We start from the raw sequence: 288,358 nt of genomic DNA on the forward strand, positions 1-288,358 counted from the left end.
GGGACATGATTTTCAAGTGGTGTTGCCACGAGTGAGCGAAGACTTTGTGGTATGCAATATATGTGAGCTATTATATATGTAGCAACACTATTGCCAGTTTAACAACGCGGGTTCATTCTTGAAGAACATAGCCTGACAAATAAATCATTCTGTGGGACTACATGTCCCTGGGCACTGAGTAGCAACCCTAGGTGCGCTCTGCATAAAGAATAAGGTTGGTGTGGAGCTCTGCTGAGGGTAAGGGGAGTTATCAGGGTGGGGTGGAGGGTAGGACACACACCTTGCAGCTGTCATTGGGCGAAACATGTGCTGAGGTTTTGTTTTCAATAGTAGGTAAACTACTGCATGTGAGGAGATCCTCACACAGTGCACACACTCTGCTCTACTGCTGATTCTGCTGCAAGCACAGATCTCAGACCCGGCGGCATTCCTGCACCTACATGATCTAGTTCCTTACTTTATTAAGCAATGGCCCTGTAATGGAAAATCCAAAGCAAATCCTTCTCATGGCAATAGAAAGTAAATCCCTTTCTATAATCTGAAGTTCCAAAGCAGGAGGCTCAAGTAGACATGATTTTATCATCGCAAAGTCTTACCATTTTGCGGGTAAACTATTTAAGCGGTTGACTATTTCAGCATAACCTACAATCCACTACCGCCAGTAACCAACTATCCCTAAAAATGCTCACATTTTGTTTTTCTTTATTATGATGGTACTAGGTCCAGAAAAGAACATGGTGAGGGAAGCAGAAAAACAAGTGTGCAGTGAGGTAACACTAGAGGAGGGGAAGGAGGGCAATTCTTCAGCAAATTATCTACAAGCAACCATGGGAGGATACAGTGGGGCGTCAATCACCCAGTCTCGGGTAGAATGCGTAGTGGAGGGTGTGTGGTCCTAGGTGTCGGGGAGGAGGCATTTCTTTCAGAGGAGGGTATTTAGCTCCTTTGTGTGATAGTCTGAGGTTTAGGGATTTTATAAATGGCCTATTTTCGGGAGGGGGATATCAAGCGATAACCTTTCATTATATAATTCCCTGGATAATGAACTCTTTCTGGACACAATTGTAACTTCTGTTTGGATGCTTTATGCCCTCCCTCAGCCAGGGAAGTCATTGGTACCTTTGTGTCTTGCTTACAGGCTACATATGATGGTGACACCATGAACAAGTCATCGACGTACTGGATTAACAGTGACATGCCAGGTAATATTCTCATCTAAATGCTTCTTTAGCTGTTGTGAGAAGAGTGTGGGGGACTCTATATATCCTTTGGGTAATCCTGCCCAGGTGTGTTGGGCTCCTGTAAGCCAAAATGCAAAGCAATATTGACTATCTTTATGTATGGGGACAGAGAAGAATGCGGTACAAAGATCTAGTGGGTGGCATCGTTTGCATGGAAGAATAGTGGCGGGGTTTGGCACCACTGGGTATGAAGGGATAATATTATGGCATTAACGGCCCTCAAACCTTGAACAAAAGTGTAGGTGAACCTCCTGGGCTTTTTCATATGGAGTATTGGGATATTACACGGGTCACTAGTAGGGACAATATGGGGGAAATCTCTTAAATGGGTCGACTTTAATCCTAAGAGGTTCAGCTGTCTGAATGTCCCTCACCTCATTATCATGTGTGAACCTAAAGAAAACAGATTTAGTGGCAATAAGTGCTTCAAGTCATCCAGCCTCCCACTTCCCTTCTTTCTAAGTTACCCCCATGCCTACCTGGAGGGTAGCGAGAACTGCTATGGTATTTACAGAAGGCACTCTCAGGAACACGCCATCAGGCGTACAATATATAGCACATCTATGTTTACATAACCAATCCCGACCTAACGGATTTACTGGTGCCGTCCTGCTTAAGAGAAATGCCTGTCTGCCAGTTATGTGTCCAAAAGTGATTCTGGGAGGTTCTGTGGCTGGGTGTATGATACGAGTGTTGGATATACCGGCAACCTTCACCTTCTCTTTGGACACAGATGTCTGGAAGGGCGTATATTCCCAGGGTGCATCTCTTAGCCAATGTGTGGCTGGGTGTATGATACGAGTGTTGGATATACCGACAGCCTTCACCTTCTCTTTGGACACAGATGCCTGGAAGGGTGTATATTCCCAGGGTGCATCTCTTAGCCTCCATGTACTAAACGTGATACAGGCATTCCCTCTACATGACACTGGGCCTATGGAACATCTTGAACTACTGGGATTAAAGGGCTTTCCAGGACATCCTTCTCGTCTGGTAGTCAGAAAGGGTCCTGAGCAATTGGGTTAGTATTTAGTAGTACAGCAGTGCAAGTATTGGCATGTGGGTTGAGGAAAGGAGTTTGGGCTTCTATTGAAGTGTCTGGTTTTTGGGGTCATGCTCCCTGGTGGGGGAGCCTGGATGTCACCCTGCCCTGTGTTTCCCTGAAGATACAGTCTTTGTTGTTTATAGGGACACTTGTTCTAAAGTCCTCTTTGCTACAATAGTTTCAATCTAAGGGGCCTAGTGGGGGACCCCATGCTCCCTGGAGATGTGACCAGTCCCTGATCTACTGGACCCCCCTGTCTCAGCTAAGATAGTGGACCTCCATGCCTCTGCTGATCTGGTGGGCCCCACTGTTTCTGCTGAATTGCTTGTCTGGGGGGTAACCACCCATCAGCCTCCCTTGTAGAGCCTCTCCCATGGTTGGCCCTTCTCTGCTCCTGTTCAGAGGCTTGCCTCCCTTCTATGCCAGTGCCTGCACATTCTGCCTGTGTCCATGCACCCATTTCTTTAAGCTCTGCATCTGTAAATCACTTGATTCTCAAACCCTTCTTTCCTCTATTCCTGACACACACTGCAATGATTTGTAACTGCCGCTAACTCTGCTGAAGGTTTAGCCTTCCATCCAATGCACACATTGTTTTTTTTAAACTTTCTTTATTATATCACACAATTACATCAAGCCATATGAGTATGTCAATCATACCACTTATACATTGTTTAACTCGAAAGAAAAATAAAAGGGAAAAGGAAGAGGGAGATCCTCACGAATAACAACATTTCCTCTCTTTTGGCTTTATCAGCCAGGTATTGTTTGTATCTGGTCCATATGTTTTTAGGTCTCGTAGCTACTTGAAGTGAATCAATATTTATTTCTTCGTTGTCGTTCGACCATATCATGTCGCTGTCCCAGTCATTCTTAGTAAGGGGACTTTTGCTTTTCCATTTCAGTAATATCCCTCTCTTGGCAAGTAGTAAACTCATGTTCAATAATTTCCGCCAGGCTGGATTCATCTTCCCTATGGCCCCCAGTAGACATATCATTGGTGACCATTCAACAGGCTCCTCAGCCATGTACTCCAATGTTTTGCAGATCTCCTCCCAGTAGCCCCTCAATTGTGTGCATGACCAGAACATATGGTAAATGTCAGCCATCGCGCAGCCATATCTTGGACACAGATCTTCAGTAGTGGGATATATACGTTTCAGTTTAGCTGGGGTGTAATGCAGTCTATGTACAACCTTATAATGAATCAGTTTGTATCTAGCATTGCACGATCGAGATCTGGTTAAGGCGCATATTCGTGACCATTGGTTGTCAGTGATAACTTGTCCCAGGTCATGCTCCCACTTTTCTTTGGCACTATGTGTCAATGGTGGGTGGGTTTGAATGATGGTCTTATATAGTGTCAATGTCGATATCCTCCCCTTCCCAGCTGTAAACATAAATCCCAGGCCCAGGTTTATCATTGGTTCTGCTGGAAATTCTGACCATGTTTTTGCTATGGCAGACTTCATTCACATGTAGTGCAATTTATGTTTCGGTGTATCTCCCACTACATCTTTTAGGACTTCCCATGTCACAAAGCGCTTATCTCGGAACAATTGTCCCCATTGCATGATTCCTCTTGCGCCCCAATGTGCCGCTACTTCTTTGTCCATAGTTGGTGGTTTGTAGTGGTTGCCCCAGATTGGCATGCTTGGATGGAGTAATATTTCTGTGCCGTGTATGTCGACTATCCTTGCCCATACTGTGGACGTAACTTGTATGGGGTTAATAGTGTTATAGTGTTAAGAACGTCACGATGTGAGGTCATGGAGTAATGTAACTGACTTCGTTATTGGGCCTTTGTTCGTAGTTTCTTTAGGGTCATGAAAGTCTGTCGCCCATTGTGCCGCATAGTGTGCCTGCGCTGCCAAATAGTAGATCTCGAAATCTGGAGCTGGTAGGCCTCCTTGCAGGAATTGGTCTGTGAAGACCCTCCATCTCAGTCTAGAGCATCCGCCCCACACCAACGCGGTGCATGCGCCCCCCTTTTCTTTGCAAATAGTGCTCTCCCCGGCCACACCGGTCAGGTGGTAAATAAATAGAAGAGTTAAGGGAAGAATTATCATTTTTATTAGGGCGATTCTCCCCATCAGTGATATTGGCAGGGCGTTCCAGCGTGACATCTTGACACATAGGGCATCAGCGAGGGCGTTATAGTTCAGCGCACGCGATAGTTGTGCTGTCCTGGCCACTTACACCCCCATATATTTAATGTGTACCGGGCTCCAGACAAGGCATTGTAGATCTGGTGGTTCTACAGTTGCCTCTGTAAGGGGGAAGTCTTCTGATTTGGCCGAGTTTAGTTTCAGGCCCGAGTACTTGCCAAATGTTTTGACCACTGTTAGGACCCTGCCAAGGGTGTGTCCTGGGTTCTTTAAGTACAATAAAATATCGTCAGCGTACAGCGTAATGATCTCTAGTTTACCCTCACGCAGTATTCCGTATTTACTATATCGGGCGCTAAGTAAATCTGGAAGGGTTCAATCACTAGAGCAAATAAGAGGGGGGGACAGTGGACAGCCTTGACGGGTGCTCCTTAATAATTCCAGTAGCTCTGATAATGTGCTGTTTATACTTATTTTAGTATAGGGGCTTGTATAGAGTACCCTGACCCATTTAATAAAATGAGGGCCAAACCCATAATTATGTAGGACCCTGAACAGGAAGAGCCAGTATACCGTGTCGAAGGCCTTTTACATATCTAATGAGACGGCCACTGCTTGTAATTCTTCGGGTATCGCTGCTAGAATTTTGTGGCAGTGTCTAATATTCATTGCCATGGATCTGTCCGTTATGAACCCCGCTTAGTCCTCATGGACCATGTATGGCATTAGTGGCGATAGTCGTGTGGCCAGGATCTTCGCAAAAATCTTAGCGTCAGTATTTATTAATGATAGTGGCCTGTAAGAGCCGCAATCTTCGAGGGGCTTCCCTGGTTTAAGCAGTAGAGTAATGACTGCTTCTCTGGTAGTTTCCGGTAGCTCCCCTTTTTCTAGGGCTTTTGACCAGACGGCAAGTAGTTTGGGGACAAGGAGTTGTGCAAACTCTTTATAGAATTCTGCACCGAGGCCGTCAGTGCCTGGGGCTTTCCCGTTGGGCAGTGCTTTTATGGCTTCAACTATCTCTTTTTCAGTGATCTATCTCTTGTTCCGTGCCGATGCTCTGTGGTGAGTAGATATGTTTGTAGAAGTCAAAGAAGGCCCCCTTAATCTCTAATTGGTTTGTGGTCACCATCCCATCACTCCTTATTATGCATGGTATACCCATTGGGCCTCGTTCCCCCGTACCAGCCTAGCCAAAAGTCTACTGGGCGTTCTTGTTCACCATATCGCTGCGCTGCTGCAGGCCTATCAAAGTAGCGAATTTCGCGGTCAGCAGCTTCTCTAAATCTGTCTATCGTGGTTTTGATGTCAAACCCCAGTTGCGTGGATGGCGCTTGTGCGTACTGGTTTTGTATGTGGGCGATGTCTTTTTCCCATCAGGCTAGATCCCTGCGGATATCCCTCAGTTCACCGAACTCAGTTGACATTGCAGTGCCTCTGATGCATACCTTGAACACTTGCCACAGCACCGCTTGGCTGGACACTGAACCTTAGTTAATCTCAAAGTATTCTTGGATGTGCTGAGTTAGAGATGACTTGTAGACCAGGTCTTGTAGTGCTGCCGTTTTGAACCTCCACGGGGTATGTTTATTTTATTCTCCGGGATTTCCAATGTTATCTGAATGGGTGAGTAGTCTGAGTATGTCCTCTGGTAAATATGTGTGTTGGTGATCCAGCCTAATGCTTCGTGGGATAATAGCCATACATCGATCCTTGAGTGCATATCATGCACTGAGGAGTAGAATGTGTATGCTCGTTTGGTGCCATTTAACGAGCACCACACATCCCTGAGTCCCAGGTCGGCCATGTGGGTGAATGCACACATTGTTAAGTTGCATCTGAACTTTAGGTAACAGCTCACTAACAAAACAATAAGCTACATCTTCCTGTGCTGTCTCATATGGTTTGGTGATACTGGAATGCTGGGCGAATACCACTTCCAACCTATCCAAATAGATGGCCATGGATACTCCTTATTTTGTTTACAATTTTCTATTTAAGCCTAAACTATTTTCTGTGAACATATCTCTGGGATCGCAGTAATTCTCTAGCTTGAACCAATTGGCCCCCTGTCCCCAGATCCTGAGTAGGCCACGTGGTGCATTCTTCAAGCCTCTGCCTATCTTCAGGTGGCATAATTATCCTCATAATCTGGTGTATACTTGCTAAGAGTGGTTCTGTTAGAGGAGATTGCTTTCTAGTGTAAATTCTACACTCTGTGAGTAGCCCAGCACTTTTTCATGGAAACTTGGATTTCTTATGCTAATTCTCCGGGGTGGGTGGAACCCTTTTTCAATACAATAGTTCTCTCAACAATGCTGCATGTTGAACAGGAGTGCCATCATTTTCCCACCTTGCTAGTCCTAAGTGTACTGTAGAGGTGACATAAGATGAGTATGAGAAGATGTTCACTGCTTGGCCTTCGGACATGTTGAGTGCTTCAATTAGAGCCTCTAATTCAGCTGCTTGCGCATACTAATGATTTGGTAATCGTGTTGGTGAGTACACCGTTAACTCCTCCCCCTTTAGTACTCCCCTTCCATACCCCACTACTACACACACTGAGTGCTTTTGTCCAATGGTTGGATCAGTGCTGGAACTGTTGTCAATGAATATCATTGCGATGGAGGAAAAAAGCGTTATTGAAGTCACCCACTGTGAAAAAAAGTGCCTCTGCAGGAACGCTGCAAAAAATTGTTGCAGGGTTTGGAACCAATGTATATTCTTCCTTGATGTCATTCGGAGGGTGTAACTCCTGTACAAAACGCCACACCCCTCCCTTTTGATTTCTTAATCGGATAGATAGCAGTGTTGCAAGGTGCTGAAGTTACCTGTATTCTGCCTTGCTGCCATAGTGCATGCAATGTCTCACATATGTCCTCATCTGCTTCTCGTGATAAAGGGTATAGTTTTACTCATAGCAATAGTGCTCCTTTTATCTTAATGTGTTCTGCCCCTGCCCCTTGAAATATTCCTACATTATGGGGTCCTGTTGTCCACAAGCTTTTAGGCACTTTTTTCCAAATCACCCTCTTAATAGTGGGCTTTCTGTTTTGCTATCTGGCACTTGTTCCTGTCAGTGTAGGATTGTTGCATAATATGGATCACCATTCCATGTTGTTCTCATCAGTAGCAACCAGTATAATCATATCTTTCTGTTCTACTACTTCCTCCAAGTACAGTAGAGTGTGTGTGCCTGAGCTAACTGAGGAGGGACACTGAGGCCTGAACAAAAAGTCGTTAGACAGCCGGAACACCTTCCTCTCATTCCCATGCAACCATCCCAGCAAATGTGCATTCCATTTACAGAGATCGGTGTGTGTGGGTATCCCTCTCAGGCACTGTGTGCCTGAATCAGTACGGCCACCCGGGCTGGGTACATTCCTGGAGTGGAGTACACCATCCCAGCAACACGTGTGCTCCATATACAGCGATCTGTGTGTTTGAGTATTCCTCTCATTGCACTGTGAGCATGGTATGCCTGAATCAGTACGGCCACCCGGGCTGGGTACATTCCTGGTGTGAAGCACACCATCCCTTTTTCTGAAAAAGAAATCGGGGCGTTCAGTTTGCTCAGTAAATCCCTCCCCAGAATATTGATGGGAGTGTCTCTTGAATACAGCAAAGGTGCTACAATATGCTGGGTCCCTATCGTTAAGGGCAAATCTTTTGTCATTGCAACTTTCAAAATCGTCCTCAAAGCCTTGTGTCCATTTTGTTAGATCATGGAAATCCTTCTTCCTTGATGCACAATCTGGTTTCCCCAGTATCTATAAGAAAGGAAAATCCCCTCAGTTCTATCTGAACAGCTACCTCCGGTTCTTCCTAAGATTCTTTAATTACTGCTAGAACAGGACACACTCGCACTCCCCGTGGCCCTCCCTATTGGGGAAAAAGTGTTCGCAGATGATGCAAATTGGTTAGTATAAGGCTTGAAATGCATTGGAGGGACAGGGCCTCCATCCGCCACAGATCCAATATTTCTCGCCTACTGTGTAGCGATTTCCCCTTACGTTTAGCAGTCAGGTGTGTGGACATATGATCCAGGGCACACTTATTGAACAACCCCTCCTCTGGCCAGGAGTGGGGCAGTCCCTCCCCCTTTGTTTCTGTCACCCAGTGGGCATGGTATTTCTTTATTTTGCCGCTGTATAGAGGTATGTTCTTACATATGTGGGTTAGCGGCGTTTCCTTTCCCATTATTATTGTTTGTCTAAAGTGTGTCTCACCAAAGTGGCTGTGCAGTATTCTCCCATTCTTTCTATATCGTTGGGGCATACAGTGGCAGTCAGTTAACTTCCGTCACATATAAAACACAATAGTCGTGATACTGCCAAACCATTCAAACAATTGCTGTTATCCCTACAAAAAAACCATACACCTTTAAACTACCCCCCTTTTATAGAACCTTTATAGAGCTTTCCCACTCGCTCTCCCCACACCTTCCCTATACATTCTTCACTCACACAATACCGCCTCTCCTGGGCTTCCTCCGCATACAAATAGAGTACACTGAAAACAATAAACTAAAACAACAAGCTAAAACAATAACCACTACTTTTCCCCGAGTGCTCTAACTATATGGGGCTCCTAATTTTATTCTTATATTTCTTTTTCTACACTGGTCGAGACAGTGCACAGTGGCACCACCTTCCCCTCTCTTTCGAGAAGGGGCTCCCTTTCCTTCCTCTTCTTATAACTTAAAAAAGAACTAAATAAAAATCTCAACTACTAACCACTCTACGTTTTCACTTTCACTCATTGCCTGTTCCCTTCCATCATACTGCTCTATACCCAAGCCCAAGCATTGTTATTCCTTGCAAGCTATACTCATGTGTCCATGTTCTTCTGAGAGCCTCCATTCGTGGGCAATCCACAACAGGTCTGGGCCTCTCCCTGGGGCCGTACCCCGATCCAACGAGCAGGCGAGATTTCGGCACCACTTCTGCTGCGTACGTGTTGGGGGACTGGTCACTGTAGGTGGGCACAGCCCTTCCGGAGAGGCCCCTTGGATATCGCTGCAGGTACGGGGCTAAGGAATCGCATCACAGGGATCACCAAATGAAGGCATGCACCTCTGTACGATCACTCCAGAGTAAATACAACCCACTAGGGAATGAAGCCAAGAGATAGGTTGCAAGGATAACAGTATTTTACTTTTACAAAATACAAGTGCCAGAAAAGAACTCTGCTACTCGAGAGCGCTCTGGTCTTCTAATTTCAAACATGGGTTTCTTAACATAAAAAAACATCATTCGTATAAGTAACCTTTTGTTGCTCCTGACTGGTGGCACCCTTTACATAGGCCTGCTCCATAGGGGATGCCAGGCAGCAATTGGCTGGTTCTTCCCTGTCGATCTTGGGACACGTAGGTCAGCTGGGCTCATCCTTGTGGCGATGGTCAGGGCACACATAAATACAATGGGGTTCATTACAACCCCAGCAGTAGCTGTGCCTTTTTTCCGGTGCCTGGCAATGGGGAATCACCAGGGCATTAGAGCCCTGGCAGTCCGTGTAGCCAGGCGACAGAAAATATCCTTCTCCATTCCCATTCCAGTCCCATTGGACTCGATGGGAATGGGGAGGACAGATGCACCGGCACTGTGTGCAGCAGTGCCGATGTCAGTCAAAGTTTGCGGGCGGGTGCCATTCCGCCTGCCAGGTCAGACCTGGTGGGTGGGAGGGTACCCGTCCGCAGAACTCCGTGTGCCGGTCTGGTAACAACGGTGCCGGTAGCTTCCCAGCACCGTTGTTACTGGAACTGGCGCACTCCCAATGAGGCCCAATGTATCTAATCTAAGCAAAACAACTAAACCCGACTATTCATCCATTATGGCAGGCACCTGGACAACACAGGAAAGGAGTGCCAAGGAATAAGGATGATGAAATGCGCATACATTCAGGGCATTTGGGGCATCATTGATACCGCAGTTCCCGCGCCCAAGTCTCCCCTCCCCCTGGTGGATTGATCTAAGATTTACCGTTCCTGATACCTCATGTTACAGAAGACGGGTGTTGCTGTCTATGAGAGAGATACAGCCGTGTATCTTTAGATCTAAGGTGAGCACCTCATGGATGTGAGGACCTGGGTCGGATAGTTATCATTACATCAGAATATATTAGGGTTGGGTTGGTAGAGTGTGGCCGGCTCTGCCAGGCTGGGTGGGGGTCAGAGGCATGCTGGCAGGTTAGTGGAGATGGATGGGTACAGCGCAGAACCTGGTGCTGTCTCACGCTCGCCGCAGAGTGCATTCCTTGAGATGATAATAACTATTCGCAACACTGAAAGGGCGAGAGGGAAATGGACTTCCGTGGGAACAAGGCTCGTGCAGAGCCAGCATGGTGTGCAGCAATTGAGCTTTGGGATCCCTTGTGAACTCGATGTGAGCAGCGTGAGCCTGCAGCCTCTTGTTCTTTGGGCCAAATATAAAATGGAGTCACGGTTTATGGGCATTTCTAGTGCTGTGCATCTGCTTCTATGCGCTGCAGGGCCGTTTATGTGAAACCTGGTGTTGTGGGCCACACTCCCCTTGTATGTTATATTGCCTCGTATGGGGTTTGCTTTATTTGGAAGTGCCTAGGGGGGTTGGATGAACTCATTTCCATCCCAACAATATCACGCCAAATTGTTTGCAACATGTAATATTGATGGGTGGGATTATATGTGTGTTCAGTGTCATCATGTGTGTATAGCGGAGCATTACCACAGCATGTGTTCCGGTGTGTGCCCACTGGAACTCTGGAAACCTGGAAAGCATGCAGGTTGTGTGAAAAGCAATGAAGCTGTTTGAATAGTTATTGGCCAAATGCTATGTGTTAGTAGAGCCAGGCATATTCCGTACCCATAATCCCTTGCAGTCCAAGGATATGATACTGCCATGTTGCTCTCCACTTCTAAGGTAACATTAGCAATGCTAAAGTAGAAGAGGTTGAGCAGGATATTTACCCGCTCAAAATCCTCACATGGAAAAATAATATATGAGTTTAATAATGCGTTAGTTTGCAAGGGTACCACTTCAAAGCACCTGTGTGACATAAGTGCAAAGAAATGGAATCATGCTATGAGGTTACGCATCCAAGTAGCCGGCTACTAATTGACAATATTCGCTATTTGAGTTGGATTACATAGTGTGGGCAACGCTGTTGCTGAGCCAGTATTGGCCATAGACATTCTTGTACTTGAATTGCATTCATATTACAACCAACATAGAAATGCTGTGACTTGTGCTTTTTTTAGTTCTTGAGAAGGTGGGAATTGTCTTTCTGAGTGGCACCCAGAGGGAAGCTGGGCAAGCGCACATGCGCACACGCGCACACAGCTTAGAGGGAACATTGCTTGTAGGGCACATCCCGCTTGGGTAAAAAACACATCTTTGCAACTGTTAGGGAGAATTCTCAGAAATGTGCCAATTCCCTTCCACCTTGGAGACCCCCAGCACTTTTGCTGGACTTTAGGACTTTTAAGTTTGATCCTTGAGAGAGTGAGACCTTTTTGCCACTCTCATGTATTTTTCTTTGATCTGAACACTGTTTCTTTTGGTTTTGGAGTCTGACAAACTCCATAGGCATAATCTTTTTACATTGTGTCACGCACGCAGCACCTTCAGTGTAGTGGCACAGGGAAGTCCTTTACATTTCCCAAAGGTTTAAATACCTTCTCTTGGATAAACTATTGTTTCCCAGAGCAGTAAAGTGAAGTTGACTTTACTTAGAATTGTAACTTTCTAGACTCAGTACACACTATCTTACAATAGGTTGCTGGAGGGGTTACTTAGTATCCCCTTTGTCTAGTTTCTCATGTAACATTTTTATGTTACCCCTTTTACAATTAATGGCTGGTGGCAGTGGTTTACTTTTTCCTACAATGGTGTGTATTTTACTGCGTGCTACAATTGCCACCCCAGTAAAGCACCCCTGGGTGCCCATTTTGCCAAAATGGCCCGGTCTTCTTCTTTTTTAGCCATTTCTTGATGGAAAGGTCCTTCTTGAGATTTACTCTGCGCACCAAACCAAGTTTGGTCTCTTTGTTCGTTTGGCGGGTCCCGCGAGCTGACCTCATAATGAGGTGGTAGGGGGTTAACGGCGCCAGCAGCTCTACCGGTGCCGTTAACCCTGTAACCCGTTCCTCGTAATGAGACCCGAGGTCTTTTGCTTGGAAGGCGGAATCGACCACTGGACGAAGGAATCCAAAGAAGAACTTGGAAGAGACGCCTACTGCAACTCCTAGACCATTGGTTTGCCCGGTGAAGCCCTGCTGCTCTGCTGAAACTCTGAATTCGCCTCGACTAGAGAAGGCCTGCAAGGATGACCTCCCCTTGGGTTGGTGGGACCAATCAACCCCAAAGCGAATTTATGTGACATCCTCTCGGAGCTGGCTGTACTTCCATTGCTGCTGCTGGAACTGATTGCCAGGGAGAGGAACACCAGAATCGAGTGTCTCGTTTTTAAGTCGGACCCGAGCTCCAGGAAGATCCTCCGGACTCCCATGAAGCAGAATTGACCAAGCCTAAGCCACCTCAACAGAGTGTTGGACCCCAGATGCGAGGAAAGTCCATAAGGTATCCGAGAACTGCAGTGGTGCTAGTGGCAAGAAGCTGAAACCGCAAAGTGCTGCTGATCTGAAGTTTGCCCATTACTGCCACTGACCTTGAAATCGTAGTGCGGGAGATCCCAGACGTCCTTCCTCTTGTCTCCAGGACTGAGGCCCAGGAACAACAGGATCTGCCATACTACAACTGGAACAGAAGCCAGATGGAACCAATTTCTTCAAACCTAAGGTACTGTAAACTAACCTCTTGCTGTGTAGCCTTCTAGCTCTCAGTTGAGACTTGTCTTGGTTGCCTCTTGCCGAGTTGCTTGCAGCTTTGACCCTCACAAGCCTCCCAGGTTGTGGCCCTTCAGTGATTTCATTTCTACAAACAGTTCTAAAACATTGTGCAAGACTTTTACTTACCTGCAAGAAGAACTTCAGCTCCCCTAGACTTTGTTCAAGTGACATTGGCTGTCCTGGCTCCCTGTTAGACTCTTCTAACCTCTGTCCCTCCAAGAAGTCACACATACTATAACTTGTGTAGCAGGGAAAGGGTTAATTTACTTTGCATTGTGGGGTTCAAAAGTACTTACCTGCTTAAGAATATTTGTTAACCATTGTTCTCTCCCTTTAACTTTTTACCTTTTTACACCAATCTCAGTAAATCTCAGTATTGCTCTAAATGTGCCAGTGATAAATCAATGTCAACAGTGTTTTAGCTATTTAGGTCACCTGAGGGTGTAGGAAGTGTGTGTGTGCCATCCCCAATGGGTATCTACTGATTTAGTGAAACTGATAGCGTCTATTTATTGAAGTATATTTGTGGTGTTACATATTTGTTCCCTTCTAAAGAAGGCTTATTCAACCGACTGTTAAATAAATTAATACTTGTTTACTCAAGAAACCTTGAGTGTGTTTATTTGAATAACTGTCACTGTGAAACTCTGTGTTAGAACTCTACAGCTCACATTGACCCCTCTTGAGATAAGCCTGGCTGCTCAGTCACTCTACCATCTTGTGTAGTACAGATTTATACCAAAGGTTGGGTTAACTATTGCCAAGAGGACAAGGCTGCTGCAGTCTCCCACAGGCTATTGCATACAATCTTGCCTAACAGCTGGAACACTGTTTGAACAATGAATAGATCTTGTGGCGGTTGGGGTTGTGAGCTGTCCTCATGGGAGCTCGGGCATGGCTGGGGATTTCTGCGGTCTCGTGAATTTGGGCCTAGTGCATGCAATGTGCATTTACCGCACGTGCGTTCCCTTCTACCTATGATTACTCATTTCTATGGGCTATATTATATAGTTAGACTATAGTTGGTTATATTAAAATGGGGTCTTGTTAGGTGGGATGGCGTCCCTCTCGCTGTCCCACCTCCCCCTGCCCCATCACAGTGCCTCAAATGCATCCTGCCTCACTTGAAAGCGCCTAGGTGGGTGGAACCGGGCTTTCCCCTTCCCAACACCATAACCAAATATGCAAAGGCCCCAGAGAGGGGTGTAGTTCAAATATGAAACATGCCATTATAAGTTAAAGAGGATGGTGCTTAGATGAATGTATCCAATATGAAGTGTGGGAACGAAAGGGAATATGGTTACATTGCATAGGTTCAAACAATCATGTGTGGGGGTTGACTCTAACAAAAGCTTTGGGAGTGTGTTAATTGTTGCAAATTGTATAAAATGTGTGTTCTTTTTGTGGTTGGAGAGACAGGTTAGTTTGACTCTTTGATGTCATCTAACCCCTGCCAGCCGTTTGTACAATAAAGTTGCTTTTGCATTTTCGAACTCTTCAAGGATGGGCCTACTTTTGGTTACAGTGATCAAAAGGCCCAGTGTTGGGCAACGTTTGAATGCAGTACCCTCTGGGAACACTACTAGCAACTACAATCCGAGGTGTACACTCAAGGTTTCTTGGTTTAATACTTATTAATTTATTAACCAGTCAGTTATAAAACATTTCATTAGAAGGAGGCAATTATATAATCATACACAGATATACTTCAATACTATATCCTCACAATACTTTTCAAGAGGAGTAAAAGGCAAAGGTTATTAGAACAAGAAAGACTACAATAATTCTTTAGACAGTGCAAGTATTTTGAGTTCACCAGAAGAGTCAATTCAATTCCAGTGGGTGGACCAAACCTTTCTAAACTTCAGACCAAAATCATTAAATGGCTTAGGGAAAATGACCACTAACTAAGACTAGTGTCTCTGTCTTTCCCCTCCTCTGCACTACCCACTATCGTGCGTTGCAATAGTTATTACAAAGCCTCAACCTTTTGTAAATTATGTAATTTTTGTATTCATAATTCCTATTGTATGTATTCGCCTGTCACACAGTCCATTGACTGCATTGATTGATCTGAAAATGTGTTTCTACTACTATGGAACTGTGTAACCTTAGGCTGAAAGTAATCTTCCTGTTCCTCTGCGCCCTGATACCTCCGGGTCTGGTGCGCATTACAAATAAACAAACAAACAATAGGCTAGGCCAAAGTCAATTGGCTAAAGTCTTGGATAGGATAAAGCGGTTTGGGTAAGTAAACGGAAAAGTCTCTGCAAAAGTTCTCACAAGTAGTTTGTTGGAAGAAGAATCATGTGTTGGGTCACAAGCTGATTAGGCCTGTGAGTTGCAAAAGTTTCAAGCACTTTCACCGCGAGAGGTAAGTACTCTCAGTCTTAGTTTAAAGTACCTTACAAATTAAGAAAAAGAGACAGCTGATGACTTCTGTTCCTAGCAGTTCCTTAGATCTCGCTGTTGGTCCCACCAACTCAAGGGAGAAGTCATCCTTGCAGGTGCTTCTCTGTCGATTAGAACTTTGCAAGTAGGCACTGCAGCACAGCTTCATCGGGCAAACCAACGGTCCAGGAGTTGCAGCAGGTGTCCTCTTCAAGCACTTCTTCGGTTCCTTCGTCCAGAGGTCGACTCTGCCGTCCAAGCCAAGAGACTCACCTATTATTCAGTTCTCTCCCATTCATTCCAGCCTAGCTGTCACTCACCTAGCAGGTTGTCTGTCCTTGCCGGAGAGTCAGCGAGCCAATCACCAAAGAGAGCATTTGGGTCCCCTAGGAGACTAAGCACAGGGAGTTTCAGGCACCTCCCTCACTTACTGCCCACCCCAGACACTCGGGCGCCAGAGGCAGTCTTCACTCCTGAAGCCCGCCAAAGGCGAATAAACAAAGATACCAAACCTGATTTGGCGCGCAGAAAACACTTGAGAAGAACCTTTCCAATAAGAAATGGCGAAAAAAGAAGACCAGGACCTGTTTTAACACAGGAGGCTAAGGCACAATCTTGAAAAACATGGCTCCCGCGATTTAACGTTACCGAAGCTACAAATAGTTTGCGGTCGGGGAAAAACCATGGTAGTTCGTTATAAAACCACAGCCACCAGCCATTCTGAGAGGAAAGCATAGCATTTGACTGCTACATGAGTATCTAGACACAGGGGATACTAAGTAACCTCTCCAGCACTCTATGGTAAAATGGGGTGTGCTGGGTCTAGGAATTTAAAAGACTAGTAAAGTCAATTTCACTTTACTTACTCTGGGAAACAGTAGTTCATCCCAGAGAAGGTATTTAAACCTTGAGAAAGCTTGAAAGGCTCCCTGTGTCACTGCACTGAAGATGCTTTGTAACACAATTGTAAAAGATGATGGTTGTTTCGACCAGGAGAAGAGAGGATCTCGTCGAGGAGGAAACTTGGAGTCGTTGCACTGCACAGGGATGAAACCAACCGTGGAGTTCGTCGGTAAAAGGTGCGTTCCCTTTATTCGCGGTCAAAGTGGTGAAGCTTGGCTATCCAGTCGCCGGGGTACTTGGCACGGGCGATTCGACCAAGAGACGTCACTGAACTTTATGACTTTCATATCGTCCCTAGCCCCTACACCGGGTAAGATTGATATGTGTAAGCATTATCTCTTGGTGGTAGGTGCTGACCTAAGGAGCTCACATACTATTCTTTATTGAATGTGGTTATTTGGCATTAATTTAACGTTCTTCTGCATATGCATTTACCCATTACTGATCCTTCGCCTCTGGGATTGAATTGGTTTTAGCTGCACCCGTGCACACATCTTTTGAATCTATGGCTACTTGTGAAATGGATTTGTTAACCTGGTAAATCACCTTCCTGGTGACAATCGCAGAGTGGGAGAGCTCCAAGCGCTGTCATAGAATTAACCCCATCTAATCTGCCATGGGGATTGTTAGGTAGAATTTCATTTTTGCGTGATATTCTCCTCACCTGCTGAGACCCGCAGCACTTTCTGCTGGAATATTGGATTTTTCTGACTGTGAATTTTTAGTGGGAACTTTATTCCTCACTCATCCCTTCTTGTTTTGTACTCTAGGCACTCCTTTTTTGGTATTTGTAATGAAGCATACGTTCCTTCATCTTTTTCATGGCATCTGTAATTTACTATTGCATTGCACGGCACTTTCAGTGCAGTACTGCTGGAAGCTCTGTGAGCTTCCCTCTTAGGTTTTATAATGTTTTCCTTGTGAGAACAGCTGTTCCCAAGGATAGGGGGATGCTTTTTATTCTACCTACACTTATATTTTGTGTGAGATCAGCGCACCCCATCTTATGTGGAGTGCTAAAGGGATACTTTGTAATCCTTTCTCACTTTTCCTGTAACTTTGAAGTTACTGTAACAAACCTATCCGAGTGGCTGGTAGGAGTGAATGTTTTCTACCGTGTTTTATGAAAATGACATCGCAGGCTGCTGTCGCAGCTGCGGTATGGGTCACATGGATCACCATTTCCTGTCTTCTTCTTTTTTTACCAACAAAAAAAGTCCTTTGTATACCATTCTGGGTAGGGGAGGGAGGTGCTGGTTCTTCTATTGTCTTTGCTTGGGGGAGCCTTTGTGAAATCCGCCCGAAAGCTCCAGTGTGCCTGGAAACCGGAGGCAACCGAAACTCCTCAGGTCTTTGCCCTCCAGTGTGCCTGTTTGGATCCAGTTCTAACTGGGTGCCTGTCTGTCATGCAAGGAATGCCACCACCCAAAGTTTGAATGTAGCATGCTTGCTGATTGGCTGAAATCCTTCATCAAATGTGAGGGTCTTGAAGCTGAAGCCAGAGTCGACCACTCGAACATCCATTCCAAAGAGTAGAAGGATGTCTGCAGCAACCTCCAAAGCCATCACAGTGATCGCCGCTGCTCCAGCCCTCTTTTCCAAGCATCAGGGAAGCTCTGAAGAGGATGACTTCCTCCCTTAGGCTGTTGGGACCACCCAGTCTGAAGACAAACTGCAATTTGAGCTCATCCCTGAAGACAAACTGCAATTTGAGCTCATCCCTGCACAAGCTGTAACCATTCTCCCGCTGCAAACCAACAATACGCAGGACCTCTGGACATCATGCAGTGCATCGTCTTCCCGTGAACTAATCTGGCTGAAACTTTGGTGAGCTCCTGATGGACCTCCAGAGACAAGATTCCGCTCTCTGAAGTCTTCTCCACCGAGGGCTGACTGACTGAGCAAGAAGAATCGAACAGCAGTAACCGTTCCTCCTTGGTACCTTGAAAAGGGCACCAAAACTGCAGAACTGAGAAGGATCCATTGTCCTGAGCCTCTTCACTCGACTGCTGCTGGCAGATCCCTCAAAGTGTCCTTTTTGACTGACCAAGAATCCGGTGACCGGGTCTGCTATTGCTGCATCGTGGCAAGGAGATTTTGTGCTGCAACCTCTTTAGCTGAAAGGTACTGTTGGACTCTGGGGATATTCACCTAGAACTGTTCCACTCCTACATTGCTGGAGTGCTAATTCGGGTGTTTGGCAGTTTGCCTATACCCGTTCACCCAGTCTTAATGCTTGTGAACCTACAGGGAGAGCCTGCCGGCTTCCCAGACCCATGTTTCACTTGGAGACAAATTTCGACGCCAAATGGCGGAAAACTGTTTTTCCACCTTTAGGCCCATCTGGTTCCTCTAAGTAGACAAGGGAGAAATTCGAAGGATGCATGGATCGTCTTGAAAGGATTATATCGCTTTCTGAGCACCCTTCCCCTAAGAGATCTTGTGCAGACACTCTTTTAAGATCGGCTTCACGTTTCCAAGAAAATTTTGACTCTCAGCCTTATGCTTCTGTCCACCATGAAGATGTGGTCAATATAGACACTTACCATGACATCTCCAGCAAAGAACGAGACCCTTCCTTCCTGCAGGAATACCCTGCAGACCAGGCGGATGCCATGGACAACTGGGAAGAAACCCAGCAAGTGGAAACAGAGCCATGGAAGCTCCCCACGCAAGATCAGGACACTGATGTGCTATGCCTGGATTCTCCTCCATCCACCCTGGCACGCCAAGCCTCGCCTGTAGATGACCAAATGGCCTTCAATGCCATTTTAAGGAAGGCAGCAGATCACTTTCTGATCACTACTCAGGAGGCGGTATCCGAACAAGACTTTGTGGAGGACATTCTCAAGGAGAAACCCCCCTCAAGCCAAGCCATTGGCCTCCTAAATTCTGTTAAAAGAAGATTGGCCCCCTCCCTGGTCACGCCAGCTCAGACCCAGGCAGTGAACCCAAGAGTGGAAAAACTATTTCGGCCAGCTCCCTCAGACCCTCAATATATTAAAGGCCATGCCACCCTGACTCCTTGGTAGTCACAACCACCCAGAAACGGGCAGGGGTACCCCTTGCTACGGGGGAGGCACCTCCAGATAAGGAATCAAAAAGGTTGTACACCCTGGGTAAGCATGTTACCTCGGCAGCTGCATACACCACACGTATAGCAAATAACACCACGCTGCTGGCCAGGTATGCAGACCCACAATGGAACCTTGTACAAGAAGGTCTCCAGGAGGTTCCTGAACCCACTAGGTCCAGGCTTCTCACCATTGTGGCCGAGGGCAGGCAGGTAAATCAGAATATAATCAAGAACACTCTAGACACTGCTGAGACAGCAGGCAGGTCTCTGGCCCAGGGCACTCTACTCAAGCGGCACGCTTGGCTTCACAACTCGGGGTTCAAGCCTGAAACACAGGCCGCTCTTATCAACAAACCCATAGAAGAGACCAATCTCTTTGGGAAAGCGGTCGACGATGCCCTGGAAACGCGCAAGAAAGAGCATGAGACACTTAAGTCCTTGCAACAAATAACTCAGAAACCTTCCCCCCAAAGGGGAGGTGGTTCTCGTTGGTCCTTTCGAGGACAGTCCTGTGCAAGTCAGAACAACTACAGCATGGGAAACTATGATTCTGGACAAACATCAGAAAGCCCCGCCTACTACCCACCAAGGGGTCAGCGATGCTGCAAAGGCAGAGGTAGAGGCCTCAATCCCAGAGGAGCCGCAGCCTCTGGTCAGAAATGACCAACAGATCCAGGTCCCCTCCCATGTCGCCCCGGTCTGTGGGGCGGTTAACATCTTTCCTCACGGCATGGGAGGGGATAACTTCAGACCAGTGGGTTATAAAGACGGTCGCCCACGGATACTGCGTGGAATTCGCCCGACCACCACAGATCAGACCGCCACTCTCACGGCGCCTCTCACCGGACCATCTTCAGATCCTGAATCAAGAGGTGGAAGTGCTGCTGGGAAAGGACGCCATAGAAGCTGTCCCTATTCTTCAGGTAAACAAGGATAGTTATTCAGTGTACTTCCTTGTACCCAAAAAGGACCTCACCATGCGCCTTGTTCTAGACCTGCACCCAACGAACAAATTTATAAAACCTCAAAAGTTTTGTATGGTAACGCTACAGGAGGTGATCCCACTGTTGAAACAGGGAGATCACATGGCAACATTGGACATGAAAGATGCATACTTTCATATTTCAATGTTGCCAGCGCACAGGAAATATCTAAGGTTCATGATAGAGGACATGCATTACCAATTCAAAGTGCTCCCCTTGGGCATCGCCTATGTCGCCAAGGGTGTTTACAAAGGTCCTGGCAGTAGCGGCAGCACACCTGCGCGGTTTACCCTTACCTTGACGACTGGTTCATAACAGGGGACTTGTACGACACATGCTTTTTGAACACCCAGAAGACCATAGACCTTCTGTTCAGTCTGGGATTCTCCATCAACGAGAAAAAATCCAGTATAGTCCCCACTCAGGTAAAACAATTTCTGGAGGCTCTAATCCGGACGAAGGACAGCCTCGTCTTCTCCTCCAACGAGAGGATTCAGAACAAGCTTTTTCAGATCCCTCAATATGTAGTCAGTCGGGAGGTGACGGTACGCAAAGCCATGCGCTTTCTAAGTATGATGGCACCATGCATATACTTGGCTCGCCACGCGCGACTGCGCAAGCGTCCCATGCAAGAGTGGCTCAACAGCCAGTGGTGTCACGCCAGCGGTCAATGAGAAGATTGGTAGTTGTCTCACCAGCCCTCGTTCTCTCTCTGCAGTGGTGGTCGAGGGAAAACCTCTTGAAGGGGAAAACCTTCACCACCCCTGCAGTGGAAGCCACTCTCACGACAGACTCATCTCTCACGGGGTGGGGGGCTCACCTGCTTCAGCAGACAGCTGTTGGAGTGTGGTCCCCACAAGTAGCATCCAACCATAAAAACCTACTGGAGCTATTAGCGGTGGTCAAGGCATTGAAAGCCTTTCAAACGCAACTACAAGGGAAGACCGTGATGGTTCTGACAGACAGCACCACAGCCATGTATTACCTGAACAAATAAGGGGGCACACACTCTCCAGGGCTTCTGACAGACGTGCTCAGCAGAGATTTCCCACTACCCATAGAATACGAATGGTGTCTGCACAAAGACATCGTGTCCAACGTCTTTGCAGAATGGGGCTTCCCAGAGATCGACCTGTTCGCAACTCAGAAGAACGCCCAATGCCAAGACTACGCCTCCAGGTACCCCCAGAACTGCTGCAAGGGGAACGGTCTCTGGATAACATGGTCAGGGAAATTTGTTTAAGCTTTTCCCCCCAAACCCCCTCTCAACAAGATAGTGCACAAGATGCACCAGGAACCAGTCACCATGATATTGGTAGCCCCCATGTGGGCCCGCCAACCCTGGTTCGCTCATCTAATGGAAATGTCCCTCTCCCCACCAGTAAAACTACCCTGCCTGTACAACAGTTTTCTCAGGACAGGGGGAGACCCTACACCCATGCCCACAAACTCTGAATTTAGCAGCCTGGCTCCTGAGGTCATAGAGTTTGGACACGTTCAGCTCCCTCAGAGATGCATGGACATTATCAGGGAAGCTAGGAAACCTAACACCCGCTATTGCTATTCCAGCAAATGGAAACGGTTTGTCATCTGGTTTAATACCAAGGGTGTCAATCCCATCGATTTCTCACTCACACACATTGTGCTGTACCTAACCCATTTGTTAGACACATGGTTGGTCTTCAATTCCCTAAAAGTTCATCTTGCTACTCTCTCAGCCTACATATGGGTCACAACAAACTTCATTACATTTTCATCAGATGCTGACATAGGAGTTATCTACCTTTCAGATTCTGTACCTTAGGGATTATGCTGAGCAAACTCACCTAGAGTTGGGTGCAGGGGGTCTCTCCACATTAGATCTGCAGGAATAATCGCTGTAAATGGTGATAAGAGCCAGAGTCCTTGGATATTAACAGTGATGGGGCTGAAACCCCTCTAGAGATGTAACTAAAGTGCTTCACGGGGTAAGAATTAGCGGATTCTTGGCCTCAGCACAGAGGGTGCAGGGGCTTCTTAAGGTTGAATCTAGTGTCCCATTATCAGAATCCAAAAAAAGAAGGGGGTCTGTATTTGGTGACCGGGAACTGCCAAGTGATGACCATTTACATTCACCCCTTAAAAGTACACCTGACCCCCCCATTACTGAAAACTACCTTGTGATATTTTGAACAGGGCAATAAAAGTGGCCCCCTTTTGCAAATTATCTATAGTGCATAGCAATAGGGCATTTGTATAAACAATTAGGAAGGTAAATGGGACGAAAGTTGGGATTAAGGGGGAGACGTCTCCGAAACACTCTGCCTCATTGCCAAAAATGTAATTCTATCAGTCTGATACAAGCTTGATCTTTCTGTCAATTCTGGGGGAGAATGATTTGTTTGGAGTTTGTTTGGGTTTAAAGTCAATGTTTGTAGTGATATCCTCACTGTGGGAAGTGACTGGTGTTTTTTCTATAAATCTCAATTCAGCCCTCTTATTGGTCAATAGTGCTTTCTGTTGGTTATAGATTTGTGTTTGGGGCAATATACATTTGCTCAAAGATAATGAGGTCATCGCTAATGGCATAATAGACTGGTGAAACGTGGTGTCTGTTTGGTGATAAAACTGCTCACCTAGTGTCAAACACCTGCCTTTATCGTTTGTATTGGGAAATTGGGAGCTTTCATGTATTGTTTAGTTCTTTCAGAAGCAATAAAATGGTAGAACAATATATGCATTGTCCTGATGATTAAAATATCCACATGAAATATTTTCTTCTCCCAAGCTGTATGAATTATTTTTTACAAGCTTTTGGCTACTGAAAGGTTCTATATAAACATGAATCGCATATCACCTCTATTACATTTTATCATTCAAGAACCACTACTCTGACAGCTATTAGGGTGCCTTTCCCAATAGATGGCACTTCAAAGTCTTAATAGTTACTATGTGAGTAATTAAGTAATGGACATCACTACTACTGAGAGCCAGGCATTGATAAGTGTGGGTGTACTCCCCATGTTACATAGCTGAGATAAAAAATGTCCTTTGCATTCGTGACGTACATGGCCTTCTTAGAAGCCAAAATAGTGGCGAAACACATGTCAAGGATTATTGAGGATAAGAACTTTTGAAAAACAAACTAAAAGAAGAGGATTATTAAAGACTAGACCAAAAAGAAAGGCGCATTTTTCTTAGGAAAAGAAGATGTACGAAGGACCAATTGTGGATTTAGAAATAAGCAAAATTGATGCATTTGAAAGCAAGAGGATGGGCCTCATTACGAGTCTGGCGGTAACCGAGGCAGTAAAACCACCTGGTTACCGCCGGACTCGTATTACCATGCCGCCTCTGTGATTCCCTGAATTACCAGGGCATCACAACCCCGGTGACCCGGGAATTCCGGAGGCGGAATGGTGTAAATCCCCATTCCCATTCCGTCCTTTGGGACTCAATGGGAATGGGGATCATGGAAACACCGGCACCATCTTGTGATGGTGCCGGTGTTTCCTCTTCCGCCTGCAGGCGGGCGGTGTTAAACCCGCCAGGCCTGCAGGAGTTATGATCACCCGGCATGGAAAAAATGGTGGCGGTGGGTTTACCGCCACTGTTGTTTCCATACTGGGTCAGTTGTAATGAGGCCCGATGACTGCGGACATTGAATTTGATGTAAGCACTGCAATATTTAGATATTGAAACTATTTAATAAACAGTGGAAGTGATAATCTACTGTTATTAAACAGAAGGCAATATTTACACTAGTATACCCACACTTATCAATTCCTAAATCACTTGAGGAATCGGGCAAGCCATCGGCTCTTGCGGCACAGCTGGTCAGAGAGTTGCTTCTATTAAAAGGAAGCTGGATCACAAGTTAAAGGGTGCCAATTTAAACCTGGCAAAAGAGTTGCTTTAAAAAATCAACTTTCAAGGAGAGGGTTTTACCACGCATAAAGATCTTGCAAACTCTCTGTGCTTGACATTGCCATTGAAATCTGATTTCAGACTACTTCGGAAGAAAATAACCTAGATACAATGTTTGACTTCCTTTTTCACTGACCCGCCTTTACCTTCTGCCAAAACACAATCTTTGACATGTTCATCTTCGACATCTTCATCAGAGGGTGATTAATTTTCTTTCAAAATGCTTCCAGGTCCTGCCTATCTACCAGGTTTCACGATTTCTAATATTCAAGCAAGTGTCACGTCAATCACAATTACAGCCTTAATACCATTTACAAAACTCTGAGGTGATCAATGAGTCTATTCAGGACCAAGTGACCTTGCTTGCAATGATTCAGATGAAAATGATCTACATCGAATCATTCATCACATCGCTACAGTCAAGAGTAGACAATGAGACAGCGACTTCGTCCTACCTACAAAAGAAACGTCAAGAGCACTGGAATTTGAGCATGCAGATGAAAGAAACATACTGGGCCTCGTTATAAGTTTGCCGGTCTGGGAACCTCGGTACCGGTAATCTTACCGGTACCGTAGTTCCCGAACCGGCAAACTACAAGTTGTGCTTGCGGGTGCCGTTGTGCCAGACCTGGCGGGCAGAGCAGCACCTGCGAGCACAGCATGTCGGAGGCACCAGCACCGTTCTAAACGGTGCTGGTGCACCCCACCTCCCCATTCCCATTCAGCCCTATGGGGCCGAATGGGAAGCATCTTTTTCCAGCGCCCGCAAATGGGCAATTACCGGGTCCGGCAGGGTCGTAATGACTCGGTAATTGCCCATTCACAGGCGCTGGAAAAAAATGACAACGGCAGTAGCCGTGCCTGTATTACATTCATGGCTACTGCTGATGTCATAATGAGTCCCACTTTGTCTCCTTATTGAGATCTTACATGGGAAAAGCCTTCAACACAAAAATGGGTCTCTCTCAACTGATCAAATCTATCCTTAAATATCCTCAAACTTCAAAACGCCTAACGAGGTGTGGCCCATCAGCTTAAATCCACTACATACAAACCGGCCTGTTTTATAGATTTGACAGGTCATTTGAGGTCTTCACAATTGGATAATGATCAATTATGCATGCCCCAAACCATTGTAAATAAAAACAAGTCAATACTTGAGGCTTCATCACTGATCCAGTTGGCTTTCCTTTGAACAATCAACAGTTGAATCAACCATCAAAGACAAAAATTGCTCTAATAAACTCTTCCCGTTTTTCAGATGAGAAATAAGGCCTTCAGGGAGCTTTTACAACAAAAAATGACTAAGTGCTTTCCCCAACCAAAACGCAAGAGGTCTAATGATGTCAACTTTTTTTTCGCAATCTATCTTTTCCTTCTCTTCCTATTAATTCGGCCCATCCGAGACATCTACTTGATCATGAGTTAAATTCAGGTCCAGTATCGTCAAGCTTTCCAAAAAGAGAGAATCCCTTTTTGGAGTCTAGGAATCCTACTACACCTCCTACTGAAATAGACAATCTTTTGGATCTCTCCACTTATTCAACTTATTTGTCTGATCGGGATGAGGAGGAAGACCTTCATGCTCTTAAAGTACAGGCGCTTCAGCTGCCCACACCGGCTAATCAGGGGTATACAGCTCTCCAATTAGTTCAGAGAGCAAATTCACTTCCCTCACAATATGATTGAGGATTGATTAGCCATAGGAAAAAAATCTAAAATGATGAGTCTGGTTGACAACAAGTCTGTATCGCATAGTGATTTGGAGGCAACGACAGCAATTAGCAAAAAGCAGCCTCCTTTTGCGGACGAGTATCCAATTCACAAATTAGCAGAAAAGCACCTTTTGGCGGATTTAAAATTTACTCTGCGACAAAGGGGGGTTTGAAGGACTTTGGCTCTTCTGTTTTAAACCCAACCCCTAACAAATCTACCCAAGAGACTGGATTGGCTGGAGAACTGAATCTCTTCACTTACAGGGATCGGTTTGCCCCAGTCTCGAGAGACAAGAAATTGGCGCATGGGCCTTTCTTGTTAGGAGAGCGTTTATTGACAGTAGAGGGTGGCTGATTTTGAACCGAGCCAATGTATTAAGACTTTCATCATATCCCGCTATTAAGATTCATCAACACAGATGATATAAAAATCATTGAATTCCTGAAGGAAAATCAATTGGACAGGGTGCTCCTATGTCTGACCTATTAGATCGTCCTTACTGGAAGCTGCCCATTTATTTCTTCTGCTGGGCTTCGAATTGATGGACCCCACTTCTAGTAACAAGTCCAAGAGGCTTTTTTGTTAACATTTTAAATATGTCAAATATGAGAAACGACTCGGACAAGCCACATGTTGAAGTCCTCGTGAGAGGCCTGAATAAGTTCAAGACATGGAGAGAACAACTATTGGGAAGACAGAGGGGCGTGGCTACGAGAGCCATGTAGGAGGACGCGTTCTGGAGGAGCTCCCGAGATCCTACAACGATCCGGGCAAATATGTGCGGTACGACGGACCACTGACCACCGACGATACACATGCTGGTGTGTGAAGGTGTTGGCCACGCACTGTGAACCTCTGGAGAGCACAGGATTAACGGCGACGGAGATCAGTGACTACGAGTTAAAAGTCGCCGCGAACAAAGGGCGACTCAAAATGGCCGACCAGGGCCCGGGACAGGAATAGAAGCGAGCTGCACGGTGGCCCAGCTGTGAAGGTGCACTGTACACACACTTGCTACTTGAACAGCCGGTTGATCCCCTGAGCCATGTCGAGCAGGCCAGTGCGACCGAAGGTGAAATAGCCCACCTTAGATGACTTCACTAGGACGTCCCCGAGCCAGGACACTACCAAAAGTAAGGATGCGCTGGCTGCGAGTAGCGCGACGTCTTCGTGCACCAACCAAGAAATCCTGGCGGCGATTGCGGATCTGAGGGCGGCCTGGGAATCAAAGCTGGAACTGGCCGTCACTGAGCTAAAAACGGCGCTGGACCGCTAGGTTGGAGAGGTCCAAGAGGACGTTAATTTGCTACGACAGGATGTCAGGGCCCTGGCGGAGCGCACGGAGTCCCTCGAAAAAGAAGTTGGCCCGAATACAGCAGATTGCGCCACCCATAAGGCCGATTTGCACGCCCTGACACAAAGGGTGGGCAACCTGGAGAGCAGAGCGGAGGAGGCAGAGGGACGAGCCCATCGCAACAACATCCGCATCGTGGGCCTACCGGAGGGGATGGAGGGCCGTGACCCTACGGATTTCATTGAATCCATGTTCTTACAAGAGATACCTGGAGGGGCCCTATCTCAAGGATTTGAAGTAGAAAGAGCACACAGAGCCCTAAGGAGGAGGCCGCCTCCGGGGAACCCGCCTAGGCCTATGATCGCCAAAATCCTCAACTACCGCGACCGGGAGAGGATACTGGAATACTTCCGTAAAGGAGGGACGATCACGAGAGGAGCGGCAAACATCACGGCTTATCCAGATTATACTTTGACTGTACAGCGTAGTCGCATGAATTTTGGGCCTGTAAAGCGGAGGCTGAGAGAAGCGGGCCACAAATACATGTTACTTTATCCTGCAAAATTGAAGGTCATTCATGCACATAAAACTTTGTTTTTTGAGACCCCGGAGGATGCCATGGGATGGCTCGATGCGCAAGGATGCCCCCAGGAATCAGAAGTTCGGCCCAGAAAGGGCTCGGAAGAGATACGGGAAGCGTAAAATGGCGTTGCAAGATGGCGTGGTTCGTGGGACTTGAATATAGTCGGTGTGACACCTTCGGTAAAGAAGGTCAGATGATTGCACTATTTGTCAAGACACTGTGATTAATGTTTATTTGACCGGGAGCCTTACAGGGCGATACTCTTTACCCCACAATAGTTTTAGTTGGGTGGCCATTAGGGTGACCTCACCCTACTGGGCTCCGTGCACCGACCGGTGCTTGCGGAGCTAGATGTGGGGGTGCCTGAGCTCTGAGGCTGGAGCTGGGCAGCAGTTGGGGTGTGTGATGTTGGGGAAGGTACGGGTGGGGGGAGGGGAGGGAAGTAGGGGTTTTGTTGTGTGTATAGTTAAAGGGAGTTTGAGCTTCTATGAGGAGTTACTGGACCGAGACGCTATCTGTGTCACGTGGGCAGTTGGGAATCGCTACATGGGAGGCAGGGAGAAACGCACTTGCCATGGGAGACCTTAAGATTGTCACCTGGAATGTCAGGGGACTTAATAGTTATTTAAAAAGGAACAAAGTCATGTTGTACCTCAAAAGACAGAGGATTGACATTGCACTACTGCAAGAAACACACCTGACCCGGCACAAGCTGGAACTGGTTGGGAAAAAGTGGAGTGGCACGGTGGTGGGCTCCCCGTACTCTGCCTATGCCAGGGGAGTGCTAATCTGGGTAGCACCGCACGTTCCGCTCAGAGTCACGCGGGAGGAGGTGGACACGGAGGGCAGGCTGGTCATGCTCCGAGCCCTGGTAGAGGACAGAGAGGTTTGCATTATTAACACATACGCTCCCAACCAGAATGCTGCTGCATACTTCAGGACCCTATGCACCCGTCTGGGCACATGTGTGGGGGGAGCGATCATTTGGGGAGGGGACTTTAACTGTGTTCTCGACCCAAGGGCGGATAGGTCCGACGATAGGATTGATCGGCCCACCCCGGCGGCCAGAGTATTACAGACATTGCTGGGCGACTTTGGGCTGGCGGATGTTTGGAGACTGAAATACCCTGATACCTCGCAGTATTCTCACTACTCTGCCCCACAGCACCTACACACGAGATTGGATTACTTCTTTGCCACGTCAGAGGTAGTGATGGCGACCACTCAAATTGAATATAGAGCGAGGGTCCTGTCGGACCACTCGCCCTTGGTGTTGACTTGGCAGTATGGCCGCCCTCGTGCGCGGATACCTACATGGCGCCTCCGTGCGGAGGCGCTTAGGGACTCGGTCTTCAGGGAGGACATCAGGGAAGCGATCCAGCGGTACTTTGAGGTTAACACGGGCAGTGTAGATTCGGCTGGTACACTTTGGGAGGCATTCAAGGTTGTGTTGCGAGGGGACGCCATTTCCAAGTTAAGGGGCCTGCAGGGTGGGGTTCTGATAGAGCTAGAGAAGGCGGAGAGACAACTGGAGTGCGAATGCAGCAAGGCAGGAGGGGACGCAGATTTAGTACTTGAGCTGCAGCAGCGGTGTTCGGAGCTTTGGGAGAGGCTCTGTAACCTTAACTATAGAAAATATGTTGAGAGGCAGCATGCGGGTGGAGACAAAACTGGCCGCCTACTGGCATGGCTATATAAGAGAGAAACCCCTAGGCCCCCGATCAGGATGATAGTTAGAGAGGACGGGGAGGAGGTAGACACCCAAGAAGGAGTTAATGCAGCCTTCCTTGATTATTATAGAGCACTGTATGAGGACAAAGTGGGAGGAAATCAGGCGGAGATCAGAAACACATTGGAAGACATAGAGCTGCCCAGGATTAGTGATGAAGAAAGGGAGGAGCTGGACACACCTATTACACTGGAGGAACTGGAGGAGGTAGTGAAGAGATTGCCCACCTGTAAGACCCCGGGCACAGACGGACTCCCGAGTGAGTTTTATAAAGTGTATAGGGCAGAGATACTCCCCCCGATGCTAGAGATGTTCAACAAATCTTTCGAGAAGGGTCGGTTACCGGAAACGCTCAGAGAAGCGCTGATAGTGCCGCTCCCCAAGCCTAATAAACCGAGACAAAGCTGTGGATCATATAGGCCGCTGTCGATGCTGAACCAGGACAGCAACATCCTGACGGCGGTCCTGGCCAATAGGCTACGTAGGGTCATCAGTAAACTGATGCACCCGGATAAGACAGGCTATGTCCCCAATAGAAACATAACTCATAATCACAGGCGACTCCACCGGGTGATTGAAGAGGGGAACAGAAGTGATGAAGAGATGGTGGTAGTGTCCCTGGATGCAGTTAAGGCATTTGATTCAGTGAGGTGGCCGTGGTTGTTGGCGGCCTTGGAGGGGTACGGGTTTGGGCCTGGCTACGTGGGGTGGGCGAAACTGCTGTACAGCGAGCCACTGGCCAGGGTGCGCACGGGATCAGTGATATCCAAAAGGTGGCGACTTAGTAGAGGCACCAGACAGGGATGCCCCTGGTCTCCGATGTTGTACATATTGGCCCTAGAGCCCCTAGCGGTGTACCTCAGACAACAGTATGACTTGGTTGGCATCGAGGTGGGAGGAGAGAACCATTTGATATCCCTATATGCTGATGATCTGTTGTTGTACCTGAAGTATCCGGAGGAAAACCTCCAGTACATTTTAGAGGTCATGGAAAAGTATGCGGAGCTGTCCGGCATAGCGGTTAATCCCGGTAAATCGAGCATGTTCCCGCTGGGGAGCTTCGCTGGAGTCCCTCTGGAACGATTGCCGGTGTTGCCCGTGCCCTGGGCAACTGAGTCTTTCCGCTACCTCAGAATTGATGTATATCATACTGTGAAGGAAAAACACTTGCACAATACCGAGGCGGCTGTGAAGAAAATCCGCGAGACTATGCAGTTTTGGGAGAAGCTGCCGTTGGCAATGGTGGGCCGGGGGGCGATGCTTAAAATGGTGGTCCTGCCCAGGCTTTTGCACTTTTTCAGTAACATACCATACCTGATACCCAGGAAGTTCTTTGTCAAACTTGATAGTGTATGCAGGGACTTCCTGTGGCACGGCATCCGCAACAGGGTGGCCCTGTGGAAACTGCAAAATTTCCACGATAGGGGAGGCATCAAGCTGCCGAACTTTGTGGCCTATTATGTGGCCAGCCAGTTGCAATACGTGACTAAATGGCTCTCTGATGAGGAAACTCCTGAGTCTAGGCTGGTTGGGCGGGACTGCGCCCCGTTTTACCTAAAAGAGATCGTTTGGGTCCCTAGATCGGACTTGCATGGACGCCCAAGTATGTTCCTGCTTGGGTGGAGAATTTGGCGCAGAGCGTGCCAGTTGATTGAGAACCCGTGCCCGTGTTCCCCACAGGTGCCACTGGTCGCCTTAACTATGGGGGACAGCCAGTTTAGGAAAATTATCAGGACATACTGGGAATCGGTTGGGCTGGCCACATTGGGAGACATATGGCAGGATGGGGCCATTAGGGAATTCGTAGACCTGGGAGAAGAAACAGGGCTGCATGGGGGCCAATATGTTACGTACCTAAGGTTGGTACAGATCATCCGTAAGACTTGGCCGGAGACGGTGCTGGCGGAAGATCCGGACGCACTGATCGGAACGATATATGATATTTCAGAGGGCGGGCATGAGATCTCTAGATTATATGAGGTGGTGATGACCCGGGTGGGGAAGGATTTGATGGATTTGAGGCTGGACTGGGAAGCGGAAGTGGGGGCACAGATGACTGATGGGATGTGGGAACGGGCCATGGGATACCATAAAGTGTCCAGGAATGCTAGATTGCAGCAAATACAGCTATACATCACGCACAGAGCATATATGAGCCCGAAGAAAATAGCCAAGTTTGCGAATGCAGGTAGACAAGCATGCCCGAAATGCGATGAAGAAGACGCAGACATGACACATATGTTCTGGTCCTGCCCAGTGATTGAAGGCTTTTGGGGGGAAGTGGCACAGAAATTAGCAGATAAGGGGGTCCTGCTACGCATTGACACGGCCTGGGCCTGCCTCCTGGGAGGGTTCCCCAGACCACGGAACACCAAACATCTCGGGAAACTGAGAGACCTGGCGTATGTACTGGCTAAGAGAAGGATAGCCATGAGTTGGAAGCAACGCCATGGGCCAAGAATAGAGATATGGTGGCGGGACCTGCAGAAGTGGGCGGAGGCTGAAACAGTGGTATGGCAGGAAGCGTGTGGCAATTGTGGGGAAGAAGATGTGGGCAACCTAGCGGCTTGGAGGATGTTAATCACGGGACTGTTTGGCACGGAAATGGACCCTGCTGCTTCTGAGGGAGGCGACGCCCGGCCCCACCAAGTGTACACAGAACTGTAAGGTTGATAAGCTCTTGGGGGGGGGGGGGGTTTGAAGTGCAGTAACATGGGAATAATTGATGTTTACGGTTGTATTGTATAATGCTGCAAGTTTGGTTTGTATTGTTTTATTTTGAAAATAAAAAATATTTTTAAAAAAAAAAACTATTGGGAAGACAGGACGACGCAGATAACAAGCTCAATCTTTGCTTAAAAGTGACATTCAATTGTGAGCAGGGTGTACCTTGTAGGCTCATTGAAGATCTGGGTTCCCTTCTTGAAGACAGAAAGCTGACACAGAGGTTCCCTTTGACTATATCTGACATGATCAAAAATCAAAATAATTAACATCCAGAGTCCTCGGAAGATGAGGTATGGATTATTGGCTCCTGGAACACCAGAGGCTTCAGACATCTGTTTGTCAATGACCAACTATGCAGCGGTGCTTTGAAATGCTTTGCCTCCAGGAAAACTGGCTATAGAAACTGCTGGTGGCGGATGGCTAGCCTTATTTTTATTTATTTTTATTTATTTATAACGCGTCAGTCGCACGCAGGTGTCAGGAAGCTACATGAAGACACAACAGACACTGAGAGACTAACGTGGAGACGGGACAGTGTAGAAAAGAACAAAATGGCCAGAAATCGTTTCTGGGAGTTAAGAGGAAAGTTTTCAGCTTTTTTCTGACACTCATGCCTTGAGGCAGCAAAGGGACAGTTGTTGCTTTACACCCGAGATTGTTCAAGGGAGATATCGCTTGCACATTAGTACAGCTGCCACAATGCATTTTGCATGTGGTGTCCACAGAACAATGATGTTTAACCACCTAAACACTAATTGTACGCCCTTATGGCAAGAATTTGGAGTTAAAAAAAAGTAGAAAAGAACAAACTAACTTTTTTCCCAAACGCACATATTATCAGAAGATAATGATGGAGAAATAACATTCCGAGGAGGGTTCTTCGAGCTATTAACCAACTTGGAAATGAACAAAGATTTGCCTTCGCTAAAATAAGGAAACAGAACTATTTGTATTTGTATTTTATGTAATTTATATAGCCCTTTAATCCAAAGTGCATTACATGAGAACAAGAAAAAATACAACAAGCATAAAATGGCAATTCAATCGCAACTCGAAAACAGTATAAGGAACAATTTACATTATTGCTGAGGTGAGGAGGGAGTGGAGAGGGACAGAGATGTGAGAGGGAATGGGAGTGGAGGTAGAAGCAGAAGAGGGGAGGCGAGAGGGTGTGAGGAAGAAGAGAGGAAAGAATAAGACTAGATAAGAGCCGGATGTAGGGTGGAAGGGATTAGTGAGGGTGGAGAGTGTAAGGAAGTACAGGAGTAAGAGGTGAGGCATGAGGCAGTGGGAGAAGTAGGAAAGGAAGCGTAAGGTGTTAGGGAGGGGAATGGAAAAGATAAGATTTTAGAGCAGAACGAAAGGAAGAGTAGGAGTGGAAGAGCGGATGTGGAGGGGGAGGCGTTTCCAGTGGAAGGGAGCGAGGAGTTGGAAAGAGCGGAAGTAGGAGGGGGCACATGGTGGTGGAGGAGGAGAGAGTAGGAAAAGATTAGCAAAGCGGAAAGAACGAGAAGGGGTATAGAAAGTAAGAAGGGAGGAAAGGTGGGGGGGGCAAGACCATAGGGGGATTTGAAGACAAAACAGAGGAACATGAATGTGAGCTGGGAGTGAAAAGAGAACTAGCCTAGAGAGGTGAGAGAAGAGGAGATGGACTGAAGAGGAGAGAGAAGGCAGAGGGAGCGGATGGCGGAGTGGTAGACAGATTTGAGAGGGGAGAGGTGAGAGCAGGGGTGTCCAAAGAAAAGGGAGGAACAGTAGAAAAGTCTGGAGAAGAGTTTAGTAGCGTGAAAGGTTAAGAGGGGTTGAATCTTACGAATGTTGTAAAGGTGAAAGCGACAAGACTTGGCAGTAGAGAAATGTGGTGAGATAGAGGGAGGAGAGGGTCAATATGAAGACCAAGGTTACGCGCATGGGGAGAGAAGGAGAGTTGGGAGGGGGGAAAGAGAATGAAAGGGGGAGGGGAGGGAGGAGCAGATTGTTAGCAGGGAAGAAAAGGAGTTCAGTTTTTTCAGCATTAAGAGTAAGGAAGTGAGAGGACATCCAGGATTTAATAGCAGAAAGGCAAGAAGAGTGTTTATCGTGAATGTCGCGAGAGAAGGAGAGGAAAAGCTGGGTATCATCAGCGTAGAAATGGTGCGAGATACCAAATGAGGAGATAATAGGAGCTAAGAAGGAAGTATAGAGTGAGAAAAGAAAGGGGCCAAGGACAGGACCTTGGGGGTCTCCATGGTGGAGAGGATATGTGGGAGTGGTGGAGCCACCCCAGGAGACAGAAAAGGTGCAGTTAGAGAGATAAGAGGAGAGCCAGTTGAGGACAGAGTATTTGAGGCCAAATAAGGAGAGGGAGTTGAGGAGAAGAGGATGGTCAACAGTATCAAAAGCAGCAGAAAGATCAAGGAGAATAAGAATGGGGGAGTGCTTAGTGTAACGTGCAGAAAGGAGAGTTAAGAATAGAGATGAGGGCAGGTTCAGTGGAGTGTAGAGGGCGGAAGTTGGATTGGGTAGAGGGAAGGAGGGAATGGTTAGAGATGAAGGAAGGGAGTTGAGAATAGACAATGCGTTCGAGAAGTTTGCAGAGGAAGGGTAGGAGAGAGCTGGGGTGATAATTGGAAGCAATATGGGGATTAGCAGAAGGCTTTTTGAGAATAGGGATGATAGTCGCATGTTTAAAAGGAGTAGGAAAAGTGGAAGTCGAGAGGCAGATGTTAAAAAAGGAGGTGAGATAGGGGGCCTCATCACGATTCTGGCGGTAACCGTTAAATGCCGCGGTAGCGCTATTACCGCTGCATTTAAGGGTCTGCCAGATCATGGCTTTGGCGGATTTCCCCCAGCACTAAGCTGGGGGGAAATCTGTGGCAAAATTGCCGATTTTCAGCGCGATTACTGCCGGCGGGAAATCCGCTGGTGGTAATAGTGCAAATTTTCCCCATTGGGCCAAGTGGGGAATGAGGAATTCCCAAATGGGCCCAATGTGGAATGGGCAATAACCCTTCCGCCAAACCTGTGATCCGGCGCTAATAGCGCTGGGGGGTTTGGTGGAAGGGCTATTAGCCCTGGCGCTAATAGCGCCGGCATTACCGCCCAACTCGTGATGAGGCCCAGGGTATAAGGAGGGGATAGATTTTAGGAATGAGGGGGGTAGGAATGGGGCCAGCGGGAGAAGCAGTAGGATGAGTTTTGGTTAGAAGGAGGGTAACATCAGAATGAGTGACAGGAGAGAAAGAGGACATGGAAGAGGGGAGGGAGTAGAGGATAGTTTGGTGGAGATTGAGGACTTTGTTAGAAAAGAAGGCAAGATCAGTAGCAGAGATGGGAGAGATGATGAAAGACTCAGGGGTAGCTGGAGAGAGAAGTCGGCATAAAGTTTGAAAGATGCAACGAGGGTGGGAGGATTGAGACTGGAGAAGGTCAGTGAAGTAGGTGCGTTTGGCGGAGTGGAGGCAGGAGTCCTAGTGGGTGTGATAGGAGAAGTATGCAGATTGGTTAGAGAGGGTGGGGTGTTTGAGCCATAGATGTTCAAGGCGCCTAATGAGGTGGCGCATGGAGGAGAGATGAGATGAAAGCCAAGGTTGAGCAGGTCGGTGAGAAGGGTGAAATGAGGAGAGGGGGTAAAGAAGATTGAGAGTAGAAGAGAGAGAGGAAGTTAAGATGGAGGAGGAATCAAAGGCAGAGAGAGAGGAGAAGTGGGAGAGGGCGGAGGAGGAGAGGGATGCAAGGAATAGAGAGGGGTTAAAGCTGCGTAGATCACAGCGGAAGAAGCAGGTGGAGGATGGAGGGGGAGGAGGAGAAGGGGAGGGAGGAGAGGGAAAAAGAAAGTAAGGAGTGATCAGATAGGTAGTTGGGTAGGGTAGAAATAGGAGAGGCGGTGAAAGAGGAGGTAAAGATGAGGTCAATATTAGAGCCAGATTGATGAGTAGGAGGGGATGGGAGGGGAGAGAGGAGGTAGGTGGCAAGGATGGAGAACAGAGGAGAGGAGGGAGGGTTAGAAGAGAGATGGAGATTAAAGTCGCCAAGTACAAGTAGTGGTGTGGGCCTGGGGGAAATGAGGCTTCCCCCAGGTATAAAAGAGCTTTGATTTTATAAGGCCCAATTATTGCAAAATGATTAAAAAAACATGCTGAAGGCAATTCAGAATAAAGATTTAATTAATTTTACTGTGCATTTGTAAGGCGCGTATACAACAAGTAAATTGTTTTTGAAAGTGCCGACAGGGCAACAGGGGGGGAATATGGGAGTAAAATTAGATATAAAACTGTAAGATAGAGGTGGACCTACTAGGCCTTGTGAGCATTCAGAACGTGCAAGTGCAGGGAGGAAAGGGGTGGGGGAGTAGGGGTTAAGGGCTTTGTATATCAATTGGGAAGTGCTAGGGAGTGAGCAGCTGCAGGTGCTTAGGTCGAGTGGACAATCGCCATTCAATAGGTAAGTACAAGCCTGTGGTGGCACAGGCCAGTGGGTGTCTTGAGCTTCTGGAATTTGAGAAGATCTGGCTCAAGACAGAGGAAGGGGGAGGCTGTTCGATAGGAGGGAGCCAGCAGAGAAAAGATTGGCCACCAGCTCGCTGTTCAGTCAAGCCTTTAACACACAGGGGGCCTCATTACAACTGAGGCGGAACGGGTTAACGGGCTCCGATAAAGGAGACGGACCCATTAAACCTGTTCCACCTCATTACAACCTCCCCTCGCTGGACCCGGTGAGTAACGCCTGGTCAACCCAGGCGTCCTTACCAGGTCCCGCAAGGGGAAGAGGGAGCAAACAACGGGCCGGTCGTAATCGGCCCGTTGTTTGCACCCTCTCCCATTCCCATTGAGCCCTATGGGGGCTCAGATGGGAATGGGGAAGGTCCGGGCCCGGGTTCCTGGAGGGAGGAATTACCGGGCCCTCCGAACTCGGAATGGCCCGGTAATTCCCCATTCTGGGAACCTGGACCCGATTCCGGCGGCAGCGGGCTCGTTGGTGCCTAGTTACTTCCTGGTGAGAGTCCGACTGGTAAGTATAATGAGTCTTTGAACAGTTCTCTAACTTCGTTCCTTTCCTTCTTAGATGATGGCCGGCATCCGGGGATGGCGGCGTGCTGCTGAGGTGAGTGAGAGCGCGATGCACCCTTTTCGTATTTGTATTGAATTGAGTTCTTTTTCTGTGTCTTTTAGGTGCCGCTACGTTGTCAGTGTGGATGCTGGTTAGGAAGAACAAATGCGGTGAGTAAGCTCGGTATGCGGCGCCTCTAGATGTTTCCACGCTAACCTGGAGTGTCTTCTCCTCCTCGCAGATGGATGAGAAGTTCAGGAGACACAGTTCCCCCAGAGCGGCTGGGATTCAGGTAAGCGTTTGAAACTCGTACTGTATTTAAAAATAAAATAAGCGAAGAGCTGTAAAATGCTTACTAATGCCTTTTCTCTATTCTTTTCCTCTTCATTAGGAAGCAGCGTGCCAGGATGGAAATGACACTGCCGAAGATGCCCGCAGAACAGAAGGAGCGTTGAATGATGGGCAGAAGGGCTGCAAGGTAAGGCTGTTCCTAATGGTGTTCTTGTTCTTGCAGGAGCTGAGCGCAGAAGAAAGATGCAGGCCCACTGGAGACTGATCTGAACACGGTGAGTGTCACGCTGCAGGTGCAGAAAACGCAAAGCATGCATCTCAGCCTGGGTGTGGCTTAAATAGCCTCTGGGTATCCCAGGTGCCTCTGGGCTGAACCACACCCAAAAGACTAGACCGCACATGCAGTTCTGGGAACCGAAATATGTGGTGGCATCCATCTTGTCCCCATCAATGCATTACAAGTCCAATCCCCAATGTTATCCTATGGGAGTGAGTGAGTCTGGTGCCACAAGCGCCAAGTCTGACTCCAAGTGAGTCTTTTGAGGGATGGAGAGGCCCTTGAGGGCCATGTAGGTGATCGTGGCCTGGCTCCAGCCTGACATCTTGGAGGGCTGAGGACAAGGGGGGCAGGAATCATGACAATATTACATATCTGGGCTCTTGTGTTAGTGCTTGTAACTGTGATTTGCCCCGTAAATCTGATGTAAGAACAGGAATCAAGTGCCTCATTGCGCAATGCAGAGTGATTCATAGGAAATTTGGGAATTTTTCCATTCTGTCCTGACCTTTTACAAGTCGAAAGTAGTCCCAACATTAACATACGGGCCGAGGCTGCCTTCTGCACCCCGATAAAATTGTGGTTACTTTTGGAAGGGACATTGTTGTGACTCGCTTGAAGAATCCCAATTATGATAATAAGACATGAGTTGGGCTTCTTATCACTCCATGCGAGAGTGATTTGGAAAACGTATTTTTATTGGAAATGCATTAGGCTTGCCTCCCCTCGTCCTTATTATATGTTGAGAGAGGGAATGGCCAAGGGTAGGAACAGTCTAATTGTCCATTGGAAATCTAACTGTGTGTAAATCCTAGATCATTTACAAACTGATCAGGACACGCTGGTGGTAAATCCTGAAAGAGTTTAAAAGAGATTATGGCAGCAGGGTTGGATTTTGACTTTGAAATCCAAAAATGATTACCCATTATATGACGATCTGAAGATGGAACCAAAGGATTTCAGCTGTCTTCCTAAATATCGGACTAGATTTCTGAGCCCTAGATTCAGATACGCTTTGTTGAGATTTCTATTAAACTCTTATCCAACAAAACAAATTGCATAACTTTATAAACAATCAGACAAGGATAATAGTTGTAGATTTTGTGGTTCAAAGTGTGAGACTGAATCTTTGAAACATGTTATTCTTTTTTTGTACCAGTCTCACGCAACTCAGAACTTGACATTTTGGCAAATTCATAGAAATTAAGGTATCTTACAATGCGTAAGAATGTTGGGTGACCTTGCTAGTGGGAAAACATTTCTTAATGACTTTTGCTTTGGCAATGTTTCTTAGGGAAGTGTATTCATGCTTTTAAGTCGATTAAGGATCTTAAGGACTCAATGCTCAGATCTTGTGGCAGCTAGAATTAGGAGTTTATGTATAATTGTTCTTAACTTTCCCTCATGTGTTTTCTTTCTTTTTTCTTTTCTGGATTGCAATATAAATGGATTTCTTTTAAGATTCATGTGATTTTTAAGGATGATTTAAGAATTATACAAAGGATTGTAATTATGTAAAAAAAAATGTTAATAAAAATAAATCACTATTAGGAATTTAGAGCAGTTTATTTCTAGTGGATTACTAAGCAGAAAAAGGGTAAAACAGGAAGCTAATGTTAAATTGGCGCATTTGAAGAATTATATAACTGCTCCTTAATATATTGTAACTACATAAGAACCAGTCTGCCTGTTAGTGATGCCTGCGACTGTGAACATGCTGAAACTAATAATTTGTTTATCCTTTTTCTTCAATAGGTGATTGATGTCCCAAAAAACACATTGTTCAATTCTCTGGACTAATGCAGTGCAAACCTTCATTGATACAATGTGCAATTTCCTAACTTCTTGGAAGCATACAGGTTTGAGGTCTAATTTTCTTTTCAGATTATTCAGGAATTGAGATTGAGATGCCTATAGAATACAGGATGGGTTTCATCCATGCAGCACACGTGTAGTATCCAGCAACACAGACCTACAATAACTATTTAGCATTACAGGCTAACGATAGCAACAGTGCTTGATGTGCAGTAAGACACAACTTTTTCCCTTGCCTATTCCTGAGTGCTATTTTATATACGTTTTGAATGTAAGGCTACTTTTTGAGATTTTGCCAAACACCTGTAAATGGTGGAACAGAATCCATGCACTGAATATTTTAAAATCTTCATTCAGAAGAATGATCTTTCTGTCACTAGAAAAAACCTACCAATGGGAAAGCTCATCTGCACTGAGAATCTGGGAAAGGGTTCAGTGGAACGAGTCAACCTGACAGAATGAACTGGCAAAAACCCTTACCAATGCACAGACTGTGTGATAAAAGACCATCTAATGAATATACACAGTGCCCACATGAGAACATCGGTGAAAATCATTATCAGTGCACTGAATTTGGGAAAAACTTCCATTTGCAAGATATGCTTATTTCCCACCAGGGAACACATACAGGTTTGAAGCCTCATGAGTGCACTGAATGTGCGAAAGGGTTTGCTCAGAAGGGACATCTTAATAGCCATCAGAGAACACATACAGGTACAAAACCTTATGAGTGCACTGAATGTGGGACAGGATTTGCTAGGAAGGGGCAGCTTACCTGCCACCAGAGAACGCATACAGGTGAGAAACCTCATGAGTGCACTGAATGTGGGAAAGGTTTCAGTCACAAGGGAGGTCTTATTTACCATCAGTTCTCACATACAGGCGAGAAACATCATGAGTGTACTGAATGTGGGAAGAGCTTCTTTTTGAAGGGAAATCTTACGGTCCACCAAAGAACACATACAGGTGAGAAACCTCATCAGTGCAATGAATGCGGGAAAGGGTTTGTTCAAAAGGGACAGCTTATTTACCACCAGAGTACACATACAGGTGAAAAACCTTATGCGTGTACAGAATGTGAGAAGAGCTTCTTTTTGAAGGGGAATCTTACTCTCCACCATAAAATGCATACATGTGAGAAACCGTATCAGTGCACTGAATGCGGGAAAGGATTTCCTCAGAAGGGACGTCTTACTCGTCACCAGAGAATGCATGCTGATAAGAAACCTCATAAGTGCACTGAATGCGAAAAGAGATTCATTATGAAGACAAATCCTATTCGTCACCAGAGAACACATACAGGTGAGAAACCTTATGTGTGCACTGAATGTGGGAAAAGGTTCGATTGGCAGATTCGCATACAGGTGAGAAACCTCATCAGTGTACGGAATGCGGGAAGAGCTTTATTCAGAAGGGAACTCTTATTTGCCACCTGAAAATGCATACAGGGAAGAAACTTCATGAGTGTACTGAATGTGGGAAAGGATTTGCTAGGAAGGGGCATCTTACCTGCCACCAGAGAACACATACAGGCGAGAAACCTTATGTGTGCACTGAATGCGGAGAAAGGTTCAGTCGGAAGGAAGGTCTTATTTACCATCAGTTCTCACATACAGGCAAGAAACCTCATAAATGCACTGAATGTGGTAAAAGTTTCATTATGAAGGGGGATCTTATTCGTCACCAAAGAACGCATACAGGTGGGAAACCTCATGAGTGCACTAAATGTGGGGAAAGGTTCAGTCGGCAGGAAGGTCTTTTTTACCATCAGTTCTCACATACAGTTGAGAAACCATATGTGTGCACTGAATGTGGGAAAAGATTTACTTGGAAGGGTTATCTCACTCTCCACCAGCGAGGGCACGCAGCTGAGAAACCTGATCAGTGACAACAATAACCTTAAATGGCACCAAACAAAACATGCATGCGAGGATCCATTTCAGGGTAGTGAATGTGGGAACTACTTCAGTACGCAGCATGTCCTTATCTGCCATGAGAGTGGACATGCATGTGAGGGTCCAATTCAGGGTAGTAAATGTGGGAAATACTTACTACGCAGGATGTTCTTATCTGCCATGAGAGTGGACATGCATGTGAGGGTTTATTTCAGGGTAGTGAATGTGGGACATACTTACTACGCAGGATCTTCTTATCTGCCATGAGAGAAGACATGCATGTGAGGGTTTATTTCAGGGTAGTGAATGTGGGACATACTTACTATGCAGGATGTTCTTATCTGCCATGAGAGTGGACATGCATGTGGAGAAATCTCTGTTACAATTGAAGCTTCAGAGTAGAGGGAACACTGATGCTGATTTAGTCATGGCTATTGATTAAAACTGTGTAGAACTTGTCTCCACAGGTGTTTCCCGTTTCTTTTGGCTCATTATGATTGGTTGAATAATTTGTTGCTAATGCATCCCTTCTGAAAAATTCTGACGGGAGACTGTACCATCTGTGTTAGAGATGCCCATTCAATGGAACACTCTGCCTGAGAACCTGAGGCAAATTAATGGGCACCAACATTTTAAAAAACACACAGTGGTTGAATTGATCAAGACCTATACACCCTCATTGGATATACTGTGGTACTGTCCTTCAAATGAATTACCAAGAGGCTTCCTAGCACTAAATAAGTAATCATTGGGCCTCATTATAAGCATGTCGGTCCGGTAACAATGGTAGCGGTAAGCTTGCCAATACTTTTGTTAACGGACCCACATACTATGAGGTTTGCTTGCGGGTGCCTTTTCGCCCACCGGGTCTGAGCTGGCGGGCGGATTGGCACCCACGAGCAGACCATGTCGGATGCACCGGCACCATTCCCATTGAGTCCTATGGGGCTCGAATGGGAATGGGGAGCATTTTTTTCCCGCTGCAGCTGTGCCTACCGCCGGAGTCATAATAAGGCCCATTGTGTACTTGATGGCACAGAACATATACATATGAGAAACAGTGAATGTGACAATCATTTAGTATTCTCTTGGAACTATTGGGTGCCTTTGACACCATTGCCAATTAGATCCTACTTAGTCTAAGGGACTCCACCTACTCCTTTACAATCATTTCAGGCTAATGGACCATAAACATCTATGACACCTCATTTGATATCACAGTCTCTGCTTAAAAGATGTGGCATTACCAGGGTTCTGCCGGTTATGACTGTGGGTTTTTAACCCCTAGTCTTAACATTTTATGTGTTGCCCCATGGCCAGACTAATCTACTCCGCCAGCTTCAGATTATACTGTCATGACACTGTTATCCTCTGAGGATTAGTTTGGAGATCAGCACAAGCTTAACTAAAGTTCAGAGCTGCCTGTCAACCATGAGCAGGTGAATATGATCTCACTGTCTAAAGCTCAACCCAGACAACACTGGGATATTAGTTTTTTGTGTTGCACTTGGAATTCTTTCCTGAACCCCTTCTGAGTTAGGTGCTCTAGCCAGCTACCTGGGTGTCAATACTGACTGCGAGCGCTCACTTGACCTCAAACACAGTGAATGCAGTCTATTTACACATTAGGTTTTTGATGAATATTCTTGTTTTTCTTATCCTTCATGATCTGATATCTGTTATCAAGACTTGAATATGGTGATGTCTTTATTTGGCTGTGTGGCTCATGTGAATAAACTTCTCGTGGCAGAGGTAGGGCCAGCATGTCTTTGTTCGGACATTTAGAAATATAACTATTTCACTCTGTTTCATTAGAATCTGCATTAGCTTCCTGGGATCTTTCAGATTGGGGTTAACATGCTTTGTCTAGCTCATTGTGCCTTTTATGGCACAGCCCTCCCTGCCTCCCCTTTCTACAGTCCATCCTTCCACACTTGTCCACCCTTTATTTCTAGCCCTCCAGATGAGAATCTCTTGTTTCAGAAGGTAGGCAGATGGAATAGCCTTTTTGATTTTCACTCCATATATCTCAAATGCCCTTGGTGTAATATTGCACGCTGCCACTGATCATGTGAACGACAGATTAATACGAAGGCCCATCTATTTTTGATAGCCTTTCCTTAATTTATTTCTGTATTCTCTTATGTTTTAATGGCCTGCTGTTCAAACCCATGAACCTCTGGGTGAACACGTGCAATAGGAAATGATTTCTTTTTAATATAATAGAAGGCAGCTGATAATACCTGCTTTCCAGAGAAGTGTTGACTGGCCACATTTATTCCCCAAGAATGTGCAAATACTCCCAACAAAAAAGTAGCAACACCCCCAATTATAAACGTGGAAACAATGGACACACAGGTGCCAGTCTTCCTGCTTTCACCCACTCATTTACATGGATGTGTTCACCCCAGTGATGCTACCCATGCAGTACCTCTGGAAGGTGGTATACAGGTACAACTGCCTGAACTGTAGAGAAACTGTAAAGTAAAAATGCATATTTAACTTTACACTAATTTCAATGTGCAAAGAAGAGTGAAGTACAAATAGAACTATTTGAAGTGAAAAAAGAAATGCCTACCCTGGGAATAAGTTGTTTCAATTCTCAACTTCAAAGCCTATGGAGTAACATTTTCCAAATTCAAATTAGCTCGTTTCTCTCCTTAATACAATTGGAGCAGGATGTATTCTCACGTGGCAAATTGGTCTAAGCTTGGCACAATATACGTGTAAAGGCAATGTTCATCAAGGGGGAAACCTGGAATTTCCAACTTTACTCCGGAAGTCAGAATGTGCAGGACATGCATGACCCACCTGGATGCCCTTCTAGCGGAACACTGCCTGGAATCTCCAACATTACTCTGGAAGTCAGAATGTGCAAGACATGATTGCCCCACCTGGATGCTCTTCTAGCGGAACTCTGCCTGGAATCTCCAACTTTACTCCGGAAGTCAGAATGTGCAAGGCATGCATGCCCCGCCTGGATGCCCTTCTAGCGGAACACTGCCTGGAATCTCCAGCATTACTCCGGAAGTCAGAATGTGCAAGACATGCTATCAAGGATTGGTGACTGGCCTGCAGAATTGCCCACTAGGTCTGTAATGTCCTTCTCCTCACTTGATAGGAATGGTTCCCCCAAAATGCCGTCCTCCTCCTCACCTGATGTTGAAGAGTAGTGGGTTCTCCTTCGACGTGGTTTCTCCCTTTGAGACTTCTTCTTGGAGAGCAGATATGGTCTGCCTCGAAAAGAAGCCACCGTGAATCTCAACAGAGAAAACTCACGATGACCCCCTCCCGTGACAGCCAGTTGTTATTGGGGGAAAAAGCCTCCGAGGCCCAAAAAACCCCACAAGTTGACAGAAGACTCCTGAAGCAGGTCCGTTGAAGCGTGGAGTACTAGAAGCAGTATCCAGAGAAATCGGCTCCAGGCAGAAGCGGTGGAATCACAAGAAGGAAACGAAGCAGCGTGAATGGGCGCCACAGAGGAGAGAGCTCCTGAGAAACTGACAGGAGAAACGGCCAGCAGGGAGAAACTCCGATAGAGCAGGAAGCGAGGAAAAGGGGAGAGCGCAAGCGGGAGAGAGTGTAGCAGGAATAGGGGGGTGGAAGATCGCTAAGAGGAGATAACGCTACTGAGCGCACGCAACGAACGGGAAAGCAAGTTGCAACGCGCCAACCCGCTGAGATTCGAATAGAGAAATACTCGGCGGGCGGCCATGTTGGAAAAACACTAGACTGCGCTGTACGTTGAAACAAAAAACGTAACGGAACCGTCTAATGGCGACGGAACTTCCACCTTCGCCAAACCCTCCAAGCGCCAATGGTCGTGACAGTATGCCCCCTTCGAAGGCCCCTTCCTCCAGGCTTACCCGGGTGGAGACGGTGGAATCGTAGAAGCAATCGGGGGGCAAAAACCTGTGCAGCTGGTTCCCATGTATCCTCGGAAGAAGGGTAGCCTTTCCAATGTATGAGGTACTCCAGGCATCCTTGATGGTACCGAGAGTCTCGAATTTGGGAGACCTCATATTCCTCCGAGGTAGAAGTAGGTTGAATCACTAACTTGGGAGCAGCTTGTTTCCTGGCATCAGGGACAAAGGGTCGAAGGAGGGAGGAATGGAACACCGGATGTATCCGTCGGAGAGTCTTTGGCAACTTTAAACGGTAGGCAACAGGGTTGATCATTGTCTCTATCTTGAAAGGTCCAATGAAACGAGGGGACAACTTAGAAGGGCGGACCCAACGGGGTAGGAACTTGGTGGACAACATGACCTCTGTACCCTTGTCCCAAGAAGGCACTTGTCGTCGATGTCTATCGGATAGTTCCTTATACCGTCGGCTAGTCTCACTTAGACTTCGTTCCGCTGTGTCATGAGCTTCATTCAGACGATTGAGAGTGGTCTCTAAAGACGGGATGTTGGTCTCATTCCAGGCTGTTGGTATGATGGATTTAGGATGGAACCCATAAGTGCAAAAAAAGGGGCTGATGCCCGTTGCGGAATGCACAGCATTATTATATGCAAACTCAGCTGTGGGAAGTAGAGTGACCCAGTTGTCTTGTTGTTGATTTGTGAAACACCTTAAATACTGTTCCAGTGAACCATTGAGTCTTTCAGTCTGGCCATTAGTTTGAGGGTGATAACCAGAAGAGAGAGCCCTCTCCATGCCCAAGAGCTTACATAAGGCCGTCCAGAACTTGGAGGTGTATTGGGTACCACGATCAGATACGATCTTCTGGGGTAAGCCGTGTAATCTAAAGATATCCCTGAGGAATACTTCAGCCATGAATGAGGCTGCAGGCAGCTTGGATAAGGGAGAGAAATGAGCGAGTTTGGAGTAGGTGTCGACAGTAACCATGATGCAAGTACAACCCTGGGAACTAGGTAGTTCTACGATGAAGTCGGTAGAGATGGATTTCCAAGGACCCGAAGGAACAGGTTCTTGTTGTAACAATCCCAGTGGTTTTTGGGTAGAATACTTGTTCTGTTGACACACTAAACAAGACCGTACATAGGTCTTGGTATCTGTCCTCATGTTGGGCCAATGAAAAGAACGTTTTAACAGTTCCAAAGTTCCTCTAATTCCTCGATGTCCGGCGGTCTTGGCGTCGTGACACCACTGAAGAGCCTGTTGGCGATGTTTCTGCGCGGGCAAGAACAGTTTTCCCTGGATGAAGTATAGACCATCTTTCCTACAGACAGGCAGCTTATTGACGTCTAGAGCAGGGACATCTGAAGAGGTTTCCCTTACCTCCTGCATAAAAGAGGACACCGTTGAGATAATTTGGGTATGTGGGAACATTAACTCCTTTCTGTAGGTAGGGTTCAAGTCGTCTCTGCGGGACAAAGCATCAGCAATCTGATTTTGAGTACCCGGGATGTAGGAAATGGAAAAATGAAATTGAGCAAAGAAATGAGCCCACCTGGCCTGTCTAGTGTTGTAACATTCTTGTTGTCTGAGGACCTGTAAGTTTTTATGATCGGTGCGTATTTGGAAAGGATGAAAGCTTCCTTGGAGTAGATGTCTCCACTCGAGGCAAGCCAGCTTCATGGCCAAAAGCTCCCGCTCGATGACTGAATAGTTCCGTTGGCTCGCAGTCAGTGTCTTTGAGAAGTAGGCCACAGGGTGTTCCTGGCCCTGGTCCGATTGCAGAAGAACAGCTCCTACGGCTGCCGCTGAAGCGTCGGTCTCCAGAATGAAAGGACTCAGCTGATCGGGCTGTCTAAGTATAGGTGCTGAACAGAAACTTCGTTTCAGGCGGAGAAAACTATCCTCAGCGGCTGTTGACCAGATAAAAGGTTCAGAAGACTTCTTTAACAGCGAGGTTATGGGTAGAGTGAGCTGTGAGAAGTTGGGTATAAACTTTCTGTAAAAGTTGGCTAGTCCCAAAAACCGTTGTATCTCTTTGACGGAGGAGGGGGACGGCCAACCAAGAATGGATTCGACCTTTTTGGGGTCCATCGTAATCCCTTGCTCGGATAGAATGAATCCTAAGTAGGATACAGAAGACTGGGCAAAGGTACATTTCTCCGGCTTTACTAGAAGGTGATGGTGTTTAAGCCTACTTAGGACCTCTCCAACTTGAAGAATGTGGTCTTTTAGATTGTGAGAGTACACCAGAATGTCATCCAAGTAGACCACGGTGTTTTGACCCAGAAGATCGGAAAATAGGCGGTCCATGAACCTCTGAAATATAGAGGGTGCATTTACTAGGCCAAACGGCATTACTTGATATTCGTAAAGGCCGTAGGGAGTGCGAAAAGCTGTCTTCCATTCATCACCCGCTCTTATCCGAAGTAGATGGTAGGCGTTTCGTAGGTCGAGCTTGGTGAATACTACAGAGCCCTGAACGGCTTCCAGGATCTCATGGATGATAGGCATCGGGTAACGGTCTTTGATGGTCACTTTGTTGAGACCCCTGTAGTCTATACACGGTCTCAACTCTTTGCTCTCGCGTTTAGGAATGAAAAACAAAGAGGCGCCTGCGGGGGATTTAGAAGAACGAATCAGTCCATTGGCGAGATTGTCGTCAAGGTAGCGCCTAAGGACTGCCTTTTCTGACAATGAGAGGGGATACATCCTGCCGAAAGGAACCAACGCCTGAGGAACCAGATCAATACCACAGTCTTCGGGTCTATGCGGTGGCAGTTCAATGGGTACCTGCTCTTCAAACACTTCAGTAAATTCGGAATAGCAACAGGGTATACAATTTACGGTGTTCTGTTCCGTAACACATACCGTCCTGACCAATTCATGTTGGGGTTCAGGTAAACACTCCTTCAGACAATACTTGGAATGAAAGCTTAACAGGTTGTTTGTCCAATCCACAGTTGGGTTGTGCTTCCGGAGCCAACCGATACCCAAGATGACAGGGAAGTGAGCAGCTCGGATTATGTCAAATGATATCTGCTCCTTGTGTTGCTGTATAGATACTTGTATAGCTTCAGTGGTATGAGTTAGGAGTCCGGAACATAGGGGTGTTCCATCCACTCCTTCCACCTTTTGATCCTCCTTTTTTGCAATTCTACATAGACCCACCTTATCCGCCCACAAGGTGTCCAAAAAGTTTCCTGCGGCTCCGCAATCCAACAACGCTTGCGTGTCAATTTCCTTGTCTCTGAAGCGGAGCGTGATGCCTATCACCATCAGGCGGAGGTCCTCTGGCGTTCTGGCAGAGGTAACGGAAAGTGTGGTGTAAGAACAGGGAAGCACCCCTCGGTAGTCCGTCCTACCAACTACCGAGGGCGCTCGTTTCCCGACCTTCGGGGGGGCACATCTGGGCAGTCCCTCAACAGGTGGGCAGCAGAACCGCAATACAGACAAAGATTCTCGTCACGTCTCTTCCTCTTCTCTTCGGCGGTCAAGGGAGGTCTAGTGGTTCCGACTTGCATGGGTTCGTCTCGGATCTTTCGAGTAGCAGGTGAGGAGGCGGGGTGTGAGAGTCCGAAAACAGGTTAGGGCCACGGCTCTTCTTTCTTTCGTTTTTCCGTTCGGTTAAGCGGAAGTCTATTCTTAGTACTGCTGCTAATAGATCCGAGAAGGAGTCAGGACGAGAAATCCTGGCAAGTTCGTCCTTTAGTTCTTCCCGTAAACCTCTGCGGAAAATCGTGTACTGAGCCTGTTCTTGCCACCCAGCTTCCGCAGCCAATGTCTTGAATGTTGCTATGTAGGACAGTAAATCTGAGTTCCCTTGCCGCACATCCAGTAAATCCTCACTAGCTATGTGGGCACATTCCGTCCGCAAAAAGGTCTGTTTAAGGAGATCCTTAAAGGCAGTATAATCCTGTAACACAGGATCTGACTGGGATACCAATGGGGTTGCCCATGCCAAGGCGTTCCCAGTTAAGTGTGTGATCATGAAACCCACCTTTGCATGATCCGTGGAAAATGCATAGGGTCTAAAGGTGAAATGAATATTGCAGGCGTCAAGGAATTCCTTCACCCTTCTCTCAGTGCCATCAAACTTTCCTGACACTAAAGGCAAAGGGGGTAGATCAGTAGCCTGTTGTTCTCTAGCTGCTACTCTCTGTTGGAGTGCTGCGTTGTCGGTCTTGAGTGTTTGGACCTCAACATTAAGGTTCTGAACTGCGGCCACCAGCTCCTGTAACTGCTGTGGCGTGGCCATGTCTTCTTCTCTTTGGCGTTGCAAGCTATCAAGGATTGGTGACTGGCCTGCAGAATTGCCCACTAGGTCTGTAATGTCCTCCTCCTCACTTGATAGGAATGGTTCCCCCAAAATGCCGTCCTCCTCCTCACCTGATGTTGAAGAGTAGTGGGTTTTCCTTCGACGTGGTTTCTCCCTTTGAGACTTCTTCTTGGAGAGCAGATATGGTCTGCCTCGAAAAGAAGCCACCGTGAATCTCAACAGAGAAAACTCACGATGACCCCCTCCCGTGACAGCCAGTTGTTATTGGGGGAAAAAGCCTCTGAGGCCCAAAAAACCCCCACAAGTTGACAGAAGACTCCTGAAGCAGGTCCGTTGAAGCGTGGAGTACTAGAAGCAGTATCCAGAGAAATCGGCTCCAGGCAGAAGCGGTGGAATCACAAGAAGGAAACGAAGCAGCGTGAATGGGCGCCACAGAGGAGAGAGCTCCTGAGAAACTGACAGGAGAAACGGCCAGCAGGGAGAAACTCCGATAGAGCAGGAAGCGAGGAAAAGGGGAGAGCGCAAGCGGGAGAGAGTGTAGCAGGAATAGGGGGGTGGAAGATCGCTAAGAGGAGATAACGCTACTGAGCGCACGCAACGAACGGGAAAGCAAGTTGCAACGCGCCAACCCGCTGAGATTCGAATAGAGAAATACTCGGCGGGCGGCCATGTTGGAAAAACACTAGACTGCGCCGTACGTTGAAACAAAAAACGTAACGGAACCGTCTAATGGCGACGGAACTTCCACCTTCGCCAAACCCTCCAAGCGCCAATGGTCGTGACACATGCATGCCCCACCTGGATGCCCTTCTAGTGGAACACTGCTTGCAATCTCCAACATTACTCCAGAAGTCAGAATGTGCAAGGCATGCATGCCCCACCTGGAATGCCCTTCTAGCTGGACACTGCCTGGAATCTCCAACATAACTCCAGAAGTCAGAATGTGCAAGACATGATTGCCCCACCTGGATGCCCTTCTAGCGGAACTCTGCCTGGAATCTCCAAATTTACTCCGGAAGTCAGAATGTGCAAGGTATGCATGTCCCGCCTGGATGCCCTTCTAGCGGAACACTGCCTGGAATCTCCAGCATTACTCCGGAAGTCAGAATGTGCAAGACATGCATGCCCCACCTGGATGCCCTTCTAGTGGAACACTGCCTGCAATCTCCAACATTACTCCGGAAGTCAGAATGTGCAAGGCATGCATGTCCCACAGGATGCCCTTCTAGCCGAACAATGCCTGAAATCTGCAACATTACTCCGGAAGTCAGAATGTGCAAGGCATGCATGCCCCACCTGGATGCCCTTCTAGTGGAACACTGCCTGGAATCTCCAACATTACTCCGGAAGTCAGAATGTGCAAGGCATGCATGCCCCACCTGGAAGCCCTTCTAGCTGAACACTGCCTGGAATCTCCAACATTACTCCAGAAGTCAGAATGTGCAAGACATGCATGCCCCTCCTGGAGCGTCCTTCTAGTGGAACGCTGCCTGGAATCTACAACTTTACTCCCGAAGTCAGAATGTGCAAGACATGCATGCCCCACCTGGATGCCCTTCTAGTGGAACACTGCCTGGAATCCCCACCATTACTCCGGAAGTCAGAATGTGCAAGACATGCATGCCCCACCTGGATGCCCTTCTAGTGGAACACTGCCTGGAATCCCCACCATTACTCTGGAAGTCAGAATGTGCACGACATGCATGCCTGTAACGCTCACCTGATTCCCGTAGAGGAGCCGGTCTTGACTGGGCGTATACCGTATCTTCAAAGGTGATGTGTAACACACGGCTGGCTCTTTGGGCTGGACCTCTGTGCACTGTATGTCTGACGCGAAGGGTAAGATGTCTGCAGATAGAAAATATGGGATTAAGGAACTGGGTTATTGAATGTCTCTCTCTTCTTCCCTTTCTCTTCTCCTGTAGAACCCCAAGGGTTAACGCTCTCACCTTAGGTAAGTGAACGCCGTGCCCTCCATCTGCCTCAGGGCAGGGTGCTGTAACCAGTTTCTTCACTGGATAAGGGGAGCAGGCCTCTTGACTTCAGAGGACTGCTGTCCGTCGTTTACTGCACGAACAGTAAGTTTCGAGTAATTCTAATGTCTTTAAAGTCTTTAGTAATGATGTTTCTTGTTTTGCAGGGTTCCGGCGATGGCGGCTGACGGGCTGAAGTGAGTTGAAGATGGAGCCCGTGTGATGAATAGAAGCGCATGGAAGCACGTAAGTAAGCGCTTGTTGCCTGCTTCACGATGCGCTCTAACTGTCTTTTTATTTTGCAGGTACAAGTTCGGAGCGGCTGCAGGGTGCCGGAATACCCACTGGGTTAGATGTGGAAAGGAGTAATGGCACGTGAGTATTAAAGATCCCCAATGTCTTTAAACGCACCTTGTTTTGTCTTTCCGATGCAGGATGCAGCGCCGAAGGCCTCCGGAGCGTGCGAAGAGTTGGTAAGCTTTTGTCTTTCAGATGCCGGAATGCAGTGTGAAGACCTCCGGAGCGCACGAAGAGTAGGTAAGCCTTTGTCTTTCAGATGCCGGAATGCAGCGCGAGGCGTTGGTGACAGCCGATGGACCAGGTAAGTGAAGAGCTGTCACTGAAGACCGTAATGCTAACCTGTTCTTCTTGTCTTTATAGGTGTTGCTGAAGACTGGATTCAGGATGGTAAGCCTTTTTCCTTAAGCCCAGGATCAGATGCAGAAGACACGATGAGCGTTCTGCTGCAGAGGATGCAGAATAACGCAAAGCAAGATTCATCCATCGGGTGTGGTTTAAATAGCCTCCTGTAGTGCTTAGGTGTCTCCTTCCACAGCCACGCCTAGGTAAGAAAAGAGTTCCTGCTTTCCAGAAGAGTTCCAGTGTTCTGAATCTAGGGAGTGGCTCCTGCCCCACCCAACAGGAAAAGTAGTTCCAAACAGAAGAGGATCAGAGGCTCAACTGGCAGGCAAGTAAGCAGCATGGTCTGCTGCAGGTAAGTCCACCCAAGCATTATGAGCCCGGCGCTTCCAGTGCTGTGACTGGGCATATTTATGCGTCTGGTGCCACTGGCGCCAGGACTGGGTCCAAAAGGTCCCAATTTGGACTGGTTGGCACTCGGAACCTGGGTGATGGATCTGCTTCCAAGGGAGTTGGGAAAACCCTGACCTTTTGGAAGCAGAGATCATGACAATGCCCCACCTGGAATGCCCTTCTAGCCGAACACTGCAGTGTTTCTCCTTTTGTAGCAAATTGCAGGGTCCCCACTAATGTCCAATACGATTGCCTGTCTTTATTGCAGCGCTTATGATTAGTATATTGTACCTCCATGTTACGATTAGTATATTGTACCTTCATGTGACAACCCTAGGCAAGGAAACTATTTCATAAGGTAGGATGTATGTCCACTTTCAAAGCACTGGTTTTTATGAAATTGGTTTGGTGTAAAGGGCGTGGAGAATATGTCAAGTGTTGCATTAAATGATATGAACATTTATTTTAATTTTCACTGAGCTGTGAGGCACTATAAAATATGTGGTGTAAATATTGGGGTTTCTGGCGATTCCCTGATCTGTCGAGGTGGGCCAAGTGATACTGTGCAAAAATTATCAGGGTGTCCCGAATAGACGACAAACTCTGGTGACTCAAAAACACTTACAAAAAGATTCACTTGTATCAAGTTTAAAGGGAATTTTAGTTATCACAAAACAAATTGTCTAATACAAAGAGACATCTTAGTTACACAGGAAAAAACAGAACATAGCATTTATATGATCTGGCAAAGAGACAAATGCATGTGTAGGAGAAAACCAACAAGAACTTTATTCACAAGACATTTTATACAAAACAGGTTGGTCCCATACAGTCTAGTGGGAACCAGAAAACTGTTTACATCAGCTGATTAAAACAGCTTTGAAATGACAGTGTGGACATTTGACACTGTGGATAGAGATGTCGACAGAGGTGTGTTTTGGCTACTTGTAGCAGATCTGGTGTGCTTAAATTGAGTGGCCTTCAGCCGGATGGAGGAAAGAGTGGAGAAGCAATGGATACAGGATTGTTGAGAGCAGAAAGTAGTGAAGAAGAAGAAGAAGAAGAAGAAGAAGAAGAAGAGGAATATAAAATATCTAATGCGAAAGTATATATTATGGATGAGACATCGGAAGGTACAGGAATATATACAAAATAAATCAAGATCTAATGTCTAACATAATTAAAAAGGATTTGAGGGCCATCTGGTGGACTATAAATAGGAGTAGAGGACAGATACCTGCACAAAGGTATCTGGGGTCTCGGATATGGACTGGATTAACTTTCTTCAGACTAGATTTAGGGGAGGTGAAGGAATGTCGAAGACGAGAGGGCAACCGGTAGGAAAACTGGCATTGTGGGACTACCGCTTTGTCATTGAGGACGTAGAGTCATTGAATATTAATATTAACAATTCTCAAGCTAGTGGAGCAGAGAGAGTAACAAATTGTTTAATGAATAATAATCCCAGCCTATGGGCTGAGATACTGTGTAAACTTTTCTATCAAATTGCTAAAACCAGTATTTGTCCTGAGTCATTGCATAATGCAATCATAATCCCAACATATAAAATGGGAGATGACTACACAAGAACTACCGCCCAATCTCATTAGTGGACACTACATCAAAGGTGTTTTCCACTTGATAATGCGAGAATTAAGAAATTGGGCAGAAGTGTCAAACCGGTTGCACCCACTTCAAACTGGTTTTAGGAGGGGAATAGGTACAATTCAGAGTGGCCTGATACTTCATGCCTGCCTCTCCGAAATTGATGGCAAAGAACTGAAAAATGTGTATGTTGCAACCATCGATCTATCTGCAGCGTTCGACAACGTTGACCTACCTTGCCTTTGGGAAAAGCTAGAGAGATGGCGTATTGTGCAATGCTTGCTGGGAATGGTTTGAATGCTTTACTCAAATAGTAACACGAAAGGGGTGTTAAGCACCAGGGGAGAGATGTCTTTGAACATCCCCGTAACTAGGGGTGTTCGACAGGGCTGCATAATAAAAGCCACTCTCTTGAATTTGTACTCATCTGATTTGTGGGAGGAGGCAAGTCAGTGGGAAGGGTATGCACCACGATGGATGGGCTTGAGAGTAGGGTGCACAGCTTATGCTGAGGATTTAGTTATGGTAGACTACACACCTGCAGGTTTGCAGCGTTGCCTAACTGGCATGATTAAGTATTTGGCCCTGAACCCTTTGACAGTAAATCCAGCAAAATCTTATATAATGACCTGTAGTAAGAGGAAAACCAAGACACGCTATACATGGAAGATAAAAGACGCTTCTATTGAGAAGGTAAAATGCATACGTTATCTTGGATGCTTTGTTTCCTATAAGCAGAAGGAAAGAATTGTAGAACTGATGATCGAAGAGAAGGTGGGAGCTTGCATATCACTGCTAGCAGTTAAACGAGTTTTGTGCGTTCTTGCTACTCCCAATGATCGAGTTTTATAGGGCAGAAACATATGCAATCGTGTTATACGGTTGTGAACTATTCAATATTAAGAAGAGAAAATTCTTGGATAGAATGGAAGGCAGGATTTTGAAAAGTGTTTTGGGTCTCCCACGATCAGTACCGGTGAGTGCCATTCGGCTTGAATTGGGCCTGGTTTCGTAGTGCGCACAAATGATGAAGAAAGATGCTTTCCCTTTTCTTCAAATTGTCTGGAGCAGTGAAATCACATATTGACTTCTATTTATATAATATGACGTGTAAAGGACAGAACTCATTATTATGTCATTTTAAGAACAAATGGTTTTTCTTTTATGGAACAGTTTGGTCTCAGTGAACGTGTATCCGAAGAGACATTAAAGGGAAAGATAAAACGATGAGACATCATTGCTGATACGCAAGATCTGAACAATCTAAAATTATACAGAGGGAAAGAACTAGAATATATACCAAGTAGTGAAGTCATAATTTATGTAAAAAAATTCCATCAGCCAAATCTAGAGATTGGTAGTTGAAATTGAGAGTTAACTGTCTACCAACGCTCGATGTGCTAGGTCCTGAAATAGGGATTACAGATGAACTACAAAATTGTAGATTGTGCGGAGAAGAGTTTGAATCGCTAAAACATTTTGTACTGTGCTGTCCTGAGATGATGACCGCAAGGATTGCACATTTTAGCCCCTTTATAAATGCACCTTCTGCAATAATATCCTCAGTGTTCTGGCAAAGGCTAATGACAACCTCCCATTTGTCACTTATGCTGGCATTAGTAAAAATGTTGATGACTACCTTTGATAACATTGAAGATATAATGGGTCAGGCACATCTAGAGGTCCTAAATGGTATTTAACAAAAGTATTCTATTTTCCTTTATTTTGGAAGGTTGTTGTGTTGGCATATTATATAGAAATACTCTTGTGAGGTATTGAATGTAACATGGACTGTAAGAGTTGCAATGTGATTTGTATATGTGAAGATGTTATTATGAGATAATGTAAATGTACTTTGTGTACTAAACACATTTTTTTATTAAAGAAAAGTTTAAAATAAAACACATTTCTTATATAGTAACACTCTGTTATTAGATGTTTCCAAGATGACTTGGCTATTACAGAAGCAACACCCTCTATCTTCTCTTAACAAACCTTTTCTTGGGCCCCAAACTTACATTGTAATCCCATAAATACAAACTGATACTTGTGAATTGTGAAACGTTTTAAATATTCCAGCTAAGTATCATATTTCCGTACTGTACCTACGTATTTAGCTTAACTCCGGGAGTATCCTTCAAAAGATCCCCATCAAACTCCCTCTCTTAGGTATTCCTTACATTCATTTCTAAATCTATTACTACCCCAGAGGCTTCTCGTTGGATATTTTCTTTCAGGTATACTTAAAGGGAACCCTTTTGTGTGTCTAGTATTTTATTCTACAACATCACTTGCATATTAAACACGAGTGATAATGACTGCATCTCCAATTCCAAGCGAATGACCCCCATTGGGCTACACTTGGTGAGGCCCTGTAAACTCCCCCAAAAGAGACCTTCCAACTATTGAGATCCTTATTTGGTGCATCTACTCTCTTTGTCCCATAGAGTAAGGAGGGTAACATTTTTTGTTTGCCTATACAACGGTACCAATGGAATCAGGGTAAATTTGCACAAGTTATAATTGACTTTATACACTTCAGACAATAATGGGATAAGGTTTGTACGAAGACATTTTTCAACCTCACTTCTATTGAAGGTGTTGACCATAGTGAGCCCTAAGTATGTCACATTGGGCCTCATTACGACCCTGGCGGAAATCGAAAAACGATGGCGGAAATGCAATACCGCCATCGAATAGCGCTCGGTGCGATCATGACCCGTCACCGCAAAGTACGATGCCATTAGCGACACCGTAGTGAACGCCAACGCAAACTGCACCAAGTACGCGCGCGCGCGCCATGCCAAACCGTAATTACCACCATGGCGCAACGGTACGCGAATTCCGACCCTAGCGGACATGCACCTAACGCCATCAAGCACGGCGGAAAGTACCATTCCGCCATGGTGAGAAGTACGGCATCGCGAACCAACCGTAAACGGCCCTACTGAGTGCTTGTACACCGCTCCCTGGCCACATTGTACAACCCCCCGTAGGTGCAATGAAGTCACACAATGCAACCAGTGAAATGTACTAGTCATCCATGCCTGCCAACGAACAAATGAATCTCAAGAGGGGCCAATGGGAGCAGCAGGGCACAGATGGCACGAATACAGAAGCTATACAAATGGACATGACCTCAGTCTCCCACCAAGAAACGCACGCAAACACAGGCACCTGTGACCAGCAATATTCCGATAATCACATCATTACACCAATCCAACTGGCTGACTGGCATCTGTTACACAAAAGCTAATCCCCCGCCCCTGAGCATGACATCATCAAAACAGTCATAATGGCAGCCCCTATCCCTGACCTCACTGGGCTTCGTAGGCAAACGCGCCCAGCACAGTACCACGCTACTATACCCCGAAGCTGGAACCCAATGCAGATCTCCTCACAATACATCGCTCCCCAAATAGTAATATGCCACATCACTTGCAAAGAAGAACGCTACACGGTTCATATCAGAATAGAAATTTAATGCACAACAAATTCTCCAAGCCCATACAGCCATTAGGCCATGAACTCCAAAATACATTTCACCATTGTGGGCTGCATCCGCAATAAATGACCAGCTACTTCTTGTGTGACGCCCTGTTCCTTCATGGTACACAGGGGCTACATTCCCGTACGAAAAGGCAACATGGAAGCGCCTAGAACCGCAGGGCCGTCCCAATAGGGAGGCACTAGTCCAGCTGAAAGGCCGAAATGTTGCTCCTAGCCACTAGTACTGCGTAAGGGCATGTGGCCCATTGGCGATCGTCCCATAAGATCGTAATGCTGCTCCACTGATTAACACGAAGCAGCAGGTGTCGGGAGTAGAATCCATCTGCAGGAGTGGCATACAGATGGCAGTGGCAAAAGGGGAGGAGATACCTGTCAACCAAATGAAATGAAAAAGAATAGCATGGCCATCAGAACTACATTTGAATTACTCACTTCAATGATCACACCAAATCCACAGCCATATGCATGCTAGCCCACTCCAAAGGATCATCACCACCCAAAAACCACTTGCGAATCATAACTATCTATATCGAGGTGAAAACACTATCACAAACGAGTGTACCTGTGCATGCGTCTGTTAAAACAGAATCCATCAGATGGGATTGGTAACGTGCATAGACACAAGTGTCTGAAGGCGCGTCGAGACAGGGAGGGCTCAACAAGGCCAGATAGACGATGGTCCCACTATGGCAGCCCTGCATCACATAGCGCAGGGGAGGCGGATAGATTCCAAGAAGCCCTGTACATGGCAAACTCTGTATCAAATCATCTGTCCATGCATCCATACATCATTCCCTCATCCCGTAATGAAAACGCCTGTTTCCATACTCACATAACATGTGAAATTTCCATTGAGCCTGTGCGTTATGCAGCCTGCAAAATCCACTGTGCCCCAGCCCGTTATTCCAGTGTTGTGAAGTAACATGTATTTGGGAACGTCCGGCCTCATCGCCCACGTCGCTATTGCGCATCCCAAACTATTCATATCAATCATTGCATCCTCGCCATGGCCCCTGTCCCAAGGACATTGAACAATAGAACGTTATATTTGCAGTCAGACCTGTGGGCATCTCCTCGCCGCTAGCTGAAAACCGAAAGCGCCGCCCTTCGAATTCCTCATTTGCAACATCACGTCGAAAAGGCATCTGTGGCCGCTTGAAATCACAAATTAATCCATCTAGTGCGGCTGTGTGTGAAAATGGCAACTGCCTTCACTCACAAATGGGACGCCCCGCCCGTCGGTGAAGCTCGGTACAGTGTTGCATTAGGGTCCACCGTTACTCGAGTACTACGTTCCACTGACCCTTCACAAGTCTGTTCGCGACTGCAAAGATAGTATGTGAAACAATGGGACCATAGCCGAATGAACATATCAACCAATGTTACACTGCCATCGGGTACAAATACATGATTGCAATAGCAAGATGCCATTCGTCGAATTGCAGCGTTGTGTGCGGGACGTGCCCGCCCAAAGGGGAGTGCAGCTTGCACAGGTGGAATGAATCACCACAGGTGGAGGCCATACAGCCTGAAAACACATAAATTGCACACCCAGTCTCCTCCCACAACCACACCCACTCCGAAATGCTACCGGCAGGACTAGCCATGTTGGCCCTGGGGGACCTGATAGCACTGCAAGTACTCCAACTTCAAGAAGAAGACGAACACCAACTACAACCGGCCGCACGGCGGAGACGCAGGAGGAGGAGGAGGCCAAGGCAGGGCCAGCAAGGGCCGCCAGCACAGCCACTACCACCACGCAGGCAGCCCGCAATCCCACGCCTCCGAGCACATCCGTTCAACCTCACTGATGAGCAGATCCACACCCTCTACCGTTTGGACCGGGACACCATAACCGCCATTGTGGACATGACACAGGCTGACCTTGTCAGCATGATAGATAGCCCAACCGCCATCCCACCCCTACTGAAGGTGGTGTCTGTACTACACTTCCTGGCCACAGGCACCTACCAGCACACAGTCGGACAGTTGCATGGCATATCACAGCCACTGTTCTCACGGACACTATTGCAAGTGCTCGATGCCCTCCTGAAGCACGCAGACGACCACATCTCTCTACCACGCTCGGAGCAGGAAATTACCAACACAAAAGTGGGATTCCATGCACTTGCCGGCATACCGGGTTGCATTGGTGCCATCGACTGCACCCATGTGGAATTGGTCGTCCCACATGCCATGGAGGCCCAGTACCGCAACCGAAAACAATTTCATTCCCTGAATGTACAAATGGTGTGTGACTCCAACAGGATCATTACACATTGTTGTGCCAGATTCCCTGGATCAACCCATGATTCTATGGTCTTGAGGAACTCTACTATACCACGCTACATGGAGCGACACGCAGGGAACAGATCCTGGCTACTCGGTGAGTCTCATTTCATGCATGATGATGTGGGGTATGTGATGCGGCAATGACCTGGCAGGAAGGGGGGGGGGTGCGTACGTAGCAATGGCATTCCTCAATATTCCTTTCTTGTCCACATACAGGTGATGCCGGGTATCCACTGAAGAGATGGCTCCTCACACCAGTCCGGAACCCACGGGACCAGCATGAGGAGGACTACAACCATGCCCACTCACGTACCCGTGTAGTCATAGAACAGGCATTCGGCCTACTGAAGACTCGTTTCCGCTGCCTCAGCAGGTCTGGCGGGGCACTCCTGTACCACCATGTGAAGGTTGCAAAGATGGTCATAGCATGTGTCATGCTCCACAACATGTGCGTACGTAGAAATGTGCCCATGCCCCCTGACGCAGAACTGCAAGCACCTGATGATGGTCATGATGAGGGTGGGGATGTGGCAGCACCTCAAGGCACAGGAGGGCCGTGACATTCGTCAGCATCTCATAGATGCATGCTTCTAGCACTCACGCCTGGTGGCTGATACATGGACACGGGACTCGTGGCACTGTGTGTGTCTGGAACATGCACAATATGGACTGTACGCCTATAATGGCCTCGTACACAAAGATCAATGTCCACACATCTCATTGCATGATCGTGCATTGTTTATGGCATATGTGATATCATGTTAAACACCCTATCGACCCGCCACCCAAGTGAGCCCAACACACCCCCTCCACCCTCCTACCTCCCCCCCGAACACCAGTGTCCAAAGATGCTCATTGTCAGTGGGCTGTCGCTATTGCAAGCCCCCTCTGCGGGTATCAGGGGCACCCCTGCCTGTGGAGCGCAGGTTCCTCCCAGATCTACGTTGGGGGCGGCCCTGGACGGAACTTGCAACAGATGATGTCTCTGCCTGCTCACGTCCATGCATGTCCCTAAGGGTTTGTGAGAGCTCAGTGAGCACACGGCGCACTGCGGCAAGTTCGGCACATACGTCTTTGGACGTCGCATGCAGTTCCCCCCTCAGGCTCTCGGTGCTTCTCTCCATTTGTACTCTCAGGCTCTCGGTGCTACTCTCCATTTGTGCCCTTAGTGTCTCTGTACTTCTCTCCATTTCTGCCCTAAGTGTCTCAGTTGATGTTTCTATGGCTGCCTTAGTGCCCCCACATTCATCGGCATGGTCCTTGAGGAGCGTGGCCAGTTGCTGCTGTTGCACGATTACCTGGTCGAGGGACTGTTGCCTCTGCTGGGCCATGGCCATTTGCGGTGGTGTCACAGAGGGGCTGATCACCTCATGTTGCCTTGCCACAGGGCTTGTGGGGGATGGCCAGTCGTCGTCTTGTGGGTGCCCCTGCGTGGTATCCTCATGGTGTACGGGATGGAACAGACAGGGGATTGAGACAGGTCATGGATGGATCTAACTTCGACATCCCCGTTTTCTGTGTCGGAGCATGCTGCCATTAATGCAGTATCACCTATGGTGCTGCTGCCACCAGAAGCAGTGCCTACTGTGGCATCCATTGGGGGGACCTGTGGTGGTGGTGTTGTGGGCATGCTGGCTGCTGGGGTGCCTGTTGGAGTTCCCTCCTGTGTGCTGCCACTTGATTTGTGCTGCTGCCGTGTCTTGATGCGTGCAGCTGAGGTGGAGGGTCTTTGGCCGTTGGTCTTGGCCCTCTTTGCAGGTGTGCTGGTAGGGGTGTCCTGGAGCTCGTCGTTTGGATCGGACCCTGTGGTGGAGTAAAGGAGGGCGAGCGTTATTGATGGGTCTGTGGGAATTGGAATGGCAATGTATCACATGCATTGGGGTGGTACCTGAGGGTGATTTGGGTCGGGGCCTTGGAGGTGGTTTCATTTGTGTGTGGAGTGAGGGTGCAGTTGTTTGGCAGCCTGCAGTTAGGGTGTGCCTGCTGCACGTGTAGAGGGTGTTTTTAGGATTTTTAATTATTTATGTATTTGATGTGAGTTTTAAAGTGTGCTATCAGGCCTATGTATGTGGACGTTCTCCTGGACATGTGTTCCTGTTGCACTATGTGGGCACGTGGTACTTCACATGATTGGACATTGTGGTTTTGGCATTGTTTTATTTGGGACACCTACCTGAATCTTCGGATGTCTGCACTCCTTTCTCCATCCCTCCGACTCCCTCTATGCTCTCCATTCCAATGGTGGAGGCACAGATTTCTTCCCAGGGGGTCAACTTGATGGGTGATTCCGATCCTCCCCCGGTAGCTGTGGCAATGTTGCGGTTGGCAGAAAGTATGCTACGGACGCGTATCCGCAGGTCGTCCCATCGCTTTCTGCATTGCTGTGGGTTGCGGGCTGCGGTCCCCACCGCACTCACCCGCTGTGCCACCAGGGCCCATATGGCCTTCTTGTTCGCAAGTGCCGTCCGGGTCATTTGCGTGGAGAAGACGACGGCAGCATTCTCCTGGAGGGTCTCCGTGAGCACCGTGAGTTCCTCACGGGAGAAGTGGACCTGCCGCTTGCGGTCGCACGCTTTCTTCGCTACTTTTCCCATTTTTCTTGGTTTCACTAGGGTGGATGACGGGTTGGGATGTGTCTCAGGGTAGTATTTTTAATGGTTGTGTGGAATTTGTGGTTTTATAGGTGTACGGCGGGATGTTTCCCGTTCCGGGACCATGCTTTTACTTCTGTTTCCGTATATTTACGGTCACCGTACTTTCCGGTTGGCGCTCACTGCGGTGTCCGCTGAGATGGGTGGCGGTATTGCACCTAGGGCGCCGTACGGCGGCGGTGTGGGCCGTTTTGGGGTCTTTTCCGCCATCACGGACTTTGCACTTCCGCCATGGCGTGGTGCTCGTGCCCGATGGGTCGGAATGAGCCGCACTTTGCTCCATCGTGCAATGGCGGAAACGCTATTTACGCTATGGCGGTCCGGTCGGTTGATTTCCGCAAGGGTCGTAATGAGGGCCATTGTGTCAAGTCGCAAATGTATTATTTTCAATATGCCAATTATACCCCACACTTCTCTTCCCCTTTTTAAGAGACAAGATGGCAGTTTTGGCCATATTTATAGTGCGATTGTTATTCCCCAAATATCTACGGGTCATATTTGAGATGCTGCAGACCAATATCTGTAGTATTCATAAGGATTGTCATCTGTGAAAACGGGGAAACTGAAATGTTTGTGCCCGATTTTAAGGGGAATACTCTAATTTCCTCAACCCCTTCAACTAAATCGCTAAAATATAAATTAAATAGTCTGTGGGCTAAAACGCAACCCTGCCTTAACCCAACTTTAGTGTTGATTTTTTTTTATTATTAATAAATTCCCTTCCATGTTCAATCTCATCTGCATTTGAGTGTCAGAATGATGATCGTTTTCAAGGGACCCTCTGGGATTCCCCACTTAAATAATGTATTGCACAGCAAACATCTATTGGTGTTATCAAAAAGAAGCATGAGTATCTAAAAAAGATGCTTTGAGAGGAACCCCCTGCTGCTAGATTGTTCTCGTGATAATTTCTATAAAAATCCATTCAAATCTGTGCCCTTTCCTTTTTTAAACCCTGTTGGGTACAACCCCTTCGAGGAAATACCTCACATACTAAGAATTAAGCTGCTGACTTAGTATCTGGTTGTGCGCATGGCACCGCCTCATCCCAACGGTGAATGGACACACAACAACAATGAGATAACGATAATTACTGCACCTGTTAACCAAATCCACATAGTCTGGGTGAAGCTCCTGCAATGATCCGGTCGGACCGGGCAATGTGCCACGCAACATCCTGAGTGTGTGTCCTGTGCTATAAAGATGACACATTGTACAAACTTGTTGACACCTTCCTGTAAATTGGGGACAAACCAGACATCCTGAATATCAGCGGCACATACTGTTTAGATGTCTGTCTCAGAGCGGGAACATCCCTGTTTTACCCACAAGTCTTTGTCCTCCTGAAGTGCTTGGCCTTGTAAATCAATTATTCGCGTGGGAGTTACTGCTGTGTAAGGGACTGCTAACTGAAAATGGCGGGCTGCTACTTTGGAGTAAGCACTTAACTCTCGAAATATGATGCCGGCGTGGTCCACTACTACATTAAATGACTAATTCATAGAATTTCGCACAAAAGTGGCGCACGCAGCTGGCGCACAGTGTCCCCGTGCGATACACTGCGCCAGCCGCGTGCGAACAAATCCATTTCATCGCACAGCGTATTCATGGATTTTCACCTCCAAAACCAGCCGTGGTGCAGAGTGGCGCAGCGACCCTGCAGCAGCGCCAGTTACGCCCCCAAGAACGCCCTCGCGCAAGGAAAAGCCATCAAAATTCCCAATTCATCGCAAATGTCTGCGCTAACCCTGGACCAGTCCACAGGGCAGCCAAACAGCAAATGCCAAGCGGGGAACGTGCTTTTCAGTGGTTCGCGGGAAGTTTAACACGCGAATGTCCTGGGTACGTGTACATCAGGGGTGCGCGTGAAGTAATACACGCGAATCCATCAGGGCACGTGTATTTCAGGGGTGTGCGGGGAGTAATACACGTGAATTGTCCATGTGGGTCCTCCCAGGTGTTCCCTCTACACCCTCCACGGCCCTTGCAGGCAGCCCACACCACAGGGGACTACCCTGCACCCCTGCTCATGTCCCGCAGGCAGCCCATCCACCATGGGCATGCACCCCAGCCAACCCACAAGTCACCTTGCACCACTGATCAACAACGCATGTCTCCCAGCACCCTCACCCCCCACCACTGTGGGGCACCCTCCACCAGGCCCCCACTCCTGTCTCCCTGCACCCCCACCCCTCTGCATCCAGGGGCACCCTCCACCAGGCCCCCACTCCTGTCTCCCTGCACCCCCACACCCCACCAGTCAGGGGCACCTGCCAGCAGGCCCCCACACATGTCCCCCAGTCAACACGTCATCACAATCTAGATCCCTGGCCCTTATGGGCAGCCTCCACATGCCAAACACCCACCCAAGTATTGCATCCACCCACTTAGAAATGCCAATTACATGATACAACCCCAGTGGCAAGTATGTAAATGAACACATCTCCCTCACATACACACAATGGGTGTCAGGGAATGTAAAAACCCATATCGTGACATGCATGAAACCAATGAGACGATACTACACATTGAAGTATGATGAAAAAATATGTATTAAAAGCAACATAAATGGAATCAAAAAGAAACAAACGAAAATGTGAATTAAAAACAAAAAGCAGCATGTCCGTAAAATAATGTAAAACCACAAATCATAATCCAAAGGAAAGGTGTCCAAAGTCACAGTTCACAAAAGTAAATCCAATGGAAAATTAAAACCAAAAACCATTGCTCCATGGGTAAAATCAAAATAAAAAAAAAAAATCCCAACAGTCAACTATATACAGATAAACAATCCAGGGTCCATGATCCCAACAGAAGAAATGAAACCTATCTAATAAGACTACCTAATAAAAAATAACTATATACAAAAATGTGGCCCATTGTCCAAAAGGTCCAAAAAATATAAAAAAGCAAAGGAAACCTAACACTAACTACAGAACTATTTACAAGGGCAGCGGGCTAGTCCGACGGCTCACTTCGGGATGTTGCGGGCCAGGGCATCATTCAACTCCTGCTCAATGTCCCGGAGGCGGTCCTCCTCCATGGCCCCGAGGGTCTGCAGGGCCGACGACATATTCACCGCCAACTCCCTGCGGATTGCCTCGAGGCACTCGGCCCGCCTCAGGGCCCTCCGCATGTAGTTCTCCGCCCTGACCATCGTGAGCCGTGCCTCTTCTGCCCGCTGCCGCTCCGCATCTATGGCGTGGCCCAACCGCTGCCACACGGAAGACACTTCCCGTCCTGGGTCCTCCTGCCCTCCGGCCAATGCCTGCCCCTCCGATGTCGAAGGCCCCGAGCCATCATGGCTCCCACCTCGTTGCTGCTGCTGCTGTGCCTCTGCCCGTGCCCTGGCTCCTGCAGCCTGCACATCCTCCACCGGCTGGGGTGCAGTCGTTGATGTGGCCACCCCTGCTGGACGTCCGACTCCCGACTGTGGCAGGGATGCCTCCTCCACCAGCCTGGCCGCACCGTCAGAGGCAGCTCCACAGGGCACCCAGGTGACAAATGGTTGGGAAGATGGCACGGAGGACGACTGGCGCTTAGGGTGTTCAGTTGAGGAGGGGGTCGGAGCAAGCTGCAGCAAACGGAGGAATCTGGCCTGGGTGACCTGTCCCAGTAGGCCGACGCGGTCAACGAGCCATTCGAGATGACGTGCAGTCTCCTCATGAAAAGGTCACCTCGCATGGCCCGTTGACGCAACGCCACACCAGTCAGGACAGGCTCAACCCGTACCTGGATAGCCACATCTGCAGGCAGAGGAAGGCCAGTTGTTGTGAGCTCATCCCCTGCCTGAAAACGGGTCTGGACGTAGGCATCCCTACTGGTGCAAGATGATGCAGTGACAGGATCAGGGACAGGATTGCACACAGGCACCTCCGCGGCGGCCTGTGCTGCCTCCTGTCCCTGGTCCTGCACTGCACCACTAGCACCAGTGGAATCCCCACCTCCAGACCCCATCTCTGTCGCTTGCACGGCCTCCTACTCCACCAAACCCCCCACCAACCTGGATGACTCCGTGCCATCTTCGCCCGTTGGGCCCTGTGGGGTTCCAGCTGCCCCTTCTGCTGCCGAGGAGTCCAATTCTGACCTCCACCTCTTGGACCTCCCCCCGGCAGCTGCGGCCTGGGATGCGGCACCGGACTCCTCACTCCCCGACGAGATCACAACCTGGGAGGGGAGCCGGGCCTTGCGTCTCCGGCTGGCGGTGCGATCCCCGCCGCTGTGCTCCACAGCACCTTCTCTGCCCTCTTCATCAGTTGACGCTGCAGACAGGGAGAAATAAAACACAGGCATCAGGGCACTGTACAATGGACACATACACACATGACAGTTGTACATGATTGGCATTGGCAAACCTCAGACATGGCATCACAATCGCCAACACACATGTCATTTCAACTTGCACACATGAGCCATACCACAGCCATATCGCAACAGCCAGCACCATCCATACACATACAACAGCATGAGCAGGCAAAGGTGAGCCAGACATCACATGCAACACAGGGAGTGCACTACACATGCACACATACCACCACACTTGCATGCATGTGTACACCTCTGCCAACTGTGGCAGTGTGCAGATTGGCATCCATGTCACATCTGCCAATGAGGCTTCCACATCCCGCTGTCACATGCATCCATGTTGCATCACTGTTGCACCCTTGTCAAATACACACACATGCACATGTACACAGTGCTGATACATGCAGCTGAAAACAACATCCATGTGTGACATCACGAACATGCCTACTTACATACACATTCACCCAAACATGTGTGCCCACACAACTGCATTTGGCATGCAAGCCTACACACACAAGCACCATCCATGTCTCACACATGACTGCCCTCGCATGTGTTACCTTCACGGCCCTATACACCCCCAATACTTGGCCCCATAAAAACACATGTGCAACCTGCACACTACTGGCACATCACCACACGCACAGCACACAATCATGATGCATGTACACTTACCGCTCGACTCCAGGCGGGTCTGCCTCTCAAGGACCTGGACGTGGAGCGCTGGGGATATGCGTTCCAGGACCCTCATCTGATCATCCGACAAGTGGCCCCGGCGCCCCTTAGCATCCACTGCCTTCAAGAGGCGCCGGGCCTTGTTGAGGGTCCTGGACCTGAAGTCCTCCCAGCGCTTCTTGACATGATGGAATAGTCGGACTGCCACCCCCTCCGCGTTGATGGCAGTCACAATGTTCGTCCATATCCGAGTCCGTCCTTCCTTGGCGCGCAAACTTCCGAAGAGGGCATCATACTGCCCCAGGACTTGCTCCACCAGGACACCAACTTCGGTGGCAGTGAAGCTGGTGCCCCTCTGCCTCTCTGGCTGGGGGTTGTCAGTGGTGCCAGATGTTGCAGTGCCCGACATGACAACCCCAGAGGCAGGAGTGGGTGGGAAGCTGGGTCCTGGAGCTGGTCTGTGGAGCGATGGAATCCCAGTCGGGAGTCTTCGGTTCCAGCAGGGGTAGTCACAGCAACAGCACCACTGGCTGATGTGCAGGCAGCAAATGGCAGGGCACGTGGGCACCAGGCAATCAGGCAGCAGCAGATGGCAGGTGGGAGCGTGCTCGGGGCACTGGGGGGCAGTATTTCGGCCTTCTGGGCAGGAGCGTGGTCTTCCGTGTGCTTACGTGTGGCCGGCTTGATACGGAGTGATTTGGCACGTGAAAATCCAGCACGTCTGCGTGTAATTCGAGGAAAGGGCCTTAGCGCGTAAGCGCGTCAGCACACGTACGCAAATTCATTGGCCCAAAGGCCACCAGCGTGAATGCGCGTCTGTGACGTGCGTGCGCGGGCGTTTCCCTGTACACGGGTGCATGTTACACGTCCAATGACTGCACGTCAGAGTGTCAGCTTGTGTAATTGGAGGATGGGGCCTTAGCGCGTACACACGGAAGTGACGCTGGACGTCTGGGCATCTTTAAAAGGTACGTGTAGAACGCCATTTCCTTGTACGTGCTTTTCGTGGGGAGCGAGTGGGTGAAATCTGTACTTCTTGTCAGTTCACACGCGATTGTTAAGAAAGGAAGAAGACAATGAATATGGCAAGGGAAATGGGCACGGAATCGCACAGTGAACAACTTTGAATCTAACAACGTGCATACAATACCCAAGACTCGTGGATACTAAAACCCAGGAGTGCAAATAGAGTGAAACAATAATACCAATATATGAAAAGGGATGTGGGGTAAGCACTTAGAATCTCCTTATGACTGAAAGGAAAGTCGGCAAGCTCCTTACCCACTATGCTATTACAGATCCTGACAGCGCTAAGGCCACGTAGAGGGCAAGCAAGGACAGGATCTGTGAGCTGACACTCTGGATGATACTGAATAAGGAACTTAGAAACAGTACTCACGAGGACCGCAAAGACCACTTGAATGTCAGTAAACCCACGAACCCAGTTGATCAAACAGGGACCCAGAAGGCTATAATAGCAATGGGTGGAGGATAACTAAATACATAAGACCCTAGTCAAGGGGCAAGTAGGAATAGTGATTATAGAATAGTGAGGAAAACAAATGGCATTCACACAGGAGCTAGTTACAACAGCACCCCACACCTAATAATCAATGGGAAATAAATGCAGAAGTGCAATGGAAAACATGGAATGGATGCCAATAGAAAGTAAGGATCAGGAGCAGGGAAAATTATATCACGAAAGGAAACCTTTCCCACCCATTCAAGGAGAAAAGGCAGGAAGCTAAATCTATAAAGGGAAAGACTAATGCATCAAGTTTTTCAGTAGCAAAGGACAACATCAAAGAAACAGAACACAGGCAAATTGGGCTGCATCAAAGGGTAAAGCACTGAGAAAGGCTGCCTGCAGACAGAGGAAGACAGAAAGGGAAATCCAGAAAGCAGAAATCCATTAAGCACATAAATTCGAAATCCAGGGCAGAGGAACAAGAAACAGGAACTAGGAACTAGGCACAAAATCTAGGAACCAGGAACAAGGGACCAGTCACAACAGGAACACTGCAACAATGACCAGCGCTGGACTGAAGCAAACTGAGGCTTTTAAAGCTGCTTAACAAGCACACCCCTCAGGTGTGCCGCCTGCTGCACCTGCAGCCACAGGTGTTGCCTATCCTCCACCCAACCTTGTCCTGCAAGGGAAGAGGTGAAGCAGTGAGCCAGGCATTCTGGGAAGCATAGTCATTAGATTAAAGTAGCATGCTGGCTGCCGAAAACCTGGAATGGATCCGGAAGGGAAGTAACTTGGAAAATAAGGTTTTAGCGCTCCCAATTCATCACAGCACTGTAGCATAAGGTTCGGAGGAAATGTCCAGTAGGGAATAAACCCCAAAACATGCCCCCAAGTGGCGGGAACGGGAGCGAAGGGAGCGAGCCGTGACAGCAATTTACTTCACGGCGTTCCAAGTTCGTACTCCCTGTTACCTCTGACAGCTTTTTCTCTTCTTGTCTTTTTCCTGGGCCTGTTTCCTCAAACAGCGTTCACTTCTCCTGTTGTCCTGTCTCCTCAGACAGCGTACAATTCTTCTTTTGGCGGGGGTGTTGCCAACGCGCACACGCGCATATTTCTCACACGATATTTCCTGGCAGGCGGTGAGTCGCGCACGTATTTGACATCTGTGCTTGCCCCGTGTGTTGCCTACCCCTTCAGAGGTCAGTCTAGGCTGCGTGTGACACGCATACGTTCATTTTTGTGTTTCTGGGTGCCACAGCGTAGTGCAGGTTTTTTTTTCCACGCACGTGGTCTAGGAGGGGTTGCGTGCACATTATCTCCCTTTTTCGGGGTGCCTGTGCGTTGTGTGACCCGTCATCTTCCCCCAGGGGTCACATACAGCCTTGCTAGAGCACTAGGGTACGAATTCCATCTAGTACCCTACCCCTTTGACCCCCAATTGCCCAGGACAATAGTTTACTGCAACTCCCTATACGCACAACAACATCAGTGCCATGGTTGGGAGGCGAGCACGTGGTAAGGGTGGCAAAGGTGGGCGAGCCACAAGAGGTGGCCGTGGTGGATACAGTAGGGGACGTGGCCAGGACTTGCAGGGTGCCCCTAGCCCCCCATGGGTGGGTGACCAGTCAGGGACACCCATGCCCCCCCTGGTTGAGGGTAACGTGGCTGACACCATCCCTGCTCAGCCCTTGTTGGACCAGCCCATTGTGGCACCAGACCTGGCACAGGGTGACTCCATGGATGACTTCCAGGTCAGCAGGTCTAGGCCACGTGTGGTGGTGCACGTTGGTGTCACCAGCCCACGTGGATCAGGGGCAGCTATGTCATCTGCTGCCACGAGTAGGCAGGTGGGGAGGCTGCAGGGGCAGCTGCGGTTCCATCCACCCCAGCTCTGAGTCTCCCACCCAGGACAGTGTCGGTCCTAGTCCATCCTGCTGACGTTCCCCCTGACTACATCACACTTCAGCTAATGCCTGCTCCAAGTCCCATGGTGAGTGTTCATTCCCACACTCCTAGTCCACAGTCCACCGGGGCTCCTGCCCCTAGTGTCCAGAGCGGCCTAGGACACTCAGTATCACCACCAGCTTCCAAGCGGAAGAGGAAGAGTGCTCGTCCAGTACAGGCTGATGCCCCAGACACGGCTACACAGCCCGGCCCACCAAGGAAGCCCAGCTTCAATCAGGTCGAACTTGATGCACTTGTGGAGTATGTGTCCGCACATGACAGCGAAATGGTGGTTACTGCAGGATGCAAGACCACACCTGCACAACGTCAGGCACACTGGCAGACCATCGCGGAACTCATAACTGCCCTTGGATTCGTGAGGCGCAACAGCTAATGATTGCTACAAGCGCTGGAATGACCTGAAGCGCAGGGCAAAGAAAAAGCTGGCCTCAAGTCATGCCGCAACTCTAGTGACTGGAGGTGGGTCTCCGGCAGAGGACCTAGAACTCACTCCACATGAGTATGTTGCTGGGACCTACGTCACAGAGGAACAGATCCAAGGTGTGGGAGACCTGCCAGATTACGAGGCATTGTCCGGTGAGTGCACATGCATGTGTGTGTCATCCATGTGCATGGTGTGTGTGTGAGTGCTTCTGATTGAGTGCCAGATGAGGGGGTGTGTGCCTGAGTGGTTTGGGTCACCCATGTGCTTCATCCAATACATTCTGTGCACCAGGATTTGGGTGTTGCAGTATCCCTTCTGGCAACAGTAGACATTCAGCCCAAACTCACGCCAGTTGCCCTTGAAGTGTCATCTTGCCACAACATAGTTGCATGTTATTCTGTGTTCATTCAGGCTGATTGTCTGCATTCCACCACTTTCACTAGGCATTTCTCAGTCCTATTGTCACATGTGTGACATGGCTAGGGTACATGCCATCTGTGTGATGGCATGTGTCATGTATGTGTATTGGACATGCCAATCACAGGCCAATGTGTGATGGCACTGCTAGGCAGCATGCAGCAAATGTGTTGGTCTTCCATCTTGGTGTCATCAATGTGTGCCATTTGCCTCCCCTTCATACACAGTGACAGTGCATGCATGGGAGGGTTATAGTCATGTGGTACATGTGTCAATGAAGTACTGTTTCTGTTGCTTCTCAGCCCTAATTGTGTTCCATGTTGCTAATGCCTGTTCCCATTTCTTTTCTTTCATGTATTTGCAGGGGATGACACACTTGATACTGCTGGGGTTGTGGAGATGGTGCAGACCCAGTAGGGGTTTCAGGCCCGACCGGGCACCAGTGAGGGATGTGGGGTGGTGGTGGGTGAGAACCCACACTTGCTGCAGGCCGTCATCTCAAGGGGTGTCTCTGGGTGCACCTCCCCTGAGCTCTATTCAGGTGTCGATTCGGATGATGAGACCTATGTGCCGTCGCAGGTAAGTGTTTCTGGGAGGGATTCTGTACTGTCCAACCCACCTGCACCAGGGGTAGAACCCTCAATGGGGATGTCAGTGTTGGCAGGTCCGCCTTTGGAGGTTACGGATGCAGGGTCACACTCTGCTACATCTGATCCTGTTCCTGGGCCAGCAGATCAGAGGGGGAATGCAGTCCTGCAGCCTCAGGCAGTGCCGGCACAGCAAGGCGCAATTCGCCTTGCCCCAGACAGGTGTGGTGCCCGCCGACGCGGTGGCCGAACGCCACCTGGCAATACCGCATGGGAGCAATCCATATACTGTATGGCAACCCAACAGGCAGCATCAACTGAGATGATGGCTCAGGCCATGGATAGGGTGGCCAATTCCATTGTCCCCCAAGAAAGGCTAATTGAACAACTACAGCAGGCAACAGACTCAATTAGCCAGTCACACAGGGAGGACATGTTGGCGTCCAACAGGGACAGGCGGGCGGCACTGGAGACTCTGGGGGAAGCCATTTCCATTGAGTCCTAGGGCCACAGGGAAGCCCTGAGGGTGGAACACCGTCAGCTCAGGGCAACTCTGGTTGAGCTTGAGGCTTCAGCTAACATGAGGACAGAACAGCAGCTGGAGCGGCTCACACGTACGCTCTCAGCTGAGATGCAGGCAACTAGGGAGGAGGTCCGGGCATCCCGTGAGTTGTTGCATGGGGACCTCCGCACAATTATCCTCCAGAACCAGACCTTCCACACCCGCATGCTTGCTGCCATGGAGGACCAGACTAGGGCTTTGCGTGGGCTGCCTCCCATAGTGCCACCACCTCCTGATGCAGCTGCAGAGGGTGAGGAGAGCGACAGCAGCGATTCTCCCACAATAGGGTAGCCTTGCAGGCCATGAGCCCATGGAGGTGTTTTTTTTTCACAAGATCCACACAGGTGGGTTTTGGTGTGCACCCTGTCCTCGGACCTCCTGGGTGGCCTCCCCCAATCCCTCTCCCCCCGGGCCCATTCATAGCCATTTTTGATTTTTTTTTTTTTTGATTCTTGATTTTTTGGACAGTGGGCCTCATTACGACCCAGGCGGTAAGTTACCGCCTGGGCCGTGACTTTACCACCATGGCGTAAACTACGTTTACGCCATGGTGGTTGGCGGACTTACCGCCCCATTCCGACCTAGGCGGGGCGGTAAGTCCCCAATCCCCATTTACCCTTCCCCATTCCCATTTTTGCCCCATAGGGCATAATGGGAGTGGGGAAGGCGTTAATTACGCCACCGTAAATTACGGTGGCGTAATTAACTCCATGGTCCCTTAGCGCCATGGATTTTAACACCTGCTAAAAGCAGGTGTTAAAAGCACCATGGCGCTAGGGGACCTCGTAATTGGCGGTAAGGGGTCGGCGCAGCTAACGCTGGCGTTAACCCCTTACCGCCAGGGTCGTAATGAGGCCCAGTGTGTTGCCTTGTGTGGCTCCCGTGGACATACGCTGTACTGTGGCTGGGCACATGCAGGCTTGTCATGAATTTGGGTCAGATGCTTGGGTTTGTGTGACACACACCCCTCCTGCTTCCCATTTCCATGGGCTTGCAAAGGGTGTGCCCAAGTGACATTGACTTACACGGTGACGAAGGTGACGTTGGACTCCCATTTGATGTGTGGGCAGTCTGTAGTCAATACTGTGTATACATTCCTAGTGCATATTGTTGTTGTATTGTACACTGCATGGTGTATTGATATGTGCCTCTGCATCCATCTCATTTCTTCACAAGGCGGTCTACTTTGGAACTAGAGTCCATGTTGTAAGCAGTGCACCTACACTTTTGCGTGACGCTAACACTGTATAGTTGGAAGTGTTTGAAGTGCTGGCATTATCAGGTAGTGAGGCTACCAAGTCCGTACTGTCATGTTTATGGTAGGTTGGAGGTTGTGTAGGTGATTGGTATTATTGGTAAGTATTTGGTAATGTCTGTTGTTGGTCCTGCATTACTGTGAGAATTTCATGTGTGGCCAGTTTCCATTAGGGACACTGTAGTTGGTGACACTTGGGTCATGTTGTGGGGATACATTTGTTTGCTCTCACATTGCATGACATGCCATGGTGTGTTGTGTGGCCGTGCCGAGGAGGGGTTGGGTGACATGGCACTGTTCTCATGTTGTATTTTGCAAGTGGGTATTCATTTTTGCTGCATTGAAGTATGTCTTTTGATGACACTGCATTGGTGGTGTTTGTGTAGGTAGGGATGCACACATTGTGACACTTCCAGATGAACAATCTCAGGCTGCTATGGTTCTGACAGTTGACTGTCCCTTAATTCATCAGAATTGTCAGATTGAGTCATCATTGATTGTCAGATGGTATGTGCCAGGGCTGTGTGCACTCCACAGGTGTGTGCTTTCTATGTGAAGTAATTAGCCACCAGCTGCGTACGGGCTGCCTCACCCTGTGCCCTTCCCCTCCCATGCGCAGCGGGCGCGCATGTGGTTGGGGATGTGGGGGCACCACCATGTCCACAGCAAGGCCCCGGCGTGTTGCAACATTGTGCAGGACACATGCTGCCACTATGATCCTGCACACTACTGGGGTAGCGTATAACAGCTGCCCACCAGAACGGTCAAGGGAGCGAAAGCATGACTTGAGCACTCCGAATGTGCGCTCCACTATGCCCCGTGTTGCAATATGGGCTGTGTTGTATCTTACCTCGGGAGGCGTGATGGGGTTCCGAATTGGCGTCATCATGTGTGTGCTCAGAGGGTAGGCACTGTCCCCTGGGGAGGTGGTGATGGGGATCATTAGTGGGGTATTGGCATTACTCTGTATCTGTCATGCATGCGTGTGCTGTGGCATTTCTACTCACCAAGCAGCCATGCATCGCCATGCCGCCCAGCTTCCATGTCCCGGTTTAGGGTTGACATCCTGTAAATGAAGCTGTCATGGGTGGACCCTGGATAGTTGGCATATACTGAGGCGATGATTCCCTTGGCATCACATACTACGTGGACGTTGATGGAATGCCAGTGCTTGCGGTTTCTATAGATGTGCTTAGATGCCCTGGGGGAGACGTAGAGCCACATGGGTGCAATCAATGGAAACTAGCACTTTGGGGAATTGTGCCACCCTGTAGAAATCCTGGCTGACAGCCTGCCTTTCTGCAGGTGTTCTGGGCAGGTATATATGCCTGTGGACTGATGGGCGTGCAGTGATGATGGCCAACACCTGGTGTAGGCACCGTGACTGCGTGGCCTGTGACACCCCCCCCCCACTATGGCACTTGTCCGCTGAAATGATCCGGTAGCCAAGAAGTGCAGTACATTGAGGACGTTCTCCAGGGGGCTGAGTGCTTGGGAGCACAGGGTGGGTGATGTGAGGTCATCCTCCCACTCACTGACCAGGTCGAGTATTATGTGTGGTGGAAACCTGTACCTCCCATACACCTGGTCATCAGGCATACCAAATAGGCTGGTTCTGGGTGTGAAGATTCTGGCCCTGACTATCCTTCTCCTCCTCCTGCGGTATCCCACGGCCACTGCTGCTAGGAACGGTATATTCATCCTGGCATCTGAGCTTGTTTGTTGTTTGCGCACTCTTTTATGCTGCGCGGGACGTGCGCCTGCTTCATGCTGGCGTACGTGTTTCAGGATTGGACCTTTTATTTTTTGGCGCATTGTAGGCGACCGTGTAAATCTTCCCGCCCACCCCAGGAATACATGTAACACGCTCTCCCAGGCCCAGACGCGAGTAAATATACCCGCCCACCCCTGGAATACACGTACCACACTCTCACAGGCCCAGTTGCATGTGAAACTTCACGCGCACACCGAAATACACGTACCCTGAAAATTTGCGTGTGAAACTTCCCGCGCACCCTGAAATACACGTACCCAGGGCAATCGCGTGTGGAACTTGCCGTGAACCCCGTAATACACGTACCCTGCTGGTATTGCGTGTGGAAGTTCACGCGGACCCTTAATACACGTACCCTGATGGAATCGCGTGTGAGACTACCGGCGCACCCCTGAAATACACGTACCCAGGCAAATCGCACGGCTGGGGGGTGGGGGTGCTGGGAGACAGGAGTAGGGGCCTGGTGGAGGGTGCCCCTGGATGCAGGGGGGTGGGGGTGCAGGGGGACATGAGTGGGGGCCTGGTGGAGGGTGCCCCTGGATGCAGGGGGGTGGGGGTGCAGGGGGACATGAGTGGAGGCCTGGTGGAGGGTGCACCTGGATGCAGGGGGTTGGGGGTGCAGGGGGACATGAGTGGGGGCCTGGTGGAGGGTGCCCTGCACTGCTGGGGGTGGGGGTGCAGGGGGACAGGAGTGGGGGCCTGGTGGAGGGTGCCCCTGGATGTAGGGGGTGGAGGTGCAGGGGGACATGAGTGGGGGCCTGGTGGAGGGTGCCCTGCACTGCTGGGGGGTGGAGGTGCAGGGGGACAGGAGTGGGGGCCTGTTGGAGGGTGCCCCTGGATGCAGGGGGGTGGGGGTGCAGGGGGACATGAGTGGGGGCCTGGTGGAGGGTGCCCCTGGATGCAGGGGGGTGGGGGGTGCAGGGGGACATGAGTGGGGGCCTGGTGGAGGGTACCCTGCACTGCTGGGGGGTGGGGGTGCAGGGGGATAGGAGTGGGGGCCTGGTACAGGGTGCCCCTGGATGCAGGGGGGTGGGGGTGCAGGGGGACATGAGTGGGGGCCTGGTGGAGGGTGCCCTGCACTGCTGGGGGGTGGGGGTGAAGGGGGACAGGAGTGGGGGCCTGGTGGAGGGTGCCCCTGGATGCAGGGGGGTGGGGGAGCAGGGGGACATGAGTGGGGGCCTGGTGGAGGGTGCCCCTGGATGCAGGGGGGTGGGGGTGCAGGGGGACATGAGTGGGGGCCTGGTGGAGGGTGCCCTGCACTGCTGGGGGGTAGGGGTGCAGGGGGACAGGAGTGGGGGCCTGGTGGAGGGTGCCCTACAGTGCTGGGGGGTGGGGGTGCTGGGAGACAGGAGTGGGGGCCTGGTGGAGGGTGCCCTACAGTGCTGGGGGGTGGGGTGCAGGGAGACATGAGTGGGGGCCTGGTGGAGGGTGCCCCTGAATGCTGGGGGCTGGGGGTGATGGGAGACATGCGTTGGTGGGCAGTAGTGCAAGGTGACATGTGGGTTGGCTGGGGGGCATGGCCATGGTGGATGGGCTGCCTGCGGGACATGTGCAGGGGTGCAGGGTAGTCCCCTGTGGTGTGGGCTGCCTGCAGGGGCCGTGGAGGGTGTAGAGGGAACAGCTGGGAGGACCCACTCGGCCAATTCACGTGTGGGACTCCCCGGCACCCCCGAAATACACGTAGGCTGCTGGATTCGCGTATGGAATTTGCCGCGCACCCGGAGTACACGTACCCTGCTGAAATTGCACGTGGAACTTCGCGCACACACCGAAATACACGTACCCTGCTAAATCGCGTGGGAAACTTCACGCGCACCCCGGAATACATGTGCCCAGGCCAATCGAGTGTGGAACTTCCCGCGAACCCCGTAATACACGCGCACGCTATTTTTCACACAGAGGGTGTCTGTGTTTGTCGGTACCCCTTTGCACCTCATTTGTCCTAGAGGGCCACTGTATGGAGCATTCATCATAGCTGTATATGGGTGCTTTTTGTTAGCGCACGTTTTGGCGCGCATTTATTTCTGGCGCAGGGACGCTACCGCCTGCTTTCTTGTGGCGTACTTGTTTGACCCTGTGCGCGTCTTTGACCGTGCGCTAGTTTGCCCTATTCAATTCCATGAATACGAGTTGTAGGCGAGCGTGTCGGCGTTCCGCGCACTTGCCTTGTGTACTTCCCCCGTGACGCCCATATTTTCACGCGTTGTTCCCCATTTCACGCGTTACGCCCCATGTTCCGCCTACTTTTGTAATGTGCACCGCGCTATGTGCGATTTCGCAGCGGCCGTGGCGCTCCCCGTTGGATGACCTGTGCGCCGGCGTGCGCCGCGCACTTTTTCAGTGCACATCCAATATTTTTCTCGTGCACGGACTTCCATGAATCGATGTGCGCTGGTTTCCCTGCGATTTTCGCAGTTGCACTGCGATTTTTGCACTTTTACTGCGAATCGCACGTTTTGGCACCTCTGCGCCGGAATTTTCGGCGCACATTAATTCCATGAATCGGCCTGTAAATCTGTGCCACATGTGTGGGACGCTGCCACATTTAAACACTGCCACCACTGATGAGCGGGACAAGCCATGTATCAATCTTTCCAACAAGGCTGCATGCTGTACTGTGATTCTATCAGATCTCCTGAACCCTCTCCTACTCTATCTGGACAACCCTGAGTGTACCGTCAATGTGATGTATGAGGAGTCTGAATAGATGGTTGCTAAAGCCCCCTTTGATGCTTTCAGTGCCTCAATCAATGCCACTAGTTCTGCAACAGCCTCTTTTTTGAATGAGTACCTCATTCTCCATCAATGAAGCATACCACTGCTGCTCCTGTGTATCTGTCCTGTCTCCTGATCTATGATCGATGACCCATGAACAAGTTGCACTTCTCCCTCACTGAATGCATCCTCTATTACATGAATCTGGGCCTCCATAGGTCCTTCATAGGTCACACAATTATGCACCTAATCCCCCTTCTGCACTGGCTGTTACACTCACCTGGTCTCTGCGGGGGCATTGCGGCACGGTTGGCGCCCTCCCTGTAGTTGACTCTCTCAGACCGCTTCTCTGCCCAACATCTGCCACTTCGTGGGCATGGAAGGCGGAACCTGTTCCGGCGAGAAGGTGAGAGACAATGAGGCTTGAGTGGTGGATTTGTGGTTCTCTTCCACTCTTTCGTGCCAGAATATGGTACGCAGAGGTTTACCCATGCAGGCTCACCTTATAGTATGTAAGGGCAAGCTCTCCGTCCTGCTTTCCTTCAGCCGGGGCGCTGCAGATGGACCTAGTTACGTCACTGGCCCTGAGTGCGGAGGTCCAGACCGGCTGCGACCATTCCGTCTTGAAGGTGAGTGTTCTTTGTGACTTTCGTATTGTCCGTGTCCTTGTAATGACACTTCTAGTTCGTAAGGGTATGTTGTCCTTTCTTCCCCCTGTAGCAACGATGATGACCCAGGAGCGCGTGATGGCAAAAGGAAGCCGCTCTGGGAATTTCCACCACTGATAGGTAAGCAGTGATTTCGGAGATTGCACCAAGTTCGTAAGTTATGCCGCTTTAACGGTTAAAGTCTGTGCTTTCACTCACCTTATGTCTTTTACTCTCTTTACAGTTGCGGCAGGTTGCCGATGGCTGGGGGCCGGTATCTGGCTCCCGATGGTGGTCGGAGACACAGGTTCGCGTGGGGACAGCACCCGAAGAAGGTCCTAGTCGATGGAATGCGGTACAGGTAAGGTTGTTGGAAGTACCTGTCGAGGACTCCGGGAAGGTGAGTACGAATGCGGCCGAGTCGGAAGCTGATGGCGAGACTTCCAGCGAGTGAAGCAATCACAGGTAAGGCTTACGCTGTGACCACTGAGTGAAGGCAGATGGCTGTGCTTCCGACGGTGGTGCGAATCTCAGGTAAGGCGAGCGCAGCAACTGTAGAGACGAAGGGGATGACAAGGCCTCCGATGATGATGCTTTCCAGGTAAGATGGTCGAGGTGGCTGGATGTGCGCGCGTTGGTTCAGATAGGTGGCGAAGGGCTCCGGAGGCTGGAAGCGCACATGCTGGATCTGGTAAGTGTCAAAGGTTTCCCCCCGGCTCACCTGAGTTCTCTTCTTGTGGCGTTCCGCGGAGGACTCCTTCTGCCGGCTGGACCAGAACTTGTATAAGTGCGCGCGGGTCGAGTCTGACTCCAGCGCGAGCGTTCAAAGTTCCAGGAAGTCGAGTGTTCCAGGACGTCCAGGAAGATGATCGAAGAAAGGTAAGAGATACTGGAAACAGGGGAAAAGGGAAGAAAGAATAAGGGAGTTGGCCAGGAACTTGGAAGGGTAACGCCGAGCAGCACGCACACGTCCAGACACTACCTAGAGATAGCGTTGAGACGCGCGGAGGCATGGGGGCGTGGCCCATTTATAGAACGTGCCGTGTCCGACGTACAGGCTAGTATGGAACACGGCACTGGGCATGGCCATGTTGGAAATATCAAGTAGCACACTCTCTGTCTGGACCAGGAAGACCAGAAGGGGCTATGTCCAAGGTTCATGACAGCATGCCTCCTTCGAAACCCCGTCCCACCAGGTTTACCAGGGTGTATGAGATGGAATCTTCTCAGCAATCGAGGGGTGTTTAGGTTGGATAGTGGTTCCCATGTTCTCTCGCTAGGAGGATAGCCTTTCCACTCGACCAGGTATTGAAGCCGACCCCGTTTGTACCTGGAGTCACATATTCTGGATACTTCATATTCCAGCTGATTGTCCACAATCACAGGACTGGGTCTGCCGGTTTTCCGGGTGGAGTGGATGTAGGGTTTGAGTAGAGAAGTGTGAAAAACTGGATGTATTCTCTTCCAGGAGTCTGGTAGCTTGAGCCGATAAGAAACAGGATTGATGATTTCTTTTATGGAAAATGGACCATAATATCGGGGGGCTAACTTGTTAGGGCGTAGATGTCGTGGTAATAGTTTCGAGGACAACCAGACCTGGTCACCAATAGAATTAGAGGGTGCTGGTCTTCTTTTCGAATCAGCATATCACTTAGTGCGAATCTGGGCCTTTCCCAATTGTTCCTTGGCTTCCTTGTGGATGTTGAGGAGAGTTTCAATCCAGGAATCAAGTGAAGGTACTGGAGTTGGATGTGGTAGAACTGAAGGTAACACGGAGGGATGAAAACCTTGACTGCAATAGAAGGGGCTAACGTTGATCGCTGAGTGATCTGAATTGTTATAGGCAAATTCGGCCATGGGTATAAGGAGGGACCAATCATCCTGTACCTTGGTTGCGAAGCAATGAAGATATTGCTCCAGGGTTTGATTAACACGTTCTGTGGCCCAGTTGGTCTGTGGGTGATATCCAGATGAAAGAGCGCGTTGAATCCCTAGAACACGACAGAGATGTTTCCAGAATTGTGAAATATATTGCGGTCCTCGGTCCGATATGATCTTGGAAGGGAGTCCATGAAGACGGAAAATGTGTTCTAGGAAAATTCCTGCGAGCTCTGAAGAGGAAGGAAGTTTATAGAGAGGCGTGAAATGTGCCATATGAGTAAACAAGTCTATGGTTACCATGATGGTCGTGTAACCCCGGGAAGGTGGTAATTCCACGATGAAGTCTGTAGCTATACATTCCCATGGTCTTGTTGGCAGTGTAGGTTGCACTAGAAGGCCCGCCGGTCTCTTATTGTCGTGCTTATTCTGACTGCAGACAGTACAGGTCTTGATGTACTCTTGTACCTTGCATTTCATTACCGGCCACCAAAACTGTCTTTGTATAAGACGGAGCGTGTTGGTTACACCACGACGTCCAGAATGAAAAGTATCATGGCAGATAGTTATTATTTTATGTTGAAGTTTCGGTGTGGGAATGACCAAGGCATTGCCCTTGAATAAGTATCCTTCCTTGATTCTTAGGTTCCAGGGATTCTTCCTAGAGACGTCCTTCCAGAGGTCAGAGGACTGGGTTTTGGCTCGAATCTCTTCCAAGAGGTTGATCGCTTGAGCTATAAAGATTGTGTTGGGAACCATTGTAGGATAGGTCCTATCTTCAGTGGTTAAATAGTCAGGACGTCGGGACAAGGCGTCCGCAATCACGTTTTGTGATCCAGGAACATGAGTGATTTGGAATTGGTACTGGGCGAAGAAGTAGGCCCAACGCGCCTGACGACTGTTCCTGCACTCCATAGATTGGAGAATTTGTAGATTTCGATGGTCCGTACGGACCTGGACTGGATATCTAGCACCCAGGAGTAAATGTCGCCATTCTGTGAAGGATTGGCGGATTGCCAACAGCTCCTTTTCCAGGACGGAGTAATGGGTTTCGCTGGTTGTTAGGGTTCTAGAGAGGTAAGCCACTGGGTGGTCCATTTTGTCCTCAAGCACCTGTTTCAAGACTGCTCCTATGGCATGGTTGGAGGCATCCGTTTCCACTATGAAAGGGCGATCTAATTCAGGCTGAGCCAGGACGGGGGCTTGCGTGAATCTTGTCTTCAAGCGTTGAAAAGCCTTCTCTTGCGAGGAAGACCAGATGAAGGGAACATCCTTCTTCAGCAGAGCAACGATCGGTTGGACGAGCTCAGAAAAGGTAGGAATGAACTTTCGATAAAAGTTAGCAAGTCCCAAGAAAGACTGAACCTGTTTCACCGATGTAGGAGCAGGCCAGGCCAGTATGGCCTTTACCTTTGAAGGGTCCATTCCAACTCCTTCTGGGCTGAGGATGAATCCAAGGTAATGAACTGAAGTCACGTGAAAAAGACATTTCTCAGGTTTGACCAAGAGCTTGTTTTCACGGAGCCGTTGTAGTACCGCCATGACATGTTCTTCATGTTTCAAGGGATCCTTGGAATAAATCAAAATGTTGTCTAGATAGACAATGATAAAGAGAAAAAGCATGTCAGAAAACACCCTATCCATGAAACGTTGAAAAACTGCAGGGGCATTAGCTAATCCAAAGGGCATGACTAGATATTCAAAGTGACCAAAGGGCGTTCTAAAGGCGGTCTTCCATTCGTCCCCTTCCCAGATACGGATTAAGTGATAGGCACCCCGGAGGTCCAACTTTGTGAATATTACGGCGCCTCTGACAGCTTCCAGGATATCTGAAATCAGAGGCAGAGGGTACCGATCTTTGAGGGTGCATTGATTTAGACCACGGTAGTCGAGACAGGGTCTGAGTTCCTTGGAATCCTTCTTAGGAACAAAGAACAATGAGGCACCCGCTGGAGATTTTGAGGGTCTTATGGTGCCATTTTCCAAATTGATGTCCAGGTATTCTCGGAGGGCCTTTTTCTCAGGTTCTGAAAGGATAAACATTCTGCCAAAGGGAATTACTGCCGAGGGATCTGTCTCAATGGCACAATCTTCGGGTCTGTGAGGGGGTAAAGCCTGGACTATGGCAGTCGAAAAGACATCAGTATATCCTTGGTAGACCTCTGGGACTTGTACAATGTTGGAAACCATGAGTGAGGTTTTTTGCTCTCCTGAATGTTCAATAGCTGGTGTTAAGGAGAGATCCAGGGATAAACAGTGGGACATACAAAACTCAGAGCCCAGAAACAATGACCCTGCTGTCCAATTAATGTACGGATTATGTCTTTGAAGCCAGGGAATACCCAGAACCATAGGGTAATGGGCTGATTTGATGATGTCGAATGTAATCTGCTCTTGGTGGTGGTTTATGGAGAGATGGACCTCTTTTGTCTGTAGGGTTATGGGTCCTGAAGAGAGAGGTCTCCCATCAATTGCTTCTACCGGCTGTTTAATGTTCCGTGACTCATATGGTATTTTATGTCTGATAACCCAGTCTTGATCAATGAAAATTCCCATAGCTCCACAGTCCACCGGGGCCAGTATGGGATAGGTCTTGTGCTTGGAGGGCGATAGAAAGGCCTGTAGAACCACCAGGTTATTCTGTCCAGGAGAGTTCAAGGATGTGATTGATGTGGAGCAGACATCTTTCTCCCGAAACCTCGCTCCATCTAGGGCCGGGAGCTGGCGTTTCCCGAACGCTGTGGAGGGGCTAATGGACATTCTCTAACGAGATGCTTGTCTGAGGCACAATACATACACAGGCCGGTGTGAATTCTTCTCATCCTTTCTTGTGGAGTAATTGGCCCACGAAAGGCGCCTATTTGCATTGGTTCAGAGTCGTTATCAGGGGTTGAGACAGGATCGGATTTCACAGTCGACTCCGGAGGGGTTCGTTGAAAGGCAGTCTTAGCCTTTTTCCTTTCAGCCCTTCTTTCCTGGATACGAAAGTCTATTTGTAAGGCTAGATCTACCAAAGCCTGAAACGAACTGGGGCGAGCCACTCTGGCTAATTCATCCTTGATATCGTCATTTAGACCCCTGCAAAATAAGGTGAAACTCGCTTCAGGGCCCCAATCAGCCTCCTTTACCAGCTGTTTGAATCTGGTAACGAACGTTAGCATATCCTGGGATCCTTGCCGAAAATCAAGTAGGCGTTCCTGGGCGCTGAACACTTGTTCGGGGCGGTCAAACATAGACTTGAGCGCCTGGATAAATGCATCATAATCGTCCAGGAGGACGTCTCCAGAGTTCACTAGGGGAGTGGCCCAAGATAACGCATTCCCTGTAAGGTGGGAGATTATGAAGCCCACCTTGGCCCTGGAAGTTGAAAAATAATAGGGCTTGAATGTAAAATGCACCAAGCAGGAATCCAGAAATCCACGTAAGGATTTTGGCGAGCCATCGTATTTGTCTACCACTCCACCCAGTATCACGCTTTCCGTATTGGCAGAGTCACGTGACAGCACTAATTGTTTCAAGGCTGCGTTCTCTGCCTTTAAGTTCTGTACCTCAGTTGTTAGCTCCTGCATGCTGCGCATGAGGTCCTGGACCGCTTTCTCCATAGCGGTATCAGTGTTGATCGTTTGGCGTCTCAATCTGTCAAAGGTTTCCCCCGGCTCACCTGAGTTCTCTTCTTGTGGCATTCCGCGGAGGACTCCTTCTCCCGGCCGGACCGGGACTTGTATAAGTGCGCGCGAGTCGAGTCTGACTCCAGCGCGAGCGTTCAAAGTTCCAGGAAGTCGAGTGTTCCAGGACGTCCAGGAAGAGGATCGAAGAAAGGTAAGAGATTCTGGAAACAGGGGAAAAGGGAAGAAAGAATAAGGGAGTTGGCCAGGAACTTGGAAGGGTAACGCCGAGCAGCACACACACGTTGAGACGCGCGGGGTCGTGGCCCATTTATAGAACGTGCCGTGTCCGACGTACAGGCTAGTACGGACCACGGCAATGGGCACGGCCATGTTGGAAGTATCAAGGAGCACACTCTCCGTCTGGACCAGGACCAGGAAGACCAGAAGGGGCTATGTCCAAGGTTCATGACAGTAAGATGCTTCTGGTCTGTGGTAAGCGTTATGTTTCTGATAGCAATCTAACGCGAAGTGCCAGTGTTCGGGTGGGGCTGGCTTATATAACCTGGCCCAGCCACTCCCTGTAGGCTCTGCCTTGTGGCCCCACCTAGCTCCTCCTTCAGTCTTCTGCACGTGCCTTCTTGGTGGAAATCTGGCCCTGCCCAGCCTTGCTGCATGTGCCCCTGATGTTCTGTGTGCTGAGCATACTGTGGAATGAGCTTGGTGCCATAGGCGCCAAGACTGGGTCCATTGGGACCTTGTTTGTGGTGGAGAGCTATGCTCTTGCCTAGTGTCCATGACACTGGCATTGCAAAACAAGTAGGTGGATTGACTGTGCAGCATCACACTATGTGGATCGAGGGGGTGAATAAGATGACCTTGTATCCTGATGCCCTCTGTGTCTTCAGTGTAGATTTAGTCCTTTCCAGGCTTGCAAAAACAGCATGCTCTACATACAAAGTTAATGAACAGCCCATGGTAATTGTGGACGGCTTCTCAATTTCAAAGGCTGCTGCAGCCAATGCCTGCTCACATGGGAACTGGTCTTGCATCCCAGAATCAAGAATCCCACTGTAATATGCCAAAGGCTTAGGGCCAACCATGTCTTTTAAGTTAGCACTGCTGTCATTACCTCACCATTAAAGTGGGAAAACAAGAAAATGTGTTTGGTGTAATCAGGCGTAACTGGACATTACTGATGGCATTCTTAAGTTTTTGAAAACAGGTGAATCATTTCTCCAGTCTATGTAAGAGACCCTTTTGCCCTCTGTGCTTCTCTGAGGCCTTGTAACAAGGGCTTAGTGTAAGTAGAGTAGTCTAACATCCATGTTCTACAGTAGTTACATAAGCTCAAAAACTGCTCCATCTCCTCCACTGTAGTCGGCTCAGGGGTCATTTGTACTGCCGCTGCCCTTTCTTGGGTGACCTTTTTGCCTGCAAATGATAAAACATGTCCAGAATACACCACTTCTATTTGCCAATACTGCATTTTTACCTTGTCTACCTTGTAGCCCGTCCCTGCTAATACGGTAATTACAGTAATGGAATCTTCTCTACACTGTTGTTCCATGATGCTGTCATCCACATATTGAATGATGGGGCTCTGAGTGTGTATGTTACCTAGATCCATGTGTAATACTCTGTTAAAAAAAAAGTAGGGGACCCACAGTACCCTTGAGGAAGTCTAGTGTGTTGAAATAGCTGCCGCAATGAGTAAACACAGTGAGATACTGCAAAACAGGATGTATCTTAATTGAAAAGAAGTGTTTTTTAGGTTGATGACAGTGAAGTGGGTAGCTTGTGTGGGTATATTACACAGAATTGTAGCTGGGTTTGTACATCCAGAAACTCTGAATAGCCTAGTGCAGGCAAAGGTCGGAGATCCCGGATCATCCTCCAACTTGAACCATTGGCCTTTTTTATAGGGTATATAGCATGTTGCAAGGGAATTGAGAGGGTTAAATTATACCTTGTTGCCACAGTGCTACTATGGTATCATAAATCCCCTCATCTGCTTCTTTACATAGCGGGTACTGCCTCACTGTGGGTAACACTGCTCCTGGCTTTAGTGTTATCTGGATTACCCCTATACTCTTCGGGTGGCCTACATCATGGGAGTGGCTTGTCCATAGAGAATTGGGTACTTTGACCATGGCCCTCATTACAACTCAGGCGGTAAGGGGTTTACGGCGCCGTAAACAGCGCCGACCCTTACCGCCTGAGTACGAGGTTCCTTAGCGCCATGGCGGAATTAACACCTGCTTTTAGCAGGTGTTAAAACCATGGAGCTAAGGGACCATGTTGTTAATTACGCCACCGTAATTTACGGTGGCGTAATTAATGCCTTCCCCACTCCCATTATGCCCTATGGGGCAAAAATGGGAATGGGGAAGGGTAAATGGGGATTGGGGACTTACCGCCCCGCCGACCTCGGAATGGGGCGGTAAGTCCGCCTACCACCATGGCGTAAACGTAGTTTACGCCATGGTGGTAAAGTCACGACCCAGGCGGTAACTTACCGCCTGGGTCGTAATGAGGCCCCATGTCTTCTTGCATGTACAATTAATCTAGCCTGATGACTAGTGAGATGCACAGCACTTCTCTGTGCTGAATCATTACCTGGCAGGGGATACAGATCTTAAAGATCACCTCGCTGTCCATGTCCTCAAACAATTGCTTATCTGTCACCTCCCTCAGGGGCAGGGTGGGTCTTGGGAGGATAGCTCAGGGGCAACTTGCCTGCATTGGAAGCAAGACCACATGGAGCAACACAGGTTCGATCCCCAGGGCCACACTTGGGAATCTCTGGGTATTAAGCACGTTATAGATAACCAATCATTATCATATCATACATAACACTGTCCACCATTCTCCCTCTACCTCATCAGTTCCCAACAACATCACTTTATCCTTTTGAACAATCACTGCTTCCAAATCCAAGATGAGAATAATACCTGGGCCATGTTCCTGTGAACTGGCAGACCTGAACACAAATTCTGCTGGTGCCCTCCATGCCATTGCTGCTATCCCCGATACCCATCCAATCAACATCATTGTGCAATAAAAAACCAAATCAGGATGCACTGGTATTCTCCGGACTGCACTGTCACTGTACAATGCTTGCCCTATAGATATAGCTCTAGCATGATAGATTCCTGGTGTTGGACACACTACAGCATCTTCTGTAAAGGCAATAGCCGTATTCACTTTACTGAGAAGATCTCTTCCTAACATATTTACTGGCACATTTTTTGATAATAATAACGTGGCCACTATTTGTTTTTTACCTCAGAACAAAACATCAAAGTCAGTCTGCAAAACTTCTTGCATTTGTAAGTGAATGAAAGTTAGCACCAAGTTAGACATATTTACTTCATCTACAGTCGGTATACAGTGTACACGGGAGATTCATTCCAAAACATTTTCAGTTAAACCCAAATAATAAATAAAAGTAGACATTTTTAATAAAGGTATGTGTGGGGGTTTAAAAAAAAATAATTAGATGAAATGTTTGTCGTTGTTTATTGTGTCGTTTTAAACACATGGATCCCTACAATCAAGGTATTTCATTTTCTTAGAACTTTTCCTACTTCTTGTGCTGCACTTGATACAAGTATTCAATACTCTAGTGTATTGTCATGCTCCACTGGTAGCATCAACAATCGATGTAAAGTAACACCTCCTATATTGAATGCTTCTAAACCTGTTGGAGCAGTTACAATACATGACAGAGAGCAATCGATTACATTTTGTATCATTGCTCTGAATGCATGAATTAAAAAAGATTTCCCTGTTCCCACTTGTCCACTAACGTACATCAATAGAGGTTTGTATTGGGCACAAGAACATGCTTGTCATGTTCTAAATGGTGCAAGAGTCTATCTTTGATTGTAGAATGTCTTCCCCTTGCTCTACATTAAGTTTACCTATGAACGTATCCTAAATTGCAACTTTAGTTTGTTGCATTGCACTTTCTACTTCTTCCAGGCCGAGCTCAACATCAGTTTGAATAATTGGCTCACCTAAGACATTTGACTTCCAACTACAGAATCTTGACTACTCTCCGGAGTCTCCTTTGCCAATTCAGCTGCCAAAGGTTGTTCTGGATGTAGTTCTTTTTCCACTAAATACTGGTCCAATTTTGAATAAAAAGTTTGGTCAAAAGTTTTAAAAACTTAGAAGCAAAGCACTCTTTGCACGCCATGGGGAGAATAACTGCAAAGGGCAAAAATAAAATAATTCCTTTTTCTCTGCAGTTTGGCAAGAAAGTTTCATGTGGTTGTGAGACATGGCTTTTCATGTCTCAGTAGACAACCAAGTGCATCCATGTACTTTAAACCATCCTCTGTCATTGCTTGCGTCAATATTTCAATTTGCATAGTGTTCTGCTACTTCATATAAACAAAGTTCCTCCAACTCTGCAGATCTATTAGGATAATAGGTATCAATCAAGTTGGTTTTGAGAATCTCTCTACTAATGGGTACTCTTTCAGCTAACTGCTGAATTAGACTCAAAGGCTTCAGTACCCGATTTCTAGTAGTAGCTGGATCAAAACTTAACCATAGTGCATTAATGCTACGTCCATACAGGGGTAAACTATTTAGCTGATCTCCAGCTTCATAGCTTCCACGCTCTCTATGAGAGAGCATCGTGAGACCAAAGCTTAGAAGTTTCTGACTAAGTGGGCCATCACGAGTTTGGCGGTAACCCTTAAATGTGGCAGTAATGCTATTACCACTGCATTTAAGAGTCTGCCAAATCATGGGTTTGGCAGCATTTACCCCCAGCGCTGAGCTGGGGGTAAATGCACCAGGAATTTGCCAATTTACGGCACAATTATTGTGTGGTAATACCGCCAACGGTAGTTGGGGCGAAAACCTCCCCATTGGGTCCAATGGGGAATGGGAAATTCCTGAATGGGCCAATGCGGAATGGGGAGTTACTGTTCCGCCAAACACGTGATCTGGCGCTAATAGCACCAAGGGGTTTGGTGGTAACACTAATAGCCCTGGCGGTAAGAGCACCGGGATACCGCTCAACTCGTGATGAGGCCCTAAGACTTTGTCTGCTGATAAGTCTGCCAATACTTCAGCTGCATTGTTCTTTTCAGCTTTTGTCATGGAAGCTGTAAGATAATAAGTATCAGCTGTTGTATTATCAGCAATGTACTGTACATCAGTATTTGCATTCCAAAGCTGAGCAATGACAGGATTGTAATCATTAATGAATTGGCATTCCTTATCACTTTTTAAATGTTAAGTATTCCTCAGTGACTTACCAGTAACATGGTGTCGAACAGATGTCACACTATTTGCTTGATCATCTGGTGTCACAGGCTTTAGAAAGCCAAATCTGCACTGAGTGTAGTACTTGTCTTTACTTTTATATTTTGTCTGACCGCACTTCCCACACACATGTCTTTGAAATCGTTCCACCTTGTTCTGTAGATCGGCATTCACATACTGAGCTGGGATGGAGCAAGCAACATATTTTTCTATAGGCTCAATTTTTATGTATTTATTGGGTATTTATAATGCGCCTATTCACAATGTGTTTCGAGGCGCAACAAGACAAGAAGGTGGAGGCACAAGGAGGAGAAAACAAAAACGATCCTACTAGGTCTTGTGACATTTTGGCTCATGTAAGTGCAGTAAGAGAAGTGCAGGGGACGGGGGTGGGTGGGAGTGATGGTCAGGGCGGAAGGAGCATTCAGAAAAAACGAGTGCCAGGGAAGTCAGGTGGGCAGAGCCATGCGAAGCAGAGAGTTCAGGGGTAGCAAGGTTCACAAGTGTGTGGTAATTGGCTGGAGGGGCTACAAGGGTGCAGGCCCAACCAGGCTAGTGTGGGAGAGGGGTCAAGTAGGGCAAGTGCAGGTTGTGGGGGGGTCAGGCGAGACCAAGTACAGGGATAGACTGGACTAGGGGGGCTTGATGCCCTGTAGGAACCAGGCAGCCAGTCAAGATGCAGACGGGGACATTAGCAGGGGAGGAGGAGAGGGAAGGAAGAAGAGAAAATGAAGGCCTTGAGAAGCTTCTGGAACATAAGGAGATCCGGCTCAAGTCTGAGAGCAGCAGGTAGGCCATTCCAGATGGAGGCACCTGTGGAGGAGAGAGATCGAACCACTACTCTCTTCTTTGAAAAGCATCTGATCTGCAGAGAGTTATATCGAGACGATTGAAGGGCTCTAGCTGGGAGGTATTTCGGGGAGAGAGAGTTGGATATAGCAGGGTTCCAGGCCTTTTTGATTATGCAGTGGGTCTTGAACTTGATCCTCGCAGCAACCAGGAGCCAGTGTAGAGATGTTAAGGCTGGAGAAATGCTGTCCCTGGGCTTGAGGCCAAGGATACGTCTTGCAGTCCTGTTCTGGATTAGTTGAACGGGGCGAAGGGAGTAGTTAGGCAGATTGAGGAAGAGGCTGTTGCATATACAATGGGCCTCATTACGAGTCTGCTGGTCCGGGAACTACGGTACCGGTAAGCTTGCCGGTACTGTAGTTCCCAGACCGGCAGACTACAAGTTGTGCTTGCGGGTGCCTGCCAGGTCTGACTGGCAGGCACACAGGTGCCCAGTCACCCGTGAGCACAACACGTCGGATGCACTGGCACCATTCACGGATGGTGCCGGTGCATCCGGGTTCCCCATTCCCATTGAGTCCTGTGGGACTCAATAGGAATGGGGTAGATACCCCGGTAACTGCCCATTCCAGGACGCCGGAAAAAAAAACAACTCCAGGGGCAGCCATGCCTGTAATACAGGCACGGCTACCGCCAGGGTCGTTATGAGGCCCAATGTGTTTCAAGGCGCAACAAGACAAGAAGGTGGCGGTACAAGGAGGAGAAAACAAAGAAAACAAAGAAAACAAAAACTATCCTACTAGGTCTTGTGACATTACAGATGCAGTAAGAGAAGTGCAGGAGATCGGGGGGGGTGTCAGTGATGGCCAGGCCTAGTATTTTGGTGCAGGACTGCCCCAGGGCAGGAGAAAGACTGATATATTTTGGATATTTCTCCTCTGTGAAAGATAGTGAGCTAATGAATCTGGGTAAGGCTCTTGTAACCGGGATTAAAGTCCGGCAGAGGGACTCCCAGGACCCTTTGTTTTTGCATAATTTAAGTCACTTTGGGTCTCACCCTAAGTTACTAGGGGAATCCAGATGTGGACCCCTTGCTCACTATTCTTAGAGAGTCAAAGCTCCACCCTACTGATGAGGTCCAACCAGACCAAAACACATGTCTGTGGTTGCTGTTGGTATTCTTGTTCCAAGGAGAATTGCCTATGTTCTGTTCCAGCCATGGAAGGTCTGGCATAGATGGTCCCTTTCCTGACTTAGGTGATCGATCCATGGCTAGAACCGTTACGTACGGTCTAGTCTTCTTCCAAGATGGCCGTTTCAGGCAGCGTTTCTATAACAACGCACTGAAACCTACGTTCAGTGCGTTGTATCGCTCCCACTTCCTGTTTTGGCTTCGGAACTCTCGTTCGCGTTGCTAGCTGTTCGCTCTTGGTCCTGGTCCTGCTTGCGGGGGTTTCTTTGGCTTCCGCCCTTCCTCGCTCTGTACCTCTCCGCCCGGCTTCTTTTCTTGCCTTCTCTCCTCGTTCCCGCTCTCTCTCATCCGGCTTCGTTTGAGTGCTCTCCTTCTGCTCGCCTCCGGCTTCCAGTGTCATCTCTGTTCGGGCCGCAGGATTTCTTTCCTTTCCTGTGCCTCTGCACCCACTAAAGCCCCTCTAGGCGTTCATTCCTATACCTCGCTCTGTTCTGTCTTCCTCTTCTTTCTGCCTTTCCCTATCTACAATTACCTTCCAAGGAGCTTCCCCTTTAAATTGGATAAATTCTACTGCCTGCAGAATCTCTACCGCCAGTCCGATCAAGCTCCACGTACAGCCTGGGTGCTTCAGGGTTTTTTGGTGCCGCAGAAGCTTTTTCCCTGGATTTTAGGACGGGCTTACTGGGGATCCCTCTTGGCGGGGAGTTCCTCAGTTGCCAAGGTGGCCTCCAGTGGAGCCCGTCCCTACCTCCACGATAAGAAGGTAAAGGGCCAAAGAAAGAAGACCCAGAAGGCTACTACTAGAGGAAGTAGAGGGACCTCATGGACACTGAGCACATCTTCAGGAACCTCAGGTGAGGAGGGGTCACGGGAGAGAGACCTAGCCGTTAGCAATCACGACAGTATACAACGCCCAGAAACACCCATGGCTACCCTGGAACAATATCAAGAGTTGGTGGCTGCCATCCAGGGACTCACAGTGCAAATGCAAAACATGCAGGCAGAGAACAACTCTTTGAGACAACAAGTGGCCGCCCGCAATGAGGAAAGAGGTGACCTCCCCCCGATGCCTCTGTCATTTGGCAAGTATGATGGAAATCCGAGGTCATGGAAGGAATTTATGGATGCCTGTAAGGTGTACTTCATGTTCAGACCAAAGATCTTCGAGACAGATAAGGCGAAGATGGGTTTCTTAATCTCAAGCTTGGTGGGGAATGCGTTGGCATGGGCCACTCCATTAGTGACTAATAACGATCCGGTCTTACAGAATTTTGATCAGTTTTCGCAACAGTTTCAAGCAAGATTCAATCGCCCTGAGGTGGTTTTTGCTTCATATGAGGCTATGTTGGACGTCAGGCAGGGTGGTGCTGACGTCCAAACTTATGTTTCCAGATTTCAGAAGTTGGCTACCGAGTCTGGATGGCCAGATTCGACACAACAAACCATCTTTAGGAGGGGTTTACACGAAGAACTCAAAGATGAACTAGCACGGGTTTCACGACCTGGTTCGTTCCAAGAACTGGTTACATTAACCCTACAGATCGAATATCGGCTGAATGAGAGACTCCTTGAGAAGAGACGGCAACGGGGTTACTCTTCCTTGAATGACCCTCCTCCAGCAACCAAGGTAGTACCTAAGCCGGAGTCTGTATTTGAAGAACCTATGCAGATTGGTTCAGCCAGGGGCCCGCTGACACCTGAAGAAAGGCGAAGAAGACGTGAATTGGGTCTATGTATGTACTGTGGGTCATCTAAACATTTACTCCGTAATCGTCCCGATGTGCCTCCCCGGAAGAAGGGAAACGCTACCCCCCGAGTCTGTGCAGGGGCGACGTCGGGGGAAACCTTCGAAGCCCTGCGATCACACCCAAGCCTCAGGTGTAGCCGAGGATTCTCGCTTGATGGTTTTCCAGGTCCGATTACAGTTGTCTACCGAGAAGTCTGTGGAGGTTTTGGCGATGTTGGATAGCGGCGCGGCAGGGAACTTTGTGGATAGGTTCTGGGCGAAGGACCAAGGAGTTCTCTGTCAGACTAAACACTGAGCCATTCCAGTCGAAGGAGTTGATGGCACGCCTCTCGTTTCTGGACCCATAGTTTCAGAGACCGAACCTTTATGGATACAGATGGGAAATCACCTGTAGGGATAGATATCCAATGCCACTGATAAGAGATATCCTGGAGGCGGTGCAGGGGTCACGTCTATTCACCAAGTTGGACCTAAGGGGGGCCTATCATCTCCTTAGGATTAAGGAAGGGGACGAATGGAAGACTGCTTTTAGGACTCCCCTAGGCCATTTTGAATACAGGGTGATGCCTTTTGGTCTGGTCAATGCCCCCGCAATATTCCAAAGATTTATGGATCGTATATTCTCAGATTTACTATACCGATCCGTAGTTGTTTATCTTGACGACATCCTTATATTTTCTGTACATCTGAACGAACACATCCAGATGGTAAAGGAAGTTCTGAGACGTGTCCAAGAGAATCAGCTCTTGGTGAAGCTCGAAAAGTGTCAATTTCATGCTGACTCTATCCCCTATTTAGGTTTCATCCTATCCAATAAAGGTGTCAGGATGGACCCAGGGAATACTGAAGCCATATTACGATGGCCAGAACCCAGGTGTGTCAAGGAGGTACAAAGGTTTTTAGGGCTGGCGAATTTTTATCATCGATTCATCCCTCACTTCTCTAAGATTGTTCTACCACTCACTGCACTATTGAAACAAAGGGTTAGGTTTCTGATGGACTCCGACGCAATACAATCTCTCCAGCATCTCAAGAGTTTGTTTACTTCTGCTCCCATCCTGGTCCAACCTGACCAGACACGTCCCTTTGTTTTAGAGACCGATGCGTCTGAGAATGCCATTGGAGCGGCCCTGCTCCAGAACTCTGAGGACGGAGTGGAACATCCGGTAGCTTATTTTTCCAAGACCTTGAGCCCTAGTGAAAGAAATTACTCGGTATTGGAGAAGGAACTCCTGGCAATGAAGAAAGCCTGTGAGGAATGGAGCCACCTCTTACAAGGATCCCTTGAGCCCTTTGTCATAAGAACTGACCATCGTAATTTGCGGGTGCTGCAACAGATGGAGTGCACCTACGCTAGACATGCTAGGTGGGCATATTATTTTTCTCAATTTGACTTCCACCTTACGTATCTACCAGGCTCTCAAAACATCTTGGCAGACGCCTTGTCTAGAAGCTGGGAAGTTTCTTCTGAGACACAGTCCAGAAACGAGCTGCTACTTGCCAACAAGAAATTTATTTCAGTGGTCTCTAGTTTTCTGCAAGCAGTGCAAGAGGAAATTCAGCGCTGCAACCGTATAGACCCCAATCTCCTTCTCAAAGATGGACTATTATATCACGACTCAGCTTTATTCATCCCAACACATAATCTGAGGACGCAGGTGCTGAGGTGGTGCCATGGATCTCCCCTGGCAGGACATAAGGGCCTGAGGAATACGGCGGAATTGGTTAAGAGGCTTTTCTGGTGACCAACCATGTCTCAAGATGTCAAACGATACGTGTTCTCTTGTCCTGTATGTGCTGTTAACAAACCCCAAACTGGTAGACCTTTGAGTCTGTTGCAACAACCGGAGGTACCCTCTCAGCCCTGGGAACACGTGTCTACTGACTTTATTGTGGATTTACCACCCTCGGAAGGCCACAGAACCATTATGGTCACTGTGGATTCCTTTAGAAGGATGGCCCACTTTATCGCACTTGCAGGACTCCCAACAGCTCCAGAAATGGCAACAGTATTTCTTCGTGAAATAGTTTGACTGCATGGGTTACCCAAAACTGTACTTTCAGACCGAGGGCCGCAGTTTACATCACGATTCTGGGCTTCCTTGTGTAAACAATTAGGAATAGAGAGACCACTATCATCGGGATTCCATCCACAAAGCAATGGCCAGACTGAGAGGCTGAATGCCACCCTCGAGCAATACCTCAGAAGTTTCTGTAACAGGGAGCAGGACAACTGGACATCCTTGTTACCCTTGGCAGAATTTTCGTATAATAACACATATCATTCTGCCATAAAGATGAGTCCGTTTTTGTGCACCTATGGATTCCACCCTTCCCATGTACCAGGCCTTCGGAAGAACTGTTCAGACTCTCCCACCGTGGACAGTTTATTGGAAGCAATTCGATCCACCCAAAGGATGGCCCTGAAGGCATTGGAGGACAGCCGCAAGAATACCAAGGAGAGGGAAGATCGACATAGACGAAGCAACCCGGAATGGACACCTGGCACTTTGGTTTGGCTTTCGACCAAATACCTACCTCGATGGTTACACCTTGGCAAATTCGCTCCCAAGTACCTGGGCCCCTACTCGATAGTCGAACAAGTTAACCCAGTGGCGTACCGTCTTCGACTCCCCCAGAAGATGAAGGGAATTCATCCTGTGTTTCATACTTCCCTATTAAAGCCTTACGTGCCGGATCGCTACCAGAGACCCAGAATCCAACCAAGGATACCTCCTGTCTCGGAGCCGGAGGAGTATGAAGAGTCTCATGTTGTGGACTCCAGATATTACCTGGGGTCCCTACAATATCTGATTCATTGGAAGGGACACTCAGTGGCGGAACGTATCTGGGAACCCCGTCATCACATCCATGCACCTCGTCTGCTGCGATTTTTCCACAGAAAACTGTAACGCTCACCTGGTTCCCACGAGGGCGCTGGTCTAGTCTGGATTGCTGTGGCCTCTTCTAGCGTGATGCGCAGGACCCGGAACACCGATTGGACAGGACCTCCAAATCGTGCTTGCCTGGCCCGTAGGAATATCCTTCTGCAGATGAGAAAGGGGATTAACAGTCTGCAGAATAGTGTGCTAGCTCCCCCCTTTGCCCCTTCGTTCCTCTCTAACTTCCTCCAAACCCCGGTTTAAGCTCACCTTATGGTTTGGAAGGATGAACTCTCCATCCTGCTTCTGGTGCAGGGGCGCGCGTTCGTCCAGTTACTTCACTGGTTTTCAGAATGGCGCTGGCAAAATCCACTTGACTTTCCTGAGCGATGCGCCGTAAGTATGAAAGTTCAAAGTTCAAGTGAGGCCCCCTTTATGTTGTCTTTCTAACCTGTGATCTGTCCTTTATTTCAGGTGCAGAATGAAGGCGATGCGTCGAGGGGTTAAACTGCCGAGGTGAGTAGTGATGAGGGCGATCCCTCTAAATGTCCTTATCATTCCCCAGAAATGTCTCTTGTCCTTTCCCCATAGGGGCCGGGGTACGGTACCTGCCAACGGGGCGGCGCCGACCCGAAATGTGGAAGAAAAGCCGGTAAGTATTATGGCTGTTAATCAGGCTTTCCTTCTGTGTTCCTTCTGCTCACCTTTTTCCGATGCTGACAGCCGCGATGGAGCCAGGAGATGTCTCGAGGACAGGTGAGTGAAGCGTGGCGCTGCAGCGAGCAACGCGATGCTTTTAAATGGAAGTCTTTCTTCAGGGATGCTGGCGAGAAGATTCCGGATGCAGGTAAGAAGTTTGAAATAGTCCTTGGTTTTCACCTTTCTCTTCTCTTCCTTCCTTGCAGGTCTTCCAGGTTCGAGGCGGGCGTGGCTGGAGTCCAGGAGCAGGAGCAGACACGGTGAGCGTTAAGCTGCAGGAAGCAGAACAACACGAAGCATGAGCTGCTGTCTGGGCGTGGCTTAAATAGCCTCCAAAGAAGTCCCAGGTATGTATCCTTCCCCAACTAGTTATGTATCCTTCCCTGGCCACGCCCGAGTGAAAAAATAGTCCCTATGAAAAAATAGTCCCTTTCAGGTCTCAGGGAGGCCTGAAGCGTGCAGCATGGTCTGCATCAGGTAAGTGCACAAAACACCTCCCTTTATGAGCCTGGCGCCTATGGCGCCAGGACTGATGTCCAACATGAGCCTGGTGCCAAAGGCGCCAGGACTGAGTCCAAAGAGCCCCTGTAAGGGGCCGCTGGGCTTTTACCCGAGGGCATGATGCCTGCTTCCGGGGGTGCTGGGCCTGGCCTGGTGCTCCGGGGGTAGGCATCATGACAGCACTCCCCCCCAAGGCCCCTCCCAAGGTCGTTCCTTCTGGAGGTTTCGGTTTGTTTGGGAAATTCCGATGGAACCTTTTTACCAGCCGAGGTGCATGTACGTGATCACTGGGTTCCCAAGACCTTTCCTGAGGCCTGTACCCTTTCCAATCAATTAGATAGAAAAGTTTTGATTTTGAGATCTTAGAATCCAAAATGTTCTTCACCTTGAATTCAGGCTCCCCATCTATCTGAATCGGTTCTGGTGGCTTTGTTAATCTGGTTCCTGGGTGCACTGGTTTCAAAAGTGACACATGAAAAACGGGGTGAATCCGCATGTGAGCTGGTAGATCGAGATTGACTGCCACTGGGTTGATTATAGCTTTGATCGAGTAAGGGCCTAAATACCTTGGATTAAAAGTTCGAGGCCCCTTGAGTGATAGGTGTTTGGTAGCCAACCATACTTGATCCCCTATTTGGTATGGAGGCGCCTCTCTTCGATGCAGATCTGCATTCTTTTTGTATTTCCCTTTCGCATGTTGCAAATGTGCAGTTGCATCCTTGAAGGCTTGAGTAATCGTAGAATGCAAATGGTCCACTGCGGGCATTTCAAGGCTCAGAGGTGAGTCCAAGTCTGAAGTACGAGGGTGATGTCCATATAGGGTATAAAAGGGGCTCTGACCAGTTCCAGAGTGTATCGAGTTATTGTATGCATATTCAGCCACCCATAAAAATGTCCTTCCAATTACCCTCCGATTGGTGCAACATACATCGTAGATATTGTTCAAGGGTCTGGTTCGTTCTCTCCGTCTGACCATCGGTCTGTGGGTGGTGGCTGGTCGAGAGTCTTACGTCGATTTGTGCCAGTTGACAACACTTTTTCCAAAAATGAGAAATAAACTGGCTTCCCCGATCGGAGACTAGTATGGATGGGAATCCATGCAAACGGATGATATTTTCGAGGAATTCCTTGGCAAGAACAAAGGCTGAAGGTAATCCTTTCAACGGAATAAAGTGGGCCATTTTGGAAAATAAATCCACCACGACCAGAATAGCATTGTAACCATTACAAGAGGGCAGGTCGTGATAAAATATAGTGACAGGGTGTGCCAAGGTGCTGGTGGAATGTCTAAGGGCTGAAGAAGACCGGCGGGTCTTGTCTTTTGACCTTTGTTTTGGGCACAAACTCCACAGGACATCACGAAAGATTTAATATCCATTTGCCAGGAAGGCCACCAGAATTGTCGTTTAACCTTTTCCTCTGTTTCGGCAATGCCAGGATGTCCTTCCATCAGGGTATCATGATGACGGGAAATAACCAGTTCTTGCAATTCCTTTTGTGACAAAAATAAGCGTCCTTGGAAGTAAGGTAAGTCATCCTTGACTGAAAAGTTAGACCCCCTTTTGATCCAATCCTGCAAGGCTGAAGAGTCCAGGAATTGTTTCACTCGTGCTTGAATGTCTTCAAGGGTTTGTAAAGTGGTTATCCCCAAAATTCTTTGTTCGGGAATTATCGGCACAGGTTCTGAGTTTGTGTCTATTTCTTCCATTCCAATTCGGGATAGAGCGTCCGCCTTACCATTCTTATAGCCGGGGCGGTAGGTGATTACAAAATCGAACTCAGCAAAGAACAAAGCCCATCGGAGCTGTCGTGACGATTGAGCCTTGGCAGTTTTTAAATATTGTAAATTTCGGTGATCAGTGATCACGGTGATGGTATGCCGGGCGCTGAGGAGATAATGCCGCCAAGCCTTAAAGGCGGACTTAATGGCTAATAGTTCCTTATCGGTGATCGCATAATTTATCTCCGGCGGCGAGAACTTTCTGGACCAAAATGCTACGGGGTGCAGTTGGTTGGTTTCAGGGTCTCTCTGAGACAGGACAGCTCCCATGGCTAAGCTGGACGCGTCGGTTTCGACTATATATGGGAGATCGGGGCACGGGTGCTTCAAAATAGGTGCGGACATGAACTTAGCTTTCAACTCCTGAAAGGCCTGTTCGGCTTCCTCGGTCCATTCAAAACGTTTATTTTTTCGCAAGAGTGCAGTGATGGGTTGCACCACACGTGAAAACTCCGGGATAAACCTGCGATAAAAGTTGGCAAAACCAAGCATGCTTTGGACACCTTTCACCGAACTAGGTGATGGCCATTTGAGGATGGCATCCACTTTCCGTGAATCCATTCGGACCCCTTTAGGTGTCAGGATGAATCCGAGAAACTCAACCTCGGTGGTATGGAAAACACATTTTTCCAGCTTGGCAAACAGTTTGTGCTGGCGCAGTTTCTCTAGGACGGCCCTGACATGCTTTCTGTGATCAGATTCCGAAGAGGAGTACACAAGAATGTCATCGATATACACGACAACACAGACATCGATGAGTTCCCGAAGGACATCGTTCATGAACAATTGGAAGGCTGCAGGCGCGTTGCACAACCCGAAAGGCATCACCTGGTATTCGAATAGTCCATATTTTGTACGGAAGGTTGTTTTCCATTCGTCGCCTTCTTTTACTCGTACCAGATGATAAGCCCCCCGGAGATCTAACTTTGTGTATACGCAAGCGTCCTTCACCTGGTCAAGGAGTTCACGGATCAGAGGCAGAGGGTAACGATTTTTAACAGTTATCTGGTTCAATGCGCGGTAATCGATACAAGTTCTAAGGTCGCCTTCTTTTTTAGGCACGAAGAACAAAACTGAGGATGCCGGGGACTTTGACGGGCGAATGAAACCATTGGCGAGGTATTGATCTAAATATTGTCTCAAATGCAGATTCTCTGGTTCAGTAAGGGCGTAAATCCTGCTACAAGGGGGTTGTGCACCGGGCACCAGATCGATTTGGCAATCGTATAATCTGTGGGGAGGTAACGTGTTGGCCTGTTCCTTTTGGAAGACGTCCTGAAAGTCTTGGTACTCTGGAGGTAGTTGCACGGGGACAGAGGTTACTGATGCTAGATTAATCTTTGGATTTTCTGGGTAGCAGGTTTGTGCACAATCCGGGAAGGTTATTCTCTTCGATCGCCAATCAATTCGAGGATTATGTGTCTCTAACCAAGGGATTCCGAGAATAAGCTGAAACTGTGGAGCCTTGATTACGTCAAACACAACTGCCTCCCGATGGCCATCCGGACCTACAAGTGTCACCTCAGCTGTGGAATGTGTTACCGGTCCAGAGGCAATTTCGGTTCCATCTACTGTGGTGATGACATCTTTGTTGGTTTTAGGATGCAGAGGGAGGTTTATCCTAGAGACCAATTCTCGATCCACATAGTTTCCTATAGCCCCGCTATCGATGTATGCCTTTATAGCATGCAACCATTTAGGCTGTTCCGGATCTACGAGGACCATTGGCACAATGAAATGCGAGGTCTGAGAGTTAGTTTTCAAGCTCGGCAAGCGGACCCCTACGCTTGCCGGGCGTGGTCGTTTCCCGATACAGAGTTTCCATGGATTTTATCAGCGGCTCCTACCACCTTCTTGGGCGGCTTAACCGGGCAATCTCGTAAAAAGTGTCCAGAGGACCCACAATAAAAGCATAATTGCATCTGTCGTCTTCTTTCCCGTTCTTTTTGAGTTAGGGGTCCTTTAACCCCTCCGATTTGCATAGGCTCCGAGCCATCAGCCCCCTTGGGATTAGCGTGGGTCTTGGCCAACACCCGGGTTTCAAACTTGGACCGATCTGCTTTTCTGTTTTGCAGCCTGTGATCCAATTGGACCACTAAGTCTATATATTCAGTGCATTCTTGGGGCGGATTTACAACTTGTGCCAGGACATCTTTAAGTTCTCCGCGTAGACCTCGATAGAATAACTTGATTCTTTTATCCTCTGGCCAACCAGTTTCCACAATTAGTCTATTGAAGGTTGCAATGTAGGATAGAAGGTCTTGATTGCCCTGTCGCAGAGATAGAAGTTCGTCATCCAGAGCCTGTCCCTGGGAGTGTCGAGCAAATAACCTTTCCATGCTTGTTTGAAATCCTTGAAAATCACGAAGAATCGGGTCATCTTGAGTTACCAGTCGGACTGACCAATCGGCAGCACAGCCGCTGAGATATGACAACACAAAGGCTACCTTGGTCTGATCATTAGGGAAGGCCCCAGGTCTGCATAGGAAGTGCAAACGACACTGATTCATGAATACGGCGAATCGTTTGGGGTCCCCAACAAAGCATTCAGGTGGGGCCAGCGACATGTTTCCATGTAGATTAATCTGCACCGGGTTACTGGAAACCACAGGAGCGGGGTTCCCCCCGGAACCGGGTAAAGGAGTTTGTCCAGCTTGACCTTGCAAAAGCTGTCTAGCCAGGTCATCAGCTCTATCCTTTATTACAATCACTTCCCTCCTGAGGGCACTGGTCTCTTGACGAGCGGCGTGTACTTCGGCCCGTAATTCCCCCAGTAATTGGGCCAACTGGTCAGTTTCGGATGTTTCCATAGGGCCTGGGTGGGAATTTGTAGGAAGGCTTCGCGTTCTGTAACGCTCACCTGGTTCCCACGGGGGCGCTGGTCTAGTCTGGATTGCTGTGGCCTCTTCTAGCGTGATGCGCAGGACCCGGAACACCGATTGGACAGGACCTCCAAATCGTGCTTGCCTGGCCCGTAGGAATATCCTTCTGCAGATGAGAAAGGGGATTAACAGTCTGCAGAATAGTGTGCTAGCTCCCCCCTTTCCCCCTTCGTTCCTCTCTAACTTCCTCCAAACCCCGGTTTAAGCTCACCTTATGGTTTGGAAGGATGAGCTCTCCATCCTGCTTCTGGTGCAGGGGCGTGCGTTCGTCCAGTTACTTCACTGGTTTTCAGAATGGCGCTGGCAAAATCCACTTGACTTTCCTGAGCGATGCGCCGTAAGTATGAAAGTTCAAAGTTCAAGTGAGGCCCCCTTTATGTTGTCTTTCTAACCTGTGATCTGTCCTTTATTTCAGGTGCAGAATGAAGGCGATGCGTCGAGGGGTTAAACTGCCGAGGTGAGTAGTGATGAGGGCGATCCCTCTAAACGTCCTTATCATTCCCCAGAAATGTCTCTTGTCCTTTCCCCATAGGGGCCGGGGTACGGTACCTGCCAACGGGGCGGCGCCGACCCGAAATGTGGAAGAAAAGCCGGTAAGTATTATGGCTGTTAATCAGGCTTTCCTTCTGTGTTCCTTCTGCTCACCTTTTGTTTCTTCCTCTCTCCCCTAGGTGCAGAGATGTGGCGTCCGATGCTGACAGCCGCGATGGAGCCGGGAGATGTCTCGAGGACAGGTGAGTGAAGCGTGGCGCTGCAGCGAGCAACGTGATGCTTTTAAATGGAAGTCTTTCTTCAGGGATGCTGGCGAGAAGATTCCAGATGCAGGTAAGAAGTTTGAAATATTCCTTGGTTTTCACCTTTCTCTTCTCTTCCTTCCTTGCAGGTCTTCCAGGTTCGAGGCGGGCGTGGCTGGAGTCCAGGAGCAGGAGCAGACACGGTGAGCGTTAAGCTGCAGGAAGCAGAACAACGCGAAGCATGAGCTGCTGTCTGGGCGTGGCTTAAATAGCCTCCAAAGAATTCCCAGGTATGTATCCTTCCCCAACTAGTTATGTATCCTTCCCTGGCCACGCCCGAGTGAAAAAATAGTCCCTATGAAAAAATAGTCCCTTTCAGGTCTCAGGGAGGCATGAAGCGTGCAGCATGGTCTGCATCAGGTAAGTGCACAAAACACCTCCCTTTATGAACCTGGCGCCTATGGCGCCAGGACTGATGTCCAACAGGAGCCTGGTGCCAAAGGCGCCAGGACTGAGTCCAAAGAGCCCCTGTAAGGGGCCGCTGGGCTTTTACCCGAGGGCATGATGCCTGCTTCCGGGGGTGCTGGGCCTGGCCTGGTGCTCCGGGGGTAGGCATCATGACAGCCATGACAAAAACATCCTGGCAAGCCGGGGGGGACCCCGAGGAGAAGAGGTCATACTGTTATGTTCCGGCCATGGAAGGTCTGGCATAGATGGTCCCTTTCCCGACTTAGGTGATCGATCCATGGCTAGAACCGTTACGTACGGTCTAGTCTTCTTCCAAGATGGCCGCTTCAGGCAGCGTTTCTATAACAAAGCACTGAAACCTACGTTCAGTGCGTTGTATCGCTCCCACTTCCTGTTTTGGCTTCGGAACTCTCGTTCGCGTTGCCAGCTGTTCGCTCTTGGTCCTGGTCCTGCTTGCGGGAGTTTCTTCGGCTTCCGCCACTCCTCCCTCTGTACCTCTCCGCCCGGCTTCTTCCCTTGTCTTCTCTCCTCGCTCCCGCTCTCTCTCATCCGGCTTCGGTTGAGTGCTCTCCTTCTGCTCGCCTCCGGCTTCCAGTGTCATCTCTGTTCGGGCCGCAGGATTTCTTTCCTTTCCTGTGCCTCTGCACCCACTAAAGCCCCTATAGGCGTTCTTTCCTATACCTCGCTCTGTTCTGTCTTCCTCTTCTTTCTGCCTTTCCCTATCTACAATTACCTTCCAAGGAGATTCCCCTTTAAATTGGATAAATTCTACTGCCTGCAGAATCTCTACCGCCAGTCCGATCAAGCTCCACGTACAGCCTGGGTGCTTTAGGGTTTTTTGGTGCCGCAGAAGCTTTTTCCCTGGATTTTAGGACAGGCTTACTGGGGGTCCCTCTTGGCGGGCAGTTCCTCAGTTGCCAAGGTGGCCTTCAGTGGAGCCCGTCCCTACCTCCAGGATAAGAAGGTAAAGGGCCAAAGAAAGAAGACCCAGAAGGCTACTACTAGAGGAAGTAGAGGGACCTCACGGAAACTGAGCACATCTTCAGGAACCTCAGGTGAGGAGGGGTCACGGGAGAAAGACCTAGCCGTTAGCAATCACGACAGCCTAGCATTTCAATGCTGAACTTCCCCAGGGCAGTAAATATAAGAAGGTTGAGCCCAGGCTTCCCCGCCCATCCACACTCCACTAGGGTTGGTGGAAACAACAGTGCAGTTGCGTAATTTTACATCATTGATATTTTATGACAGACTATCAATAGCATCCTGTTGATTAATAGCATATATTATCACAGAATCTTTGGCACAGCTCGTCATAGTGACCAGAGGTTTTACTTGTGGACAGTCAGTCACCTATTTCATTTTCTGTGGCTCGTAGGCTGGGATTAGATGTGTGATGGTTAAGTCCTTATCCTTATCTTTATATGCAGTATTTATGTGGTAGTTAATGGCTTATCAGCCAACAACATTCCTACCATGTCCGTTACTCCAATCAATATAGATTGAAAGCCTTGTTGTTCCTCAGCCAAATTAGTACATATTGGAATATTGCTTACATTTTTGTAAGTGTAGTCATCATTACTGAGTACAGGCTATCCAAATTAGGCTTGGGTAAGTATTCGTTCACTATAGAGACGTGCATCTCCTCCTCTGATTCATAGATAGAACTCTCACTATCCTAACCACCAAGTTGGGGTTAGCAGATACATTTGTTTGTGTTATATGTCCCGATTCAGCATTGCCAATACCCAATGATTTCCACTTCAGGTTATTGCACAAATTAAGAAGGGATCCATCATTGTCAATCTTAAATGAGTGGAGCATGTTGCTCATAGTGACCTTACTGGGGGTAATTCCCACCAGACTAAGGGCCTCATCACAAGTTGGGCGGTAACGCCGGCGCTAATAGCCCTACCGCCAAACCCCCTGGCGCTATTAGCGCCGGATCACGGGTTTGGCGGAAGGGTTATTGCCCATTCCCCATTGGGCCCATTTGGGAATTCCTCATTCCCCATTGGGCCCAATGGGGAAAATTCGCGCTATTACTGCCGGCGGTAATCGCTCCGAAAATCAGCAAATTTGCCGATGATTTGCTGAGAGCTGGGGGGAAATCCGCCAAAGCTATGATCTGGCAGACCCTTAAATGCAGCGCTAATAGTGCTACCGCCACATTTAAGGGTTACCCCCAGACTCGTGATGAGGCCCTAAGTCTCTTTGGAGCTGACGTCTAGTCTTCCAGGTTAGCCTTCAGAAAGCTTCACAGTGCACAGGACTCCCCCTCCTAATACAGTGAAGGAGATGCAACAGTTTTGGGGTTTGTGCAATTATTGTCGATCTTGGATCTTCGATTATTCCACATACACAAAGCCACTCTTGCAAGACCTCAAGCAGGTACAGAAGGTGAAAGGTCCCATAAAATGGACACCAGAAATGGCAGTTTTCAGGAGCTCAAAAAATGCAATTAAAAGTGCACCACTACTAGCGACACCAGCTTATAAGAAATAATGATTTCTTTTTTCACACTCATATAGTCTTGATGATGGCTGTCCTCACTCAATGTACTTCTTCGGGACACAAGCCCTAAGCTTACTAGAGTGGCCCCCTGGACCCAGTAATGCAAGGATACTTCCCATATGACCAAGCCCTACCCCAACCGCAGTTGGCATAGTAAAGTCAGACACCATTACTATGGGATGCACCATGACACTTTATGTGGAGCACGCAGTATTCACTATATTAGAAAATTCATAACCCACCTTAACAACACAGAGAGCAAGTGTGTATGATGTGATACTATCAAGCACTTCCATTTGCATAGCACAATGTTGCATTGTAAACCCAGCACATTTCATTGCAGAACCAGTAAAGGAAGGAGATGAAGTACATGATTGTGCCACATATGGAGGGACAGATGGGGATGTAGAAGATGCCAAAGAAGATACTTTGAAAGGAAGGGGGGTATATTTTGTCGTTGGTTCGTCAGTAGTTGATCAAAACACTGGATAGAGGCACACAGGTGCAGCAGTAGTACAAGCAGAAGAAGGAGAATATGAGATCATTTCACAAGTGAAATCATTATAATGTTATTCAGCACAAGCAGCAGAATTGGTGGCAATGATAACAGCATTAGAGTTAGCGAAAGAAACAGCAGTTACAATTTTTTCAGACTCCACTTATGTTACCTGGACAATACATTCAAGTCTGTCGAGATGGAAAAGAAGAGATTTCAGAAAGTCAGATGGTGCTTCTGTGTAGCACGCTGATTTATTGGCAAGATTGTTAGAAGTGTTAAAAAATTCTTTCTGCAGTAGCAGTTGTTAAAAGCACTGTCCACACTAGTGGGCAGGACTTCATATCAAAAGGGAATGAGTTTGCGGATTTAAAAGCAAAAGAAGCAGCAGCATATCTACCATGAGTGACAGAGAGAACACACATGTACACAATAATGCAAAGACAACAGGTACAGTTACCTGACTTGTGGGAAAAAAGGGGATATTCATTGTCCCCAACAGATTTAGTGTGGCTACAAGATATAACAGGGAAACAAGTAATACCGCAAGAATGATTGACTATTGCCTTTGAGCAGTTACATTAACCAGCACACAAGTCAAAAGAATGCATTGAAGCGGAAGTACAGAATGAATGGTTTGTGCCAAATTTACATAGAAAAGTGTCTGAATTTATAGTCAATTGCATAGTTTGGCAGCAATATACTGCGGGCAATTTATTTCATTTTCCTTTTTATTTATTTATTGCATTTTTTGATAGTGGGCAAGACCCAGAAGTATCACGGGTCATACCCTTAAAACTTTGATAGCGGTCTTGCCATGCCCCTCATGACCCTCTGGGTCTTTCTGCCATTTACACATTGAGTATATCGACAAGATTAATCAATGCAGGAAGTTCCGCTATTTACTGATAGTTTTGTGTCCATTCTCTTGTTCGATTGAGGCTGGTCCATGCATACATGCCGATGCAAAATCTGCAGAACAATTCCTCCTACATGATGGGGTATCTGTGAAGTTACTACTGTCGAATAACGACCCACACTTTTTTAATAAATTGTTCTGGGAAGTGACATCCCTATTAGGTATAAGATAGAAGCTTTGTACTGGTTACTCTCCTCAAACCATTGCAATTGTTGAACACCTAAATGGCTTGCCTAAATAATGCATTGCAAAGTTGTCAGACACTTTGCAAGAGCTGGCCTTACTGTCTGCATCTTGCACTTTTTGAGCTAAAAAATAAACCAGCTAGTGTTCACCATTTAACACTGAATAAGGTGATCACAACTAGAAGAATGCAAACCCCGCTTTTGACTACTTGTATTGCTTCTGATGCTCAAAGCTCTGTGCAGATATTGATGGTGGAATTTGAGGAATATCTTAGGGCAGTGACAAATGCAGTTAAGTTTATATCCTCACCGGTGGTCCCCCAATGTTGCTGGCTGGCCAACGCTGCAATTGATGGGTTAACCCTGCAGGAAGAAGAGAGCTTACATCTGCAGCAACCATAATTGTACCCAGGGGCCTTGGTCTGCATAAGAAACTTTTCCCGATGGTGGAACCAGTCAAGATGTACAGGTCCGCATGTGGTAACATTTTCGACGTCAGCCACTGTGAAGATCTAAGGTAAACATCAATGAATCCATGTGGTGGATGTCAGGAGATCCCACACCACCACGGCCCACATGGAGAACAAAGAGGGCAGTGGAGAGGCAAGGGGAGCAGGGGAGTACTAGTTGGCTAAATGTGAACGTTTTAACATGGATTTGTCCCAGCAGCAGAAGTCTGTCAGACTCCAAAGTCAAAAGAAACACAGAGTATAAATCACAGAAAAAATACATGAGCGGGTGGGAAAAAGGTCTCACTCTCTCCAGGTTAGAAATTAAAAGTCCTAAAGTCCAGCCAAAGAGCTGGTGATCTCTAAGGTAGAGAGGCATTAGCACATTTCTGAGAATTCTCCCCAATACTCCCTGTCCTTCCAGACACACTGGGGTCAGGGGCGGGCTTCAGGGCTGAAGCCCACCAACATCACTACAAACAAAGGGCTCAAACATGCCTCAACGCACAGAGTAAAAGCCAAGAAAGATCTCACAGACAGAAAATGGTGAAAAAAGAAGATGGTGGCCATTTTGACAAAATGTTCCCTCATGGGTGCTGTACTGCAGCTGAGAAAAGCAAAATAGTAGGAATGATTAAACCACTGCCACCAGCCATTTATAGTAGGGAGGGTAACATTCAAATGTTACATGAGAAGGTAGGATAAGCGCTACTAAGTAACCCCCTAGCACACCACATAAGATGGTGTGTGCTGGATCTACAAAGAGAAAAGGTAAGTAAAGTCACTCCAGGGAGGTTTGGGGTGATGTCTCCTGCCGGGGGCATCCGTTTTCCAGGTGGGTGTACTGTCCCCAAGCACAGCGACAGCGCCAAGGAGACCCTGGCAGGGTCACCTTCCCTCCCCACGGGGAAATTCGGGGGTAATGTCCCTGGCCTTGGTGGGCTGTCTCCCATATGGGGTGACCATCCCCAAGTGCAGCGGCAGTCCCAAATTCTGAAACACAGCCGAGCCAGAGCTCCAGGATTTGTCGGGGGGGGTTATGTCCCTAACCTTGGGTGGCTGTCTCCCATGCTAAAATGTATACATGTTTAATAGAAGGGTGATCAAGGTAGCCCTCTTTCTTATAGACCAATATCTCTGTTGGATACTTATTTTAAAATCTTTGGTCGGGCTGTTCTAGAACGGCTTGAACAGTGGATCTCTGACTCAGGGGTACTCGCAAAGATACTATATGGTTTTTGCCCCGGTCTGGGGGACTAGAGACCAGGTTCTAAACTTGTATTTAGTGGGTGCAACATAAATATTTGTCAGGGAGGAACCACTATACCTGCCATTTATGGACCTGAGCACAGCGTTTGACAAGGTGGATAGGGCTATGCTCTGGCCCGTGCTCAGGTCCATGGGTTGCCTGGAGGACCTGGTGAAGGTTCTCCAGTTGATTCATGAAAACACCTCGGCATGTGCCAGATTTGGAGACCAGGGACAATGCACAGCCTTCTTTGAAACTTTTCTGGGTGTCCGTTAGGGCTGTCTAGTGGCCCTGGTATTATTTGCCCTTTATAGAAATGCATTATATCAGGCTTTGGTTGAGACCCACGCCGATTTGCTCAGGGTAGGTGGAGTTCCGCTCCCAGTATTGGGTTATGTGGACGATATGGTTATAATTGCCTGCACTACCATTGCTTTACAATGTTTGGTGCATGCCTACACACAGTTTATGTCCAAACACAAACTGGCACTGAGTGAACTCCAAGAAATTGGCAGTTATGGCCTGTAGGAGTATAGGGGGAAAACAACTGAAGATGCGCACGATTTGGGGTGGTGGAGAGCCTATACCGAGGGTCAATAAATTTAAATATTTGGGAGTTTGCTTTAGTGAAAACTGGCAGGGGTATGGCAATTTAGATAAACAATGTTTGAGGATCAGACAAGCTCTTGGGGGCTTGTCCCGATTCCAAAAGAATTGTTTAGGGTAACCCATTAATTTAATCCTCGAAGTATATAGAGCTCGAACTAAAACTACTACTAATTATGGGGCCGCATTATGGGGCATGGAAATAATTACTAATATTGAAAATGTGGAGAATACCTTTCTGAAAAAACTACTCGGGCTACCACAGTCTGCCCCTAATTACGGTACACATTTGGAATTGGGATGCCCGCACATTGGGGATGAGTGGTTGTTGGCCCCTTTGTTGCATTGGCTGGTGATATGGTCAAACCCGAAAGCTACGGTCACGCATACGATTGTAAGAGCACTGATGACTAGCTCAGTTAAACAAAAAAAGATATGGCTCTTCTATATTCAGCAATGTATTATCATCCAGTTAAATTGTGAGAACCTGCTATGTCCATCAATACTTCTGTCTTCTTGTTCTGTGAGAAAATATAAGTAACTCTATAATGCAATCCTTGTGTCAAACAGGGAAACTGTTGCTCTGGGGATCCCTGCAAACAGTAGGCATATTGTTTTAACCACCACAGAGGGCATTCTGTCGTACCTGCTTCATAGTCACAAGCCTTCAGACCGATGGGCCTTGATGCAAGCTCATTTCAACTCCTTATGGCTTGGAGCTCGAACCAAAAACTGGACACACAATGAACAGCCCATAGCTTGTCCATGCTGTCAGTGATCCGAGGAGGACCTATTGCATTTTGTGTTGTTCTGTCGGGCTTATATGGATTTGAGAAGAAATACTTTATTACCATTGCTTAAAAACACAGGCATTACCCAGGCTAGACACGCTTTATGCTATTTGCTATCAGCTGTCACGATGCCAGTGGCTTAGGATTCTGTGGACTGTTTGAGAAAAGCTTGGTACCGGCGGAACAAATGTAACCCTTGCAATCTGATAGAATATTGCTAATCCCAAGACTATTTAAGAATTTTACTGGGAATGGTGGATATGATCCTTACTGTAACCTGACCATACACATGCCCTTTTAATTGGTATTTCCTACCTATTTTATTGACTTGTATGTGATGATGTTTTTTTAACAAAAATAATTGTATTGATTCTGTATTTTGTTCTGCAATTGTTCATGGATATTTTTTATTCGAATAAACATATTTGATGATGATGATGATGATGATGATGACATGTTTAATAAAAATTGTAATTTTTTATGTATGAAAATTGGATATTAGACACATCATTCCTTGGGTGTCTGCTTACCCTTTGGTTAAGACAATCTTTAGTACATCTTTTTTTGTAGAATAAATGTCTTATCAGTGCGGTAAGAAGTGTACAAATTCCCACAGCATGGTACATGCCGTTTGAGAATAATGTGGGTTGTGTTACAGCTTGTCCCTCTGGGAAGGTATTGGCACACTGCTGGGCCTACCTGGTGGGGAAATGCGGTAACGCAGCCCGGCCAGAACTCCAGGATGGTTAGGGGTGATGTCCCCAGCCTTGGGCATTAGTTTCCCATGTGGGTCTACCGTCCCCAACCCCAGCGGCAGTCCTAAGAAGCCCCGGCAGGGTGTGTGACCGCTCGCGGAGGGAGAAGCTATAACGCAGGCCAGCCACAGCTCCAGAATGGTTTGCGGGGTGGGAATAAAGTCCCTGGCCTTGGGCAGCTGTCTCCCATGTGGTTTGACTGTCTCCAAGACCAGCAGTGTTTCCAGGAAGCCATGGCAGGATACCCATCTTTTCCTGTGAGGGAGAAGCTGTAATGCTGCCCAGCCAGAGGTGCAGCACAAGGCAGGAGACATCACCTCCGACCATCCTGGAATTCTGGCTGGCCTGTTACAACTTTTCCCTTCAGGAAAAGATGGGGACCCTGGCAGGACTCCCTGGGACTACCGCTGTGCTTCGGGATGGTTGACCCACATGGGAGACAGCCGCCCAAGGCCAGGAACATCACCCCTGACCATCCTGGAGCGCTGGCTGGCCTGCGTTACAGAATTTCCCTTGGGAAAGGTCGAGACCCTGCCAGAGCTCCTAGGACTGCTGCTGTGTTTTGGGATGGTCGACCCTCACGGGAGACTGCCGCCCAAGGCCAGGGACATTACCCCCGACCATCCTAGAGCTCTGGCTGGCCTTTATTACAGCTTCTGCCCACCAGGTAGCCCTGGCAGTGTGCCAATACCTCCCCGGAGGGAAAAGTTCAGCAGAGTTCAGTCTGCAGAAACCTGTGGTGGAGAGAGGAGCTGCAGCTACTGTGTTCGTTTCCAGTTATCAGAACGGTGCTTGTGCGGCTTTAAGAAAAACAAGCCCAAGCACCCTTAAAAACTCCGGAAGAGCACGGAGGGCACGCAGAGTTCGGCAGAGTTCAGTCTGCAGACGAGGACGCGGAGAGGTGAGTTGATATGCAAGACTCTGGTCCACAGACTCGTCTCAAAGCAAAAACAAATCGGGGTAAAACCCTGGTGACATCCCTCTCTGATATGACAGTGGTGTCCCTAACCCCCCAAACCAACTATAGTGGTTCTCAAACCTTGCAAATGAAAATCTAAACACTTGGCTCTTTTGAAACAGCAAACAGAAATTGTTCCCCTGACCCGTGCTCCACTAACACTCTAAATCAAGCCCCTATCCAAGCTCTCGTTGTGCAATCTACAAGCAGTGAGGCAGTACAGCTACCAGCAGCTCAGCTAGCAGAGTCACTAGCTGAGTCATTAGGGGCGCAAGTGGGGAGGGGCGTCCGAACCAGCCCACAAAACGACGACAAGATCCAGCGCCTTTCGACATTAGTGATCGTATGTATAAACAATTGGGCGCTTGCCAAACTGGCGTCCGAGCAAAATGACCCAAATGATCAAAGGTCTTTCACATACATACACACAACTTGTGATGGAAACCGCCCGCCCTCGCAGCTGCTGCCGCCTTCATCCATGCAAATAGCACCGACGGAAAACAAAGATACTGCAGTGCTCCGCATGCCGTCACGTCAACAAACCAAGAAAAGTCTGACCTCAACCGAAGTGCATCATCATCGCGGCCTCCGCTAGATGAATCTGACAGTGATTTGCTTGAAGCATCAGCTGCTTTGTTTCATTCGAGACATGTAAACGGAAGCTACTCGACAGCGGAGAAAATAGTTGATCTCGTTGCTTTGGAGAGCGACCTTAATTCAAGACAAAACTGCCCTGACCATAACACAGCTCACATGGAGCAACTTGACTCCCCGAACCTAGTAAACAGTGAAATGACTGCTCCATTGAACATCACAAAGCAATTGACAAAATTGGCATCAAACACAAGCACGATTGATCGGCTAGCCAAGATGTCCTTAGCAAAATCCAAATGGAAACACGTTTATGAAAGCACGCTTGCCTCTCCGGCAAACGCAACACTCGGTAACGCTTCTGTTCCAACCGATAACATACCCTGAGTCCATAGTTCTGCTTTCAATAGACCCGAGCCCCTTGCAAGCGGAGGTCTCGGTCTCTCGCGCATCAAAACTAGGTCAAACCCCTAGACAAGAAAGCGCGTATGAACCTCCTCATGAAGCAGCCGCGCTATAAATGCGCCTAATGAAAAGACTGAAAGAAGACTTTGAACTTATGAAAAATAAACAGAAGCTCATCTGAAATAAAAAAAAAAAGGAAAACGTGTTAGCCTCGATGACTGGGAGCTACACACTCCTGTAAACTCGTATAACAGTGCTTTCATACACTCAGCTCGACGAAGTTCATCGTCTTTCTCCTCAAAAAACAAGGGAGAGCCACCATACGGCACAAACTCCATTTGAAAAATAAATCTAAACACAAGCACATTTCTATCTGAAAAAAAGCAGAATGACCAATGTGGCACAGCCTCCCATGATGGAAAAACAAAAGATGCCCACAAACCAAATATATCAACGGCAGCAGCGATACAAATACACAACAACGTTCTAGCTGCCACTTCCCTGGCTCTTATCCCCTTTACCAAGCTATATGAAACGCTTAGTGATGGCATCATGACACAGGGTTCCATCTTAACTAACTCAAATGAAAAACTAAACAAAATGGAAACCCTAAACACTCAACTACTAACACGCTTGGAAAAGGAAGCGGAACAAACAACTGCTTGCCAATCAAGGCTGTGATCTCCCAACAAGAGACAATCATGAGAAGGTAATTTTGATGGAGGCCGTGATGGAATGCATGAAATGGCTGCGTCACAGGGAGAAGAGTGGAAACCATGCCACCAAAGAAACAAAGCTAGCTGATCCGTCGACCAGCACTGTGCCTCCTTTCCAAATCCGAGGAACTTACAAAAAAAGCTCAGCAAACGCATACATCCAAACATTACCAGAAACCGGAATGCCATCCGACTCGAGTTGTGATGTGACCGGCGCTAGCGATAAAAATGCCACAATAGCTGCAGAGGAGGTAAACTGGAAATTCCGCAGCGAGTGCATGAGATCAATGTCCCATCTTCAATACCTCACTGTTAGGAAGAATTCTCTGTTTAGGCTGAATTTCCTAACCTAGTGAGTCCCCCAGCAGCTTTGCTGGATTTTGAGGGGTTTATTTTTTTTCTCCTGCCAAGAGTGAGACTCTTTTATCCTCACTCTTGGACATGACTTGAGAGTGTTCTCTGTGACTTGCTATGTGCTTATGGGCTGGGGGGGGTAATTTTCCCCCTAGGCCATCATTGGTTTTTGAATGTGTGTTACACAGCACCCTCAGTGCAGTAGCACAGGGGTGTCTTAGAGACCCCCAAACATAGACTCCACACTCTGGGACTGACTACTGTCTCCCTGGGTCTGTAAAGTTACCATTGACTTTACTAGTCTTAACTTAGGAACTTAACCAGTACAAACCATCTTACTGTGGAAGTACTGGTAGGGGCAATTAGATTGCCCCTGGGTCTGTTGTCGAGGGGGTACTGTCCCGTCCCCCCTCGCCGAGTTCTGGCTGGTGGCAGTGGTACCACGGAAATATTCCACCGGAATATTTCCCAATGGGATTTCCCATTGGTTTTTGATGCACCACTTTTTGGGGCAACGTTAAAGATACCGCCGGTTTATTTATTTAATATAAATTCACCGGTTGGGATTTTTTTGCCGGAACTCGCCGCCAAAATGGCGTCTAGGTTCACTTCAGTAACCCTGAACCCGAGTCGAGCCTTTGTTCCACTTTTGGCGGGCTTCTGCACAGAAGCCCTCCAAAGTGGTGCCATTCTGTCTGGGTACCACAGGGGGTGTCGGAGGGGGTTTAGGCACCCTGGACCGAGTTGCCTTGCCAACTCGGGTTGCACTCTAGTGTGATTGGCCCAAGTGGTGAGCCACCCCGCTCACCACTTAGCATGTTTGAGTGACAGCTAGGCTGTATGAATGGGGGTTTGCTGCATAAAAGCAGGGTTTTTGGGACTGGTTCTTCAGAAGTCGCCACAGGACCTAAGAAGCCGAAGAGGGAGAAGCCGAGCCGACCTGCCAAGACGACACCACCGGTGAAGCCCTGCAGAATCGTCTCACCACTTTTCCCGACGACAGAGGAGATCTCCCGCCGGAGAGTCTTCTTCCCTTAACTGGTGGGGACAACCAGTTGCTGCCTTCTTTTCGCCGTCCCGAAGCATCTCGTGGCCGCCTTGCCTGTGCCAAGCACCCCGGCAACCGGGATACCACTTTTTACCTCAACCGCGAAAGAGGGGTAAAAATCCTTTGTGACCGGAGAACTCCACGGCTGGCCTCATCCCTGGTAGTGCAACGACCTGCAGCCTTCCTCCCCGTCGAGATCACCTCTTCCTCGGGACGATGCCACGACTTGCACCCACTACCAGGAACGACTACCACCGCTGGAGGAATCTTTCCACTTCTAAAGGTACTGTGATCCGCCCGGCCTCCCTTGCCACCGATTGTACGGGGTAGATTTAGCCCTCGGCTCTCGAACCTGGGTAGGTCTGGGACACCCTAACTAAACTTTTCAGAACCATAGTAAAACCGTTTTCTACTCACCGGCAAAGACTTGTGACATTGTGTGATCTTGGGCACATTTTTCGCCTGGCTCCCTCTAACGCGGGCCCCGAACTAATTCCCCTTGTTCCACTATTGACTGTCTTTGCCAACCTTATGTGAAAAGTGTTTTACCTAACTGCTCTCTTTATTCCTGCTTTTCCCTCCCTTTTGGTAATACTTGTTGGAGTACCATCCAACGTTAAGCGCTCACCTCTGGTTGGAAATAAGTGGTGTTAACTTAGAATTGTCCAACAAACGATTAGGGATGTACATATGAGTAATAGTAACTGTGTTTGACTTTCTTATCTTTTCTAATGTGCTAGTGTAGTTTATGAGTGTACCTTTAATAAATAAGTCTATACTTTGACACCTAATTCTGGTCAGTGTTTGCTTGTGCTATTGTACCTCTGTACCTATTATTTCTCCAGCATGGGGTCTGGCATGGATTCACATGCTCATGAATATTCCCCGTCGTCAGGCTGGGAATCCTCGGTAAAGAAAAAACCAGTATCAGTTTCGTTTCTGATCTGTCTTTCGTAGTAATAACCAATCACTGGTCTCTGCGTCATACTGACCACAGCCAATGACTGCCCTCTACCTAAGCACCGCCTCTGGCAGCCATCTTCAGATTTTTACTGCACGTTCATGTGTTGGGATCCTCGTGCTATTGCTCTTGAGCGTTAGTGCTATTTTTTTCACGTTTTTTCTCAAAAACTTCGTTTTTTCTTTCAAAAGAGCCTCAAGCTCCACCGACTCTCCATCCGATCAACGGGGACCCGTTTCGGATTCGTCTGCGCCCCTCAAGGGTGAAGATTTCGTCGAGCTACGCTTTTGGAGGACTCCAGAAGTTTCTCAGGCCCGGCCATGGCCCAGGAGAAGGGAAGCTCGACGCCCGGAAAGCTGTTCAGGGTCTGCCCTGGATGCCAGCTGCAGAACGTCTTCAAGGATGACGAACACTCTTTTTGTCTTTACTGCCTAAATGAGGACAAGAGGAACGTGGAGAAGAACTGTGCGTTTTGCGGCAACATGTCGGAGCGGACCATGAAGGACCGCTATCAACGTCTCGCCAACTGGCTAGAAGGGAAGAGCCCGTCCGGCGAGAAGAAGAGGAAGAAATCCGAGCGGTCTTCTAAGACCTTTGAGGACGCCCCGGCGACGGGGGTCCAACATAAGGCCAAGCACCGCGAGTCCGCTGGCACCGGGAGCGCCGAACGGTCGGGCTCTACGGGCGCCAGGCAGGGCGCACCCTCCCCGGCACCATCAACCACGAGTCAACGCTCTGGGTCGGGTAAGAGGAAGGCCGAGCACCCGGCGAAGCTCCTGGAGATGCCCCGGTCGAGCTCGAAGGCGGAGGGGGAGCGAGGCAGTGTCCCCCCCCTCAAGGATAAGGCGGTGAGCGCACCTAAGGTGGTGAAGGCCTTAATCCATCCGGCCAAGCCCTCTATCGAAACTGTCGCGGCGGCCCTGGCTCAGCCTGTGGAGGCTACACCAGTGGTGGCGACCTCGGGGCTCAGAGTCTCCCTGCCACCTCGGAGGGAGTCCTCTTTTGTGCCCATCGATAGGACCCCCGTGAAATCCCCCGTGGGGAAGAAAAAGGGGGGGCAGGGCGTCGTCGTAGATTCGGCCTCAACCTCGTAGGTGGAGCTGGTCGAGGTCTTAAGCCACGGCCTCGGCGTGGAAGAAGACCGGCCCGTCGGGATGGATCCCGACGCAGGGGACGACTACATCGTCGAGGGTACCGACGGGGCCCCTGATCGCCCGCCGGATTCCCCTCTGCCAGCGCCGCGAGACAACTCGGCGGCCATTTTGTTGGCTATACAGTCCTTATGCTCAGAGATAAGGACGAGACTACCGTTGCCGACGGAACCTCTCCCGTCGGGGGACCCAGAACCGGGACCTTCTGGTGTTCCCCCTACCAAGAAAAGAAGGATCCACCCTCCACCTCCTTTTCAGCCGTCGCGCCCCTTCCAGCCCTCCTCCCCGTCCACCCGAGGGGATGATACGGGGACTGACACGGCAGCGACGGGTACGGACGACGAGGTATACGACGAGGATGTACCGTCGTCGCCTCCCACCAGGGCTGCTCCGCCCGACGAGATTGGATCGTTCCACTCAATGATCGCCAGGGCATCCAAGCTTTTCCAACTCTGCCCTGAGGAGAAGAAGAAGGAAGGTTTCCTTTATCAGCGGCGCGAGGCCAAGAGGAAGACGGTCCTTGCGGTGCCTCTATTGGACGACATTTGGGATGAGGGCCTCACCCTCCTCAAGAACCCGTCCACGACGCCAGCTAGAAGAGACCGGTACGAGAAAAAGTACCGGGTCCCGGACACGGCCCCCCTGTGCCTCCGGGCGCAGCCTACTCCGGACTCCGTCGTCTCCGCGGCGGCCAGGAAAAAAGCGGGGGGGGTGCGGCCTCCACATCGACTTCCCCACCGGACGGCGAGGGAAAGAAATTGGACGCTATGGGACGCAGAGTCATCTCGTCTGCAGCGACGACGATTAAAGCTGCCAACGCCTTGGCTATCGTGGCCCGATACGACAGGGAGCTCTGGTACAAACTGGCTCCCCTGCTGGACTTCTTGCCGGACGACAAGAGGGCAGAGGCCCTGGAGATCCTGCAGGAAGGTGAGGTGGCTTCGGACCACGCCATTACCGTTGCGACGGACATCGCCAACACTGGGTTCCGCCAGTTGGGCAACGGCGTTTGCCTTAGGCGGCCTGGATGGCTCAAGGCTACGGACTTCCGTCAAGACGTTCAGACCAGAGTCCTGGACATGCCCTTCGATGGGAACAACCTGTTTGGGAAAACAGTGGACGATTCCCTTCAGGCCATTAAAGCGGACACCGAGACGGCCCGGGCCCTTGGAGTTCTGCAACAACGACGGACGCCCTTTCGGAGCAGCGGAGGCAAGGGCGCCTCCAAAGGTTCCGGCGGCGGTTTCTCCTCCTACCGTCAAGCGGCCCGCTCGTCATCTCAGGAGGCCTACAGAGGACGAGGCAAGCCTGGCGGACCCCGCCGTCGTCGCCAAGGACAAGGCGCTAAAGCCTCGTCGAAGCAGGATTGAACCGGCCGGGGGGTCGGGCCCCCACCGAAGCACCCCGGTGGGAGGCCGGCTGGCGAGCTTCATCAGCGTGTGGGAGTCCATCTCCACCGACCGTTGGGTGCTGGACGCCTTGGCCCGGGGCCATGCGCTCGAGTTTCAAAGAAAGTGTCCGCGCGTCCCCCCCGTGGCCAGGAAAGAACTTCACGTCCCTCAACTTCTCCTGGAGGTGAAGGCGATGCTCAAGAAGGGCGCCATCGAACTCGTCCCAAAGAGGCTTCGGGGCTCCGGAGTCTACTCGAGATACTTCCTCGTGAAGAAGAAGACGGGGGGATGGCGCCCCATCCTGGACCTGCGACGTCTGAACAAGTTCATCAAGGCGCAAAAGTTCCGGATGGTCACCCTCCAGCACGTCCTGGGTCAGCTGGAGGAAGGAGACTTCCTGTCGTCGTTGGAATTGGAGGATGCCTACTTCCATATTCCCATCTTGAAGGGGCACCGAAAATTCCTCAGGTTTGTGGTCCAAGGGCGGCATTACCAGTTCAAAGCCCTCCCCTTCGGTCTACGGTCGGCACCCAGGGTGTTCACCAAGTGCCTCGCACCGGTGGCGGCTCAGCTGCGCCGCAAAGGGATCCACGTCTACCCCTACCTGGACGACTGGCTCATCCGAGCCAAGACAAGGGAGCTCGCCGTGGTTCACACGGCAAGGACCGTCCAACTTCTCACGGACCTGGGATTCTCCGTGAACTACGCCAAATCCCACCTGGTACCCGCACAAGACACTCTGTTTCTGGGAGCGAGGCTCAACACAGTGTCCCTTCTGGCCTCCCCGTCGGAGGAGAGGACCAGGACCATCCTGGGCAAGGTGCAGCGGATGTTGGTGGCCGACGCGGCCAAGGTGAGGTCCATCAAGTCCCTCCTCGGAATGATGTCTTCCTGCATCTACCTCATTCCCATGTGCAGGCTCTGGATGCGCCCGTTGCAGGAGTTCCTGGACGCGCACTGGATCCAAACGACGGGCAGCTTCGAGGAAAGGATCACACTCGACGAGAGTTTCCGACGAGCGATCCGGTGGTGGGGCACCCGCGCGCATCTGACGGCGGGCATGGACTTCCAGACCCCAGCCCACCAGGAGACAGTGACCACGGATGCCTCCCTGGAAGGGTGGGGAGCGCACACCGAAAATCTGCACGCAAGAGGCCTTTGGCTCCCAACTGAGAAATCCTTACATATCAACGTCCTGGAGCTCCGTGCAGTGTTTTGGGCCCTCAGGTCCTTCCTTCCGTCCCTCAAGGGCAAGGTGGTGAGGATCTTCACCGACAACACCACCACCATGTTTTACATCAGAAAACAGGGCGGAACCAGGTCCCCAGCACTGTCCAAGGAGGCGCAGGACCTGTGGCATTGGGCAGTCGCCCAGGGGATGTTTCTGGTGCCGTTTCATCTGGCAGGGATAAAAAACACCATTGCCGACTCACTCAGCAGGGAGCTGCGCTCGTGCCACGAGTGGGAACTACGGCAGGATCTAGTGGATCGCCTCTTCCGACGGTGGGGCACACCCCAGATCGACCTGTTCGCGACGGCGACGAACTCCAAGTGCCGGAGGTTCGCCAGCAGGTTTCCCCAGGCGAGGAGCATGGGCGATGCTTTCTCGTTCCCCTGGGAGGGCCTGTTCCTCTACGCGTTCCCTCCTTTGCCACTGCTAATCCGGCTCGTCAACCAGCTCAAGAGGTCACGGTGCAGGATGATCCTCGTCGCACCTGCGTGGCCGAGGCAGATATGGTTCCCGGACCTTCTGGACTTGTCAGCGTCCCCGCCAATCAAGCTGCCGGTGGACGCGGATCTGCTCTCCAGGGAAGGAGGTGCCATCCTCCACCACGACCCGAAATCGCTGAACTTGCAGGCCTGGCTCCTGCAGCGCTAGAGTTTGGAGGATACGACATACCGGCCGACTGCAGAGAGGTTCTTGCAAAGGCCAGGGCGTCCTCGACTCTTAAATGCTACGGACACAAATGGAAGAGGTTCTCTGTCTGGTGCCACGCACAGAAGATTAACCCTCTACGGATTACGGCTCCCCAAGTACTGCCGTACCTGCTGACGCTGGCCAAAGCTGGACTGGCACACGCGTCCATCAAGATTCATCTTGCTGCGATCTCCCGATACACCAGAACCACGGGGCGGATGTCCTTGTGGTCTCATCGTCTGGTGAAAGAGTTCATGAAGGGACTGTTCAGATCGTTCCCGCCGGTGAAGGCTCCGGCCCCGGCGTGGGAGCTCAACGTGGTGCTGACCAAGCTCATGGGACCTCCGTTCGAGCCTCTGCACTCGGCCCCGTTGAAGTTTCTGTCGTGGAAAACAGCGTTTCTTGTGGCCATCACCTCCGCACGACGGGTGGGAGAGATCCAGGCCCTTTCCTGCAAGGCCCCGTACTTGACTTTTCACGACACGAGGGTAGTGCTCAGGACGCACCCCTCCTTCATGCCCAAGGTACCGTCGGACTTCCACCTCAACGAACCCTTGGTGTTGCCTGTATTCTTCCCGTCGCCTTCGTCGCCGGCTGAGAGGACTTTGCACTCGCTGGATGTAGCTAGAGCGCTGAAGTTCTACGTGGACCGCACGAAGTGTTTCCGGAAGACGTCACAACTCTTTGTGAACTTTGGACCTGTCAATCAGGGGAAGGCTCTCTCGAAGCCTTCCATTTCCAGATGGCTCTCCGGCTGTATCATGTACTGTCATCGGTTGGCAAACCGACCGCTGCCTGGCCGTCCGAGAGCCCATTCCACCAGAGCGATCGCAGCTACCACGGCGTTCCTTTCTGGTGTGCCCCTGCTGGACATATGCAGGGCTGCTACGTGGAGGTCGACGCACACCTTCACGAAGTTCTACTGCGTCGATCGGGATTCCAGGGAGGAGTCCAGGGTCGGCCAAGCAGTGCTGCGCAACCTGTTCGCCTGAGGTGAGCCTGGTGAGGAGGTAAGATGCTTAATGTTGAGTTTGATGCAATGCTTAATGTTGAGCCTTTGCCACCTCCCGTGGTTGTGCATGTGTGTACTGCTATGTATTCTTTATTCATGAGCATGTGAATCCATGCCAGACCCCATGCTGGAGAAGGAACAAGTTACTTACCTGTAACTGTTGTTCTCCAGCATGGGTCTGGCATGGATTCACATGCGAACCCTCCCGCCTACCCCTCTGCGGCTCTTCACTTGGTCATACTTCCACTTCACGTGCTTCCAAATCTGAAGATGGCTGCCAGAGGCGGTGCTTAGGTAGAGGGCAGTCATTGGCTGTGGTCAGTATGACGCAGAGACCAGTGATTGGTTATTACTACGAAAGACAGATCAGAAACGAAACTGATACTGGTTTTTTCTTTACCGAGGATTCCCAGCCTGACGACGGGGAATATTCATGAGCATGTGAATCCATGCAAGACCCATGCTGGAGAACAACAGTTACAGGTAAGTAACTTGTTCCGTATCCTCTGTATACTGCCTAACTCTTCTTGAGGGAAGTCTGACTGCTCAGCCACAGCTACCACAGTGAATCTGTGCGGTGCAGACTGCTACCAAGTGGGTTTACTGCCAACACCTGTAGTCTTAAATCTTTTGCAGTGGTCCCAGAGGGAACTGCACAGGTTTCTGCCTATCACTGGTGGCAGCGGTGGGATCTGTATTGAGCATACACTTTAGAGTACTTTTGAGATACCTTAGTGCAACTAACCACAAAACTTAAGCACAAGAAAGAAAAAGTCATTTTTAACCTGTCTACTATGGAAGGTTATAGTCAAGAGTCCCTTGCTGCAAAAACTGCTGATTGTCTAAGACATCTCTGTAAGCATAAGAATCCCATGACTAAAGGAAAGAAAATAGAGCTAATAGAAAGGTTGTTAGAAAACCAAAGTCTGGAGGATGGTCCAGAGGAACCTATCACTCCAGCAAATGTAGAAAGCAGCAATGATCTTGATATGGAACAAGGTATTGATGATCTTGGGTCAGAACCAGAAGAGGAGGATGAAACTGTTGTAGATAGTCCCTCTAGGCCTCTGTCTGCTCTACCAGCTGTACCTACTGGACCTTTGCCAGGTCCCACATTTAGCCCTCAATACTTTGAACTGGAGAAAATGAAACTGAATTAGAGTACAAGAAACGTAATGCTCAAACTGACAAAGAACTAAGGCTAAGGGAAATGGAGCTCAAGTATGAGCTAGAAATGAAGAAATTGTCTGTTGAGAATGCTTCTCTCTCTGGCTCCTCTAGAAGTTCCAGTCCTAAAAGACCCCGGATGCCTAAGGAATTGATTGGTATGTATGAGCCTAAGTTGGGTGTGTTGGATTGGTTGTCTATGTTTGAGTATAATCATGGGCTCCAGAACATCACAGGTAATGAGTTACTCACTTGGTTGTTCTTTAGGCTTCCCCCTGTTGCAACTGATGTGGTAATGGAGTTGGGGGAGGAGGATAGGAAAGAGTATGCATGTGTGAAACTAGCTTTGATAGCTAGGTTTGGGAAGACCCCTTCCCAGTATCTTAAGAGGTTTAGGAGCCTCAAAAAGCATGATGGTACCCCTTGGGCTACCTGGGTGTGTGAAGGGTTGAAAAACTTAGAGGGATGGATTAAGGGTTACAAGGTGAACACTTATGAAGGAATGAGAAATCTCGTAATGATGGAGTCAATTTATGATGCCTGCTCTCCTGAGCTCAGACAGCACTTGGCTGATTCACAGGAATTAGATCCTAGGAAACTAGCTAAGGCTGCTGACTTGTGGGTTGCCAACAGGGCTACCCACAAGGATTCTGGGGTAACTCAGAAGAAGGATGAGGGAAGACAGCCTAAGAAAGACTCCAAAGAGAATTCTAATAATCCTAATTCCAAAGAGGGCCCCAAACAAAACCATAAGGGTAAGCCACCTGGGAAACCACAGCAGAGTAGTATACCTTCTGGTGCTAAACCAGAAGGAGGTCAGAACAAGCCTCCATTCCAAAGGACCTTTGGGGCCTGTTATTTTTGTAAGGCTACTGACCATGTGAAAGGAGATCCCAGATGTAAGGGTAAACCTTCCGGGATCCAACTTGTCTCCTTAGCCTTCGCTCCAGAGGAGGAAGTCACTATGGCAAGTGGAAACTTTCTACTACTGGCTGATGAACCCACTGGAGTCTCAGCCAGTGTTTCTTTAGTCTCTCTGGGGTTGTGGGAACAGCAAAATTTAGATGTGTATAATTCTATCCCAGATAATACTAAAGAGTATTATAAGGACAGTGTCCACGTGAATGGTCAGGAGACCCCTGCCATCAGGGACACTGGGGCCAGCATAACTGTGGTGGATGAATCATTGTTCAAGGCAGAGGATGTTGCTAAGGCACCCAAATGCCTCACCAAGTTAGCTGGAGGGCCTGTGCAGATGTGTCCCCAGTTACCAGTCCTCATCCAGTGTAATGATATGGCTGTGAAGATACCTGTCAGTATACAATGTGAAGTGCCAGGAAGAGTTCTGCTGGGAAATGACCTGAAAGCTCTTGGAGTTGTGTCACATACCCCCAGACCTCCTAGTAAAAGGTTACGGGAGCTCACCAAGTCTGCAAGAGAGAAAACCCTGCGAGGTTTATCTCAGGAGATGATGACAGAAATCACTCCTCTCCCACTGGAGCAACTTACTGCAGTAACTACCAGATCAGGAGCAAAGGGGCAACCCAAGACTCCTAGAAAAAAACCTACAGCAAGCACTCCAGTGCTTCCAACAAGGACTTCCCCGAGGTTGTCCAAAGTTACACCTGTAACTCCACCTCCAGCTGAGGCTGAGAGGGAGGTACAACCCTGCTTGGTTGAACTAGACTCTGAAGAAGAGCTAGAAGGAGGTCCAGAACATATTGGAGACCTGGACCCGGCTGACCATCCTGAGCTGCAGTCTTTACTGGCAGAAGGTGGACCCAGCAGGACAGTTTTCCGTAAGGGACAAAGAGAATGTCCAACTCTGGAGGGTCTCCGCCAGCAGGCAGCTTCTCAGGCTGATGGGCAGAGCCTGGGAAGTATAGGTTACACTGGGAAGATGGCCTCCTCTACAGTGAACCAACCGAATCTGAACCTGGAGCATACCAACGCCTGGTAGTGCCCCAAGAGAACAGACAACAATTCTTGCAACTAGCCCACGAGATTCCTTTGGCTGGTCACTTGAGTTTCAAGAAGACCAAGGAAAGGCTCTCTCTCTACTTCTATTGGCCAAAAATGGGGGCTGAAGTAGATAGGTATTGCAGGAGCTGCCATACCTGCCAGACTTCTGGTAAGGTTGGTTCCAAGAATGTGGCACCTTTAGTGCCTCTCCCAGTTGTGGGAGTCCCATTTGAGAGGGTAGGGATTGACATTGTTGGTCCCCTTGATCCCCCAACCTTTTCAGGCAACAGGTTTATCCTTGTTGTAGTAGACCATGCTACTAGGTACCCTGAGGCAATTCCTATGAGGACTGTTACGGCTCAGGCTGTGGCTAAGGCCCTCCTTGGTATCTTTACCAGGGTTGGGTTTCCTAAGGAGGTGATCTCTGACAGGGGGACAAATTTTATGTCCAACTACATGAAGGCCATGTGGAAAACCTGCGGAGTTACCTACAAGTTCTCAACCGCCTACCACCCTCAGACCAACGGGTTGGTAGAAAGATTTAACAGAACCATGAAGAGCATGATAGGTGCCTTAGAAGAACCCCTTAAGAAGAAGTGGGACCTTCTACTGCCATGCCTTCTATTTGCTTATAGGGAAGTCCCTCAGGAGGGAGTAGGTTATTCTCCCTTTGAACTTCTCTATGGCCATCCCGTCAGAGGCCCCTTGGCCCTGATTAAGGAGTGGTTGGAGAGTGCTCCTTCCCCCAAGCCAGTCAGAGTGACTGACTATGTGATAGGTCTCCGAAGGAGAATGTCACACATGATGGCAGAAGCAAGTGATAACTTGAAAGCTGGCCAAGCTCTGATCAAACATTGGCATGATCAGAAGGCTAACATGGTTGAGTTTACTCAAGACCAGCTAGTTCTAGTTATGCTCCCAACAAGGCAGAGGGCCTTGCAAGACAAATGGATGGGACCCTTCAAGGTTGTGGGAAAACTTGGAGAGGTCAACTATCTGGTGGATCTGGGCAAACCCAGGGAAGCTCCCAGGGTCTTCCACACCAACCGCCTCAAAGCCTATGTCTCTAGACCAGAAGTAGGAGCATTGCTTCTAGCTTCATCGGAAGAGGAGGAGGAGGAGAGTGACGCTCTACCTGAGAGGCTTACCTTTGGACGAAAAGGTTGAAGGAGTTAATCTCTCTTCAGATCTGACCCCTGATCAACAGGAGGAGTGCAAAGCGATGTTAAATCAGTTTGCCCCCCTGTTCTCATTTTCACCAGGCTTGACCCCTTGGGGACAGCATGAGATACTCACTGGTGACTGTCTGCCAGTCAAAAGCAGAGGATATAGAATGTCAGAACATGTCAGAACCCACATCAAAGGTGAGGTCAAGAAGATGCTTGATCTCGGGGTAATAGAGCCCTCTACTAGTCCATGGTCTAGCCCAGTGGTGTTAGTACCAAAGGCAGGATCCAAAGAGTTGAGATTCTGTGTGGACTATAGAGCTCTTAATGCAGTCACCAAGATTGATGCCCACAGATGAGTTGGTGGATAAACCAAGGACAGATGAGTTGGTGGATAAACTTGGTGCAGCCAAGTACCTCAGCACACTGGACCTTACGTCAGGCTATTGGCAAATAGCCCTGACAGACCATGCCAAGGAGAAAACTGCATTTTCTACCCCAGTTGGCCTATACCAATTCAAGGTTATGCCTTTTGGACTGAAAAATGCACCTGCAACATTCCAAAGGATGGTGAACCAAGTTCTGGCTGGGATGGAGGACTTCTGCATGGCATACTTGGATGACATTGCAGTCTTCAGCCACTCCTGGGCAGAACATGTGACCCACTTAGGACATGTTTTGCAGGCTCTTGAGCAGGCCAATCTGACCATAAAGGCAAGCAAGTGCCAAATTGGTCAGAGTAAAGTGGTCTACCTTGGACATGAGGTAGGAGGTGGAGAAATAAGGCCTTTGCTCAGCAAGATTGAAGCTGTGCAAAACTGGACAACACCTACTACTCAGACCAAGGTGAGAGCCTTCTTAGGCCTCACTGGGTACTACAGGAATTTCATTGAGAACTATGGGACCATAGCTTCTCCTCTGAATGTGATCTCCTCTCCAAAATTCCCTAAGAAGGTCAAATGGACTGAGGAATGCAATCAGGCCTTTGAAAACCTGAAGAAAGCTCTCTGCCAAGCTCCAGTACTCGGAGCTCCTGACTACCACCAAACTTTCATTGTACAAACTGATGCTTCCAATGTAGGTATAGGTGCAGTTCTTAGCCAACTGGATGAGAAGGGTAGGGAACACCCCATTTGCTTCATCAGTAGAAAACTGAAGGATCCTGAAACAAGGTGGGCAACAATCGAAAGAGAATGCTTTGCTATTGTGTGGGCACTGAAGAAGTTTAGGCAATACTTGTATGGTTCTACTTTTGTCATTCAGACTGACCACCAACCCTTGAGATGGTTAATGCAAATGAAAGGGGAAAATCCAAAACTATTGAGATGGTCAATCTGCCTCCAAGGGTTTGATTTCACCATTGAGCACAGGTCAGGGTGTCACCATCAAAATGCTGATGGACTCTCTAGGATGTATGTCATCGACTAGAGGTATGAGGTTCATCCAGGAGTGGATTAAATCCTCCTGTCCCTTAGTCTGGGGGGGGGGGCGAGTGTTAGGAAGAATTCTCTGTTTAGGCTGAATTTCCTAACCTAGTGAGTCCCCCAGCAGCTTTGCTGGATTTTGAGGGGTTTATTTTTTTCTCCTGCCAAGAGTGAGACTCTTTTATCCTCACTCTTGGACATGACTTGAGAGTGTTCTCTGTGACTTGCTATGTGCTTATGGGCTGGGGGGGGGGGGTAATTTTCCCCCTAGGCCATCATTGGTTTTTGAATGTGTGTTACACAGCACCCTCAGTGCAGTAGCACAGGGGTGTCTTAGAGACCCCCAAACATAGACTCCACACTCTGGGACTGACTACTGTCTCCCTGGGTCTGTAAAGTTACCATTGACTTTACTAGTCTTAACTTAGGAACTTAACCAGTACAAACCATCTTACTGTGGAAGTACTGGTAGGGGCAATCAGATTGCCCCTGGGTCTGTTGTCGAGGGGGTACTGTCCCGTCCCCCCTCGCCAAGTTCTGGCTGGTGGCAGTGGATACCACGGAAATATTCCACCGGAATATTTCCCAATGGGATTTCCCATTGGTTTTTGATGCACCACTTTTTGGGGCAACGTTAAAGATACCGCCGGTTTATTTATTTAATATAAATTCACCGGTTGGGATTTTTTTGCCGGAACTCGCCGCCAAAATGGCGTCTAGGTTCACTTCATTAACCCTGAACCCGAGTCGAGCCTTTGTTCCACTTTTGGCGGGCTTCTGCACAGAAGCCCTCCAAAGTGGTGCCATTCTGTCTGGGTACCACAGGGGGTGTGGGAGGGGGTTTAGGCACCCTGGACCGAGTTGCCTTGCCAACTCAGATCACACTCTAGTGTGATTGGCCCAAGTGGTGAGCCACCCCGCTCACCACTTAGCATGTTTGAGTGACAGCTAGGCTATATGAATGGGGGTTTGCTGCATAAAAGCAGGGTTTTTGGGACTGGTTCTTCAGAAGTCGCCACAGGACCTAAGAAGCCGAAGAGGGAGAAGCAGAGCCGACCTGCCAAGACAACACCACCGGTGAAGCCCTGCAGAATCGTCTCACCACTTTTCCCGACGACAGAGGAGATCTCCCGCAGGAGAGTCTTCTTCCCTTAACTGGTGGGGACAACCAGTTGCTGCCTTCTTTTCGCCGTCCCGAAGCATCTCGTGGCCACCTTGCCTGTGCCAAGCACCCCGGCAACCGGGATACCACTTTTTACCTCAACCGCGAAAGAGGGGTAAAAATCCTTTGTGACCGGAGAACTCCACGGCTGGCCTCATCCCTGGTAGTGCAACGACCTGCAGCCTTCCTCCCCGTCGAGATCACCTCTTCCTCGGGACGACGCCGCGACTTGCACCCACTACCAGGAACGACTACCACCGCTGGAGGAATCTTTCCACTTCTAAAGGTACTGTGATCCGCCCGGCCTCCCTTGCCACCGATTGTACGGGGTAGATTTAGCCCTCGGCTCTCGAACCTGGGTAGGTCTGGGACACCCTAACTAAACTTTTCAGAACCATAGTAAAACCGTTTTCTACTCACCGGCAAAGACTTGTGACATTGTGTGATCTTGGGCACATTTTTCGCCTGGCTCCCTCTAACGCGGGCCCCGAACTAATTCCCCTTGTTCCACTATTGACTGTCTTTGCCAACCTTATGTGAAAAGTGTTTTACCTAACTGCTCTCTTTATTCCTGCTTTTCCCTCCCTTTTGGTAATACTTGTTGGAGTACCATCTAACGTTAAGCGCTCACCTCTGGTTGGAAATAAGTGGTGTTAACTTAGAATTGTCCAACAAACGATTAGGGATGTACATATGAGTAATAGTAACTGTGTTTGACTTTCTTATCTTTTCTAATGTGCTAGTGTAGTTTATGAGTGTACCTTTAATAAATAAGTCTATACTTTGACACCTAGTTCTGGTCAGTGTTTGCTTGTGCTATTGTACCTCTGTACCTATTATGTATCCTCTGTATACTGCCTAACTCTTCTTGAGGGAAGTCTGACTGCTCAGCCACAGCTACCACAGTGAATCTGTGCGGTGCAGACTGCTACCAAGTGGGTTTACTGCCAACACCTGTAGTCTTAAATCTTTTGCAGTGGTCCCAGAGGGAACTGCACAGGTTTCTGCCTAACACTCACCAATCATCGACATTGACTCAACAAACCCCATCAAATGCGGCCTCAGCAGACCCAAACACTGACTCGAACGACCTGGCCGGCAAAAACGAAAACGCCCTCCTGACATTTGATATGTTTAAAGGCCCGGCAAAGATGATTCAACTCTTGCCGAGCAAAGAAACAAAAGAAACGGAGGCAAAGATAGGAAATAAGAAAACAAATAACAAAAAGACTGATGCAAAAAAGCAAACCACCAGTTCTAGAAAATGTATAAGAAATCTAAGTACGCCCACCAGATCCGGTTTGTTTGATCGTGAGCACTGTAACTCCATGGTGCAGGCAAAGAAAAAACAAAAAACATCAAATGACATAAATGACTTTTCCGTACCTGACAAAGGAAATCCTAAAAAACGTGCTCATCGAGAATCTGGAAGCAGTTCAACCCACGCTGTAGCCTCATCAATCGACCTTGCAGACCTGTCAACATGCTCAGTCAGTTCGGCTGATGATCTTAACCAAACGTTGTCGTCTTGCAATGATCAAAATAAGAGTGAAAACTCGGCTGACATGCCTGACCGAACTGAACAACACTCAAAACTGAACCGGAAAAGAAAACAAGATGAGCACTCAAATTCGAACCTGGCTCCCAGCTCAACAGTACATGACCGTCAGAAGCACAACAACCCGGCAAATCCTCCAAGATGTAACAGCAACAACGTCACATGCCAGCGAAAGAATCAAAAACCAACGGCTGGAGAGGCCGTTACGTTAGCACATAATGGCGCAAATCAAAATGCCAAATACACAGCAGCTCAAAAATCCAAAACAAACAAACTCAGGATCATAAAACCAATCAATGAGGTACACGATTCCTTGGGCAAACTGAGAGTAGAGAATGTGCTCGCAGACAATGACTCAATGAACCTAAACCGCAGGAATATCTTGAAGTTACTCCAGAGTGTACCGGCTCTCCGGACAATAACCACAGATGACATCAAGATAGTCGAATATGCATCTGAGACCAGCCCTGGCATAGTACTGCTGCATATCAAATCCCATGCGATACGCCAGGCTATACTTGCGGCTTCCGAGGAATTGTTATTCTTCGTCTTTGAGGTAAAACCTGAGGTGCCCGCATCAATATGTCCTACAAACGACATTCATACATCCTTATCGAATGAAAAGGCCAAAGACCTTGCAAGATCGAAGCTCAGGGAAACAATGAAACTCTCTATGAATTCCAGCGACCCTAGAGGCAAAGCGATTCTACAAGAAAAGCGAGCATTTTTGTTCGTAGATCGGCAAGAAACCCTGCTTAGCAATGAATTGAAATGAAGAAGGACCTCTCAACAGTGATATCCTGGAATACAAGGAGTTTTGTACACCTTTTCAATGAGTTCTCCATTGACCTGGCCACGAACTTGATTATATGTCTACAAGAAACATGGCTGCGCGAGACCCCCACGAGAGATAGTTACCCCATCCTTGCGAACCATGCAGTTAAAAACAGCTTAGGGAGACCCTATTCAGGGCTAATTACGATGGTCAAACAAGGAAAAGGCTGGGAGTTGATCCAATCAACGAATCCAAACCCCTTTGTACAAGGTACACTGTTACAACTAAAGTCCCACGTAGCAGGAAAACCAAAATACATGTTGGTCATCAACGCATACTGGAATCCAGCAAAGATCTCCACAAAAAATGTGATTAAATCAATAACAATTCTAATTGATCAAGGACAGTTGGAATATACTGACCTAAAGCTCATAATATGTGGTGATTTAAATCTCGCTGATCTGATTGATACACCATCTCAATCAAATGAAAGCTCTGCTACGAGGCAAACTGCCTCGACTAGATGCAAAAGCTGGATTCAAGCAATGGAAATGCGCAATTGTGTCATGACGAATGGTAACGTAGTTGGTGATTTTCCACCTCATCCCACATGGCACAACACGGGTTCACACAAAACACTGGACTACATTTGGGTTTCCTTGAATCTCTGGGACCAAGTCCTGGACTTAACCATAAACACAATGACAAGATGTGACCATGACGCTTTAGTGCTTCACTGGCAAATTGAACAAAATAATGCTGAAGGGATGTCTGCAGGGAACCTGGAAACAAACCAAGCTGGAAACTGCCTGAGAATAAACAGAAAACAGATCATAAGCATGACCAACTCAATACGAGCCAATGAAGCCGACATGGATCCACATGTAAATTACAATCCCTTGTTGATGCAATTCCGATTTTCCCCAAGGTAGGCAAATAAGTAACAATGCTCAACATAAACACATGTGGTGTTCTATGATCAGCACAGAAAAAAAGCTATTATGGAAAGACATAAGGAAATTGAACAAAAATCCTGACGCATCAACAACCTTAATGATAAAAAAAAAGGAAACAAAAATACTGACACTGGAAAAAAACCTTTGCCTCAATGAGAGACCAAGAACGAGGAGCTATGATGTTAAAACCAATCTTGACCCAAAATTCAAGAGAAACTTGGGCAATATTGAACAACGAAACTCCATCTCAGAACGCAATGCTATCTAACGGGGTAGCCAAGGCCACTTGGTTAAAACAGTTATTCTTCATCAAAGACGAAAGTATCCAAATTTGAAATCACGTTGTACAAGCAGAGTGGGATACAACTGAATCAATCGATGACATAAAAACAAAAATTTCAAAACTAAAAAATTCAAGAGCAGCAGGCCCGGACGGCATTAGTAACATAATGCTAAAAAAGAACAGACAAGAATGGGCGTGCTTCATTGAGGTCCTATTCAAGCAGATCACAAAGGAAAAAAACTTGCCACAATCATGGACTACGGCAGTCATAGTGCCTATTTATAAAAAAGGCCTTTGTGAAGACCCAGACAACTATTGGCCAATCGCGTTGCTAGACACGATCGGCAAGATAATGGCATCCTTCCTACAACAGAAACTAGCAAGTTGGGCCGCAAAATCAAACTGTCTGGATCAGCGACAAACTGGATTCACCAAAGGTGTGGGGACAGAAGTAAATCTTGTAATCCTGAACTTACTAAAGCTTGAAGCATTAAAACAAAAAAGAAATTTACATCTAGCATTTGTAGATATGCGTCAAGCTTTCGATTCCATCAACCGAGAACTATTATGGAAGAAATTAAGGAGTTGGGCTTGTCCGGAAGAAATCTACAGCCCATAATTGCCCTCCACGTAAACACCTCAGAGTATGGTTGAACCAGCAAGGAGATCTAACAACTCCTATCGAGACAAACACAGGCGTGAAACAAGGATGCCCTCTAGCCGCGCTCTTATTCAAGCTGTTTATTGCTGACATTCCAATTACACTAAATCAAGTCAACTGCTTTCCTCCGAAAGTCAACGGCTATCAAATAAGAGGAGTCACCTATGCCGACGACATAGCCCTTGTCGACCAAACCCGGATCGTCCTTCAAAGGCTTCTAACAGCTCTAAATAAGTACATGACCAAAAACAAACTGTTTATCAACGTCGCAAAGACCAAAGTCATGTCAATTGGGTCGGCACCAGGAAAAAGGAAGAAAAACTTTATGTGGTCAATTGGAGCGGAAAACTTAGAAACAACAAAAGAAATACGATACCTGGGAATCCTTTTCAATACTTCCATAAGAGAATGGGAGTGGTCTAAGGACTTAATTCATCGGTCAATGACATTTGCCCTACAAGCCGAAAAACTGCATAGTCTTTATGGCAAATTTACGATGCAACCTGTACGCGAATTCTACCAACTGAAGGTTACACCAGCATTAACCTACAGTGTAGAAGCCGCCTGGAACTTACACCATAGAATATGGCTGTATCTAGAATGTCAATTTTGGAGAAAGGTTCTAAGGCTATCCAAACACATATCAGTTATCAAGATCCGAAATGAACTCGCATTAGACTCTCTCCAAGGAACTGTCCTATGGAAATCAATGTCCCTCTTTAGGAAAATGAATTTAAGTTCCCCGGAACCGGCGTACGCAATTTTTGGAAATTGTGACAAAGAACACTCGAACTCTCTGATAAACGACTGGAAAGCAAAACTCATTGCGATATTGTCTCATGCAGACATTACAATAGACATGCTAACAAATTGTCCACAAAATGCAAAAAAGAAAATAAAACAATGGCAATGGATCCTAAATTTAGAACGATACAACAACTTGGATTCTGCGTTGTACTTGGGCCCAGTTGCAAATTGCCTTGACTTGCTCCCCACGTACCTAAAACAATTTCTGTCGAGACACCACCGTGACTCATTCATGAAACTGCGTCTAAATGCCTTGAGGACAAAAGATCTGCTATTCAGGATACACGCCAATGATACGATCGACAACTTATGCATATTCTGCAAGGGTGAAGTAGAATCTAGCAAGCATCTTATAATTGAATGTGTGGAACTAAAGAACCAAAGAACATTTCACCTAGGGAAATACGCCCCAGGAAACTCGAATATAGAAGACTGGTGGTTTCGAATTCTCGGAGGGAAAAATGTGATGTTGACTTGTCGAATCATTGATTATTTAGATGAAATTCTGAAGGACCACATTGTAACTGTTCCCTGAGAAATCAAAATCTAGAATTCGTAATGAAAGAAATATTGTTATAAAAAGTTTGTAAATCAAACTATAAAATTACAAGAAAAATAAAAATACCTCCCCGCAGGGAAAAGCTGTAACGCAGCCCTGCCAGAACTCCAGGACGGTTGGAGGTGATGTCCCCGGCCTTGGGCATCCATCTCCCATGTGGCTCTGCCATCTCCAATCACAGCGGTAGTTCCAGGCAGCCTGGGCAGGGTCCTCATCGTTTCCCGGAGGGAGAAGCTGTACCGCAGGCCTGCCATATGTCCAGGATAGTGGGGTGGGGGGGGTTATGTCCCCGGACTTGGGCGGCTGTCTCCCATGTGAGTTGACCATCTCCAAGTGCAGCGGCAGTAGCAGGGAGCCCCAGCAGGGTTCCTGTCCTTTCCCAGAGGGAAAAGATGTAACCCGGGCCAGCCAGAACTCCAGGATGGTCGGAGGTGATGGCTCCGGCCTTGGGTGCCTTGTCTCCCATGTGGGTCGACCATCCGCAAGTCCAGCGGCAGTTCTGGGGAGCCCTGACAGGAACCCCATTCCTGCCCAAAGGAGACATCTGTAATGCAGCCAGAGGTGCAACCTGGGCTTGCAGACGTCCAACCCACATGGGAGACAGCCGCTCCCAGGGAAACACCAATGTTATGCTGGCATGGGGGCAATTCGTGGCCTGACCCTGCAATTGTGTCCCAGCCCACCGAAATACCTCCCCAGACGGCCCACTCCCACCCACACCACCAACAATCCAGCCCCAGTCCCACCCACCTCACTGACAATGGGCCCTAACCGTAGAATAATACAAAACAGTACTTGCATAATGTTGCAGAGGCTCGTGTAGAAAAACTGTAAATGAAAACATTTGTTACTTATGGTCAGCCCAGCAAAAACAAATCATAACTACTACTCTCCGATCACGGCCCCCCTTTCAAGCCATCCCTGTTGATCTACTGACCCTCAACCCTCAGTAAAAAATACCTTCCTAGGGGCAGTTTTCACTAGCAATCTGCCCCCAGGGAGGGCTACATGAGAGGCCCCCCTCCATTTTGGGTGTGGTGAGAGGGCCACCCTCTCTCCATTACAAACATTCACGGTGGTTTAGTGTCCCCACCAACCCCCAACTCGTTTAATTTTATATTTTTTTTTCCATTTTGTCCCTTCTCTAGGGGCAGATGAGCACATTACTGTGCCCATCTTCCCCCAGGGTGGGCAAAACGTACTGCCCCATGCTTTGGGGGGGCCACTCTAAAGTGAAAGGTGGCCCTCTCCACCCCACCCCAGACAAATGGTCAGAGTGCACTAGCAATCCGCCCCCAGGGAGGGCTACATGAGATTTGGGGTGGGGGCACCCCCTTTCCACTAAAAACACCCAAGGTTGTTTAGTGTCACCACCACCCAAAAAAAATTTTTTGTTTGCTTTGTTTTGCCCCTTCCCTAGGGGCAGATGGGCACATTAGTGTGCCCATTGTGGCCCCAGGGTGGGCAAAATGTGCTGCCCTGTGTATTGGGGGACCGGGGGGGAGAAAGCTGCTTACATATAAGTGGCCTCCTTACCCCCCCACTTTAAAAACAGATCCCTGGTGGTCTAGACGCATTGCTGGGCGTGGATTGAGCGATATGTGCCTGATCTGGCATTGCTTCAAAGAAAGTGTTGTTGGAAAGGGGAGAGTCTCCCCTTTCCAACGACACCTCCCTCTATCTCAATGGCACAATAATGCCGGAGATCAAGGGAGAAGGGAACTCACCTTCTCTTTCACGAAAATGGCTGCCGCTGTGAAATTTACTTTGTTTCATGTCGGCGTGCATGACGTGAAACTGAAGGAAAACCAACCCCCGGGGCGTGAGGAGAAACCTCCTCCTCACATAACTCAGGAGTTGGATTACACTTTTGTGTGATCGCTGCTTTGCAGTGATCGCACAAAGTGAAGTGCCATCGTCCTTGGCACTGCAAACATAATGTCAAGGACGAGATACCTTGTCATTGCCACTTAAGGGGTTAAACCTTACTCTGTTTCTTATTTCTTTGTCTATAAGTTTGTGTTGTCTCTTCTTGTTGTTTTGGATTGTAATTTTCTTGAGTGTATCTGAATGCCTTTTCATGGGTAAAGTTTTGGACATCTTTCTTCATCCTTCTTATTCTTTCTTTATTTAGATAGTGTTTCATTTCATTTCTTCATTCATATGTTCGATACTCCTTGCATTCGTTCCATTTTACCAAACATGTTTCATTCCTACTCTCAATTCTCTAAAACATATTTATCAGGAAATTCTTCAGGGGAGCACTACCCGCTTGTCCACAATCCCTATTTTTCAATTGTTTTGCTTTGTAGAATTTGCCATTTATTTTCAGTTTTTTCTTAAAATCTTGTTTCTTTTACTATAAGAATTTGCATTCATCACATTTTCTAGGCTTCGATTCATCCGTGATTCTTCAATACACTTTAGTCAATCTGTATTTACCTGTAACAACATATATTGACGGTTTTTAATTTAACCGTTCTTCAAGGTACATTTTATGTATACCAATTACAAATTTAATAATAATGGGAGATTAATTCCCCTTTCTTCTTTAGGCTTTTTGTGAAGAGCAGAGTACTCTCAGTCTCTTAGCCACACACCCAACATTCCATTCAGAGCAGGACAGAAATATACTACAAAAAGCTTAAGACTTGAGAGGACTGACTGCGCCTCAGACTTTGAGCCAACATTATTAGAGGCAAGGCAGCATCCGTGGCCTTTGTAAGACATTGGGCCTCACTATAAGGTTCCTGGTCTGGGAACTACAGTATTGGTAAGCTTTTCGGTACCGTAGTTCCCGGACTGGCAAACTACAAGTTCTGCTCGTGGGTGCCTTTGCGAGCAGGGCAGGGCAGGGCATGGCATGGCATGTCGGATGCACCTGCACTGTTTATGACGGTGCCGGTGCATTCGGCTTCCCTATTCCCATTGAGACCTATGGGGCTCAAATGGGAATGGGGAATAATATATTCCGGTGCCCAGGAATGGGCAATTACTGGGTTCGGCAGGGCCGTAATGACCCGGTAATTGCTGATTCATTGGCGCTGGAAAATAAACATACCGGTAACAGCCATGCCTGTTTTACAGGCACGGCTACCACCAGCCTCCTAATGAGGCCCATTACCTTATTTTATAGATCTGTACAGTGGCAACTTGGGATACTCCTCTCAGGCCTTGCAAATTCTTAAAGATCCTGCTGGACCTGCAGGGCGAGCTACTTAGTTTACATACTCAACGTAAGAGAAATGCACTTGCCTCAAGGTGACTTGTGACAACATATTTACCTGTGCTTTTTGTATAATGGTGCATGTCGCCATAATCACACTTCATATTTGCTGCATTGCTGTCAAGCATACCCAGTGAAACCCATATTTGCCATTTACTGCAAACAAAGTGTGTTTGCAGTAATTGAAAAATAAGTTGCTAACATCCCCCTACTTGCCAGCAAAGTCGAGTATCATGCAAATGGTACTTTCCCATCATAATAACTACTCGCCATTGCTAGTGGGCTAGTAGATTTTGAGAGCCCTGCCTCTTACATATTGCAAGCACTACTCGTTTTATGCATCCTCTAGAAAATATGCTTATTTTAGCCAGTAGGTGTTTTGCAACCTTTTTGCTTGAATTTAAGTAAATGCTGTCTCCTCACCCTTCCAGTTTCAAAGGATTTCTAATCTGGTCCCAACCAGTTGGGAAGGAGGGAGAGCAGGACGTCGAAGAAATAAAAACATATCTTCCTGGTGATTCAGGTTCTCTTAGTCCTTGCTCTCACTCCTTCACATGGCCCACCCAAGCATCCCCAAGACAGCATATACTTTGCACAACTGCACTATGCATAGGGGGGAAATCATTGTGAAACTACACGTGACGGTTGGTTACGCAGATGAGGGAGGGGCGGCAGTGGAGAGCTGCAAAAGGATGGACAAATGCACGTGAAAGGATTCCAGGACTTTGCAAGCAAGTGCTATATTTTGCAGCCAGTTTTTTCCTTCCAGCCTGCAGATACAGGCTGTCTCAACCAGTTGTGAAGGATGGAGTACGAGAACATAGACTACCATGATGGTAATTTGTCATATTGTTCTCAGTAGCATTGGACAGAGAGGCCAGTATCGCAATAATACAATTCCAGGCCATCTTCAGTTGCCAATCACTGAGGAACGTTGCAACACCATTTTGTTCTCAAATAATTTAATCTTCCCCATAATAAATGTTTTTTTTCCAAATCTGTTGAAGGACTCCAATCATTGCATGTTAAAACAAGAATACATTATTTGCTCAGGATCACATACTGCAGTATAATAAAGCAGCAATTATAACAAACATTGCAATTTAGACACTTGACCACTTACCTTCCAAGCTCTAGGTATTGTCTTGTAGAGATTACACAAATGGCATAGAAACAAACCTGACACTATATCATTCTTATGGAAACATGTTAAGCCAAAATAATATTGTAGCTGTATTTTCTGCATTCTAAACGGAAAACTGAATGTCCCTGAATGAATAATAATGGCAGCACTTAAAATCTCCTGTTTTACACACTGCACCTTCAGCACTAAGAAGCACACTGAGAGAGGCTGTGATAGGAGGCCTCTTGGGTATACATAGCATGTCACCAAATCCCAGCCTGCTCTCATGTATAATGTTGAGAACATTTGACTAGAAATATGAAGGCACACCCTTTCTTTTCAGATCAAATGTAAGCCGGTAATATAGCTCAGTGGGTTGAGCACTCGCTGCTGCGATCTGCAGGTCTCAGGTTTGAACCCCGGCATGGCCAACTCAGCCTTTCATCCTTCCGAGGTCGATAAATGAGTACCAATTTCGGTTGGGTGATATTGTATGTAAATATGTGCTCTGTAGAGCGCTTCGGATTAAGGCACTATATAAATGACTTATCATTATTATTATTATCCATGGTGTCAAAGAGCTTACCTGAAAAGGAAGCTTTATGGATAACTCACTTTAAAGCTCTTAGAAAAGGGCACACATTGTGTATATAATTAAAGCTGCCTGGTGGGGGCTTTCAGTTAGTAATGTCCCATCAGTGCAACTTGGATAATCCAACCCCAAAAGATACATTTTACAATTAATATTGGGCAGTCACGATATTTGGACATCTATCTTGCTGACAACACACATCATATTCAGCAAACTTACTTTTGACTCACCACAGGTTGACCAAGACTGCAGTTTCTCCAGTCCAGTACTTTCTCATGTAACATTTTTTGTTACCCTCACTACTTTAAATGGATGGTGGCAGTGGTTTTATTTTTACTACCAGTGTCCTTTTTTACCGCAAGCTGAACCCTCGGCTGCAGTACAGTACCCATGGATGTCCATTTTGTCAAAATGGCCTGTCTTCTTGTTTCACCATTTTCTGTTTGGGAGGTCTTTTCTTGGCTTTTACTCTGTGCATGGAGACAGAGATAGATTTTTGTGTTTTGCCTTTGGCGGGCTTCAGCCCTGTAGCCCGCCCCTGGCTCCAGTGTGTCTGGAAGGGCTGGAAGTGAGGGAGGTTCCCGAAAGTCCCCTGTTCTTTGTCTCTAGGAATTCCTGAAAGAAACCAGTCCTGATTGGCTGGCTGGAAACCCTGCTGTGTGATTGACAGCCTAGGCTGTACATGAATGGGAACATTTGCTTACAAAGCGAGAGTTTTGGGACTAGAGGCAGTCGACCACTGGAAGAAACATCCGACGAAGAAACCGTCAAGAGAAGCCCGCTGCAACCTCCTGGACCTCGAAGTACCGGTGAAGCCCTACTGCTGTGCTGACCTCCTTTCTCGAATCGACAGAGAAGCTCCGGAAGGGATGACTTCTTCCAACCCCGAGACGAACTCGACTTTGGTGCAATCCTCGACTTGCTGTGACTCTCCATTGTTGCGGAAGCCCAATGCCCGGGGCTGAGTTTCCATAGTGAAGTGCAACGTCTGCTGTAGAACTAATCTGGCCAAAAGCTCCTGGAGCCTCCTAAGGACACCCCAGAAGCAGGAAATCCCGATCCAGGGCACCTCTCCAGAGTCCAGGACCTAGGGAGCAAGGAACGTCCAACCAGAGAATTGTTCTGCATCAGTGCTGCTTGCGAAGCGCTGAAACCGCAAAGTGCTGCTGAATCGAAGAGAGCCCGTAGTTGCTGACGACCTCCCTGAGTACTGCCACAGGAGCCCTCCAGACGCCCTCCACCGTTAACAATACAGCTGAGTTCCAACCCCCATACTAAAAGCTACGCTGTGATATATTGAACAGGCAATACAAGTGGCACCCTTTTGCAAATTAACTATAGTGCATGGCAATAGGGCATTTGTATAAATTATTAGGAATGGAAATGGGACGATATTTGGAATTTGGTGGGGAGGGATCTCTGAAACACTTTGCCTCATTGCCAAACATGTCAGTGTATCAGTCTGATACAAGCTTGATCATTCTGTCAATTCTGGGGGAGAATGATCTGTTTGGAGTTTATTTGGGTTTAAAGTCAATACTGCTATTCTCACTGTCGGAAGAAACTGATGTTTTCTCTATAAATCTCAATACAGCCCTCTTATTCTTCAATAGTGCTGTTGGTTATACATTTGTGTTTGGGGCAATATACATTTGCCCAAAGGTAACGAGGAGGTAATCACTAATGACATAATAGACTGGTCAAACAAGGTGTCTGATTGGTGATGAAACTGATCACCTAGTGTCTGCTCACCTACTGTCAAACACCTGCCCTCATCGTTTGTGTTGGGAAATTGGGAGCTTTCATGTACATTACTGAAGAAATAAAATGGTAGAACAATATATGCATTGCCCTGATGATTAAAATATCCACATGAAATGTTTTCTTCACCCAGGCTATATGATTTGTTTTTTTACATTCTTTTGGCTACTGAACGGTTCTATATAAAAATGAATCGCATATCACCTCTATTACATTTTATCATTCGAGAAACACTACTCTGACAGCTATTGGGGTGCCTTTCCCCAAAAGAAGACACTTCAAAGTCTTAATAATTACTTAGTGAGTAATTAAGTAATGCACATCACTACTACTGAGAGCTAGGCATTGATAAGTGTGGGGGTGTACTCCCCATTTTACATAGCTGACATAAAAATGTCCTTTCCATTCGTAACATACATGGCCTTCATAGAAGCCAAAATAGTGGTGAAACGCATGTCAAGGTTTATTGAGGATAAGAACTTTTAAAAAACAAACTAAAAGAGGATGAGGATTATTAAAGACTAGATTAAAAAGAAAGCAACCATTTTATTAGGAAAAGATGATGTAAGAAGGACCAATTGTGGATTTAGAAATAAACAAAATTGATGCATTTGAACACCAGAGGATGACTGCGAACAATGGATTTGTTGTAAGCACTGCAATATTTGGAAACTGAAACCCTTTAATAAACAGTGGGCGTGATAACTGAACAGCTAAAATCTACTGTTATTAAACAAAAGGCAATATTTATACTAGAATACCCACACTTATCAATGCCTAAATAACTATTTGGAAATAAGAGCAGTTTATTCCTAGTGATTAGTAAGCAGAAAAATGCCACAACAGGAAGCTACTAATGTTATATTTGTGTACTTGAAGAATTATATAACTGCTTCTTAATATATTGTAACTACTGAGACCCAGTCGGCCCGTTAGTGATGCCTCCGACTGTGAACATGCTGAAACTAATAATGTGTTTCTCCTTTTTCTTCAATAGGTGATTGAGGTCCCAAAAAACACAACAAGATTGTTAAATTCTCTGAACTAATGCAGTGCGACACTTCATTGATACAATGTGCAAGTTCCTAACATCTTAGAAGCAGTCACGTTTGTGGTCCAAATTTCTTTGAGATTGAGAAGATTGAGAAGCCTATAGAATACATGATGGGTTTCATCCATTTAGCACACGTGTGGTAGCATCCAGCAACACAGAGCTACACTACATATCCAGCATTACAGAGCAATGATTGCAACATTGCTTGATGTGCAGTAAGACCAGACTTTTTATCTTGCCTATTTCTGAGAGAACACAAGCAAGTGCTATTTTATATACGTTCTGAATGTAATATTGATATTTTGCAAAGCACTTGTAAATGGTCGGACAGTATCCATGCACTGAATATTTAAAAATCTTCAGCTAGAAGAAACATCTTTCTGTCACTAGAAAAGATCCACACATGGGAAAGCTCATCTGCACTGTGAATCTGGGAAAAGGTTCAGTGGAACGAGTCAACCTGACAAAATAAACTGGTGATGAACCTTATCAATGAACAGGATGTCTGACAAGGGGTCACCTAATGAATATACTCATTACCCATGTGAGAACATCAGTGATAAACCTTATCAATGCACTGAATTTGGGAATAAAGATATGCTCATTTCCCCCCAGAGGACACATTCAGATGAGAAACCTCATGAGTGCACTGAATGTGGGAAATGGTTTGCTATGAAGGGGTCTCTTATTCGGCACCAAAGAACACATACAGGTGAGAATCCTCATGCGTGCACTGAATGTGGGAAATGGTTTGCTCAGAAGAGAGAGCTTACTATCCACCAGCGAACACATACAGGTGAGAAACCTCATGAGTGCACTGAATGTGGGAAATGGTTTGCTCAGAAGGGGAATCTTACTCAGCACCAAAGAACGCATACAGGTGAGAAACCTCATGAGTGCACTGAATGTGGGAAAGCTTTCAGTCACAAGGGAGGTCTTATTTACCATCAGTTCTCACATACAGGTGAGAAACCTCATGAGTGCACTGAATGTGGGAAGAGCTTCTTATTGAAGGGACATCTTACTCTCCACCAGAAGAAACATACAGGTGAGAAACCTTATCAATGCACTGCATGTGGGAAAGCTTTCAGTCAAAAGGGAGGTCTTATTTACCATCAGTTCTCACATACAGGCGAGAAACCTCATCAGTGTACAGAATGCGGGAAGAGCTTTATTCTGAAGGGATCTCTTATTTGTCACCTGCGAATACACACAGGTGAGAAACCTCATGTGTGCACTGAATGTGGAGAAAGGTTCTGTCGGCAGGATGGTCTCATTTACCATCAGTTCTCACACACAGGTGAGAAACCTCATAAGTGCACTGAATGTGGTAAGAGTTTCTTTAATAAGGGAAGTCTTATTCGTCACCAGAGAACACATGCAGGTGAGAAACCTAATCAATGCACTGAATGTGGGAAAGCTTTCAGTCAAAAGGGAGGTCTCATTTACCATCAGTTCTCACACACAGGTGAGAAACCTCATAAGTGCACTGAATGTGGTAAGAGTTTCTTTAATAAGGGAAGTCTTATTCGTCACCAGAGAACACATACAGGCGAGAAACCTTATCAATGCACTGAATGTGGGAAAGCTTTCAGTCAAAAGAGAGGTCTTATTTACCATCAGTTCTCACATACAGGCGAGAAACCTCATCAGTGTACTGAATGTGGTAAGAGCTTTTTTCTGAAGGGGTCTCTTATTCGTCACCTGCGAATACACACAGGCGAGAAGCCTCATGAGTGCACTGAATGTGGTAAGAGCTTTTTTCTGAAGGGGTCTCTTATTCGTCACCTGCGAATACACACAGGCGAGAAGCCTCATGAGTGCACTGAATGTGGAGAAAGGTTCTGTCGGCAGGATGGTCTCATTTACCATCAGTTCTCACACACAGGTGAGAAACCTCATAAGTGCACTGAATGTGGTAAGAGCTTTTTTCTGAAGGGGTCTCTTATTCGTCACCTGCGAATACACACAGGCGAGAAGCCTCATGACTGCACTGAATGTGGTAAGAGTTTCATTCTGAACAGGGATCTTATTTGTCACCAAAGAACACACACAGGTGATAAAGCTGATCAGTGAGATCAACAACCTAAATGGGCACCAGATAAACCATGCATGCAAGGGTTTATTTCAGGATAGTGAATGTGGAAAATACTACACTGCACAGGATGTTCTTATCTGCCATGAGAGAGGACATGCATGTGGAGAAATCTCTGTTGCAATTGAAGCCTTAGAGTGGAGGGAACACTTCAATGATGCTGAGGTTAGCATGTCTATTGATTAAAACTGTGGAGATCTTGTCACCAAAGCTCTTAACAGTTTCCTTTGGCACATAAATAGTGGCTGGTTATGATTAGTTGAATCATTTATTTCAAATGCATCCCTTCTGGAATATTCTGAAGGGAGACTGTACCCTCTGTGTTATGATACCCATTCAATGAAACGCTTTGCCCGAGACCCTGAGGCAGCTATAGACCCTCATTGGATATACGGGGGGGTACTGTTCTGCAAATTCATTACCAAGGGGCTGCCTAGCACTAGATAATCATTCTATACTCGGTGTTACAGAACATATACACATGAGAAACCGCATCAGTGAATGTGGCAATCTATTAGTATTCTCTTGGAACTATCAGGTGCCCTTGACACCATTGCCCACTAGATCTTGCTTAGTCTAAGGGATGCCTGCATCAGAGACTCCACCTACTACTTTTACAATAATTCCAGGCTAATATACCATAAGCATCTATGATACCTCATTTGATATAAAAGTCTCTGCTTAGAAGATGTGGCATTACCGGGTTCTGCAGGTTATGGGTAGTGGTTCTTAACCCCTAGTCCTAAAATTGTATGTTTTATTCCATGGCGCCAGACTAATCTACTCCAGCTTGAGATTCTACTGTCAGAACACTCTTATCCTCTGAGGATTAGTTTGGAGATCAGCAAAAGCTTCATTAAATGTTCAGAGCTGTCTGTCAACCATGAGCAGGTGAATATGATCTCGCTGGCTAATCTCAACCCTGGCAACACTGGTATATTAGTTAGGTGTCCATACTGACTAAGCACTCACGTGTCCCCAAAAACAGTGAATGGCAGTGTATTTTAAGTTCTAAATCTCTTGTTTCAGAAATAGCCAGGTAGAATAGCCGTTTTGATTTTCACTCCATATATCTGGAATGCCCTTGGTCTAAGATTGCACACCAACCAGATCATGTGACCATCAGATACGTTGCTTCATTTTTGCTCTATTCTCTTAATAATGGTTGCTTGCTGTCCAAACCCATAAACCTCTGGGTGAACAAATGCCATATCAAATTATTATTATTTTTTTATATAAAAGAACGCAGCTGATAACTACTTTCCAGTCAAATGGTGAACTGGCCACATATAACTTTACCTTCATTGCAGTGTGCAAACAAGTGTGAATTGCAGAGGACTGTTTTAGTTGCAGTACTTTTCTATTTAAGTTAAAAAAAATGGGAATGAGTTACATTTGTACATGCTCATAAAGTAGTTTTAATGTCAACTTCAAAACATATGGAGTATCGTTTTCCAAATTCAGATTATGTGGAGCCCTCTTTAATACCATTGGAGGAAGATGTATTCTCACATCGCTGATTTGACTAAGCTTGGCACAATACATGTGGAAAGGCACTGTTCATCAAGGGGGAAACCTGGAATCCCTAACATTACTGCGGAAGTCAGAATGTGCAAGACATGCGTGCCCCACCTGGAATGCCCTTCTAGCGGAACACTGCCTGGAATCTCCAACATTACTCCAGAAGTCATAATGTGCAAGGCATGCATGCCCCACCTGGTTGCCCTTCTAGTGGAACACTGCCTGGAATCTCCAACATCACTCCGGAAGTCAGAATGTGCAAGACATGCATGCCCCACCTGGATCCCCTTCTAGCGGAACACTGCCTGCAATCTCCAACATTACTCCGGAAGTCATAATGTGCAAGACATGCACGCCCCACCTGGATGCCCTTCTAGCGGAAACACTGCCTGGAATCTCCAACATTACCTTGGAAGTCAGAATGTGCAAGACATGCATGCCCCACCTGGAATGCCCTTCTAGCGGAAACACTGCCTGGAATCTCCAACATTACCTTGGAAGTCAGAATGTGCAAGACATGCATGCCCCAACTGGATGCCCTTCTAGCGGAACACTGCCTGGAATCTCCAACATTACTCCGGAAGTCAGAATGTGCAAGGCATGCATGCCCACCTGGCATGCCCTTCAAACGGAACACTGCCTGGAATCTCCAACAGTACTCCGGAAGTCAGAATGTGCAAGGCATGCATGCCCCACCTGGATGCTCTTCTAGCGGAACACTGCAGTGTTTCTCCTTTTCCAGCAAATTGCAGGGTCCCCTCCATCCCTATTTCCTGTCTTTATTACAGCACTTATGATTAGTATATTGTACCTCCATGTGCCGACCATAGGCCAGGAAACTATTTCATAAGGGAGGATGTATGTCCACTTTTAAAGCACTACTTTTTATGAAATTGGTTTGTTGTGAAGGGCATGGAGAAGATGTCAAGTGTTGCATTAAATGATATGGAAATTAATTTTAATCTTCACTGCGCCGTGAGGCAATATAACATGTGTACATTTGCAAATGAAATGGTACATTTCTGCCTTAATTGAAAGGGTTTTTAGACATAATGATATCCTAGCCGTTCTCTCTAAATTCCAAGAAGGAATAGTGTACACAAATGTTTACCAAATGAAATGTACACCGGATACGCTGGCATGTCTACATTAAACTCTACTGACCTAAGGTCATAAACTGAATGAAAAGCTGATTATAAGAATATTGAACTTTTGATAAAATGTCATTATGTATTAAAGTTATAAATAAATGGCTTGTCCCTCCCGTTTTTATGTTAATTCACTCTCTTTTTCATGGCTTCACTTTTGTGTAAACTGCTTCCTGGATCAGAGGCGATTCATTTGTTTAATTAGTGGGGAGACTGTCTCCATTTCAGTTTTATTATTTATTGTATGTATTGTTTATAAAAACCTTAATACAAACATACACACACTAATATATTATATTTCCAGTCCTTGACATTTACTTCACATAAAATCACATTGGAACCAGAAAAAACAGTATATACATAAAATAGCAACACTAAAATCTCCTCACTATCACATTAGAACCCTTAAGCGGGCTCCATCTCCACAACGGCTTCAAAATTCACAAATAAAACCCAAAAGGCCAGTGTTAGGGGGGGACCCCCAGGCAGGCAGAGCTGTGCTAGTAGTCTGCGGACACCCGGCTCGTGGAAGGCCTAACTTCTTCCCTTGTCCCAAAGAACTCGAGGTCCACACAAGTAGCAAGGTGTTACTGCGGTTTATTACAGCCAACAAACCCACAGGGTGTAATATGCGTGGAGGGAAGTTCATGCACGTCTCGGCAAACTCTAGCTGGTAGGCCAGTTTTCATACTTTGTGACGTCACAACCTGCATCACTCGCTAGGCTCTTTTCCAAAACCTTTTGCCACTCAGGATAGGCCACTGAGTTGTAGTTGCCGTATAGGAACCTATAGCGGAATGATGTTAGTGGACAAGGAGTCAGGTGGTATGCTTGGATCATCCCTGAAAACTGTTACTCCCGAAATTGTTACTGAGAACAGGTCTTGTGATTGGTCTGTGACCCCCCACTACCCACCCCTAGGGGCACGGGTTCTGATTGGTTAGGCCGCAGGACCCCCAAGCCTGGGACAAACTCTGTTCCTAGCCCGCAAGACACCTGTTTGTAGTACATGTATACTATGTGTCAGTGTTTACAATGAAGTGTGGATGACTAATGCCATGAGAGCGTTCCATTCCCAACAGACAAGAGTAGCTGGAGAGTAACAATGTTGTTACAACCATTGTCTGGTCATGGGACGGCTGCTCCTTCCCAGACTCCAAGCCTTGGCCCAGTATCAGCTCGGCCAGGTCACGTGTTTGGAGACCAAGTTTATGAGCTCAATTACTTCAAATTGATTTGTAATTGTAGGGAATATCCTTTGCTGCAGCCGGTGTCACCTTGGTTCAGCGTGAGGAATGTCACTTGCAGCATTGTGGCCTTAGCAGCACCATCGTTCCTGCCACGGTATTTCTGCTTGCACAGCATCTTGTGAGGCTTGGGATTCCTGCTAGATTTCCTAAGGCCTAGTCTGGCTTCTATTACATGTCTTCTATAGTGTCCATAGGTTAGTGTGTCATGGCTGCCAGGTCCCTCGAGTGCTCCTGCCATACCATGGGGTTATTTCCATGAAAGCGTCTGCAAGCATATACAACAAGCTCTTCTTGCTTTCCTATGTTGCTGCAATAAGCTTAATGGAAAAATAATAAATGTGCCGACAGTATGTATACGTGTCTGTCTTCTAACTCATAGAGCTGTACGCATGTGTTCTTCACGGTGTTGGGTGTGTGTGTGTTCCGAATGTGCCGATTGCACGTGTGCTTCGTGTCTGATGTAGCTATGTTGACGTGATGTCTCTAACGACTTGAGGCAAGGCTTCTTGGTTCTTTAGTCGAGTCTGTACATGTAGCTGTTTCCTGCTCTGTCTTGTGTCTCTTCGTCCACTCTGGCCACAGTTCGTATTGCTGCAGGGTTGTATGGTCTGGTGGCAGTGTGCCTTTCGTGGTAGTTGTCCATCATGGGAGTAGTGGGAATTGATGAAAGCTCCAAGGATCTGCATTTATGTTGTGGTTGGTGCTTCCTTCAGTTGGGGGTTCTTTCATGACGGAAGGCATACTCTGATTTTCTCTCTTCACTCCCCACTCTATTCGACTTGTCGACCACACCACCATTATTTCTTCCATCATCTACCAAACGTCACACTTCCGTTATTCCGGCAAAGTGTCTATAGCAGTTGACATGATCGTCAAACGACCAGTACATCTAGACACATCTTCCTTCAGGATTTATGTAGACCCACTTCCCTATGTACTTCTTAGGGTTACGCAGATTTTCTGTCTTAATCCTTGGTGGGAATATGTCAGATTCTGCTATCTTCTGTCTCAATCTCTCGCTTTCCTTTATTGTGTCATCCATTGCTACCCTAATGTCCAGTTCCATTAGCAGCTTCATTCCACCACCTCTTCTGCTGTCGTTTTCCATTTTGCCATACATATCTTTATTCCAAACAGGGATGCTACTCCCATTATCAGCCCTCCTGCTACCACCTTTAAACCATCAGCCAGCCAGGAAGGCATCCACGGCCAGAGGTAAGAGAACCAATTCCCATCTTTCTTTGTCCCTTTTGATTCTTTTACCATCTTGGCGTGCATCTGTGCTAATTGTGCTACTGCTTCTGAGAGCGTCCCCTTGTCCTTGTTGTTTGCTGGTATGAACGTGCAACAGGAACTCCCTATTTTTGCACAAACTCCTCCTTCCATAGCTGTGAGGAGATCTAGAACATATCTGTTCTGTAGCGCCACCAACCTTATTGCTCTGCGCTCTTCTTTTATTGCGTTAAATCTGTTCACCATGGAATTTATTGTGATCATTAGCTCCCAGCCGGTGATCTGGAGCCATTTTGCATTTGCATATGTCTGTAATCTGGGATGCAGCAGTGATGCAAAGATCATTTGTGTCCTGCTGAATAGTCTATGTGATGCGACTTCATCCAGAGCAACTTCAGATCACCCCCACAAGTAGTTCCCCCCTCTTTTCACTCTTTTCAACTCATCCTTCTAGTTAGTGTTATTGTGTTGGGAATGTGGTGCCTGTTGCAGTAAGCTTTTCTTCCTACTTCTCCCTTTTCCATTTTGGGGGAGTCGTCAATCTTCACATCTTTCTTCGGTACCACCAATGAGGGTATGATGACGTGTGCTAGAGAGCATATTCTTCCCCAGTTTGGTGGAAGTTTATCATATGCCTTGGACCCACAGGCCCGATAGTGGTCCATCAGCACTGCAGTTCCTGTTCACATTTCAGGACTTTTCTCTATTCTTCGGCAGCCTTCATTTTCTCCTACGGGGAATTATAGTGAGTGGGCCATCCTCCTTATCCACCCAAGTTACTAAACTTGCACTCTTATCCCATTCTTTAAGGCACTTGACATTTTCTTTGTGTACCTTATTTACTGCAGCTTTCGTCCAACATCAGTGCTTTGCTTCCCACTGCTGTCATGATTCCTGCCCCTCTTGTCCCCAGCCCTCCAAGATGTCAGGCTGGAGCCAGGCCACAATCACCTACATGGCCCTCAAGGGTCTCCCCATCCCTCCAAAGACTCACTTGGAGTCAGACTTGGCGCTTGTGGCACCAGACTCACTCACTCCCTTAGGATAACATTGGGGATTGGACTTGTAATGCATTGATGGGGACAAGATGGATGCCCCCACATATATCGGTTCCCAGAACTGCATGTGCGGTCTAGTCTTTTGGGTGTGGTTCAGCCCAGAGGCACCTGGGATACCCAGAGACTATTTAAGCCACACCCAGGCTGAGAAGCATGCTTTGCGTTTTCTGCACCTGCAGCGTGACACTCACTGTGTTCGGATCGGTCTCCAGAGGGCCTGCATCTTTCTTCTGCACTCAGCTCCTGCAAGAACAAGAACACTGTTAGGAACAGCCTTACCTTGCAGCCCTTCTGCCCATCATTCAACGCTCCTCTGTTCTGCGGGCATCTTCGGCGGTGTCATTCCCATCCCAGCACGCTGCTTCTTAATGAAGAGGAAAAGAACAGAGAAAAGGCATTAGCAAGCATTTTACAGCTCTTCGCTTATTTTTTTTCAAATACAGTACGAGCTTCAAACGCTTACCTGAATCCCAGCCGCTCTGGGGGAACTGTGTCTCCGGAACTTCTCATCCATCTGCGAGGGGGAAAAGACACTCCAGGTTAGCGTCGAAACATTTAGAGGCGCTGCATACCACGCTTACTCACCGCATTTGTTCTTCATAACCGGCATCCACGCTGACAACGTCGTGGCACCTAAAAGACACAGAAAAAGAACTCAGTTCAATACAAATACGAAAAGGGTGCATCGCGTATCGCGCTCTCACCTTCAGCGCCACTCATCTCAGAAGCACGCCGCCATCCCCGGACACCCGCCATCATCTAAGAAGGAAAGGAACAAAGTTAGAGAACTGTTCAAAGACTCGTATTTACCAGTCGGACTCTCACCAGTGAAGTAACCAGGCACCAACGAGCCCACATCAATCAACGCGCCCCTGCACTGAAAGCAGGACGGAGAGCACACCATCCAAGAAAACAAGGTGAGCTGTGGATCAAAGGGAAGGGGAGGGAGGGGTTCAAGCACACAGAGACAATAGGGAGTTAAACTCTACCAATCCTGTGTTTCAGGCCCAGTCACCAGTCGAATAGCCTCCACGGAAGGGTTTGAGGTCGTAAGAGGCCAGGACCGGCTGAGTGACGTCCCCATGGATACCAGGTGAGCATTACAGAACGCAAAGCCTCACATCAAAATCCTCCTGGGCGTCATGGAAACGTCAGAAACCAACCAGTTAGCTCAAATGTTGGGACAGCTACGTTCCGAAGTACATGCAGCCAGGCAGGAGACCAACACCCTGAGAAGGGAGCTGATAGTAACCAAAGAACGTACTGATGATTTAAGCTGACAACTTCTCCAGTCACAAGCAGGGCATGCACCATTGCCGGGAAGTGTGCCCTCGATGCCAGCGCCATCAGCCAATCCTGTTCAGATAACCCTTCCTGGGGCAGTTCCATTGGCCCCGTTTGAACGATTTACGGGTATCCCAAGAGGTTTGCAACGTTCATGAACCAGTGCCGCCTGCACTTCCTTTGTAGGCCAGGGGCCTTTCCGGATGACCAATCATGGGTCGCTTTTGTGCTATCCTACCTGAGTGGTAGCGCCGCGGATTGGTCTGTACCCTTTGTGGCCCAAAACGATCCTTTGCTGCATAACTTCAGGGGCTTTCAGCAGGAGATGGAAGAGCTGTTCGCCCGGCGTACTCATGGGCAGGCATTAGACAACGAACTTCTGTCCCTACACCAGGGGAATCAAGACTTATTAACATACATAGCCATGTTCAATAGACTCGTAGTTGAAGCAGAATGGCCAGTGGAGAAGAGAACCACGTTATTTCATCAGGGGTTGCGGGGGGAGCTCAAGGATGTTCTCGCACAAGTAGTGAACCCCCCGAAAGACTGCTCAGAATTCATTCACCTTGTTGTTCAACTGGATCATAGGTTGCAGGACCGAAGAGCAGACTGAGCCAGACCGGACCCTCGCCCTATGTATGTGCGTTCAAAGGACAATACTACCCGAACAGCGGAAGGTTCAGGAGAACCAATGCAAATCGGGGGGGTCAGGTTCCCCTTGACTAAAGCGGAAAGGGATAAAAGGAGACAGTAGCAGTTATGTCTGTACTGTTGAAGGTCAGGTCATTTCCTTAAAGAGTGCCCTGTGAAGCCGCCAAAGAGGACGGTAGGGGCCACAGACAAGGAAGATACCATCAAGGAATCGGAAAACTCCCCAGCCCGGCAAGTGTAGGGGTCCACTTGTCGAGCGAAGAAAGTGAACTACAGACCTCCCATTTTGCACGACCTGTGGTCTTGATCAATCCCCAACAACCATCTCAGATGCACGCAGTAAGAGCGTACATAGACAGTGGGGCCGTTGGAAATTACATCGACCAGGATCTTGCAGCAAAGATGGGGCTTACCTTATGCCCTAAATCAACCACCGACACTGTTACCACTGTTGACGGCACGGAAATAGCTTCTGGTCCAGTATCCCAATGCACTGCAGCTTTAACCCTTCAGTGCCAGGATGGACACCAAGAATCTATCGTTTTCGACCTCATTAAGGCACCACAGTTCCGGTTTATTTTGGGAATGCCATGGTTGGTAGCTCAAAATCCTCGAATCGATTGGCGAGCAAAAGAATTGGCCTTTCCCGAGACTTGCGCCCATACATGTTATCGCCAAGAGAAACAACCAATAGACACCAGAACCTCCACGCTTGCAACGGTGGCAATCGGCACCCTCCCAAGTGAATACCAGGATTTTCAAGATGTCTTTCAGAAAGAACGGGCTAATACCCTGCCACTGCATAGACCATACGATTGCCAAATCGATCTGATACCCGGCGCACAAATCCCTTGTGGGTGAATTTACGCACTAGCGGAACCAGAAAACCAGAACCTGAAGGCCTATCTTGACCAATACCTGGCCAACGGGTTCATCCGTCCCTCGAAGTCTCCAGCAGCCAGTCCTCTATTCTTCGTACCGAAAAAGGAGGGGGACTTGAGAACGTGCATCGACTATCGCGCACTGAACCAGATTACCGTAAAAAAAACGCTACCCCTTTGCCACTGATCCCTGAATTGCTTGATCAAGTCAAAGATGCCCAAATCTACACGAAACTCGACCTGAGGGGGGCATATCACCTTGTTTGCGTAAAACAGGTGGGCGAATGGAAAACCGCTTTTCGCACCAAATACGGCTTGTACGAATATCAAGTAATGCCCTTTGGCCTTTGCAACGCGCCTGCTGCATTTCAATACTTCATGAACAATGTCCTACGGGAATTGATTGATGTCTGCACTCTAGTGTACATCAACGATATCCTAGTGTATTCCGCATCAAAGCAGGACCACATTAAACATGTCCAATCTGTATTGGAGAAACTCTCAACACCAGCTCTACGCCAAGCTCGAAAAGTGCTCATTCCATGTCTCCGAGGTGGAATTCCTGGGCTTTATTCTCAGCTCGAATGGAATCCGAATGGATGTACACAAGGTAGATGCTATCCTGAACTGGCCATCCCCAACTTCATTCAAGGAGGTTCAAAGTATGCTGGGTTTTGCAAACTTCTACCGCCGGTTCATCCCAGGATTTTCGCAAATTGTGCATCCCATCACGTCATTACTAAGGAAAAGCAACAAAAGGTTCCAGTGGACAACTTAAGCCGAGGATGCTTTCCAGGAACTCAAAGCAAGATTCACATCTGCCCCAATCTTATGCCACCCTCGTCCTGATCTCCCATACCTGGTGGAAACGGATGCCTCAAGCATGGCTATGGGAGCCGTCCTCTCACAAAAGGACCCCAAAACGGGCCAGTTACACGCTGTTGCCTTCTGGTCGCGTAAATTCACACCCCCTGAACTCAATTACGCTATTACAATCAAAGAACTCCTAGCCATTAAGTCAGCCTTTAAGGCATAGAGGCACTATCTCTTGGGCGCCAGACACACAATCACCGTAATAACTGACCACCGGAACCTCCAGTACCTAAAAACGGCAAAGGCCCAATCCTCGTGACAACTACGTTGAGCTCTTTTTTTTTTCTGAATATGACTACGTGATTACATTTCGAACAGGGGTGAAAAACGGGAAGGTCGATACCCTTGCTCTTCCACCCCCATACAGGAAAGGGCATCAGACTCCTGATCCAATTGCAATCATCCCGAGTGACAAGCTCCTAGGAATCACAGCAACCATAACTCAGAAAGAAATACGTGAAGAAATCCAAAACCTGATGAGTCCGGAACAATTACAAGCGTGGGGTGCGCAAGGAGAACATTACATGATAAAAGATCAGCTGCCCTACTTCAGGAATCGTTTATTCTTACCAAACCAAGAACTACGAGAACAAGTCATGTCCGGTTATCATGATTCCTTGATCGAGGGCCACCCCGGAATCGCTAAAACCCTAGCCAAGGTAAAACAAAATTATTGGTGGCCCACGTGGCGTAAAGACATTATCCAATTCATCCTGTCTTGTGGAGGTTGTGCTCAAAACAAGTCATCCAAGCAGAAAACGGATAGGCCATTACAACCATTGGAAATCCCACCAGCACCCTGGCACACGTTGTCCCTCGATTTTATTACTGACTTACCACCCAGTCAAGGGTTTAACACTATTCTTGTGGTCGTGGACCTGTTTTCAAAAATGGCACATTTCATTCCTCTTAAGGGGCTCCCAAATGCTTCCACTCGGGCAAAGGTGTTTCTTGAAGGCATTGTACGGCTCCATGGGTTCCCTTCAGTTTTGGTCTCAAACTGAGGTACTCAGTTCGTATCAAACCTCTGGAGAAAATGCTGCTCTGTGGCCCAGATTGACATCCGACTATCCACCAGTCACCATCTCCAAACGGATGGTCAAACTGAGAGGACAAATCAGACGCGCAAGCAGTATCTGCGTTGCATGTTACACCAAGCTGAAGGAAGCTGGTTTGGCCTATTATGGATTGCTGAATATGCTTATAATAATTCCCTACACACCAGCACCGGGCAGACACCCTTTTATACCATGTATGGCAGGCATCCACGTACTTCTGAGTTGGACATTCCTACAACCCAGGAAATGCCAGCAGTCAAAACCTTGCACACAACCATTTCTCAAACCTTTAAAAGGGCAACTGAACACCTACTTCAAGCGAAGAATCGCCAAAAGAAGTTTGCTGATCAACACCAAGCAAAGGCCCCCAACCACCAAGTGGGAGACAAAGTCTGGCTGGCATCTAAACACGTGTCCATTAAAGGACCCCAAACATTCCGTCCAAGATACCTGGGTCCATTCACCATCACCTCCATGATAAATTCTGTGGCGGTCAAACTAGCTTTGCCGTCAAACATGCAGATTCATCCTGTGTTCCACGTGTCTCTCCTTAAACCTGTTCAACCTGGGACCAGGGTAGCAACGCCACTGCAGCCAGTAGTAGTTGCCGGGGAGCCAGAATTCGAAGTCAAGGACATCCTAGATTCAAAGTACATCAGATCCAGATTATACTACTTAGTAGACTGGAAGGGGTATGGTCCACAAGACAGGACATGGGAGCCTTGTGAGTACATCCGTGCACCTCGCTTGCTTAGACGATTTCATCAAAACCATCCAACCAAACCAGGACCAGACAGAAGAGCCACCTTGAGAGGGGCCTTGGGGGGGAGTGCTGTCATGATTCCTGCCCCTCTTGTCCCCAGCCCTCCAAGATGTCAGGCTGGAGCCAGGCCACAATCACCTACATGGCCCTCAAAGGCCTCTCCATCCCTCCAAAGACTCACTTGGAGTCAGACTTGGCGCTTGTGGCACCAGACTCACTCAATCCCATAGGATAACATTGGGGTTTGGACTTGTAATGCATTGATGGGGACAAGATGGATGCCCCCACATATTTCGGTTCCCAGAACTGCATGTGTGGTCTAGTCTTTTTGGTGTGTTTCAGCCCAGAGGCACCTGGGATACCCAGAGACTATTTAAGCCACACCCAGGCTGAGAAGCATGCTTTGCGTTTTCTGCACCTGCAGCGTGACACTCGCCGTGTTCGGATCGGTCTCCAGTGGGCCTGCATCTTGCATCTGGGTCTGCTCAGCTCCTGCAAGAACAAGAACACCGTTAGGAACAGCCTTACCTTGCAGCTCTTCTGCCCATCATTCAACGCTCCTTCTGTTCTGCGGGCATCTTCGGTGGTGTCATTCCCATCCCGGCACGCCGTTTCCTAATGAAGAGGAAAAGAACAGAGAAAAGGCATTAGTAAGGATTTTACAGCTCTTCGCTTATTTTTTTTCAAATACAGTACGAGCTTCAAACGCTTATCTGGATCTCAGCCGCTCTGGGGGAACTGTGTCTCCGGAACTTCTCATCTATTTGTGAGGGGGACAAGACACTCCAGGTTAGTGTGGAAACATCTAGAGGCGCTGCATACCACGCTTACTCACCACATTTGTTCTTCATAACCGGCATCCACGCTGACAACGTCGCGGCACCTAAAAGACACAGAAAAAGAACTCTGTCCGATACAAATACGAAAAGGGTGCATCGCGCATCGCACTCTCACTCACCTTCAGCGCCACTCATCTCAGAAGCATGCCGCCATCCCCGGACGCCGGCAATCATCTAAGAAGGAAAGGAATGAAGTTAGAGAACTGTTCAAAGACTCATTATACTTACCAGTCGGACTCTCGCCAGTGAAGTAACTAGGCACCAACGAGCCCGCATCAATCAACGCGCCCCTGCGCTGAAAGCAGGACGGAGAGCACACCATCCAAGAAAACAAGGTGAGCTGTGGATCAAAGGGAAGGGTTGGACCCCGGGGAGGAAGGGGTTCAAGCACACAGAGACAATAGGGAGTTAAACTCTACCAATCCTGTGTTTCAGGCCCAGTTGCCAGTCGAATAGCCTCCAGGGAAGAGTTCGAGGTCGTAAGAGGCCAGGACCGGCTGAGTGACGTCCCTATGGATACCAGGTGGGCGTTACACTACTCAATCCTCCTATCCATCCTTTGTGTAAACCTTTACATATATCAGTATCTGTGGTCTTTCCCAACAGTCGGGCTCTCCACCTGTCTCCATTGCCCTCCATTTGCATGGCAAGTAGTCTAGTGTTATTGTCTCTGTTTATCCTTTTTCTGGATCTTCGGTTATGTATTGTAGTGCTTCAGTGGGCAGCCAGTAATTATTCATCATTGTTAAAGGTTTAATGTAATTATCTTCATAAGGGAAGGTTGCTTTGGACATCCATTTTAAGGTCGCCGTCTTCCCTTGGAACCTTCCTCGTGTTTGGAACATCGCAAGGTATAAGAGGCACTGCGCTGTTGATGCTGGCACTTCCGTTGCTACAAAGGTTCTGGAGGTACTCATGGCATAGGGGATCAGTGAACAGACATAGAAGCTCTCCCCCGTTGTGTCCCTACCAATTTTGGACATGTGCTTATACCACATATTGTTTGCTATGTATGCAATGTCTGTTAGATAAGTGTCAACTCCCTTTATGTCTGTGTTAACACTGCACTTACCTCTCCTTACCTTATCAGCAGTGTATTCTGTACCACTTGACATAGTAGTCCATGCAGCTTGGGTCGGGGAAATGTTAGTATGGGATACAGTGGAAACATGCAAATCGAGATATAGCTGCCAGAGGGCAGTGGCTGAGGCCAGTAGATAGCAGTAACCACACAGTTGTTGTAACGCATTATTTTAACAGTACCATTTTTACTTACGCTGCTTGAGCAGCTGATGAAATGATGAAGTTGCACTCCTTAAAATCGTGATTAAAAAGCAATATTATTGTAGTATTGGTGAGTACTTTCAAACTCGGCGAACTAAATAATCACTTAGTGCCCATGCAGATACCTCTTCCCAAATCTCCTGCATGGATGATGATTAGTGGGCAGGACAGGGTATGCACTTTGCTCAAGTTGGGGGTACAAGTACTGAATGTCTTGGAGATGGGGGCGATGTTCTTTCACTGGTCAATTTGCAACAGTGTTGCTGTGGGAATTTCAGGGACTTGGGAGCGTCTGACCATAGGGTGCCAAGTACTTTCTTGTTCATGTGTATTTGGGACAGTCTCAAGTTCTGGGGTGTTTGGGACACGTGTGTTTTCTTGAGAGTCGTTTGCTGCTGTAGTGTTGGCCCTGTTGATTTCTGTAGTTGCGCTTTGGGGTGAGGTCGATGCTTTGTAGGGCTTGATTTCCAGGCACTCTTCCCTTGCAGCTTTACTGCTCTTTCTGTGACTACCTCTACTATGTGGGGACCGTTGAAGCGGGGTGCGTTCCAGCTCCTCGTTAACTTTTTAGGAGGAATTTTTCCCCTATTTGAATAGGCGTTTGTTTATGCGCCTCTGTGATATTGTTGTCTACTTGTATGCTGTCTTCCAACCTCCCCTGCGTCCACTGTATCTGTCGAGAGACAAAAGAAGCACTAGAAACAAGTGAATTGACATAATCATACATTTCCTGTCCCAAAACATCAGACACACTCTCACAGTCTTTTACTGCACTTGTGTGTGGAGCCAGTGGGAGGTGCATGCAGCGTCCTGTCCCCACCTCGTGGGGCGTTAAATGGTGGTCAGACTGTGGAATCTGATAAAATGAGGAGCCTGGAATTGTTATCGTTACTCATCATTAGAATCATAAGAGAATCATTGGAGAGAATCAGTACTCTTTGTTACAGAACCACTACCCATTATTACCCATTGATAGAGAATCATTACTCATTGTTACCCAGTATTATTCCTTTAGGCATGATTGCACCATGTTTATCTATCCATTATTGCATCCAGTTCTGGGTAGTACATGAAGAAGTAGCATCAATTATTTAATCCACATATTAGACTGCCACCTTATGCATTAACCATTGACATGTTATGCATTTGAAGAGAGAAATAGGCCCTGTTGTATGAAAGGTTTGCTAGTTATGATATTGTCATATATGACAGAAAGAGATGCTTTTAGAATGATATGTTTGATTTATAGCACTTAGGCTGAGAGAAACGTATTGTTTGCAGGAGAGAGAACGAAGTAGGCCTGGAAATGACACAGTCATATTTGAAATGCTGTGTAGAGCCATTTAGAATGACTCATTGCTATGCTTTGTAGTTACACATTTAGAGATATGTTTGACCCATATGCATGTATGTAGAGTGTGTATTTAGAATGAGTTTGCATGTAGCTAGCGCTTGCATTGCGAGAAGAAAATCTAAACGCTAGGAAGCATTTAGCACGAGGCCTATGAGCCATTTCTGATGGAGACACACAGAAGTTGCCTGCGCCACTGGGCACAGTGCGGGGAAGATTGTTTTGAATTAACAGTGTACAAGTATTTGTAAATATTGGCAGAGAAACACAGATAATACAAACCCTTGTCCGAGTGGGGAGAGGGAAGGAGGCTAATCAGTTTGAGCGTGTGTGCCGCGTAGACAGCAAAACAAAGGTGGGGGGAGCGCGACATGGAGTGTGTAGAGAGGAGAGAAGCATTTTCACACAAGGAGTTGCTTTGAAGATGGGCACTAAGAGAGAATTTCGTAATGCAGAGAGAGTCAACAGTGGAGTGAATGCAGAAATAGATGGAAGTAGATGGTGTTTTGCACTGCAGACAGAGATGGCCATGAAAGAGATATGATGTCCTATGTCACACTGACAGAACACGCAGTGAAAGTACACACAAACACAGACTGGCAGGCATTGGTATAGTAGAGAATGTTTATAGTAACCATAGAAATTAGTGCGTCATTGGAAAGTATAACCAGAAGCTGAAGGGGATGAGGGCAGTAGTTCTTGGTAGTTGTTTGTTGTTGTTCGTGGTAGCGGTAGTTCTTGCTAGGTGCTGGTAGTCGCTGTTGGAGGATGGGGTTGGAGACTGATGGAGTTCGTTCGAGGTAGTGGCTGATGGAGTTTTGGATGAAGGTGCATTCCTGGGAATGATGGGAGAGATGTCTTTTTTGCAGCAGATCCGATGGCTTTGGAAGAGAGCTTGGCAGAAGCAGTTCGTGTGACCAGATCTTGGGTCCTGCCACTGCTGACTGACTGACTGAAGAGAGTAGCGGGAAGAGGAGAGACCTGGCTTGACAAATACAGAGCTGGAGACAGAGAGATGCACAAGCAAATGGGAAGTATGGTTCAACCAGTGGGGTGGCTTTGCTGATGGGTTTGGGAAGGACATGGCATCTGAAGGGGAGGTGCCCGAGACAAATGAGTGGGAACAGAATGGGGTGCCATGGGGGTTGGGGGACAGGCATCCCTGTCAACCCCCCCCCCCAGAATTATGCCCATGATTAGAATGTGACACCATCTAGTTGTTGGTCAGACACTCAAGCACAGAGATTTGAGTTTGGGAAAGAGGAGATCAGATAGGGATTGTCTTAGGAGAGTGAGTTTGAAGCTTGGTGTGGATTGGATTGGAGAGTTTCGATTCTGTATGAAGGAGAGGATTGCTAGATGTTTGAGGCTTGCATTAGGAACCTGAAAGGCTTATGGTTATTGCATGGTAGATTTGCACCAGAGGCATAAAAGGTGCAAATTTGATATAGGCTTATAGAGTTTTAGCGTTGCCTGAATTATGCTTTGGTATTAGCATAAATAAATGTATTCCATTGTTATAATTGAATCGATTCATGTATTTTTCTTTGTGTCTTGTGATTTGTGTCCACAGTAGTAAGATAGGTGCATGTTGTTAGATGTAAGTTAGGAGTAACACAGTGCACATAGGGCCTGAGATACGAGAGCAAGGGGGTGTAGGGATCCACACACCTCCCCCCCCCAGGGGATGGTCAAAGATTGTCTGAGACCGGAGCATGCTTGCCCAGGGGGGGGACAAGACGATGGTTAGGGGTTTTTGGTTTCCAGACTAACAAGACCCTTGTTTGTTGTGCAGTTCGGCCAGGGCCAGGGGTAGGCAGTGGACCCAATTCTTTTTGGTGCTTTGCTGAGTTCTGGCTATGCTCTATCAGGAGACTGTTGAGGCATTCGAACATCCTGTTGGCCTGTGGGTGATATGCACATGCAAATGTGTATTTTATTCCTAACAGGGCAGTTATGTGTTGGAACATTTCATTGGCGAAGTGAGGACCATTGTCAGACCGCAGGACCTCATATGCCCCATCTTGGAAATAAATACTTCTTGGACCAGAAATGTATCAGCTCTGGGGGAGTCAGCATGAGAACATGGCCCAGCCTCTATCCATCTTGAGAAGGGACAGACCACCACAATCATGTAGTGGTAACCTTGACATACTTGGATCATATCAACGTAGTCAACATGAAGATGTAGAAACCGACCTTCCGGTCTGGGGATTGTTCCTCTTACAACTTTTAGTGTGTGTCCAGCAGTGAACTTCTGGCACGTTAAACAATTGCTGATAACATTTGCAACATGTGCATTAAGGTCGGCAGAATCATGATTCTCTAATGCATGCTGCAATGTGTGCGTGGGGTGATGCAGTTGTGTTAGTGCTGTTTTTAATAATGCAAGTGGCATCACTACCATCACTGTATTATTTTTTCACCATAGAGCGTCAGTAGGGGAAATTGAACAACCACTTTTTACCCAGAGTTCTTTTTCATCCATTGGTGCAGCTTGCTGTAGCTCCATTATCTGAGTTTCTGGTAGGTAAATGTACCCCTCGTTAAGTAGCATCTGTCTCACCCCTCTTTCTTTTTGCTTCTCTTTTAGATCCCACATTTCTCAAAAATGTGAGCACATTTTGCGCGATAGTGTGCTGCTTCATTCCCCTTAGAGATGGGGTCTTGCCCATTAGTATGTGCTTGGCACTTTACTAATGCTAGTTGCAATGGGTATGTTATAACTTCAGTTAGTTCCCCTAACAGTAATGCATGCTCAGCTGAACCCCCTTCTCAGCCATCTTGCTAGCCCCGAATGTACTGTTGATGTTACATAGGTGCTATCTCAGTATATTGTCACTCTTTTCCCTTCAGATTTTTGTACAGCTAATATTGGGGTCACTAATTCTGCTGCTTGCACTGAGTTTTTGGGGGGGTAGTCGGGCACTCCCCACTACCTTTCTGGTCCAGTCCTCCCTCAATCTCACTACAGTAGCTTCAGGTACCCTGATCCCATCACCTTGATCGATCGTGGAAGACCCGTCAATCGACATTACCCCCCCCACACCAGTTTGTCTTCCTCTCCCTTCCATGTCTCACTGTAAAATTCAATGTTTTTAGTGCAGTCGTGAGCCCATTCTCCTGGTTCGTAGACATCTGCCAGGAATTGCGCTGGGTTTACATTTTTGCACCTTACTATCTTTAATTCTGGTTTAGATAGTATTATTTCATACCCAGTTGCTCTTTGTGTTGTCAGTGTGCTTTTTGGCTTATGCAGTATCGCGAAGAGGGCATGCGCCACATACAGGGTGGTGGTGCACCCCATTGTTATTGATGAAGCCTTCTCTACTGCAAAAGCTGCAGAAGCCAATTGTTGTTCGCACGAAAAGTGTCCTCTCAACTTGTCCACTGTAATAAGCCATTGGCTTGTGGCCCATGCTTGTTTTCTGTGTCAATAGTGCTTTCATAACGACTCTGCCTTGAAACACTTGTGTATAGGAGCGTTATAAATGCCATATCATATCATATTGTCGGAGTGTGAAAATAGGAAGAATTCCTTTTTGTAATCGGGGGTTCCTAGAACTGGAGCTGTGCTTATTGCTTATTTCAGCTCATTGAATGCCTCAGTCATTTCCCTTGTCCAACCTAGTTGCTTTGTTTCTCTTTGTGCTTCTTTCAGGGCTGTGAGAAGAGGACATGTGTAGGTGCTGTAATCAAAGACCCATGCTCTGCAATAGTTGCACAATCCAAGCCCCTTCTCCTCCTTCACTCCTGTCTCCCCTGAAGAAGTTACCAGAGTTGTCAACTCCATGAAGGTCTCTTCCAAACAGGTTGCCCAATGCTCTTCCAAAACCAGCAAGGACAGCATCTCCTGTCTCGTCCCTGCTCTAGCTGATCTCTGCAACCACTCCTTTGCTACTGGTTTTATTCCATCCTCTCACAAGCACTCCCTTATGTGCCTCCTCCTCAAGAAACCTTCTGCAGACCCCTACTGCCCAGCCAACTACTGCCCCATTTTCATCACCCCCTTCCTGGGGAAACTGCTTGAGAATTTGGTCCTCACCCAACTCAACTTTTATACCAAACTTGTTGAGGTTTACACGACTACCAGTCTTGATTCTGAGCATCCAGAGGCACGGAAATTGCTATTCTGAACACCCGTGAAGAACTACTGGCATCCCTGGATGCCAACTCCCCTGCTGTCCTCATCCTCTTTGATCTCTCTTCTGCATTTAACACAGTGAACCATTCCATCCTCATAAAAAGGCTCCATGATACCCTTGGTATCTCAGAGCGGGCAATGGAGTGCCTTACCTCCTTCCTAACTGACTGTTCCTCCAAAATCATTCTGGGCTCTTTCTCCTCCCCTACTTCCACCTCAACAGGTGGCATCCTCAAGGACTCCATTATTTTGCCCTGGCTCTTTAACATATGCCTTTCTCTGCTGGCACACCACATTTCCTCCTTCTCCCCCAAGGAGAAGGAAAAGAGCCACGAGGCTCAGGACCCCCCCCACTGCTGGAGCAGTGCTGCCCTGCGCCCTGCCCTGCCAAGCCCCCTGCTTCGTAGACATCTGCGACCCACTCGGCACGTATTCTTCACGAGCAGAACTGAAGTCTGCATCGTGGCCCTTAATTCACACAACGCTGCTCCCTGTGCCCAAATTGCAGATCTTTTGCCCTGGTCGCCGTTTTAAACCTGCTTTGGTTGCCATCGCCATTAGCCTCGAGGAGGCATCGACAACTCTAAGATGGCCGCCTACAGATCTTCATCCAGATCCAGATCCAACTCCTTCTTTTTGGGACAGGCCCGGTCTGATTGGCCAGCCATCCCACCTTAACCAATCCCCTTTTGCCGGCAGGCGAACGCCGGCCCACCCCTAAGGCCACCCACAAGGCTTCCTGTCCAGAGCCAAAGGAGCCAGGAGCCACAAACGCTGCCCGTTTCAAGACAGACTGCTTTGGACCTCAGGGTAAGTGCTTAAACTGTGCCCAGCCGAGCTCGCTATTCGCCGTGTCATCTGCAACTCCATAAGGCCTTTATATGCTCATCGCGTACTTATGCTCCGGGCGTTGCCCTTCCCAGACCTATCGTTACCTGCCAGCCATCGGTCTAAATGTACTGCACCTTTATCCTGTGCCTGCTTTTTGTGCTAATCCAAAGTCCGACTCTACCCTCTGTCCAAGACGGCCACTCGACTCTGCCTCATGCCAGTACTGTGTGCTACATTACCCATCTCTGTAAAGCTCACGCCTCTGTACGTGTTCCTCCACCCCACCTTTTGTCTACAGTGCTCGCACTGTCCCGACCACCGCCCAATCCGTGTCCCCATCTACGCTGAAGCACCTTGTAGTCTTAGCCCGAATGTGCACTGCCTTAGCTAATAATATTTTTGACCAACACGGTCTGTGTATTGCCTCAGCCAAATATTGTACCTGCCTACTACCCACTGTTGATTATGTACGATTGTGCCAAAGTAACTTGCCTACTATTGATTGTGTATGGCCCCAGCCAAATCGAATCTGCCCACTGCCTTCTGCTATGCATTGTCTTAGCCTACAGTAAACCTGCCCACGGCTGATTCGGTACCACCTTAGCTAGAATCACAGCTGCCAACTGCTGATCTTGTACTGATTTAGCTAGCATCGCACCTGCCTACTGCTGTTCTTGTACTGCCTTAGCTAGAATCGCACCTGCCTACTACTGATCTTGTACTGCCTTAGCTAGAATCGCACCTGCCTACTATTGTTTTTGTACTGCTCTAGCTAAAACCACACCTGCCTATTGTCAATTTGTACCACCCTAGCTAAAATTGAACCTGCCTACTGATCCTGCACTGCTCTAGCATAATTCGAATTGACCATTTGTTGTGACGCATCTCCCCCAGGCGCACATCCACCATGCTCTTTAGGGCGATCCTTACCATATACCTCAGTCTACCCTGTGTAGCAGCACTGACATACCCTCTGCCATCAGACACCTTATCGCCCTCCTGCCCTGCCCCACCTACCCGGAGTGCAGCAACAACCACAATTGACCCTATGACACACTCTGTAGGCCCCCAGCACTTCAACACAGACTTTAACCCATACCTCAATGACCCAGCCCTCTGGTTGGAACACTTCGCTAGCAAACCCACACCGAACCAACCGTGACCCTTATCCATCAGAAACAAAAGACTAGGCACCAGATTCCGCATACGCCCCACCCGTAGCAAGCTCCTTAAGCAAACATGACACACTCCACCTTGTTCACCCACTGCACCTTCCAATGGCAAACCCCCCTCTTCAGAGGCGAACTGCTGATTGTCAAGGGCGCCCTCATCAACGCCAGATCCCTTCCTGCACACGCACTAGACATAGCAGACCTTATAACATCTTCAGACCTTGATTTCATTGCCATAGCTAAAACCTGGCTTCATGCCGCCTCCGGTCCCTCCTTGTCCCTTGCCCTACCACCCGCTTCGGCATCATGAGATGTGACCGCACCTCTGCCTCTCATACCAGAGGTGGTGGCCAAGCCATCATCCACAAACCCACTCTGGATTTAAGAGTATTGACCAACACTAAACTCGAGTCTGCTGAACTACTATCAGTCAAACTCACACTCAAGTCTAATCAAACAGCTACCCTCCATCTAATCTACAGGCCCCCAGGCCCCTCACCTTCCTTTGTCGGTGAAATCTCTACCCTCCTCCTTGACAACGCAAAAACCAATTCGCAAATCATCATCCTTGGAGACTTCAACCTAGGACTTGGTGATCCTAAAGATCTCACTGCATTAGATTTGGAAAACGCCCTTTCTAACTTTGGCTTCAACTTGCACATCCAAGAGCCCACACACTCAAAAGGCAGGGCCCTTGACTGGCTAGCCAGCTCTAACTGCAACATCAACGTCTTGGCCAAAACCCCTTGCCTTTGGTCAGACCACCATATAATCACTTTCAACATTGAAGCCTCCCCCCGCATCCAGACCTTGATAGCACCTGCTCTCCCGACCAGAAAAAAAAGGACATAACTAAGGAGAAACTTCTCCCTTTGCTATTCCCTCCTCTCAAAGCGGCCACCGACTCTTGCAATGACTCCACCATCCTAGCTGACATTTATAATTGCAGCATGCTTACAGCTATAGACACAATTGCCCCCATTAAACTGAGGAAGGCCAAACCACAAGCACACCTTAACTCTTGGTTTACCCCACAGTTAAAAGTTCCCCGCAAATCCAAACGCTGTGCAGAAAATCGCTGGAAAAGTCACCCTTCTGACGCGCACATAGACAGCTTTTTCTTGGCATTGCTCACTTACAAAGCAGCCATTATAGAAGCGAAAAAAGAGTCCTTTAACAATCGCATCCTACAAGCCGACATCAATTCTAAGGAACTATTTAAGAACCTAAAAGAGCTCGAAACCCCTGTTTCCCCTCCCGATACTTGCAACAAAGATAGCAAATGGTGTACCAGCATTCAGGCAGTGTTACTGAATAAAATCACCATGCTTCAATCTAAAATCCTATCTAAACAAGACAGTCTGAAACTGGACAATCGCCCTCCTACACCCGTTGGGAGCCCCTCCCCCTACTTGCCCAATCTCAAACGGTTTGCCTTCTCACCGCTCACTGTTGCAGAAGTGGAAAACATTATCCTGAGGATCAAACCTTCCAACTGCCAGGGCGACCCCTGCCCTGCCCAATTATTAAGGAATCTGCCCACAACCTGGCTCCATTTATCACATCCTTCATTAATGCCTCCTTTAAAACAGGAATTGTCCCCGACAACCTTAAGGATGCATGGGTGATCCCCCCTGCTCAAAAAACCTTCTCTTAACCCTAGCATACCTACCAATTATTGACCTATTACTACCGTCCCATTCTTGCAAACAATTCTAGACCGTGCAGCATACCTGCAAATCCAAGAGTACCTGGAAGTCAACAATCTTCTAGGTCTCGGACAATCTGGCTTCCGCCCCAAACACGGAAGAGAGACAGCCCTACTAGATTTAATAACTCAAATCGAAGTGCTAAAGGACAACGGCAAACTTGCCTTGTTACTCCTACTCAACCTCTCTGCAGCATTCGATTTGGTCAACCACCAGATCTTCACTCCGCTGCCCATTTCTCTCCGTCAGCTACGGCCTGGATCAAATCATTCTTGAGTAATAGATCTATGCGTGTCTTTTCTCAATCTGCAGCTGCAGATCCTTCCCCTATTCACTGTGGCGTCCCCCAGGGCTCTTGCGTGTCGCTAACAGTATACAATGTTTTTACAAAACCGCTCTTTGATGTACTTGACTATCTGGGTGTCTCTTATACGAACTACGCCGATGACACCCAGATACTCATTCCCATCACTGATGACTACTTGGCTGACACCAAGGCCCTGAATGACGTCTACCTGGTCATCCAAGCTTGGATGACACAACATCAGTTATGCCTCAATGATGACAAGACGGAGCTCCTCATCCTGGGTACTACGCATCGTCTCAGCAAACTTGAGCCAGCCTACCAGTCATTCATCATCGATGGCAACACCATCCATGGTCCGAAAGACACTAAAACCTTAGGCGTCTATCTCGACGCCACCCTATCCCTCACCCGACAAACAAATGCAGTCAGATCTGCCTCGGCATACACCTGCAAACTTATTGCAGCCAGCAGGCCATTTCTGACCACCCCCAACACAGTCACACTGGCCAGAACCCTCATCATGGCCAGAATCGACTATGGTAGCGCTCTCTAACTAGGAACTAGCCACGAGAATCTAAACAAATTGCAAATCTCACAGAACAACGCCATTAGAGCGGCCCTAAACATCCCACGTAACCATCACATCTCGGAATCCAGATCCAACCTACAATGGTAACTGGTCAAACAGAGAATTGCACTGAAAGCCTTAAGCCTTTCCCACAAATGCCTAGCCAACCAAGCCCCCCCGTATCTTTGCAGCCGGCTTTCCCGCCATGTGCCTTCCCGCCCCCAAAGAACCAACCAAACCCACTGTTTAACTATCCCTAGGTACAAATTACAAAAAGCGGGAGGATCTAGCTTCCCCGTCCTAGCCCCCCAGCTTTGGAATGCCCTCCCCCTCACCATCAGATCAGAAGAATGTTTTAGTACCTTCAATTCCAAAACAAAATCCTGGTTCTTTAACCAGCCGTGAAACTCGGATTTCTTATGTTCCTAGAGCCTGCCCTAGTAAAACGTTTGTTTCAATCTCTACTCTAAATGATGTATATTGTAGTACATTTTGAATTACTTTGCACTGTATCTATGATTGCTATGTAACCTTGTTCTAAGTTGTGCCCTGATGCCTCCGGGCCTGATGGTACGCGTTACAAATAAACAAATACAAATAAAATACAAATACAAATACAAGGTCCAGTGCTACGCTGACTACACACAACTTTATTTATTTATTTATTTTGATGCTTATGTAGCGTGCCAAACCCAAAGGCATCTGGGCGCTTTCTTACAGAATGTAGAGGTTACAGTTGTTGCAAAGCAAGTGCAAGACGGACACAGTGAAGATAGTGGCATTACAAAGAGAGGGCGTGAACATAGGTTGCAGTAGTTACAGAGCAAGTACAGAACAGACAGATGAAGATAATGGCATTACAAAAAGATGGCATGAACATAAAGACATACAAAGTTTTGAATTACAAGTAAGAGCAGCAGGGGTGGAGACGAGCTAGGTGTGAGTGGGTGCTAGGTTGCTTAAGCTTAGGGTGAAGAGGTGCGTTTTGAATTGTTTCCTGAAGATCCAGAAAGAGTCTTGAGCTCTGAATGTAGGAGGCAGTGAGTTCCAGAGTTTGATATCGAATCTGGGGAAACTGCTGGCGCATGCCCTTTGGAGCTTGTATCTGGGTATGACTAGATGGTGCTGATAGATTGCTCGGGTGGGTCTAGAGCGTTGTCAGCGTAATGGTGTTGGACAGGTAGGCTGGGGCCATCTGGTGGCGACATTTGTGTGTGAGGGTGAGTGATTTGAACATTATGCGTTCCTGTACTGGGAGCCAGTGATGTTGGTGTCTGGTGGCTGAGATGTGTGCAGATCTGGGGATGTTGAGCGCACCCCTGAGGGCATTGTTTTGTAGGACCTGTAGCTTCCAGATATTGTGTATCTTAGTCCCAGTGTACAGTGCGTTGCAGTAGTCGAGGCATTTAAGGATTGAGGCTCTGGCTAGAGTAAGGCAGCTGTGATATGATATGATGTGGCATTTATAACACGCCTATACACAAGTGTTTGAAGGCGCGACGAGGCAAGGGAGGGGGAAACAGAGGGAAGACAGACAACGATCCTACTAGGCCAGGCGTCATTCAGATTGCGCAAGTGCATGGGAAGGGGAGAGTGCAGTGCATGGGAGTAGAATAATAACAATAAGTAAAAGTAAAGGCCAGCAGTTGGTAAGTGCAGACACCGGGTGTCAAGTGCTGGTAGTGGTACTGGAGGGATACAGAAACAGTCCCCAAGTGTGGGGGTAGCCAGGCAGGCAGTGCAGGTGTGTGTGACTGGTGGGGGAAGGACCTGGGCCCGAGATGAGAGGGTCGCCAGTTAACCAGTGGAGTTTTAGTTCAGCCAGGAGGTCAGCAGGGGAGAGGAGGAGAAAAAGCAGAAGCAAAGAGAAAGGTTTTGAGGTGCATCGGGAACCAGAGATTGTCCTCCTCTAGTTTCAGGGAGGCAGGGAGGCTGTTCCAGAGGGAGGCCCCAGCTGAATAAAGAGATCTACCGCCAACTCATTGCTTGGAGAAGCGACTGACCCTGAGGGAGTTGGAGGCAGATGAGCGAAGGGCTCGAGAAGGAAGATTTTAGGAAGAGACAGTTGAAGGTATTGAGGCCCCAGGCCCCAGAAGGCATTGTGGACAATGCAGAGGGTTTTGAACTTAATCCTCACAGCAATTGGGAGCCAGTGCAGAGATTTCAGTCCTGGAGAGATACGATCCCTGGTCTTGAGGCCAAGGACAAGTCTCGCAGTCCTGTTCTGGTTGAGTTGCAGAGGGCGGAGAGTAGAAGCAGGCAGATTTAGAAAGAGGCTGTAGCAATAGTCCAGCCTAGAGAGAACCAGAGCTCTGGACACAGTGAGCTTCTAGGGGAAGGAGACAAAAGGAAGGATACCTCTGAGGAGGTGCAGCTGGTAGTGTGACTTCTTAGAGACGTCAGAGATGTGAGGAGAGTAGGAGAGTGTGGAGTCGAAGATGACCCCGGGCTATCAGGTGTTAGGAGTTTTCTGCAAGCGCTAATGAGTCTGCATGTGCAGGTGGAAGCCAAGCATTTTTACCTCATTGGTGACTTTAATGGTGTGTCCATCTATGATGAAATACTTGAAGAGGTGATTAAGTTAGGCGATTCTGAGTTGGGAGCCAATGAAAAGTAGCTCAGTCTTATCGTCATTTAGACATAGCCTGTGCTGCGCCATCCAGTCTTGGATTGATTGGTATATGGCATTGAGGGTGGCCGTGTCTGTGGCGTGGTCTCCAGAGATACGTATGAGGACTTGGGTGTCATCTGCATAGTTAGTGTAGATGACACCCAAGTCATTGAGGCGGTCAAAAAGTGGCTTTGGGAATATATTATACACGGTGACTGGGGTGGGGGGGATTCAGCTTTCGGGGAGATGACTTTCATGGTTCTGTCGCTGTGGAAGGAGCCAGGATGGGTTGCAATAGTGGGAGCAGGTTGAAGACTGTGATGTTCTTTTTGTTTCAAGAGGGAGCCTCCGGAGCTATGTTGGGAAGGTTGGTAGGGCTGATCATGATATTTATGTTGATGGTGATAAGGTGGTGATCAGTCCAGGGGCAGAGAGAATTAGATATGACGGTGATATTGCAGTTGGTATCAGCAAGTCAGTCAAGGGTGCAACCTTTCGCATGCGGGGGCTTCTGGATTCTGTGTGCAAAGCCAAGTGCTGATATAGTATTAGCCAGGGATAGAGCATTGGTGTTGAGTGGGTCATACAGTCCTAGGTTGAAGTTCCCTAGTAAGATGGTTTGAGATTTGGGTTTTGTATTAGACAAGATGAGTTGAGTGACCTCGGTCTCAAAGGTGTGTGTGGGCCCAGGGGGACGGCAGATGAGGTGGACATTAAGTGTTGCTGTTGCTGAGAGAGACAATTTCACTGAGAGGCGTTCACAGGATGGGGCGTGGCCGGCACTTCTCTCATATTCACAGAGGATTTAGCTATGATGGCCACTCCGCCCCCTTTAGCATTAGGTCTGTCCCTTCTGCAGATTGGAGTAGATGTCAGGGACAGCAAGGGACAGAGCTGGGACTAAGGTTTTGTTGAGCCAAGTTTCTGATATAGCTAGAAATCTAAATTGAGTAGCGTGATTATGTCTGCAATGTCAAGTGTGTGAGATCTAGCATTGATGAGTGCTCCCATAACCTTTTGGTTGGGAGTGTTGAGGGTGGTGGGTTGGTGGCTTGTGAGTTGGTGTGCGCTATGCGGTATGTGAGGAGTGAGTTCCTGAGTTGGATGGTGGGGGCATGGGTGCCCAAGGTGTCTCTGGAGATGTAGGTTCTGCCTGCAAGGTGAGCTTGTCTGAGTGCAAGGGGGCGAGGGAGGCTGTATATGGGGGTGAGCGCTGGAGGGGATGTCATAGGTTCCATGAGATGCCTGTCTAGGGATACACGCGGGTTTTGGGGCAGCTGTAGCATGGTTAGGTAGTGGTTGGTTATGGCCAGGAGGGGTGATAGGGCTTGGATGAGGTTGAGGAACGTGGAAGTCATGTGAGGCCTGAGGTAGGATAAGGTCGGGCAGTGGCAGGCATAAATCAGCAGGTTGATCAAGGCAGCAGGCATGGTGGTTGGTGGCTGCATGGTGGTTGGTGGCTGCATGGTGGTTGGTGGCTGCATGGTGGTTGGTGGCTGCATGGTGGTTGGTGGCTGCATGGTGGTTGGTGGCTGCATGGTGGTTGGTGGCTGCATGGTGGTTGGTGGCTGCATGGTGGTTGGTGGCTGCATGGTGGTTGGTGGCTGCATGGTGGTTGGTGGCTGCATGGTGGTTGGTGGCTGCATGGTGAGGATTATCTTTTTTTTATTTATTTTATTTTTTATTTGTTTACCGTTACACAGTAACCTTTACAAAATATTTTATTAAAAAATCATAAAACTTACATATTCAAACATCCAGTTATTACGTTGTTATAAAATTATCAAGTCCATTACAACAACCGCTAAAATCAAATAACAATATTAGATTAGCCACTCTTCATTAACGATAGTCAGATATCAAAACCAAAACATGTTCTTTAGGCTAACATTGATAAAGCCTAACTTACTTTTGAGTGTTCTTATACCACAAACCCAAGGCAATAATGAAAAAGGATAGCAGAACACAGGGATAGTCGTGCCTTGAAGTGATATTGACTCCGCCTGCACTTGCAGTCTGCAGCTATCCCTTATAAAGCGTACTACTGCCAACTGCAATTTAAGTCTATTGCCGTGAAGCATCTCTAGCCACAAGATCTCAAGATCCACATTAGCTGTATTAGGGACTAATTGGCAGAAGCTATTTATACGTTCTATTATTAAACCATCACATTCTGTTAGAATATGCTTCAATGTTTCAGGAAGCTCTGCTTGCTTACAGTATCTGCATAATGATTGGTTACAGCAGTTGCCCTCTCTAACGTCCATGATTTCACCGGTTTTCATCACATTGAGCCGGAAGTGCATAAAGTCCTGTCTCCAGTTCCTATCCGGAAATTTCAGAAGATAAGATTCAACAGTGCCAATTTTTTTACTGTAGGGTAATACAAGATGTTTGTACAGTTTATATTTAGATATATCTTCGACAGTCTGGTTCCAATCACAGTGTTGCAGCAAACTCTTAACTTTTAGAGGATTGGATATAGGGAGTTCGTATGGAATTCCCAGTCTGTCCAGAACTTCATGCACTTCCGCCTCGATTTCACACAAATACATTGAAACAACCGAGCCACTGTGAAAACCATGACGTAATCAGCTTTCTGTAAAGAGAAAATCGTTGCCACTCTACAACACTTCTAATAGACGTGAGCCCAAGTTTGTAGCGGCGGGCTGAAAGAGGAACACATTTTGGCAGATATTTAAAGATACCTTTCAGAATTCTAGATTCATATTTTGCAAGTTCATTTCTACACCACAGCGGGGCAAACTCAAGTCCATAACAGAACTGAGCTATGGTCTTACACTGTAAAGGCGCAAACACAGAAGAACTGAGTATTTCCCGAAGTTAAAGTCTGTTTTTCTCAGCTGAGATAACAAAGGAGCAGCCTTCTTCTCAAGATATTCACTAAAATTGCATTTTTTATTATTGCCAAAAACAGGCTATCCCAAATACGTTATAGTTGGACTAACAGGGAGTTTTTCATGGTTTAAACACCATGAACATTTAATGGGGCTTTTCCTTTGAGATAGTATTACAATTAATTGATTAGCAATGAATTCAACACAGTGGGCCTCATTACAAGAGTGGCGGAATGGGTTAACGGGTGCCACAAAAGGATGCAGACCCGTTAACACCATTCCGCCACATTACGAGATCCCCTCGCGGGATCCAAACTGCACGTCTGGCCTTACCAGACGTGCAGAGCGGGTCCCGCGAGGGGAAGAGGGAGCAAACAACGGGCCGATCGTAATCAGCCCGTTGTTAGCTCCCTCCCCCATTCCCATTCAGCCCTATGGGGGCTGAAATGGGAATGGGGAAGGTCCGGCCCCGGATTCCTGATGGGAGGAATTACCGGGCCCTCCGAACTCGGAATGGCCCGTAATTCCCCATTCTGGGAACCCGGACCCGATTTTGGAGGCAGCCATGCCGCCAATAGCGGCATGGCTACTGCCAAAATCGTAATGAGGCCCAGTATATTGCTTAAATGTACTTAGAAGACGTTGGAGGCCAAGCGGCATGTGATCATATAAGGTGACATCATCGGCATACGCAGTCCAACACACACTTTTTCCTTCAACTTTAGGTGAAGCAAAGGCCATTTATTCTAAAACAATTCCAGCCTCCGATGTATGATTAAAGACAGTCGCAAAAATGCACCCATGTCTCTAAGTCCATTGGAAGCGTTGATGTCTTTAGATAACACACCATCAGAGTTTAAGCGGATTTTAATTCTCGCACCTTCATGTAGATGATATAATATAGAAAGTAGAGGAGATGGCATCCCAAGCTGATATAGCTTTGACCACAAAATAGTTCTGTCCACAAGGTCAAAAGCTGACGTAAGGTTGATAGAGGCCACATATAATGGTAGATTTCCCGATGTCCATGCATAATCTCCCACATCTGTGCCTAAATCCTAAATCCAAACTGGAAAACAGACAGAATGCAATGTGAATCCATCCACTCCAGAATATGCCCCAAAATGATACCAGTGAAGATCTTAGACTCAGCATCCAAGGAGGCGATGGGCCTGTCGTTTTGAGGACAGACCCTGTCTTCCCTCTTGTAAATTGGAACAATATAGGAGATATGCCAACTTTCAGGAATAGTCCTTGTCAACAGTATGTCCCTGAAAAGTATGTATAAAATGTTTCACTATAGATCAATATTTCCCTTCAATACTGCATTAAGGAGCATATTGGGGCCTGGGGCATGGGAAGGAGAGCTACGCAAGATCAGATTCCTAATCTTTGCCTTGCCGAAGACAATGTTCCAAGGGCAACGGCGTATGTTTGAAGGAGCTAGCCACTCCGAAGTAGAGGGAGCATAAAGTAGCCCAAAGTGTCCCTCGCATACCTCTGGTCTAGCAGATAACGAAGTCTTATCATTTGGAGTTCAGGTTTTCTATTTATCAAGGCCCAGAACTTGTGTGCACTGAAGTCAGATAAAGAAGCCAGCATTACTTCACCATCATTCTGGTACAGTTTTGCACGTAATTGTATGGCTCTATTTTTCCATTTTCTTAAATCTAACTTTTCGAAGGGGGATGTTACAAATTGCTCTTAATTCCCTGTTCTTTCTTTTCTTAAGATCTCTAATTTCTTCACTAAAAGCATGAGGGTGGATTTTACTAAGCATACTAAGTTGCTTACCTCCACACGTATCCCTCACTCTATTACAAACATAATATTCAAAGGCATTATGGGTATACAGAGTCAATTTCTTGCTAAGTTCAATATTTAGAAAATCGTGCACAAAAACTTTATTTACTTTCTCAATGTTCCCCTCATGCCAAGTAATACGATTGCAAGACTTGTTAATGTCCAACCTAAGTGGAAAAATTACTAAACTCCAAACAAAAGGTCACCTTGAGAACTTTATGATCACTTTTTTGCATAGGAATCAAGATTCATTCATTAGCAAGATTAAACAGCCCCTCAGTGGCAAAAACGTTATCGATGGTTGAAAAACAACTTCCATTGGTCCAAGAGTGGAGATCGCTGGTATGATCTAACAAAGCATTCACACAGTACATGCCCCAATCTTTAAAAAATTGAGACCATAACTCACCCTGAATACATTTTGTGGTGTCACCTCTGTGTGAAGGCACCTTTCCCTCCCATTTCTTAACTTTGTTAGAAATTACCACTCTAGAGCAATTCCCTATATTAGTTCCCATTTCCTAATTAAGATCACCGGAAATAATAATATTCAATTCAGAGCAGAGTTCTTGGCATTCACGAATAACACAATCTATATATCCTATAGACTCTTTCAAATCAGAATCTGGCGACCAGTAAATGTTAACAATCAATAGATGTACTGGAAACTTAGATTTACTGAACTTAAAAAGAACAGCAATGATTCCTCTAGTTATGTTAACATTTTTCAGCATTTTCCCATGTAGATCATTTCTAACAGCGATTAGCAAGTTCCTGAAACATTGTGTAACCATCCAGAGAGAGTGGAGAGGTAGGCCAGGTTTCTTGTAAACAGAAAAAAACTGCATGTTGAGAGTATATTACACATTTCAGTGGAGTTCTTTAGAAGCCAGGATCCCCTAGAGTTCCATGAGATCAAACTAACCCCATGTGACACTAGGAGTTCTCTTTAAGCCCCTGGATTTTGGAAATAGAATCTCTTAAGGTCAAAGCCAACCATCTCAATTCCGATTCTTTAGTTCCATCTGAAAAGACAATTTCCTCACTTTTTTCAATACTTGGGTTAAACGTACTTGCATGGAGTTCTTTCTGGACTCCTCCCAATGTGTTTAGGGGTCCTTGGCTAAAATTCTGCAAATCATAACCAAATCTGTTAAAGGATTCATGCTCTGAAAGTACAAGCTCGCAAATAGCTCGCTAATAAAACACCATCCTGACAAAATCAAATCTAACAGGATGAATAAAATGTATTAACTTGATGTCTCCAGATGAAATAAGAGAGAGACAAGGAATCTCATTAAAGAGTGACAGAATTCTTCCACGGGTAAGGGAAAAAGGTCCTCCATTAGGAAACATATAGTTTAAAGTAACACTGGGGTCATCAGTAAAGTGGGGCTGTCTTAATCTCCCCTCTTCAATTGTGTTTTTGTATGGAGCAGTTGGATTTCTTGCCTCCCTTTGTGGACCATCAAATCTACCAATTTCCCCATTTCTATTATCCACATGACCATTCACCCAATCCCTATTCTGATGTATTCTTCCAACCTCTTTGGACCAGCCCACATTCATTGCACTTGGTCCCTCTCTTGTTGAATCACAAACTTTTTTTGTACTGATTTGTCCTCGGCGTTATTAGCACCTGATCTCTCTCAATAGTGCACGAGCTGCATTTACTGAATGGTTTTTGATGTTATTGTAAGTGCACGAAGGACATATATATGTAGAAGTCCTCGTGTTGTATTCCTCATTAAACGCCAGGCTATCCTTGGGATTATAACTAAATCCCTCATTCTCTCTCATAACTACCTTTTCATTTTGTATTGGTAGAAGAACACCACGATTAGAGGGCAATTGAAATAAATTCAACAAAGCTTGCTGTACCAACATTTTAATGTCCTCACTAGGGAGAACTTTGTTACCATTATCATCAGGAATAACCACAGTCTCTATTCCTTTACTCTGATCTTCATTATTTATTTATTTATTTTTTTGACTGTTTTTCTTTAGGAGAATCCTAAGAAAATTTATCAAAATGACTGGCTTTCGTTATTTCCAATCCCTTCTTGTTATTGTGCGTTTTCAGAAGTTTCCTTAGTGAGGAGTCGCCTTTGAAGGTTGCAGTCACGTGTTTAACTCCGGGCTTATCCTTTAGGCCGATGGGTTTTCCTCTTTAATTTGTCGAAAAAAAATTGCGTCTAAAAGGTTTACCAACGCTATCGTCCATCTTGTAGTTTCGCTGGATATTAAACGATTCCATAGATTATTTTCACATATCGTCCATGGATTTTCAATCAGGGGTAATAGGTGCACTAGTCTGTGTTTCTTGGTTTTAGGGCAGTTTATTATGAGGTGTTTCAGAGTTTGTCATGTCCGTTGATTTGCACAAACGGCATCCTTTATTACCGGGCACACCTCTGATGAACAAAATTTCTTGAGTTCGGAGCAGATTTAGTCTAGCTTTCATAAACATAGTTCTTTTCCTTTTATCAGGAAATTTAACGCAATATTTTAGCGGAGATTTGACTTTATTGAAGGTGGCCGGGAGATGTGAAAGAAGTTTATTTTCTGCTGCTGCCTCTAGTGTGTTAATCCAGTCCATTGTAATCATTTTTCGCTTTATTCGATCCGGGGTTGTCCCCACAGATTATGAGTTTGATGTCTTCGAAGTCTTCCTAAAGTTGGTCGATCGTGGAGCTCATGCTGTCGCAAAAAGTTTTAGTCGACATCCTCTGGGGATTCCAATAGCAGGTGAGTATAGCTAACACGTTAGAGTTTTAGCCTTTTTTGGTGCCTGTTGGGCCCATGATGAGACCAATACAAGAAGTTTGTAGGCTTCTTTCCACTTTACTGGCTCTGCTAAACCACATCCTGTTTTTATCGCGATTAATAAGCCTGATGACGGTCTTCCAAAAAGGCCTTTCACTGCTGGGGAAATTACCTCTGTAAAACCGTCCAGTGCGGGCTTAGACGTCAGCCACGTTTCTTGCAGGCATAAAATGTCATAACCGCCCAGGTTAACGTCTCCGGCTACCGTTAGGTGCGCATGCCGCGATCTTCATTATTGTATAACTTAATTTCAGTCTTTAAAGCAGAGGTAGAGTCAGTATCTGTTTGTTGATTTGTAGAGATAGCTTTATTTTCCAGATTGTCATTAGTAACGGTGGAAAGATTTCCAGCAACCTTAATACTTTTAGTGAAGAATTGCTGGATACCAAACCCCACCTTTGATCCATCTGTTTTATTATTATTACCCTTAATACTTTCTGTGGGATTTGATTTTTTGATTTTTTAGTGTTATTATTTAGTTTGAATTCAGCGTTTTGCCCTTATGTTTCATGGCTTCTATCAAAGAATCTGTCGCTTCTCCATATTTTTCATAGGCATCCTGACTTCCAGTTAGGTCAATTGTTCCAGCCTGACTCATGTTCATAACTATTTAAGTCAATAGATCTTTATTTATCATGTTTCACTGGGATTTGTGGGAAGATTTGTTCTTTCCTTTGCCCAACATTGGTTTAAGTTTCCTTATAGTCCCAACCTTAATTTTAGTTGTAGAATAGCCATGTTTTCCATCATCAATTTTGATTATTTTACTCTTACTTTCAGTTTCCACAGTTTCTGGCCATTGGTGTGGGCCTTTTTTATTACTGTTTTTAGTAAGATCCACAGCCTCTTTTGCATTTTGAGAGGAGTCTTTAAGTTCTAGTGTCTTTTTGCTCTCTTCATCGAGTTGTGTCAAATCTAAGGCACCCTCTCCAGCAAGTATATATCTTTGATATTAGGATTTTAGGATTTGAAGGTTTTCTGGCTTTTTAACAGCTCTTAATTTTAGTGTCCTGACGTACATTTTTTTCTTCCACCGGGAAATGCATTGTTTAAATGGGGCATCTAAACCCAATGTGGGAGCCCCGCGTAATCCTCAGCACAGCCAGAAGTCCTTTTTAAGTCAAGTTCCATCACTTCCACCAGGGCAGATGGACTATCCAGATTGTTTTCTGCTTGAGGATTAACCCCAAAGTTAGTCGGAATGTGAGAGTTAGAACATTCTTCATCCCAATTAACTTGAATTAATTTAATAGCGCACTCTAGGCGCTCAATTCTGTCTGTGTTAAGCTTAATTGCTTTTTCCATTATCTGTAATTCATTAATTCTATCATGCTGCTGATTGTGTGTTCCATAAGTTACTACCTCAGCATAGGACTGCAGTCCCATCTGGTCATTCCTAGAGGGAATATACTTTAGACAATCCATATCACTATTACTGTTTTGCAAGGTTTGAGTACTTTGAGAATTTAGATATATCAGTGGTCATAACAGCCATAGTAGGGTAATGTTCAAGGGCATACATGTACCCCTCGAGTCTGCCTAATTTATCAGCGCTGTATAGTATAAATTATCTAAGTTCTTGTAGCTCTCAACAAGTCCTTTCGTGACCCTTATCTAATAGATTTAGGACCCGGGTCAACACAGGGAATGACATGTAGGCCGATAAAAAATCTTCAGGAGTAAGCCCCTCTATCAAGGGGAACCAAGTCTGGTGCATTCTGATCCTGAGTGGGCAGTTAATTGGAGGCAGAAGGACTTCAGCATTTATTAGATTCCAAAGGGGTCAATTCCTTCCCTTTAATTTCTAGCCCTATAGACTCCTGTGTGCTAGTACTCTGTAATTCCTGCAGATGCCCTGGCGGCAGATACTTAACATGCTCGCGTGGAGCCTCTTCACAACATTGGGCCTTATGCAGATGAACATTATACCTTCCACCCCCACTAGCTCTATATGCTGTGGAAGGGCCCCATGACATACGTACCCTTTTGTCCAATTCTGCCAGAACAATGGGTGCTAATAAAGATGTATCATGCATAGGTTTAAATAAGGTTTCCTCGACCTCCAAAGAAGTAGAGGATTGAAGCATTGTTTCGTGCATGCTCAAAAGGCTTCTTTGAGGTTCTACTTCCTGTAAAGGGTTAACAAATATTGCTGACTTTTATTTTATTTGCAGAATAGTATTTTTCCCCCCCAAAAAAAATGGATGCAGCCATTTAACTGACGTGTCACAAATAACAGAAAGGATTTTGACAGCGATCTCTACTTTAATGAGTGCCAAATGCGCTACTAAATGCACTACTAGCGTGGTAGCAATGTAAAAAAGATGACATTCACACGCCATGCAAAACGCCTGATCAATTACACTAAACAAACAGATACTTAATTAATATAAATGGTAAAGGCAGAATCAACACAAAGAGCTCCTGCCGGCCGGCAAAAGAAACACAGCGGGAATAGCAAAGCTTAAATCCAGATAAGGACCCTCACGTTATTAAGCTGGTCGCGGTTCAGCGTTACACGAACTGCACGAAAAGCCAACAGCACACTTACGTACACTTCCAGGTGCGCTGCACCCTGGGTATTTGTAATTGTTGAGGCGAGGCAAAGGGGGCAGGGCCACTGCATAAACGCTGCGCTGCAGAGAAAGAAAAACAAAGAACATAGGTGGCGTCAATGGAGGAAAAGAATGCAGCGTCCCAGCTTAGAGTCCCAGCAAGGGACAGTCACAAAAGTCTCGGGCAAATCAGAAAATCCATAATTACCTTATGTTCACGTCTGAGTTTCAGTCCGTAGAACTTCCTCTTGCCGACTCAGAGGCTCCACAACAGCAGCAGGATTCCAAATGAAACGATCAGTGCAGGCATAGAAAAATGGCCTTCCAGCCAACAGCACACTTACTTGCACATCCAGGTGCGGATTATCTCAAAGTGGAGGTAGGGGGGTACAGAGCAGTTGTCTAGCAAGCAGTTAGGGTCAGGTGAGAATAAATACAATGAAAAGTATCAGGTACAATTACACATTAGGTAACATGCAGGATGGGGCGTATTCCCTTAGTGGGCGAGTCAGGAGTAATGCAGAGTAGCAAATTATCTAGAGTAAACTTTTGGGTTTGGTGAGTATTGAAACATTTCGATCTGAATTAAATAATACTGTGGAAGTAAACATAGCAAGGCACACCTAGATGCAACTGCCCAAGAGACGGGGTGCGGTTAATGAAGCACAGGTATGGGCTAGTACACTGTAAGCAACAACATGAGGGAGCAGCTAGGTACAAGATTCTGTGGGCTTGCACAGTTACACATGTGGGTTGTGATGCATTAGACATGGACGTAGGCAGCCCAATAAGGAGTACCTAATGCAATGAGTGGCAAGAGTTAAACTTGTACAGGCACTCTGTTCAGTGTCCTGCTCGGATAAGATTGGTGGCTATATGAGCATGGGCTTCCCTAGGTCATACTAGGTAAGTTAATTATCATGGAACATTAAAAGTGCAATTTCACTATGAGGGTCGTGGCTGCATATGGTGTCAACATTTACTGCAGGCTAGAGATTAGTGTTGTGGCTGCAAATCATACATGAACGATAGGGTACTGAGGTAGCACGTTGTTAGTATTAACAGAAGTATTGTGGTAGTACACTTTACACAGGATGACCTAGTTTGGAGTGAGTTATCCAATGTTTGATGCAGCGTTTCAGTGTTAGCACACTTACTGCATGGTACAGACTATGTTGTCGGCGTCTTGGATAGTCTTTGCCATAGTTTACGTAGTGCAGGCAGATCGTCCAAGAGGAAGTGTCAGAGAGTGCTTTGTGAGTTGTGCTGCTCTCAAACGAAGAAGGTGAGGGTGACACATGGTTTAAGGGGAATGCTTGCGCACAGTGGCAAGCCCTGCGGCCATAGCGGTCTGGTCCGGCACAGACAGGCTTAGCCTTGTGCTACAGGTGTCTTAGGCGAAGGGTGCCCGGCTGACACCTTCCGGTTGGCCTTGGCAGCCTATGAGCACGCCTGCAGGGGTTGCTAGGCAACCAAACATCAACAAAGGACCCCGGGCATTGCAACAGCGGTCTTGGGGCTGGTATGAGACAGGCAACGTGGATTGCAGGTTGCCAGCTCCTCGTGGGTAATGGCGATGGGGATAGGTATGCCAGGCTCAGTAGGACTGATCAAATGAGCTGGGCAATCGGCATCTGTTGGCTGCTTGATGTGGGACTTCACAAGTGCAGGATTGCATTTGGCACCGGGTAAGGCAGTGGCTGTGATCCGATGGGGGTGCTGGGGGAGCTGCTCCTGCAGCTACCACAATGAGGGCTCCTGCCCTGGTGGAATGACTTTCAGGCGGGAGACTCCCGATTTTTCAATTAAAAATAATGCTATTTTTAACTGTCTCCCGCCTAAAATCATTATAACCGCATTCTCCCAATTTCTGTTGTGAAATCACCCTCTCAGGGGCACCATAATGGCATGTCTGCTACTGACGCCCTTGCACCTTCCTTAATCCCTGCCTGCCCCTCTGCCATCCAAGCCTGGTACACTGCTAATGACCTCTGCCTGAACGCCAGCAAAACAGAGAGTCTCCCTATTGGATCCCCTGCAGCCTTCACTCTGGCCTTTCTCCATGGGACCCCTCCACCCCCTCCTCTGAAGCCAGGAGTCATTTTTGAATCCTCCCTTTCCTTCATCCCTGATATTCAGGACATTGTCAAGAAGTCACACTTTCAGCTCTTCTCCAATGAACTCTACCCTTCCTCACCTTCCGCCAGACACTCAATGTTATCCGTGATCTGGTCCTCTCAAGGCTAGACTATTGCAATAGCCTCTTTCTTAATCTTTCTTCCTCCACCCTGCTGTCATTCTGAAAAAACAAAACCCCTAACCATCGTGTTGCCCCCCCGGGCAAACACACTCCGGTCTCAGACAATCTTTGACAACCTCCTAGGGGATTATGGATCACTATGCCCCCCCTTGCTGCATTCGTATCTCAGGCCCTATGTGCACTGTGTTACTCCTATCTTACTTCTAACAACAGAATAATATAAGACACAACACAAAGATAACACATGAATCGTTTTAAGTTATAACAATGGGATACATTTATTTATATACACACATCTAAGCATAATGCATAACAATGCAGGCAGTTCTAATGCTATGTCTAATTTGCACCTTTTATACTTCTGGTGCAAAGCTATCATGCATTGACTATAAGGCTTTCAGGTTTCTAATGCAAGATTGTGCTGCCTTATGTGTGGTTCTAATGCAGTCTAATGCAAGCGCCAGCATCCATCACCTCCATGGGCAAATCCACCCCATCTTCACACTCTAACTCTAAACAATCCCCTGTCTGATTTTACCCTTCACCCAAAGCTCTTTGTGTGTGTGTCTGTCTATTCAATCAATTTAGTGTAGGCCAAAACCATACTTCCCATTCTGCATGTGTTTCCAGCTCTGTCTTTGCCAGGTCAGTCAGTGTCTGCCTCTCTCAAGATCTGGTCACTCGAACTCCCAAGCTCTCGATCTCATCAGAGCCCCATCAAGTTCTGCTGCACCAAGACACCTCTCTCTCATCTCGTCTTGCACCATCTCCAGCCAACTCTCTGCAACTCTCCCGAACTCCCTTGAACTAGCTCTATCCAACTCTCCAGCCCTTCTGGTTATAGTCTCCAATGACGCACATATCTCTATGGTTACTCACATTGTATACTAAGAATGTCTCTCCCTCAGCATTTAGCAAAATGCCTGCTAGTCTGCTTGCATGTTCCTTGCACAGCATGTCCTGTCACTTCGTGTGCTGTCAGCGTGACATTTGAACATCATATCTTCTTTCATGGCCATTCTGTGTGCGGTGAAAAACACCATATAATTCCATCTATTTCTGCATTCACTCCACTGTAGGCTCTGTTGGCATCATGAAACACTCTTTTAGGCCCCGTCTCTCTCATGCAAAAGGCACCTTCTCCATCTCCCCATCATGCTCATGCCCCCACCCTCGTGTTGTCTCTGCGAAGCACAGAGCTCGAGCTGATTAGCCTAGGCCGTCTCTACTTGGACAAGGTTCATGTTATCTATGTCTCTCTGCCAATGTTTACGAATACTTTCCATCACAGTGTACCATAACATTTCTTTGCGCTGGGCCCAGTGCCGCAGGCAACTTCTGTGTGTCTCTCCATCAGCAAATGGCTCAGGCCTCATGTTAAATGCTTCCTAGCGTTTACGATTCCAAGCACTATAATGCAAACTCATTCTAACAGTCTCTAAATGTGTAACTACAAAGCATACATGTGTACTAAATGGCTTTACATGGCATTTCAAATATGCCTGTGTGTGTCATTCCAGGCCTAATTCGTTCTGCTCTCCTGCAATCAATGTTTCTCGCAGCCTAAGCGCTACATTCTAAGGCAAACATAAATGCATAGCAAGTCATGGTGCAAATATACTGTGTCTCTAAAGCACTACCATGGCACTTCAAAAACGTGCAAGTGTCATTCTATTGCAAATGGCAAAAGTGGCAGTCTAATAATGTGGATAGTGTCTACTTCAGCAATGTACTAATCAGAACTAAACAGAATGCCATAATGGAATGATTCCATTGCAAAGAGTAATGATTGGGTAATGGTCATTCTAATGATTCTCTATCATTGGGTCTTATGATTCTTCTAATGATAACAATCCGGGCTCCTCATTTTATCCAATTCCACACTGCAATCCCTCCAGCTAACCCAGAATAGGGCAGCGAGATTTATCCTTGGCCTTAAGCCCAGGGACCGCATCTCTCCTGCACTACAAAGCCTTCACTGGCTCCTTGTCTCAGCACAGATTAAATTCAAATCCCTCTGTATCATCCACAAGGCTATCTGGGGCCACTCCATCTTCAACACTTCCTGACCAAATACTCCCCTTCTAGACCACTGCGTTCCTCTGGCACCAACTCCCTGTGTGTAAAGTGGTTTTCAAAACAGAGAGCTGGTGGTTGATCACTTTCCTTGACAGGCTCCTTTCTATGAAATAGCCTCCCTGTCCCTCTGCAACTTGAGCAGGATGTCCTTGAGTTCCGTAAAAGCCTCAAAACCGTTTTCTTTAGCTCTTCCTTCTCCTCCTCTCTTCCCTGATAATCATACAGTAGCATGACGGATGTGCAGGGCCCTTATGTATCCTCGGGGCACAGACCCTTCCACATCTCTCATCCCAGCCTCTGTCTGTTTTACTGCACTTATTTAGGCTCCCACGGGATGTTGCACTTCTGTTGTTCTCTTCTTAAGCACTTCACCCACAGCACTTCTCCATGAGCACCACAGCACAATCCCTAACCCACCCCTCCTCTCTGCACTTGCACGTTCCGAACACTCACAAGGCATAGTAGTTTTGTGTAGAGTAAAGGACCTTCATGAAGACCTGTGCCGAGTCCCGTGGGAACAACACAGCGAGATTACATGCAGTGGTTCCCGCTCAAGACATTACGAGCGCGGTAAGCACAGAAAGGCAGGTTGTTCCACCCTCTCCCCTGCAACCTCCTGCCAGGGGCCTACCATTCACCATAAATACAGGAACTGCCAGCAGGGCTAAATGTATGATACCACCAGTTACTGCACTGTATTCTGAGAGGTGATTTGTGTATAAAGACAGAGTTACGTATGTCGTATAAATAAATGTACACTAACTCAAATCTCCTGCCTGGTGTGATCATTTGCATGGCCACAACAGTTTGTCTCCCCTCTCTGTTATTCTCATTATTTGTTTGTACTATTATAATTATTTTTGTTGTAAATCATGTCTACCTTCCAGTCCTCACCATGTTGCCCTGTCTGCGATTTGAAACTGTTTTTGCTAATTGTGTAAGCGCTTAAGAAATGACCAATGAAAAATGACCAATGAATAAATAAATAAAATATCTAGTATGTTATCACAATATAAAACATATAAAACATCAAGACTGTAACCCATAGAGAAAACTTTAGCTAAAAATATGCACAAAATGTAAAACCATAATATTGAAGAATGATGAGAAAGAAATAGCTCTCTTTAGCTTAGTAGCAATTGTTTTCTTTTTAGTCCTGCAAATCATTATTGCATTAGTGTCTCTTTTCTTGCACTTTCTGTCATTTTCTGAGTCTGCAAATTGGATCACCACTGCGCATGTTTTCCCCGCACGTGCGCATGCTCCAGTAATCCGTGACTCTACGGGCCTCATTACGACCCAGGCAGTAAGGGGTTTACGGCAGCGTAAACAGCGCCGACCCTTACCGCCTGAGTACGAGGTCCCTTAGCGCCATGGCGGATTTAACACCTGCTTTTAGCAGGTGTTAAAATCCATGGCGCTAAGGGACCATGGAGTTAATTACGCCACCGTAATTTACGTGGCGTAATTAACGCCTTCCCCACTCCCATTATGCCCTATGGGGCAAAAATGGGAATGGGGAAGGGTAAATGGGGATTGGGGACTTACCGCCCCGCCAAGGTCGGAATGGGGCGGTAAGTCCGCCAACCACCATGGCGTAAACGTAGTTTTCGCCATGGTGGTAAAGTCACGGCCCGGGCGGTAACTTACCGCCTGGGTCGTAATGAGGCCCTATCTCTTATTTCATCCGTACGAGGGAACTTTCTCTTTGTAATGCGCGTTCCCTCTCCCGTATCTTAATTATGTAACTATACATTGTGCGCATGCGCAGCCCAACTGGTTTTCCTATGAACGTGTCCTCTCCAGTCACGGCTTTCTAAGCATGCGCGAGTGGTCCTCCCTCTGCTCTGCGCATGCTCACTCTAGTATCTCTACTCTGCGCATGCTCGCTCTAGTACCTCAGATCGACGCAGGCTCGCTCTGGTATCTTAGCTTTATGCTTGCTGGCCTGATCGGTATTCCTGCAGTGCGCTCCTCTGCGCATACTCGGATGATGTATCTCTGCACTGCGCATGCTCGGGTGAAGCTATTTCTTCACTGCGCATGCCCAGTATCTTTGCACTGCGCATGCTCTTTGCTTCGATGCTGAAGGCGATATCTCGCACATCCTCAATAACTCTGCAGGCTCTGCGTGGTGGGTGTGTTCCTGCTCCCCCCGCCCCGCCCCGCCCCCAGTGCCCCAGGGTGAAAACGCAGCACCAGCGAGGTAGCAGTGATTATGGCATAAGTGACTGCAGATGAGTGATGGGGGCCAGTCTACACCCCTGGGGTGAGAAAAGAGTCTACAGGAGGCATCTTGCCTCTGCTTTCCCTTCTCAGGCCTTTCTCCTGTCTGTGCTATGGGGGGGATGGGTACTCTACACCCCTGGGGTGAGAAGAGTCTATAGGGGGCATCTCTCGCCTTGGCTCTGCTCTCCCTTCTCAAGCCTTTCTCCTGTCTGTGCTGGGGGGGGGGGTAGTCTGCCTCTGCTTTCCCTTCTCAGGCCTTTCTCCTGTCTGTGCTATGGGGGAGGGGGGTAGTCTACACCCCTGGGGTGAGAAGAGTCTATAGGAGGCATCTCGCCTTGCCTCTGCCTTCCCAGGCCTTTCTCCTGTCTGTGCTATGGGGGGGTAGTCTACACCAATGGGGTGAGAAGAGTCTATAGGAGGCATCTCGCCTTGTCTCTGCTTTCCCTTCGCAAGCCTTTCTCCTGTCAGTGCTATGCAGGGGGGGGATAGTCTACACCCCTGGAGTGAGAAGAGTCTATAGGAGGCATCTCGCCTTGCCTCTACTTTCCCTTCTCAGGCCTTTCTCCTGTCTGTGCCATTGGGGGGGGGGGGGTAGTCTACACCCCTGGGGTGAGAAGAGTCTATAGGAGGCATCTCGCCTTGTCTCTGCTTTCCCTTCGCAAGCCTTTCTCCTGTCTGTGCTATGGGGGGTGGCGGGTAGTCTACACCCCTGGAGTGAGAAGAGTCTATAGGAGGCATCTCGCCTTGCCTCTACTTTCCCTTGTCAAGCCTTTCTCCTGTCTGTGCTATGGGGGGGTGGGGGGTGTAGTCTACACCCATGTGGTTAAAAGAGTCTATAGGAGGCATCTCGCATTGCCTCTGCTTTCCCTTCTCAAGCCTTTCTCCTGTCTGTGCTATGGGGGGGGTTGGGAGGGAGGGGTAGTCTACACCCCTGGGGTGAGAAGAGTCTATAGCATACCTGCCTACATTTGAAAATCAAAATTCCTGAGATTTATGGCCCGCCCGCAGCCACACAAGACTCCGCCCATTTGAACACGCTCTGCCCACCTGTCAAAAACGTAAACTCAGTTGTTGTAGCTGTGGGGGGCTTTGTGGACTCTTACAAAAGAGGAAACAATTCCAAGAGGAGCTGAGCATTACTTTCATAGCAACTCCTTCGGCATGGAACATGTGGTTTGGCACACTATTGCCAAATATGTTAATGTTCTGTTTGGAGAGGTGAAACTAAGCACCGCCCAACAGCGTGACTTGCAAAAGTGTCCAGGCGAGTTGTCTTGGATTTTTATTAAAAAATATATCCGTGGTCCGAGCCACTGACACTTCCAGGCAGGACTGTAGGTGGTGGATGGAAAATCCTTTTCTACCTGGTCAACTGCACTGAGTTTTCTGCAGTGTGGTGTGGCAGCACAAATCCAGGTGTGGCAGGGATAGTTTCAGGCGTGACTCACCATGTCACTTGCAAAGAAGAACTACTTTCCCTGTATGAACCTTCTTAAGCAAAAACACAGCTTGCAACATTTTGCCTACTAAAGCATTGAAAATCATTAATTCAATGGTATAGTAAGCAAAATGAAAGCAGCGGCGCCGTCGCCGTAATAATGCTGCTTACCTAAAAAAAAGTTAGTAAAATCAGGCTGATAGCAGTGGCCTCATATAGTGGTGCTGGGCTGCAGGCACGAACATTTCCCGTTGTTTCCGGGTTCCGTCATACTCTCCACCCGATTGGCTACCAATCGGGTGGAGAATAGGAAGGGACTCAAAAATTCCTGAGATTCCACAGTCTTTTCCGGAGACCTGGAGAAATCCTTAAAATTCTTGAGTCCCCGGAAACATTCCAGAGGTTAGGCAGGTATGGTCTATAGGTGGCATCTCACCTTGCCTATGATTTCCTTTCTCAAGCCTTTGTCCTGTCTGTGCTATGGGGGGATGGAGAGTCTACACCCATGGGGTGAGAAGAGTCTATAGGAGGCATCTTGCCTTGTTTCTGCTTTCCCTTCTCAAGCCTTTCACCTTTCTGTGCTATGGGGGGTGGCGGATAGTCTACACCCCTGGAGTGAGAAGAGTCTATAGGAGGCATCTCGCCTTGCCTCTGCTTTCCCTTCTCAAGCCTTTCTCCTGTCTGTGCTATGGGGGGGTGGGGGGTGTAGTCTACACCCATGTGGTTAAAAGAGTCTATAGGAGGCATCTCGCATTGCCTCTGCTTTCCCTTCTCAAGCCTTTCTCCTGTCTGTGCTATGGGGGGGGGTAGTCTACACCCCTGCGTTGAGAAGAGTCTATAGGAGGCATCTCGCCTTGCCTCTGCTTTCCCTTCTCAGGCCTTTTTCCTGTCTGTGCTATGGGGCGTGGGGGGCGTAGTCTACACCCATGTGGTTAAAAGAGTCTATAGGCGGCATCTCGCATTGCCTCTGCTTTCCCTTCTCAAGCCTTTCTCCTGTCTGTGCTACGGGGGGGGTAGTCTACACCCCTGGGGTGAGAAGAGTCTATAGGAGGCATCGCGCCTTGCCTCTGCTTTCCCTTCTCAAGCCTTTCTCCTGTCTGTGCTATGGGGGGGTGGGGGGTGTAGTCTACACCCATGTGGTTAAAAGAGTCTATAGGAGGCATCTCGCATTGCCTCTGCTTTCCCTTCTAAAGCCTTTCTCCTGTCTGTGCTACGGGGGGGGAAAGTCTACACCCCTGGGGTGAGAAGAGTCTATAGGAGGCATCTTGCCTTGTCTCTGCTTTCCCTTCTCAAGCCTTTCTCCTGTCTGTGCTATGGGGGGTGGCGGGTAGTCTACACCCCTGTGGTGAGAAGAGTCTATAGGAGGCATCTTGCCTTGCCTCTGCTTTCCCTTCTCAAGCCTTTCTCCTGTCTTTGCTATGGGGGGGTAGTCTCCACCCCTGCGTTGAGAAGAGTCTATAGGAGGCATCTCGCCTTGCCTCTGCTTTCCCTTCTCAGGCCTTTCTCCTGTCTGTGCTATGGGGGGCGTGGGGGGTGTAGTCTACACCCATGTGGTTAAAAGAGTCTATAGGCGGCATCTCGCATTGCCTCTGCTTTCCCTTCTCAAGCCTTTCTCCTGTCTGTGCTACGGGGGGGGGTAGTCTACACCCATGTGGTTAAAAGAGTCTATAGGAGGCATCTTGCCTTGTCTCTGCTTTCCCTTCACAAGCCTTTCTCCTGTCTGTGCTATGGGGGGTGGCGGGTAGTCTACACCCCTGAAGTGAGAAGAGTCTATAGGAGGCATCTCGCCTTGCCTCTGCTTTCCCTTCTCAAACCTTTCTCTTGTCTATGCTATGGGGGGTAGGGGATGCGGGAGGGGGCGGGGGTGATATACTGGGCGGAAGGGGGGGTGATATACTGGGAGGAGGGGGGCTGATATAGGCATCATTTCGATTAAATATGTAAATGCTTGCAGTATTTACTTTAGATCATTCTTATTGTAGATGAATTAATCAAATGATAATGTTTGCTTCCTCCAGACCTGAAAACTCTCTTGGTATGACCTTGTATTCATCAATAAGTAAGAAGCACAGACTACAAAAGGTAAATAACTACTGTCTCTCTGCACACATTGTGCTTTGCTTATGAAGCAGATTTCCCCCTGCCCTGCCTGCCTGTGCCCCAGCCCCCCCCCTTCCATATTCCATTTCTCTATTCTTTTTCCTCCCCTCGGACCAAGTGCTGAACCTTAAGTGTCCCTGGAGATTGTTTTCACAGTGGCCCCATGTTGTACTGAGGAGAGAAGCATAACAAGCAACCCCAACCCTAAACAGAGAGTTAGAATGGAGGCAAACGTGTGAATTTCAATGCACATTACTTCAAAAAAGTGATTAAAAAGTCATGTTTTAAACTTTTTATTTTAGAGCTGATGCAGACAAATTTGCCTTTCCACTCAGATATCCAATAATCTCTAGTCTCCCCACCTCCTTTGCCCCTTTCGTAGCTTGATAAGCTGACCTGACAGCGATCAAACCAGCTCAGTTGAAGTCCCACCCCCCCAATCAATGCTCGACACAATAATGATTAGATGTCTTCTCAAGGGTAACATCAGCATTCCGCAGTGATGGTATTTGTGTTCTAGCATAGGCTCAATGCCTGATCTGATAATAGAAGGCACGAGGCTGGTTTACTACCTTTATTATAGATGCAGGACACGGGGCAGGTACATCTACCCCATAATAGGCTCAAGGCCTGATCTAATAATAGCAGACACGAGGCTGGTTTACTACCTTTAGTATAGATGCAGGACACAGAGTAGGTACATGTACCCCAGCATAGGCTCAATGCCTGATCTAATAGTAGCAGGCACGAGGATGGCTTACTACCTTTAGTATAGATGTAGGACACAGAGCATGTACATCTACCCTGCATAGGCACAAGGCCTGATCTAATAATAGCAGGCACAAGGCTGCCTTACTACCTTTATTATAGATGCAGGACACAGAGCAGGTACATCTACCCCAGCATAGGCACAAGGCCTGATCTAATAATAGCAGGCACGTGGCTGGCTTACTACCTTTATTATAAATGTAGGACACAGGGCAGGTACATCTACCCCAGCATAGGCACAGGGCCCCTTCTCAGCACTGTGTAGAGACCTAGCTTCCCTTTACCCTTAGTAGAATGCGTGGAATGTTGGTGTGAGTGACACAGAATGTAGCCTGTGGGAATGTTGATGTATGAGTGGTGTTCTGATTGTGTCCGTTGGAGATGTAGACCCCTTAGAGAGGATGCCAGTGCATGTTGCCCTTAACTTAAGTGTACCTGACTTGATCTACTTGATATGATGTACAAGAACTACATTAAAAAAATAACCGGTACATCAAAGAATGTCAGTCATCTTTGGGGGGGCAGCACAAAGGAAGGGACATGCACGGCCCCCCAATCCAAAGAAGAAAATCCTCTGAGGTAGGGGCGACATTGATTGCCATTAAGCGCAGAGGGGTCTAGCTTTGGCTGCAGAGGCGCAGGATGTAGAGGGCAGCACCCGGGCCTAGGGCCTATGAGTCTGCCAGCAGGCGAGCAAGGACACTGGGGGCAAGAGACTGCGTGGCAAAACGATCTTTGCCGGGGCTAAGGGCCCATTAACAAATGAAGGGGCTTTGAGTCCATAGCTTCGAATAGGTGGGGCTTAGAGCCCATTTGTGGCAGCACCTGAAGGGGTTTGAAGCCCATTTGCTTCCTTCAAACCCCAAGGGTCTTAGAGCCCATTAGCAAAGCGCTTGGAGGGGCTTGGAGCCCATTAATAGAAGATTGATGAGGCTTGGAGCTCACTACAATATTTGAAGAGGCTTAGAGCTTAGCGTAATGTTTGGAATGAGCCCAAAAGCACACATGTATATAGACATTATACGTGACTTTGCTGACAGTGGAGGCACTGATGGTGGTGTTGGGTGCATGACTTACCATATGACAAAGGCAGCCTGATCTGAAGCTGGAGTAGTGGTATTCTGGCCTGATTCGAGGGGCTGCAGTCAGGAGTAATGGCAGTCTGGATGGCAGGCAACTTCATCCAACATTAGGGGGCTGTGCAGCGTGGCTAGAAGCAGGAGGCACAAGTTGGAGGCAAAGGGGCATTGCGGCGAGCGACAATCGTTGTTTCAGGGAGCTCTGCCTACCTCGGCTGCTCGAATGAAGTGGTGACGTAGGATAGAAAGCCTGGGGTGATGGCGATGGCCCGGCATGTGGGGACGTCACCTGTGAGGAGTCCGTTAGTCCGGAGCAAAAAGAACTGAGCTGCTAAAGGAAAGAACTTTGCGGCGCTGTGACATTCGGTCAGCGGTGAGGTTTTCCTGCATGGAAGGCTGGAATGTTTTGACTCAGTGATTACTATTCTCTGTGTGGAGGGTGGCGTTCAGTGAGCACGAGAACAGTTTGTATCAAATAATACAACGAATGCTGAGATCCAAGCAGCGTAGCCAGCGGATGGCTGCATTATGACTTGTCCCCGAAGGGAGCAGGAAATGAAGACTAGTGGGGCCGGGTCCCCAAATGGTGGCCTTTTGTTTTAATTGGTGCTGGCATGAGGAGCAGCAAATGAAGCCACATTAGTAGTTTGTTCTGGTTATGGTATTTAGTTGACGTTGTAGTTGTGATGTGAGGCCGTTGGGGAATACGACATTTTAAAGTGAGTGTCTGATTTGGGTGCAATGCGCATATCGTGGCCTCTGTTAGAAAATACACGGTTGTGATGGTGATTTTGGCAATGATTTTAGGACAATGTTAGCTTTAACGGTAACATTTATGTTTAACAGTCTTTCTTCCCACAGATGGACTTTAAATAGTAATAGGCAGTGTGGAGTGGTCAGTGTTACAGTAAATTGAGTTCAGAAACGTGTTTTGGAAATTTTGCCACACTAATAATTTAGTTTGTTTGGAGGTGGGTCTTTTATTCATGTTAGAAAACTTAGAAGTTCAATTGTAGAACTCATTGGGCCTCATTCCGACCCAGGCGGTAAGTTACCGCCTGGGTCGTACCCTTACCACCATGGTGTAAACTATGTTTACACCATGGTGGATGGCGGATTTACCGCCCCATTCCAAGGTGAGTGGGGCGGTAAATCCCCATTTCCCATTTTACCCTTCCCCATTCCCATTTTTGCCCCATAGGGCATAATGGGAGTGGGGAAGGCGCTAATTACGCCACCGTAAATTACGGTGGCGTAATTAGCACCATGGTCCCTTAGCGCCATGGATTTTAAAGCCTGCAAAAAGCAGGCGTTAAAATCACCATGGCGCTAAGGGACCTTGTAATCAGGCGTTAAGGGTCGGCGCCGTTTACGGCGCCGTTAACCCCTTAACGCCTGACTCATAATGAGGCCCATTGTTAGTAGAAATGCAAAGTTATTTAATTTGTAATGATGTTGGAGAGATTTGTATGGACGTTGTTGATGAGTTATGATGCAGTGAGTTCTTAGTGTAGTTATGAGAGTGCTATTTGCAGCTCCCTCACAGCATATGTGTTGGTTCAGTGGTTGGTGGTCCTAGGGACACGGGTGACTTTTGGGGGTGGTTTCACTAGCCCTTTGGGTAAATATGTTGTTGGGTGTTGGCCACCCCGGTATTCAGGATACACAGCCTGGTTTCTAGGAACGTGGGTAGTGCACAGCTAGTGAGTTGTGTGTATGGTGTGGCTGTGGGGGAGTAGAGTGGTTGTTAGGGAGGGGCATTGTTGGAGCAGTTTTGGTCCCACAATGGTGAGGACGGTTTCTGGGTTTGTGTGGATGTGGAGTGTTGCAGTTTGAGGTGGAGATGCACATGCTTTGGATGGTGTGTGTTTCTGAGTGTGTATCTTTTGTTGGTAGATGTAATTTGTTGTTATTGAAGGGGGAAGATATGTAGAGACCTAGCTTGCCTGTACCCTTAGTAGAATGCATGGAATGTTGTGTGAGTAACACAGAATGTAGCCTGTGAGAATGTTGATGTATGAGTGGTGTTGTATGTGTCCGTTGGAGATGTAGACCCCTTCGAGAGGATGCCGGTGAATGTTTCCCTTAACTTAAGTGTACCTGACTTGATCTACTTCATATGATGTACAAGAACTACATTAAAGAAGTAACCGGTACATCAAAGAATGTCAGTCATCTTTGGCTGGACCCAGTCTTTACACACTGAGTATGTCTGTTTACCAGCTCTGTACTCCAGTCTTGCTGGTGAAGATGCAGCTCGAGTATCTTCAGTCATTCTGCGAAGTTCTGAGCGGTGGTTGCGTTCCTGAGACCTCTTGCCCTCTCTCTTGCTCATTTACACCACAAATGCTGTATGGTGAAAATGCAGCACAAATGAAGCAGTGGCCCTTATAGGGAAAAAGGAGGTTTTTAGGCGAAAAGTTGACTTTCTCTGCTTTTCCTACGCAAATCTTCCATTATTCATTTCTCCTGTGTATGTGATGCAGGGCGGGTTATGAGAGTGGGGGATGAGATATGCAGCTTTCTCTTTGGACATTTTGATTATATATTTTCTCCATCATATAAATGCTTGCAGTATGTAGATGAATTCATCATATGATAATGTTTGCTTTCCACAGGAAAGCAAAGACTATGGGCCTCATTACACGGTAGGCGGTAGGGGTTTACCGGTACCGGTAAGGGCTCCGGTACTGGTAAACCACTACCGCCTTACGAGTTCCCTTTGCGGGACCTGACTTTAAGGGCTGGTTTTACCAGCCGTTAAAGTCGGGTGCCGCAAAGGGACCTCGGAGCTAATTACGGTACCGTAATTTGCGGTACCATAATTAGCACCTTCCCCATTCTCATTATGCCCTATGGGGGCAAAAATGGGAATGGAGAAGAGCCTTGGTGAATGGGGAATTACCGCCCCCGCTCACCTTGGAGTAGGGCGGTAATTCCGCCATCCACCAAGGCGGACACGGTAAAATACCGGCGGCAACCATGGCGCTAATAGCACCATGGTTACCGCCTACTGTGTAATGAGGCCCTATAAAAGGTAAATAGCTGCTGTGATATATGTATGTCTCTCTAAATAACTGCTCTGATATTTGTATGTGTCTCTTCACACATTGCTCTTTGCTTATGAGGCATCTTGTCTCCTGCCCTGCCTGCCCGTGCCCTCCCTCTTGCCTCTTCCATTTATCTAGTCCTCTTCCTCCCCTCGTTCCCAGCGCTGGACTAAGAACCATAAGTAGCCATGGAAAATGTTTTCAAAGTAGCCCCATGTCACACCAAATATAGAAGCATAAGGAGCAATCCAGCCCCTTAACAAGACTGGGGGGTAAATATGTGCGTTTCAAAGCACATTATCCATATACAGTCATTTTGAAAAAACATTTTTTAGGGGCTGGTACAGACAAATGTGAAATATAGCTATCCAAGAATCTCTGCTCCCCTCGCCTCTGTCACAACCCATAGCTTAATCAGCTGACCTGGTTGCAATCAAAAACCAGCTCTCTCGAAGTCCCCCTCATCTATGCTGGACACAGAATAATGAACAGATGGCTTTTCAAGCGCAACCTAAGCATTGCACAATTGAGAGTATTTGTGTTCTAGCATATGTACAGGATCTGTTCTATTGATAGGTATGCATCAGATGTATGGGTTGTAGTATAGATGTAGGACTCGGAGCAGGTACATCTACCCCAGCAGTGACACAGCACTCAGATTAGTAGCCTCATGGAATGTGTAAGTGCCCAAGCATGGAAACAGTAGCCAGAGAGGAATCCACATGCAAGATCCAAATGCCATAACTTAAATACAGGATATGGCAGCAGCATGGAAGATACACATACCATAGCCTAAGCAAAGGATATGGATTAGCAATTAGTTCCTGATAATAGATTGATTGAAAACCATGGTCCTCTTCTAAGTGCAACCAATCAGCTTTATTTTGGTAATAAATATCATTAAACCACCTACAATGAATATGCACATTAGAGGGCTATGGTTTTCAAGTGGTGTTGCCACGAGCAAGCCAAGACTTTGTGGTATGCAATATATGCGTGCGATTATATATCTAGCAACACTATTGGCAGTTTAACAATGAGTGATCATTTTTGAAGAACGTAGCCTGACAACTAAATCATTCTTTGGGGCTACATGTCCCTGGGCACTGAGTTCCAACCCTAGGTGCTCTCTGCATAAAGAATATGGTTGGTGTGGAGCTTTGCGGAGGGTAAGGGGAGTTATCAGGCTGGGGGTTGAAGGTAGGACATAGGCCCTCATTACAACCCTGGCGTTAAGGGGTTAACGGCGCCATAAAAGGTGGCGACGCCGTTAACCCCTTAACGCCTGATTACGAGGTCCCTTTGTGGGGTGGAGATTTTAACGCCTGCTTTTTGCAGGCGTTAAAAACCAACCCGCAAAGGGACCATGGTGCTAAGTACGGTGCCGCAATTTGCGGCACCGTACTTAGCGCCTTCCCCATTCTCATTGAGCCCTATGGGGCAAAAATGGGAATGGGGAAGGGCCATGGCGGCATGGGGAATTACAGCCCCGCCAACCTCGGAATGGGGTGGTAATTCCCCATTCCGCCATGGCGTAGTCGGTAAGTTACCGGCATGGACCATGGTGCTATTAGCACCATGGTCCAACGCCAGGGTCGTAATGAGGGCCATACACCTTACAGCTGGCCTTGGGCAAAACATGTACTGAGGTTTTGTTTTCAATAGTAGGTAAACTACCACATGTGAGGAGATCCTCACACAGTGCACACGCTCTGCTCTACTGCTGATTCTGGTGCAACCACAGATCTCAGACACAGCAACATTCCTGCAGCTACATGATCTAGTTCCTTACTGTATTAAGCAGTGAGCCTGTAATGGAAAATCCAAAGCAAACCCTTCTCGTGGCAATAGAAAGTAAATCCCTTTCTATAATCTGAAGTTCCAAAGCAGAAGTTTCAAGTCGACTTGATTACATCATCGGAAAGTCTTCCTCAACCTCTAGAGTCCATTTTGAGGGTAAACCTTTTAAGCAGTTTAACTATTTCAGCATAACCTACAATCCACTACCTCCAGTAACCAACTATCCCCATAAAGGCTCACATTTTTGTTTTTCATTATTTTGATGGTCATTGGATGCAGACCTAGGTTCAGAAAGCGACAGAGCATTTTATAATCATAAGTGAAAGAACATGGTGAGGGAAGCAGAAAAACAAGCGTACAGTAGGAACACTCGAGGAGCGGAAGGATGGCAATTCCTCAGCAAAGTATCTACAAGCAACCATGGGAGGATATAGTGGGGCGCAGATCACCCAGTCTCAGGTAGAGTGGGGAGCGGAGGGTCTGTGGTCTTGTGTCAGGGAGGAAGCATTTATTTCAGTGGAGAGTATTTACCTCCTTTGTGTGACAGTCTGAGGTTTAGGGATTTTATTAACGGCCTATTTACGGGAGGATTATGTGAAGCGATAACCTTTCATAATATGATTTCCTGGATAATGAGCTCTCTCTGGACACAATTGTAACTTCTGTTTGGATGCTTTATGCCCTCCCTCAGCCAGGGAAGTCATTGGTACCTTTGTGTCTTGCTTACAGGCTACATATGATGGTGACACCATCAACAAGTCATCAACGTACTGGATTAACAGTGGCATGCCAGGTAATATTCTCATCTAAATGCTCCTTTAGCTGTTGTGAGAAGAGGGTGGGGGCCTCTGGATATCCTTTGGGTAATCTTGTCCAGGTGTGTTGGCCTGAATGCAAAGCAATATTGACTATCTTTATGTATGGGGACAGAGAAGAGTACGGAACAAAGATCCAATGGGTGGCATCGGGTGCTAGGGCGGTGTGCATGGAAGAATAGTGGCAGGGTTTGGCACCACTGGGAACCTTGAACAAAACCGTAGGTGAACCGCCCAGGCTTTTTCACATGGAGTATTGGGATATTGCATGGGTTAATAGTGGGGACACTGAGGAATATGGGGGAGGTCTCTTGAATGGGTAGACTTTAATCCTAAAAGGGTCAGCTATGTGAATGACCCCCACCTTATTATCATGTGTGAACCTAAAGGAAAGGGATATAGGGGGTCATTACGACCCAGGCGGTAAGTTACCGCCTGGGTCGTACCTTTACCACCATGGTGTAAACTACGTTTACGCCATGGTGGTTGGCGGACTTACCGCCCCATTCGAGGTTGGCGGGGCGGTAAGTCCCCAATCCCCATTTACCCTTCCCCATTCCCATTTTTGCCCCATAGGGAATAATGGGAGTGGGGAAGGCGTTAATTACGCCACCGTAAATTACGGTGGCGTAATTAACATCAAGGTCCCTTAGCGCCATGGAGGTTTTAACACCTGGTGTTAAAACCTCCATGGCGCTAAGGGAAAAGCAGGTGTTAAAACCTCCATGGCGCTAAGGGACCTCGGAATCAGGCGGTAAGGGTCGGCGCTGTTTACGCCGCCGTAAACCCCTTACCGCCTGAGTCGTAATGAGGCCCATAGTGTCAATAAATGCTTCAAGTCATCCAGCCTCCCTCTTCCCTTCTTGCTAAGTTACCCCCATGCCTACCTGGAGGGTAACGAGAACTGCTTTAATATTTACAGAAGGCACTCTCAAGAACACTCCCTCGGGCGTACAATATATAGTACTTCTACATTTACATAACAGATACCAACCTCCCTATGCTTTTTTCTTCAAAAAATGTGGAAAATAAAAACATAGGGCCTCATTACACGGAAGGTGGTAAGGGTTAACGGTCACCGGTAGTGGTACCGGTGACCGTTAACCCTTACCGCCTTACTACGAGGTCCCTTTGCGGGTTGGTACTTTAACGCCTGCTTTTTAGCAGGCATTAAAAACCAACCCGCAAAGGGACCAGGGTGCGAATTACGGTACTGCAATTTGCGGTACCGTAATTAGCACCTTCCTCATTCCCATTATGCGCTATGGGGAAAAATGGGAATGGGGAAGGGCAATGGGGGAAGGGGGAATTACCGCCCGCCAACCTTGGAATAGGGCGGTAATTCCCCTTTCCTCCAAGGCGGTGTCGGTATTTTACCGGCATGGACCAAGGTGCTAATAGCACCTTGGTCCACCGCCTACCATGTAATGGGGCCAATAGTATGCTATACTAAAACATATCAACATCCTAATACTCCAAAAACTTGAAAATGTCTTTTTCTTGGTCATCATTTTTACAGCACACTCCTCTTCTGCTCCCTCATTTGATGGTTTCTGAAACATCTTAATAAAGTTAGAAAATGAAAGGACATTTTGGTAATACTTCCCATTATGTTGTGCTTTGGGAAACAGTCCCTTTGTCTCTGGGAACGCCTGTTATATGGACCTATCCGCGCCATCCCTCTAGCTTGACTGCTGTTGGTGTCGAATAGACAACGTATGTAAGCCAGTGAAACGATCCTCTTTGCACTTCCGTATATGGTTTTTGACAAGCACTTGGTCTCCAGGAAAAAAGAGCTTTTGCTTTAGGAAATTGTCTGTTTGCATCACTTGGTAGTTTGCATTGATTTTTAGGCCTTTTCTGTAATAAATGTGATTAAGGGACTTGGTAAATTGTTTGAGATACTGATCAAATTCCCCTCACAGAATAGCAGAAGTAGAAAGAGCATCAGAGAGTGTACGCAATGGCGGATTTGGCACATGCCTTCTCCGTCCTTTAACAATACCATGAGGAGTCAAGTGATGATTTCCAGGTGTATTCTGCAAGGCAAATAAAGCAAACGGCAAACAGTGCACCCACAATGTTTCAAGCGTTTGCAGAAGCTTTGCCAGTTGCATTTTCAGCAGTCCATTCATCTTCTCTTCCAAACCGTTGGCTTGGGAGTGGTAAACCGTGCATAGTTTGTCTGATCCCCAGGAGAGTTATATTTTCCTTAATTCATTAGCAAAGTGCTGCCGGTTATAAAAGCAAATGTCATCTGGAATTCACCACCCCGGGACACCTCCCTCAGCAAGAATTGTACCACTGAGCAGGCATAGTTATGGGCGCAAGGACCTGCCTCAAGCCAACGTGAGAATGGACACACCACTACTAGCTGGTACTTGTATGACCTGGTGCTCACATACTCTGACTCAGTGTTACAGATTTGGCACAAAACAGTCTTTACTTATCTGTACAGCCACATGCTCTTTCGATAGGATAGTGAAGCTTATTCGTTCCACACCCCATGTGCTTGTGAGTGGTAAATGGAACACATACAGTGTTTTAAACCTAATAATGCTGTGTTCTCTTTGAAGAGCTCATTGAAGAAGTGTGTGCCATTATCCAATCTCAGAACATCACACACCCCCACCGAGGGAAAACCTCTCATACCAGAAATTTTGCTGCACACTTGGCATCTGGGTGGGCGCAGGGACTGACCTCGACCCACCTTGAAAATGGGCATACCACTGCAATCAGGTATCGTGCTCCATTACAACTCTCCCCCATATTTGCATAGTCAAATGCAGCACTCTGAATGGTCCAATGGGGCGTGGAAGTATGCCCTGCAATGTACCGAGTGTCATTCCTGTGCTAAACACTTAGCACGTGGTGCAGTGAATGACCATTGTTCAAAGGTGTTCCTGACGATTGGGTATGAACCAGTCTTCCTGGATGTCTGCTGCAATGTGTTGTTTAGAGTTATGAGAAGGGTAATGCAATTGCTCAAAAGCCGTGTGCAGCAATTCCACGGGCATTACTACTTTCCCTGTACTTTGCTGCCTCCATATGAGATCAGTTGGGGTGTCTTGTTATACTCATGGCGCTCTATGCTGTGTCTATATTATTTGCACTATTGGGAGAGCTGTATACGCGTCTGTTTCTGGTGATGACATATTTCGCAGAGGTGGGCACTGGGAGATATGCTGCAGCTTTTGCTGCCACGTTGGGAGCTGCGTTACCCAGCAAATATTCATTAGTACCATGTGTGTGTGCTGCACATTTGACGACCGCCACTACAGAGGGTTCTGTGAGGGTGGAAATCAGTGTATTGAGCAGGGTGGCATGCTGCACTGGTGAGCCGTCTGCCCGCCTGAAGCCCCTCCTTCTCCAACGTGTAAGACCTACATGCAGTGTGGTGGTGACTTAAGCAGAGTCTGAATAAATGGTGACGGTGCACCCCTTGGATGCCCGGAGGGCTTCAATGAGTGCTATATGTTCTGCTGCTTGGGCTGAGTAATGCATGGGTAACCTTTTCATTACAAGTGTCTCATACTCATTTTCTTCTAGGCGTACTACAGCTGCCCTAACATGTCTCTGTCCTGTTTCCTGATCAATTGATGCTGATCCGTAAACACAAAATACCCCATATCTGCCCCTCTTCTAAGGGCCTGTATTTAGCTGTGGGAATATCATCCCCTTTGCCTTCATGAGTTGCGCAGTCACGCTGTTGCAAATCTTCGGTGGTGCATGATTGTTTGAGGAACGTGGCTGGGTTTACTGTTCTAAACCTTACAATGTGGATGTGTGGGCTTGAAAGTATGATTTCATAGGCAGGTGCCCACTTGGTGGTCACATTCGATTTTGAGTGGTCCAAGATAGCAAATAATGAATGCTCTAGCGTTAATGAGCACCCCATTACAATTGTGGAGCTTTTTTTCGATCACAAAGACCGCGGCAGCAAGAGCCTGTTCGCATTCAAACTGGCCCTGCATCACAGAATCAAGTGTGCTGCTGTAATATGCCATAGGCTTGTGGCCCATGGTGCATTTTTGTGTCAGTACCGCTGTCATGAGTGTTGCATTTGAGTGTGAGAAAATGTAAACTTCCTGCATGTATTCCAGGGTGGCGAGAACGGGTATAGTGGATTTCACTTCTTTTAAGTCATTGAAGCTATTGATAATTTCTGGGCTCCAATTTATTGTGTTTCTCTCTTTCTCTGCTTCTTTGAGGCCATGTAATAGCGGCCTTGTGTATGCGGCATAGTCAAGACATGCCCTACAGTAATTGCATAGTCCTAAGATCTTATGCATGTCTATCGCTGTGTGGGGCCTGGGAGTGGCATGTACTGTTGCCGCCCTGTCAGGGATTATTATTTTTCCATCTTTGGAGATAAATTGCCCTAGGTACAGTGCTTCCAGTTGGCAGTACTGAAGTTTTCCTTTATCCACCTTGTACCCCTTTTGCGCTAACAAGCTCTTGATATCCCCTTTATATCCACTATTGCTAATGGCACCCCTGCTGTGTTCTTTTCATTTGCCAGCCCCCGCTGTGAGTTGTGGGAGTGCCTTAAGGAGTTTTTTTTATCCATTTGTGCCCAGGGTACATAGTGAGGCCTCCTTTCTCCCTTGTTTATCAGCGACATTTGCATGTTCTTGTTATTTTTCCCTCCTCCAGTTACACTTCCCCTTTTTTTGTGCTACTACTATACTGCATATTCCCTCCCTTAATCGTACGTCCCACAAACTTTCTAATCTTGGTCTGCGTTGAGGTGCTTGTTCTATTGCCCTTTCTCCCTCCTCCTCAGTATCATGTCCCCTCTTCCCAACTCTACATTCTCATAGCCCAACTATCTGTTTCCCCGTCACACTCTACGTGAACTGTCTTTATAGGCTCATTGTCTATTCTGAACAAGAAGTCCCCCGACTTCCACTCGTCGCCCAATAGCTTAGTCGGTGTCCCTCCGGGTGCAACAGGCACGTCTGCCTGTGTTTCGTTACATGCAGCTCTGAGTGTTGCTAACTCTGTCTGTGTCACTTCCAGAGCTCTTTCTAATTCTCGTGCACTTACTTACCCTGCACTGGGCTGGTGCCTCAGGAGGTGAGATATATGGGGGAGGTGGGGCAGTGGCCGATGTCACTGTCATTGTGCCTGCTGACACATATGTTGGGTTTGTGTAACCTTCTGTGGGGCGAGTAGCTAGGGGATATATGCCTTTTCTCTCTTCTACTTTTTTCTCGTTTTCCCCTTTGTCTCTTTGCTACTGTCTCGTGTTGCCCTGCTACCTCCCCCCCACCTTTGGTGTTAGGTAAGAATTGATGTAGTAACACTGTGTGAGACTACATCACACTTTATTAGGTAACACACCTTTTGGTATAGGTCTGTACTACTGTACTGTAAGTTGAGTTTATACAGAGAGTACTCTCATCAAGGATTTGATGGAAGCAAACCTAGAACCTACTTAACAAAATGGTCTAACCCATCTCTGAGGCGATTCACTTTGCAATTAAGACTGAATATACTAGGGACCAAAGAATATATGAACAAGTGGAACAGGACTGACCACCAAGTTGATGACATAACGTGTAGACATTGTGATGCAGAGGTGGAAACAATACGACGCTTACTGACTTCTTGCACAGTGTTGAAGCCCCTCTATATCAAAGGTTATGGAGGACATTGAAGTATGCGACGTGAGACGAAAGAGGTAAGAACTGGTCTTTATTAGTCACATACAAAGATCATTGTATCAGTAACCGGCGCCCGTACCGCAGCTTCCACCTTCACTCTCACATCCCCAACCGTCGTTCGCCCCCGTCATCGCATTCCACATTCTCCGCATACCATAGGCTGGAGGCCACCAGATAAGGAGCCTCGGGATGCTCATGGAATACCACATCATCCCCCCTTACACAAATTTTGAAATAAGGTAAGAACTTGAATGTTCCTTAAACTTTTCCAGAACAACTAAAAGGTTAATACCAAAAGGAAAACTATTGAATAACATTACATAGATAAATGAATGCAAACTTATTATGTCGTAAGAAGACTAACGAACTAGCATAATACAATTGCAATAGTAAGTAAATTCACATGTCATAGGGCCTCATTACGACCCAGGCGGTAAGTTACCGCCTGGGCCGTGACTTTACCACCATGGCGTAAACTACGTTTACGCCATGGTGGTTGGCGGATTTACCGCCCCATTCCAACCTTGGCGGGGCGGTAAATCCCCATTTACCCTTCCCCGTTCCCATTTTGCCCCATAGGGCATAATGGGAGTGGGGAAGGCGTTAATTACGCCACCGTAAATTACGGTGTCGTAATTAACTCCATGGTCCCTTAGCGCCATGGATTTTAACACCTGCAGGTGTTAAAACCTCCATGGCGCTAAGGGACCTCGTACTCAGGCGGTAAGGGTCGGCGCTGTTTACGGCGCCGTAAACCCCTTACCGCCTGAGTTGTAATGAGGCCCATAGTCCCTAGACCAAAATGGTAATCTCCTCTCTCTTGAGCTACGCGCACTCCTATTATCAGACATCTCAACCACTTGTTGTCGTTGTGCATTCTCTCCACCAGACTGTCTCACCCTCACCAAATTATCATTCACCATATCCATTCCCTTTAGAATATAGTCATCACCAAATAGATCACTCCCTCTTCTCCCCACTTTGGCTTGCATAAATCCCTCATTATTTCCTTTCCACATCCACTTACTAACTCTATCCAGATTCCAAACAGATCCTCCTACAACTCTAACTGCTCTCTTGAACACTTGTACCACCTTAACAGGTCTGTTGTATTTAGATTCACCCTTTTTAACACTCTGTCCAAGTTTGATTCGCACAAAATCTCCAGGTAGAATTCTCAATTTAAACTTCTCAGGATGAGTATTATGTAAATCACACATACCTTTCTGTTTGTCGGGATTCCTTGATCCTGCCCTCACAACTTTCCTCCGATTAACCCATTCAGGAATTAATAATGTATTGGGAGCTCTTCCCCTCATTAATTCAAAAGGAGAAACCTCCATTCCTCTCTTAACTGACATCCTAGTACTCCATACCCTCTCCTTTAGAACTTCATCAACTGGTATGTTGTTGCTCAATGCCAATTCCACTGCTTCTACAATTACACAGTTGTATCTTTCCACCAATCCACTGGTTTGTGGGTGGTATAATGACGAGAACCTCCATTCAATTCCCATCTTCTTGGCAAAATCTTTCATTTCACTACTTCTGAACTGAACACCATTATCACTTATTATTACTTTGGGAAATCCTTCCCTACTGCAAATCTGCATTAAAAACTTTACTACCTCACCTGTGTCAATTTTCTTCACCGCTTTGACTTCTACCCAACCTGAGTAATAGTCTACTAATACTATTAGAAACTTTTTCTCTCCCACTAACTTCATATATGGCCCGATGATATCAATTCCTAACATCTCCCATGGTGAATCACCCATGTTAATTGGCTTGGACTTGACAATCTTACAACTTTTATCACTGTTTTGACATGGCCAACAATTCCTGATATATCTCTCAATCATAATATCCATGCCTGGCCACCAGTATTTCAAACGCACATTATTCTTAGTTCCTGTAATGCCGGGATGGCCTTGATGTGCCTTTTCGATGAGCTCACCCCAAAACTTGTGTGGGGGAATTAACTTATCCCCTCTAACTAAAAATCCATCCTCCATGGAAAACTCATCCTTAACTTTCCAAAATCTCCTACAACCTTCGCTAATGACCTTTTTCTCAGGCCAACCTGACTCCGTGTACCTCTTATTCTCTTGCAACTCATCATCTTTGGCCAACTCCACCATCCATATCTCCTTGTACGTGACATCAAAAATAGTCGCTACTCTTTCCTCATCAGGATCAGCACTTGTCTCATCACTCTTCAATGGCAACCTAGACAAATAATCAGCAATTGTGTTCCTTTTCCCTGGTACATACTTCACAGAGAAATTGTAATCTTGTAATTCTAAACTCAATCTAGCTAATCTCGGTGAAGCTTTACACATCCCCTTCACCGTGAGAACTTCTATTAAAGGTTTGTGGTCAGTCTGAACTATAAATTTGTTTCCCCATAAATATTTTCTAAAATAATTCACTGCCCATGAACAAGCCAACAATTCCTTCTCGATCACAGAATATCTACCTTCTGTTTCTGAAATTGCCCTTGAAGCATGACTGATAATTTTCTCATTTGCCTCTTCATCAATCTGTGTCAACACTGCCCCTAAACGACTTTCACTGGCATCCACTGTGATCTTAGTCAATCTTCCATAAACAAATCCTCCCAATTCTATAGAGTTACAAATGCCTTGTTTTATACTTCCAACTGCCTCACTACATTCATCACTCCAGGTAAATTTTGCATCCTTTTTTAACAGACTCCTCAATGGTTCTGTAGTACTAGCAAAATTCCTTACAAACCTGTTGTAGTATTCACACAATCCTAAAAATGACCTTAACTCGTCCTTGTTTTTAGGTGCAGGAGACTCCTTGATGGCTTTCAATGCATCCCCTTTTGGCTTATAGCCTTTGCCATTCACTGCATGTCCTAAATACTCTACTTCCTCTACTCTAAATTTACATTTACTATTTTCAACTTTCAATCCGACTTCCTCCAACCTCTTCAACAGTTCCTTCAATCTCCTATCATGCTCCGCAGATCCCTTGCAAAACACTATTATATCATCTTGATATACAAGTGTTCCATTCAAACCTTTCAACACATTCGTCATAATTCTCTGGAATACTGCTGCTGCAGACGCCAGTCCAAACGGCATGCGTTTGTATCGATACAACCCTTGTGGTGTAACAAATGCAGTAATATCTCTACAATCTTCTGTCAAGGATATCTGATGATAAGCGCTAGATAGGTCTAACGTAGAAAACACATCAGCATTATAAATACGATTTAGCATTTCAGATATGATAGGAAGTGGAAAAACATCTGTTATAATGTTCTTGTTGACGTCTCTTAAGTCTACACAAATCCTAGGTTTCCCATTTCTTTTTCACTGCAATCACAATGGGGCTTATCCATTCAGATGACTACATTTTCTCTATCACTCCTTCAGATTCTAACAAGGTCAATTCCTGTTCTACCTTTTCAGCAATAGCAAACGGAATGGGTCTGGATTTAGTATGCCTGACAGGAATTGCTCCCTTCTGAAGGCGAATTCTGTGTGAAAAATCTTTCAACAAACCCAATTTAACAGATTTGTCCTGTTCTTTTTCTTTGACTTCCTTGCTTTTTACTGCTTGACTCTTGTTGACAACCAGGATTTGTTCTTCATTACTTGGATCCAACCTGATCCTGAGTCCAGCTTGATCTCTCCAACCCAAAACGTTTACTCCCTTTTCTGCCACGTATACCTTTACTTGAGATCTTCTGTCTTTAAATCGAACGATGCTTGAAAACCACCCAATCATCTCGATTTTGGATCCCTCAAACCCACCAGGATTCAGAATGTCTGATGCCTCCATCCTGGTTTTGAGGCCACGTTTTACTAAATTCTTCCATGTTTTCTTGGTGATAATTGTCCATTGCGAACAACTATCCACTTTTACTTTGAATCTCCAGTTGTCCAAGCATACTTCACAACTCGGGCATTTGAATTCTCCATCAGGTGGTTCTCGTATCAGAAACACTCTTTCTTCATCCGATTCTTCTTCTTCTTCCATAATGGCAGATATCTTCTTCGTCCTTCTACACATGACTGCGAAATGGCCTCTTATACCACAGTTTCCACATTTTTGTCCCAATGCGGGACATTGTCTTGCATAGGCATAGGGACCAACTCTGCCACAACTATAACATCTGTCTCCTTCCTTCTGCTGGTTATACTGAGTTTGCTGATCGTTCTGAGGTCTGGGTTCATTTTTCGCCCAAGACTTTCCTCTATATGAATTCTCATAACTCCTCATTCTGTTATTCCGTCCTGCTGCATTAACTTCAATCTTGTCTTTGTTCTTAGTATTTCCCCCTCCTCTGTCTTTCGGTCGAATTATATTGACCTGTGCTTGTTCCTCTGTTTCTTTTTCCTGCATCTCCCTGCTGCTCTGGCTATGTTTTTGCATACTTTGTACAGCCTGATCTTTCTTGCTTTTCACCTCCTTCGAACATAAGTGAGTGTGTTCTACTCGCTTTGCTATTGCTATGGTTTCCGGAAGAGACAGATTACCCACCATCCACAGTCTATCCTGGATTAAGTTATCTTTCGAGTGGATAATGATCTGATCTCGGATCAACTCATCCAAAGTGATGCCATTGCCAAATGGGAAAGTCCGTGATAGTACTCTCAGTGCAGAGACATATTCTTCAATGTTCTCATGTTCCTTCTGCACTCTAGTATAGAACTTGTACCTGTTTATGGCCACATTGGTCTCTGGAGCATAATATTTGTCCAATTGCCTGATAGCCCTATCATGCTCATCAGCATCACCAGCTTCATCTCTAGTCAATTCTGGTAATTCTCTGAACTTCCTTTGCCCTTCCAACCCCAACGCATGTAGTAGTAACAACTTCTTTTTTAGGGATGGGAGTTCCTTCTGTTCTACTGCTTGGATATAGTTCAACCAGAATTCTTTCCATTCTGACCATAGAACTGCTGGTTGACCAGGAGTTGGAAGGAAACTTGCTGGCGGTTGTATACTGATGCCCTGCATCATCCTGCAGTAATCTGATTCTTGTATCTGTATACACTCTTATATCCTCCTTTGGTGCAAGCAATTATTTTTTTAAAGTACTGTGAGAAGGAGGAGTGGATCACCGTCTACTCCTCATTCTGCCTACTCTTCCTGTAGTCGGGCAGATCACGTGACTCGCTCTACTGCGTGTCCTTTTCTCTAAAAGCTTAAACTGCAATGGCACGTAGCTTGTCCTAGGAGGGCAGGTAAAATTCTGCACAAACCAACGTGTCAGACGTCTGTTTGGAGCAGCCGCTCTTTGTCTTGGCCTTACAAAACTGCACGAACCAACGCAATGCCAGTGCGCTAGTTCGGAGCGTCTGCTCTCCGTCTGCACAAGCCTGCACAAAATGGCGCAGCTGCTCGGAGCACCCGCTCTCGGTATCCAATATGACCGCTGTCGCTGCCGCTTCGGCCAACCTGTGGGCTCTCAAGGCGCCGGCATCCTCATCGCCATTTGAAGTATGTGACGTGAGACGAAAGAGGTAAGAACTGGTCTTTATTAGTCACATACAAAGTTCATTGTATCAGTAACCGGCGCCCCGTACCGCAGCCTCCACCTTCATTCTCACATCCCCAACCGTCGTTCGCCCCCGTCATCGCATTCCACATTCTCCGCATACCATAGGCTGGAGGCCACGAGATAAGGAGCCTCGGGATGCTCATGGAATACCACAGACATATCAGGTATATGGAGAACATAAGCAGGGATCAATTCTGGTCAGACCTTATAGGGGCAGAATCTATAGTTCATAATGCTGCTGCCCACCACCTATGGCAAAAGGCGTCAGAGTAGACATGTATTGATGATTCTTGGTAACAAAATGTGCTTCCATATGGCAAACCCAGATATCATAAGTAGAAATGTGCCATCATACCAGTATATGCAGATAGTGGTTCATGAATAAGTAGAAATGTGTCATCATACCAGTAAATGCTGATAGTGGTTCATGAATAAGTAGAAATGTGCCATCATACCAGTATATGCAGATAGTGGTTCATGAATAAGTAGAAATGTGCCATCATACCAGTATATGCAGAATGTGGTTCATGAATAAGTAGAAATGTGCCATCATACCAATATAAACAGATAGTGGTTCATGAATAAGTAGTAATGTGCCATCATACCAGTATATGCAGATAGTGGTTCATGAATAAGTAGAAATGTGCCATCATACCAGTATATGCAGATAGTGGTTCATGAATAAGTAGAAATGTGCCATCATACCAGTATACACAGATAGTGGTTCATGAATAAGTAGAAATGTGCCATCATACCAGTATATGCAGATAGTGGTTCATGAATAAGTAGAAATGTGCCATCATACCAGTATATGCAGATGGTGGTTCATGAATAAGTACAAATGTGCCATCATACCAGTATACACAGATAGTGGTTCATGAATAAGTAGAAATGTGCCATCATACCAGTATATGCAGATAGTGGTTCATGAATAAGTACAAATGTGCCATCATACCAGTATACGCAGATAGTGGTTCATGAATAAGTAGAAATGTGCCATCATACCAGTATATGCAGATAGTGGTTCATGAATAAGTACAAATGTGCCATCATACCAGTATACACAGATAGTGGTTCATGAATAAGTAGAAATGTGCCATCATACCAGTATACGCAGATAGTGGTTCATGAATAAGTAGAAATGTGCCATCATACCAGTATATGCAGATAGTGGTTCATGAATAAGTACAAATGTGCCATCATACCAGTATACGCAGATAGTGGTTCATGAATAAGTAGAAATGTGCCATCATACCAGTATATGCAGATAGTGGTTCATGAATAAGTACAAATGTGCCATCATACCAGTATATGCAGATAGTGGTTCATGAATAAGTAGAAATGTGCCATCATACCAGTATACGCAGATAGTGGTTCATGAATAAGTAGAAATGTGCCATCATACCAGTATATGCAGATAGTGGTTCATGAATAAGTAGAAATGTGCCATCATACCAGTATATGCAGAATGTGGTTCATGAATAAGTAGAAATGTGCCATCATACCAATATAAACAGATAGTGGTTCATGAATAAGTAGTAATGTGCCATCATACCAGTATATGCAGATAGTGGTTCATGAATAAGTAGAAATGTGCCATCATACCAGTATATGCAGATAGTGGTTCATGAACAAGTAGAAATGTGCCATCATACCAGTATACACAGATAGTGGTTCATGAATAAGTAGAAATGTGCCATCATACCAGTATACACAGATAGTGGTTCATGAATAAGTAGTAATGTGCCATCATACCAGTATACACAGATAGTGGTTCATGAATAAGTAGTATTGTGCCATCATACCAGTAAATGCTGATAGTGGTTCGTGAATACGTAGTAATGTGCCATCATACCAGTACATGCAGATAGTGGTTCATGAATAAGTACAAATGTGCCATCATACCAGTATACACAGATAGTGGTTCATGAATAAGTAGAAATGTGCCATCATACCAGTAAATGCTGATAGTGGTTCATGAATACGTAGTGATGTGCCATCATACCAGTACATGCAGATAGTGGTTCATAAATAAGTACAAATGTGCCATCATACCAGTATACACAGATAGTGGTTCATGAATAAGTACAAATGTGCCATCATACCAGTATACACAGATAGTGGTTCATGAATAAGTACAAATGTGCCATCATACCAGTATACACAGATAGTGGTTCATGAATAAGTAGAAATGTGCCATCATACCAGTATACACAGATAGTGGTTCATGAATAAGTAGAAATGTGCCATCATACCAGTATACACAGATAGTGGTTCATGAATAAGTACAAATGTGCCATCATACCAGTATACGCAGATAGTGGTTCATGAATAAGTACAAATGTGCCATCATACCAGTATACACAGATAGTGGTTCATGAATAAGTACAAATGTGCCATCATACCAGTATACACAGATAGTGGTTCATGAATAAGTAGAAATGTGCCATCATACCAGTATATGCAGATAGTGGTTCATGAATAAGTACAAATGTGCCATCATACCAGTATACGCAGATAGTGGTTCATGAATAAGTAGAAATGTGCCATCATACCAGTATATGCAGATAGTGGTTCATGAATAAGTACAAATGTGCCATCATACCAGTATACGCAGATAGTGGTTCATGAATAAGTAGAAATGTGCCATCATACCAGTATATGCAGATAGTGGTTCATGAATAAGTACAAATGTGCCATCATACCAGTATACACAGATAGTGGTTCATGAATAAGTAGAAATGTGCCATCATACCAGTATACACAGATAGTGGTTCATGAATAAGTAGAAATGTGCCATCATACCAGTATATCCAGATAGTGGTTCATGTCTTTGTTTGTAACTGTTGACATTGACACATTTCTTTTATTTTAAACATAGTAGGGAAAGTGATTTTAATTGTTTGTTTTTAGGAAATGTTATTTTAATTTTGTGATTTTTATATGCAAATGTTTGTTCTTGATTGAATATAAACTAAAAGCATTAATAAAAAATTAAAAAAATAGGTCTGTAATACACAAGCTAGTGGTGTGACTGAGCAGCCAGGCATATCTCAAGAGGGGTAAATGTGAGCTGTAGCAATGAAATTGAGCAAATACAAGTAGCCAAGTAACATGTACACTCAAGGTTTCAGTTATAAATAATTATTTATTTAACATCAATTATTAAATAAGCGTTCTTTAAAAAGGGTAAGATATGTAACAATCAAATATACTTTCCAGTATCAGCACAGGTTTAGTGGACACTCTTTGGATATGCTTCTTACACACTTCCTTCACCCGGAGGTGACTTCGTTCACAGGGACAGTAATGGCATTTATATATCACTAGTTATACTTTGCAGATTCTGAGGTTGCAGAAAGGAAAGGTTTAAGGAAGGAAAGCGGTTAAACAGGTTCTTAATATATGTGAGGACACTTAAATCTTCCAATGAAATCTAGACAAGCATTTCCCAGCAATAACAGTCTAAAACAGTTACCACCTCTGAGGGACAACAATATCAAAGTCAATGGACTAGAAGAGTCTGCAGGTAGCCGGGACAGCCAAAGTCAATTGAAGCACAGTCTATAGAGCTGAGGCACTTCTTAGATAAAATGTCTTGCACACAGTTGGAGAGTTTGTAGAAAAATTACTTGTAGGGTCACAAGCTGTTAATGTTAACTTTAAAGTTAGTTGTAACTGTGGGAACGTAATGGCTCACCCAGTTTCCCCCCAACACCACACAACAACTGGAGATTTCCTACCTTGTCTTCAATAGTGAGATGAGGCTATCAGGAGTTCACCTGTTACACCCTCCCTTCGCCTCTAACTCGGCAAATGAAGGATGCGGCAGGGAAACCCTTTGTAAAGGGGAAAAAACCCTGTGCCGCTTGAGAGCGTTGAGTTAATGGGATTTGACAAGACTTCTGCTGCAGCCTCGAGGTGGAAATGTTTCAGCGTGCGGGTTTCTCCCGAAGGTTCTCCGATAGTTCGCCGATTGCTATGCCGATTCTCGGAGGTGGGTTTGTTGAGAGGTTCGGGACCGGCGGGAACTTTGGGAGAGGAAGAAAACAAGGTCAGTGATGATTTAAGAGAAGACAGGTTGTAGGAATATGTAAGGGATTTGGCTCCACCTACTCAGTCTGAGTACGAAGGGGGATGTGAATGGAGATTCCTGGGATGAATGATGGGAGATGTAGTTCGGAGATTCCTAATGAATAGACATGAGAGGGAAACAATGAGAGGTAAGTATAGAACAGGGCTTCCTGCGTGATGAAATGTGAATCGAAGGGAGAGGGGAGGTAACCTACGGACTGTGAGCAGGTCTGAAGGCGACTTCACCGGTAACAAGCTCTTGAACGCTATGAAGTGACAGTGATTGGTCGCGGTCAGCCTGGGAAAGAGAAAAGAGGATAGACAAGCAGGTTTCAATAAAGGGAGGAGGTGGAAGGTTGGAACCAATTTGGAAACGAAATTCCAGTATTTCTCCTAAGCGAAGACATACGGAGCGTGACCACTAACAACAGTAGCAACGCGCTGAGTCTTCCATTCCGGCGGTTTAAGTAACGTGATCAAATCACCGGGCGGAGTTTCCTCAATTGATGGAATGGGTTCTAGACCGTTGTAGGGGAGGAGTGGTCCAAAAGACCCCCCTTGCCTACATCTCCACCCCAGGTGAGGGCCATGGCTCATCGGGCGTCCCCTCCTTACCACCAGGGCCCAGGTGGTGGATGGCTCACCTGCTGAAGACATTGCCCACACATATCGAATTCAGCTAGGCCTCAGAAACCATTTTGTCTAATAAAGATGGTGTGAGCGTAGCGCACTGTAGCGCGGCCCCCACCCTCGGAGAGTTTCAATTATCCCTGTCGCCGCAGCACCCTGGCATATCCGCTGTGAGCCCGTTCCCACGAACAGGACGGACATGAGCTAGCATAAGATACTAACACTGTAACATTTCACCGTCCACAGTGTATCACTGCTCCCAGAGTGACCCGGTCAGCGAGGCCTGGGTGATGGGAAGATCTGTAGAATGGTCATCCTATGAAAGCAGAAAAATACCCAAATACGAATGTCAAAAACTACTTTTAATACGTGTATCCTTTCCATAAAACTACTTCTACTAAAGAAACCTGTAAAATTGTGTAATTATTGTAAGAAACGCATGTTTACATGACACCAGCAATGAAGGACCCACACCCCTGCAGGGGTGTGCAAATGATAAAAGCATTCCGGGGGATTATTCTTTATATGTATCATTGAAAACCGTACACCCCGCGGTCCCGCGCCATAACTGAACTAATGCTGCTAGAGTACACAAGAAAACGAATGTAACCATACAGAGGGCTCATGTGAAGGATGTGCGAGAATGCACTCGTCACGCGTGTATGTCTGAGCCCCTTATATGCCACCACCGTCACATACGGTAGTGGGTCATTTTCTATGTACTCCACCAACCTCAATACTACCTCACTTACTGCAAATGTATATGCATATAACTAAATACTGTAATTGTTAAAACATAGGGCCTCATTACGAGTCCGGCGTTAACCGAGGCGGTAAAACCGCCTGGTTAACGCCGGACTCGTATTACCATTCCGCCTCCGTGATTCCCGGAATTACCGGGGCATTACAACCCCGGTTTTCCGGGAATCACGGAGGCGGAATGGTGTAAATCCCCATTCCCATTGAGTCCTATGGGACTCAATGGGAATCGGGATCATGGAAACACCGGCAGCATCTCGTAATGCTGCCGGTGTTTCCTCGTCCGCCTGCTGGCGGGCGGTGTTAAACCCGCCAGGTCAGACCTGGCGGGAACATCACCTCCCGCCTGCAGGGGTCGGGATCAGGCGGTCCGGAAACAACGGTGGCGGCGGGTTTACCGCCACCGTTATTTCCGGACCGCCAGGGTCGTAATGAGGCCCATTGTGTACGAATAAGGTGCTCAGACTGGATATAATTGAGACACCTCCAGCAAAGTGAAATGTATGTTTTCAAGTGATTCAAACAAATATTATAAAGTGTTCTAATGATTGTGATGTTTTCACCTCTAAAAGCCGGCAACACGCGAGGAAGATACCTTTGTGAATATGTTCAAGGCCATTTCCCCTCCCACCCTGCGGAGACTGCCAAACATGAGAGCAGAGGCCAGCGCCGCGCTGCCCCACCTCCCCCAACCAGACTGGAGCCGCTTCAAAGATGTGTAGCCCCCTCCGCAGCACCCAAGGCCACGGCCCACCACCTGCATTATTTACAGCACAGCAGTAAACCTCTGCCTGAATACACACTTCCAAAGGCGCCCCCTCGTAAACCCCACAACCCACCGGAGCATCTTAGATTTATGGCCCTGTGCAATCAGGACACCCAATACTGTGGCAACGCACAGCGGCACATTCATAACCACATCTAACAAGACAGGAAGGCATGTACCGCCCGTCCCATGCCCTGAAGCTTAGCCCCTCAACCTATGGCCCCGGTCAACAGGACACTGGTAACCATGCCCTGACGAATGACCATCAGACCCATCACAAGGTGCATTCCTCCTGTGTTGCATTAACCTGTAGAATAACCTATTGGAAGATTTACTAAATATAATATTGCAATGACTGAATGACTGCGGTGTGCATGGCCTAGGGCAAATAAGTCAGGAAAAGACATTCATCTCTGACACTGGCCACGATGGCACAACAACACCGCCCGGATGAACTCAGCCAACCTGCCAGGCCCAGCCCAACCTACGAGGCTGACCAGTGACGTTCTCCAGCCACGGCCAACCACATCGCAGCAGCACCTATAGCTAGTCATCGCCACCCAATCCCATCGAACTTGTGCCCCCTATAGTATGTAGGTTCTTATGACGTTTTTTGTAAATATATACGCCTGTCTTTGCTATTGTCAGACAGAGCGCTCTCGGAGTTTGCAGAGTTCTTTGCATGCCCTATTCTGATTGATAAACTCCCATTTAAGCTCACCCGCACTTTGTCTTGGCTTTATTCCCGACTTGGGAGAGTCCTTCATTGTCTCTCATTGCGGGGAGGATCGTGCTGGCTGGGGACGCTTGCCTTCAGTGGTGACCCCGAAAGCGTGATTATTACTATTATTTTTTCCCGACCTAACATTACCCTCCCCTTTTGGCATGAGAATCTCCGGTCGAAAAGGGATACGCATGTTGAGCCGGCTCCGGGAGGCTGCCCGCCAACGGCGACCGGTACACTAAGAAGTGCGCACTCAAAAGAGAGAGGGTACGGGATCCCAGTTGAAAAATCCCCTTTGAGTACCGCTCGCCGGGGCTGACTGTTGAGCGGACGGCAACACTGCCTGGACGGACCCAGTTTCGGAGACTATCTGTTCAAGACGGGCACGTGAGTATTGAGTGCGAGCGATCGTAAAGGGAGTGGGGGAAGAAGTCTAGGACAGAGAACGAAGAGGGGTAGAAAAGGGGGTACGCAGATCTACTAAGGATCATCCTAAAATTTCTTTGCATATGGCCATTAGGATCAAGAGGTGAATAAGAGATAAAAGTGACGGGAACCTAGCTCCGAAAGGGGGTGGAAGGCGGTGCCGCATAGTGCTATCTTGACTAGTACTGGGAATATATGAAGAAGTGGATTATAAGATAAAAGTGTCTGGCAAAGGGGGACACGGAGAATATATTAGTGACCGCTATTACTTCTTTCTTTTCTTTTCTTTAGGGTTGGGGGGAAAATAAAAGTGAGATTAGTACAAAACGTTAGGGAGAAAGTAAAAGAGAGAGAGTCCTACTAGAAGAGGGAAGAGCAGACCAATATATATATATATATATATATATATATATATATATATATATATGCGCATCCATATATCCGAATAAGACGGACAGGGACAGCCGGCTAGGGAGGAAAGGGAGGGCAGCTTGAATTGTGGATAGTGTTACAGAGAGGTGTGTGCACCTCGTATGTGTCAGACGACAATTTGGTGCTGTGAGTGTGTAAAATGGCTATAAATGTATAGTAATTGAATGGTCATGGTAAGTGTGGCCGGATAGAGCTTTTTGAAGACAAAAACGACAAGGTTAAGTGAGTGTGTACCTTTTTGATTTCCGGGTTAATGTTGTCGAAATAACTGATGGTTTGCTCTTGTATGTGCCCCCCAAAGAGAATAGAATAGAGACTGTGTACAGCCAGTTTTGTATTGCGCAGGCAGGGGGAAGAGCACAAAGGAGCCCATTATTGAATGTGAAGTAGAAGACGAAACCCATATTGGTAATAGGTTTACATTGTAATTGTGGACACACAGAGAGACACAAGTACTAGGAAAACACAAAGATGGGGGCCGAAACACCCTTATCACATATTTGTAAGAACCTACCAGGGTACGCGGAGCGAATTAAGAAATATCATGACCAATGGATAACAGAGCTGAAGGGAGAAGGGTTACCCCAGATATGGCCCGAGGGGGGATCATTTGATAAAAGTGTTCTGGATATGGTAGCCACATGCATTTGTCCGAAATACAAGGGGAAACAGTTGCACAATAGGAGGGAAATATTAGATCTCTGGAGGTTATTTGAAGAGATACCCCCGCCTAAAGCACCAGCATTAAATGCTGACCTACCGTCCACCACTGACAATCCACTGATGATACAGAAAAATGTTAAGGAGGCACCAAATGTAGAGCCACCTGTAGAGGTAATAAGCTTATACCCGATACTAAACAAGCCTATGCCCGCAGAAGGGTACAGTGACCCCACTTATGTGCCTCCCCCGATAACTACTACACCCCACCGGCCAACGGCACCCCCGCCATATGAAAGTACAAGGGAACGAGCCCAGGCAAGTACACAAAGGGTGGACATAGAAAAGCTAACAGATGATTTACAATCAAGACTCTCAATAGCGAAAGATGAGCGCTCAAGGATAAAAGACATATGTGAACAAACAGCACTTAATGCAGTACGATCAGGGCGCACGTCTAGAGCGCCGAGTGAGAATAGAACACTTGAAGACGGGTGGAAAAAAGGTGAGATACTGTTCAGAATTGAGGAAGAACCGACACGAATAATCGAAGTAGGGACACGAGAGGGAGGTATTGATAATGAAGAAAGGCCTATAGGGGACAGAGAGGAATTACTATGTGATATAAGGGACGATTTAGAAGAAAGCGACAGGTTGAGCATGGCAATGGGAGGGGGAAGTGAAGGGGTGGATGGTACATGTTCAATGAGAACACTGGATGATGAGTGGACGGGGCGATTAAGGAACAGGGTGGGGAAAATGGCATCACTGGGAACATCAGCAGCCAAAACGGGTCCAGATGCAAGGACAAAAGGAAGGCTACAGCTCCCATTGATACATAGGGGAGTAGGGAGGCTGAATTATATCCCATGGGCTCAGATGGATAAAGCCAATTTATTAAAGCTATTGCCCCCGTTATCGGGAGGGGCAAGTAAGTGGATATACGCCTTTGAGAAACACACTGCCGGGGTACCCCTAGCAATAGGAGATGTGAAGAGCTTGCTTGTATCAGCAGTGGGGGATCAGGCTGAGAGAGTATGGGTCAATGCCGGTTTCCCGGGAGTAACATTAGACTGCGACCGCCATGACGGAGCCTCCTTTAACACAGTGCGTGCGAGGGTGTGGGATGCCTTGCGAGAAACGTTTCCAGATACGCCAGACTTACAGTCAATAATGCAGTGTACAATGAATGATGGGGAGGAGGCTATGGATTACATTTTTCGGGTCCAAGAGATGTGGAGAGCAGAAACGGGCACGCCCTGGTATCAATCGACATCTTTATTTTATTTCATTATAAAAAGAGGGCTCCCAAAGGAAGTGCAAAAGGCGCTCGACAAGATAGCAGGTATTGAAGCGAAGGGATGGCCTGAGATTCAGAGTATAATAGTCCACCATTGTAAGAGAATAAAGGAAAGGGAGAAGGAGGTGGCGCAGAAGAGATTGGCAGACGAAGCAAAACTAGTGCAGACAAAGTTGGTGAAGGTTGCAGCGGCTGTAGCCGCACTCCCCCACAGCAGGGAGGGAGATGAGGAGGAGGAGGGGCTGATAGCAATACAAGGAAGGGTGGCAACTAATTGGGTTGGAGCAGGACAGCGGCAGTGGAACGAGCAGGAACAAGGTGGAGGTCCGCAGTGGCAAGAGTGGACCCCTCGAGGGGGACGAGGTGGGTACAGGGGCCGAAGAGGAGGTGGACCGGGATACGGGGGAATGGGAGGAAATGGATGGCAGGGCCCTAGAGGTGCACAAGGGGGTTGCTGGAACTGCGGAAGATGGGGACATTACTCTAGGGAGTGCAGAGCCAGACCCAACAACGGGTTCCAAGAGGTAGAGCAGTATGGCCATCCCCACCCGGGGAGCCCATATGGTCTCCCAATGGGACAACAACAACCGAGAAACCCAGGCCAAGGTAATAATGAGCAGCAACAGGGGCACCAGTATAGAACACAGAACCACCCACAAAACAATGACAATATGCAGTACACGCCAGGCAACCCTTTTGCGACAACAGCAAACGGGGCCCCCGCACCAGCATCCTACAACGGCGTGTCAGTAGTTTCAGGAAGTGTCTTTAATCAAGGGGGGGCGATGAGACACCCCGCATAGGACAGCCCACAGAGAACACTTGCGTGTCCAGTTATATTTACCACCTACGATGCAGCAGAGGAACCATTGGTAGGGGCGCAGATAGGAGACAAGCAGTTCATATTCATGGTGGATTCGGGAGCGGAGAAATCATGTATCCGGGAGGGCCGGTTCCCGTTATCTAACAGGAAGTTAGAGACGGCAGGGGTTCTCTGGGGCTGTAATTGAAGTTCCTTACACAGAAGCATTGGATGTAACAGTGGGGGGTAAGACTGTAAAGACACCCTTACTGTATTATGAACACTCACCAATAAATTTATTAGGGAGGGATCTCCTGAGTAAACTTAACATGACCATATCATTTACCGAGAGAGGAATAGTGTGTTCAACACCCGGAATATGCCCCTTGCGTGCGATGTTGGTAGTGCAAGCCTACGCAACCACACAAGAAGTACGAGGGTTGCCGGAAAATGAGGAAATGTTTATTGAAGGGCTAAAGACATTGGCCCTCATAATTCCAGAGCTGAGAAGAATGGACTGGAGGATTCCAGCGGAGTTCCTCTTCCACCCCATAGTGTGCCCCGACACAGAACCAGGATCAGTGGTATCATTAGACTTGCACGCTGTACAGGTATCAGCGAAAAGGATCGCTGTGATTGGAGTAGATAGGGAAGGATGTGAGTGGCGCACTGTACTGTGCACGAATGCCAACATCGCCCTAAGAGACTTAACAGATGAGGATCTCTTTTCAGATGCAGAGTGGGATGGTGAAATTGTAATGGAAATGGCGATGCCCTGTGATATTTTGATTCAAACCAGGGAAACCCCCGTTCAACTGATGGCAGTGGTAGGAGCACCGCTGTCATTCTTTGATGATGACATGAGGCTCGTACCAAATAATTTGTGGACAACAGGCCCCCATGATTTAGGGCTGTTGCATGGAGTACAACCTGTGACAATAAAACTAAAGCAAGGAGCAATTTTACCCCGAGTAAAACAGTATCCATTGTCCCGTGAAGCTGAAGAAGGGATAAAAGAGACAATAAATGCAAAACTAGCACAAGGGATAATAGGGCCTTCAAACTCCCCATGTAACACATGTATTTATCCAATCAAAAAAGCAAAGGGAGGGTCTTGGAGGATGATACAGGATTTACGCCCCCTAAATGATGTAATTCAGAAAGAGTTCCCTTTGGTCCCGAACCCTGCATCAATATTATGCAGCATCCCAAAATCGGCATCACATTTCACAGTAGTTGACTTAAAAAACGCATTTTTCTCAATCCCCCTGGCTGAAGAGAGTAGATACCTGACAGCGTTCACACTGGGGGGAAAGAGATATGAACACTGCAGATTACCGCAGGGATACTGTGAGAGTCCAAGCATATTCAACCGCATATTGCATGAAGACTTGGCAAACCTATCAGTTGAGAGTACGATCATTCAGTACGTAGACGATTTACTAGTGTGTGTACAAGACGAAGAAAGATGTAGAAAGGATTCAGCAACGCTCCTGACTCTATTGGCCAATAAGGGGTACAAGGTAGACAAGGAGAAGCTACAGTACTGCCTGACAGAGGTCTTATACTTGGGACAGCTGATATCAAAAGATGGAAAAAGAATAATCCCCGACAGGGTAGAAGCGATAAGATTAGTAGGAGAACCCACAACAGTGAAAGACATGCAGAAATTCTTGGGAATGTGCAACTATTGCCGAGCATGGATATTAGACTATGCAGCATACACGAGACCCCTACTACAAGCACTCAAAGAAGCACAACAGGAGAATAAAAAAATTGAATGGTCAGAAGAAATGAGCGCGTCATTCCAATCATTAAAAGAGTTAATTTCAAGCGCTCCAGTGCTAGCAAATCCTGATTATGGACGCGAATTTTACCTATTCTCACACTGCAAGGGAACACTCATGACAGCTGTTCTAACACAAAAGACGTCCCTAGGACACAAGCCTTTGGCTTACTATAGTGGTACTTTAGATGCCGTGATGCAAGGCCATTTCGCGTGCGAGCAATCACTCGCTGCAGCCGCGTTCGCGATTGAGAAAAGTGCCACAATAGTAATGGGTTGCCCTGTGACATTGTTTGTGGAACATTCATTATTTGCAATACTTGAGGTCAAAAAGCACACTGACAACACAGCGGGCAACAGCCTATGGGCCTCATTACGACCCAGGCGGTAAGTTACCGCCTGGGCCGTGACTTTACCACCATGGCGTAAACTACGTTTACGCCATGGTGGTTGGCGGACTTACCGCCCCATTCCGACCTTGGCGGGGCGGTAAGTCCCCAATCCCCATTTACCCTTCCCCATTCCCATTTTTGCCCCATAGGGCATAATGGGAGTGGGGAAGGCGTTAATTACGCCACCGTAAATTACGGTGGCGTAATTAACTCCATGGTCCCTTAGCGCCATGGATTTTAACACCTGCTAAAAGCAGGTGTTAAAAGCACCATGGCGCTAGGGGACCTCGTAATTGGCGGTAAGGGTTCGGCGCAGCTAACGCTGGCGTAAACCCCTTACCGCCAGGGTCGTAATGAGGCCCTATGAGATCATATTGTAAAGTCCAATCAGTCATTTTTTAACAAACCAAAAAACGGCACTTTCCCGTGTCTGAATTGTCAGCATTGTTCGAATGTAATAAAGGGAGATCACATTAGACATGCCAACACAGGTAAAAAAATACTATTAAAACAATATGCCACCTGTGACTCAAAAAATGTCATTTATGCTCTACGCTGTCCTTGTGGACTGTACTATGTGGGTAAAACAGCCAGAAAAGCGAAAGAACGTTGGACGGAGCACAAATCTAACATCCGTACCAAAAACACAAAATCCCCAGTATACAGACATTTTAGAGACCACAAACATACTGTGGCCCAAATGAGAGTTGTGATTCTCGAAATTGTGCAGCCGCTTCCAAGAGGTGGTGATCTACAAAAAATCTTGTCACAAAGAGAATTATATTGGATACACTGCCTTGATTCACTTACCCCGTTAGGGATGAACGAAGAATACTACCTAGGCCCTTACTTATAATGTAGCATTTGTTGATACATCGTTGTTAGATTCCCGTTCTATTTCTATATAAAAAATGTTATGCCAATATTTTTCTAAAAAAGACTCGGATACCATGCTACAGTTTCCAGAAATAGAATGTGCATCCATGAGGAGCAGATATAAATGAAATTTGATAACAAACCGTCTGCAGAGGTTGCTCAGACTAATTAACTTATACAGTAATTTGGAATCGTTTAATGGTTGAATTTATGTTTATGTTTTTGTTGATACATATTCTTACGTATCCAATACATATGTTTCCTTATGTTTACATGTACCTGAACCATCTTGTTTCGACATTCCACCTCCCATGCGGCCTGTGTATAGAATACCATACCTTCTTTAGTAAATACTTCAATTCCCGAGATTACACCTTTTTAAGATCAGGTATACTAAATTTCACATTTAGTCTTTGCTGAGCACTCTTTGACTCGCCTCCCTAAGGTTCACCATTTTGGTTTCTTTTACTTGAAAGACGCGGATGATACGTCACACGGTTGACGTACACCACGCAACCACTTGATCTTGGATACGTCAGTAAACATGATGAGATCTGTCCTACACATGCGCAATTCTTCCTTTTCCTAAATACGTCAGTAGACATGACAAGCTTTATCTACACTTGCGCACTTAGGCTACTCACCGCGCATGTCACTTTGCTAACAAAGAGCATCACAGTCAGTATATAAAGAGACGCTGCACAGGGTGGACGCATCTCCAATCCGGCAGATGCGACAATCCTTGTAGCGCCTCCCTCCAAAATATTTCATGTAAGTACTTGTAGCCATCAGGTTTTCTCTAGATTAGATGCAGTCTATTTGAAATATTTATCTTCGTCTCTCTCTTCTCAGTTAAAAAATAGTAGTCGACAGACTTTGAACCTTTTTGCCGCAAACCTTCCGTGTTGGATGACAACCACTAGATGCACTTTGCAATCACCTTACTTTTACCGATCATTTTTTCTTAAGATACGTAAGTCTTCAATCCACCTACTTTCATTTAGAAAGTGCCAATTAGATAACCTTGTTTTCATTTTTTTTTTTTTTTTTTTAAAAAAACGCTTTTGTTGTTAAAAAAAGTTCCATGTACAAATATAACTACGTAAACTCTTGTTCAAGAATGGAGGATGGGATCATAAGCAGATTTACCGAGCTGAATATAAACGGCATTTGGTCTTCTTTATCTTTGTGTAAAACAAGCACACTACTATATGGTTTCCAAGTGTGTTTTTTTGTATTAATGAATATTTTTCTTAAATTACGATCACCTGTTTAAATGTGTTACTTTATGTTCAACGGATGACTTGTTGACGCTATTTTTGAGTTAAACTGAGATAAAAACAGAGATAAACTATATGTATGGGCTAATATAATTTGACTTATATCATCTCTTCACTTTGTAGAAAAATGAAACAATTGTGCCATTGCCCCTGAAGAAGAGTTGTACTCGAAACGCGTTGGGCACCACCATATGCTTTGTACAATAAAGAAAAGGATAATTTTACGAAAATCTCTGGTCTCCAGAAAATATTTGCATATTTGCTTACTTGATTAAGGAAAATTATTTATGTATCATGAAACGTGTTTCTGTCATAATTCTCGTTTTTCCAAAAATTCTACCTAAAAGATTATATGTGAACGAAATCCAGAAACTCTCTTGAGTTATTGTTCTGATTTTTTCAGATATTCGATAGTGTGCAGGGGACGGGAGTTCCCAAAGTGTTTTGGGAACAACCACACTTTTATCATATTGTCTAGCGCCAATATTCATGTGGTGAGATGCAAGACAGTAAACCCTGCAACATTCATTACAGAAGCATGCACATTAGAGGACATGCAGGACCACAATTGTGCAACCTACACAGGAGAAAGAGGGGAGGACACAGTGGTGTGTGAGAACGCTCTGAGCGAGGGGGAAGTGTACTTCGTGGATGGGTCTGCATCGATTGATGTGGACACGGGAGAAAAGCATGTTGGTATGGCGGTGGTGAGGTTAGAAGACGGTGAGTATGAAACACTAGTACAGTACCGCCTCCCATCACATTACTCCGCACTAGCAGCAGAACTGATTGCGCTCATAGAAGCACTACATGCAGCAAAGGGTTGCGCAGTGACAATATACACAGACTCAGTTTACATGACGACGACAGTACATGGAGGTCTAGCGAGATGGGGGCGGAGGGGATTTCGACGGGCAGACGGAACACCAGTACAGCATGCAGAATTGTTGAAAAAGTTAATTGAGGCCCTACAAAACCCTACTGCAGTAGCAATAGTTAAGTGCCAAGCACATACATCCAACACAGACGTTGTGTCTTTGGGAAACGCGGCAGCGGACGCTGCCGCCAAGGAGGCTTCCTATTTTCAGAAATATGAAGCAGGTGAGTACATGCTGCAGCACAAGACAAATGAAGAGCTCCCAGAAGGCTACAACATGATGCCTATATCACAAATACTAGAATTACAGGAAGGAGCTAGTGCAGACGAAAAATTGATGTGGGCAAAACGAGGGTGCAGCAAGTCGGCGACAGACTTACTGTGGCGACAAAACAACTCAGGGAAAGTGGTAATGCCAATTAAGTTATTGGAAATTGCGTTTCAACAACTACACTTCCCTGCACACAATACCAAACAGCACATCGCAGCAGAAATACAGGAAGAATGGTTTGTGCCCTGTCTCTAGGAGCACGTATCTCGATTAGCGATGGAATGCACAACATGTCAGATATACAATTCAGGAATGACATTACGTACGCTCCGGGGAACAATTCCGAAACCCATTGGCCCATTCAGGGAGCTACATATTGATTACGCGGACATGGGGGAAAGGTGTAATGGAGCGCGTTACATGATCGTGGTTGTGTGCCCATTCTCAAGGTGGGTAGAAGCAGGCCCATGTGCACGACCTGATGCCAAAAGTGCTGCGAAGTTCCTAGTGAGGGAAGTGTTCCCGCGCTGGGGAATTTGTGACGTGATTCGCTCGGCACTCACTTTGTAAATGAGCTTTTCAAGAAAGCTACATTATTGGGAATAAAACATAAATTGTGTTCGATTTATCATCCTCAAAGTAATGGCGTAGTGGAAAAGATGAACGGACTGTTAAAAGGCAGGTTATCAAAACTATGCTTTTCATTGAAAAAGAATTGGATTTACTGTCTGCCCCTGGCGCTATTTGAGCTGAGGAATCAGCCAAGCAAAGACCACCATTTTTCCCCGCACGAGATCGTGACTGGGAGACGAATGTGCACAGCACACTCTCCACTGCGCGAACACTCAGATGCACACAGAAGCACCGCGATATTGGGAGATGAGTTCACAGACTATTTGAAGAAACTGACAAGGGCAGCGCGCACAATATCGAAGCAGCTCTCTCCACCCTTTACTAGGGAGGAGGGAAACATAACAGGGTCTGTCACGGAGCGTGAGCAACAGCTACAGCTGATGCCGGGCAAATTCATTTATGTCAGGAGTTTTGTGCGTCGATGGAATGCTCCACGGTTCCATGGCCCATACGAGGTAGTGTTCTGCACGCCCACGGCAGTAAAAGTAAAGGGCCTGAAGTACTGGGTACACTTGACAGATGTACGAAAAGCATATAGTAATGTGCAAGAGGAGGTAGATGAGGAGGCACAGACAACAGCAAACGATGCAACTGAACAGAATGTCTGAATATGAACTTGTGTATGTGTGTCAGTAATGAACCTGAATGGGAAAATGACTGATAAAGTATACCTGCATTCTTTTTAAAATGTTACTGGAAAAAAAAAAAAAAACGTTTTTTGCTTTTTTGGACTTATATGTAATTAATGAAGTGATCAAATTATGACGTGTTTACACCCTTGTCTGTGAATACCCTTCCCTGCAACCCTACCCGCTTCCATTACCCGTCAATATATATTGGCACTAATAGTGCCAACAAAATGTTTACATGCATGTACTTAATGCACTTTTATATCTCGAACAGGAACTACCATGGCATCTAACGGGCAGCCTGCAACGGATAGAATTAGTAGAGTGAGAGAATTATTAAATGAGAGATGCAGATATTCGTATGAGTGCGGATTATCTGTGTGCATTACGTTGTTTTCTATAATAATGTTTGGTCTGGTTACATATTGGTTTGTAGCGTTCATCTCTACCGAGATGAACGAGGGGGAGGGATTAACAGCACTGGGATTAACAGCACTACTGGGACCAATGTAACTGCAAGTGTCAATATGAGGGAAGGTGATTTTCTGGTATGGGACGGAACTAAACTTGTATGGGGTTACTATACTTCACAATCCAATGCTGTCATCTCAGAAAAGAAAGAGCCGCAGGGTGGAATGCAAAACAACACAGTGTCTCCACCAAAGATATCTAATTATAATGCTCGCAGTTTAAATGACCCAAACCCGTCTGCCATATCGTGGTTGTATGATACCCCCACCAGCCAACCTGCCCCCATCTTAAAAAACAACCTGCAAGATAACATCAGGGACGAGAAGGAAAAGATGCTAGCAGCACACGATATCTTATATGATGAATGGGCCAAGGGGGGCGGGAATGAGAAAGGGGGGTCTATTTTGTCCCTCGCCCAGGAGGCTGGGAAGTACATGAGGAACAAGAATAACACACGGAAAAGGGAAGCCGGGAGGAGGAAGTATGATGAGTACTATGGGTTAGGATTAGACAAGATGGAAGACCCACGACACCCCCACCAGACAAATAAGTGGTATGCAGATATGAGTGCCACAGCGAAACAAACAACAAATGAGAGCTGTTATGTTTGCTCCCTTATTCCTCATGCTTCAGGTACACCCAAAGTACTGCTACCCAAAGAGTTGCCAATTATAGATGCCCAATGTCTCCTTCATCTCACGTTATGCAGGATTAAGAACACCTTCCAGGCACATGAAGTTACTTTTAGAATGCTGCAGAACGAGAAAACTTGCTATCCAAGGACGGCAGGGGTGGTATGTCTGGAAGAACCATTTTTTGTAATACAAGGGACACTTTTTTCGGACAACAAGTAGAATGATGAAGAAGTAATGTGTAAAGCTGAAGCACTGAGAGGTGTGGCACCAGAGAAATTGCAGTGGATAGAAGAAACATGCACACCAGTGTGGAAGGAACACATTCCAAAACTAACTTGGGTAACCGCCATTGAAAAACCCTTCAAACTACAGAGCGAAATAGACTATGAACTATGTTTCAAAGGAGAGGGGAAAACCTCCATGGGAACAAACAAGGACTGTAACAAGACCCTCACCATCCCAGATCTGAGAAAAGGGACAGCGGCCCTGATGGACACATACTGGGTATGCGGCAACCAGGCATACCTGCACCTTCCCCCTTCATGGAGTGGCAGCTGCTCAATGGCCACTCTGCACTCAGCCCTAATGGTAATACCAGAAAGCCACATCGATGGGGGCAAAAAGACACAGGAACGCATACAACAGAGTGCAGCCCAGCCGACTGCGGAGTCACAAATGTATGTCCTGTCTTCCGGGAGCAAGGGAGAGGTGCTGACCCGCAACAGACGAGCATCAAACTACATATCAAAGGCATCATCAGAACTGTTGCCTCAGATCCCAGACAGATATCGATTATTCAGCTCAGCAGAAACATTCTTTGCCTCACTCATCTCAAGTGTCCAAGCAAGGGCAAACACAAAATGGCTCCAGATAACACGTTGGGAACTGATTCAGCTGGCCAATGACACTGAGGAAGGGTTCAACGTAATAAAAGTGGAACTAAGGGCTTTATGGCTGATGACAATGCAAAACAGGTATGTCTTGGACCTGTTGACGGCGATGGATGGAGGTGTTTGCTGAAAAATTGGAAGTGCCTGTTGCACTTTCGTACCTTCCGAAGACGCAGAAAACGGCTCCCTGTCCCATGTGATCGAAGCAGTCCACAACCTAGGAGAAAAAATGAAAATGGAAGGTGGAGCAGAAGACAGTACGTGGTTCGATAACATCTTCTCCTGGGTCCCCTCATGGCTTGGAACAACTGTGAAATTTTTGATGCCAGCTGTGGTGCTCCTCCTTTTAATTTTTTGCCTGTGCCAGGTGGGTCTTCGATGTTGTGCTAACGCAGTACCTAATGGTGCAATGATGATGGTGACAATGGGCAACACCCGTGGGACAATGCAAAACATGCAGGAAGTGCAGGTACAAACAGGAACAGATGACACACCAAGATATCAGCTGGTGCCTATCTATCACAACAAGGATATCGTAGATAAAGCATGGCACACCACCATTAGAGAGCCCCTTGTACTAGAATGGTACCAAGAGGTGTGGGTAGATTTGGCGGGAGATGGCGGATGTATATACCTGACTTGTACCCCAGATGAATATGCCAGAAGAGGGGAAAACTTACGGGGTGTGTGCAGAGCATGGATGCCCATAAAAGGCAGACCTGCATGGGATGAGGCAGTGATGGACGAAGCAGAATGCAGAAGGCTGGAGGACTTAAAGTATTCGTTACTTAAGTAACGAAAGGGGGGAAATGTAGGGGAGAAGTGGTCCAAAAGACACCCCTTGCCTACATCTCCACCCCAGGTGAGGGCCATGGCTCATCGGGCGTCCCCTCCTTACCACCAGGGCCCAGGTGGTGGATGGCTCACCTGCTGAAGACATTGCCCACACGTATCGAATTCAGCTAGGCCTCAGAAACCATTTTGTCTAATAAAGATGGTGTGAGCGTAGCGCACTGTAGCGCGGCCCCCACCCTCGGAGAGTTTCAATTATCTCTGTCGCCGCAGCACCCTGGCATATCCGCTGTGAGCCCGTTCCCACGAACAGGACGGACATGAGCTAGCATAAGATACTAACACTGTAAAATTTCACTGTCCACAGTGTATCACTGCTCCCAGAGTGACCCGGTCAGCAAGGCCTGGGTGATGGGAAGATCTGTAGAATGGTCATCCGATGAAAGCAGAAAAATACCCAAATACGAATGTCAAAAACTACTTTTAATACGTGTATCCTTTCCATAAAACTACTTCTACTAAAGAAACCTGTACAATTGTGTAATTATTGTAAGAAACGCATGTTTACATGACACCAGCAATGAAGGACCCACACCCCTGCAGGGGTGTGCAAATGATAAAAGCATTCCGGGGGATTATTCTTTATATGTATCATTGAAAACCGTACACCCCGCGGTCCCGCGCCATAACTGAACTAATGCTGCTAGAGTACACAAGAAAACGAATGTAACCATACAGAGGGCTCATGTGAAGGATGTGCGAGAATGCACTCGTCACGCGTGTATGTCTGAGCCCCTTATATGCCACCACCGTCACATACGGTAGCGGGTCATTTTCTATGTACTCCACCAACCTCAATACTACCTCACTTACTGCAAATGTATATGCATAAAACTAAATACTGTAATTGTTAAAACATAGTGTACGAATAAGGTGCTCAGACTGGATATAATTGAGACACCTCCAGCAAAGTGAAATGTATGTTTTCAAGTGATTCAAACAAATATTATAAAGTGTTCTAATGATTGTGATGTTTTCACCTCTAAAATCCGGCAACACGCGAGGAAGATACCTTTGTGAATATGTGCAAGGCCATTTCCCCTCCCACCCTGCGGAGACTGCCAAACATGAGAGCAGAGGCCCGCGCCGCGCTGCCCCACCTCCCCCAACCAGACTGGAGCCGCTTCAAAGATGTGTAGCCCCCTCCGCAGCACCCAAGGCCACGGCCCACCACCTGCATTATTTACAGCACAGCAGTAAACCTCTGCCTGAATACACACTTCCAAAGGCGCCCCCTCGTAAACCCCACAACCCACCGGAGCATCTTAGACTTATGGCCCTGTGCAATCAGGACACCCAATACTGTGGCAACACACAGCGGCACATTCATAACCACATCTAACAAGACAGGAAGGCATGTACCGCCTGTCCCATGCCCTGAAGCTTAGCCCCTCAACCTATGGCCCTGGTCAACAGGACACTGGTAACCATGCCCTGACGAATGACCATCAGACCCATCACAAGGTGCATTCCTCCTGTGTTGCATTAACCTGTAGAATAACCTATTGGAAGATTTACTTAAGAAGATAATATTGCAATGACTGAATGACTGCGGTGTGCATGGCCTAGGGCAAATAAGTCAGGAAAAGACATTCATCTCTGACACTGGCCGCGATGGCACTATAACACCGCCCGGATGAACTCAGCCAACCTGCCAGGCCCAGCCCAACCTACGAGGCTGACCAGTGACGTTCTCCAGCCACGGCCAACCACATCGCAGCAGCACCTATAGCTAGTCATCGCCACCCAATCCCATCGAACTTGTGCCCCCTATAGTATGTAGGTTCTTATGACGTTTTTTGTAAATATATACGCCTGTCTTTGCTATTGTCAGACAGAGCGCTCTCGGAGTTTGCAGAGTTCTTTGCATGCCCTATTCTGATTGATAAACTCCCATTTAAGCTCACCCGCACTTTGTCTTGGCTTTATTCCCGACTTGGGAGAGTCCTTCATTGTCTCTCATTGCGGGGAGGATCGTGCTGGCTGGGGACGCTTGCCTTCAGTGGTGACCCCGAAAGCGTGATTATTACTATTATTTTTTCCCGACCTAACATTACCCTCCCCTTTTGGCATGAGAATCTCCGGTCGAAAAGGGATACGCATGTTGAGCCGGCTCCGGGAGGCTGCCCGCCAACGGCGACCGGTACACTAAGAAGTGCGCACTCAAAAGAGAGAGGGTACGGGATCCCAGTTGAAAAATCCCCTTTGAGTACCGCTCGCCGGGGCTGACTGTTGAGCGGACGGCAACACTGCCTGGACGGACCCAGTTTCGGAGACTATCTGTTCAAGACGGGCACGTGAGTATTGAGTGCGAGCGATCGTAAAGGGAGTGGGGGAAGAAGTCTAGGACAGAGAACGAAGAGGGGTAGAAAAGGGGGTACGCAGATCTACTAAGGATCATCCTAAAATTTCTTTGCATATGGCCATTAGGATCAAGAGGTGAATAAGAGATAAAAGTGACGGGAACCTAGCTCCGAAAGGGGGTGGAAGGCGGTGCCGCATAGTGCTATCTTGACTAGTACTGGGAATATATGAAGAAGTGGATTATAAGATAAAAGTGTCTGGCAAAGGGGGACACGGAGAATATATTAGTGACCGCTATTACTTCTTTCTTTTCTTTTCTTTAGGGTTGGGGGGAAAATAAAAGTGAGATTAGTACAAAACGTTAGGGAGAAAGTAAAAGAGAGAGAGTCCTACTAGAAGAGGGAAGAGCAGACCAATATATATATATATATATATATATATATATATATGCGCATCCATATATCCGAATAAGACGGACAGGGACAGCCGGCTAGGGAGGAAAGGGAGGGCAGCTTGAATTGTGGATAGTGTTACAGAGAGGTGTGTGCACCTCGTATGTGTCAGACGACAATTTGGTGCTGTGAGTGTGTAAAATGGCTATAAATGTATAGTAATTGAATGGTCATGGTAAGTGTGGCCGGATAGAGCTTTTTGAAGACAAAAACGACAAGGTTAAGTGAGTGTGTACCTTTTTGATTTCCGGGTTAATGTTGTCGAAATAACTGATGGTTTGCTCTTGTATGTGCCCCCCAAAGAGAATAGAATAGAGACTGTGTACAGCCAGTTTTGTATTGCGCAGGCAGGGGGAAGAGCACAAAGGAGCCCATTATTGAATGTGAAGTAGAAGACGAAACCCATATTGGTAATAGGTTTACATTGTAATTGTGGACACACAGAGAGACACAAGTACTAGGAAAACACAAAGATGGGGGCCGAAACACCCTTATCACATATTTGTAAGAACCTACCAGGGTACGCGGAGCGAATTAAGAAATATCATGACCAATGGATAACAGAGCTGAAGGGAGAAGGGTTACCCCAGATATGGCCCGAGGGGGGATCATTTGATAAAAGTGTTCTGGATATGGTAGCCACATGCATTTGTCCGAAATACAAGGGGAAACAGTTGCACAATAGGAGGGAAATATTAGATCTCTGGAGGTTATTTGAAGAGATACCCCCGCCTAAAGCACCAGCATTAAATGCTGACCTACCGTCCACCACTGACAATCCACTGATGATACAGAAAAATGTTAAGGAGGCACCAAATGTAGAGCCACCTGTAGAGGTAATAAGCTTATACCCGATACTAAACAAGCCTATGCCCGCAGAAGGGTACAGTGACCCCACTTATGTGCCTCCCCCGATAACTACTACACCCCACCGGCCAACGGCACCCCCGCCATATGAAAGTACAAGGGAACGAGCCCAGGCAAGTACACAAAGGGTGGACATAGAAAAGCTAACAGATGATTTACAATCAAGACTCTCAATAGCGAAAGATGAGCGCTCAAGGATAAAAGACATATGTGAACAAACAGCACTTAATGCAGTACGATCAGGGCGCACGTCTAGAGCGCCGAGTGAGAATAGAACACTTGAAGACGGGTGGAAAAAAGGTGAGATACTGTTCAGAATTGAGGAAGAACCGACACGAATAATCGAAGTAGGGACACGAGAGGGAGGTATTGATAATGAAGAAAGGCCTATAGGGGACAGAGAGGAATTACTATGTGATATAAGGGACGATTTAGAAGAAAGCGACAGGTTGAGCATGGCAATGGGAGGGGGAAGTGAAGGGGTGGATGGTACATGTTCAATGAGAACACTGGATGATGAGTGGACGGGGCGATTAAGGAACAGGGTGGGGAAAATGGCATCACTGGGAACATCAGCAGCCAAAACGGGTCCAGATGCAAGGACAAAAGGAAGGCTACAGCTCCCATTGATACATAGGGGAGTAGGGAGGCTGAATTATATCCCATTTTGATTATTTTGTTGTGTTATTGTGTATCGGGATTGGGTCTGCCATGGGTTCTTTTCGGATCAGTGGCACTTTTCAGTTGCAGCGCTGAGTAAACAGCACCACCGCGGATCTCAGATACTGGTTGGGCTTCCTTTACTCCTTAGGTCCTGCACTCTGGTGAGGGAACTCAGCTCTGGTTGTCCTGCTTCTGGAGGGCCCTTAGGAGACTCCTGGAGCTTCTGGCCGGATTTCAGACGTTGCACTCGACTACAAATTTCTCGACCCCTGGCACTCGGTTCTTGCAGCAGCGAAGAAGTACAGCCAATCAGGGAAGATGGTCCAGTGGAGTTCCCCTCTGGGTTAGTTGGTCCCACTAACCCAATGGAAGAAGTCGTCCCTTCCGGAGCTTCTCTTGTCAATCAGAAAAAGGAGTTTCAGCACAGCAGCGGAGCTTCACCAGGCAATTCAAAGGTCCAGGTGGATGCAGCAAGCTTCGTTCACAGTTTCTTCTTCGGGTTTTTCTCCCAGTGGTCGACTCTTCCTCTAGTCCCAAAACCGTCACCTTTTAAGCAGGTTTCTCCCATTCATGCACAGCCTAGGCTGTCAATCATACAGCAGGGTAGCTGCCCTAAAACGACAGCCTACCAGCCAATCAGGACTTGTTGCATTCAGGCATTCCTAGATACAAAGGACAGGGGAGTTTCGGGAACCTACCTCACATCCTGCCTTTCCAGACACACTGGAGCCAGGACTGAAGCTCGCCAAAGGCAAAACGAACAAAGGGCTCAAACCTGGCTCAACACACAGAGTAAAACCCAAGAAAGACCTCACAAACAGAAAATGGCAAAAGAAGACCGGGCCATTTTCTCAAAATGGTCACCCATGGGTGCTGTACTGCAGCTGAGGATTCAGCCTGTGGTAGAAAAGCACAATGGTAGGAAAATTAAACCACTGCCACCAGCCATTTAAAGTAGTGAGGATAATGTAACAGTGGTTACATGAGAATGTAGGATAAGGGGCTACTAGGTAACCCCCAGCACTCAACATACAATGGGGTGTATTGGACCTACAAAGAAAAAAGGTAAGTAAAGTCAATTTCACTTTACTATTCTTGGGAAACAGTAGTTCACACACAAAAAGTTATTTAAAATTTAGGAGAAATCTAAAGGATTTCTCTGTGACACTGCATTGAAGGTGCTGTGTCAACATACAAAATTGTCAGACTCCAACAAAAACAAAGGAAACACACAATCCAAATCAGGTCAAAACACATGAGAGAGTGTTAAAAAGGTCTCACTCACTCCATGGTTAAACATTAAAAAGTCCTAAAGTCCAGCAAAAGAGCTGAGGCTCTCTAAGGTGGGAGGAATTTAGCACTAAAATGAACATTCTCCCTACCAATTGGTTCTTGGTGCACCCTTTCCGAGGAACATCCTGACCTCCACGAACAACTTTGTAACCACTGTATCTCTCTACCTGCAACTGTAGTGAATCCTGCTGGATCCTAGCACTGTGAACACCGTACATTTGTCCCTTCCCTCCAATTTCCTGAAAAACTTCCAATCACTGGTGGCCAAGTAACCCTTCTGAATATCGAGTGACTCATACTAGATTGGGTTGGACTCTTAAAATAGGTTGAAGTTTACATATATGTTTCCAGCTGGTTTACTGAGTGATTTGTTACCCTAAAAGCTATTCTGAACATATCTACCTGTGGACACCTATGGTTTACCTCTCTCTGCTCCTATGTGTAAGCCTTTCTTCTGCTTCCCTTCATCTACAAGACTTGCCTCTAACGAGAGATCTCTTAGGGGGGCAGGTGCTCTACACATTTGCTGATCTCGAAAGCCTGGTCCCTGAAGAATTAGCTTTTGCTCATGTGCCTATTTAGGCATAAAATGTATAATCATTACATGTTGGTCAAAAATAAGCACATGATCAAAAGCTAATTCTGGCAGCCAGGAAAGAGTCCACAAGCAAACAGCATAGGAGCAAATGGTTGTGTTTCTGTTACTGGGCTCTTGATGATCTGAGCTTGAATCTACTCCAAGCTTCACTGGACTTTATGACTTTCATATCGTCTCTAGCCCCTACACCGGGTAAGATTGATATGTGTAAGCATTATCTCTTGGTGGTAGGTGCTGACCTAAGGAGCACACATACTATTCTTTATTGACTTGGGTTATTTGGCATTAGTTTAACGTTCTTCTGCATATGCGTTTACCCATTACTGATCCTTCCCCTCTGGGATTGAATTGGTTTTAGCTGCACCCGTGCACACATCTTTTGAATCTATGGCTACTTGTGAAATGGATTTGTTAACCTGGTAAATCACGTCCTGGTGACAATCGCAGAGTGGGAGAGCTCCAAGTGCTGTCATAGAATAAACCCCATCTAATCTGCCATGGGTATTGTTAGGTAGAATCTCAATTTTGTGTGATATTCTCCTCACCTGGTGAGACCCCCAGCACTTTCTGCTGGACTATTGGGATTTTTTTGACTTTTGTGGTTGAGTGGGAGCCTTTTCCCTCACCACCCCTTCTTGTTTTGTACTCTGGGCACCCCTTTCTGGGTATTATTAATGAAGCATACGTCTTCATCTTTTTCCATGGCATCTGTAATTTATTATTGCAGTGCACAGCACCTTCAATGCAGTACTACTGGAAGCCCTGTGAGCTTCCCTCTTTGATTTTATTATTTGTTCTTGTGGGAACAGCAGTTCCCAAGGACAGGGGGAAACTTTTGATCCTACCTACACTTATTTTGTGAGATCAGCACACCCCATCTTATGCAAAGTGCTGAGGTGATAATTTGTAACCCCTTTCTCACTTCTCCTTTTACTTTTAAGTTACAGTAACAAACCTATCCGAGTGGCTGGTAGCAGTGAATGTTTTCTACCATGTTTTGTGAAACTTATTAGCAAGGATAGCCTCCTCCCAAAGTTTGAATGTGGCATGCTTGCTGATTGGCTGAAATCGACCACTGGAAGATCCATTCCGAAGAGCAGAAGGACGTTTGCAGTAACCTCCAAAGCCATCTTAGTGATTGCTGCTGCTACAACCCTCTTTTCCAAGCATCAGGGAAGCTCTGAAGAGGATGACTTCCTCCCTTAGGCTGTTGGGACCACCCAGTCTGAAGACAAACTGCAATTTGAGCCATCCCTGGATGAGCTGTGACCATTCTGCACTGCAAACCACCAATACGTGAGGACCTCTGGCCATCGTTTGATGCATCGTCTTCCCATAAACTAATCTGGCTGAAACTTTGGTGAACTCCTGATGGACCTCCAGAGGCAAGATTCCACTCCCTGAACTCTTCTCCACCGAGGGCTGGACTGAGTGAGCAAGAAGAATCAAAAAGAGCTAACCGTTCCTCCTTGGTACCTTGAAAAGGGTGCCAAAACTGCAGAACTGAGAAGAATTCATTGTCCTGAGCCTCTTCACTCGACTGCAGCTGGCAGATCCCTCAAAGTGTCCCTTCTGCCTGACTAAGAATCCGGTGACCGAGTCTGCTGCTGCTGCATTTTGGTGTGTGGATGTTGTGCTGCAACTTCTGCAGCTGAAAGGTGCTATTGGATTCACCTAGAACTGTTGTTCAACTCCTACATTGCTGGGGGGCTAATTCGGGTGTTTGGCAGTTTACCTATACGAGTTCACCCAGGGTTAACGTGTGTGCACCTAAAGGGAGAGCCTGCCGGCTTCCCAGAGCCATTTTTCCAACAAAGAAAGTACTTACTTGCAACACATCTTCTTCTGGAACTCTTGACTTTCCTCAGCTTGTGCCTAGCATCTTTGTTCCTCCAATCTGATTTTGAGACACTCAATCCTAGATAGAGAAGAACTCCTGAAGCCTCAGGCACCTGTGAATTTCAATGCAAGTCTTACCTGCTTTCTGATGGTTTTTATTCATTCATTTTCCTGAAACAGTCATTCCAAATATTGAATGTAAATGCTTTACTTACCTTGAACTATATACAACTGGTCTACAAGTGACTACAAAGGGATTTCACCTACCTATATTACATTGAGTTATTTTTGGTTGATGAATGCTTTTTGCATACCTGAACAAACTTTTTCTTACCTCTAATTTGCCTTAAGGTTCACTGTTGAATTGAGTTAAACTGCAAAAGTCTTACTGTATATATGTACAAAGTGTCTCTTACCTGAATAGTAGTGAAGTTTTCCTTGCTTAGTATATATAATAAAGAGCCTATTTTGATATAACTTCAAGTGTGTAAGTGTATTCATGACTATCTATGTGCTCAAAGTTTTTTTTATGCTCTACTACAAACCCTTCTCTTTCTTAAGATAAGCCTGGCTACTCTGCCTTTGCTACTGAAGGCAAGTCTATGAACGCTCACACCAGAGAGAATACAACCCGCTGGGGAAGAAGGGTCCAAGTCGATTTTTTAAGGATAACAAGTTTTTAATCTCAAGCACTCTGCTGCTAAGCACGTTCTTCCGACAAGCAGTACAAGCAGAATCTGACGCAATACATAGGGTACAATCTCACACAGCTGGTTGGTGTGTGCTTATACAGGATCTGCCTGCCCCATAAGGGATGCCAGGCCATTGGTTTCAGCCCAGTCAGTCTGTCCATCTTCCATCACGTGGGTGCTGCAGTGATCATCTTCTTCTCACTTCGAAGGTCAGAAAACAAATTAATTATACTCCTACCATACAACTATTTTATCACTCATACTGTGCACTTAGCAGGCCTTAAGACGGGAACAAAGGAGCTTCTGGGGCACTCTAACCTTCACACACACACATTCACTCTCTCCCCTCTGTGCCATCCAGCTCAATGGTCTCCACCCTCGTTTTGAACTATAATATACCCTCCCAGGACCTTGCAATACAAATAACACGATCAAGGCATAAAATAGGCAGTGTCGCATAACAATTTGCGGTACGATTCCGTAGGTTTGCTAATCAAATTGACACTTGTGTAGCAAAGCTGTTACCCTGTTCAATGAAAACATAGCTTGCCCTGCAATCCTTTCTTCCCCTTGGGGGCTCTCTTCACCTTCTTGTCTCTGTTCATTGCAAGTGCAAAGGGGCTAATGGAGAGAGAGTGGGCAGCAGTAATAATCTCATCCACTCTTAAGTACCAAAGGCCTGTGTGTGGGAGTCCTAGGCAAGAATTTATTTCTCAAATAATTGCAAGCCAGAAGCACCTGGGGAAAATACTTTTATTAAGCTAACTATATCCTTCCCGGCAAAGACTAGCATGTATTTTCTTTTAAAAAAAACAGTTATGCAATTCCCTTCCTAAAAATGTAAGTTGTTACATAATGCATAATTAGAGTATTGATACTGTAAAACACTGCATCCTCTCCATGCTTTACAGTAAAGTTAGGTTAGTGCATCTAAATCTCATAGGCCCTCATTAGGACCCTGGCGGTAAGGGGTTTGCGCCAGCGTTAGCTGCGCCGACCCCTTACCGCCAACTACGAGTTCCCATAGCGCCATGGTCATTTTTCCGCCCGCTTTTTGCGGGCGTAAAAATCCATGGCGCTATGGGACCTTGGTGTTAATTACGCCACCGTAATTTACGGTGGCGTAATTAACGCCTTCCCCACTCCCATTGAGCCCTATGGGGCCGAAATGGGAATGGGGAAGGGTAAATGGGTCAATGGGGACTTACCGCCCCGCCGACCTCGGAATGGGGCGGTAAATCCGCCATGGCGTAAAGGGACTTTGCGCCATGGCGGAAAAGTCCGCCGACGGCGGAAAAAATCCGCCAGGGTCCTAATGAGGGCCATAGTGTCAAACTATATTTCATTTTGTTGGGCAAGATGCACCGTATTGACGTTGTGAACACTTTTGAAAATGTACATGATCACACCTGCTTTTGATGGCAAACCTAGTTCTGTAACTTGCTGGTTGCTTACATCATATTGTTGCTATTTTTTTATGTTGGGTACAAATAACTTTTGCTGACACTAAAAATATCAGTACATCGTAAATCAGCAGTAATAATCTGTGTAATTAGTAAAAGCGTCAGAGTTCTTTGATATTAACAGTGATGGGGCTACAGCCCCACTAGAGATGTAACTAAAGTGCTTCACAGGATAGGATTTAGTGAATTCCTGGTCACAGCACAAAGGGTTCAGGGCTTGTTGAGGTTGAATCTAGGCTCCCATTATCAGAATCCAAACTGTTAGGGAGAATTTTAATTTCTGTGCTAATTTCCTCCTACCTTAGAGACCCCCATCTCTTTTGCTGAACCTGGGACTGTTTAATGTTAACTCCTGAGTGAGTGGGTCCTTTTTCTCACTCATGTGTTTTTACCTGATTTGGATTTTGTGTTTTCACTGTTTTTGGAGTCTGACAAACTCCATAGGCATCTGCTTTTTGTTTGGTGACACAAAGCACCTTCAGTGCACCTTTTCTCTTTGTAGGTCCAGCACACACAATTGTATGTGGAGTGCTGTGGAGTTACTTAGTAGCCCCTTTATCCTACTTTGTCATGTAACAAGGTTGGCACAATTGGATAATCCAACCCAAAAGATACATTTTACAATTAATACTGGGCAGTCACAATATTTGGACATCTGTCTTGCTGACAACACAGCTCCTATTAAGCAAACTAACTCAGGACTCGCCACAGGTTGACCAAGATTGCAGTTTCTCCAATCCAGTACTTTCTCATGTAACATTTTGTGCTACCCTCCCTACTTTAAATGGATGGTGGCAGCGGTTTAATTTTTACTACCAGTGTCATTTTTTATTGCAAGCTGAACCCTCAGCTGCAGTACAGCACCCATGGATTTCCATTTTGTCAAAAAGGCCCCTGTCTTCTTTTTTCACCATTTTCTGTTTGTGAGGTCTTTTCTTGGCGTTTACTCTGTGCGTGGAGACAGAGACAGATTTGTGTGTTTTGCCTTTGGCATGCTTCAGCCCTGCAACCTGTCCTTGGCTCCAGTGTATCTGGAAGGGCAGGAAGTGAGGGAGGTTCCTGAAACTCCTTTGTCTCTAGGAATGCCTGAATGAAACCAGTCCTGATTGGCAAGGAGGGCACACTGCTGTGTGATTGACAACCTAGGCTGTGCATTAATGGGAAAACTTGCTTAAAAGGCGAGAGTTCCGGGAGTAGAGTCAGAGTCGACCACTGCAAGAAACATCAGTCAAAGAAACCGTGAAGAGAAGCCTGCTGCAACCTTCTGGACCTCCAAGTACCGATGAAGCCCTGCTGCTGTGCTGACCTCCTTTTTTCAAATCGACAGAGAAGCTCTGGAAGCGATTACTTCTTCCCTTGGGTTAGTGGGACCAACTAACCCTGAGATGAACTCCACTTTGACGCAATCCCTGACTTGCTGTGCCTCTCTGTTGTTGTAGAAGCCCAATGCTCTGGGTCGAGTGTCCATAGTTGAGTGCAATGGCTGCCGCGGAACGAAGTCGGCCAAAAGCTCCAGGAGCCTCTTAAGGACTGAGGAAGCAGGGAAAGTCCAACTATAGATTTGTTCTGCACCAGTGCTGTTTGCGAAGCGCTGAAACCGCAAAGTGCTGATGAATCAAAGAGAGCTCATAGTTGCCAACGATCTTCCTGAGTACTGCCGCAGGAGACCTGCAGACGTTCTCCCTCCTGTCCCCATGACTGAGGCTCAGGAACCAGTGTCTGCATAGCCGTAGCAAGACGGAATCCAGCTGGACCACTTTTAATCTAACCAAAGGTACTGTTTGGGCTTGGGCCTACTTATGCTTTAAGTCGTTCTGTTTTACTTGAGATTTGCCCTTATTTACCTTTCTGAGTTGACTTCAACTCCCTTTGCACAGATTAACAGCTTGTGTATATTCTGTGATTTCCTTTTGAACAATCTGACTTTGTGAAAGACTTTGATCCAAGAAGTGCAGCAGAATCATAGATGTGGTCCGAATTACTTTGGCTGTCCTGCTTCCCTAAAGGCACCCTTCTAAATCCATTCACTTTGGCATTGCTTGCCCCTCCATAGGTTGTAGCTTGTTGAATACTGTTATTGCTGGGAAAGGCTTACCCAGACTTCATCGCAGGATTCAGTTGTCCTCATCTTTTTAAGAAACTGTTCTAACCTTTTTATTTTCCCTAATCCTTTCTTTCTGCAACCCATAATGGGCCTCATTACACGGATGGCGGTGGACCAAGGTGCTGTTAGCACCTTGGTCCATGCCGGTAAAATACCGGCACCACCTTGGTGGAAAGGGGAATTACCGCCCTATTCCAAGGTTGGCAGGGCGGTTATTCCCCCTTCCCCCATTGCCCTTCCCCATTCCCATTTTTGCCCCATAGGGCATAATGGGAATGGGGAAGGTGCTAATTACGGTACCGCAAATTGCGGTACTGTAATTAGCTCCCTGGTCCCTTTGCGGGTTGGTTTTTAATGCCTGCAAAAAGTAGGCGTTAAATTCCCCCACCCACAAAGGGACCTCGTAGTAAGGTGGTAAGGGTTTACCGGTACCAGTAAAATACCGGTACCGGTAAACCCTTACTGCCTACCGTGTAATGAGGCCCATAGTCTACAAAGTATATTGGTGTGATTATATAAATACAAATACTATCCTTGTAATTGAAGTCCCTTCAGGGTGTAGGATAAGTGTATTGTGCATATTCAAAACATTTTCACCTGCTTTATTGATTCTGTAAAATATTTCTAAAGTTTACTTGAACTGTTACAAAGGATCACTTTTTTAAAAGAATGCTTATTTAAAACTGATGTTAAATAAAAAAAACTATTTATAACTGAAACCTTGAGTTGAAGTGTTACTTGGTTACTTGTATTGACAGATTTCATTGGTACAGCTCTAGAGCTCACATTTACCCCTCTTGAGATAAGTCTGGCTGCTCAGTCACACTACCAACTTGTGTAGTACAGACCTATACCAAAAGGTGGGTTATCTAATACTAAGCAGATGAGTCTTGTGTAGTCTCACACAGGGTGACTGCCCCAATTCTTACCTAACAAGGGCACAGGGGCTTCAGGTTGAAACTAGGCTCGCATTATCAGAATCCACAGTAATAAGGGGCCTGTATCGGAATAGGGGGAACTGCCAAGTGATGACCATTTACATGCAACCCTTAACAATATAGCTGAGTTCCAGCCCCCCACCCCCTTATTGAAAATTACCCTGTGATATATTGAACAGGGCAATACAAGTTGCACCCTTTTGCAAATTAACTATAGTGCATGGCAACAGGGCATTTGTATAAACAATTAGGAAGGGAAATGGGACGATAGTTGGGATTTGGGGGGAGGCGTCTCCGAAACACTTTGCCTCATTGCCAAACATGTAATTCTATCAGTCTGATACAAGCTTGGCTTGATCATAATGTCAATTCTGGGGGAGAATGATTTGTTTGGAGTTTATTTGGGTTTACAATGTTTGTAGTGCTATTCTCACTATGGGAAGAGACTGGTGTTTTATTTTCTTTAAATCTCAATACAGCCCTCTTATTCTTCAATAGTGTTGTTGGTTATACATTTGTGTTCGGTGCAATAAAAATGTGCCCCAAAGGTAACAAGGAGGTCATCACTAATGACATAATAGACTGGTCAAACAAGGTGTCTGATTGGTGATAAAACTGCTGACCTAGTGTGAAACACCTCCCTTATCGTTTGTATCTGGAAATTGGGAGCTTTCATGTACATTACTGAAGAATTAAAATGGTAGAACAATATATGCATTGTGCTAGTGATTAAAATAGCCACATGAAATGTTTTCTTCTCCCAGGCTATATGATTTGTTTTTTACATGCTTTTGGATACTGAACGGGTCTATATAAAAATGATTCACTTATCACCTCTTTTACATTTTATCATTCGAGAGCCACTACTCTGACAGCTATGAGGGGGCCTTTATCCATTAGATGGCACTTCAAAGTCTTAATAATACTGTGTGAGTAATTAAGTAATGCACATCACTACTACTGAGAGCCAGGCATTGATAAGTGTGGGGGTGTACTCCCCCTTTTACATAGCTGACATGAAAAATGTCCTTTTCATTCGTAACATACATGGCCTTCTTAGAAGCACAAATAGTGGTGATGGACATGTCAAGGATTATTGAGGAGAAGAACTTTTGAAAACAAAATAAAAGAGGAGGAGGATTATTAAAGATTAGATTTATGAAAAGAAGATATAAGAAGGACCAATAGTGGATTTAGAAATAAGCAAAATTGATGCTTTTGAAAACAAGAGGATGACTGAGAAGATTGAATTTGAAGTAAGCACTGCAATATTTGGAAATTGAAACCATTTAATAAACAGTGTAAGTGATAACTGAACAGCTGAAATCTACTGTTATTAAACAAAAGGCAAAATTTACACTAGAATACCCACGATTATCAATACCCAAATCACTATTTAGAAATAAGAGCAGTTTATTTCTAGTGGATTACTAAGCAGAAAAGGGCCAAAACAGGAAGCTAATAATGTCATATTTGTGTACTTGAAGAATTATATAACTGATCCTTAATATATTGTAACTACTGAGAAACAGTTGGCCCGTTAATGATGCCTGCTAAAACTAATCATGTGTTTCTCCTTTTTCTTCAATAGGTGATTGATGTCCAAAAAACACAAGATTGATTGATTGTTAAATACTCTGGACTAATGCAGTGCAAACCTTCATTGACACAATGTGCAATTTCATAACATCTTGGATGCATACGTGTTTGTGGTACAATTCTTTTTCTCCAGATTATTCATTTATTGAGATTGAGAAGCCTATATAATACATGATGGGTTTCATCCATTCAGCACATGCGTAGTATCCAGCAGCACGGAGCTACAATACATATCCAGCATAACAGGCCAACAATAGCAACAGTGATTGATGTGCAGTAAGACCAGACTTTTTCTCTTGCCTATTCCTGAGAGAACACAAGTGAGTGCTATTTTATATACATTCTGAATGTAAGACTACTTTATGAGATGTTGGAAACACCTGTAAATGGCCTAACAGTATCCATGCACTAAATATTTTAAAATCTTCAGCTAGAAGAAACATCTTTCTGTCACTGGAAAAGTCATACACATGGGAAAGCTCATCTGCACTGTAAATCTGGGAGAAGGTTCAGACAACGAGACAACCTGACAAAATAAACTGGCAAAACATTGATGAAAAACCTTACCAGTGCTCTAAATTTGGGAATTAAGATATGCTTATTTCCCCCCAGAGGACACGTTCAGGTGAGAAACCTCATGAGTGCACTGAATGTGGGAAAGCTTTCAGTCATAAGGGAAGTCTTATTTACCATCTGTTCTCACATACAGGTGGGAAACCTAATCAGTGAGATTAATAACTTAAATGGGCACCAGACAAAACTTGCATGCAAGGGTCCATTTCAGGATAGTGAAAGTGGGGAATATCCCCTATGCAGGATGTTCTTATCTGCCACGAGAGAAGACATGCCTGTGAGGGTCCATTTCAGGGTAGTGAATGTGGGAAATACTTGCTACGCAGGATGTTCGTATCTGCCATGAGAGAGCATGTGCATGCGAGGGTTTATTTCAGGGTAGTGAATGTGGGAAATACTTGCTACACAGTGGGCTTCATTACGAGTTTGGAGGTATCCATGCCGTTCTTACCGGTGTGGCTACCCCCAAACCGGTTACCGGGTCCCAAAAATAGGGGATTACCGGGCCATGCCGACTTTTGCGATCCCGCTAATTCCCATTCTCGTGACCCGGACCCGGTACATCCCCATTGCCATTTGATCCCCCATAGGGCTCAATGGGAATTGGGAGAATGCTAACAACGGACACGTTAATGACGGGTCCGTTGTTAGCATCCTGGTTTGCTCGCAGGTGGCGGTATGCACGTCTGGTCTGGACCAGACGTGCATTCCACCACCCGCGAGGAAATCCGTAATGTGTGGGCCCGGAATGAACGGTGCCCGTACCTTACCGGCACCGTTCATTCCACGCCCGTCAGCCTCCTAATGAGGCCCAAGATGTTCTTACCTGCCATGAGAGAGGACATGCATGTGAGGGTCCGTTTCAGGGTAGTGAATGTGGGAAATACTTGCTACGCAGGATGTTCTTATCTGCATTGAGAGAGAACATGCATGCGAGGGTCCGTTTCAGGGTAGTGAATGTGGGAAATACTTGCTACGCAGGATGTTCTTATCTGCATTGAGAGAGGACATGCATGCGAGGGTCCGTTTCAGGGTAGTGAATGTGGGAAATACTTGCTAAGCAGGATGTTCTTATCTGCATTGAGAGAGGACATGCATGCGAGGGTCCGTTTCAGGGTAGTGAATGTGGGAAATACTTGCTACGCAGGATGTTCTTATCTGCATTGAGAGAGGACATGCATGTGAGGGTCCATTTCAGGGTAGTGAATGTGGGAACTACTTCACTACGCAGCATGTCCTTATCTGCCATGACAGAAGACATGCATGCGAGGGTCCATTTCAGGGTAGTGAATGTGGGAACTACTTCACTACGCAGCATGTCCTTATCTGCCATGACAGAAGACATGCATGCGAGGGTCCATTTCAGGGTAGTGAATGTGGGAACTACTTCACTACGCAGCATGTCCTTATCTGCCATGACAGAAGACATGCCTGCTAGGGTGCATTTCAGGGTAGTGAATGTGGGAACTACTTCACTACGCAGCATGTCCTTATCTGCCATGACAGAAGACATGCATGCGAGGGTCCATTTCAGGGTAGTGAATGTGGGAACTACTTCACTACGCAGCATGTCCTTATCTGCCATGACAGAAGACATGCATGCGAGGGTCCATTTCAGGGTAGTGAATGTGGGAACTACTTCACTACGCAGCATGTCCTTATCTGCCATGACAGAAGACATGCATGCGAGGGTCCATTTCAGGGTAGTGAATGTGGGAACTACTTCACTACGCAGCATGTCCTTATCTGCCATGACAGAAGACATGCATGCGAGGGTCCATTTCAGGGTAGTGAATGTGGGAACTACTTCACTACGCAGCATGTCCTTATCTGCCATGACAGAAGACATGCATGCGAGGGTCCATTTCAGGGTAGTGAATGTGGGAACTACTTCACTACGCAGCATGTCCTTATCTGCCATGACAGAAGACATGCATGCGAGGGTCCATTTCAGGGTAGTGAATGTGGGAACTACTTCACTACGCAGCATGTCCTTATCTGCCATGACAGAAGACATGCATGCGAGGGTCCATTTCAGGGTAGTGAATGTGGGAACTACTTCACTACGCAGCATGTCCTTATCTGCCATGACAGAAGACATGCATGCGAGGGTCCATTTCAGGGTAGGGAATGTGGGAAATACTACACTACGCAGAATGTCCTTATCTTCCATGAGGGATGACATGCCTGTGAGGGTCCATTTCAGGGTAGGGAATGTGGGAAATACTTGCTACGCAGGATGTTCTTATCTGCCATGAGAGAGGACATGCCTGTGGAGAAATCTCTGTTGCAATTGAAGCCTCAGAGTGGAGGGAACACGTCAATGATGCTGAGGTTAGCATGTCTATTGATTAAAACTGTGGAGTTCTTGTCACCAAAGCGGTTCACAGTTTTCTTTGGCACACAAATAGTGGCTGATTCTGATTGGTTGAATCATTTGTTTCAAACGCATCCCTTCTGGAATATTCTGAAGGGAGACTGCACCCTCTGTGTTATGATAACCATTCAATGGATCACTTTGGCTTAGAACCTGAGGCAACTATGGACCCTAAATTGATATACGGGGGTACTGTTCTGCAAATTCATTACTAAGAGGCTGCTTAGCACTAAATAATAATTCAATACTCGGTGCTACAGAACATATACACATGGGAAACCGCATCAATGAATGTGGCAATCTTTTAGTATTCTCTTGGAACTATCGGGTGCCTTTGACACCATTGCCCACTAGATTCTACTTAGTCTAAGGGATGCCTTCACCTACTGCATTTTACAATAATTCCAGGCTAATGGACCATAAGCGTCTATGACACCTAATTTGATATCAAAGTCTCGGTTTAAAAGATGTGGCAAAAATGTGGCATTACCAGGGTTCTGCCTGTTATGACCTAGGGCCTCATCACCAGTCTGGCGGTAACCCTTAAATGCGGCACTAGCGCTATTACCACCACATTTAAGGGTCTGCCAGATCATGGCTTTGGCGGATTTCCCCCCAGCTCTGAGCTGGGGGAAAATCCGCGGCAAAATTGCCGAATGGGCTCAATGGGGAATGAGAAATAATCCTTCCGCCAAACCCGTGATCTGGCGCTAATAGTGCCGGCGTTACCGCCCAACTCGTGATGAGGCCCCTAGTCTTAACATTATGGGCCTCATTACACGGTAGGCGGTGAGCCATGGCGCTATTAGCGCCATGGCTCATGCCGGTAACATACCGGCACCGCCTTGGCGGAAAGGGGATTTACCGCCCCATTCCAAGGTTGGAGGGGCGGTAAATCCCCTTTCCGCCATTGCCCTTCCCCATTCCCATTTCTGCCCCATAGGGCTCTATGGAAATGGGGAAGGCACTAATTACGGCACCGCAATTTTGCGGTGCCGTAATTAGCTCCGAGGTCCCTTAGCGGGTTGGATTTTAACGCCTGCAAGAAGCAGGCGTTAAATCCTCCAACCCGCAAAGGGACCTCGTAGTACGGCGGTAAGGGTTAACTGTCACCGTTGCCATTAACGGTGACCGTTAACCCTTACCGCCGTCCGTGTAATGAGGCCCTATATGTTTTACTCCATGACCAGACAAATCTACTCCTTCAACTTCAGATTCTACTGTCACAACACTATTATCCTCTGAGGCTTAGTTTGGAGATCAGCAAAAGCTTCACTAAATGTTCAGAGCTGTCTGTCAACCATGAGCAGGTGAATATGATCTCACTGGCTAAAGCTCAACCCTGGCAACACTGGGATATTAGTTGTTTGGGTTGCACTTGGAATTCTTCCCTGAACTCCTTCTGTGTTAGGTGCTCTAGCCAGCTACCTGGGTGTCAATATTGACTGTGACGCTCACTTGTGCTAAAAAAACAGTGCATGGCAGTTTATTTCAAGTACTAAGGGCCTCATCACGAGTCTGGCGGTAACCCTTAAATGCGGCGGTAGTGCTATTACCGCTGCATTTAAGAGTCAGCCAGATCATGGCCTTGGTGGATTTCCCCCCAGCTCTAAGCTGGGGGGAAATCCGCGGCAAATTTCTGATATTCAGTGCTATTACCGCCAGTGGGAAATCAGCTGGTGGTAATAGCGTGAAATTTCCTCATTGGGTCCAATGTGGAATGAGGAATTCCTGAATGGGCCCAATGGGGAATGGGAACCAACCGTTCCGCCAAACCCGTGACACGGCGCTAATAGCACCGGAGGGTTTGGCGGTAGCGCTAATAGCCCTGGCGCTCATAGCGCCGGGGCTACCGCACAACTCGCGATAAGGCCCTAATTCTCTTGTTTCAGAAGGTAGGCAGGTAGAATAGCCTTTTTGATTCTCACTCCATATATCTGGAATGCCCCTGGTCTAAGATTGTACGCGACCACAGATCATGTGACCCTCAGATGCTTGCTGAAGGCACGCCTATTTTTGAGAGCCGTGGCTTCATTTTTGCTCTGTTCTCTTATGTTTTAATGCTAGCTTGCTGTCCAAACCCATAAACGTCTGGGTGAACAAGTGACAGAGAAAATTATTTTTTTGCAAATAAAAGTAGGCAGCTGCTTATACCTGCTTTCCAGACAAGTGGTGTACTGGCCACATTTCTTACTCAAGAATGTGCAAATACTCCTAACTATAAACGTGGAAACAATGGGCACACAGGTGCCAGCCGTCCTGCTTTCACCCTCTCGACTCCATGGAAATGTTCAGCCCAGTGATACCAGCCATGCAGTACCTCTGGAAGGTGTTTTACAGGTATTACTGCCTGACCTGTAGAGAACCTGTAAAGTAAAAATTCATATTTAACTTTACATTAATTGCAATGTGCAAAGAAGAGTGAACTACAAAAAGGACTGTTTTAGTTGCAGTACGTTTCTATTTAAGTTAAAAAAAATAGGAATGAATTACATGTTCACACGCTCACAAAGTAGTTTTAATGTCCACTTCAAAACATATGGGGTCCTCTTTAATACAATTGGAGAAAGATGTTTTCTCACGTGACTAATTGGACTAAGCTTGGCACAATACACGTGGAAAGGCAATGTTCATCAAGGGGGAACCTGGAACTGGAATCTCCAACATTACTCCGGAAGTCAGAATGTGCAAGACATGCATCCCCCGCCTGGATGCCCTTCTAGCGGAACACTGCCTGGAATCTGCAACATTATTCCGGAAGTCAGAATGTGCAAGACATGCATGCCCCGCCTGGAATGCCCTTGTAGAGGAAAACTGCCTGGAATCTCCAACATTACTCCGGAAGTCAGAATGTGCAAGACATGCATGCCCTATCTGGATGCCCTTCTAGCGGAACACTGCCTGGAATCTCCAACATTACTCCGGAAGTCAGAATGTGCAAGACATGCATGCCCTATCTGGATGCCCTTCTAGCGGAAAACTGCCTGGAATCTCCAACATTACTCCAGAAGTCAGAATTTGCAGGGCATGCATGCCCCACCTGGATGCCCTTCTAGCGGAACACTGCAGTGTTTCTCCTTTTGCAGCGAATTGCAGGGTCCCCACTAATGTCCAATACTATTGCCTGTCTTTATTGTAGCACTTACGATTAGTATATTGTACCTTCATGTGCCGACCCTAGGCCAGGATAACTATTTCATAAGGTAGGATGTATGTCCACTTTCAAAGGACTGTTTTTTTATGAAATTGGTTTGGTGTGAAGGGCGTAGAGAAGATGTCAAGTGTTGCATTAAATGATATGGAAATCATTTTAAAAAGTGACCTTTGTGTATAGAGTAGTAAGGGCAAATGAATTAGAAATCTTCACTGAGCTGTGAGGCAATATAGCATGTGTAAATTTGAAAATGAAATGGCACATTTCACCCTTAAATGAAAGAGTTTTAGACATAAAGGGCTTCATTACAATTCTGGCAGCAACCCGCCGGTGCTACCGACGGGTTCCCGCCGGAATAAAACTGCTTCCTGCGCCTGATATCTCAGTGCCACTGTGACATTACAAGTCGTGGCGGGCTGGGGTGTCGGGCGCCGGAAAATGTTAGTCCCCATTCCTGAATGGGGACTGGGAAGCACTGGCACAGTTGTAGTCTGCCGGTCCAGAAAGGGTGCCGGTACATTGCTAACGGCACCCTTATTTCCATACGGGCAGACATGTAATAAGGCCCAACAATATCGTAGCCATTTTCTTGAACTACCAAGAAGGAATAGTGAACAAAAATGTTTACCAAATGAAATTTATCCTGAATAAACTGATAAGTCTCAACTAAACTCTACTGACCTAAGTTCATAAACTGAATGAGAAGCTGATTATGAGAATGTTGAGCTGTAGATAAATTGTCATTAAGTATTACAATTAAAAATAAATGGCTAGTACTTCCATTTGTATGTTAAATCATTTTCTTTTTTCTGGCTTCACTTTTGCGTAAACACGGTTGCTGGATCAGAGGAGATTAATTTGTTTTAATTAGTGGGGAGACCCTCTCCATTTCAGTTTCATTTAATTTAATATTGTATATATGGTTTATAAAAACGTTATTGGATATTTGTAAGGCCTATACAACAAATGGAGTTTCAAACAGACGCACATTATTTTCTGTTTCCAGTTCTTGGCATCTACTTCACATAAAATCACATAGGAACAATACAAAACTGTATATACATTAAAATAGCAACACTAAAATCTCATCACATTAGAATCCTTAAGCAGCCTCAATCTCCCCAACAGCTTCAATATTCACAAATACAACTTACCCAAAAGTCCAGTTCTCCCCTTTCCTCATAAATTCCTTTAATAAAGGGCACTAGGGCAATAATCAATTTTTGGTTATTGTCCATTAACAACCATTTCCAAAATACATTTGACATCACAAATGCATTCACCCTCACCAGGACATAGGGCCTCATTACGAGTTTGGAGGTAGCCATGCCGCTTTAAGCGGCATGGCTACCCCAAACCGGGTACCGGGTCTGGGTCCCGGAAATAGGGAATTACCGGGCCATTCCGACCTTAGAGGGTTTGGTAATCCCCATTCCCATTTGAGCCCGTATAGGGCTCAATGGAAATGGGGAGGATGCTAATGGTCCCGTTGTAGCATCCTGGTCTGCTAGCAGGACCCGCAATGGATGTCTGGGATGGCCAGGCGTCCAGAGCGGGACCCGCTGCAGACCACGTAATGTGGCGGCCCGGAATGAACGGTGCCGGTCCCTTACCGGCATCGTTCATTCCGCGGCCGCCTATGTTGTAATGAGGCCCATAGTCTAAAACAAAACACAAGCAAAATGTATAAACCAAATGTTTTGCATAGTCACACTCTGTTATTACATGTTTCCAAGATGCCTTGGATATTACAGAAGCGACACCATTCTCTTAAACCTTTTCTCGGCCCCCAAAATTACATTGTGTGCAATTGATTGACTCTGAATCTCATAAATATAAACCGATACTTGTGATTCGAAAACGTTTTAAATATTCCAGTACTGTATTTCCTTACTGTACCTAATGTATTCAAGGAAGTATGTTTCATTTTCTTGCACTGTTTAACCAGGTCAGACTAACATACATTTTGCTTAACTCTGGGATTTTCATTCAGTTCTAAAACTATTTAGTACCCCAGAGGCTTCTCTTTGGAGAATATCTTCCAGGGAGACATAAAGGGACCCCTTTAGTGGGTCTAGTATTTTATTCTGCAGCGTCACTTGCCTAGTACATACGAGTGATAATGACTGCAGCCCCAATTCCAAGAGAATGACCCCCATTAGGGTACACTTGTTGAGGGTCAGAAAACCCTTCCAAACGAGACCTTCCAAAATATTGAGAACCTTATCATTTAATGTATCTACGCATAGAGGGTAAGGAGGGTACCCCTTTTTGGTTGCCTATAAAACTGTACCAATGGAATCAGGGTGAATTTGAAAACCCTAGAATTGATTTTTTTCACTTCAGCCAATAATGGGATAAACGTTGTATGAAGACCTTTTCCAACCTCACTTCTATTGAAGGTGTTGACTTTAGGGAGCCCGAAGTATGCCATATGGTGTCGAGTCACAAGTGTATTATTGTCAATATGCCAATTATACCCCACACTTCTCCCCTTTTTAAGAGACAAGATGGCTGTTTTGGCCCTATTTATAGTCCAATTGTTATTCCCCAAATAAGTACGGGTCACATTTGAGGTGCTGCAGACCAATATCTGTAGTATCCAAAAGGATTGTTATCTGTGAAAACAGGGAAACTGAAAAGTTTGTCCCTGATTTTAAGGGGAATATTCTTAATTTCCTCCACCCCTTCATTTTTTACATTTTTTTATTAAATGATTTCGTTTATTACAAACTTTTTCATTTTTAGAAAATGTCATAAAACAAGAAAAAATAAAATACACAGTTATCGATCCGATCACTCTGTCAATCCAAAACCAAAATCAACATGCAATGATAGAGGGAAGCTACAAGAGAGCCGACAAATCACTGGAAATCCTATAAAGTAGATACTTCAATCCTGAATTGCAATACTGCGAATATCACTGATTTTTCTTCTCCCAGTAAAAGTGAGTTCAATCTTTCCTGTGCAGTTAGCGGAGAGCTAGTCGGTGGTAAGCACTCACTGTATTTACGTCTTATGTCTGCCACGGCTTCACATACCATCACAATATGATGTAAGGATTCCAACTGATGCTTGTCTTTGCAAAAGCAACAGGTGTTGGATAGGTCGCCCAGTTGTTTCATTTGGCCATGAACTTCACGAGTTGGAAGGAGGTTGAGCCCAAAATGCAGGAAGAGATCGCACAATTTTGGGGACGGGAATAGCTGGAGGTATGCAGGATGTTGATTTATCTTTCGAGCCTCGATTGGACAGTTAATGGACAGGTTATAATGTGATTTAAAGTCCTGGGTCTCTATTCAATCTTTGTTCTGTATGTTCTTTTTGATGGCAAGTGTATTATGCTTCAGTGTTTCCATCGAGGCGTCCAAGGACTCTATCCAATCTGAGCAGTTGGTCTTCCATTTATTCAGAATCAACAGTGTTACAAGTGGACGATTTTGCTCCCAAGATGTCAATGGAGGGGACATTATCATCAACAATCATTTTACGATCTAAATCCAATGAGTATGTAGAGTGTAGACCTAATTCGTACCGTATTCTTTGCACTGGGAACGAGATAGGCAAGCCAAGCACTTTCCTCCAAAAAAGGCCTTTGAGCTTGTCCCAAATATGGCATGATAAGTTTAGAATGGCTTCTGCTCCATAGCATAGGATGGGTACAACTTTTTGTCGGTAAAAAGTTTGGAGAGGGAGCATAGAGTATTTACCATATTTTTTGTGCAGAATCAGGACTTGACATGCTACAGATTCCGTTTTTGCTCACAGGATTTTCTCCCAATCTTGTTAACAAATACTCAAATTGAGGCATATTCCTAAATATTTGTATGCATAGACCTGGGTAAGTCAGATCGAGTGAAGAAACACTGACATAGTTTTCCTTCTAGGGCCTTGCATAGATGAAAATATCATGGCTTGAGACTTATCTGTATTTATCATCACCTGTTGGTTTCCACATAAGAAGCCAGATGATTGAGTCTTCTTTGGAGGCCCATATGTGTTTTGTCCAACAGGACCAGATCGTCCGTGTATAACAGCCATGGCACTTCTGTGCCATTCATTATAGGGGAAAATGCTTGGATCCCTTCTTGCAAAGTTTTAATGACTGATATATAAAGTTTAAATAGCGTTGCCGCGAGATGGTCAACCCTCTCCCTGTATCAGTTTTTCTCGTAACAGTTGCCTTCGCAGATACTCACACTCGGATTGATGTATCCAAACATCCCACCACCAGGACCTCAGTAACAGTGAGGGATCAGGGGGACATCCCACCACCAGCACCTCAGTAACCGTGAGGGATCAGGGGGACATCCCACCACCAGCACCTCAGTAACAGTGAAGGATCAGGGGGAGATCCCACCACCAGCACCTCAGTAACAGTGAAGCATCAGGGGGACATCCCACCACCAGCACCTCAGTAACAGTGAGGGATCAGGGGGACATCCCACCACCTCAGCAGAAACCCAGAGTGAGGGATCAGGGGGACATCCCACCACCAGCACCTCAGCAGAAACCCACAGTGAAGCATCAGGGGGACATCCCACCAATAGCACCCGTCCCCCACCAGCACCTCAGTAACAGCGAAGCATCAGGGGAACATCCCACCACCAGCACCTCAGTAACAGTGAAGCATCAGGGGGACATCCCACCACCAGCACCTCAGTAACAGTGAAGCATCAGGTGGACATCCCGCCACCAGCACCTCAGTAACAGTGAGGGATCAGGGGGACATCCCACCACCAGCACCTCAGCAGAAACCCAGAGTGAGGGATCAGGGGGGCATCCCACCACCAGCACCTCAGCAGAAACCCAGAGAGAGGGATCAGGGGGACATCCCACCACCAGCACCTCTGCAGAAACCCACAGTGAAGCATCGGGGACATCCCACCACCAGCACCTCAGCAGAAACCCACAGTGAAGCATCAGGGGGACATCCCACCACCAGCACCTCAGTAACAGTGAAGCATCAGGGGGACATCCCACCACCAGCACCTCAGTAACAGTGAAGCATCAGGGGGACATCCCACCACCAGCACCTCAGTACCAGTGAAGCATCAGGGGGACAGCCCACCACCAGCACCTCAGTAACAGTGAAGCATCAGGGGGACATCCCACCACCAGCACCTCAGTAACAGTGAAGCATCAGGGGGACATCCCACCAACCAGCACCTCAGTAACAGTGAAGCATCAGGGCGACATCCCACCACCAGCACCTCAGTAACAGTGAAGCATCAGGGGGACATCCCACCACCAGCACCTCAGTAACAGTGAGGGATCAGGGGGACATCCCACCACCAGGACCCCAGTAACAGTGAAGGATCAGGGGGACATCACACCACCAGCACCTCAGTAACAGTGAGGGATCAGGGGGACATCCCACCACCAGGACCTAAGTAACAGTGAGGGATCAGGGGGACATCCCACCACCAGGACCTCAGTAACAGTGAGGGATCAGGGGGACATCCCACCACCAGCACCTCAGTAACCGTGAGGGATCAGGGGGACATCCCACCACCAGCACCTCAGTAACAGTGAAGCATCAGGGGGACATCCCACCACCAGCACCTCAGTAACAGTGAGGGATCAGGGGGACATCCCACCACCTCAGCAGAAACCCAGAGTGAGGGATCAGGGGGGCATCCCACCACCAGCACCTCAGCAGAAACCCACAGTGAAGCATCAGGGGGACATCCCACCAATAGCACCCGCCCCCCACCAGCACCTCAGTAACAGTGAAGCATCAGGGGGACATCCCACCACCAGCACCTCAGTAACAGTGAAGCATCAGGTGGACATCCCACCACCAGCACCTCAGTAACAGTGAGAGATCAGGGGGACATCCCACCACCAGCACCTCAGCAGAAACCCAGAGTGAGGGATCAGGGGGACATCCCACCACCAGCACCTCAGCAGAAACCCACAGTGAAGCATCAGGGACATTCCACCACCAGCACCTCAGCAGAAACCCACAGTGAAGCATCAGGGGGACATCCCACCACCAGCACCTCAGTACAGTGAAGCATCAGGGGGACATCCCACCACCAGCAACTCAGTAACAGTGAAGCATCAGGGGGACAACCCACCACCAGCACCTCAGCACCAGTGACGCATCAGGGGCACATCACACCACCAGCACCTCAGTAACAGTGAAGCATCATGGGAACATCCCACCACCAGCACCTCAGTAACAGTAAAGCATCAGGGGGACATCCCACCACCAGCACCAATTTGCAGTACCGTTATTGCCGCCTTCCCCCTTCCCATTGAACCCTATGGGGGCTCAAATGGGAATGGGGAATGGCATTTCAAATGGGGACTTTCTGGTCCTGCAAAGGGCGGAATGGACCGGTAAGTCCCCATACCACTACGTCGGTGGCGGTACCGGTATTGGTGCTAGTCATGGCGCTAATAGCGCCATGACTAGCACCAACCTCGGAATGAGGGCAATGGTGTGCTTTCCTCAGGACAGTATGGGACAGCAGAGAGGAAAGCTTGTGCCCCAATCGCCAGTCCCGCCATAGGCCCATCACGAGAGCCTCTGACTGCGTGACTTCAAATAATACTGTACCCATCAATACTGAGGTCTTTAACCGGCCACGTTTCTTGTAGCATGAAAATATGACTAGTTTTAATAAGGGCATTACCCTCAGAATGATTCATGAAAGAGTTAAACCCTCTAGTATTCCAACATATCCATTTGATCGTCGTTATCTTGGCATAAGGTCCATTGACTTCAGAAGCAATCCTGCTTTTGTTACCATTACTGTCAAGGTAACTGATTTGATCAGACTTATATATTCCATTCAATTGCCTTGCAGACCATCTCTGGAGTTTTTGTAGGTTGATTTCTCATGGGTATCGGTTCTTCATATTTCACTGCAAGATTGAAACCCATGTCTAATAGTGCATCAGAGCAAGAGCACAGCAGAGTGGTAATGGCTGGGGAAGAAAGATCCTTAAGTTTCCAGTTAGTTGTACTCTGCCATTTAGGTAATTGGACTCTTAGGTGGCCCTTGTTAGGAATATTCGCGAAACAAGGAACACGACTCCATAGGGTTAATAGTTGGGAACGATTTAAAAATGGGCTGTCATCTGTTGGATTTCATTCTTCAAGTTTGGCCAAGGTGCTCAGTTTGGGCCACAATATCTTTCTTCCCTGCATTAGATGCAAGTTTTTCTCCATTGTTAGATTGTGTGGGGATTTTGTAGTTAGTGCAGTCCTTCCAGCGGAAAGTATCGCGACTTTAGGATTTTTGGTAATTTGTTGGGGATTTGCAGTGCTGGAAATAATATCATCATTAGGTTGTGCTGTTCTATCTGAGCCAGTGCTGTTCAGTAGCCATAGATCTAGAGGGCCTCTTAACTCAACCTGTCAGGGATGAGAGAGACTACAGGGAAGACAGGATATATACCTTTCAGGAGAAATATAACAAGTTTACTACCTCTTCATCCATGGAAAGCACACCTAATACATCACCTGCAAGCTCGGATGCAGAAGAAGTATCGGAAGGAGAACTACTTGTATCAGAAGATGATATCAGAGCAGGAAAAGGCTTCCTCAACCAGATAAGGAGATACAAAAAGGGCAACAGGACCCAAACACCCAAGCAAGTCCGTTTTCAGTTAACGAATCTTCCAAACAAGAAACAACCTTTACTCGGAGGAGAGGAAGGAGGGGGTCAGGTAGACACAGGCAACCCAGATGCCTTAGAAGATTATCGGAGATTGACAAGAGCAGGAGCCAGGGCAGTAGCCAAACAGAGCCAATGAATACCCTTGTGATGAACCTATCAGACACAGATTTATCTCAGGATGAAATCTCTCTCCTTAATAAAGGACTATCATTTGCACCAACTGCCTATATGGAACCTGTGCAAGTGCATATCGACCTGTTTAAATTCGTGAGAAAATTAAAACTTAAGAAATTCTTCGCCACTCAAGTAGAGCAAGGGAAACGAACTTCAGATCCAGTAAGAAGAAGTGAAGTCACGATAGAGGAATTGGGCAATATTCATCTATTAAGATCATTACAAGAATCAGATAACTCTCCTATTCATCAAACCATGCAAGAACTATCAATTACACCTATTGGTCTAATCAACAAAGAACTTAAACCTACATCTAAATTCTTGCCACAACTACCGCCGGACAATATGCTAGATGCCTTCTACAAATCAGTCACAAAAGACCTGTATAATACCCAAGACAGATTGAGGTACAACCGCAGACAGACAGAACGGGAGAATCTTACACTGCAAGAGAAGAATGCACTTCGGAAACTCAAAACCAATCGTCAGTTGGTTATCAAGGAAGCTGATAAAGGTGGAAATATAGTTGTCTTGAACCGCATGGATTACATAAAAATGGCACAAAATCATCTCGACACACCAAACTGTTACCAAACTTTGACAAGTAACCCGATGAACAGAATAGTCCAAGATCTTAAGGATTTAATTGAGGGATGGCACCGACAGGGCCTCATCACAGACGAGGAAAAAAGATTTTTGTTCATCCCCAAACCGACATTACCAACTATTTATTTTCTTCCCAAGGTGCACAAAGATTTTTCCACTATCCCGGAAGGAAGGCCAATCCTGAGTGGAATAGGTTGGGCTACAGAACCACTATCGGAATACATTGACCATATATTAAGACCCAAAGTGAAATTGGTAAAAGCCTACTTAAAAGACACAACTTCTGCAATACATATCATTGAAAACATCCGATGGCAGCCTACATACCATCTCGCTACGTGGGATGTTAAGGCCCTTTATACGTCCATTGGGCATGATTTGGCACTTGATACTGTTGACTACACCTTTAAGGCCGAATCGGCATCACATTTCCCGTTCGTTTGTATGTTAAAAGAAATGCTCATGGCCACCCTAGACAATAGTATCTTTACCTTTAACAACACCATATACAAACAGAAATGGGGGGTAGCCATGGGGGTAAAATATGCACCAGCATTAGCGAACCTGGTAATGGGCATGTTTGAGGACCTATTAATCTATACCACAGAGGTTTACAACAGACATGTCATCAAATGGACTCGGTACATTGATGACGTTTTGTTAGTATGGATTGGCACACCACAGCAACTAGAAATGTTTAGACTCCAAATTAATAGCAACCAGCTAGGCATTGAGTTCACAGGAATCAGCAGTTAGACAGAGATCAATTTTTTGGATCTGAATGTTTATGTTTCAGGAGAACATCTCAAAACCAGAACATACCGGAAAGAGACAGAAGTAAACTCCACACTATATGCAACGAGTTGCCATTATGGACCGGTAATTAGGAATATCCCTAAAGGGGAGTACATTAGGGCCAAGAGGAACTGCAATGAACTATCTCACTTTAATGAAGAATGTGAAACACTGTCCAGGAGATTTCAAGCCAGGGGCTACCCAAGGAAGAGTATTGAAACTGCCTATAACAAAGCACAAAAAATCCTGAGGATACAGACTCTGACACAACAGGTTAAACCTAATCCGTCAGACAAGGTGCAACTTATTACTACATACTGTGCAAACAACCATGTTATCAGGAAATCTCTCAGAAAATACTGGCATCTACTCAAATTGGATCCCCATATTGGGTCATATATACATGACCACCCGTCATTGATCTACAGACGAGCCAAAACCTTGAAAAAGAGCCTCAGCCCGTCATTACTACCAGAAGAAAAGGAGGAGATAGCAGGGACTTGGTTAAAAGAATCCAGTCCAGGCTTCAGAAAGTGTGGCACATGTACAATGTGCAAACATGCCACACCTATGACAAACAATTTCAAGGCAGACAATGGACTTCAAATCAAGATACGAGAACAGATAAACTGCAAAAGCAAGCATGTCATATACGCTATCATCTGCACTTGCAAGAAAATCTATATTGGCAGTACGATTCGTGAACTCCGCTTCAGGATCAGGGAACACCTGGCAGTGATTGGAAGCCAGGATAAGAACTTGCCTCTAGCGGACCACTGGCAGCGCGTCCACCAGATGGACAATAAACAATACATCAAATTCATCGGTCTAAGAAAAGTGTCATTGGGGTGCAGAGGAGGCAACCAGGAACTGTTGCTACGTCAGGAGGAGGCCAAACTCATAAATTTCTTCAGGAGTGTAGAAGACGGCCTCAATACAGACAAGGAAATGTCATACTTTTAATGAATTTTTTATGAACTTTTGTAAATTGTAATTGGTGTTGAAAAAAGCGCCTGAGAAGCAGGCCATAATATAGTTGGATTATCTTCAAAACCTAGATTGGCATTATGTACCCCAATTTTTAGTGTATGCAGGTTTCAGGTAGGAATAGATTTGCCTCCCAAAACAAGACTTAAGAGCAAGAGGGTTTGTGGGTTGCTTCCCCAGGCCTGCCCTGCCCTTAGAATGTCATAGGGACTATATCTCCCAGCATGCACCTGAAGGAGTTAACACCTTATATAAAGCCTTGTTGTTCCTCAGCCACATTAGTACATATTGGAATAATGCTTACATTTTTGCAAGTGTAGACATCATTACTGAGAACAGGCTAACCAAATTAGGCTTGGGTAAGTGTTTGTTCACTATAGAGACGTGCATCTCCTCCTCTGATTCATAGATGGAGCTCACAGTATCCAAAACCAAACCCACAAAGTTGGAACTGGCAGATAAATGTGTTTGTGTTATATGTCCCGATTCAGCATTGTCTATACCCAATGAATTACACTTCAGGTTATTGCACAAATTAAGAAGGGATCCATCATTGTCAATCTTAAATGAGTGGAGCGGGTTGCTCATAGTGACCTTACTGGGAGTAATTCCCAAAAGAGTAAGGGCCTCATTACACGGAAGGCGGTAAGGGTTAACGGTCACCAGTAAGGGTACCGGTGACTGTTAACCCTTACTGCCTTACTACGAGGTCCCTTTGCGGGACCCGACCTTAACGCCTGGTGTAGACCAGCTGTTAAAGTTGGGTCCCGTAAAGGGATCTTGGTGCTAATTACGGTACCGCAATTTGCGGTACCGTAATTAGCTCCTTCGCCATTCCCATTATGCCCTAAGGGGCAAAAAATGGGAATGGGGAAGGGCCATGGAGAAAGGGGGAATTTCCGCCCCGCCAACCTTGGAATGGGGTGGTAATTCCCCTTTTCTCCATGGTGGTACCGGTATGGTACCGGCGGCAACCATGGTGCTAATAGCACCATGGTTTACTGCCTTCCGTGTAATGAGGCCCTAAGTCACTTTGGAGCCAACTCCAACGCAAGTGGTGGGAATTGTGGGCTAAAAAAAACAGTGATAGGGCACAGGCATTGGTCTGTGTTTCTCACAGCATTCTGGGGGTCAGGGATGCCCTTTTTTGCATCAGGGATGTTTTATCTTTGTTTCGAGGGCCTCTGCATCCTCTTGCCTTGTCTTGCTGTCTCACTTCGGAGTCCTGCTCATCACTGTTTCCTTCTGTTGCATTCTCCCCGTTCACCAGCACAGTGATTGTTTTCCCCTGCCGCAGATTAGTGTTCTGGTCTTATGAATTGGTCGTATTGGTGGTAAACCAATGATGTAGAGGGGTGCACGTAAATAGAGCACTTCTGAATACCAACAGCTGGCCTAGAAAGCAAGCTCAGCTGAGGAGAAGGAGCGTGCCGTCTCCAGTATATTCACCCAGCCACCCAAACACCAAAACACTCAATCCACTTAGATGAGCCACTCTCAGCAGGTAAAAAAAGTTGGTATGCTGCTGATAATGTGGTGTAGCTACACTCCACACTGCTCCAGCAGGAGCTACTGTCACATTGGCACTCCAACAGCAAATCACAGAGCACAAATGCACCAAAGCCTGTTACCGACGGAGGGGTACAAAGGGTGGCGAGCCAGCCACACCAAAAACAAGGTATACAGAGACCAAGGGCTATGGGACACATGTCAATTACAAATAGAGAGGCTAATGTTGGGTAGAGTTAGGCCTGCCATCACCGGGGGCAGTGCAGGTTGCAGTCTGGACTCACTGCCTTGCAATCTGGGACTTACCCTCAAGCCTACATACCCTCTTCCCCTCGCACACGTTTCACCTGAGGTTCACAGTGGACCCCCCTGCACCGACAGCCAAGAGGTGTTTTGGGCAGCAGGGCACACATTGGGCTCCTCCAGTCTCCGTCTGCCTTTTCTACCTGTTCTTCATGGCAGCTGCAACCTAAGTCAGCAATGGGATGCGAAGGAAACAGAAAGTTGAGGAATGAGAGGAAAGGACCCTCAAGCGGATCTCCCACGTGTCAAGCCGCACTGCACAATATGTTGGGACAGCGTTAGGACAGCAACAATGAACGTCAGCTGCTTTAGACACTTCTGACACTCAGCTACTTTTGCCCACTACTCAGTTCCCTTATTAAACCTTCAATGAACAACTTCAGCTTGCTTCTGACTATACGCGAGTGAATAGGAAACTGGATACGGTTGCCGGCAGTGCTCCTGCAACTTCCACGACTTCTGCTACACCTTCTACTGCTTCTGGCTTCACAGGGACGCTCACCCTTCCCCGCTAAAGGTGTCTCCAGTCCGGCCACTCGTTTAAGGAGCCACTCTCACTCCTGACACCCATGGCTTAACAACAGCTCCTCCATTAACCCCCTGACATTTTCCCTGCACAGCAACTATGGCAATTAGGCTCACAGGGGGAAAGACAGCCTTCCTGCACATGTTCCTCTGCACGTCAGAGTTTGGGGGAAGAGTACCCTTTCAGAACAAGTAGGTGAAATCTGCTGCATCTATGTTCCAGTGTCCTCCTAGTTCTCCCACTTCTGCTTAGTTTACTAGCTCAGTGCCTTCTTCTTTCTGCTTTGCTACTACAGCACGCACTCCAATCACAGTTCTAGCGCCTTCTGATTGCCTCTTCAGCCCTCTTCCTCGTCTCAGTACGTATGGGATTATGGGACTTGCAATCCCCAACAACAAAGTTGGTTCTTTTAAATAACCTTATATTTTTAAGGGTAGATTTTGTCCTCTTAAAGTTATGTAAGGATAAATCATTAGATTGTGTAGTTACAGAGGAAGGCAGTCTATTTAAGGCAATACTTCTAGATTAATTTCCATTACACCTTTGGGAGTCAGGAGGGAGTTTATCCTGAAATACTTTGAAGGGTTTTTCTGTGGCTAAGGCTCATTTAGGTTTTATAGTAATTGTGTTAAGAACCACAGAATTTATGTATGGTTTAGATATATTAAAATGGCAATCCATTACCTGGTTTGGCATTTTTGAAAGAGGTTCCCTTTCAAATGACACATACCATGTCTCAACCCACAGGATCTCCTAACCACCCTGAGACTTGTCTCCTCCCAGGTGATCCTCCCACAGTACACCACCCCCAAGGTCAGGATCAGGAAGCGTCTGCCTTTCCCTGGCAAACTGGGAGGAGACTTTAGGTAGGGTTTCAGTGAGGCATCTGTTTGATTTTTCACATACCCTTCCCCTAAAGACCTGACCTCCCAGTACAGGTTCCTGTTTTCCTTCTTCACGTGCCCTCCCCACATTCCTAGTAGGTTACCCAGTTTTCCTGTCCCAGACTGGATCATTTGGAAATAACTCTTCATGTGACCATAAATCATGAGGGGAATTCAATGACTCACCTTGCCTCACTTGATTAGAACTATTTCCATTAGTTCTCATTTTCATATAAAAATCCATTTATCAAAATGGGGAATTTCACTAGCCAAGACTAGAGATGTAGGAAGATCAGGTACTACTGCCACGAATACTGAGAAATTCTAGCCTGCACAACATAACCTTTACTTCCAGTGTCTAGCTGGCCCCAAACTGTTTTCTCCTGGAGTATTACAGGGACTCGATAATTGGTTTTCTGTCTAGTACGAAACATCTTATCAGGTTTCGTACTCTTCTACCCACATTTGGTGTGGGTAGAAGAGGGAGATGGTGATGTCCGTGATTACTATTATATAAAAAACAAAATGGATGATGGAAAGGGCAGTCGATTACACCTTGCATTATGAAACAAAGGGGCCCATGAAGGGGAAACGACATTCGTACAGCAAGAAAAAGTGAACTGGTCCCCCCACGCCTGACCTTGTCCTGAATGCCTGCCTGACCTGCACCCTGCATCCTGCCTCCGGATTGGTGCTGACTGGCAACACATCGTGCCTCCAATCACCAGCAGGAGAGAGCCGGCCAATGAGGTAAGGCCCAGAGAGAAGGCATCCCCCTGACTGAGCTGACTGAGCGCAGCCATGCAGCCAGGCGACGTCCTTATGCCCAAAAACGTCTGCAATTCACCTTGCCTCTAGTGCCCCTCCGGCTAACTCAACCAGCAGTGCTTGACCACCTGCAATGGAAGGTAATCCACGCTACCTGCACCACCTTTAATGTACTTTATTGACTCTGAGATACAGCGCTCTCCTTAGTGTCTATAGTGCTCGCCCCCAGTTTGCTACCAACGTGCTCACCTGCAGCACCCCTGTTTAACACCTGCCATACTGCCTATGCTTTACCTGCTATGCTCCCTTATTGCGCCTGCCTCAGACTAATGTGCTCGATTCTTGAGTTAGTCTGCCTACCTCCTGCATTATCCAAACCTGCTGCGCACATATTCTGATCTGCTCCACATGTATGCTACATCGCTCTTCTGCCTGATAATGCTCGAGGTGCAATGCCTGTTTGACGTGCCACACTTTTGAATGGTGCCTTGTGTACTCTGCACTGCTCCTTACTTGATGTAAGTGTAGTGTACTTGCATAACCTAACCTGCTGTGCCTCACTACTGATTGGTGCCCCATGTATGTTGCATTGCTCTTTGCCTGATATGCCCACATTTGCTGCAAGCCTGGTATCTGCTTTGCCTTTTGTACCTCTGCTATGAATGTGCCCACTCATTCACTCAGTACTGCCTAGACTGCCGCATTGCTACAACTGCACCCTGTGACCTTTTTGAGACCCTTTTGGTCGCCTACCATGGCACCCTGTGACCTATCCGAGACCCTTTTGGTTGCCTACCATGGCACCCTGTGACCTATCCGAGACCCTTTTGGTCGCCTACCATTGCACCCTGTGACCTATCCGAGACCCCTTGGTAGCTTGCCACTGCATCCTGTTACCTATTTAAGACCCTTGGGTCGCCTGCCTTGCACGTTGCTAACTATTCTAAGTCATGCATTCTAGTTCATATTGTGATTCTTGAATATCATGATCCATATCACTAGATGAACCCCTGGCTATAACTAGCCACCCGCAATCAATATTCTAGCAAAGTAAGGGAAGTAACTTGAACCATTTAACTACTCTAACTACCATGTGTAGAAACCTGACCTTCCTGACCCTCCTAACTACAATCATGGCCTTTGCTACCTATAGAACTACCCCCCCACACACAGAAACCTGAGACTTAGGGCAAGACTACCTTGCATTTATGAACCCAAAAGAAATAGCGCAAACAATACTGTTAGATCCCCAACTATACAGACGCACTTGGATAAGCAAACTCAAGCCACGAAACGCTCAACTCCGACCCCGAATCGTACTCACTTTCATAAAAAGAAACACCCGAGCCGAAACAAGCACACAGATAAATCTGCAAGCTATCCTATTCCTAAGAATACTTTATCACTTACTGGATCCCTTATCAACACCAGATCCATGGTAGCCCATGCAACTGAAATTGCTGACAAACTAAACAACAGCAGCATCGACCTCCTTGCCGTAACAGAAACTTGGCTCCACGAGGCAGCAGGACCCACCCTGATGCTAGCCGTACCTGACAATTACCAGATCCACAGAGTAGATAGACCCAATGCTAAAGGCGGTGGCCTAGCCATCATCGCTAAAACTACTTTGCCTATCAGACTCACCACCTCACCTCCCTGTGCTTCCTGTGAAGTACTCTCAGCAAAATTGCAGCTCTCTAATAACCGCACGCTAACTATTCACTTGATCTATAGGCCCCCAGGTCCCTTGGGAACCTTCGAAGATGACCTTACCTCCCTATTAGCCAACAATACCCAAAATCACTCGCAAACGCTGTTGCTGGGCGACTTTAACATTGGCTTCAATGAGCCAGATAATAAAAATGCCCTCTCTATAACAGCTATCCTAAACGACCACGGCCTTACCCAAAAAGTCCTCACCCCCCACATGTTAAAGGTAAAACCCTTGACTGGGTATCTGAACTTAACTGCAACATAGTCATTACTGACATCATCCCTCAACCATGGACCGACCACTATCTAATAAATTTCACTGCCACACTTGACCTCCTCAGCCCTAAAATTATCAAAATGATACCACCACTCCCCACCAGAATTAAAAAAGACATTACTACAGAAAAACTCATCCCCCTCCTCCTGCCTACTATCAATGGCCTGGAGAACAATACTGACCCAGACACCCTAGTAGACACCTTTAATAAAGCTATGTCTCATGCACTAGATACTATTGCACCACCCAAACTACGCAAAGCTAAACAAGAAGCCCACCTTAATGCTTGGTTCACACCCCAACTTAAGGAACTTAGAAAGCAGAAACGAAAACTCCAAACTATCTGGCGCAATTCGCCTACTGACGACAACAAAGTTAACTTAACCCAATTCACCAAATATTACAAGACAGAAATTATCAATACAAAAAAAATGTATTCAATGACAGAATTACTAATGCCAAATCTAATACCAAGGAACTTTTTGCCATCCTCCGGGAAATGGAATTCCCCATCCAACCAACTGACACGGTCCCCAAGGACAAGATATGGTGCACTAACATACAGAACGCCCTATCGAATAAAATGTCCACCCTCCAGCTTAAAATAACTAATAAAAAGGACGCCCTCTCTCCTACTGATCAACAAGCACCTCTAGTGACTGAAACTAATACTATCCCCCCTTTTAGCTTCAAACCTATCTCCATCATCGACACTGAAAAGGTTATCCTCTCACTGAAGCCTTCCAACTGTAAGGGCGACAGTTGCCCAGCTCAAATAATAAAGGAAGCAGCCAGAGATTTAGCCCCATTTATCTCGAAGCTCATTAACTCCTCTTCCAAATCCAACACAGTGCCAGCTAACCTAAAAGAATCCTGGGTTCTCCCCCTTCTTAAGAAACAAAACCTTGATCCATCCATCCCAACTAATTATAGGCCTATCACCACTGTACCTTTCCTACTAAAAATCATCGATAGAGTAGCCTATCTCCAAATTCAAGATTACTTAGAAGCTAACCATCTACTAGGCTCGTGCCAATCGGGCTTCTGCACTCTCCATGGCACTGAAACAGCCTTGATAGATCTTAAAACTAAAATTGAGGAATTCAAGGATAGTGGGAAAACCGTACTGCTACTCCTACTGGACTTGTCAGCAGCTTTTGATTTGGTGGATCATGCAGTTTTATGCAACCACCTCAAGCTCGCTGCCAATTTCACAGGGGAAGCTATAGCATGGGTCCAATCCTTTCTAGCCAACCGGACCATGAGTCTTTTCCACCTCTACCTGTGCCAATCCCATCCAAATTACATGTGGAGTCCCACAGGGCTCCTGTGTCTCACCCACTATGTACAACATTTTCACCAAGCCATTGTTCGACAAGTTGGACGGACTGGGTGTCACCTACACAAATTATGCAGATGACACCCAGATCCTCATACTCCTTTCGGGCAACTATGAAGTGGACCTGGCTTTGGTGAATAAAATATACATCCTCATTCAGGCATGGATGGCCACCCATGGTCTCTGCCTGAACGACGATAAAACTGAAATCCTGCTCCTTGGATCAGACCATAACCTAACTAAACTCACCCCGGACTATGGGCCTCATTACACGGATGGCGGAGAACCATGGCGCTAAAAGCACCATGGTTCATGCCGGTAAAATGCCGGCACCGCCTTGGCGGAAAGGGGAATTACCGCCCCATTCCAAGGTTGGCGGGGCGGTAATTCCCCCTTCCACCATTGCCCTTCCCCATTCCCATTTTTGCCCCATAGGGCATAATGGGAATGGGGAAGGCGCTAATTACGGTAGCTCCCTGGGTCCCTTTGCGGGTTGGTTTTTAACGCCTGCAAAAAGCAGGCGTTAAATTCCCCAACCCGCAAAGGGACCTTGTAGTAAGGCGGTAAGGATTTACCGGTACCAGTAAAATACCGGTACCAGTAAATCCTTACCGCCATCCGTGTAATGAGGCCCTATGCCTCATTTAACATCGACAATAATACTATTAAGGTTATGTGAGAGGTTACAACTCTAGGTTTTTACCTCGACTCAGCTCTCACCCTTAAAAAGCAAGTGAACTCCCTCACCTCTACAACCACTTACACGTGTAAACTCATCCGTGCTGCCAGACCATTCCTGTCCAGTGCCAGCTGCCTCACCTTGGCCAATGCCCTTGTGATGTCCAGACTGGACTATTGCAACGCGCTATACTCAGGTGCAAATAAGTCGGTCATTGACAATCTCCAGAGATTACAAAATAATGCCCTAAGAGCAGCTTTGAATATCCCACATAGAGAGCATATCTCCAAACACCGGACTGAGGCCCACTGGCTAAAGATAAAGGACAGAATCCTCCTTAAAACTATTTCTCTCACATCCAAATGCCTCAACAATCAAGCACCCCCCTACCTAGCTGAAAGAATCAACTGGAGACGCTCAAACCGACTGACGAGATCTGACAACACCTTCTTACTTGAAGTCCCGAGATTCAAACTTATCACAGCGGGTGGATCTAGCTTCCCTGTTAGAGCTGCACAATCATGGAACATACTCCCACCTGACCTCAGACGCCCATTACCCTACTCTAGATTTAGATGTAATGCTCTCAAATGGCTGCACAACAATGATATGTAACGATGTTCACCCTTATCTAGCTGATCATGCTATACATATGTTAAGACGGTATTCTTCTACGCTCACCCATCTTGATCCTATATGTACTGTATCACTTGTATCATTTGTTGTAAGTTACCACTGTTTTGTAATAGCCTGTGTCAGGCACTGTAACTAAGTTTCGAGTCTACTTGTATTGTTGCGCCCAGCTGCCCAAGGGCTTGGAGCGCATTATCAAATAAACAAACAAACAAACAAACAAACAAACAAACTGCAAAGATAAGTATGGGTGGTACAAGGCCACAATTACACATGACAGGATTGGTATATCAGGGAGATGCGTGGCAGAGCGGTATGGCATCATGCGTGGCAGAAGGATTGGCAGGGATGTGTCTGGAGGTAGTATAGCACATAAACAAGACATGCTGTCTGTATGGGCGAATGATGTGCCAAAGATGATGTATATTGATGACAAAAAACAACCTGTTAAAATGCAAAACCTTGCACAACCTTCTTTATGTAATGCGGGGAGACAAAGAACTGCCAGCCCACACTAACACTGAAGGGTATGAGAGCAGGGACAACCACGTTTATGGACCAGTGCTGGGCCTGTGGCACTCTTCCTCACATGCAGCTCCCACTGGAAAGGTCAGGGGTATTTGCTCTGGTGTCCTTGCACTCCCCTGCTCATAACGCGAAGTCACTTCATTCCTATTGGTGATGTTCATTTCCTCTGTGAAATTTTCACTAAACATGTGTGACAAGGTCTGCTTACAGGCCATGTCAGGGAAGGGAGGGAGTCCACACCAAACATACCCTGGTGCTCACGCGACTGTGTACAGATTCCCTCCCATCCCCACCTACCTAAGATGATGATGGCGAACACTGACAGGGGAAAACTGAAGTGGCCGGCAGCAGAGGGAAGCCACTACGCAGCAGCAGTTCACACTTCCTCGTAGCACACAGCCGGCAGCCTAACACTAGCCACACGAGACAGCGGTGCAGCAACGTCTCCAGAAATCTACACACCATCAATAATTTGTGGCCGCCCCCTCACATCAGTTATATGTATGTATACATGTTTATGTATCTATAGCAATCTATTTTCAACACATCATGAAAAAAGTTAATGTTCTTTGGACTTGCAAAGGAAGTAGAGAAACAATTATTTTAGCAAAGCATTGGAGGATAGATGAGCAGAAATTCTGTTGGATTTATGTGTTTTTATTTCAACAACAGTATTTTTTACTTCTCTTTTGTTACCAGGATTACAAGCAGCAGCACGTTCAAAATGGATTCAAATAAACTGCTATGAACTGTTAAAGTTGGCAAACAGAATAGAGTTAGGACTAAATGCTGTGAAGGAGGAACGTAGGCCAGTGCAGTTGATTAAATTACAAAACCGCTACGTATTGGATTTACTAACAGCAATGGAAGGAGGCGTCTGTACCAAGATTGGCCAAAGCTGCTGTTCGGTAGTGCATCCAAATGATGAGAAGAACGGATGCCTCACCAAAGTTTTAGAGTTGTGGCATGCTCTACATACAGGTATGACACAAGAAACAAGCAATGTACTTGATGATGACTGGCAAAACAACCTTTTTTCCAGAAAGCCAGGGTGGTTGAGCATAGTGTTGAAGATGTTTGTCCGTATTGAGAGTGGTCAGTAATACAAGGCAGACAACTGTTTGAAGATCTTTCAAAATATGCTATTTTATTTTAAAAGAAAATGTATCAAAATGCCTCTTTCCCTACTCTGTTTAGGAATTCCCTGCCTGTTCTAAAAGGTAAGGGAACACACTCTAATACAGGATAACAGGCTCTCACACTAAACAACAAACCTATAAAAGGTATGGTAATTCAACAGAACATAAACAATAAATACATTTCCTAAATGACCGTCTAAAGTCCTGGGTGATTTCCCTTCCCCAGGATTTAAAGTCACTTCATCAAAATGTTCAACTTTGAAAAGGAAATGTCTTAACTCTGTCCTTAAAGATGTAAAGTTAAAGCAAACCTTCATCAACAAAGGGTACCAAGGGTAACAATCTCCTCTTTTTAACAAATGTTCCACTAGGAACAAGCCTTCTTCTTTTGGGTGAAGTTTTCCACTTTTCACTTCAAGCAAACAGCCCCGATGGTAATCCTGGCCACAATGCTTTGTTAATCGCACAGGAAGATCTTCCACAGTTCAAAGAAAATGCAATATCCACACTGTTAATGGAACACAATTTCTTGATCAACCATTAGGATTCCTTTAAATATGGTCTCAACAATCAAAATGGTATATGTGTCAGGATGACTTCTTGATACTGCTGCTTCTACTTCAACAATTATAGGTCTTCTTATTTTTACCATGTCAACAATCACCTCTGCCCCACAGTAGTACACCTTGGTTTCGACAACTGCAATATATCATCTACTGATAACCAAATGTACCTTGGGGATTACTTTGGACTGCTGCCCCAACGTCAATGACTATTAGACAGACTTTGACTAGATAAGTTTGACAATACTACAACCTCTTCAGGTTGGCTTGGCACTCTTCCTTCAAACTGTTTTCTTCAAAGGGGCAGCCCCTTAGCCTCTCTTGTCTGTCAAAAATGGTAACCTGTGTTTTGCCGTCAAGACTCCCGTGTCTCTGGCCTCCACAGTTTTTCTGCATTAGAGGTTGAGTCTACTTCGAAATGTTCTTCACAACAAAAGTATTTTTAAGGGTAGGTTTAATTCCTTGAAAGTTATTTGGAGAGGGGCTCTGAAGATTAGCCTTTGCAGAGGAAGCTAGTTTATTGAAGACAACATTTCCACATTCCTTTATAGTGTACCCTTGACTTTGAGGAAGGCATTTAGTTTGGGATACCAAAAAATAATCTTGATTTTGGTAAGATATGCTCAGATCTTACAGCATTAAGGTCCACAACTCTAGCTGTAGCATGAGAGTTAGGGACATTAACATGGCAATATGCCATTACCCCTTTAGGCACCTTGGGAAGATTCTTCCTTCCATAGGAAAAATACTCTGTCTCATCCCACTGAAACTCCTCAGAACCCAGGGCCCTGTGTACTCCCAGGTGATCACCCCACAGTACACCACCCCCAGGGTTAGAATCAGGAAGGGTCTGCCTTCTCCTGGCCACCTGGGATGAGACTTTAGGTAGGGTTTCAGTGAGAGATCCGTAGGATTCTTCACACTATCCTGGTAATACTTGTGATATGTTTTTGCCCAATCAATGTAATTTTTGCCTTTTTGTGAGGGGGTTGGACACAGGCGAAGGTACATAATGACACTTACAGAGTGGACACATGCTGGCGCTGCCCTCACAAGAGATATACACACCTAAACAGAGGTAGAATATTGCATGGATGAGAAAGAACACAACATTGGTCCTCCAGATATAATTGTCTACCCCCCTCCAAACCAGGAAAATTACACACATTGTGAGGGGTATGGGGGTTGCTGCTCCATGACGTGGTCCAGAGTAATAAGAGGAACAGGGGGGTAATCAAAGGGGGGTTGAAAGGCCTGGATAACCAAGGATGGGTATGACAAGATGATTAGAGAGTGGTTATTTGTTAACAAATTACCCAAAGAAGGGAATATTCTAATGGTGGTGACACCTCCAGTGGTGGAAAAGAAAGAGGCAAACACTGATGTCAGCAGTACAGCATGCAGCTCATTGAAGACAAACCTCAAAACCCGAGGAAGACAGAATCTGTAACCCGTGGAACATGCAGCCCATTGAGGACAACCCCCAAAACCTGAGGAAAACAGAATCTGTCACTAGTGCAACATGCAGCTCATTGAAGACAAACCCCAAAACCACCTGAGGAAGACAGAATCTGTCACTAGTGCAACAAACGCTAATTGAAGACAAAACTCAAAACCTGAGAAAGACAGAGGGCCTCATTCCGAGTATGGTGGTAGTCATGGCGCTATTTGCGCCATGACTACCTCCCATACCGGTGCCAACTCCGGTTTGGTGAAAGGGGGACTTACCAGTCCAGTCCGACCTTGGCAGGACTGGTACATCCCCATTCATCAAACCATTCCCCATTTCCATTTGAGCACCCATAGGGCTCAATGGGAATGGGGAAGTAGCTAATAAGGGTACCGCAAATTGAGGTACCGTTATTAGCTCCGAAGTCCCTTAACGGGTCCCGTCCAACAGGACCCGCTAAGGGACCTCGGAATAGGCTGCAAATGGTTTACTGGCACCGGTGTCCTTACCAGTGCCGGTAATCCCTTTGCGCCCAACTCAGAATGAGGCCCATAATCTGTAACCCGTGCACCATGCAGCTCATTGAAGACAAAGTTCAAAACCTGAGAAAGACGGAATCTGTAACCAGTGGAACATGCAGCTCATTAAAGACAACCCCCAAAATCTGAGGAAGTGTTAGAACTCACCATCAGGTAACAAGGGCGGTAGGAGCTTGATAGCAGAAGATTCCGGAGTCACTGAAGAATTCTTCCTACAATTGTAACCCTCTGCTGTGTAAGATTTACAGACAAAGGGATCAAATAGTCGGAAGAGGAGACACACACACCCGATTGCACCAACTAGGAGCAATAGAAAGAATACCAGAATCAGTATAGTTGTGGTCTTAGTAAAACTGAAAGTAACAGAATAACAACTACACCAACCTTAACGATGGTACACAGCATTGACGTTACAGAAGGGGAGTGAAGTTTCCTCAGTAGCCTGGGAGTTTCTAAGCCAATCAACACAAGAACAAAGGCAAGAAACTAATGAGGAATCTAAGCAAAGGGAGTGTTCAGGTACTAGAACGTGAAAGTAGAAGTGGTTCTTACCATTCGGTGTTTTGAAGTTAATTGGATGTCCCAGTTGTTGATCCAGGTCCAAGGTTCTATCCCGACGGCACGAGGACGCCTAGAAGTCCCAACAATCCAATGTCCAAGACTACCCTGATGGCACGAGGATGCCTAAAACAAAGAAAGTCTCTAGTCCTTGAGATCCCAAGCGGTGGAGTTCGAGGAGATCCTATAGAGAGTCCAGACGGATATGTCCTTCTGCAAACAGGATGGTGCTGGGGAAGGCAGAAGGACCAACTTCGTAGGATGGACGTGCAGGCAGGATACAACTAAATCGCAAAGCAGAGGCAGTCCATTGTGCAAGGCAGGTTCGGCAACATGCAGGCTAAGCAGACAGAATCACTAGACAAAGACAGTCCGGAATGCAAAACAGGTTCAGCAACGTGCAGGCTAAACAAACAAATTCACGAGGCAGAGGCAATCCAGGGAAAAGCAGGTTCGGCAATGTGCAGGCAGTGTAAGACCAAATCGTGAGCAGGAAGCAGTCCAAAGTGCAGAGCAGGGGCGGCAAAGAGCAGGCCAGGTAAAGGTTCAGAAAGCAGGACAAAAACAACAAGAGCGCAGTCCAGAAACAGGAACAGAAGTAAGCAGGAAGGCAAGATGCGGGGACAAGAAGGAATCAAGAGCAAGAGGCAAAAACACGGGTCCAGAAAACGAGAGATCCAAGATACGTGGCGGATTCCAAAACACTTCAATCAGAAGCATTGTGCCGTAGTCTGGGGGCTGGCTTTATTCTGTGTAAGTCACATGCCAAGTCACGTGTCATGGTGATGGCTGCGTGTCTAGGCCAGAAGCGTTCTCCTCATTGCCAGGGTAACCGTTAACGAGCGAGAAACGAAGCTCGCTGTTGCTGCCTAGGGTGCCGTCAAGAGTGTAACAAACAAAGTCCCAAGGATTTCCTTTTGGGCGTCGGACGTGTCGGCACAATTCTTTCTGCAGGTATTTTGGAATCAGACATTGTAGCGCCGTGATTCCTAACAGCATCCTCCCCCGATGCAATATCTGATCCTCTGGAAGCATGAAAACATGCCAGGAGGCGAGGGGCATGGATATTTTCCAGAGGTTCCCAGGTACGATCTTCCGGGCCATAACCCACCCAATCAATTAGATACATATGGACCCCCCTCTGTAGGCGGGTGTCAAGTATGGACTTGACCTCGTATTCCTCAGATCCTTGTACCAAAACAGGAGGAGGACGAACACTGAGACGTGTTCCAGAACGAAAAGGCTTGACCAAAGATACATGAAAGACAGGGTGAATCTTCCATGACTTGGGTAAGGACAATCGAACAGCCAAGGGGTTGATCACGTGAGTTATTACATAAGGACCTACAAAGCGAGGCAACAAAGAACATCGACCCGGAATTTGTAGATGTTTGGTCGACAGCCATACTTTCATGCCAGTCTGATATGATGGAGCTGGTGAACGATGTTTGTGTGCAAAGAGTTTAGCTTGATTTTGGGCTTCCTGAAGACGGCATTTGATATTCATATGAATGGCTGTCATTTCCCTCACACAATCAGAGGCGACTGGGTTGCTTGATGACAAAATAGGATCATGAGGTAAAGCACGTGGGTGTTGTCCATAGAGAGCAAAGAACGGAGAAGTGCCTGTTGAAGCAATGAGTTATTATAGGCAAATACCGCAGCTACCAAGACGGATAGCCAAGACTCCTGATGCTGGAGTATCAGACAACGCAGATATTGTTCAAGGGTTGAGTTGAGCCTCTCAGTCTAGCCATCCGTTTGGGCATGGTAGGCGCTAGAAAACCGATCCTCAATGCCAAAAGAGCACGTTAAAAATTGCCAAAAATGAGACGTGAACTGCGTGCCCCGATCAGACACTATGATATGAACAGATCTGCGAGAAATGGTGCAGAGGGTAGGCCACGACAAGGTACGAAAATAGCCATCTTCGTGAAATAATCTACAACCACCCAGATTGTATTGAAGTCTTGAACTAAAGGCAATTCTACGATGAAATCCATGGATAACATGGTCCAAGGACGTTGGGGTATGGGTAATGGGTGGAGTAACCCCATAGGTTTGCCAGGCACAGTTTTACACTGTGCACAGATAGCACACAATTCAATGTAATGTTGTACATCTTTCCACATAGTAGGCCACCAACACCACCTTTGTAAGAGATCTAAGGTTTTTCTCCTACCCGGATGTGCGGAGAACACAGTATCATGGCACCATTGTAAGGCTGTTTGAAGGGTCTTCTCGTCTGGCAGAAATAAACGCCCTTGGATATACGGTAGGGTATTTACTATGGGCCTCATTACGACCCAGGCGGTAAGGGGTTTACGGCAGCGTAAACAGCGCCGACCCTTACCGCCTGAGTACGAGGTCCCTTAGCGCCATGGCGGATTTTACACCTGCTTTTAGCAGGTGTTAAAATCCATGGCGCTAAGGGACCATGGAGTTAATTACGCCACCGTAATTTACGGTGGCGTAATTAACGCCTTCCCCACTCCCATTATGCCCTATGGGGGAAAAATGGGAATGGGGAAGGGTAAATGGGGATTGGGGACTTACCGCCCCGCCAAGGTCGGAATGGGGCGGTAAGTCCGCCAACCACCATGGCGTAAACATAGTTTACGCCATGGTGGTAAAGTCACGGCCCAGGCGGTAACTTACCGCCTGGGTCGTAATGAGGCCCTATGTCTAAATTGTATTCTTGAATCTCACTAGGTTGGGTTCGGACCCACTCGACAAGAGAAGATTTCAAGGATGGATGTGGAGTACAGCCACAGACAATTTGTGTAGGCAACAACAGAGGACTGAGCTCTTTTTCGCCTTGATCCGGATCATGCTTTCGTGAAAGAGCATCGGCCTTTGAGTGGAGATGACATGGTCGGTAGGTAATTACAAAGTCAAACATCGAAAAGAATTCATGCCACCTAGCATGACGTGAGGTAGAACACTTGACAGACTTCATGGCAAGCAGATTTCTATGGTCTGTAAAGACCTGAACCGGATGAGAAGCCCCTAGAAGGTGATGTCTCCATTCTTTGAAGGCATCACGAATAGCCAGAAGCTCCCGCTCAGTAGTGGTATAGTTACGCTCATAGGGTGTGAGCTTGCGAGAGAAAAAAGCCGCTGGGTGAAGGAATCCCATGTCGCTACACTGTTGAGAAAGTATGGCACCAATAGCAACACCAGATGCATCTGCCTCTACATGGAAGGGTAAAGAAGGATTGGGATGTTGCAACACTGGAGCAGATGTAAAAGCTGCTTTAAGAGCATCAAAAGCTAGTTGTCGTGTTGCAGACCAGAGGTATGGGCGTTTATTGCTAGTTAATGCCGTCAATGGGGCCACCAAGCTGGAGAAAGAACGAATAAAGTGACGGTAAAAGTTTGCAAATCCTAAAAAAGACTGCAAAGCCTTCACATTAGCAGGTATGGGCCATTCCAAAACAGCCTAAATTTGGTCTGGTTCATTCGTACCCCCTTGTTTGTCAGATCTTAGCCTAGAAATTCCAATTCAGTGGCATGGAATACACACTTTTCCACCTTGGCGTATAACTTGTTCTCTCTCAGACGCTGAAGGACAGCGGTAACATGATCAATATGTTTTTGACGTGAGGGAGAATAAATCAGGATGTCATTAAGATATATCAACACATAATGATCGATCATATCTCTTAACACATCATTAATGAAGTTCTGGAATGTGGCTGGTGCATTGCACAAACCGAAAGGCATGACACAATACTCACGCAATCCATACCGTGTCTTAAAAGTGGTTTTCCATTCATCCCTCTTGCGGATTCTAACCAGATTATAGGCACCTCTCAAATCTAATTTTGTGAACAGGACTAATGAGCCTAATTGATCCAGGAGAGTGTTTATCAGAGGCAATGGATACTGATTCCTGATGGTAATTGCGTTCAGTGCTCTATAATCTATACAAGGTCTTAAGTCCCCTTCCTTTTTGGGGACAAAGAACAAAGGAGATGCTGCAGGTGAGCGAGATGGTCGGATAAACCCAGTGCGTAGTGCATTGTCAAGATATTCTTTAAGAACGATATTCTCCTTATGTGTAAGAGAATATATCCTGCCATTGGGTATGCTAGCCCCTGGAACCAGGTCAATCGGGCAGTCATATGGCCTGTGGGGGGTAGAGTCTCAGCATTAACTTTGTCAAATACATCTGAAAAAGCCTGATATTCTGTGGGATACTGTGGTTTGAGATGGCACACACAAACATGGCAGCATCAGAAAGCTGACGACACGGACCGCAGGCTTGATTACCATTACTCTCAAAACAATGGAGCTCGCAATACCCGGATGTGAAACACACCTCGCGTGTTTGCCAGTCCACACAAGGATTGTGCAGTGATAGCCAAGGGATTCCCAATATTACTTTATATTGTGGAGCGGCAATCAAGTCAAAAATGATGGATTCCATATGCCCATCTTTAGTGATCATCTGCAGATCTGTGGTGCTTTCAGTAACGGGTCCTGACACAAGAGACGTACCATCTACTGCATGTACTAGTTCTGGTTTGTCTTTGGTGGTGACAGGTATTCCCATGTCCCGGGCATATTGTATATCAATATAATTGCCCGTAGCACCCGAATCGAGAATGGCCAAGGCGGACCATGATTTCTCATCTCCGAACGAAAGGGTGACCTTAATAAAAATTGGCGAAAGGCCAGTACCAATGTTGAGGTCCGGAATTGTAAAACTCAACAGACGGACCCCATCTACTGTCGAGCACTGGCGTTTTCCGCCTTCTTTGCTGGTTTCTTAGGACATGACCTAAGGAAATGGTCAGAGGACCCACAGTAAAAGCAAAGATTATTTTGTTTCCTGTTTTCCCTCTCGCTGGGAGTGAGGGGGCCCCTAACTGCCTCGATCTGCATGGGTTCAGGTTCACTGCTTGCTGGTACGTCAGGGCGAGTGGTTACAGGAGGCAAAGATCTTTTTTCACCTTTCCTCTCTGCCCTTCTGGCGTCAATTTGCAGTACCAGATCTTAAAGTTCGGGAAAAGCAGTGGGGACTACAGGAACGGTAGCTAGAGTGTCCTTTATTGACTCCGATAACCCTTTATAAAAGACTGCTTCCTTCTTGTCATCCGGCCAACTAGTTTCTGCCACTAGCTGATTACATTTTGCCAGATAGGTGAGTAGCGGTGAATCCCCTTGTCGGAGGTTCAAGAGTTTTAAATCAGTTGCTTGAGTTTTGTATCTGGTGTCAAAGACACGAGCCATGGCATTAATCAGAGCGTCACAGTCATATAACATATAACTGTTTTCCTCCAATCGAGGATTAGCCCAAGCTGCTGCAGTACCACCCAGATAAGACAACAGAAAGGCAGCCTTAGAGGTGGAGTCAGGAAATGAAGCAGGTCGACATAAGATGATGAGACGGCATTGGTTTATGAAGGTACGATAATGTTTAGGATCGCCATGAAATCGTTCTGGTGCTGCTAAAGGGAATTGAGCAGACATGAGCACAGGAACCGGTTCCTGGCGGGGTACCGGAAACCCAGAACCTGAAGCTACTGGATGAGCATCAGCACCAGAACCAGTGGGTTGAGTCGCAGCCTGCAAGGCATCAACACGCCGGTGCATAGCGTCATGTGCGGCTGACATGTCAGCCCTTAATTCTGAGACTAGGCGGACTAGATTTTCCAGGGCGTCAGTGGTCTCCATATTAGGCTTCTGATTATGTTAGAACTCACCACCAGGTAACAAGGGCGGTAGGAGCTTGATAGCAGAAGATTCCGCAGTCGCTGAAGAATTCTTCCTACAATTGTAACCCTCTGCTGTGTAAGATTTACAGACAGAGGGATCAAATAGTCGGAAGAGGAGACACACATGCCCGATTACACCAACTAGGAGCAATAGAAAGAATACCAGAATCAGTATAGTTGTGGTCTTAGTAAAACTGAAAGTAACAGAATACCAACTACACGAACCTGAACGATGGTACACAGCGTTGACGTCATAGCTCTCAACCATTTGTGTTGCAAAAGCGGGTGAAATCACCCGATTTTGTTTTTGGTGGGTGAGACACCCATTGGAATGAATGGGCATGCAGGGGGCTTGGCGGCTTCCACTGAAACATACCTTGCTGACACCACTGATGCCATTAAGCACCTTGAGGGTTTTCCTTTTAACCCTGATTTTGACATACTTATGACTTTAGATGTGGAGTCATTATATTCCAATATACCACAAATGGAATCTTTAAAAGTAATGAAGGATTTTCTGGATTTACGGTCAGGCATTCAATTAGTTCCAACTGAAATATTAATAGATTTGCTTGAGGTAGCTCTCTCACGCAACTATTTTCGCTTCAAGTCTTCTTACTATTTACAAGTGAAAGGAACGGCGATGGGGGCAGCTTTTGCCCCTAACTACGCCACACTCTTTATGTGGAACTTTGAAAGTAGCTGTATTTTGTCAGACACTAATCCCTTTAGAGATGCCATCAAATTGTATAAACGTTACATCGATGATATAATTATAATCTGGGACAAAACAAAGGCAGATCACCTTTCATTTCTTCCATGGCTTAATGCTATGGATATGAATCTTAAATTTACTATGTCAGCCAATAGTACTTCTTTGCCATTCTTGGACTTGTTAATCAAGAATTCTGAGGGCCATATTATGGTCGATTTGTACCGAAAAGAAACTGATCGGAATACTATTTTAAGATTCGATAGATTGCATCCTGAATCGTTGCGTAAGAGCATTCCCTATAGTCAGTTTCTTAGGGCTAGACGTAACTGTACTAAATTTGAAGACTATAAGACCCAGGCGAATATTATCGAAGACAGATTGCAGCAGCGAGGTTACCCTAAACATTTACTTCGACAATCTCGAAAAAGAGCTAGATTTCAACACAGTGATATTCTCCTTGAGAAACACTCTCGGGAAGATATCACAAAGGAGTGGCTAGTTTGTGCCATGACTTTCAATACTTTCCACCATAAGATCAAACAAAGTATTATGAAGCATTGGCATCTGCTCCAACTAAATAATCCAGAACTTGCAAAACCTATTTTTGCATTTAAGAAAGATAAGAACCTTAAAAGTTGGCTCACTAAAGCTGACCGGTCTAGCATTGGACCTAAATTGAACACGGTGACAGGACTGTGGGGCGTCAAGCCCATCCAAGGTCACTTTCCATGCGGTTTCTGTAACCAATGTGCTTCTTCTATCACCGGAACTTCTGTAGTGATTAATGGAAAGAATTGGAATCTTAATCATCACACTACGTGTAACACTAAAAACGTTATTTACGTAATATTTTGCCCCTGTGCTCAAACGTATATTGGCAGAACATCTAGGCCTATTAAAACCAGAATTGGCGAACACAAATCTAAAATTCGAAATAAAATCGTGTCTGCCCCGTTAGTTTCTCATTTTTTTGAAAATAACCATGACCCGAATAGTTTGAAATGGTGCGTGTTGGAAAAAGTCTATGGTACTGACGTTAATAACACAGCAGCTCGCTTGGCGCAAAGGGATCAATGGTGGATGTACAACACCACTAGTTATGAAACAGGACTTAATCGCCAAGAAGAATGGCTCCATTGTATACCCTATAAATAAAAAGATTTTTTTCGAGTATTCTATTTTAGTAAGGGCAACTTTCACGGATGTACATCCGTTGGCTTGAATCCTTTTGTATCCTCTGATTACGCTCTGTAGTCAGACTATTACACTTTTGACATATATATTTAATATTCTTTTTGGTGATATTATTTGTGTGATTCATCACACAAAATAATTCGTGTTCCTTGATTTATATATTGAGTGGCAGTAAGATTTTCCTTCAAATATAAATTTGCTTGGCTCGCCTCTGCACTGTACGCTTCTGTGCTTTTTCGCATCCCGTTTCTTGAGTAGTCATTTTTGATCACTGTTTAGTACTCACGGGACCAAGGTTTCCCATAGGTAGCCCTGTTGGTGTTTTCTTGTTCTTTTTCGCGCATGAGCATTCAACATATTCACGTATGCGACACTTGCGGGTATGCATTTGTTTGTTTTACCTTTGCGAGGCTAATTTAGTCCCTTTTTAGTATCAATGGGACATAGGGCTCATATACATAGTCCCATTTCTATTTTCATTCTCGCGTGTATTTATAAACACAGCCGCGGATCTAACATCTGATGGCGTGCCTTTACTTCGGTTGTTTCTGGGACGATTCAGGAGGCTGTTCGAGGTGAGGACTCCGTCACTAATATACGGGTTAGAAGTGTGTCCACGTGAGGTTGGGAGTTGCGATGATAGTATCTTTTAGCCTATCCCTGCGGCGGGCTCATGTAGGCTTCCACAGTTGAAAATGGTGTGAATGTCCAGGACAACTACAGTTTGCTAATCTGTAGACATTTTTACATCTGCTGGATAATATAGGCATACGTCGACAGCATTTCCGTGTGAATTTGTTTTGATTATTTGGTGACTAATTATTTAATTTGTAAACATGGATATGGCTGTGCAAGTGGCTTTTGTCTTATCAAAGCAGCTATCCATTTTTTCCGTAAACATCACTTTTAACATTCTAATTCTTAGAGGTTTGGGGCTACCTACCTGATAGAATCTTTTTAATTTTGATGTTTTCGGTTTCAACTTAAAATGCACTTGTATTATGTGCATGTAATCATTTGCAAGCCAAGTTGCTTGCACTACTAAAATGTAATTTTTTATGTCTTTCCTTTAGGGTTTTTAACCCAAGGTTTGCACCATTTGGACTTTTCTTTTGGCACGACCTAACATCGTCGAAGGCCCTTATGTTTGGAATGTTTCCAGTTCTTCCTACAATTTACACCATTGGTGACTTGACCAGATTCTGAAACATTCAATACTTTAAGGTTAGTAACAGAAGGGAAATTTAGTGATCTACTCCCTGTGGAAACAGGGGATACTGTGTGTTGGTATTTGAAGTTTGAGATAATCTTGTGATATCTCATAAGCTTCATATTTTCGTCTCTCTAGATGTAAATTCATTTTCATCTTCAGTCCTGTTTGGGTGGCGGATTCGAAACAAGTATAATTTTCGGCACCATATGTGGACCAACTTAGGTGAATATATATCTCCAGGTTTTCTTTTAATGGCTAGAGGTGGCGAGTATTAGGAGGCTCTTTCATTTCATTTTTTATTCTAACATGTTTTTGTGTTTTTTCTTATTTGTTTGTTTTAATGTGCTTTACCAAGGGTTAATGCTTCTAACAGACTTCAAGATCTACAATCAAGTCTTTTGAATTGTCTAAAGTTTCACCTGTGAGAACTACTGTGTTATTGTCAAAAGTTTTGCATTAGTATGTTCCAGGCTTAGATCTGCATTATATAGTGCGCCCTGAAGAAGGCGACTACTGGCTCACTTAATTGAGTCAGATAGGTTGATTTTGCCAAAACTGTAATGGCATTTGAAGACCATGTATGTACAGTAGGCACTTAGCACTTTTTTGCACTTAGCACTTTATTCCATTGGCAGCAATTTTCTTTTCAACAGCATCTTTATTATTCAAATGAAATTCAAAAATATGAGACAGTGATGCTTTACCTTGATTAATACTGGGTCATGAATTGTGGTAATTAAATTGCGATTGAATGGTTTAATGTATTAGATTTGACAAGTATTTTATACTAATATTAATTCATCTATTTTATTGTTATGTTGTTTATATATTACGCAATTTTACAATGTTTTGTGATGATTATTAAAATATTAAAATATTAAAATATGAAAATATGAATCTGTTATGATTGGGCCCCTTTTCTTTTCCACCTCTATTCCTATAATTGGGTACTTAAATTAATATAGTACTCTTCCATGTGAACTCTCCACCATTGGTTTTTTTTTGTCTTTACAAGGCGGGTGACACCCGCCAAAAGCATGTGAGTTGAGAGCTATGGTTGACGTTACAGAAGGGGAGTGAAGTTTCCTCAGTAGCCTGGGTGTTCCTAAACCAATCAACACAAGAACAAAGGCAAGAAACTAATGAGGAATCTAAGCAAAGGGAGTGTTCAGGTACTAGAACATGAAAGTAGAAGTGGTTCTTACCATTCAGTGTTTTGAAGTTAATTGGATGTCCCAGTGGATGATCCAGGTCCAAGATTCTATCCCGATGGCACGAGTACGCGTAGAAGTTCCAACAATCCAATGTCCAAGACTACCCCGACGGCACGAGGACGCCTAAAACAAAGAAAGTCTCTAGTCCTTGAGATCCCAAGCAGTGGAGTTCGAGGAGATCCTATAGAGAGTCCAGACGGATATGTCCTTCTGCAAACAGGATGGTGCTGGGGAAGGCAGAACGACCAACTTCGTAGGATGGACGTGCAGGCAGGATACAACTAAATCGCAAAGCAGAGGCAGTCCATTGTGCAAGGCAGGTTTGGCAACGTGCAGGCTAAGCAGACAGAATCACTAGGCAAAGACAGTCCGGAATGCAAAACAGGTTCAGTAACGTGCAGGCTAAACGAACAAATTCACGAGGCAGAGGCAATCCAACGAAAAGCAGGTTCGGCAATGTGCAGGCAGTGTAAGACCAAATCGTGAGCAGGAAGCAGTCCAAAGTGTAGAGCAGGGGCGGCAAAGAGCAGGCCAGGTAAAAGTTCAGAAAGCAGGACAAAAACAACAAGAGCGCAGTCCAGAAACAGGAACAGAAGTAAGCAGGAAGGTAAGATGCGGGGACAAGAAGGAATCAAGAGCAAGAGGCAAAAACACGGGTCCAGAAAACGAGAGATCCAAGATACGCGGCAGATTCCAAAACACTTCCATCAGAAGCGTTGTGCCGTAGTCTGGGGGCTGGCTTTATTCTGTGTAAGTCACATGCCAAGTCACGTGTCATGGTGACGGCTGCGTGTCTATGCCACAAGTTTTCTCCTCGTTGCCAGGGTAACCGGTAACGAGCGAGAAACGAAGCTCGCTGTTGCAGCCTAGGGTGCCGTCGAGAGTGTAACAAACAAAGTCCCAAGGATTTCCTTCTGGGCGTCGGATGTGTTGGCACAATTCTTTCCGCAGGTATTTTGGAATCGGACATTGTAGCGCCGTGATTCATAACAGGAAGACAGAATCTGTCACTAGTACAACATGCAGATCATTGAAGACAAACCACAAAACCTGAGGAAGACAGAATCTGTCACCAGTGCAACATGCAGCTCATTGAAGACAAAACTCAAAACCTGAGGAAGACAGAATCTGTCACCAGTGCAACATGCAGCTCATTGAACACAAAACTCAAAACCTGAGGAAGACAGAGGCCCTCATTACAAGTCCGGCGGTGGACCATGGTCCAAGCCGGTTCCGCCATGGTGGATGGCGGATTTACCGCCCCATTCCAAGGTGAGTGGGGCGGTAATTCCCCATTCACCATTTGCCCTTCCCCATTCCCATTTTTGCCCCATAGGGCATAATGGGGATGGGGAAGGCGCTAATTACGGCACCGTAAATTACGGTGCCGTAATTAGCACCAAGGTCGCTTAGCGCCTTGGACTTTAATGTCTGCAAAAAGCAGGCATTAAATTGTGAATCAGGCGTTAAGGGTTAACGGCGCCGACGGCGCTGTTAACCCCTTAACGCCTGGATTGTAATGAGGCTCAGAACCCTTAACCAGTGCAACATGCAGCTCCTTGAAGACAACTCCCAAAACCTGAGGAAGACAGAATCTGTAAGCAGTGCAACAAACAGCTAATTGAAGACAAAACTCAAAACCTGAGGATGACCGAATCTGTACCCAATGCAACATGCAGCTCATTGAACACAAAACTCAAAACCTGAGGAAGGCAGAATCTGTAACCAGTGGAACATGCAGCTCATTGAAGGCAAAACTCCTTTTCTCCGCCACCTTCCTGACAGCACTCAAACGTTTGTGGTCCAGCAGGGCGTTGGCATATATGCCAACATTTTGCAGCAGCTGAAAGGGAGATTCTCTCTGTGCAATTGGGAGAGTTGAATTTCCTCATTTAAATGCATTGGGATTAGAATTATTTTAGGATGGAGGCAGTAAAAAATTGGGAGTCTCTCGTCTAAATCGGGAGGGTTGGCATGCATGTGTGTTTTCTAATAGTGGTGAAACCCCCGGGGGTATTTGTGGCCGTATCCAAAGTGTGGAAATTCAAGGTTAGAAATCTAAGGAGACAGGAAGGGTTCCAGCAACCAGATTAGTGTGAGGGCCACAGATAGTTGAGAATTCAGCCTGATCCTGTAGCTAGTGCCAAGTTATGCTATGCTAGTAGAAGGGGAAGGTTTGGTTCATGCACGGTGCACAATGTGAACAAAACACGTGCAGGTATTAATTCTAGTGAGACACACATGTACATTTCTCTTTGATGTGCATATTGGCAGAGAATACATTAACATAGCATTGCGGAACAAAAGAGCAAAACAGCAGAGCATTTCATCCGCTCAGCAGAGCAAGACCTCAGATGCTTCAAGCCACAGCATTTTTTGCAATCATTAATTTTTTGCTAAGTGATCAGTAGCCTCAGAGAGCAAGGTGAAAATGGAAGTAAACAAGGTCACACATCAGCGTAGAGCGCATAGAGGGGACACTCTCACAGGGAGATGATAAACAGTTTGAAGCATCAGCTTTGGATCCCAGTGATAACCTCATGAAGAAACAAAAGACATGAAGAACAAGCAAAGAGATAGGTGGTTCATTTGACGGAAATAGGGTTAGAATGGGTACGCACGGGGAAGGGACACAGCGACACCTACAGGAAAAAGATCTTAACAACTTGGGGCCCAAGATGAAGGTACATGGGTTGACTCTGACGTCATTCTGCTTGTCCATTCAACCAATACCTGTCACTTCTTGCCCACTGCATTGCCGCTCTCTGCCCCAACTTTCAGTGCTATGCGGATGAGACTCAGCTCATTTTGGGGCTCCCTTCTGCCACCTCTTCTCCTTCTCTCATCTTTGACTGTCTGTCTGCTATCCAGGAGTGGTGTGCCGCCAACGATCTCTGCCTTAATGCCAGTAAGACTGAGATTTTCCTCATCTGCACAACTGCTCACTCCTTTCCTATCGCTCTCTGGCCGGCCTCACTTGGCCGACTTCCTTCTCCCACCTGTGAGGCTAAAAACCTTGGGGTAATCTTCGACTCCACACTCTCCTTTTCTCCTCACATCTCTGACGTCTCTAAGAAGTCACACTACCAGCTGCACCTCCTCAGAGGTATTCTTCCTTTCCTCTCCTTCCCC

General features: G+C 46.8%; 1 protein-coding gene and 1 pseudogene across 1 annotated transcript; both read left to right on the plus strand.

Moving 5' to 3' along the window:
- Positions 1-1,136: 1,136 nt before the first annotated feature.
- On the plus strand, positions 1,137-147,823 carry LOC138551477 (zinc finger protein 84-like). The gene is made up of 3 exons (XM_069642489.1): positions 1,137-1,202; positions 39,878-39,981; positions 142,921-147,823. Exon 3 carries the CDS (start codon positions 143,470-143,472, stop codon positions 145,051-145,053), a length of 1,584 nt encoding a protein of 527 aa, XP_069498590.1. The 5' UTR covers positions 1,137-1,202; positions 39,878-39,981; positions 142,921-143,469; the 3' UTR covers positions 145,054-147,823.
- LOC138563369 (zinc finger protein 615-like) lies at positions 40,396-41,825 on the plus strand (annotated as a pseudogene).
- Positions 147,824-288,358: the final 140,535 nt, after the last annotated feature.

The sequence above is a fragment of the Ambystoma mexicanum genome, chromosome 1q, assembly GCF_040938575.1.
Source record: "Ambystoma mexicanum isolate Mex_15411 chromosome 1q, UKY_AmexF1_1, whole genome shotgun sequence".
In the NCBI taxonomy this organism is placed as follows: Eukaryota; Metazoa; Chordata; class Amphibia; order Caudata; family Ambystomatidae; genus Ambystoma; species Ambystoma mexicanum.

Bases quoted from the DNA above. Each gene is read 5' to 3' on its own strand.
- LOC138551477 (XM_069642489.1), top strand. From the start codon at position 143,470: ATGAACAGGATGTCTGACAAGGGGTCACCTAATGAATATACTCATTAC.